General features: G+C 40.5%; 20 protein-coding genes and 1 long non-coding RNA gene across 31 annotated transcripts in view; 11 read left to right on the forward strand and 10 right to left on the reverse strand.

Moving 5' to 3' along the window:
* Positions 1 to 759: 759 nt before the first annotated feature.
* On the forward strand, positions 760 to 7,951 carry LOC146388513 (transmembrane protein 235). Its single transcript, XM_084925876.1, has 4 exons — positions 760 to 1,268; positions 2,166 to 2,243; positions 2,700 to 2,837; positions 5,734 to 7,951. The coding sequence occupies exons 1-4, from the start codon at positions 1,097 to 1,099 to the stop codon at positions 5,976 to 5,978; spliced, it is 633 nt and encodes a 210-aa protein (XP_084782002.1). The 5' UTR covers positions 760 to 1,096; the 3' UTR covers positions 5,979 to 7,951.
* A 36,291-nt stretch (positions 7,952 to 44,242) lies between these two features.
* On the reverse strand, positions 44,243 to 46,789 carry socs3a (suppressor of cytokine signaling 3a). The gene is made up of 2 exons (XM_084925877.1): positions 46,616 to 46,789; positions 44,243 to 46,117 (listed from the first exon to the last, which is right to left on the reverse strand). The coding sequence occupies exon 2, from the start codon at positions 45,983 to 45,985 to the stop codon at positions 45,368 to 45,370; it is 618 nt and encodes a 205-aa protein (XP_084782003.1). The 5' UTR covers positions 45,986 to 46,117; positions 46,616 to 46,789; the 3' UTR covers positions 44,243 to 45,367.
* A 13,021-nt stretch (positions 46,790 to 59,810) lies between these two features.
* cyth1a (cytohesin 1a) lies at positions 59,811 to 101,831 on the reverse strand. Of its 4 annotated transcripts, none has more exons than XM_084925883.1 (13): positions 101,530 to 101,831; positions 75,165 to 75,247; positions 73,112 to 73,176; positions 70,015 to 70,081; positions 69,805 to 69,923; positions 68,804 to 68,884; positions 68,450 to 68,562; positions 67,212 to 67,360; positions 67,018 to 67,130; positions 63,443 to 63,521; positions 63,289 to 63,357; positions 63,009 to 63,163; positions 59,811 to 60,899 (listed from the first exon to the last, which is right to left on the reverse strand). In XM_084925883.1, the coding sequence occupies exons 1-13, from the start codon at positions 101,546 to 101,548 to the stop codon at positions 60,821 to 60,823; spliced, it is 1,191 nt and encodes a 396-aa protein (XP_084782009.1). In that variant the 5' UTR covers positions 101,549 to 101,831; the 3' UTR covers positions 59,811 to 60,820. The 4 variants fall into 4 exon arrangements, with proteins under 4 accessions (XP_084782009.1, XP_084782007.1, XP_084782008.1 ...); XM_084925881.1 differs by lacking the exon at positions 101,530 to 101,831 and adding an exon at positions 96,358 to 97,001 and having other exon boundaries at positions 63,443 to 63,519; positions 67,019 to 67,130; XM_084925882.1 differs by lacking the exon at positions 101,530 to 101,831 and adding an exon at positions 86,520 to 86,783.
* Positions 101,832 to 104,109: 2,278 nt separating this feature from the next.
* Positions 104,110 to 121,384, reverse strand: usp36 (ubiquitin specific peptidase 36). Of its 2 annotated transcripts, none has more exons than XM_084925880.1 (20): positions 121,250 to 121,384; positions 117,286 to 117,551; positions 116,910 to 117,131; positions 116,355 to 116,465; positions 113,091 to 113,193; positions 112,946 to 113,013; positions 112,309 to 112,379; positions 112,122 to 112,204; positions 111,459 to 111,570; positions 111,223 to 111,363; positions 110,600 to 110,700; positions 110,364 to 110,502; positions 109,892 to 110,254; positions 109,380 to 109,604; positions 108,806 to 108,921; positions 107,958 to 108,644; positions 107,471 to 107,679; positions 107,022 to 107,207; positions 106,809 to 106,924; positions 104,110 to 106,341 (listed from the first exon to the last, which is right to left on the reverse strand). In XM_084925880.1, the coding sequence occupies exons 2-20, from the start codon at positions 117,536 to 117,538 to the stop codon at positions 106,210 to 106,212; spliced, it is 3,438 nt and encodes a 1,145-aa protein (XP_084782006.1). In that variant the 5' UTR covers positions 117,539 to 117,551; positions 121,250 to 121,384; the 3' UTR covers positions 104,110 to 106,209. The 2 variants fall into 2 exon arrangements, with proteins under 2 accessions (XP_084782006.1, XP_084782004.1); XM_084925878.1 differs by having other exon boundaries at positions 107,471 to 107,682.
* A 655-nt stretch (positions 121,385 to 122,039) lies between these two features.
* Positions 122,040 to 129,606, reverse strand: timp2b (TIMP metallopeptidase inhibitor 2b). Its single transcript, XM_084925885.1, has 5 exons — positions 129,248 to 129,606; positions 124,039 to 124,139; positions 123,841 to 123,949; positions 123,591 to 123,715; positions 122,040 to 123,450 (listed from the first exon to the last, which is right to left on the reverse strand). The coding sequence occupies exons 1-5, from the start codon at positions 129,375 to 129,377 to the stop codon at positions 123,253 to 123,255; spliced, it is 663 nt and encodes a 220-aa protein (XP_084782011.1). The 5' UTR covers positions 129,378 to 129,606; the 3' UTR covers positions 122,040 to 123,252.
* Positions 129,607 to 136,039: 6,433 nt separating this feature from the next.
* Positions 136,040 to 139,036, reverse strand: LOC146388518 (galectin-3-binding protein A-like). Its single transcript, XM_084925886.1, has 6 exons — positions 138,902 to 139,036; positions 138,620 to 138,724; positions 138,201 to 138,404; positions 137,901 to 138,035; positions 137,488 to 137,779; positions 136,040 to 137,347 (listed from the first exon to the last, which is right to left on the reverse strand). Exons 2-6 carry the CDS (start codon positions 138,702 to 138,704, stop codon positions 136,291 to 136,293), a joined length of 1,773 nt encoding a protein of 590 aa, XP_084782012.1. The 5' UTR covers positions 138,705 to 138,724; positions 138,902 to 139,036; the 3' UTR covers positions 136,040 to 136,290.
* Positions 139,037 to 142,282: 3,246 nt separating this feature from the next.
* On the reverse strand, positions 142,283 to 146,205 carry LOC146388519 (galectin-3-binding protein A-like). Of its 2 annotated transcripts, none has more exons than XM_084925887.1 (5): positions 145,811 to 146,205; positions 144,872 to 145,071; positions 144,030 to 144,164; positions 143,640 to 143,931; positions 142,283 to 143,499 (listed from the first exon to the last, which is right to left on the reverse strand). In XM_084925887.1, the coding sequence occupies exons 2-5, from the start codon at positions 144,951 to 144,953 to the stop codon at positions 142,404 to 142,406; spliced, it is 1,605 nt and encodes a 534-aa protein (XP_084782013.1). In that variant the 5' UTR covers positions 144,954 to 145,071; positions 145,811 to 146,205; the 3' UTR covers positions 142,283 to 142,403. The 2 variants fall into 2 exon arrangements, with proteins under 2 accessions (XP_084782013.1, XP_084782015.1); XM_084925889.1 differs by having other exon boundaries at positions 145,807 to 146,205.
* Positions 146,206 to 146,320: 115 nt separating this feature from the next.
* On the reverse strand, positions 146,321 to 152,528 carry cant1a (calcium activated nucleotidase 1a). Of its 3 annotated transcripts, none has more exons than XM_084925892.1 (5): positions 152,420 to 152,510; positions 151,624 to 151,697; positions 147,680 to 148,348; positions 147,364 to 147,567; positions 146,321 to 147,274 (listed from the first exon to the last, which is right to left on the reverse strand). In XM_084925892.1, exons 3-5 carry the CDS (start codon positions 148,323 to 148,325, stop codon positions 146,904 to 146,906), a joined length of 1,221 nt encoding a protein of 406 aa, XP_084782018.1. In that variant the 5' UTR covers positions 148,326 to 148,348; positions 151,624 to 151,697; positions 152,420 to 152,510; the 3' UTR covers positions 146,321 to 146,903. The 3 variants fall into 3 exon arrangements, with proteins under 3 accessions (XP_084782018.1, XP_084782017.1, XP_084782016.1); XM_084925891.1 differs by having other exon boundaries at positions 151,624 to 151,750; XM_084925890.1 differs by lacking the exon at positions 151,624 to 151,697 and having other exon boundaries at positions 152,420 to 152,528.
* Positions 152,529 to 153,663: 1,135 nt separating this feature from the next.
* Positions 153,664 to 157,044, reverse strand: syngr2a (synaptogyrin 2a). Its single transcript, XM_084925893.1, has 4 exons — positions 156,847 to 157,044; positions 155,175 to 155,412; positions 154,921 to 155,054; positions 153,664 to 154,838 (listed from the first exon to the last, which is right to left on the reverse strand). Exons 1-4 carry the CDS (start codon positions 156,943 to 156,945, stop codon positions 154,635 to 154,637), a joined length of 675 nt encoding a protein of 224 aa, XP_084782019.1. The 5' UTR covers positions 156,946 to 157,044; the 3' UTR covers positions 153,664 to 154,634.
* Positions 157,045 to 158,530: 1,486 nt separating this feature from the next.
* Positions 158,531 to 163,284, reverse strand: LOC146388522 (synaptogyrin-2-like). The gene is made up of 4 exons (XM_084925895.1): positions 161,946 to 163,284; positions 160,927 to 161,164; positions 160,644 to 160,777; positions 158,531 to 160,561 (listed from the first exon to the last, which is right to left on the reverse strand). Exons 1-4 carry the CDS (start codon positions 162,036 to 162,038, stop codon positions 160,454 to 160,456), a joined length of 573 nt encoding a protein of 190 aa, XP_084782021.1. The 5' UTR covers positions 162,039 to 163,284; the 3' UTR covers positions 158,531 to 160,453.
* Positions 159,493 to 173,189, forward strand: tmc6a (transmembrane channel-like 6a). The gene is made up of 20 exons (XM_084925896.1): positions 159,493 to 159,673; positions 163,278 to 163,396; positions 163,517 to 163,648; positions 163,750 to 163,866; positions 163,965 to 164,094; positions 164,246 to 164,333; positions 164,411 to 164,662; positions 164,755 to 164,894; positions 164,987 to 165,131; positions 165,470 to 165,637; positions 166,577 to 166,737; positions 166,914 to 166,992; positions 167,164 to 167,261; positions 167,341 to 167,436; positions 167,519 to 167,594; positions 167,680 to 167,813; positions 168,508 to 168,684; positions 168,886 to 168,964; positions 171,830 to 171,904; positions 172,022 to 173,189. The coding sequence occupies exons 1-19, from the start codon at positions 159,630 to 159,632 to the stop codon at positions 171,881 to 171,883; spliced, it is 2,289 nt and encodes a 762-aa protein (XP_084782022.1). The 5' UTR covers positions 159,493 to 159,629; the 3' UTR covers positions 171,884 to 171,904; positions 172,022 to 173,189.
* Positions 173,190 to 173,389: 200 nt separating this feature from the next.
* LOC146388524 (heterogeneous nuclear ribonucleoprotein A2 homolog 1) lies at positions 173,390 to 175,027 on the forward strand. Its single transcript, XM_084924774.1, has 4 exons — positions 173,390 to 173,886; positions 173,999 to 174,094; positions 174,186 to 174,332; positions 174,424 to 175,027. Exons 1-4 carry the CDS (start codon positions 173,707 to 173,709, stop codon positions 174,538 to 174,540), a joined length of 540 nt encoding a protein of 179 aa, XP_084780900.1. The 5' UTR covers positions 173,390 to 173,706; the 3' UTR covers positions 174,541 to 175,027.
* Positions 175,028 to 175,287: 260 nt separating this feature from the next.
* cenpx (centromere protein X) lies at positions 175,288 to 179,164 on the forward strand. Its single transcript, XM_084925894.1, has 5 exons — positions 175,288 to 175,348; positions 175,921 to 175,972; positions 176,053 to 176,106; positions 176,198 to 176,286; positions 177,948 to 179,164. The coding sequence occupies exons 1-5, from the start codon at positions 175,313 to 175,315 to the stop codon at positions 177,960 to 177,962; spliced, it is 246 nt and encodes an 81-aa protein (XP_084782020.1). The 5' UTR covers positions 175,288 to 175,312; the 3' UTR covers positions 177,963 to 179,164.
* Positions 179,165 to 218,867: 39,703 nt separating this feature from the next.
* notum1a (notum, palmitoleoyl-protein carboxylesterase a) lies at positions 218,868 to 225,924 on the forward strand. Its single transcript, XM_084925898.1, has 11 exons — positions 218,868 to 219,437; positions 221,857 to 221,909; positions 222,034 to 222,129; positions 222,452 to 222,512; positions 222,590 to 222,648; positions 222,740 to 222,842; positions 222,953 to 223,144; positions 223,572 to 223,669; positions 223,769 to 223,916; positions 224,014 to 224,061; positions 224,151 to 225,924. The coding sequence occupies exons 1-11, from the start codon at positions 219,079 to 219,081 to the stop codon at positions 224,452 to 224,454; spliced, it is 1,521 nt and encodes a 506-aa protein (XP_084782024.1). The 5' UTR covers positions 218,868 to 219,078; the 3' UTR covers positions 224,455 to 225,924.
* A 1,985-nt stretch (positions 225,925 to 227,909) lies between these two features.
* Positions 227,910 to 230,298, forward strand: myadml2 (myeloid associated differentiation marker like 2). Its single transcript, XM_084925902.1, has one exon. It carries the CDS (start codon positions 228,774 to 228,776, stop codon positions 229,683 to 229,685), a length of 912 nt encoding a protein of 303 aa, XP_084782028.1. The 5' UTR covers positions 227,910 to 228,773; the 3' UTR covers positions 229,686 to 230,298.
* Positions 230,299 to 231,569: 1,271 nt separating this feature from the next.
* pycr1a (pyrroline-5-carboxylate reductase 1a) lies at positions 231,570 to 234,837 on the forward strand. 2 transcript variants are annotated; one of them, XM_084925899.1, is made up of 8 exons: positions 231,570 to 231,683; positions 231,957 to 232,028; positions 232,150 to 232,220; positions 232,312 to 232,491; positions 232,998 to 233,219; positions 233,346 to 233,438; positions 233,678 to 233,841; positions 234,149 to 234,837. In XM_084925899.1, exons 2-8 carry the CDS (start codon positions 231,962 to 231,964, stop codon positions 234,330 to 234,332), a joined length of 981 nt encoding a protein of 326 aa, XP_084782025.1. In that variant the 5' UTR covers positions 231,570 to 231,683; positions 231,957 to 231,961; the 3' UTR covers positions 234,333 to 234,837. The 2 variants fall into 2 exon arrangements, with proteins under 2 accessions (XP_084782025.1, XP_084782026.1); XM_084925900.1 differs by lacking the exon at positions 231,570 to 231,683 and adding an exon at positions 231,692 to 231,831.
* Positions 234,838 to 235,020: 183 nt separating this feature from the next.
* LOC146388529 (transcription factor MafG) lies at positions 235,021 to 250,400 on the forward strand. 2 transcript variants are annotated; one of them, XM_084925904.1, is made up of 3 exons: positions 235,021 to 235,186; positions 245,987 to 246,059; positions 246,139 to 250,400. In XM_084925904.1, the coding sequence occupies exons 2-3, from the start codon at positions 246,024 to 246,026 to the stop codon at positions 246,589 to 246,591; spliced, it is 489 nt and encodes a 162-aa protein (XP_084782030.1). In that variant the 5' UTR covers positions 235,021 to 235,186; positions 245,987 to 246,023; the 3' UTR covers positions 246,592 to 250,400. The 2 variants fall into 2 exon arrangements, with proteins under 2 accessions (XP_084782030.1, XP_084782029.1); XM_084925903.1 differs by lacking the exon at positions 235,021 to 235,186 and adding an exon at positions 235,198 to 235,993.
* Positions 250,401 to 252,642: 2,242 nt separating this feature from the next.
* Positions 252,643 to 264,545, forward strand: LOC146388530 (ethanolamine-phosphate cytidylyltransferase-like). The gene is made up of 13 exons (XM_084925905.1): positions 252,643 to 252,975; positions 258,110 to 258,198; positions 260,507 to 260,668; positions 260,777 to 260,843; positions 260,927 to 261,011; positions 261,088 to 261,129; positions 262,112 to 262,244; positions 262,372 to 262,454; positions 262,533 to 262,610; positions 262,712 to 262,777; positions 262,866 to 262,931; positions 263,015 to 263,103; positions 263,306 to 264,545. Exons 1-13 carry the CDS (start codon positions 252,839 to 252,841, stop codon positions 263,418 to 263,420), a joined length of 1,212 nt encoding a protein of 403 aa, XP_084782031.1. The 5' UTR covers positions 252,643 to 252,838; the 3' UTR covers positions 263,421 to 264,545.
* A 105-nt stretch (positions 264,546 to 264,650) lies between these two features.
* Positions 264,651 to 276,906, forward strand: LOC146388531 (guanine nucleotide-binding protein G(o) subunit alpha-like). Its single transcript, XM_084925906.1, has 10 exons — positions 264,651 to 265,369; positions 266,580 to 266,715; positions 266,805 to 266,896; positions 266,987 to 267,079; positions 267,537 to 267,697; positions 271,689 to 271,817; positions 274,392 to 274,521; positions 274,608 to 274,679; positions 275,382 to 275,469; positions 276,540 to 276,906. Exons 1-10 carry the CDS (start codon positions 265,331 to 265,333, stop codon positions 276,728 to 276,730), a joined length of 1,131 nt encoding a protein of 376 aa, XP_084782032.1. The 5' UTR covers positions 264,651 to 265,330; the 3' UTR covers positions 276,731 to 276,906.
* Positions 276,907 to 277,140: 234 nt separating this feature from the next.
* LOC146388532 (neuropeptide B-like) lies at positions 277,141 to 278,394 on the reverse strand. The gene is made up of 2 exons (XM_084924775.1): positions 278,002 to 278,394; positions 277,141 to 277,483 (listed from the first exon to the last, which is right to left on the reverse strand). The coding sequence occupies exons 1-2, from the start codon at positions 278,257 to 278,259 to the stop codon at positions 277,355 to 277,357; spliced, it is 387 nt and encodes a 128-aa protein (XP_084780901.1). The 5' UTR covers positions 278,260 to 278,394; the 3' UTR covers positions 277,141 to 277,354.
* Positions 278,395 to 280,523: 2,129 nt separating this feature from the next.
* The window catches only part of LOC146388533 (uncharacterized), a 3,825-nt gene continuing 63 nt past the window's right edge, over positions 280,524 to 284,285 (forward strand). Inside the window, exons 1-6 of one of the 2 annotated variants that reach the window (XR_014800050.1) lie at positions 280,524 to 280,730; positions 280,814 to 282,793; positions 282,864 to 282,918; positions 283,036 to 283,166; positions 283,249 to 283,299; positions 283,460 to 284,285. The exon at positions 283,460 to 284,285 is cut by the window's right edge and continues 63 nt beyond it. This is a non-coding gene — a long non-coding RNA (uncharacterized LOC146388533). Of the gene's footprint in view, positions 282,794 to 282,863; positions 282,919 to 283,035; positions 283,167 to 283,248; positions 283,300 to 283,459 lie in introns of both variants that reach the window. The other variant, XR_014800049.1, reaches the window with a different exon arrangement.

Consider the following 284,285-nt stretch of genomic DNA (forward strand, 5'->3'; position numbering starts at 1 on the left):
AGCCGTGGGTGTGCAATGAGCACAAAAAGCAAGAGCAAAGAGGTCTGATTTTCTTTTGTTTTCTGGTGGAAAACGGGGGAAATCCAGCAGACAACAAGAGAATTTGAGATAGCCCAACATAAAGCAATAAAGCTACACGGGAATTGCCTCAAAACAATCCTGCAGTGGCCAAGTCGGAGTCCAAACCTCACTCCAATTAAGAACAGTGGCAGGACTTGAAAATTGCCTTTTATTCACCATCCCCAGTGCAAGCTGACAACTCCAGAGCAGTTTTACAAGGAAGAATGGGGTGAAATGCTTGTCCAAACCCTCTAGCTGCAGTGAGTTCAAACTTTTAAGTGGTGAATAGCATGTTTACATAATTTTGTTTTACAGCTGTGCTTAATTTGTATCATGTCATTAAGTTGTGAAGACGTTACATTAATTCATTTTCTTTATCTCACTGAAAAAAAGCTTAATCACCTACCTTCTAGACCTTTTTTCCTACTTAAACTCACGTGTGTGTCACGTGTTTTTTTCTACACATCTATAAAGTTGCTCCAGCTATTCAAACTTAGCCTTTATTTGTTTATTAAATCGTTAATTTCTATTAATATTAGTATTTTTGTCCTGTCTTTATTATATTACATGTATCTATATTAATCAAAATATAATTGCAAAATGTTACCGATCGACGTTCCCCGGATGTAGTTTTATTTTGGAGATCGTCACCGGAAGTGCGTTGTTGTATTCCCGCATTTTGACAATTTAAATTGATCGTGGAGCACTTACAGCCACCATGCACACGCCCGGGATCCCTACCTGTTATGCGATGTGTTATGCGATGGCACTGACAAAAAATATTTTCTCGTCTAATTTGTCTCGCTTTGCATTTTTTGTTTGACATTGCCGAGTCGGATTTCTTTTATTAATTTGTTTATTTTGCTCTAGAACTATATTTGTGGATGGGGAGCTGGCACTTTGCGGAGAAGGATTTAGCTGGAGCGCTTTTACGCATCTGAAATATTGGAGTGTCGTTGAAGATCCCATTTTACAACAATAAAGAAAGGAAAAATCTTCCCGTTGACGAGAAACTGTGCTTTATATAGGCTGCACGATGAAGTACGGACCGGTGGTTCTATCGGCTGGGCTTACAGGTTTGCTCAGTTTTTGCTTCCTCGCCGTAGCGATTGGGACTGATTATTGGTACATAATCGATGTGAACAAACCCAACTACACAGGTTCAGATGACCTGAGTTCCCATTCTGGACTGTGGAGAATTATTGAAGGTATGTCAGTTTAACTTCATCTTTAATGAGCTGTTATTGGGGCTTTTACAGCTGTGCGACTTGTTAAAAATCAGCCATCATATTCACATAACTTTTGCCCTGCGTCTCACAGAGGTAAATTTGAGAAGCCTCCTCAAAAAATGATAAAAGTTCATTCTGATTTGTGCAAATTTCAAATCTCAAACTAATAGAATCCCTTAATTTCACTCTAGTTGGTTACATGCAGTGCTGCAGAGGTTTAACATTGTCTTTAATTGCTGATGGATCAACCGCAGTCCCTCATTTAATCCTCATTGGTCTAATCTTACGTGAACTTGATGCAGGAGAAGCTGATATCCCAGTGCCTTTATATTGGAAATGAGAAGCATGGGGATATTCTAAAGGACGGACTACTCAAATTCTTGCAACATTACCCTGAATCCACTGAAATTCAATTTTCATGCAGTGAAATGAAGCCTGAAATGTTCTAATTGTGGAATACAGTTTGGGTAGGAAAATGGCTTTTAACAGTAGCAACTTTTACCCCACACATACCAGTTTCTGCAGCCACCTGCAGGAGAACACACAGGAGACCAAGGAGAGCTTGTGAAGGATGGTTTTGGCACAGCTGCAATATAATGTGCTTCCAGCTTGAGGTCCCGAATGTGTTCTATTTGTTTCGGGCGGCACCCACAGTTCATGCAATAAATGCCAAGTAATGATCCAACATGAAACTAATCAGGCAGTGCTCACCTGGAGATTCCCTAGCAAAAAGGGAAACTATTATTTATTTTCTAATATTGTCTACTATTCCCACACTTAATACCACATTGTTTCACATCTAAGAGCAATTTTGCAAAGTCCCAGGGCTCTGCCACTGGTCCTGTCATGTGTAACCTTTTCATTTGACATTTTCAGGAGCAAACTGGAGTTCAGTCACCCCCTCTTTCACAGCAAATATGTCCAACCTGACAGAGGCAGAAAGGCACCTTGTCGGTGAGTGGGTTCCTTGATCAAGTGATGCATTTTAAAATGGTAATGGTAGCCACACGGGAGTATGTTCTTGGCAGTAAGGATTAGAGGTCTGATTGGAAGCCCAAAACATCTGCATTTGCAAGATATGCTATGCAATTAATCACATCCTGCAAATTAACATGACGAGATTGGGGGGGGGGGTTTCCCCCCAAGTGTGCTTTTGTAACTGATCTTACTAGATAAAATCAGGTTTGTTAGATTTTTCAGGAACACTTCCTGCTTGCAACGTTGACAAATAAAATGCAGTAATAAACTGTCCACTGTGGGAGAAGAACTCAATGGAGTCTCTGCTAGCTGATTTCAGTACTGACAATGGGAACAAAAAATCAGCAGGACCCTGGATGATGGGAGTCAATTGGAAAATCGCTGATTTTAAAAAAATATATTTATATCTTTTTCAAATGTGTGTGTTTGCAGGCTTGCACAAAGTAGTGGTCATTTTGTTGCCCCTCAGCCTCATCCTCTTGGTGTTTGGTTGGATCTTTGGACTTGTCAGCTCGTTGGCCTCCAGTCCAAAGTTGCTGGCTGCGTCAGCATCCTACTTTCTCCTCTGCAGTAAGTCCCCACAGAATTCCCTTTGTTTTCTTTTTCTGAGCCCAGATTCACACCGTGTGCTCTTGCTTGTTTATGTCGGCGTGAAAACGCACGTGGGCGACACATCGTGGTCTTACAGGTACGTTGCGCGTGCATCTAAGAGACCCTGAGAAGCGCGCTTTCAGCTGTTCTCTCTCACATCTGATTTGGCTGTGAGTAGAGGCTCTAGTAGTATCTAATTTCAGCCTTTATAGACATAAACTGTGTGCTTGAGCTGGCCGATGGCCAATGAGAAAGCGGTGATTATAGTTATGTAAATATTTTATCTTGAAGAAGACGAATCGGCAGCAACGTATTAAATATCTCTGTGCGGACATTAAAAATCCCATTCAGCTTAATTGAGTTGAGTTAGGTAATGATCTTTTCACACAGACTGTTATTAGAGTGGTGAAGATGGGGATTTAATGGTGAAAATAAGGATCCGAGGCACAGAGCACTTTTGGACTGCTGTGAGCAGCACTTCTCTCTCCTTTCGGTCTGTTCCTTAGATTTTGTGAATAAACGATAAACAGCGTGACTATCTCCATTCAGATGCAGACATAATGGCATGGTGAGAGGTGGTATGACGGCATCATGTGAGGCGCCACGTGCTAAAAGAACATTTTCACTGAGCTCTACCATGTTGAAGTGTTTGGTGGGAATAAAACTAGTTGTATGTCCAACCCAACTTGACCGGATGCTAAATGCTCTTTAACTCGACATCCCTGACAGTGAAGTCTGGCATGTCGAATTGAACCCACCCGAGAATAGTACGGGTAATTGTTTGGTGGATTGATAGCTAGTGAGTCCTGTTTCTTGTCCGCTCTATCCAGACAGCACATCTCTACAGCTCCCAGTTGCGAGAGCATTAATTATAACTTTGGGCGGCGTACCGACTTGATTCTCCTAACACGGTTTGTAAAGGTGGGGGGGTGATGTGTGAAAACAGCTTCAGTGTTTCCAGTCACATTTGCATTAAATTAATCAGAATTGCAAGCTGGTTCCTGGTGAGCATGAACATAATTTTAGAAACCATACCACCAAACATTCTCAGCATGGAGACTGACGTAATTGATTGCAGCATGGAGGCTGATTGTTGATCACAATGAAGTGGCTCAAATTTACTGAAGAACTTGTCATTGATTGAAAGATGCAGTCAGACTTCCTCCTGGAATTACCAGTGGGCACTTTCTGATGTCATTTTCCATCTGTCCTTTTTTGCAGAAATTGGTTGCGATAAATTCTATTACGCAGAAAGTTGCTCTTATTAAGAGTCAAATCAGAAACGCTCTGCTAAAAATGTAAGTGCAAATGTGTCATAATCATGCACAAATCACACGTGATCTGCTTTTTTTTTTTTTTTTTTTCCCTCCTTCCTTAAATGGCAGTGGAAGGGCCTGCTTTTGTCATCAATACTGTAACACAAATGGGTTTTTTTTGTCCCCCCCCCATTTTAGTGAAGGGTTCAGCTGTTGAGCAGCTGCCATAAATATCCATCAAAGAATCCATTTGATTAGGTCTGAACTCAAGTGGAATGAGATTGAATCTCTATTTGGTTGAAATTGAGGGTAAATGCGCAAATCTGTGACAGACATAGGACTTATTATACAGTGTGCCATCTCTGCTGACATGCTCAACCTCCAATGTCACATAGAAACAGAGATAATTTAATGCTTTCTATCGAATGTCCTGTCCACGTGTGTACTCCAGGAGACCCGCAAGCACTAAGCTCTGCCACTTTGAAAACCACTGATCATATAAAAGAAAAGAAAGCGGGTATAATGGATGTCTGTGTTATTGTGCTTTCTCCCCTTATTCGGTGGATTCGCAGTAACTACATATTTTAAGTTTGATTTTTTGGTAAAGGTCTTCGTAATCCCACTTGCAGCACTGATGAATCTCTTTGGATTTTTCAGAGGGGGGCAACCTGCTATAAATATGAGCTACAGCAAAGCTGACATTTCTATCTCGGGCAATATGTAATAATGTCCTTCTTTAGCTGTTCAGCTCAAGGTTTTAAAAAAAAAATACATTCACTCCATTCACATGGTGGTATTTTAATTAGTATTGCTTTGTCAAGTAAGCTCAACAGATGTTTAGTAAATTCCTAGTGTGGCATCAGTGGTGTAACAGCATGAGTCTCACATAAAGTGGTGCACAGATAATGTACTGTACTTGGGAAATGCACACACTTTCTTTTTGCTGATGTGCAAATTAACCACAGTACAAGCAAAGGAAGACCACAGCTGTGACTTTTTATTTGTTTTAGGGTTTTTTCTTCTGCATTTAAATCATCAGTAATTAACTAGATTTAATTGCAATTGACGACTGCTCAGACTGGTTTTCCCTCCCTATGAGTCTGACTAAAGGTCGACCTGAATTGCTTATTTAATGGCTCAATATTTTGAGGTTGACGTTTAATGATGTTATTCTTGTCGGCTCGCCTCTGTGGCAATTGTTATGTGGGACATTTCATCTGTCCGTTTGGGAACACAAGAAATCAAAAAATATTAGAAGCACACTTAAGGCCAGACTAAATTTGGAGCCGCCTTTGTGGGCACGTTTCCTGAGACTGATTTGAATTGGCCGGCGCTTTAAATTGGTACACTTGAGCATGTTTATGTCTATATTATCTTAAACAGTCTGAGCAAAGCATGCGTTGGGGGAAGTATTATTTGCTCATCAATGTGTCATTACTGTAATGAACTAACTGTAAAAGCCGATTAAGTGTGATGCATAAAGGTGATCATAGTGCTCAAGCGCTTTGTAATTTTCTTTCCCACTGATAGATCCGTTTCTCTGTTGCAGCTAAAAAGGGAATGTGTTAAAGTCTAATAAGGCCTTTGAGTTGATGAGCTGTCTGTCTGTGCTTCATCAGGTCTTTTCACCTTGTCTGGGGTTAGCGTCTACATCAAATACTCCAATCAGGCCATGGAGGAGTTCCAGCGAACTGTGCCCCCAGAGAATCTCGTCTATGTGAACGTGTCGTTTGGCTGGTCATTAGCCACAGCCTGGCTCTCCTACAGCCTGGAGGTGGCAACAGGCCTGCTGCTCATGCTGGCGGCCAGAATAACACAAATGAAGGGACATTATGACTCTGGTGTAGCCATTGCCATGTTATAGAGTGGCACATTCTGGTTTCTGAGTGAAACTAAAGAAAGCTTCAATTTTTATTGACTTGTTTTTATTTATTTGACTAAAACAGTTGGTCACACAGGCCAAGGGCCAGGAAGATAAACCATTCTGCAAGCTGGCTTTACAAAACTGCAACTGTAGACACAGATGCTGTTGAACATCTGCTTCATCATTGTTTTCAGAGGCTAGCTGTGAGGCCTTGTTATCCTCTTGGTAGGGCTGTGCGATATGACCAAAATCTCATATCCCGATATAAGACATATATCGTCCGATAACGATATAAATCACAAAAATGTAACTTTTTTTTGTAAATTCTGTGAATCTCGGGCAGCTCGACTTGCGTGAAGTGTTTCGAGCTGGGCGTCGTGTAGCTGGAGTCGAGTTTTTTAACCGATGCATGAAACGATACATTTTTAGACATAAGTTGTAACGGCCGCCGTTTTCTTTGTGAGTATTTATTACACGGCGTGCTGCGGGGAAAAGCCTGTTCTAACGTTTGAGTCTAAGGTTTATTTTTTAGCACCTGGCGTCTCTTTTTTGCTTCTCATCCGTAAACTCTGCATACTCTTTCACGTGATTCAATTTATTTTGAAAAGTCTCAACAGGATCTTGAGCTTTATTGTGAAAGGTTTATGTGGAAAATAAACAAGCGGACATGTGACGCGATGGATTTACCGTTGTTGTTGCTAACGACAACGCATAAATACAGGCGCTTGTCCGTCCGTAGTGTGGTTATATTAAATATAAGAGAAAGAGAGAACTTCAAGAAATTAATATAGCCACTACAGTGACCATCAAAACCATGAAAAAATATTGCCGTAAACAGTTTATTTTTGCGACACCACGAAACAAACGATAGCGTAAAATTAAACGATAGACGTTTTTATATCGTCATCCGATATATATCGTTATATCGAACAGCCCTACCTCTTGGTAACATTTTCTTTCCATACCGTCCTTGTAGACCGTGATGTTGTAGAGTAAATCAAACCCAGACATGAAAACTAAGCTTACTCTTCCGAGTAGTTACTGTAAAGATTGGCAGTTTTATTTTCTTATTTATTTTTTTAAATGTGTTCACATGTTTCAGGCTCAGTACTGTATAATTTGGTAAGTTAAAGCTTTAAGCAAAGGACCAGTTATATTTTATGGTTTAATTGGTTTGATGCATGCACGATAAGACTTGAGAGGACTCGAATATGGTTTAGTGTATTTAAGCATGTGTGCATCAGTAGTGTTAAGTACTTCATTCAAGTGGAAACGCTGCTGATTCTGCAAAAGTAAACCACCAGGCATTAAAAAGCCACCCGGGAGACTAGACAGTGTCAGACTGTAGTTTCTATCATTTCTAATACTTTATAAAAGAATTACTGCTACACCATTTCTCCAAATGCCAGGGGAAATTTGCATTGCACAGCTTTTTGAAACCTCCAAAGAAATGATGTAGACGTCAAGTCATTTGGTGCTGAGAGTTTGACTACAGCAACATCTAAATGTTAGTTTGTGCGTCTGTGTGAAACACTTCTGTAGCTAACCCACCAGTCCTTACATTAATCATGGAAATGAGGTTAAAGACAAATGCACTCCTGGGGCAACTGCAAGTTATTTTCAGCAGTAAAGAATATGTGCATGTGTCGCTGCCTGCTTTACTGTCGCCAATGACTCAGTATTGTGAGATTCTGTCTGTTCTGGAAAGACTTTTCTCTGTAATTCAAATAAAGTGAACACTGTGAAAAACACAACATTAAGCATTTGCTGTAAGACTTTGTTGTCGTCTTCTTCCTTTTTTTTTTTTTCTTTTCTTTTCTTTTTTTTTTAAAGCATTCATAACAGATCTTATGTTTTCATAACTGAGCAGCTGTGGCAGAAAAGCCAGATTGATGTTTCACATAACTTGCAAACAGAATTAAAAAGGAGAATATTACCTGTGATTTGAATAAAATTTCACAAATGTGTGACGATTTATGTGACAGTTTGATTATTTAAAGCCGCATCTGTTGTTGTGAGGAAATTTGATCACTTTCTTGTGCGGAGTAAATCACAACTGAACACCAGTAGGGCCAAAGAAAACTGTCTGTAAGTAACACAGTAGAGGCTCCTTATGGCTTCATCTGGAGCAGGGATGAAGGGCACCCCTCAGCCTGAGTATGTCATCTGTCAGGAGTTGGAGCCAAGCTGATCTTGGAAAAAAACTTCCATCCTGAATGAAATATGGCCTGTTTCAAAAGAGTGCTCATGCTTAACCAGAACCAGCAAGACTGCTTGCTGGACTCTGCTTTGTTAGACTCTTTTGCAATGGGTTATTTCAAAGGAAAGAAACACAGTGTAATCAAAACAATTGTTGGCATGTCAGGTGGCATAAAGGCGACATGATTATAGGTGAGCTTTAAAATCTTGACTTTCCTGTTAGTGTACCTTCAAAAAAAAGCACAATAAACATCTATATATGCCAAATCGTTCACCGCTATAGTTTATATATAATTAATGCTGTCCATCTTTGCTGCGGACACCCTCTCCAAAAAAGTTCAAAATCTTCTCAAGCATTTTACATCCCTTTTTTTTTTTTTTTTTGTCTTGAAGTTACTAGAATGTGGGCATCTGGTTTCTTTTGGTGGAGTCTGTGAATATAAATGAAGCCCCCAGACAGAAAAGGAAGAGTGTGGGGAGAGGGGAAAAAAACTACTGGATATAGAGATGGCCTCAGAGGAATTCAGAGATGCCTGAACAATATGCTGCAACGCTGCTGTCCATAAAAGATGCATTCATTCATATGCAAAGCATCCTTGCAGAGTCAAATCTCTGTGTAATTGGTTATGATTATATAACACAGACTCAGGATAGTTAGTACTTTACTAACATTTACTTTGATAATTGCTGGAACAGCAGAAATAATACACTGCTCAAAAAAGAAATAAAGGACGATTTTGCAAACACATCACATCTCACTAGACAAAAAAAAAATCATTCTGGATATCAATACTGATATGCATCATCTGGAGCCACGAGTACTGTGTTAGCAACAAAAGGATACCACTGACTTTGATGTAAAATGATAATTCTCAACCTACACAGGGCTAAATTCAAAGACATCCCGAAAATCAAAGTGGAAAAAATAGATGCACCAAGCTCGCAACTCAAAATGGTACTCAGTAGTTTGTGTGGCCCCCATGTGCCGGACAATGAGTCCTAATGAGACAACGGATGGTGCCCTGGGAGAGGGGTGGTCTCCTCCGAAATCTGGACCAGGGCATCACTGAGCTCCTGGACTGTTTGAGGTGCAACCTGGCAGCGTCGGATGGACTGAAACATAATGTCCAAAGTTGTTATATTGGATTTAGTTCAGGTGAGCGTGGAGGCCAGTCAATGGTATCAATTCCTTCATCCTTAAGGAACTGCCGCATGAGGCCAGGAAGAACTAAGGACCCACTGCACCAACGCAGGGTCTGATAATACGTTTAAGGATTTCATTCTGGTACCTAATGGAGGTCAAGGTGCCTCGCCAGACCACCACTGATCCACCAGCCAACTGGTCACACTGAACAATGCTACAGGCAGTTCAATAAGAAGAGATCGTTGGTTTATTGATTTACAGAATTCAGTTTGCGGTTAAAGTCCCAGAGCCCGTCACAGCAGAATGGAATCCCAGTAGTGACAGGGAACTGTCACTACTGGGAGTTGTGACATTCCCACCAACAGAGTCTAGACGCTGTTGGTGGAGATAAAGATGGAGACTTGAATTGAGCCTGAGTGACGGGAGAGGAGGTGATGTGGAGAAGATTGGTTTCACCAAGGCATCTGCAAGGAAGAATTACAGATGCACAATGAGATTTAAAGTACGCGGCGTGAAGGCTGATTGGCCCGAAGGAGGCCACCAGAAAGCTGATTGGACTAGACCAGTGATGTCACAATCAGCTCGAAACATGGGAAAATGGAAGGGATGTAAAGCTTAGATTAGCCGCCAACACCTGGGAAGCAGACAGATGTGTGACTACAGATCTTCCTTATTGAAGTTGCGTATCATGGAGAAGATCACAATGTTCTCCACAGCTTCTTCGGACCCATTCACGTCTGTCACATGTGCTCAGGACGAACCTGCTCTCATCTGTGAAAAGAATAGAGTGCCAGTGATGGACCTGCAAATTCTGGTAACCTCTGCTGCAGGCCCAAATAGACTCCGGGATACTGGGCAGTGTACAGGGCCCACAAGGTGATGTCAGGCGCTCAGGCCAACCTCGTGAAGTCAGTTTTTGATTGACCGGTCAGAGACATTCCCACCAGTGCCCTGCTGAAGCTTGTTTTGCAGGGCTCTGGTGCTCCTGAAACAGATATTGGTCCTGGTGAGGACCTTAAGGACCTTCTGCTGCTCTGCTAATTTTTTTATAGACACGTTCCCAGTATTGATACATTGCAAAGAAATATAAACCATACAGGTTAAAAAGCTTCATTTTTGTTCAAATAGAAAATGTGTTTACAGTAAAAAATCGAATGCATAAAACAACCTGAACTATCTAAAAGAAAACTCTAAAGGCTATTCATTATACTGCACATCCTCAGCTTTTAGCAGCCTACCTTCAACATAACTATAGGGTACCTGATAATAAGGGTCTTCCACTGGTTGCTTTTATAAACTGTGGCAAAAGGAAAAAAAGTGATGGCCATAACGTAAAATGCAATTTTGGCTAATAGTTTTGTAAGTGGAATTTTCAACCCCAGGATATGGACCTGCATTAAACACACCTCAAAATTATACAGCTCAGCACTCTAATGGGTAAAGGAGGGCAGAAGGCTTCGCTAAGGGTGCTCATGACAGAGATAGATGCTTAAGCATTAAAAGGTGTGCTTGCGTTTGCCTAAATGTGATTTGCAACATGATCTCATGTGCGTCGGCGAGTCAATCAAAACCCAAACCATGAAACATTGTGTCCACTCAGCTGTTTGTTTAGCAGCTACTGGACCAGTTTCAGATGATACAGAGAGCAGAAAGCTATAAAAGGGGGACCAAAGCACAGTGGCTCAGTCTTGCAACCCTCTTTTATATATTAGGGCTGCTGAAATTCCATTAAACTTTTATGGAACATAATAATTCAATCCGCACTGGCAGAAGAACGCCAAAGCTGGTGCGAATCCATTACTCTTCGGGTTGCGGCCTTGTCCTAGACAGAGTGCAATAATTTTGTCATAGACAACCTTTAGGCATTGAGTTTTAAGAATCCATTTTTTTTCTAACAGAAACGCTTTCTTTGATCAAAAGCGAGGCTGTTTTCTAAAACTTTCAAATATATTATCAATCAGTAAATTGATCCCATTCAAGAAGTCCTTGTGTGAGATTGATTTGGCGTGTCTTTGTAAACATTTGTCTTGTCATTGAAGTTCTGTTCTGGCCATGTTTCCAAGTTTAATCAGGCTTGTGTTTTTGTTTATGCCTGCACAGTTTGGCAAAAGTTTCTGGCTAATATGACGTAGTTTCAGCTATTTAGAAATTATAGGAAACATCTGAACCCACTACTCAGGGGATCCAGGGGCTTATTTATGCAGGAAGTATTTTACTGGGATGGTTTCAGTCCACATATCCAATTAGAAGCAAGGGTCAGTGCCTATCTGCACAAAATTGTTCTGAATAATCAGCTTTATCTCACAATGAGGCTCTTCTATACAGATGAGAGTGGTTTGTCTAACAATACCTGTCCATAGGGCACGAGAGATCACTGAATGATTTAAGGGTTATGAAATTATGTGACTCATGTGCTACAACCCTCACAAACAGTCACCAAATCTCAGCCTAAATTGACACCTATGGAAGGTTTTCTACTGAGGTATTAGTCAACACAACACAGACAGATCTGGGAGCAGGTGGTAGCCCAGCACCTTACTAAGACACCTTATTTACTGTTGCTGTGAACAGTGAAGTTTCCATAATATAGTACATATTTCCCAAATATAGCATGATAACTCAGACACGGTGGTTAGCACTGTTGCTGCACAGCAAGAAGGTCCTGAGTTCAATTCCACCATCAGGCCGGGGTCTTTCTGTGTGGAGTTTGCATGTTCTCCCAGTGTTTGCGTGGGTTCCCTCCAGGTACTCCGGCTTCCTCCCACCATCCAAAGACATGCAGTTAGTGGGGATAGGTTAACTGGTTAATCCAAATTGCCCATAGGAGTGAATGCGAGCACGAATGGTTGTCTGTCCCTGTGTGTTAGCCCTGCAACAGACTGGCGACCTGTCCAGAGTGTACCCCGCCTCTCGCCCTATGACAGCTGGGATAGGCTCCAGCGCCCCCCGTGACCCTGAAAAGGATAAGCGGAAGCGAATGGATGGATGGAACTCAGACATAATGTAATCCAACCGTAACAGTTATGTATTTTAAAGAAAGAGTAATTCAAAGAAAGATAGGAGACCATGTTGCACACAGGGGACAGGAGCTGTGAGACATAAATTAAACAGTTTCATCCATCGATTTCCCATGCTGTATGAAACTAGTGTGCTGTGCCTCTAGTCATTGCTTTCTTTCTGTAGTCTATCATTATAATGAATCTTCCACCCACTCTAATGTTACAGAAAAGCGAATACATCACGAGTCAAGCACAGCAACAGTCTTACTCACTGGGTATAATACAGAGTCGTATTGTCGTACTGCTGGAGTGCCCTTGAAACGAAGCAAATTCGAGAACCGCACAGTGAAAAAAGGTCCAATTAACCAGCTGTGGAAGATTTAAAATGTATCAAGCCATTTTTGTGACACGTGCAAGACTGGAGGAGAGTGTTTTTATTAGTAAATGTTCCTCCATGGTTTGCCAGCTGTTGTTAAGTGTCAACACATTAAACAAAGAAAAGAGAATATAAAATAACATACTATTAAAAACGACCGTTGTGATGGAAAAGAAGGGCATTATGCAGCTACGACCATGTTTATTTATTTATTTATTTATTTTTCATTTCACATGGAGTAAAGATATTGAGCCACCACAATCGATCACATTCAGGGGTCCCCTGTAATTACAAGGGGGAGAAAAATGTTTTATGTGCCCAAACAAAGACCTCTCTTTGATATACAGCCTCAAGCTGTTAAGTGAAAGGCCCCCAGCACAGACACCAAACTGTGGAGTCTGATTTGGTGCATTTTAAAGGAAAATAACAGACCCCTGAAGAGGAGACAGGTGAGAGGCACTGCCCAGCCTTCAAATCTTAGGAATGCACTGTTACTCTTAGTTGTATGCTATGCTATATAATACAACACAAACCAGCCACTTTGTTAGGTACACCGTGCTAGAACCAGCTGCCTGGTCATATATGACGTGAAGCTCCCATTTCACCACATCCCAGGTGCTCTATTGTTAAGATCCCATGACTGTGGAGGTGCTTTTATAAGAGTGATCTGTTATCCTGCTGAGAGCACGTCAGAAGATGGGTACGGTGTGGCAAAAAAGAGGGATGGACATGGTGAGCAACAATACTCAGGTAGGCTGTGGTGTTTAAATATAATTTCCTTAGGGATTAAGAAAGTATTTTGATTCTAATTCTGATTAAAGAAATTGGTACAAAGCATTGGTCGAAGCACAAATGAAGACTCATCTGACCAGGCAGCGTTTTTTCCAATTTGCTATTGTCTAATTTTAATGACTTCCCTCAGTTTCCTGTTCTTAGTTGAAAGCTGATATGGTCTGGTGGTGCTGCTATAGCTGCTTACTAGTTTGATATGTTGTGCATTCAGAAATGCTTTGCATACCTTGATTGTAACAAGTGGTTATTTGAGTTCCTCTTGCCTTCCACTCAGCTCAAAAAAGCCTGGCCTTTCTCTTCTGACTTCTGACATCAACAAGACATTGTCACCAAGAACGCTGCTGCTCGTTTTCTCTTTCTCGGACTATTCTCTGTAAATCTTAGAGGAAAATCAGAGTAAATCAAACCTTTTATGAAAAACTCTGTTGCCATCAACAACCATGCGCATCCAAAGCCACTTAAATCCCCCTTTTTCTCCATTGTGATGCTCAGTTTGAACTTCACAGGTCATCTTTCCGATGTTTACGTCCTAAATGCACTGAGCTGCACAGGTGTACCTGATAATGTGGCTGGGAAACCAGGCTGAAATCAATCATGCTGCAGATTCTGCTCATTTCCTCATATTTTTTATGCATTCTGTTTGCAGGTCAGCAAAGGGTCTGGCTGATTAATTCTCCAACACTTCTTTCTTCACATTTTGATTCACCTCATCTTTCTTCTCCATCTGCTGCGGCCGCAATTTAAATCCGTAACTTCCTTGGACACCTTAACCACATTGCATTGCTTCATTCTAATGCTGCTACTGAGGGTGGGTGTATGTAGCAGATGTCACAGGATTGAGTGGACTCATAAACCGAGGAGGGATTCAATCCCTGGAGGAATGTTTTCTCTTACCAGGGAACCACTTGAAAAGTTAATTAGACCTGTCCCTTGTTCAGTCAGCTCCAAAAGTAATAGGATAATTTTAGAAACTGAAAAAAACATGGATCTCATTTTCATTTGTTCCCTAGGAAAAAAAGAAAACGTCTTCTACTCAGGTAAGTGATAAAACTTGAGGGATTAGGATAAAGGCACATTGGCACAAAGAGAGTAAAAATGAAGAAAAAGATGAATTGCTACTACTGAAAAACTGGTTTGGGGACTCAAGTTGATGCAAACTATAGTCATAAAGACTGAGACTTTTTTCAATTTAATGCACTAAAAACTCCAGCAATAAAAATTACACAACACGAGGCAGACTTTAAAATTGTAGCCTTGCCCCAAAGATTCCTTGTTCCAGTATTTTGTCACTACATTTAAACTGCTCACTGCATTATAATGGCCAGTATGGGTATATCACTTTACTGCGCTTGAAATAAAATTCTTATATACAAGCTGTGTGATGTGAGGATCTATTTTATTTCATGTAACACCCATTCTATTAAACGTGGGGGTGTATCTCTGTAACTGTAATTACTATCAACAGTAAAATCAAACAAATGTACTTTATCTTTGTGTATTTACTACATGCAACATACACATTTAAGTCATGAACAAAACTAAGCGCACCCCATGCTTCACTTGTAGACCCACTTTTAATAGCAAGAAATTGAAGTTATTGCTTTCTGCACAACTTTATCAGTGTCTCACATCACGGTGGAGGAATTTGGCCCACTCTTCTTTATGATGTTGCTTCAGAGGCTTATGAGGATTTGTTTATGCACAGCTCTCTTAAAGCCCCACCCCAGCATTTCACTTGGATTGAGGTCTGGACCTTGACTGGACCACTGCATTTCTGTAAACGCTGATCCTGATTGCAATAAAGCAGACTTGGCTTTTGGGTAGGCCTAACTTTTGGCTTTCACCAGATGTGGTGCTTTGCCTTATTTCGAAACATCTCCTTTTGTTGTTTGTTCAGATGCAACTTGTAGATGCAAATCTAAGATGTGCTGCTATGGTTTTTCTAAAGTAGAGGCTTTCTCCTGACAATTCTTCCAAATAATCCCTGTTCCTCTATTTGTACTGTCATGAATGCTAACATTTGACATGCTAACTGAGGCCTGTAGAGCATAAACATTTGCTGGGACATCCACTCCTGGGAAGATTGTGGCAGTGTATTAACACACAATGCACCAGTAAACTTCTGCTTTCATAAAGGTGCTCACACTTGATGAAAATCATCTTTTTCACATGACTGTATGTTTAGTGGATCTAGAAGAAGACGAATGTAAGACAAAATATTATAGTGAAAGATTAACCTTAATTACAGTGTTAATGTACAAAGTTAATAAGAGGTGACTGAAATATTTAAGCAAACATCATGCTGTGATTCATTTAAATAACAGCTCTGAACCTATTCCATATTTGTCATATAGTGTACAGCCCTCAGTTCACATCATGTTAAATGACATGATAACAGTGGACAGTGTATATAATTGATTTAATAGCATTGTTTTCTTCAAATGCGTTGACAAGTCATCAAATGCTGTATAAAAGATGGTTGAAAAGCTCTAAAGGAATCAGGCTTAAACGGTACATCAAGTCACGGTCCGCAATCAGAGACCTGAATCTCATGTAATAAGACTGGCAGTTGTCTGATGAAGACTCTAAAAGTATGATTTCTACAATGAATACAATGATTGCAGTGAGTTGTAAGATGGCATCTGCCCGGTTAAAAAGCTGCTCAGTACCATCAGCCTCAACTCGAGAAAAATAGAGTTTAGAGGGAATAAGGAGAACATGGCACAAATGACTTTATTTTTCTTCAGCCTTTACCACTATCTCCCCAGCATTTCCCAACGTGCAGTATTTATTTCAGTGGACAAAGACAAATCGTTCCTGTCAAAGCCGAGTACAATCTTATCTCCAGAGTGCAGCTTCCTTCAATGGAGCTGCCGTTCTACACTGCCAACAACAACAGTCCAATGGAGGCTAATAAGGTTAAATGAAGCCAACATATAATGCAAAATGGGCAAAAAGTAAATTGTCAGCAAGAGCCAGGCAGCATGTTCATGGCTGACTAGAAAATCATGCAGGGTAGCTGCAGCCACTGTAATGGCGCCATGCCTGCCAGAGACATGGTAACCCAATAAACTATGATACATGCGGTCTTTAATTTGATTCTAGACACCACCTGATTCCTGACCACATTTTTTTTCACTGCTTATATAAATGTACAATGCTTTGGTCTGTGCAAGTAACTAAATAAATAAATAAATGAAATAAGCAAACACACAAACAGACACACGCACACCCACATATACACTGGAATAAGCAGCAATCACTCCAGTAGATGCTGTAATTAAATCCCACTGTGTGACAGAGAAAACTGTGCAAGGCAATCAAAAGGTTAGAGATAAAAGCAAATCTGAATAGAAGATTATAGCTTTTGGCCAGACTGAAAAAACAGAAAAGAGTTTTAGCAAAAATACAAGTCAGTCATAAGAAAATCTATCCTTTGTCAAATGCACTAATCACCACATATTAATAATATTAATAACAATGAAATAAATTAGCAGCTCTAATTTCTGTAAACACAACAGTTATTCTCCCTGGAAATACAGCAAGGTAAAAATAAATAAATTAATAATAATAATAATAATAATAATAATAATAATAATAATAATAATAATAATAAAACAACAGGTGCATATATACTGTGAAACTGACAAACAGCGCATCTTGCACATCCTGTCCATGAGGTCCACCTTGGAGTGTTCAGGTCATCATTGCTTAAAGTCTCCACTTTGTTTGTGCTGTTCCACGTCTCTCTGCTGTATTTGCAGTACAGTTAAACCAGGGTGAAACTGAATTAAAGCAGCAAAGTTAAAGGTTGCGGAAACAGGTTTAAATTCAGAGAACTGAGCTGAAGTGATGACTTGGAAAATACTTTTCTGCTGGTTTGTCGCCTTTTTTATTTTACTTATATAGCAGCAATTCCCAACAGCAGTTACCTCGAGATATTTTACATTGTAAAGTAAAGAAAATACAACATGAAAAGAAACACCAAGCAAGCACTCAGCAACAGTGGGAAGGAAAAACTCCTGTTAAAACGGAAGAAACTGCTGTGTGAACCAAGTTATGGGAGGGGCATCAATTAAAAGAAAAGAGGAGATGAAAAAGTTTAGCACAAGGAAACAAGGACAAATTATACAATATAGGAAAGACAAGGTGCAGTTTAATAACATGACATAGTGGTGGATAAGCACAGAGGGGGTGGAGAAGAAGTGCTCAGTGCATCATGGGAAGCCCAACAGCAGCCTGAGCCTACTGCGCCATAACTAAGGAATGGGAGTATCATAATGCTTGGCCAACAAACTAATAATTAACAAATGTGTAGCTGTGTCCCCTTCAGATCGGAGGGGGCACATTAGACAATAACAATAATACCAATAATGAAAAAATAAATGTGTTTAAAAAAAACGATTGCTCATAAACACAGAAGCAAAAAAAGCCCAATAGTAGTAATAGATGTGCTCTTGTTGCTTCAATGTGATGAGCACAAGTTTGCTCAAGCTTTATCACAAACTCATTATGCATGCACTAAGCCTGTAGGCGAGTAGTTAATCATCCAGATGGTCCCATAAACTGTCTGCAGCAGTCACACTGAGCCAGGTCGTAGAAGAGCATCCTTTTATACACTAGGTGTCAGCATTTCCCCATACTCTGTGCTTGTTACAGTGTACAGACACTACCCACACAAAAGCAGAGTCAAGCAGACCTTCAGTATACTCTTACAAATTCAGCAGCAATACAGACTTTATTTATTTATTGCTTTACGTCAATGATTTTATTACATTTCTTATAATTTTGTGAAGTTGCATTATAAAAATTAAGTGTTTTTGCACTTTTCTTTCTTTGCGATGCTTTATGCTTTATTTTGTCACATATTAATAAGCTCCTTCATACTTGGTGGGTGGATGTACCACATTCACACATGACTGCCTTCTTTTCATACTGAAAGCCTTAAGTCAAACTTTCCACGTGTTGCAATGTACTACTCTGTTCTAGCATGGGCTGTACAAGCTGAAAGGGAATCTGTTACGAACTATTGTTTGCATGCATACCAATGACACAATTACTCCTGGCTGGCATACGCTGTCACGCTTGTCATGTTATTCAAATAGCACCATGCTTCCAGTAAGGCCCAGCAGGGTGTGTGCCCTGGCAGTGTTTCCTGCTATTCTACTCCATTACAGTAAAACTTCTGTGCAGAGTCTGGTATCAGCACTTTGGAAAAAGCTTCCTCCACTGAAATCTATGCAAACACTTCTTGTCATTTTTAACCCGACTCCTTTGCATGAACAACTTCCTTGCATTTTGCATGCACATTCAGAAAAAAACATCACCGTACTAGACCGATGAGTTCAGGTTCACCTGATCCAGCAGTGTAATGGCAGTAACAAGTGCAATAAATGTTTAGTGCACTCAAATGACCCTACATAAATTTTCTCTTCCTGCTTTTTTTTGGAGAATTACAGGGAAATGGGTCTGTTTTGAATTGGAAACTATTGGCTTCAAGGTTGGGGTTAATTCTGGTCTATTTTACCCGGGCTTCTTTGGAAGGGAAAAAAAATCGTACTGGGGGTTTTCATTTGGATGATGTTAATTCCTGTGTCTTGTAAGAGAAAATAAAATCCTTTGTTTAGTGTTTCATGGAATGTCTTTTTGACCCATTTTTAATCTCTTCGTGTTGTGGCTGAACAAAGGCCCACATTATGGTCTCTTTGCTGTGTGCAGAGAGAACAGCGTCTCCCTCTGCAAACTGCTCTGAGTCACTTACTTTATGATAAATAAACAAACAATGGTGCAGTGTTTCCAAGAACTTATTTCTGTCCACTCATCTATAACATCTGTCCACTTCTCTGTCTGCTGAGTTCACTGTGGCTCAGCTGAGATGTGTGTTTGTTCCCATAGAAATGCTTCTGCAATAACATTCTGCAAAACATGCCTTTCAATCTGCCTGTTCCTTTGACCAGACGGTCCCACTGTAATTCCACAAAAGAGCCATTACAGCTCTCTCTCAAGCTTGCTGTACTGTTTTCAAAGATGAAGCAAAAGGCAAGCCAAAATGGGATGGACCAACATGAGCTCACTGCTAGTGTGCTGCCAACCCTATAGCCCTCCATACACACCAGAGTTCTATGGAAACCTTTCGCTCTCCTCGTTTCCTCTGTCTCTGCCATTCATCTTTAAATGTAACACCACAACCTGGAATTTGGATGTGATCACAGTTTTTGTTCAAGGGCAGCAGCCAGGTGTTAAAGCAATCATTTTTCCACCAGCTCTTACTTCATGTGCGCTCTTTATTTCTCTCTACTGACATTACATTCTCTTTTCCACTCTCCCTCTCTCTTCACATAAATCTGACCTGAGCCGTATAATTTGCTTGTTTTTTTTGGAGGGCTTTGTTCTGTCTGTTCTTTTGAGCATTTGAATGATATAGCTATCGGCAATTATTTCAGAGTGTGGTGCAGTCTGTCTAACAACTCTCTAAAAGTCCAATAGGTAAAGGTCAGAGTTCAGAGAAATTCCACTCACTCTCAGATCGCAGTGATCCCACAGATATTTTTTTTAAAGTTAAAGATTAATCAGCTGGCTTTCTGTTAAATTCATTTTGACACGGTGGTAACTTGTCATGCGCTGATACTGAAACACCAGACCTGTTCTTGTCTGGTTACTGGGAAAGAGGAAGCAGTTGAGCTAATCTTTAATATTGTGTCACAGACAAAATTCCATGTTAGTTGGTCTTGTAAAGCAGAAATTCAGAATAAAATATGTAAAGTACAGCTGAAACTGTGCAGGCTTGTTGATCTTGAAATAAGCAGAAATGTGGTTGATAAAATGTCCGTTTAATATCAGTTCCCGATCAAAGGAGTTTCTGAGGAAGTTTTCAGAAAAGAGCATTGTTTATTTCTGCTACATCAGCCCCTGTTGACCGCAAACAGTGTCCAATGTTTAACTTAATAACAGTGTCATACATTATGTATATACCCAATATTATTCACGTAGGAATTTTGCAGGACGGGGGGTTAAGCTTACATTGTGGTAAAGATGCTCCTGTACTTTTAGCTATGTAAAATTGTTATAAAGTAGCTATTTATACAGCTTGTATAGTGGTTACCTCCATTTAATTTAACCCAGATGTATTTTATTTTATTACAACAGCTAGTTGATAAAAAAAAGATTAATGTAAAAAAGAAATTGTTAAATACAACAAATATATAACAGTTATTTTGAATAATTAGCATGATATATAAGCTAACACACTACAGAGGATGACCAGAACTGAAAACACTTAAAGACTACCACAGCAGACTGTGGTCTTACACTTAAAGATGTAAAATGTTGCTGCATTGTCCCTTTTTCTCCTTTTGAATAACCAAATCTACAGTTTTTAAATAAAAACTGAGTGGTATGAATGGTATGAATGATTCTATATATAGCATTTAGAGTAGAAAAAGTATTTAACACCCTCCTGTGAGTTGATTAAAAATGGAACTGTCTCCTGCTTGCTTGTCTGGCTGTTACCTGATCCACTCGTGCAGCCTGGTAGCTACACACTCGATGGCATTACCTCAGACCAGAGGATCTTGGATTTCTCTAGGCAGAGCAAATGGACTCTTGCCCAGTCACTTTGCAACAGCAGAGCTTTCTATCAACTGCATCCCCACACAGTAATTTTAATAACCTCGTACTAAAGAATAGTATGTGGCACTAATGAGACAGTTTGGGTTTTTTTAACTACAGGGTGGGCCATTTATATGGATACACCGTAATAAAATGGGAATGGTTTATTGATATTAAAGTCCTGTTTGTGGCACATTAGTATATGTGAGGGGGCAAACTCCTCAAGATGGGTGGTGACCATGGTGGCCATTTAGAAGTCGGCCATCTTGGATACTACTTTTGTTTTTTCAATAGGAAGAGGGCCATGTGACACATCAAACATATACCACACCAAACCATCACTTTTGTTGTTCCAACAGTCTTGGAGGGATCCATCCAATGTGGGTTAGCGTCAGACCAATAGCGGTGGTTTTGTATGTTAACTTCACCATTCACATAAAAGTTTGCCTCATCACTGAACAAAATCTTCTGCGTGAACTGAGGGTCCTGTTCCAACTTTTGTTTTGCCCATTCTACAAATTCTGTGCGCCGATCTGGGTCATTCTCGTTGAGATGCTGCAGTAGCTGGAGTTTGTAAGGGGGCCATTTGTGAGTAGCTAATATCCGCCGAAGGGATGCTCGACTAATGCCACTCTCCAGTGACATGCGGCGAGTGCTACGCTGTGGGCTCTTGCTGAATGAAGCTAGGACAGCCACTGATGTTTCTTCATTAGTGACAGTTTTCTTGCATCCACATTTTGGCAAATCCAACACTGAACCAGTTTCACGAAACTTAGCAAGCAGTTTGCTGACTGTAGCATGGGAGATGGGTGGTCTCGTAGGGTGTCTTGCATTGAAATCTGCTGCAATGACCCGTTACTGCGTTCACCAGATATCAACACAATTTCGATCCACTCCTCACGTGTTAACCTCTTCGACATGTCAATGGCTGTGAACAAAGAGAAACTTGTGAATAACTCAAAGTTACGTTGAAACCAAGCACACCATTGTTTTTGTTGTGACATTACCAATAAGTTTGATGTGTCACATGACCCTCTTCCTATTGAAAAACAAAAGTTGTATCCAAGATGGCCGACTTCTAAATGGCCACCATGGTCACCACCCATCTTGAGGAGTTTGCCCCCTCACATATACTAATGTGCCACAAACAGGACTTTAATATCACCAACCATTCCCATGTTATTACGGTGTATCCATATAAATGGCCCACCCAGTACATATTGAAAAGTAGTGGAAAATTCTGGATGAGTTTTCAGGCAACTATCCAACACTTTGGTATCACACTTTCTCTTTTGTTGCCAAAAGGTGAGCAGGAATAAATAAAATAAAATCCTCTCATCCGCTGTGGAATTTACCTATCGTCACTGACCTCAGCCTGCAAGTTTCTGCAGCTACATTCTTAGTCTGCATGAAAGTCAATAGAGGTTTGTTTTTATAAAATAAAAAACCAGCCTGACTTATTTTGCGGGAAGAGGAAGCTGTCATCTCAAACAAGTAAAACTAAATTTTCACAGCCTGTTGCAATATTGGTCTTTTGAGTGTAAAAAACAAAACTTGAATAATTTCTCAAATGAATAATACTGCCTGCTGACCCATATATTACTCTCTGCAAGCTAACTCTGGCACAGATCTTTACTTTCACTGCCGGAACTGATCTTCACTTCCAAATGTATCTGTGTGAGTAACGGCTGGTGTGCAAGAGTTTGCGTTTGTATAAAAATATATAGAGAGACATTTATAATTTTGCTTATTTCACTGGAAATTCTTAAATTACTCAATCTGGTCTTTAAGTCATCTCTAGACCCAAACTCCACTGCAGGTCCCAAAGTCAAACTGCAGCATTAATGAGAGTTGTAAAACTGTCTAAATTCTTTCATCTGTAATAAAATGATCAGCGTTCTGCTCTACCAGGTGTAACAATTAAGTTTAACATCCAGGCATCCATGAAAACAGAATTTATTAAATTTAACGGAGTTAGAAGTTAGCAGGGAGTTAGCTCGCTAGTTTCCATCTAAATTTAATATACCATGTTCTGAAACATGTTCTGTTTCTAAAACTAATTAAGACGTACAGCTCTGCTATCACTTCTGACATAAATGAAGACAGGAAAGTAAACAGCAGTGACGTTTGTAGGGTTACTGAAGTTTGGGTAGCTGGTATATAATGATGTGCTACGTGATCGCTAGCGACACAGCTATGTTAGCATAATATAAACAGTGAAGCTGGAGGGCGAACGCTAACTTTTTTCCACTCAATAAAAGTTAACGTGAGGATTCTCAATGGTTAGGGACAAATGCAGTCGCATGGTAGGATGCTGTAAACTGGCCAAACTTCAATCAGGAGAACAACTGAGATAATCCATCCACAATACGAGGTTACTCATTAATATACTGCTGCGCGGGCTGGGTTGTAGTTACATCATAAGGTTTTAAAAGCTGAGCTTTAAAATGAATAGTGGTAATAAAAACTGAAAGAGGCCAACAGTGATTACTGACTGTTTTTAGGGGCTTGCTGAGATTAAATAGAACAAGATACAAAGCATTAAAACATCTCTAATAAATGCAGGGTAGTTTGCACCCAGAAGCAGGATTCATCATGTCATCACTTAAAGACCAGATAACGCTTTCTGGGTGAAAGACACTTTCAACCAGCCAAGTAGAGAATTGTCATCGCTCATCTGTTTCGGTCATGTTCAGGGAGCTGCAGTCTCTATACCCTGTCAGGCTGCCTGACCACTTTGGGCCTATTTGCTCAGCAGATAATCCGCATGCCATGTCACCTGGTTGCTATGGCAACGGTGTGGCCATTCTTTCCTGTAAAGAGCGAAACAGCAGATCCATATCCTGCATTAGAAAAAACAAAAAAAGCCCTAGAGGGTTTGGCTGAGAATAATCTCTTGATGTGCTTTGTCTTCTTTGTCTGTTTTCTCTCACAGCCACAGTTTGTCTACCTTGTGCTTCTATTCTCCACATCTATTCATCTATTTTACTTTTATTTCTATGCAGTAATTTGACTACAAGCGATCTTAACAGACTGAAGTGACAGTTTGCCAGTTGATCTTTTTGGTAGGTCTACACATGTGACATCTGTTTCCTGATGATCTGTATACCTCACACTTCTGTGAGGCTTACGTGGAAAAAGAAGAAAGTGTACCTTTTATGGAACTTTGAGATGCGCTATAAAGCTTTCACTCGACTGCCGATAAGTGAAATGTACTTTTTTTGTCTCTCTCCTTTTAGACACTAGCATACTGATCATTTACTTCCTTATCAGAAAACTCATAGCCACCCTGTTTTGCTGCCTTATCATTTACCATGAAGTAATACTTTGAGCTCGAGCAAATAAACTTCAAAGGAACTGATAACAACTACGACTTCTCAGTAATAAGAGGTTCCTCATAACAGACAACCTCAAGTAAACAGTACTGGCCACTACGCTCTCTTCCACAGAAGATGAGATTTATGATAATGAAGTGAAAGCCAGTGCACACATGTAATGTTTGCGTGCATGAGCTTTTATATCACGAATACTGGCTAACTAACTTCTGAGCTGGGCTAGCTGTCCTTAATTAGATGAAATCCTTCTGAAAAAAAGATATGTATTTATCTAAATCCAACCGTGCTGCCAGAGAATGACATACTAGTACTTGTAATAAATTAAAAGGCAAATAGTCAACACATCACTTAATGCAAAATAAAATCCTCATGATAGCTTTGTAATGCACTGGCAGCTGCTTTTATATATTCCGTGTTATCACCATGTGACGTCACACTTCAGGCTAATGGAAACTTGCTATGATATGCAAACAGCCAAAGACGCTTCAGCTGTTTTATCATCATTCATCATATATCCTTCTCCTTCCCTAAGTTTTTCAGTTCTCTAATTTTCAAGACATTCAGCAAATTTAATTCTTTTTAAAGAATGCTCATGCTGTGCAGGTTTTCTGCATACGTGAGACTTACAATACGAGTCCAGTCGTCATCTTGTGAGGGAATTTTCTGGCGCTTCTCCATAATTCATTACTCTAAAACAGGCAACTTGGATCTGTTCTCAATCAAGAACATTCAGAGGTAAATTTCCAAATAAGCTACAGACACGTGCACACTATAAATTTAATCTGGCCTCCCCTCACATTCATAAATCAAAGAGACAAATTTGCGCACAGGGGTGCAGATGTCTTGCTGCTGTGCTTTTGCAGATGTGCATGGATGCGCTCTCTAGACGTTTAGAAATGTACGACTGGAATGTGTTTATGCAGATAAAAGCGAGAACTCGCTGACCCCTGTGCGCTACGTAGCATTGGATAGCACCATTCCCACCTACTTGATGCATCCACGATTCATATTCTAATGCGGGCAACGAATTAATCCGATGTACGGAAAAAGCATAATAATAAAATATCAAATTTTATTTTTTGAAAAGGATGATCGAGTCTCTCACTCGATCATCCTTTTCAAAAAATAAAATTCAGTGACGGACAAACTGATGACAGGAACTAGTGAATGCAAGTGTGCTCGTATCATGTGCAGTGGAGTATAATGAGGCATTTCCCTGTGTCATATCTGAGTTACTGTAATAAATGGACATTTGAATGGCACCTGTGTCATTTGGCTTCCAAATAAGGCCATCCATTTGATTTCCAGGAAGGCCACACAAGGAACATAAAATGTGGCCTAAAGTAATTTTAGGCTATTCAAATACAACAAATTAATTAGTCTATTTCCAGCAAAAAGAAACCTTTCTCTACAACTATTTTTTTTAATCTGTGCCTTGTTTCTTTTCATGAAAGGTAAGTAGTTTTGTGACATTGCAAACCTGTTTATGGGAAGCTTGTACTTTCTGGTTATCTGATGTGTAAAAGAAGAAGAAAAAAAGTCTTAGTTTTTTGTGATCGACTCTTCCAGGAAGCAGGGAGAGGGCTTCTTTGACGAAGCTCACCTGAGTCAGATTAGCATAAAGCTATGAGGTTTACACCTTTGATGTCCAAAGCCTCAAATGTTTCACTCTCACCTCCCACAATTTGCAGTGCACGGCAGTTTATCTTGCTGTATCTCTCTTGGCGTCTCCTTTGTGGCGTTTCACTCTTCTGTGCCTCCCTTTACCAAACAGGCACGCAAACACACACATGAAGAAGAAACGCGCATGAGAAAGGAGCAAGTGCTGTCTTTCTTTAATTAAAAGCAACAACAACAAAAGAGATTTAAAAAGAAATTCTAAATCCAGTCAAGCATGGGTTTTGTTCCAATGCAGATCATTTTCCTTTTAGGGTTCACAACACATGCATTGATGTCTCTTCATTGTTTATGCGTGACAGAATCCTTAACTGTGTAATACAGAACATCAGATTAGACACGATCACAAGAAAAGATTACAAATAAGGTGATGACAAATGAAGCAAAATGTAGTGCTTCCATAAAGGTTACCAATGTGTTGTCAGTATATGCTTTTCTATATTTAGTGATGTAGTTAGTCATGGAAGGACTCTGTATTTATAACAAAAAAATCCAAAATTTGTCAAACTGTATCTGAGGGGGCTTCTTTTAAGCTCAGTTCCTGTGTTCATTAAACACCACTGCTGTGAAATCTTACAGGAACCAGGACTCATATATTCAGTTTGCCCACCCAAAAACCAAAGCAATGGAATCATTCACTCTGACTGGATATCACATTTAACTTTATCTGACTAAACACGACACTCGCACATTTGTGATAAAAGACACCGAGTTTAGAGGAAACAAATCATCTGGCGGGGAGTGGGCTTCATGTGTTATCATCACCGCAGCTGAAGCACGGGGGTCCCAGCAGTATCACTTCCTATCACTGCTGTGGGTAAAAAACAAAAAAAGCGAGCGGGGGAGGGCTCTTGGCCTGATGTCACATACCATGAGAGAGTGGGAGCAAAGCAAGGGTTTCACAGCATTTCAACACTGCTGTTTTATTAGAAATAGCCACATGTGTTAGGAATAACATTTGCCTAATTTTCAGAAAAGGAAAAAAAAAAGATGTAAATGCTGTAAAGATTTTCTGGTGGGATTTACACAGACAAATCCCCCTTGTGATTCAAATGTTTTAAATAGTTTTCTGTCTTTTTTCTTTGCTGTTGTTGTAACTAATGTGCAGCCGGTAACTCGGCCCGATTGCTCTGTTTGCCCCTGTTATGGGAAGTGGGGAAGTTAACTCATCTGATGTGGCATGTGAAGTTTTGCTTCTGTTTCTGTGTTGCCACTTCCAATCACAAACGTGTCGATAACCTGCTTGAGGTTTTAGAGTAAAACTGCAGCGGGGGAGACTGCGCGGGGGCAGAAAGTGGGGGCTGCCCTACCCACGCACCTGGCCTGTGTGAGTTTTGAGAATGTGAAAGAGTTTTGTTCTTCTTTTTAAAGAGAACGAGAGAGGGGTTAAAAGGAGTACGATCGCTTTGCATAAAGTGTGGTCACATTTTCTTAAGGCACACAGCTTATGACCAACATCTGAAGGGTTTCCTGATACGCAACAGGGTGAGTCATACTTCTCAGAGGCCGCAATCAATTCCTTGAATTGTTACTAAGAGAGCAACCCCCCCCCCCCCCCCCCCCTTCCCTCCCTTTTCTCCTCCTATTCATCTGTTCCAGTCATTTTCTCATTCACATGAAGTGAATTAGACTGTTCTGATAAGGACTGACCATTCAAGGAAGAAAGAAAGTTTTCACAGGTTTTTAGTCCTTTCTGATTCATTCCTATATTTATTATAAAATGAGCTCCAACAAGTTAGAGTGTGATAACAGCCATTATACCATCGTGAACTATGGTGTAATGCTGTGAGATTATAGTTATATAGATGCCATCATTCAAAGAATCACAATTCTCTAGAACAACACTGAGAAACACACATTACTTCACAAGAAATCATCTGAGAACCACACCATTCACATTGCCAAAATCACTCCATTTCATCAGAGTGGAAATGATGCACTGTAAGTTCATCATAACACAATTTGTCCGTTTCCAGTGTATTGCAGCCACACAAGGCAGCGGGTGACCATTGCGGAATATTTTTGTCTTCTTTCACCACATCAACTGGAAAACAGATCCACTTCCTCTGTTGGGTGTCGAAAAGTTTCAAAAATGCCAAGTAAACCTCGCGGCCGCACACGCGCGTGCAAACGCACGTTTAGTGATAACGAAGTTCCCAGAAATTTAAAAAAAAAAGACAACAGGCCCTCCTGCAGCTGCACTTCTCAGTACAGTATGCCAACAGCTGTTGAGCTCTAACGTCACGAGCATCCTTTTTTAACGTTATAACTGTACAATCAGCCGCTCACACAGTTTTCATACATAATAAAGACACCTATTCCAGCACTTCCTCGTATGTAAATTGAGCAAGTGTATTTCTGGTTACATGTATTTTGAAAGTGTGTGCTGCACATCATTGGCGTCTTTCTGACGGGATAACTACTGCGACTGTGTGAAGCAATGTCTTTTTTTTTTCCTTTTTCTGGCCAGTGTTACAGTTATTACATTATTTCCTGCCCTTCTGGAGTTGCATTTAGAAATAGATGGTTCTTGTAGCCAAAAGGCCTTTCTTAGAAATGATAAGAGACCGCGGTCGCCAGAGAACCACGAAGTTGCATTTGTGCATAGAGACAAACTAATTTGAAGAATCCTTTTGAGATTAAACATTTTTCTGCCAGGATGTGTGCCTATGGGTGTGTGTGTGTGTGTGTGTGTAAATGATGGGAAGAGTGATCAGTCACTGTGTGTACTTTGTGACTCAACCTGCAGGAACAGACTAATAATCAGCCTTGTTCACTCAATGCTTTTATGAGATATCTCAGTGCTCTGCTTTAGACTTTTCTCACACTGTGGTAGAAAATCACTTGGGTCAGATATAGCCACAGATCTATTAAGAACCTCGATAAGGCATTCTAGTATATTTACTTACTTAGCATACTCTACGTTGATTCCCAAGCTGCTGAAAGGCAAAAAAGCAATTTTGTTCTTTATCTTTGTGACCTACTTGTGCTGCAGTTCGACTGAAACAATCAAGAAAGATCAGAAATACAATAACAGTAATTATTTAATTAGAAAGTCTGCAGATGATCCGTGCGCTGAAAATGATGGTTGAAAAAAGAAATGATTAAGTGAGATACAGGGGAGGGGTGACTCCAGCTTTCCACCTCTCATGTATTAAACACATGAGTCAGCCCAGCAAAAATGAGCCAGCCTGGATGTTTCCTGTCCTCTTCTGACCCATTAGCTCATTTTTTTCAAAAGTTACTTACCATCACAGATGTGGAAAGACCATTTAGCAAAGTTTAAATATTTGAAACATATCACTGAAGCACATCTCAGTTTGTTACTTAGCAACATTTTGTACTTTTGCAGGACCCTGCCGTTTCCAAACCCGTGAGTCACTTCAGTTCAACTATGAATGCTGCTTTTTTGCAAGACGAGTCTGAGGAGGAGCATCCGCATCTAGACGTCATCTTTGCTTTGTGAATACACACGGCATCGCTTACTAGGATATGCAGCAACTCAGGTTTTAGTAATAAATTACAGGCCCAGTTTTTGGGAAGCCTGCTTTGCCATTAAGAACAGAGTAAATTCCTGAGAGCTTACAATCGATGTGGCTCCAAAATAGTTTTGCAAAAGCTTGCTCATCCTCACTCACAAATTTCATTTGAATAGCTCAGTGAAGCTGCAAATTGCCTGTTTTCCACCTCAGCCACAAGGTCAGGGTTAGGCCAGTGGCGAAGTAATCTGTGGTGCCATGGCTGCCCATCTGTTCACCTAACTCAAACAACAGCAAAGCCTGTTGGCAGACTACTGTGGCATTATATCTAGCAACTGTTAGTTTCTTAGCTGACTTTCTCTTTCTTTTTTTCCAAAACCACCTTTTGGTCCCATGTGAATAGATTTTAATAGCACAACTGCACCTGATTCATAAGCCCCAATGTCCACCCAAAGACCTAAGTAGTGAAACTATCACCTCTGCTCACAGCAGTAGTGTTGATTGCATGAGTTCGTAAGGGCTTGGAAGGATATGGACAGAAATCAGTCAGCACTTTTTCACATATCTTATTTCAGTACCTTGGTGATGCTAAAACATCTCTCTAATAGTATTGTGGGTTTGGCACTTTAAAAAAAACAAACCTTAAGGAAGTTAAGGAACCAATAAGCTGACTTGATACATTATATTTCTTAAAAATATTCCCTTGTCTGTCTTCACACACATATGAACTCGAGTGACATCCCATTCTTAATCCATAGGGTTTAATATGAAGTCAACCCACCCTTTACAGCTATAAAAGCTTCAACTCTTGTGAGAAGGCTTTCCACAAGGTTAGGGAGTTTGTTTGTGGGAATTTTGGACCATTTGTGAGGTCGGATACCGATTTAAACGAGAAAGCCTGGCTCAAAGTCTCCGCTCCAGTTCATCACAAAGGGGCTCTATTGGGTTCAGGTCAGCCCGTTCTCCCATGCCAAATCCATTCATCCCCCCCCACCACCACCACCACCACCACCACCACCACCAAACCTGACACCTTCAACACACACTTGGCGCAGTGCAGTCAGCCAAGTAAGCGGCGGTGGGAAGGAAAAACTCCCTTTATACAGGAAGAAACTTTCAGCAGAATCAGGTTCAGGGAGGGGCAGCCATCTGTGCAAACGGTTAGGGATAAAGGGAGGAAGATGATAAAAGATACAGTAGATGTAAGGAAACTGTCACATGCCTGAATTGTGAGCTATTTTCTCAGGCATGTGGAAGCTTTGCATAAAGAGCTCAAAGCATCTGCCAGAACACTCTCATGCGCTTCATGGTTTGGGTGAGAGGCAGACCCTCACATGCCACACCTCAAGACTGGGCCTTAAAAAAAACAAAACAAAAATCATATCATTATTTTTTTTAAGTGAGAGTTGCATCAAAAGGCTTGTTACATATGTGTCATTATAGTCGACTTCTGCAGTCGTGGCTGCTTAAGTAAATGGAGGCCAATGGTAAGAGTGAGTGGGCACACCAGTCCCAGTCTCTCCACGCTTGTAGAAATCGCTTTCCTTTGCCAGAGTTTTGTGCAATTTCAAAGGCAACTGGCACAAAAAAATCATTCATTTTTCATTTTTTTCTATATAGCTGACAGCACAAAAACACTTTCTGAAGCATTTCCCCTGAAAACTGAACCTGACACCTGCCGAGACTTTTCCTAGTGTTTGTGTTTATATCAAAGTGAGCCGTTGCATGTTGCAACAGATGCTAAATTCTACATTGCTGATCAAGTGTAACCATTCCTTTCACTTTTTGTTCTTCAGGTTAACAGAATAAAAGAAAAAAACTACCCTTTGACCAACATTTAAAGTTAAAGAAGATCTAACATAATCTTGTACACATTTCCTGTCTTGCCAAAGGGAGGTTGTTTTACAAAGTGCTTCTAGCACAAGGTTTAATTAACCCCTGTCACTGTACTGCGCAAAACTCACGTCAGACTTAAATGTTCAAAGAAGCTTAGATGCACAATTTACTCGTAAAACTTAACTAAAAGCTGATTCTTGTTGGCCCCTCAATGTCCAACACACTGAATTAAAGTCACCAACAGCAACTATGAAACTCAAAAGACCCTGAGCACATTTACCGTTGATTTTTCCCGTAACCAAAACTGTAGAACCTAAAACATGGCCTGAAAAATTAACAGGTCAGTGAGATTGTTAATAGTGACTGTTATTGCAGTGACGTCCAAGGTTAGAGCCAGTAAACAAACAAGGCTTCCTTTGAAGTTTGTGTGTGGGCTTTGGGAGGCCTGTGGAAAAGCCTCAAACAGCACAGCGATTAATTCTTCTAGGCTTGTTTTTGCTACTGCCATTTTCATGGAACTGCTAAGAGCCGTTTCAGGAGAATTTTCTGAGCAGTGTGTTGTTCTCTGACATGAAAGGTCTGTCTCAAGTCTACATGTCCATGACTGTACAAGTAGAGTGAACGGGGTTCTGTCAACACCCTGCCCCCCTCTTCTGTTGGATCTTCCAAAAGAATTAGAAATCTAACACCACTGTATTTTTTTCCCTTTTCTCTTCTATGAAATCAAGGGGTTTCATGTGCAGATGTCTCTGATGTGACTTTTGGCTCACTTGTAATCCTGTCTCATAGTACGATGATTTATGGTGCTACAGAAATTTTTGTGACTCAAAACACAAAAGAGAGTTTTGATTTGTAGCTTCAATGCTCCTTCAGAGAACTCCACAGTTGCACAGAGTTTTGAAGAAAATATACAAGTTAGGACCTGCCATTAAACACATGACACAACACATGAAAGAAAAATTCATAATCCACACCCTATAAAGCAGCAGTCTGAAAATAAACCACACTCAGGCTCACTCAGGATACATTTACACAGAATCCTTTCTTTGTTGTTGTTGTTGTTTTCTGGGGCAGGGGTGTATTTTTTTATTTTGTTTTTGTGTGTTCTCTTAGGCTTCCTACATTTCAGTGCCGTTCAAAAGCTAACCACAGGCTAAAGCAGGGAATGAATCAGTTCTAACTAATGTCCTCCATGACACAGGATATCCATTGTTCCTTTTAATGGAACATGCTTGTTTTTTGACAGAAACACAGCTGTGAGAGTGCCCCCAAAAATAAAATAAAAAAGCTTAATTTCAATAAAGCTTACACACACACATATGAGTAGGCATATACTTAACAAGCTGGCAGCAGTTTTTGATGAAAAATACAAGTAGAAGCACTGCCAGAGAGGAGATATGGAGTTGGGTGTTGTTTGTTTCTTATCCGGGTGCTCTGTAGGGGTCAGCAGATGGAAATCAAAATCAGCTTTCCATTATAGGTGGAGAGATCACCTGGCTGGTTCAGATAAGATTGTCTAGCTTGTGTTTGCAAAAGTCCTCAGGAAAGAACAAACAGATATCAAAGAGGCCCAATCTGGTAGAGAACAGCAGAACTATCCAGCCTTTAAGTACCATGAACTTGATATAACAACAGGATACCCAAAACCATAGCTTTCTAGGATAATGGCAAGCCATACAGTGCCATATTATAATGTCAGTGGCATCATTTGAATCAGAGATTGGAGTGCTGCGTGATAGTTTAAAAGTTGCAGGCATAGACTGTAGGTGAACTAATTTGTGTCTAAGTCAAGACTTAGACACAAATTAGTTCAAAGTAAGATACAAATAAATTACAATAACTGACTTAACCAAACGGGAGCACAAACTTCTAGTCAATACATTGCGGGGCAGTGGAATTTATTTATCATTAAATTTAACCTCCTAGGACCTGGCGTCCACATATGTGGACATCACATTTTGGGTTATTTAGACCAAAATACTCAATTTTGCTCTACAAGGGCCTGATATCCGCTTACGAGGACATTATACTGCTACTGTTCTACTGAATTTTTAAACGAATATCCTCATAACAAAAATTAGGTGAAAAAAAAATCTGGTAATTCTTTATTTTTACATTCATCGGGTCCCAATATGCCCAGATATCAAAGAGAAATTAAAAATGCATGCCGTGGAAGAGTTTGGGTCTTAGGTGGTTAAAAAAGATGAGAATAAAAAAGAAAGAAAAGAAAAGGCACAGTGGAGAGGCCCGATCTGGTGACTTGAATTAGGTGATGTGAAATATAGCAGACAGCTTCTGCGTACAACCATCAGGTGTAAGTCAAAGCGGTTACAGTTCCTGCTCAGACCACCCCATTTCCTCTCAGTAGTAAACACTGACGTACTAGATGAGGCAGCAGCAGTAGTGAGGGAAAAAATACAGAGAAAAAAAATACTGAGAAAAAAGCAGTGTGAGTGGCCCCCGCGTCGGAGACAATAACTGTTGGCCTGTTTGTTGTTCTGAAGAAGTGTGGGGGAGGGGGTGTTAGACAAAACTGTTAAATATCTGCATAACTTCAAAATGCTAACAGTTTGACACATGGTCACGGTCTTGTACAAGTACACACACACACATACACACCACAGTTACTGCTAAGGCAGTTACTCAATTCTGCATTAGATGGTGTCCTATAAATACCGTGTGCTGCTTTTCAGTTAACAATCTGACAGGTGACTGTGTTAATCGGGGTAGATATGTGTAACTGAGGTTTCACAAATGTCAATGACCTGGATAAAGGTCTCTTCAACCAGTACACACAGGAGTATGACATCACATGCTATATATCTATTGTGCCCCAGTCGCCTTCTTCAGGGAACAGAAGTTACAGACATAACATTTTCATTCACTAGCTCCTAAGTTTGGAGCTACGGTACACAGACAGTAATTAACAGTGCAGGAAGGTGGTTAGCACGTTTACCTCACATCATTGGGTTATTTTCTTTTATATCCACCCAGGATGATGAACACATCACTGCCAGCATGTCCCGTGTATGTTACTTTCAAGCACATTTCTCCTTTGCTCTTATAGGATTTATTATTGGCCAGTGTCAGGTGTCACGTCTGATTGGTGTCTGCTGCTCTGAACTGATGTCTTAGCTTCACAAACTACAATGCTTAGCTAAGAGCTTTCAATGGAAAAAAACACACGCATGTGGTCCACAGTATGTTCATGGTTTACCATTGTTCAATTCGTGAGGTTCCTTTTAGTTACAGTGTGCTATTTTACGCTATCTGTTCGACTCATGCACCACGCCTCGGTGATGGAAAGCAGCACACACTTGTTTAAATACTGAATAATAATTCTGATGATGATATATTTATAAATCGAAGCTTTGCTGCTGCATTTAAAATTAGCTGGTCCAGTAAATGACTGCTTTGTTTCCCAGCACTGTGTGGGGTCATGCAGGGTCATCACCATTCCCCTGATAACATCTGTTACAGGAAAAACCTGCTGATTCCACCTGACTGAGCATTAGTGTTGGTTGTTTTTGTTCTGTTTTTATAAAAATATTGCCTATGTGTGCAGATTCAGAGTAAATAGTAGAACTTCCAGCTAATTTTTAACATATAATTAGCTGCTTTCAAAAAACGTTTTTTTTTTTTTTTTTTTAGATGTTAACCGCTATAAACCGGAACAGTTCTTGCTGCCAAGGGTGGCACAACCAGTTATTAAGTTTAGGGGGCATAATCTGAAACATGAGTGTAACAGATGAGCAAAAAATAAGACATGAATACTTTTTCACAGCACTGTATTTAATACAATAGAACTTTACACTTACATAGAACTGTTACCCATTGTGTGATGTTTGGGCGTGCCGGACAAAATGCCCTACTTTGTCAAAACATCCTACCGTGGCGTAAATTTATAGTCATGTCTATCAATCCGTGTTATCAGAATGTACTACCTTACGTGGTTTATGCCTCCATCGTACATATCTATAGGTAGGACGGTCTGATGGCCAAATCACACTATCAAAACGTGCCTCCAGCTCACATTATGTTTTTACACATTATTTAAGATGCAACGCACATACAGTAAATAAAACGACCAATGTCTAGGTTAAACAACGTTATCACTCAGTAGGTATACACAAGTATGTAGTGCAATATTACTTTCTTCGACATAACAACTGAGCGTGGTGTCCACTAACTGCAGGAGGACTAAAATTAATTGACAAGGTTTACGCTGTATGCCAGTTTACAGAAGTTTAAAAGTACTAAATCAAGACTTGAAATATGACTTCAATTGAGACTCCAAATTGGAGTATTTTTGCACATAAAACAAAACACACGTTAGCTTGAAAAGTTAACAAATTGACAACAGCTTAAGGAAAACAAGTATCAACTGTAATAAAGAAGTAAAACATATAATACTAACCTTTTTTCATCGGGGTAGGATCAAATAATAGGCGTGTACTATTAACACCGAAACCATGGCCTTTTTGAGTTGTGCGCATGCGCAGTAACAACAAGTAGGTTAGCTTGATAGGTAGGGTGTTTTGTCAGAACACCGGCCCACTTTTTAATGGTTTCCAAAATAATAATTATGAACTTTATTGCCATTTCAACCTCATTCATCACTTTAGCTCGCGTTTAGCTCATCTCTCTGAACAACACATAAAATAAAACTAATTTTCAGTGACTTCAGACTGTCCGTTCAGAATTTGACAATGAGTTGGAAGACAAGGATGAGACTGACCGTCAATCAGCTACAATTTTCTTGTGTAATTAATGGCGATCAGGAGCTGTTTCTAATCGAAATTCTGTTCTACATCCAATAACAAACAGAGGAAGAGCTGTGTGTGTCCAAAATGATCTGGAAGACACACTATACCTGCCTCGAGCACAATACATAAGAAACACACACAGCAAAACTGCTGTATAGGGCTGTGCAAATAGGCTATTTGTTCAGTGGGGCGAAGTTGTGCAAACATGGTAAATGTCTGCTATTAACTATATATGTTTTCTGCATTGCTTGGAATCAGGATAACGTAAACATCTGTTACGCATTTTTACATTAACTGTTATGAGTGTATTGATTTAATAACCCAATAATTCAATTTGACTACCAGACCTGCCAACACTGGCTTCCTGTAAGACCATTGTTGTGCCAAAGGTGAAAGGTTCACATAGTTTTTAATTGAATGCAGAACTTAATTTTTAATGCTTGTGGCTTTTTGACGTGCCATTTGCAGGGATAGAGGTAATTGTGCTATTACCTGCCAAGGAGAACTCAAGTCTTCAGTCCAGCTGGCAGCCTGAAAGCCTGCAGGCATCTGCTACGTCTTAACTAAGGATTCGGTGCTATGGTGAGCGAGTATTCACAGCAGCGGTACAGTGTGAGCGAGATTGACTTAAAATGTAATACAGTGGCCTTGGTTTTCATATAAAAGTTACATGCTGCTGCAATCTAATTAAGAGCACAAAAATACATAATATATAGCATACAAAGCATGCAAGCAAGTAATAAAAGTAGAGTAGGTGTGTGAATGTGTGTGTGTGTGTGTGTGTGTGCAGAAAAATTTATCTGTGCATCTGTTACGTGCCTCTATAAAAAGTCAAGCTCATAGGAAATTACTGACAAACGACAAGCCGGGCCGCATTTGTGTTGTGTGTCTGCCAGCTGTTATTTTCTGTTTGATATGGTACACCACAGACAGACAACTGTAGGTGTGTTAGATTCTCCTTCGAGGTGTCATGTATGGTGTTGTCATTTTGAGAGCATTGTTGGTATTTGAGTTTGTGTGTTCACTACACAAGAACCATCAGAGGAAATCCCTGGAATAATAATAATGGAAGTACTGAGTACTTCTCTGGAAAAGGGCTTGGCAGCTCTTGCAAAACTATACAATTTCACTAGAAGAAGGAAGTTGCTGAGTGTTCTTCTCTATTTGGCATGTAAATCTGCTGACTTGGGTGCCAGAGTGGTATTTTGGGAGCACACAATGTTTTTATCAGTGCAATTATGAGAACTAAACCAAGACGTCACTTCTGTCTTTGAATATTAAAGAAGCGGCGCTATCAAAGCCAGATGAGCGTGAGCAGCATGTGTACTCTGTTTTTACTTTTGCAGAGTACAGACTGTACAGTGTAAGTGTTCATCTCTCATGCGATGACAGCTTGTGCTGCATTTACCAGCTATGTCTCAGTATGCGAACAAATTTCCTGACGCAACAAAGACACACCCAGTTTCAGTAAAAAGTGATATTATGTCATACAGCAAAAGTTGTCGTGCCATGTGTACATTATTTATAGAACAAATGACTATTGTTAAAGGGTTTCTCAGTAAGAAAAGACTAAAAGGTTAGAGTGTCACGAGAGTAGTGTACAGTACCAAACTTCACTGACCTCACCACATTTTTTCCATCTTACACACTTCATTAGGTGTTATTTGATTGCAGTTTGTGATGCTGTGTAAGTGTGCCTTGCGTTTTTCCATTCTGTAACTAATGAAGACTGTGTGTGTACAGTGTATGGAAGTGTCTTGTAAAGCACTGATATTCAACTTTGAGAGACACATCAGGCTTGTTACAGGGTGCTGTCTGGCCTGTCAGCACCCTCACTCGTAAAATTAAGGGGAAGGCTTTTTCTGCTATTGGAACTCTTTCAGATGTAACCAAATCATTTTTCTTTTTAACTTCGACTACTGGATGCTATAAAATAGGTCTGGCGTTGAGTTGTTGCGTGGTAACCATGGACAAGAAATATGTCATTTCATTCAGAGCCAGCTTACTGCTACAACAGAGCACAGATCTTTTCGTAGCAATGACTCAGAGGGTGTTTCCCAGCAGTGCAGGAGGACGTTTAAGGGATTTCTCTTCAGCTGACATTGTTTACATTCTGCACTCGCATGACAACATCAGCTAACTGTAACTTGGTACCTGGAAATAGAGAAAAGAAAGAAAAAGTATCGGCGATTTACCTGAACTGGAGGTGTTTCTGTAATTGATTGTGATCATTATTAAATGAAAGCAAAACCTTTTTTTAGTCACACAGCATTCTCTCGGTCTCTCTCTGATTAGTTTTTATCACCCATAGAGTGTCGCATGAATTATGACCGGTGTGATTTGTCGTCTTATTGCCCACCACTGACAGCTCCCTGTGCAAGTGTGTGGTAGCATGCACAGGCATGGCTTAATTCTGGCTGCTGTGTGACTCAAGTTGTCATTTTCACGACAAAAAAAGGACAAATTCTGTGACTCGAATTAAATTACCAAGGAAATGTAAGAATTTCAGAGTGGCTTGTTGTACTTGTATGACTGGTTTCCAGTAAAACTGTAGACAGATTCTCACACTACCTGTGGAGCTATAGTAGGAGTGACACGTTGTTGAGTCAAAGCGCTTCTCTATAACTCCATTTTAAGCATGACCACTACAATCGAAAGAACCACGTGTAGTGGTGGCTCCTCCAGGGGGTGAACAAAAACAAAATCCCCTAGACAACCACCTGAGCTTGACTTCATGCGTAAACTAACACTAAGCTCAATCATCACCTTAAGTAAAATCACAAAATCTATTGGTTAAAACTGTGAAACCTGAAGTAAATCAATATAACTGCTTAGTCATGAATTTTGAATCTAAAAAGGCAATAATAAAGAGCCAGCAAGAGGTTACTGATGGCTATGAAAATGACGAACATGCCATCACTACATAACACTAGCAGAATAGCTTAATAAAGCTATAACTCAAAGGTTTATTACTGTAACTAAACCCTCGCTTATGTAATGATTACATAAAATCCAGGGCATGTGTTAAGAATGAAATGACTGCAGCCCTCAGAGAATGCTCGTATGCAAACCAACCAAAGTCAATGAATGGTTTATAATCAAGGTCTAATTGTGAAGAATATTCTCGTGGGCTTCTTCAGAATTCCTTCCTAAAATCAAAGCAAAACAGGGAAACCTAAACCTTAACCTGCTGAAGCGGCAGAGAGTTCCAGTTCTAGTAAAACCTGAATGTACAAGTGCAGATTTACAGTACTTGGCAGTGCAGTAAAGCAAATGAGAGTGGAGTGCTAACAGTAAGTCCAGAGGTTTGGCGGAAGAAAAGAGCCAGCATGCCAGGAGAAGAGACTCAGTGGGAGGGATTTGCGGGCTGCGATGAGTCATAGCTTCTCCCCGGTTGGTTTTGATACCTGGCATCTGGAGATCATTGGCAACAGCTCCATAGAAACGAGCAGTTATGGAATTGTAAACAGACTGAGAGAGTGGAGAGATGAGCGGGAAGCTAACTTTCACTGTTTCTCCACAGTGGCCTCCAGAGCCCCAGCTGAGCAGTCAGCTCGCTGTGTGTATGCGTGCTAAGGCCATGCAGGGAGGCAAAATGACAGCACAGACGCAGAATATAGTATTGAAAATCGAGCTGCACTCAGCAATCAGTGAGGGTATTGTTTTTTTTTATTTATTTCCTTTGTTTGTTTGTTTGTTTTTCATTTTTCTGCAAAATGGTCATTATTTTCTATTCTGTGTCAGCGAGACTGTGAAATCTGAACCTTTTTGTAGGTCTGCCTTGCTCAAGAGCAGAAGATAACTTTATCACAGGAAATGTACATTGTGTACTTTTTGAGAGCAGTCTGAGTAGAACTCAGTGGCGTAACTTCTGTAAACTCTCATTTGTTGCACAATCTGTACTTAGATCACTAGAGAACAATTCCCTGGGGAATAAGTTTTTTTTTTATCACATTTATTTTCTTCCCCATGGGAACCCATAAATTATTTCAGTTCATGTCTCAACATCGCTTTGCTGGTCTCGAGTTCAGTGTGGATGTGTAAAAACACATGAAGTCATTTTTGCTTCAGGAAAACATTAAGCTCCACTACATGTCTGCTTGATGGTTCATCACTTCACTAGTTAGTTGGTTGAATAATATGAGACCATAATACGCTTAATAAAAATGTGTACTTTTAGCCAGTTGGGTTTCAAGGTCCAAGTATGCGTCCTGCTGCTTTGTTGTATCTAATTGGTGACAGTCATGCTTTTCCTGCCATGACGAATCAAACCGTGTGAGGAGAAAAGGGACTGCTAAGTTAAATAGCTTAGCAGCTGTGCAAGGCGCTGAATATTTCAACCCCCCCACTCATCTCAGTGAGGGGAAACACAGGTGTTGTTACTTATTTTGGCTGATTTGACTTCTTCTTAGAACCAGATGAATAGGCTGGGTTTGATTAGCATATATTTGACTGCAACGTTCATTTTGGACATCTTTATATTTGTTAGTATGTGAGGTTTGGTGACACAGATGGTTGACATTGCCTTACATTGCATTTCAAGTATTAAATTAAAGAATTAAAGCCAGAATATGTGTGCAGGGCCTGTGCTACAAAGAGTATAACCCTAACCTACTAGCTACCCATTTTGATCATTTTTATCACACTGAGGAAATGATTATATCAGATTAAAGCTATTTTTTAGCATCTCAGATTTAAAATGTGACAATATTTGGAATTCTATTAAGTAACAATAAAGTGTAAAGTAAGTTCAAAGTAAGCTTAATTTCCCATCCATCCATTCACTTCTGCTTAAGATCTGTCATCCTTCTGTAGTATGGGATTAAAAAACCACAGCGCATGTATTCTGATTTATGCCATAAATGGCATTTTATATGTAACTATACACTACAACACAAATTTCAGTGAACACCAGGGGAATTTATTTAATTTCTGTGGAAGTGTACACGTCACCTATAGCCCCCAGCTGAAGTACATGGAATTCCTTCTTCAGACGATATGACATGTTGTCCGAGACAGTCCACAGTCGCTGATTTTTATCACTGGTTTAACAACAGAACACGTCATTCCTATGTGATAACTCAGTCAGCATCAACATTGTGGACATTGTGTTCAGTGGAGTAGTTTTCTCAGGAACTAGTCTCATTTACCTGTGTACTACTTCAAATTAACATACTGTAAAGGTGGTGGCTGTGGCTCGGGAAACAGAACAGGTTTTCTACTAATTGGAAGGATGGTGGTTCGATCACTGGTTGTTCCAGTCTGTGTACCAAAGTATCCATGGACATGATACTGAAACTCAAGTATTCACTGGAGTAGTGAATGGGAAAGCACTTCCACATAGCAAAAAAGTGCTTAGGTGACATGGTGTATAAGTGTTATATAAGAACCAGTGCATTTCCCACAATAGGGTAATAAATGTATAATAAATAAGAACTATTTCCTGTTCAGTCGGATTATATTGTAGTACATTTTATAAAAGGGGGATAAAACAGTTTGTTTAAGCAACACTAATGATGAATATGTTTCATTACATTATTTGTTAGTTTTAAGTTCCTCTTTATTGCACAAGATTTCTTTTTTTTAAAAAGAAATGTTGTCTTCCCACTATCTGTTTTTGTGTCAACTGTATAACAGGTTTGAATACAACTACAGACAACATACGGGTATTTCCTGTGAAAAAAAAGTTAATGTGGGAGCTGAAATGGTTTCAGATTGGTGCTTCAGACACAGCAGTTGCCTGGGGGTGTTGCCACTATGACAAATTTACGACTGTGTAAGAGCTTCAGAGCTCGTTCTCTAGAATCACATGACCATCACTACCAGAGAATTTCTCCCGAGCAGCACACCAAGCCAGCGTGCTTTTAATAGGACTACAGAAGGTCAGGCTGGTTTCAGCTGCCATTCAAGACTGAAATATGCCACGGTCTTTTTAGACAGAAATACATTTTAATGTGTTAACTGCAGTTGTAATTATCAGACAATCAATGACACATACCAACATGGAACTCGGGTTTACTTTGGAAATTATTGTCTCATTTCTTTGTTGCTAAACATATTCATGGTGATGGCAAAGGTTATGTTCCACACTCTGTATTAACTGTGCTAAAATGAATAAAACCAGAAAATTCTAATATAACATCTACAAACTTTCCTTTTGACTGTTTTTTGAATATTTGAAGGATTAAAGCCAGTTTCAGAATATTGTACACGTTAAAAGTCCAGTCCTGCACTTTTCTCCGAGATATTAAATTGCATTTCTAAGCCGTGGATGAACAGTGACATGATATCACATCAGTATTATTATTAAAAGTAGTAGCAGTATTAAGAGAAAAACTAAAACAGGGTTCTGTACATATACCACAGAGCACACATCACCTCAGTCACCCTTCATCTCTCTGACATCTCTCCACTCAGCCCCAGAGGCAGCAGGAAAACAGCAAAGTGCTGTTGAAGCAAGCAAAGTAGGAGCTGTAATTATGCTGCACATTGAGGTTATTGCACATTCCTGGTCATTTATCATTTAAGTAGCTGGCTGCAATTGTGTATGTGTTCCTTGCTGTAGTCGCTCTTGATATTATGTAGCAGTATACACTGTAAGAGATGGTGCGGCCGTTTTTTCATGTGGGTGGAAAAAAGCATCTTTTATCTTGCAATACATTCAAATATTTTTTTCATAAACATTTATCCAAGCAGGGTTGCGATGGGCCTCAACCCTATCCTGGCTGCAAGGTTCCCCGGTGCAGGGCCCAAGTCACAGAGAGAACACAAAGAGAGGGGTAGACGACAACTGATGAATCCGAATCATCTGATGGGGATATATTTAAGTCTCACTTCCTCAGTGTTGATGTTCCTACTGACTTTGTATGTGTGTTTTTTTTCCCCCTTCTGATCTGATTAACTATGCATAAAAAAACAGAGGTAACAAAATACAGAACTGATCATAAATCATTGTTAATAATGCCAGGAAGGAAATAGATATGACTGTTGGTTACATAGCAGCAATGCTTGTGTTTAGGCCCATTTAAATCCTTTGTCAGCCGAGACAGCCTTCCTTTCCAAAGGAAAGATGGTCCCGGAGCTCAGGATGTGTTGTGCTCATAAATAACCAGCGCAAACAGAACTGCACAAGAAAGTCGATCTAATCTCTTGTGTTTGGGAGAATGGCTCACATCTTTCCTGTTTTGTTTTCAATCCTGCAGCCCTGTAGTACGGCTTGCTGACGCGAAACTATTGTCTTACAGCAGAAACATGTCAGACACACCGTGATAAAACTTAAGAACTGACTGTTCTTAAACGGGCTAGCGGCTTTCCACATTATTTCACGACTGACATCATATGAAACAGTGAATACGTCACCTCTCTGAATTTCTCTGTACTAAACTAAACCTCGCGTGTTGACTTATTTATACATTTGTGCGCAGGGTGTTGAGCATTTCTGAGAACCAGACAGAGAACACGAACACACATCAGATCCATTCGTGTTATAAGCAGACTGCAGCATCATTATGTCTGTGCATGTGCGAGCGTGTTAAGTCACACTAACACCTACAAAGAATCCAGTGAGTCACGCAAGAATAAAGGACGCAGCCTGTACTTCTCTAGAAGACTAGATTGTTATACAGTTCTGGAGTATTTTGTGTGTGGCAGCTTCTCAGTTAAAGGAAGAAATACTCTTAGGAAATAACACTCAGAAATAACTTTTTTGTTTGAAGTTCAAACCAAGCATGCTGTCTTCTTGGGAAGCTAATCTTTTAAAAGAGAAAGTATAACGCCTTTTATATCTTTGTGTTTAATACATCAAAAAAGAAAAGAAAAAAATAGTGTCAGATATAGAGCTGTGGTTTCCCATCTCGGTTAAAGGTGGCGCTTGGTAAACTCTAAGTGGAAATCATGAGCAGAAATCTTGTGACCTGAATTATGTGGCAAGAAAACTAAACTACATGTGTATGTAACCCTAAGTTAAAGATCCAGGCATGTCATGTCAGCTTTGTGTCCACCACAACTCCCCATCCACACACAGGCAAAGTAAAATAAAACAATGAGATGTCAGTTTTTAGAAAAAATATCACTCTTTATTATAAATTAGTGAAACGTTTGTACACATATAAATAAGTGCAAAGTTGTATCAGTCTGCTTGCTTCGTCAAACTTCTCAATTATCTTCAAGCATCCCCAGCAAGTGGTTGGGCTGGCAAAAAATACATCTTTATGAAAGACAGCGCATACAAGCGCACACACACAAAAAAGATCAACCATTTCATTTTAGCTCATGGTTTTAAGGAAAATGATGTTGACATTCATTTGAATGCAGTAATGATCCTGCCTGTGCCACAAATACTAAGACACCGTTCAGCCAATAAAAGGGTGTCTTTGTATTTGCTTAACTTGGCAGTGGTGCTCCTTTCTCAAGTAAAATCTCTGAGGATTCAGTCTTGTTGACCTTCCAACAAACTGTGGTCTTGTTCTGGCAAAATTTGGCGTAAACATGTTCTCTAAATCAAAAATATAAATGTCCACATTTTCCATTCTTTATACATCCCACACAAGCTGTTGCACAAATAAACCCAGAAAACCAATCAGTGTCCATTTATTTGTACTCTGGCTTTTTCCATTTATCGTCTGTGGATTTCCAGCGAACACTAGACCAGAAATCCCAGGATGCTAACACATCCAAGATTCTCATCCAGTAACAAAGCCAATCCAGCTGTAATTGGTGGATCATTTTCTAAGGCTGATGTGTGAGCTAAACAGCCTCACAGTACACTGGTTAGCAGCAGCAGCGGTGGCAGAGGGAACCTATGTGTCATTGCACTGTAGACAGCTGGCTGTGAACCTCACTTCGGTTTTTACTAAGTTTCACGTCATCAGTTAGGCAGACGAAGATAGCGGTGTTATCTCTCTTTCGTGCCACCAGATCACAGCAGTGCTCTCACTCTCTTGGCCCTCTTTGTGGATTGGTCCTCAATCCAGTGTCTTTTTAAATGTCTTTCTTGAGAACAACGCACATCTTGTCAGTACACATGTGGTCCCCCTTCACAAGCTCAGTCCTGGGCTCGATCCTGTCGACTCTACTGCTTCATTACTCCTCAAATGCAGCTCCCAACTGTGTATAGGTGCTCTGAAACCAACCAGGTTTTTTCCATTACACTCTTAACACAGGGATTAGTCAAATGCCACTAGATAGGAGCGTCATACTCCTGGAGGAAGTCCTTCAAATTATGAGGAAGTTGGTCTCTTTTGGAAGAAATGTTCAAATGTCCATTGACGGTTTTCCTGCACAGGTGCTGCAAAGTGGACATGCAGCAGGAGAGAGGTCGGATGAGCTCCAGAGGGATCTTCTGCCCACTGCAATAAATGTAGTAGATATTCCCACTTTGAATGTTCCCTTTATTCTGAGCCATGTAGAAATGAACCAGCTTGAGAACGCAGTCAAAGTGGGGAACTGACTGAACGTTCTTAGGGTCAGTTTGCAGGTAAAAAGAGTTTGAATCATATTGGATGCGAAGGTTCTTGGTGCCCGAGGCCGTCTTGACACTGAGGGTGAAAAGGTGTCGGTGGTCAGCGCTGTCACGGATCAGAAAGGTGCCCACTTTCTCGGACGCCAGCATGGCATTGGCCTCCTTGCCGGTGATGGTGCTCCAGTAGAAGCCACTCTCCTGGAGCTTTTGAAAAGTGGACAGGACCATCTGATACTGAGTTTTCGAGGTGAAAGTTTTGTAATGGTAAGACAGCCGCATTTTGGAGTCCAAGGGGCTGCTACTCATCGCGGAGTCAAACTTGCTGTGAGTTACCATGGCGCTATGCCCGCTTTCTTGGCAGCTTGAGGAGCACCGGGTGCCGCACAGACGAGAGAAGAGGTGAGGTGGAGAGGGTTGTTTGAGTAGGCAAGAAGCGGTCTGTTTTCAGCCTTTGCCTGAGTGAAACACCTGAAGAAAAGAAAGAAGAGGCTTGGGTTAAAACTCAGTTTTCATAACACAGACATTAAAATTCTGATTTAAACTTAAACTACAAATTCAACTTGAATACTCTTAAAACTCCCAAAGGCACTACTGGAAACTTTTTTTTCCTTCCATAACTGTATGTCATGTTTAAAACTTTGGGGCTACCCAACCTTACTCTGCTCTCCCTGTTTGACTAATATTCTTCAGCTAACTTCCAGCCGTTTCGGGGAAACGTATGAGTGTGTATGTGCGTATGTGTGTGTAATCTGCCCTCGGGATTGAGGCACCACGGTCAGTTCCAGTAAAGACAGCATAATATTCATTGCGCAATTTACATGCCACGGTCGGCTTCTCTAAACAGTTTGCCTCAGTTAGTTAAACACCCTTGACATGAATTATACACTTATATATTCTGGTTATATAATAAGGATTTTATGCTACAGAGAGAGAGTGCAAAAAATGAGAAAAGAGACTGGTCCGTACCTGTGATGTTTCTCCAAAGTCGCTCTTTTAAGTTAAATCCAAATGCTTGCTCGGATAGTGAGTTGTCCTGCCTTCTTTTGGGGTGCTTGAGAAAAAAACTTTAAAGTTTTTTTTGTCTTGCCTTTTCTTTTTGGCAGGTTAGTAAAGAGCCTTCTCTGTGCGTAACAAGCTGAGTGCGCCTCTCAGAGAGCAGTGAACCTTTTTATACAGACGAGGCTGAGTCTTCAAACCCCGCCCCCCCACTTCCAGTAAAGCTGCTCTCCTGGCAGATTGACAGGAAGCGTGTGTTTATTTTTTTTAAAGGATTCCTGCTATGAGAAGCGCACTGCCCCCCTCCCCCCGCTGCTGTTCCTCCAAATGAAGTTAGCGAGGAGTTCCAAGCAGTCCTCCTGCACCTCTGTGTCTTTGTTCACACAAAACTTTTAACTTCATTGTAGATTTCGAGCCTCGATGCTTATTGACGATGACCATAAATCTATATTTGGCTATGTAGTCATTTTTTTCCTATTAAAAGTTCCTCTTCCTCTTTTAGTGATTAGCGTGAGGTAATGATTCAGCTGCGACGCTTTGTGCAATCGGTTTCTGAGAAATTCATAGTAACAGAGGGTTGAATGCTCATCGCTGCCTTCCCATAGAGGGCGACAGATTTTGGGAAACTTGATTTTATTTCTCAACCGGCAACAGCTGGTTTCCAAGGGCAGCGGGTTATTGTTTACTTCTTGTCGTCAGATGTTTTAACAGTTTTCCCGTTTGCGTTTGTGCACTTTTAATGAGCGCCCTGAGATATTTGAGCGCCCTCTTATAAACCTTGATATGCTTTAATGTGACACGGTGATCATTTGTAAGGTATTTATTATGTCTTGAAGCTACACCTACATAGTTTGTATAATATTGGACATCAAATAGAGCAGTTTAAGTCCTATGTTAACCTGTCTTTATACACGTATTAATTCCATTTTACCAATTTTCCTGACTGTATATGTCCAAGTAGGGTCTGGAGCAGAGGTATACCCTCATTAATATGAGCCGTTACAAAATGCTTCTCTACAGAGACTGTGCTGCTGTTTTTCAGCTGAAAAAGTGCCTTTGCAATTGTTTATTTGCCCCCTTTTTGGTGGGTACACATGAATAAAAACGGGTGTAAAGGCAGATTATAAAATAAATGTTTAAAATGTGTTTTTAGAGACACTTTGAATGGGTGTTATAAGCCAGTTTGTAGAACTGTTAAACAAGGACTTTTTTTTTTTTAATTCATCAGAAGTCAGTTGTTCAGTTGTGGAAATGCCTATCTTTGGTAAATTGTGACTGATAGAGTGCTCACACTGTCCACCTCATCTTGTTCCCTGTTGACTCAGCTATGACCATCAGCTTCAGCTGGTTGTTCTGCTGTAGATTAACCCCAGGCTGTTTTTTCATGTCAGGATCTGTATACAGCTTACTCATTAATGCTGAGATCTATTAGGCAGGGCCATGGAATCGTACAGGAATTTGACATTTCTCAACACAAACTGGAATCCATAGAAATAAAGAGAAAAAAAACCCAAATTTTTCTCTGTTTTTTTTTTTTTTAACAAACTTCAGGACAAGAGGGGGAGCTTGAGGGAAATAGAGTGACGCCAGAGTGCCTGATGGCCTTTGTTAAAGACCAGCTGTGTCCACAGAGGTGAGTCAGGTGCTGTCTAATACAGGCAAGCAGGATGGGAGGGGATCACTAGGATAGCCCTGTAACAGCGTGCTTGTTTCCAGAAAAACTATGGTGTCATCAATGTAAAGCATCAATTTGGTATTCAAAGGCTCCCCAGGGTCCATACTAGGAATGACTGGAACAAAAATGAACTAGTAAGCTGGGAAAAAGAACCTGCCTCCCCAGTGCTCAACAGGAACAATTATGCACACTATTATGGGATGCTGACTTGGCTGTTTAATGTGTGTACTGTAATTTTACAGGTCGATTACAATAAACTGAGGCTGTGCATACATTTGTCAGTCAAGGTGGCAGGCGAACCAAGTGACCTGTAGCTGAGGCAGCTTTCTTCCCTGTTGCTGTAGCACACTGTGGGACTCCGGTTAAACATCTGTGGCTGGAAGGTTTGGCAATGACACATTTGGTTTTTTAGGCTAAGTGTGTGTGTGCATGTGTGTGTGCCATTCCCTGGCTTATATTTATAGTAGTCTTAGCGAATGAAAATACTACACCAAAAATGAGCATTTGTTCATATTTAAAGGTTCAAATGCATGAGCGCTGTCTACTGACAAACAAATACATCAACAACAACCAAATCTTCTGTGTAGTTCTTAGAATTAGTTCTAAGTGGATTAGACAAGGCATCACATGGCAGCGGATGCTAGCTTTTAGCTATAAACCACTGGTTAGGGAGAAAAAAAGAGACAGCTGTTTAGGTTTTCCCAGACTGACTCGGAAATTTACCCTAGCTCGTGGTTCCCGTAAACCCACTGGGGATGAGGGCAAAATAGCAGACCTATCAACTGGAAAGGGCGGCGAAAAGCAAAAAAATATTATTCAACAAAATATTTTGGAGCTGCTTGGTTTAGCAGAGTTTCACTTGAGAGGAAGACCTTTTGAAAAACACTGCAATTTGTATTTTTTCTTTTTTTCTTTTTGTGTTTGCACAGCTGAATGCACTGATCCTGAATTCCAGTTGAGTCAACAATACTGGTAACAGCGTTTTTCTTTTGTTTTTTCCTTTTAAAATCCGATTATGCACAGAAGACCCAGAATAAAATCGTTATTTCCTAATGCGCTAACTTACACAGACATTGTATTTCACGAAAGGAAGGACTGTAAAAGGAAATCTCAAAAGTTCCCGTAGAACCGCTAGACACTGATGAACTAAGATAATCTGGTAGATTCCTGGTATGCCTGTCAGTCTAAAATGTGTTAGTCTTTATGATGAATGAACAATGGTACTTTGTGTCTCTACCTGCCTATTTCCCCTGTTTCTATTTGTCCACTTACCGCCATTTGGAACTAAATTACTGTAAAACTTCCTTTTTTTGATTGGGCAGGGCAACTTCTGTGTTATTACCAATCATTCAGTAATGATTTCCTGGTAACTTTTTCAGTGTCTTTCTTACAGTGTCGCTGTCAATGTCGGTCTTTGTGTTTCTGTAAATTATGGGAAGTCTTATGCATGACCACCGCAGCTGAGAATGCCACAAAAACCCAGATGGCAACACTGTTTTTCACAAGCTACTCTTCTGCTTCTTCTTCTTCTTCTTCTCCTTCAAATTTATATGTCCTTGTATATGTTGATGAAAACATATCCATGTATTTTGTGTTTACTGTAACCATTGTGGAGTTGCCTTTCACGACATACGAGGTTAGTCCGGGAAACACTTGGGAATATTCTGTTCATGCGCACTACGAATACCATTCATCACTCTGATTGCGCAACTCTTCTGTTGCAGAAGTGTTCCTGTATTTTGACAGAGATGAGTGCTTTCTTATTAATATTTACTCTTTCCTCTTAATGAGAACTGACGACACTACATGAGAAGTAAAAAGTTTTTTTTTTCAGGAAAAAGAAAAAAAATTCAAAATAAAATTCCAAAACCGAAAACACACCCTCCATTCAAAGCTCACAGACAATCAGACTGTGCAGATTTTTTCTCTTTTATTTAATATGCATACTGCTGGTACATAGTTTACTGTATTTCTCTGTGCACGGTTGATTAAACGTGCAGGGTTTTTTTAATAAGTGGTTGATTCCCACTTGATGATCTGTAAAGTTGTGAAAGCTGGCACTGACATTGGGTGTCACGTTTTGGCACAGGCAGCATTCCTCGCTTAGTATCACATAGTGTCTATTTATGAATGTCACAGCTGCCTTCTGGGAAGGGCTAAAACCAGAACATAGCGCTATTAATTTACTCTTCACACTAAAACTATCATTGCAATGTTTGACAGCACTACCATGGGAGATAAACAAAACTCTTTATTCATGTTATGCACCCAGTGCATAGATTATTGTCTCTGGACAAAGTGTTAATGTTAGGCTTATTAAATTGCTGGGAAAGCTTCATGAATAAATTATTTTCGATTAACGACTGCAAGCAAATGACCAGCAAACTTATTCAGTCCAAGCAGTGTTGCCATATTTACATTACAACACACTATGGTCCATTTCTGTATAAATGCCAATTATTCTTCTTCCTTCTAGATGAGGAAGTGGAATATACTTGCATTTGCATGTTCACTGTTGGCCTCATTTTTCCAGATGCGGGTTTGTTTTCTTATCTGCCATCGTCATGAGACAAGGGGAGGAGTGCTGTTGTGATCAGTTCAAGGCAAGGCAAGTTTATTTACATAGCACAATTCAACAACAAGGTGATTCAAAGTGCTTTACAGAGACATTAAAAAACAAAAACAATAAAATTGATTAAAATTGATTAAAAAAACAGTAGATAAAATCAGAACAGTAGATAAAATCAGTAGTTAAAATATAAGTTTTGAAATTTAAGCTTAAAAGTGTAGATTTGGTGCTTTATTCAAATGCAGCTGAGAATAGGTGAGTCTTCAACCTGGATTTAAATAAACTGAGAGTTTCAGCTGATCTGTTTCAGTTCAATCTGAAATATGCAAATAGTCATTTTAGAAAATTTCCAGTAAGGATGGAGCTCCTACAAGATTCCCGAGATCTTTAAATCATATAAGTCATACAAATCTTAGACCCCCTGGGATTAGTGGCTTTTTCTGACACTGACGTGCATAATAAGCGAAAATTGATTCAGGAAGAGTTGGCTCTGCGATTGTGTTATTCATTCACTCTGATTACTGTCAAAATTAAGGAGGAAAAGGAAAGAAAAGGAACAAATGGCATCAAGAGTTGTCACCTAGATCCACATAATTTTCCACAGAAAGTGGCTTCGGGTTGGATGTTTTTTGTAGGTACAAGTGAAGCTTTCTCACAACTGATCTATACCAGTACATCCCATTCTTCACTTCAAACAATAACAGGCCAAACATGCCGAATCTAATGCAACTAAAGTGTATTTATTGTTAAAGAATAGTTTCAATATTTTGGGAAATATCCTTATTTATTTCTGGCCAGGACTTAGTTTGAGTAGCAGGCCCTGAATATGCGGCTACATAATGAAATTCCTGGCTCTGTCCAAAAGTAACAAACTCTGTGTACCAATGCCTGTAAAGTTCACTAATGAACCCATTCTATTTTGTTTGTTTAATCCATCTAAAAACCAGAGTGTAACAAGAGCACTTTTCTTTTTAGTGGCCTAAAAGTCTGGCACACAACCACACCATGAAATGAAAAATTTGGGTTTTTAGATATCAGTTTTTGTCATTATGTTAAGTCAGGCGGTGGCAACATATTGAGTCGTATAAATCATCCAGCTCTCAGCTGCGGGAGAATAACTGTGTTTTCCACTGATTTCATTCAGATAACTTAATGTATGAGTGATGCACAGCTAATATACAACCTGAAAAAAACAAAACAAAAACATCACATTGGGTTTCACAATCTGCACCTCCTTGATCACTGCATACGTATGTTAGGGCATACAATCATGCACAGACCATGAGCTGTCTCTGAAGAATGCACACGTGGCGCGTTCCTTGAAATGGCCGGTGTCCAGATGTGATGGGTTGCCTCAAAACATTCAGATCGGTGCAGATAATATGATTGATGTGACGCTGTCCGCCTATCTTGGCTCATCTGCCTCTGCCGCCACCATTCTTTTATCAGTATCGAATGCTTGGGGACAGAGGGAGCTAATGACATAATCGGGATCTTCAAAATGGACTTTGATTCCCACAAATCCCAGAAATAGCTGGCTGATGTCATTCAGGCAGCTGGTAATAAATCTGTCTGCGCCATAATAGCAGGTTGGCTGAGGGATACTGTTAACCGAGAACACCTTGTTTAAATGCACTCAACTGAGGGGACGTGCTGCCAAAACACACATGATCGCCCTTGTCTTGCAAGGAACACACACACGTGCATGCAGACATTTATTATATGCAGATGCTAGAATGATGTAGGGCTCATCCAAATGCACCAACATGCAAACACAGAAATGCAAACTTCCTCTATAACGCAGTAGTAGTAATTTGATCCCATGCTTTGCCAGTAAGCGCGATATTTCCGGAAGGATTTATTGTGTATATGTGCAACGCTCACACACAGGTTTTGCGGTTACTGTTGAGATAAAAGTGCTGATGGATCCTTGTGATACGGACTAGGGACGGGACAGGGACATTTCAGTGGATCAGAGGGGATTAACCTGGAAGATATTCTCAAACTGTAGATCAACCTCATCTCAAATGAGGATTTTGCACTCACTGACGTCATTCCGGACAATCTAAAAGATCCGACTCAGATATGTGAGGATACTTCTCGGGATATATCAGTCACACGCAGGAAAGCTTTGATCCCAACTATTCTCTGAATCTGTAAACATTTCCGTATGTCTGTGAGACCTCATTGACCTTGCACGTGATCTCTGCGGACACAATGAAGTCATATCATGAGACTATAAATGGACTAAATGCCATTCGCTGGATTGAATGGAGCCTATTGTTCCTAGCGCAGGTGTGTTCCTGTCTGACTCTCTTTTAGTGTTAGAGGAACGTTCTTTCATCTTCTCCATCATCATCTGCTAGTGTTTGTTTCCTTGTGTGTCATAAATCAACAGCTCAGGACAGATGCATTTCTTCTCCTTTTGCAGTTCTGTTTTCTCGATAATCCTGTTTTTTGCTGCCCTGCATCAGAGAAATGCAACTCCTACACTTTGAGGTTTGCGGCCTCCGAAAACAGCAGCTCAGTGTTTCCAAGAGGCCCTAACAGAGGGAGGCCCTGTCTGCATGGCCTTTCCTGCGTATTTCAGATATGTTTTGTGATTACATATTTTACAAAGAAGGACTTTTTATGCTGGCTCTGTGCCTAAAATACAGCAACATTTGACTCATTAGCAAAGACATTAATCACAAAAAAGAACAAGTGTTAACCGGCCCTGAGTTAGAGTTCAGAAAAGTGCTTTGCAACCGCCAGACCTTTCCCGTTCTCTTTCTGCAAGGCATTTCCTTTTGTCCTCTTCTAGTCGGGCACTCCCTATAGACAGGAAATTCTTCTGGACTTGTTCCAAACCACCGCCTCCTTTCCCCTCATTTTCCTGTTCTTAACTAAAAATCTTGGAAGGAAGGTACAGCCTGTTCCAAAACATACGCTTGCATGTAAACAAACAATCTGCCGGTTCCAGAAATTACTCCAGCTTATCCCAGTTTCCTGAAGTTCTAATCTCAGGTTCTTCGAAGTCCTGTGGCTGCAAATTATACAATACGCTTCAATCGACATGAGGTAACCTACAGGACATTTCATTTGGACGTGAGATTAAACCACGTGAAACTCGTAGGGAAGAAAAACAATGTGCTTCTCTTTCTCGGTGCACGCACATACTTACTCACACAAATATTCAGTTTCCCAGAATTAGATCCACCCACAGCTCAACGAATGTGCAGAAAAATTCATAAATTCCTGTTTTCCCACTGAAACAAACAACCTTCTGTCTTTTTTTTCCTCCTCTCCATTACTCCATTGCTGTGTGTTAGCAAGTTCTACTCCTACTCAGCTGAGCACTCAAAGCACCACTCTTAGCACTGGTTAACATTTGCACTCTGATATATGCACCGGGGTCAACTCATAGTTCTGTGTGTCGCCCAAGGATACTCCAGAATGAGAGCCTCTGAGCGTCAGCATGTTAGATGCCTTGCTCTAGGGGTACAGTCCAAATACATGCATGTTAGGTTAACTGGCAATTCTAAACTGGCTGCTGATGTGAATGTTTCCAGGTGGGTAACAAACTGGATGGTGCATGGATAATAATAATAACAGTAATCCAATTTCAACCATGAGCCCATGCCACCATTGTTAACTCATACTGAGTAAAACTTTATGCCGAGAGTCTCTAACGCTGCTTTGCTGCTCTCCTCTGCTCTCTGGAAGCATATATGAAAGTTTGCACTCAAAAAAGTCATTCACAAAATTAAAACCAACCCCTCCGTCACACAAGAATTGTTAGCCCACGCTAAGCCCACTGTCGTGTTGAGTCTCTGATGCGGCTTTGCTGCTCACCTCTGGTCTCTGTTTCAGTTTATGTGAAAATGTGAAAGCTTTCAAGAAAAAAAAAAGAAACGAAACAGTCACAACCATTAGTCCGTGCTTGAACACTAAAGGATGCTGAATGGCTGTGATACGCTGCAGAAAGCCCACTGATGCAAAGGCCAAGCCCTTTGACAAGAGTCTGCTCTATAAACCGTCAGGCGAGGAGAGCAGCAAACCCCAGCGCAGAGCTGAAATGGAAAAAAATGGCTCCAGCGCAGGTTTTGCGTTCACTTTAACGCTCTGTATAATTATATCCAGAGCTACCAGTTACAAAGGAAAGAATTCACATGTAGATGAACTCGTTACCAAAACATAAGTCAGAGAAGTTTTTGTTATGACACGAACAGAAGGAGTGTAACCTCAATTACTCCACTATATCACAACTGTGTGTAAAGACAAGTGGCTGTCTCATTTCTCAGCTACAATGCCGGTAACTGCAATCAGCATACTTTCCTTACAGGTACTAATCAGTTACGCATCCTTTAGTGATCTTTACAACTAAATCATAAATCTACCAGTAGACATTGTCACCTTGTTGATTGTTAAGAGGAACCTGTTTGTGAGCACTTTTTATTTCCTCCAAGCTCTCACAACTGGGTCACTATGTCAGCGATAAAGAGGACGTCCTCAAAACGTATGGGAAAAACTATATTGTTCAGGGAAAGTAAGCAGCTGTTAGGAAGGAAGAGGGTCACAAACGATTTTAAGCGAACATGTCTGCTGTTTTGAATTTATCAGAAAGAAAGGTTTTTTGTCACGTATCTTAAATAAAAGCTGGAACACAGATCTCCTTCAGTTGGCGTTAATTAGACGTTTTCAGAGATTTTTTTGTGCAGGAAACTTTTCAAACGTACACAATTGCATGCTTGAGATAAAAAACACACGCACAGACACTTTGAAAGGAGATGAAGTGAACTGTATTTTTGTTCCATGCAAGCTATGTTTTCCTGGTGTTGACCATCACAGTTTTAAACAGTGCTCCCAACAGCTAGCTTATGCACAACTCACTGAACAGTAAATATGCTGTTTGCATAGTTATAGGGGTATGTCAGGCAGAGTGAGATGTAAGGGGAGAGACAGTTGAGGGTGTGTGTGTGTGTGTGTGTGTGTGAGGGGGGGTTGTGTGGGGGGGATTCTTGTCTTTGTTGTCTCTTCCTTTTAACTCCCTTTCTCAGAAATCCTGCCCTGAGGTTATATTCATTGTCCTTTACCAGAGAGATTGCTAAAGTGATCTGAGCGGGATCTTTTCTTCCAGTAAACCACCGACACATGTGTCAGCACAGCACCTAAAGTGTACATGCACCTTGAACGCTGCACAATCCTGCATTTGAAAACATGCTTAATTGCCACCTGCAAACGGCTCCAGCCTGTCTGTGTGTCGTGCTTTGTCTCTGTGTGTATTTGTGTTTGCTCAAGCATGATTTTTTTTTCTTTTTAGCCATTTGAGATCAGGTTCTTCCTATTGTAGAAGAGCAATGCTGCTTAACATGAATGATGACTTTTAGACTTACTAGATCAGCTTAAAAAATCCCAGACAAACAACACTCTTCTGTTTTGGGTTGACTTGGTAATTTTATGCAAACCTGAGGCCCAAGAGAGCAGTCAGAGCAAATGCTGTGCAGCTGTGGATGGGTTTGGGTGAAAACATCCACAAGGCTGTGTTGCATCTCTCTTTGCGTGACACAGTGTTTGTATGCGCATGCCTTTCTATGTGTAACATTCTTTGCTTGCATGAACCACTACGAGAGAAGGCCCATTTCGTGCCAGCTGAGGTCAGGTCCGGACACCGTGGGGTGCACCCTTCTCCCACCGAGGTGGGCTGAGAGGCAGGGGGAGGATTCCAGTGCTTCTGGGAAATAGTCTGGGCCTAATTGGAGCCTTACTGGTCTCACATGTCTCCACTTACTTGAGAAGACGGAGGATCCTTCTCCCTGGCCTATAAGAGCTGCAGTAGGCCCAGACCTTCCCCCTCCTTCCTCAGCTTAACCACAGAGAAGTGAGTCCACCAAGCAAGCCTAAAGTGACAGCACAGCCGAGTGGTGTGTGTTTCAGCGCACAAAGGTCGGCTATGTCATACTGAGCCATGCCATTTATACCGTGCCTTTGTTTTTTGTTTGTTTTTTTTAAGAATATTTGGCTTTGAATAATATTTGTGGATACAGTTTGTTCCCGGGATCTTCTTTCAGTACAGCCTGTCCACTCCTTTCTCCACTCCTAATGAAGAAAATATCACCTTTCCCTTTGTCACGCACACTCCAACGTCAACCACCAAAAAGAAGACGCACGAGGTCACCGTCCTTTCACGTTTCTGCTTAACCAGGCTTCGAGTGAGACATGCGAGAAGCGAAGAAGAGTGCAGAAATAAAAAAAAACAAAAAAACAAAGACTTCCCTGCTTCTGCCGCCGCTTCGCAACCACCACACGTTCAGTTTTTCACTTTTTTTTGTTCTTTCAGTGGCAGCGTGCCTCTCATTTCCCATCAGTCACAATCACCTCCTCGCTCTGGCTCTGCAATTCTCAAAAATCACCCTGTTTCACAGCACGGGTGCAAAATATTACTTGAATGCGGCTATGCAAAGATGATCAGGGGCCATTTACCAACCACTTTGATTATACAGTAATGCACTTAATAACAGAATGCATTGATGCAACGCAGGAATTCAGGGCTACAAATCTCTTGCTGTCGTTTTTGTGTTTTTTTTTTGTCTTCAGTGCACATCTGGAACAAATTGTTGCATAATTTGTACCCGTGTTTTCACAAAACACTGCAGGCAATGGCCCAGAGGAAAATATCAAACAAATAAGCACAGTTTTATTTAGCCTTGATTTTAGAGATCGCTTGTTTGAAAGGAAAAAAAGCAACAAGGTTTTAATCTTCCACAGATCACAGAACTTCTGTTTTTTGAGGGTTTTTTGTGTTTTCAGTTCAGATAAACACGTTTCATCTTTAATTAATGTAGATAGTCGAAATGTTTTAAAGCCCGAGAAGAAACAATTTTATATGTAACTTTATCAATCCATGTACTCAGAAACAGCTCGTATGCGTGAGGACAATTTAGCATTTCCTGCAAATATTTAGATGGGATTGATTTGTTTAACTTGTGTTTTTGCAGCTGAAATGTTTACCCAAACTACTTTGAAGGGTCTTGTGTGAAATTACACGTGGACTGCTGAACATGATGGAAAGAATAGGGAAGAAATATGGAGACCATTCATCAAAGATGGTGTTTTTTTTCCCCCCCACAGAAGCAACAGGATTGTGACTTTTTTTGCTTCCTATCATTTACTGCTTCACAAAGTCATTAATAATAAGAAACAATCACTTTTCAGCCAGTTCTTTCCCATGACACTATGACACACGGCATCGAAATGAAACACAAATCCAGCTGCATCTTAGCCTTTGTGACCCCAGATGTTCTCCCTTTGCACTGTATCCCAACAGTTACATCCTGCTGGTTCCTGCATGCCTGCTCCATTGAGAAAGTCATTTCTATTGATTTGCCTTTCCAGGCATCATTTAATATGATACATATTCACTTGTGAATATCGACCTTTCCCTGCTGTCCTGACATTTCTGCCATAAATACTTTGAAATCAAGCCCGTGAAAAGATATGAAATGTTATAAGGGTAAATAAGGCCTGGTTTTAAACAGTAACAGAAGGGGAGGGTGGATTTTATAAGGGCAAATGTTCTTTGGGACTTGTGTGTTCAGGACAGAGAGGGCATGATTCAAATTCAAGGCTGCCCTCAAGTGGAAGTTATAGTCACAGCCATATATGTGGCTGACTGGCAACATTTAAATCATAATTTGATTTAGGCATTGATTTGGGAAAAGTGCATTAATTAGCAGCTTAAAAGTGCACAATAAACCATTTGCAACGGAAAAATAGCGCAGCCTGTCTTTGCAGCACAATGGCCAGTGATCCTTATCACATACTGCCACCTGGTGGTGTCATGTTAAAACTATGATATGCTTCAGTGCTCTATTTAAACGAAACAGAATACAACAGTCAGCATTGTGACAATTCTGTCTTTATTACAGCTTGGTTAAATGGCATTGATAGAAACCTTAACTCAGTCATTCTAACAGAGTGCCAAAAGAAAATGGCAAAACAAATAAACCAAATTAGAAACACAATACCCACTATACATTTAAATATGTACAACTTTGATAAATAAACCAATACTGTCTAGAATTATGATTGTTTTGCATTTTTGCTTAATCCTCGAGGAGTAGTGCGCTGGGAAGAGCAGAGAGGAGAGGAGGAGACCAGGAAACAGGACGGCTGGGGGTGGGATTAGGGACAGCAGGCACAGATGAGATGAGAGACAACTGTGGAGCAGTCGAGACGATGGCTTGGTGTACAAATCAGACCCTATTTGTTTAACTGTACCCTCAAAACTATTTTTTGCTTTTTTGGTGCATCGCTAATCAGCCATTCTGCCCTCTCTCTCTCATATATATATATATATATATATATATATATATATATATATATATATATATATATATATATATATATATATATATATATATATATATATATATATATATATATATATATATATATATATATATATATATATATATATATATATATATATATATATATATTTTGGTTCACCACAGTACATTCTTCAGTATTGTTTCACCTGGAACACTGGATCCTGAGACAGGGACTAAGACAGGGATCGGACTGTTTCTATAATACAAACTTTTATTTCTGCTCGTTTAAAGCAATATTCATAAACTACAGTGTCTTAAACATAACGATGAATCTGGCTGTGCTGAAAATGTTGTTTAATTATAACAGTAAAAGCAAACCTCTAAAGAAGTGTGACAGGTGGGATGAGTGGAACAAAGGAAGAAAAATATATATCTAAATTACTTTTGCTAACCAGCAGCATTTCTCATCACATTTCATCTAGAGCACCAGGCACTGTGCAGCAGTAAAGTAAGTTTTCTGACATTTCAATGACTTTTGCATGATACGGGAATATAATGATTTGGTTTTAGAGTCGAAATGAGACAAAGAGGGGGGGGAAATGGGCCGACTTTTTGCTTTTTTTTTTTTTTTGCCCCAATCCTCAGACCTCAAAAGCCCAAAGCGATAGACAGGCCCATAATCCCCGGGATGCATCCCCTCCCAGACAAGCAGACGCCTTCTCTGCAGTTTCACATACAAACACAGCTCAGCCCGGGCCTCCGTCATGCCTTTCGTTCCTTTGAATGCATCTCTTGAGTTGTTTACATGATCCAAGTCAACCCGCCCTATAAAGTCTCTGAACATGGTAGCAATCTCCTGAGTGGCAACTTTTTTTTCTCCTTTTTTTTTTTTTTTTTAAAGTTTGTTTTCTTTTTTCTATTAAAAAAAAGAAAAAAAATCACTAACAGTTGGCAAATTATAACCCTCCCTCCCTCTCATAGCAGCCCCTTTACAGCTTCTATCTCAACAACATTTTATTCTACAAAAGGAAACAAAAGGCTCGAGAGGACTTGACAGTAAAAGCTGTAAAAATAGACACGTATTACCAAAACATATTAAAGCACGTCAGAAAAGATCTTCGCTTTTCTTCCACACAGTGAGGAATATTCTGGTTGGGGTGCCACACTCGGTCAGACCTGCTGAGTTAAAACAATGTGTGCGACGGGGGAGGACTCCATGAAAGTATGCTTGTTGTGATGTTGCGTATGTATGCAGTGTATATGAGAACTGTGTTGTTTTAACGCGTCTTCAAAAGGGACTCTGAGTTGCACAGTAACACTCCCTTCCGGTCTCATAGACAGAGAGCACATACAAAGCTGAGAGAGAAAGCAACACATTCAGACAGGAGGTTAGAGGAGGCGCTCAGCCCAGACTCTTATCTAAAAACCCAGCATGCTTTCCTGTTTTTTGTTTTCTGGCCTGCAGAGTCCAAAAGTCAGACCTGTTGTGTATCCTAGAGAAAAGCCTTGGGGAGGTCAGAGGCAGACCTCGGTCATGACCTCTGCAATGGCCCAGGGAGGGCAAACAGACCCCGCGCCCCTTATTCTGTCAAATGCAACGTCCGGAGAGCCGAGTGCCCCTAATGTCTCTTCATGGATGACACCTTCTTCTTCCTGGCTGCCAGCATCTCGTAAAAGGGGTCCCTGCTGATGGCAGCTCTGTGGGTGCAGAAGCAGAGAAAAATGTCAGCAAAATTTCATAAAATGTGCAAACTGACGCACTCATAAAACACTAATGTTAGACATGGCTCAGCTGTGCAAGAAGGTCTAATTTTTCTCTTTTTGTGTGGAAAAAAAACATTAGGATGAGTCTAATTAAAGTCATTTGGAAGGCAAAATTCTTCTTCTGTTTAATTCATTCATTTGGAGGAGCTAGTCAGCATAATCAGACTCAATATACTGTTCTGTACTTTTGGAAGAGCGAGGACAAGAAATCAAAATCTGTTTAGAAAAATGTGCCTCTGAAAACAAAGTATTTTGGGAGAATTAAAAGAAATGTGAAAAACAGACAAAGATTTTACACAAATATGTTCAGATTTAGCAGCTTTAAAAAGCCATTTCATTGCTTTGCATGGCTATCGCAGATACCAGCAGAAAATAATCCACCCAGTAGTATCACGGGCATCGGCCAAAAAAAAAATTTCTCGTACTCGTGCTGCCCCGACGTCATGCCAGCGCATATTGGGAATGGCATAGGCACCGATCGGTTTTATATCGCCCATTTGCTGGGAGTAAGGGCGCCCTCCGTTTGCGAGGTGCGCCTGCTGCTTGTGGCACAGGGAGGAGAGGGCGGGGCGGCAGGGGATTCACTGGCTGGCTGGAGCATCGTCTAATAACCCACCCCCAAAATAAAACAAAATAAAAACAAACCAATAAACACGAAAACACCAGACATTATGATACAGACTTATAATTTGCACCAATGTTTTTTCGAAATTCTATACGTTCAAAGTGAGCGCGAGAGCCCTCGGTGCACCTGCTCGCTGCTGAAGTCAAAGTAAACTTTATTGTCATCTCCGCTACATACAATAAAGTTTACTTTATTGTAAACTTTATTGTATGTAAAAGTAGAAAGAAGCTGATTAAGTGTTCAGCAGTAGGCACTACCAACAGGATATCGGCATGTCTGTTGGTATCCAGTATATAGAGAGACGAGACAACGAGGCTCCAGTTACAGCAGTGCAAGTAAACAAACAATATATACAAGAGTAAGAAAATAAATATACACTTTAGGACTAGGGGTAAAGGGATTAATAACAATTTAAAACTTATAATTTACAGTTTGATGATTTAAAGTCTCACACACAACACATCGAAAGGGGAGGGGGGCCGGCTGCTTCCAAATAGAGCACATTTCATTCATAATGCTGTAAATCCAAGCCCATTATGTATTCTTGATTTGAATCCTGGGTTGTGTGAAATCCCAGAAATAAACCCTAGACAAAGTGAATCTGTGAACTAAGGTGTAGGTGTGTTAGGTTATGTTGTGGTGATCCTTGAGTTGGGGGATGGGTGTTCATACTGGAGTGCAAAATTAAAACCAAGATGGACAAGAACAGTTCAAAGCCATCAGGTGCTCAGTTTAGAAAAAAAGAGAAAAGAAGAGGAGGAGAAACGAAAGATGCAGGTAAGCAGATGTGTCATTGGATAATGGCGGGTTATGTATCCTGAAACAATCAGAATCAGAATACTTTTTTAATCCCTAAGGAAATAATATGGGTTACAGTTGCTCCAAGAAGAATTGGTAAAAATAGTAACAGTAACAGACTAAACTCCAAACAATACATTATGTTACAGATTTTAATTACAGCCAAACAGGCTAGGACCGCCACTGAATCCACCAATAGTGTTTTTGTACATATCAGGGCACCTTACAACTGAAAGGTAAAAACTGATTTGTTCTCACTCTGTGGTTGGGTCACTCTTCCACTCTTTAACACCTCTGGGTGTTAAACCCTTATTTCTATTTTCTGAAGAGAGCAGTTTCTGTCACATTTAAGGACTGCAGACTCCAGAACAAATGAGTTTCAATCAGAAGTTAGTGAGGGTGTTTTCTGCCTATGCAGCTTACTAGGACTACTCTTGGAAAAACCCTAAACCTTTATTTATATAAACTGAGTTGTCAAAATGTATCATTCAGGAGATCAAATGTTGACTTTAAGGGGAGAAAGAGTCAAAAACTCATGTTTTAGGGTGGTGACATTCACTGCCATCACTGAAATTAAGCTACCTCAAAAGAGGTAAAGTAATTAAAAACATATAAATTACTTGATGCTTTTCATCCACTCTTCTTTCTCCTCAGCTGTGGGGGCTGAGATGCGGTAGAAGGTGTGGTTGCCCTCCACGACCCGTCCGTCAGCCTCAGTCTTGCATGCCTTTATCACCTGGTCCTTGCTGTCAGGTATGAAAAGCTCAAAGCAGTTCTGCAGAAGTGATGATGATTTAAGTTAGAAATGACAATGCCACTACAATAACTATTTTAAAAATGCTATTTTGAGTCTAACTGTGGGTAATCCACAGATGAACCACTAGAGGGAGCTGTACGTACAGGCTTCTTGTCCTCCACCTCCTTGATACTCAGGTTCTCCAGTGGGATGATTCCTCTTGGCTCTTTGTCCTGCACAAATATAAAATGAGAGCACTGCGCGAAGGAGCGACAACAGCAAAGGAGGGAACTCTAACAGAGAAACAACTGTACTCACTGTGGTGTACTCGAAGTAGTACAGACAGTTGTCTGTGAGGATGAACCACCTCCTCTTCCAAGTTTTAACTCGTCCCCCTGTTGAGCAAACAGCAAGCATCAGAAACGCTCAGCAAGAGAAAGCGATATGGAAAGAGAAACGAGCACCAAAGCACCGTGTCAAGCAGCAGACAGGCAGACAGATGTATGAGCAGACAGACAGATGACGGCTCCAGAGGACTCCCTTTACCTAAGGAACCCCACAATCCACCCTAATCCACGTCCATGCCATGTGCTCCCCATCACCACACCATTTGTAGCTATAATAACTATTTTATCATTTTGCTTGTATTTGTTGATTTATGGGCCTGATTGCTATTTTCCAGTCTGATATACTGTTCATATGATAAAGAAACTCCTTATAGGTGATAAATGCATATAAAACTACCCAGAGTTTACATCTGAGGATTGAGTTGAAAGCTGTTTGCTACTTTTCAATCATATTTTGACATGACTGAAAAAACTGGCATCTCCTCTCTTGGCTCAACACCATTTTACTCAGAGGGCTAGAGAGCCAGAATCAATAGGGAGCATACAGATCTATATGCTCTGCATTCACTAAGCTTGATGAACCACTTATGTTACTGGGCAACAGTTAGAAAGCTGCAAAATCCATATATAAGGGCTGAACATAGAAAGTGAGGAGGGACTGTGGATTAAATTCTCTTCTTCATTTTAAAGTGCAGCAGGGGCTCATTACTTGACTCTGCTCTTGTTGATCTCTAGCTGAACTCTTACCCCCTTTGTCACCCTGCTTCCTGTGAGGGGAAACATGATCGCAGTACCAGATGGCAGCCACACTCTGGGAGGATAGGATGCCAACGAAGAGAGAGGCAGGAAGCTCAGTGCCTGAAGTTATGCTTAGTCTCTCCACAGGCATTTCAATCTTAAATATCCTGTTTGGGCTTAGTTAAGCAATTTTGCATCTATATAGAAACAGTATTTAGTTATTGGGGAGGGGTCCTTCTAACGATGACAGTCATAAGCCTAGACTAGGTTTTCCCACCACCAATGTTAGTAAAAAGCTGCATTTTGAAACCCATTTACCAAAAGCAAGGGTTTGAAGATGTTTCTATAGACATGTAGAACACACTTGTATTATCATATAGCAGCAGACACGCTGTATATGATATCCCATCATATTACAGACATCATGACAGGCACAACACTTCAGTCTACGTTTAGTAGCTACAGAAACTGTCAACACGCCTGAACTGGAAGACGGAAATGGAGATATAGGGCTCCTCGCCGCACCTTGACTCATCAGCATGTTGCAACAGCAAAAAAAAAAAAAAAAAAAAAAGACAAAAACAGACCGAGCACAGACGCGATGGCAGAATCACACAGCTGACGGGCTTAAAAGTTGATTGGGTTGGCTAAAAGTTGCGATTGGTCTGATGGTCGTAATCAGTTCCTGTCACTCTGAGAAAAATAAAGAGTTCACTGCCTCCTGTGCAAGAATGTCTGGGACGAGGCGGGACGTCCCAGCAGATTGTTGCAGAGAGGCGTGTGGACGGTGCAAGGCCCGAGTGGGGCTGAGTGGAGTGAGTCACCCATGCAAGATGGGACTGTGAGAGGCTGGACGAGAGGAGGTTAAGAGGTGATTGTTTATTTGAGGGTGATTTTTCTCATTCTGATCAATTAGCAATTGATGATTAACAAACCCCAAGTTGAATTTAGTTACCCCCTTTTTTGTAATTTAAAGAAAACATGCACCACTAACACCAATATATAAATTTATCATTAAAACAATGTCTGGCTCCTTTCAGCACACTCCTCTGTCCATGCCATCTTCCCACAGCTTGGTCCAGTCCGGTCCAGCACCACACCAACCTGAGCCACAATGTTAATCTTCAGATCCACGTGTAGGAATTATACAAGAAGATAAGGAAAGCTGCATTGATGAAAAGGTGCAGTATTCCCTTTCCATTCAATCAGAGAGCAAACAACAGCTTCCAATGTGTACACTGGTTCATGATCAATTTTTCAAAGCTAAGTCCTTTGTTGTGCTCGCTGTATGGAAAAAAGGTATAATGCAGCTTCCAAAAAACGGGAGATCAAAGAGAGTGACCACCACAGTGCAAAGAGAGAAAAAAAGGGCCAAATTGCTCAGTAGTGTGGTCACAAAGCAGTAGCTCCCCGAGTCGAGTCCACAGGGTGACAGATGCACCTGGCGACTGCCCGACAAAGATAAAAGAGCATGGACAAAACCACCAGCTCCATGAGAGACTGGACAGACAAACAAACATCTGAAGTTCAAATGAGTCAATGGGGAGACAAAAAAAATCTACACACAAAATAACTCTGTATGAATGTAATAAACGAGGAAGAGAACGAAAGCATGGCAGGCCACCGAAAGCACCTGAGAGCTGAGAGATGGACTAGCGTTGGGGAAGAGCAGGTGTACATACCTCCTGAGGAAAGACAACAGCCAAAATCATGGGAACAAACAAACAAACGAAGAGGAAAAGAAAACAAAAATAATCAAATTAAATGATAAAGAAATATAGCACCACAGTCCTTTTAATCTGGTCGCAGTGAGGCTTCAATGCACTGCTTCACAGCTTTCGCCATCAGCAAACTTTCCCATCTGCTGATATCAAGCCAATCCACAAGAGGGCGATCTAGTCTATGTGGACTTAAGAAAGCTACTGTGAAGCACTACATGAAATATATCCCTCACTGGGTTCTCACCTTATTATATCAGGTAATTTTTTGACCTTCCACCCTGATTATTTTACTCAAATCTGCCATTTAGGAGTAATTGGAAAGAGATGATTTCTGACTCCCTTAGTACAGTCTGTTGTAAAGATTCACAGTGACTGAAGGTCTTCACTCTATACATTCATGCATTCTTTTGTGAATTTATACAACAGAGAGAGATATGTCAGAGGAAACAGAAGATGAAGAATTGGCATCCAGGAGTGATTTGAATGTGACCACTGAAAGGTTCATTACCATCCTGTAAACATTTCTAATGATACAGGTTATGCCTTTGCTTATGTCAAACTATACAGTTGATGTACACATGAGGGACAAAGAGGCCATAGAAATATCACTAACATTTTGAGATTGGGACAATCTACACATCTCAAATATCAAATTCAGTTATAAAATGCACAGAAAATGAGAACAGCTTCCTGAAAATGTCTGAACGTCAGAGTGTGTTTTATGCGTGTGTGTTGACTTGATTTACAAGTTTTGAAACGCAGTATTTGTGTGCATGTCAGCATGTGTATATGCATCATCGGAAATAATTCAAAGGTCTCCACATGTGGTGGTCTGATCTCAAGACCACATTTATAATACATTAAAGCGGGGAGACGTGACTCTAGCCATTCGCGTGTGCTCACAGTAATCTTTAACACACACCCACACGCACGCACACTCAGAGGCTATTTACCTCAGGGGAGACACTGGTTATCGGGTTATGCAAAAATATGTGCAGCTTTAATGACACAACAAAGTCATCTATGTGAGCAGTTATGATGGTGAAAATAGCCTCTCTATGTTCTCGTGTAGCTGTGTACACACTCACCCAGTTTTAGCAGCCAGCCCTCTCTGTCCGGGTTGAAGAAAGTGTGTGTGAGGTCATTGCCGTCGTCTTCTGGTATTTTGAAAGGCTCGTTCTTGATGCTCTCATACAAATTCTAAAACAAAGAGTAAAGAATGTGTGAGATTAAGGAAAGAAGGGCGATTTCAGGAAACAAAGTTTGGGAAGGGCTACCCACCCTGAGCAGATCTTCAGGCAAGTCACCTCCATCATTTATGCCTCTGTTCATGGAGATAAACCGTTCCACGGTCGGCTTGTCCTTTACATTCGGATTGTGGAGGCTGGTGTTTAGCATGATGATGGCGAATGACAGAATGTAGCATGTGTCTGTAAGAAAAAATCCCAAACAAAACAAAAGTGGGATCGCACTATGAGAGGGGGTGAGGTTTGAAAGGCAGTGAAAGGTTGCCGTTTACCATAAAAATGGTGTGGGTGTTTAATGTTGCGTTTAAATATGAATGTAAATTAGTCGAGCTGAAAGGACTGCACTTAGGGGACTGCAGTCAAACTGGAAGGAAAAAGGCAGATGTAGCTTCATTAGGGCGCAGAGTGGGCAGGAGAGGAGGACTGCATGTGGGCAGCCAAGTATGCATGTGCTGTCTAATGTATGAGTGTGTATACATGCATAAGCTAAAAGACATTGAGGCGAAGCACATGGCTGAAACAGCAGCACTTTATAAAAACCTGTTAAGGCAGTCCCGTGCATTATTTACATCCACCAGCATCCATACTGGATGGAGTTGTCTGTCTGCTAGTGTCATTATTTCCCAAAAGCCAGACACTTCCTGACACAGTTCACCACAACAGACTTTGTGTCTGCTAAATGATCCAGCTTTTACATGACTTCCATTGACCTGTCACTGGATTGCAGTGCAACATGAAAAGGTATGAGTTTAAAGAGATACGACTGATTAATTGGGGTGGCTGTGGCTCAGGAGTAGTGCAAATCATCTACTTATTGAAAGATGGGTGGTTCGATCCCTGGCTGCTCTAGTCCACATGTCAAAGTATCCTTGGGCATGATGCTGAACCTCGAATTGCTCCTGTTTATCATACTGTGAATGTTAAATAGAAAGCCCTTATATGCAGAAATAAGTGAAAGTATGAATGAATGAGACACATTGCATAAAGTGCTTTGAGTGCTCAAGAAGAGTAGAAAGGCACTACATAAGAGCCAGTCCATTTAATCAGGGTAACACAGAAGACATTTGAGGAAATTTACATTCACCAACTCCGTTGGCAGATAATGATCTATTCAACAGGCCAAGTTTAACATCTAAATCTGTATTAAGATATTTTATTAGGAGAAAATATGAAGTGAAGTCATTTTGTTCTGTTTCACTGCTCTAACATTTATGGTTATTTCTATTTTTATGACAGCACTAAAAGCTGGGCTGGAAGACACGACGGCTATACCTGTAGACTGGAAAACACCAGGGTTGCAATGGCAGTAGCGCTGAGCAAAGGTTTCCATCATGCGGTCGATCTTCTGGGCTTCTCCCGGCAGCCGAAAGCTCCATAGGAACTGTCTGTCAAGGGACACAACTCTGCAGTGAGCAACAGACTTCCTTCAAGTGTCAAAGAATTTATTTATTTATTTCCTTTTCTTTTCCTCCTCGAGACTGAAACTGACAGCTGCATCCTTACAAACTGCAAATGAGGCTGTTCGTGAAAACTGATGTTAGTGCAGGTGATTTACATAAACCTGCAAGGAAGCAACAGTATGAGGAGTCAGCCGCGTGTGTAACAGATGTTAGGAGGATATCTTACCTTAACGCCTGAACCAGGTTGAGGTCTGTGAACTCATGAAGCTCCACAAAGGCTTGGAGTACTTTGATATTGAAATCATCTCTAAGGTAGATAAAAAAGGGTAAATTATCCTGTCAGTGAATATGTCCATATTATATTCTGTTAATAAGTCTTAAAATAATAAAATGGTAGTATGTGTTTGATAAAATTTAGCATTAAATAGGGGGGGGTTGTTAATCTGATAAGCAAGGGGTTGTGACGATACAATGGATACTCCCAGCAAACCCCACATAACGGACCACACACACTTCCCAGCCCTCTTCACTTATCTAAACTAGAGCATTACATCATCCCCGACCTTTATGCCCTTCACAGAAAACAATCTGCCCTCTGGGATCACAGCAAGGCTTTAAGGAGCTCAGAGTCATATCCACTCAACACCATCTCAAGTGGACAAATGACCAATTGTGTCTTAAGACTAGCATGCTGCCACAGCCCCTCCTTACAGAACCAGATAGCTTGATAACAACCAAAAAGCATACGTCAACAGCACTCCAGTCCCCGCTATGGCCTTACAGACCACACCCTGCCTGTAACACTGCCATCCCTACAGTCCCCGAGCAGTGCATACCATACATTAAGCCCATCAATATTTCCTGTATTATGTGTTCACTCTAACACGGATGATCTCTTCACTCGAGTGAAATCTTTAATTGCTTTCAAACACACACATTCCAAAATTGTGAGTCTATTGACCAAGTTACTTATGAGTAAGATAATCAAGCACAGATGTTGGCTTTAGAGCAACGATCATTGTCTTGAGAGGAAGGTCTAAATGTGGAACCAATAACCTGTGTTTGGGAAAGGATGGGCGTGAGCTTGACCAAGAGGAAATACAGCAATAAGGAAACTATGTGTTCTCTATTTGATACTTTTATCAACCACGTGTATGGTTGCTGACTAATGGGCCAGCATGAGTGGAAGACAGTTAGAGAGAGAGTGGATAAAATCTTCTTTCTGACCTCTCTCCGAGATAATCTCCGATGGCTGTTTTGTTGAGGCCCTCTCCTTTGTAGAGGAATTGAGCAATGTCGTCGCTGGTATTCTTCAGTAAGTCATTCTCAATCAGAAACTGGATCCCCTGAGAAAGAAAGTGAACCCCAGGTTATATCCTGATTAACCACAACAAACAAATCATATTTCTAATTGAGCCACAATATTTTTTTACCTACCTTTTTGGGGTCCATGTTAAACTTCTTACGGCCCATGGCCACCTGTTTATTCCTCTGCATATTTTTCCTTTAAAAGAGAGAGTTTATGTTGTTATTAATACTAACATGAACATAATGCAGAATAGTTATACTATGATAATGTGGTGACACAATGACAATGATGGACATAACAGGTATTACTTCATTATCAGTTATTTGTTAATTATTTCTTCATCAATCAACAGTCTTGTCTATCAGAAGCCGGTAACTATTTTTAGCCATTTGGTGATATATTGGTATCAGCATTTATAACAGCTCATACAAAAAAATATCAACTAGTAAAGAAGCAAGAGAGTGAAACACCCTTCAACTGTCTGAGTACTGATGTTGCATAGCTTGCCCACTAGAGGGCACTCTGCAACGTCCCTGCTGGGAACATGCAAAAACAACAATCAACTGATCTGGGGTCCGCTCTTCGTACCTCGCTAAGTAAGTTAGCTGGATTTGATTGTTGACGATTTCGCGTGATCTTGGATCGTTCGGTTCTCCGAAGCTCATCCGGGACTTGCTGTCATAGCAACAGATCCGTAAGCGTAAACCTGCTTGGGAGCAGGCTTACTTTATGTAAACAGGATTAGATCGCGGCCACTCAGGTATGTCCGCTTCATTTATACGAAAGCAACAGCGATATTTTTCCACTGTTTTTCCATAAATAAATATTATCAATGTAACTAAAGATAATGCAGTATTTGATTCTTTTATTGATTTCATACAGATACATACAGGTCATTTCCTAAAAAAAGGGAAATGTACTATTAATCATTCTATTTCATGTATTTGATTATTTCAGATGTAATTCATATTTTAGAGTAGTAATAGTAAATTACTTCGTGTAATCAAGATGAGAGACCACGGCTATAAAAGCGAAGGTGGATTTGGGAAGTCTGTCGCAGCCATGTCCTGTCCGTTTGTACGCGAGCAACCTATTGCGGAAGGTGCAAGATTGATAAGGAGAGTTTTCAGAATTCAGCGTATATTGCGGGATAGACAGGATCCTTTAGCTCAGCGCGACAGTGTGCTCATAGAGAGATATCGATTTTCCCGTGAGGGTATTATTTACTTAACCAACTTGTTGACGAGGGGGTGCAGGACCACCACCTGTCTTTTTTTGCTCTGCCCTTTTCTTGGTTGCTGTTATAAACAAACAAACAGATTATTTCAGGGTCTCTTTTCAAGAGACTAAGAGCAATATAAGTGATAAATATTACCATTCTGTAGAATATTCTTATATTTCACTTTTACTTGGTCCCATGTTCTAGTGGGTCCTGTTGTGGCTCTAATGTGAAAGAGGATATAATGTAATATAATATAATATAATATGATATAATGTAATATGATATAATGTAATATAATATAATAAATTTACCCTACCGCCTACTGGTGTTGGCCAGAGGGGCCGATGGCGCGATATGGCAGCCTCGCTTCTGTCAGTCTGCCCCAGGGCAGCTGTGGCTACAACCGTAGCTTGCCTCCACCAGTGTGTGAATGTGAGAGTGAATGAATAGTGGCATTGTAAAGGCTTTGGGTGCCTTGAAAGGCGCTATATAAATCCAATCCATTATTATTATTATTACATTACTTCTGAGTTTAATTTGTCAGTAACTTTCTGCCAGCCCTCTCTCCTTGCTTTTGCAGCCTTTGCAGTGTTCCCTTGCGTTTTTATTAAACTCTGAAACTCCTGAAATCCCTCAATCAAGAGTTCTGGCTCTGCTGCCGAAAAATACTGAGCGCGCTCCTTCCACATTTTCGCTGACCAAAGGGTTGCCGATCAATGTTTCTACTATCGATGCGTAGCCCCTTTTAAGCCACCCAGTGATCTCACATTACTTCATCCAGCTGTACTAATCGTCAACAACAGGTGTGTTCGGAGAACCGGAATAGCAAGCTCAAAGTTGGCGCGATGATTTGATCTTGGATGTGTCATTTGATCTTGGATGTAGTAAGCGAGGTACGAAGAATGGACCCCTGAGGAGAATCAGGCAGAGCTTAAATGAGTAAATCATGACTACAAAACAAATTAGATTTAAATTGCATTGTAATATGTTAATAAGGACCCAGAGCTACACATATCAAATGTTAGGGAAATCTCTACGTTTTGTATTTTTGAAAGAATAAAATACATATATTGAATTTATACATCAGTTAATATCGGTATCTGTCTTACAAATCCTATATCTGTCAGGCTCTATCACCTATATTAGAAAATGGTGAAAAATGTTTGATCAATAAATAATAATCAACTAAAGCAGTATTTTGCAGATCTAGTATATATGAAGCAGTGACAAGAATTTGAAGCTCAGAGTTTTAGATAAACTGAAACACACTCAATTTACTGCTCAATTCACCTATCTCAGTGTCTGTCTCTTTTTAAAAAGGTCTGTCAGGAGCTTTCCCGTACGTCTCAACTGTGATGACAAGGTGTTGGTCAGACACAGTTGTTAAAGGTTAGCATGGATATGGGAATGTGTGGTTTCTCAGGCTTTGAGTAATTTCAGGGTCAAAGTGCAATCCTAGAGTCCGCAGTCACCATGGTTACATTTCCATCTCCACCTCTCCCCACTGATTCACTCACACTAGCATTCCTTTGGCTTTTGTCAGCAAAAGTCCAGCACTCATGTGAAGAGCAATAACACACGCTAACTACTATGTACCATCTCCAATCAATGGATCACAGAAATATCTGATCATAAGCACCCCTAATGGGGTTTTAGGTACCACTGAGAGAGCGTTTCAGAGATTTTCAGCAGCTGATGGAATCCCTATCCACTAGAGTAGACCAAACCCAAGCACTCCCTCCCCTGAGACCACCTATTGTCTGCTTCTGCCCGAACACCCACTGCATTATTCAATGAGGCCTCCCATCATGAGGGTGTGCCTGATGAAACATTTAAACGGCTTTAAAAGCATAGCCAATTTGGTGAGATGGGAGGCCCAACTTAGCCATCAAACATGAATAATTGACAGCTTCATTTGCTAAGTTAATAGAAAGCAAGCAACTTAGACACAACAGAGAAAGAAATGTGTTTGCAGGGGAGGAAAGTCACTCCAGTTCTCTTACCTCTCCTCAGTGGAACCCAGGTTCTCAATTTCACTAGTAACTTCTGCTATCTCATTCTTCAGCCGCTGCAAAGGAAAAAAATATATATATTAGCCTTGTTGGGAGTCAGGAACAGGTTAAACATATGTCCATCAACTTCCCTCGAAGAGGCGTGGAAAGGGATAACCAATGCAAATAACATGCAAAGCATTTGTATTTACAACCCCCCCCCCAATTGTTTGTAAGTCAGGTGGCCTTTTGTTGCATAAATACTCACATCAGAGCAAACAGTTTAACAAAGAGAGAAAAGTCACTTTTTGGCCTCTTCAGATAATGCTGCACATGCAACACTGTGTATGCTCCTTAAACTATAAAGTGATAGCAGCTCCTATTTCACAGAAAGTCTGCTAGGATGTGTCTGAGCCAAACAATCCTCTCAATCTGAATTTCACTGGGCGGAGAACATTAGGGGATAACCTCAATACAAATGGAGTAAGTAAGCATGGAAAAGGATTATATTTTGTGTGGTATTTTACCGATTAATGGTCTCAGAGGCAGATTTAGCTGCCAGACCTGCTGGTGCCAGACTGGCACAGTAAAGGCAAAGGATGCAGAGGATGAGATCAGCTTGATCAAAGCATGGGAGAACAGACAGTAGCATAAGAGAAGTCAAATATAGATCTCGTTTGCCTACTAACAGTACTCATCAAGCCTTTTCCTTTACCATGTGTGACAATGCAATATTTCTTGTACACAATGCAAACTTACTGTGAAACCACAAAGACAACATCTGTCCATTCAAGGCCTGCGCAATCACAACACATTCCTCAGATGCTTGTCTGCACAAACAAAGGCTGTGCTCATACACAAAGTAGAGTGGGTGTGGTGCCGAGGCCTTGACATGCAGGGCCAGCAGAGGAGAGTGTGGGAGCCAGTGAGGAGGAGAGGGGTCAGTGTGCAGAGCACCGAGAAAGAGACGAAGACAGGATAGGAGCAGCGGCGGCAGCCATTAGAGGGGGAAGGGCAGTGATGGTGGCCTAAGCTCATAAAAGAAAGGGTGACAGATCACACCTCAAACATCCACTGGGGTCAGCAGAAGCCAATTCGCCCACTGGGAATTCAGGACACCATCATAATTCATTTCAGGGCATGACAGTCTCTCACCTTTGTTGCGAGCTATTTGCTTATTATCGCTGCTTACTGAGTGAGAGGACTGACCTACAGATAGAGCTAGATTCACGAGCTATGCTCTGGTCTCAAGTTTGAAGCCAACAAACATCATCGTGGGCCATGGACAGGAATCAAATAAACCACTTTATGGAAATTCAGCAGAGCTGCTTTGAATCCTGGCTCTGCTTGTAAATCAGGAGGGATATGCTACTAGCTTCCTGCAAACGTGCAGTCATAAGAACATAATCACCTTTTATCTGTGTGTGGAGTCGTTTTTGTCAGATTGAGATTAAGATAACTTTATTTATCCCCAAGAAGGAAGTTCATTTGCAGCTTACCCACTCAACCTAGTCACACAACATACAGTCTTTAAGCTGTGGTCGCAAACACTGTTCAGATCAACAAACAATCAGGATAAAAATAAATAAATACAAAAAAATAAAAAGGACAAGTCTAAAAACGAACAACGCCAGAAAATAATGAAACTAAAATGAACCCTGTTCAGGTTTGATGATCTAATAACTGAGGGAATGAAGGATTTTAAAGTATCCATTTGTTCTACACTCGGGGTGTAAGGTAGTGACGAGCAGAAAACAACTTCCTGAACTCAGATGACAGCACATGGTCAGGATGGTTGATGTTTTTTGCCTTCTTTGTCACCTGATTTCCCCAGAGTGAACGCAAATCTCTCTCTGTTTGAATACCAAGGTTTTCAAGCATGAGTTAAGAATGCTGCTGAAGGAGTTTCTATCCTTGAAAGATAAAACACTAAACTGGCAGATAAAAGAAAATGTTAAAATGTTAACACTTTCAATAAATGAACAATAAAAACGACATCCAATTTCCTTACTAACATTAAAAGAGTCTCTTTTGACGCTGCCTACATATCCTCCTCTAGGATTACCTGAATGTCCTCCAGCAGTTCTTGCTTACGCCGGCGGATATTCTCCAGCTCCTGCTGCTCCTCTGGAGTGAGGTCGTCCGGCACTAGAGACACATGAGAAAGAAGATGAAGGGTTAGAATAACTTAGAATAACCAGTGAAATACTGTCCCAATGTGTGAGGGCTGGTAATGGTCCACTAGGGTTAAAGTAACAGAAAAGTCATGATCCAAGGGTGTACATAAGGCTGTACGCAGACTGAGGCATACCATGCAGACGTGCCTGCACAGACACAATACAAGTGCCCTGAATGTGCATCAGTCCTCCACAAGGAAAAGAAACAATACAATAATGGCAAGTTGTCAGCATGCATAGATGACCATGTGCACGTCCACTATGTAGCACAATCCCTGCCATTTTCTATAAATAAATGTCCCTGAAGCATTTCTTCAACATTCCAAAAAGTGATTACACACATAGCAAGGAATGTGGAAGATGGTATGAGGAACAATGAAAACCAGTGGTGATTTATGAGAAGACATTTTCAACTGCAGGGGCTACCGTAAGTCGTAAGACAATACAGTGAAAGTCCTTCTTTGTTAAAGTGTTAGTGATGGCTCAAATAAGCCTTTGCATTACAAACACTAAAGAGTTCAAAACGTCTACACCAACAGAGTGACCTAATCAGCAGCGGTCACATGCGGATCAAACAGGAAATCAGCTATTGTGGAACTACAATTTTTTTAAAAAAAATGTCTGGTCAGCCAATCAGCACTGAGCATCAGTGCATAAGAAGCACAAATGTGACAGGTATCAAAGTGCTGACAGTCCTCCTGTCACTCACACCTTAGTTATTATTAGCCTGTTTGATGGACAACGTGCCTGCTTGTCCACTTGAGCGAAAACTAGATGCGTGGACACCGAGCACTGTAAGCACAGCAGCACTCCAAACAGTGCGTTTCATTTGCTTTACATTTGAACTAGAAAGTTTACATTTTCTCTTTAAAAAACAGTGACAGTTTCTTAATAAAGCAATCAGGTTATTCTGTCAGCAGCCCTATTAAGACCAAGCATAACCTTAAAAATATGCTAATAATGACTTAGCTGCATCGTGTGTGTTTGTGTAATTTATATATTTAACATAGTCAATTTCTAAAAACAAGTATTGATTAACTTGTTTACTTGATAAACAAAACGTATGCTATACCATGTAAAATAACAAAAACTAATGGTATGGAGTAAGGGAAGTAGTCACAAAGTGTAGTAGTAGTAAATGTCATTAATCTGCATTGTTCGTAAGGTGGATTCCCCGTGGGAAACGACACATAATGACATTTCAATATAAAACAAATAAGACATTGATGTTGACGGTGCTATTCAAATTGTTTCAATGGCTTCTCTCATAATTAAAATTTTTTCCAAGAAAAAGGTGTGTGCCCAAAACTCTGTCTGCTCTGCTGTAAAGTGTTGCTTGATAATCAGCTGCCTTTAAATACTTGCATAAAAAAGACAGAAGATACATTATTTGGCATGCGAGGCCATTTCTCCAGTTCCTGCAGTGGCTCAGCACAAGATCTGTTCTGTAACCTCCTCGTTTCATTTCCTCAGCAGAGTTTAAAGGTTAAAGGGAGTCAAAGGTTGGATGATTCTATGGATCTCAGTCAGTCTTCAGCAGTTAACAAAGTAACAGATATAAAGAGACGAAAGCTGAGGACAGAGGACTCAACATAACTGTAGAGGTAAAATTCTTGATTCAATGAGACTGGGTAGCCCACAGTATACCACATGTAAAAGTGTTAGTGAAATGATGATGGTTAAAAAAAAGAGAAGCAAGCAATCGAAGGACACAACTGACATTCAGAAATTATCCTAAGCACGTCACTCATAAATGACGAGACACAAACATACAAAAAGCAAAAAAAAGAAGAAAAAAAAATCCAACTTTAAATATATAACCAGCAGAAAGAAATCTGTATAACTGAGGATGCTTATTTTAATAAGAGAAGCAAGTAAACCTAAAGACATTGGGGTAAATAACTATGGCATTTCCCAGAATTTCTGATAATATTTAACACGGGGATAACAGACAATGGAAGTTAAAAAACAGGGACTGCTTTAGAGCAGACTGAAGGAGCACCAAAACAATGCCATGCTGTCTTCCTGTTTTGCTTTCAGACAGCTGGGGGAAAATGGGAGTCCACATGAAGCTGACCTTTCACACATCAAACCTCGACACCTTAAGTAATTCTGGCATACCGGACATATACATACCAAGCGTTCTGCTATATAAAGTCACAGTGGGGTCTGAATGAATTTTGTTTATAAGCGGGAGCTGACAGGATGATACTGAGCAAAGACACAAACCCAAATATATATGTGCATTTTTTAAAAATCTGGTCACAATTCCTCCTCGCAGATGCACAAGAAGGCACCACCTAACACACAAAGTGGTGATAGGTCTGAGAATATATGGCCCTCCTTGCATTTAATGACCTTATCTCCTGATCGCCTGGATGAGTTAGTGTCACAATGATGAAATCCAGAGCAGGGCCATGTGTTCAACAGCCTAAAAAAATAACAACAGGGAGGATGATCTCAAAGAAGAAAATTCAATTGTCTTTCTAGAAACACGATGTCAGATAGGGGGCCTGGCAGACCCTAAAAAAATGAACAGGACACAGCACAGGACAGCAGGTCCCAATATGAAACAGCCACATTGCTCCAGGCCTTAGAGGAGGACTCCCAACTGAAGGACTGACATTAGAGAAAAGCTGCATACAGGACTATAATTTCACTCCAAGGAGAAAACTGAAAAAATTAGCAAACTAATAATTTTAAGGAAGGAAACTGTTTATACACTTTCCTCTTTTGAGAGCACATAAAAATAGTTTGTGCAGAATCCACATGACAGATGCACGATGGCACCCAGATCCTGCAATCAAAACGTACACTGCATCCCGACATGTCATCTGAATCCGCATGATCACGGAGCAACGTGGTTGAAACCATCGATGGCTTCCTTGCTCCACCCAAAATAACCATAACCACAGCACAGCAGGGAAAGGCCCTAAACATGCTTGCTTCAGAGGTGGGCACCAAGTGGGTGTAATTTCCCAGAAACCAGCAGATGAAGAGGGAGTTCATCAACTTAAGAAAATGCTTGGAGCACTGCTTGGCTCGCATTCAGCAAACCTCTGCACTGACACAGCCGATGAAATGTGGCTGTCATCAGAAATAGGCAGGACGTTAAAAAGAGAGTCAGAGAGGGTAGAGGAAGAATGAAGGGACTATTTGTTTTTGGAACAAGGAAAATAAATGGTCTTATTAAAAGATACTTTGTGATAACCACCTACTATCCATATTTTATTGTTGGCATTACAATATTATAGAAAAGGGATAAATTAGGCATTTCCTTCCACGCACACCACGCCTCCTCATCTATCTTAATTCTTACTCTCTCACATGCAAAAAGGGCAGGGTCGAACCTGTGATGACCACAGACTGTTTCACAAGTAAAACACATGACGCCCACATCTCACTGCTTTCGGAATTGCAATGCGTGAAAAATAAGTCATCTAGGGGAATTACATGCAAACGCACATGGGGGCGTGTTTGCACATAGTGCCGTCATGCAGAGAGACCAGGGAAAAGTAACATGGAATTGCACACCCACATATTAACTAATGATCAGCACTCTTGCAACTTGCTTTTTGTTTCATTTTACAGCACTAACACCATCTGTCATTTCCAGTACATCATTACGAAACTGTCACTCCCAAAGTGTGTTCACCTCTATTCAGAGGTCATTTAACCAAGTCAGTATTACAAAGTACTAAATTTATTTTATTTTAAACCAAAGATAATGCTTTCCATTTATATACCTTGCTGAAAAAGATGACAGTGTGAAGCAATTGGTTAATGGTACTGACATAAGTGCTCTTTTGCTAAATCTGGCATATTACAATCAGAGCTGTCCTGCAGTGGCCTGGCCCTCATTACTCCTGGGTGCAGTCCAACCCAAATGTATGACTTGAAACACTCAATGCACTCTGCAAGAATAATCATGGCGCTTACTCCTGAACTGGTACATCCCACTTCTTGTCAAATACATTCTGTACATTAGGTAAAGTGCTTAAGAAGTATTTTTTTTAGTTTCCCCAAAGCTTCATTTGAGCCCTAAATCAGGTATAAGAATAATACCTTGTCTTGGTGCACCCTTACTTTTTTAATCTAAGAGTGCAGACTTCCTAGATGGGTGAAGTATTTTTTTAGTGAAGGCTGGGTCAGCAGAGCGCACCAGGGAGGTGGCATCAAGAGAGATACCAATTATAGATCACTCTCCCAGAGCGGCAGAAACCACTAATACTCATCCTGATTGCCATCCTGGCAAAAGAAGCAGACGTCTCATTTCCACCCAGATCACTGAAGAACTCTCCTTGGAAAATACGGAAATTAGAATTCCGAGTGCTCATAAGATCTTTTAGCTCCCCCTCCCTGCTGATGTGACCCAATTTAGGGAGCTCCTCCAAGCACACAAGGACCAAGAGAAAAAATTATTAACTAGGTAATTTCCTTACTCAGGCTGCTCCAGCAACACAGACACTAGACATGCGTACGTATTGCATGTAAGGAAGAAACTAATGCTGAGTGATCTTTATTGTAAAATAACAGTTTAGTAGACAGATGTGTATTGGTGTTTTACAGCAGCAGATGAAGACATCAGGAATATATTTACACCTACAATTTGCTGAGTGAGGGAATATGCGAAGACACACACAGATCACTGTTTTTATTTTGATGAAGTGCACACAGTGATGGAGGTAAACAAATGACACTGTCAGCAGCAATCATTCTTTGCACAAGGTTTTGTTGTTGTTTGTGTCTGCAGGTTTTCTCCTTCATGCACCATCCTTCTGGTCTGACCAACTCCTATCTAGGCTTTGCACTCCCTTCTTATTCCAGCCGATCTCATTTGAACTGAGAACATCAGTTTTGTCGAGTCAACATCTACCTGCTCCTCTCCCCCCATTCCATCAGGTTTCTGTTGCTGCTGTTCAACATTTGACCTTACATTTACACTGACAATCCTCCCTTTAAAATCTGGCCACTGGCCTCAAGAGCCACGTAGGCTCCAATCAATTGACCCCTAGCCAATACCAATAAGAGCACAAATGGTCAAAAGAAGCAGTCCACTTCTTGATAAGGTTTAATTAATTCAGCACAGGACACACACAATCGATTATGGTGCTGATTTTCAGTCTAATAAATAACTCTAAGCTTTCTGATTCTTGCTGTTGTCTGCTTAAACAGAAAGTGATTTAAAATGTGACTATCTCATCCACATATCTCAGACTGAATCTCATTACTTTAGCAAATCCCACGGGCACCCTCTCTCATTTATATCTAAAAGCAAACACACACACACAGACAGGAATAGACAGTCTGTAACAAAGCAGAGCAAAGGCAACAAAGCTAAGGCTGTTTTGAATGTGGTCACCAAAAGGAGAAAAAAAATCATTCATCTCTGACCTCCTCCTCTAGAGCACACAAAGAAACAGAATCCACACACCGGACTGAAAAGGACCACCAGTTATGGATTAATAAGAAAAAAAGGCCCAAATCCATTCATTCTGACCTGTTGGTATGAAATGTGAAGAGGGACTGGCAGAGGAGAGACAACAGGAGAAGAAGCCCTGTGTTTAGCCAGGGAAGCGTGGGACAGCAAATGGCAGAAGAACACAGAAACTGTGGGAAGAGAGGTGGGATGATCACAGCTCTCTCTTTGTGTCGACAAGTAGCTTCATTCCTTAACAAGGCCCAAACGCATGGGCTGATGATAAGGAATTGCCTTTACTTTTACCAGCTTGATCCTTGTTAATTTTCTTGAATGGACATATCCCATGTGCTCCATACAGACCCCTGATGATGTGGTGTTTAAGTCCAACTTCTACATACATCCATCATCAAAAGGGCTTCATTCATACCAACAAACTCACCACTGCTGACATCACTCTGTTACCCAGTTTTGGGGCTCCAGCTCTGGTATACAGTTAACACAACAGGCCAGCCAGGAGATTTAAAACACATAAATATTCATATATATGAATCATCTCCCAGCAGTTTATTTATAAAGCATGCATTTTTTCCAGCTTCATTGATTTTACCCTAAAAACTGTCAAAGTACAACTGCAGGCACAGACTCAATGAAACCTGACCAAAGTCCCACATGACAGCAACATGACAGCAAGCAACAGAAAACAGCCTTGCAATTAATTAATCAGCTAAACACAGAAGCATCATCAAGATTTGGTGCTAACCTGAACAAGAAAATCTCCAAAGTGTTACTTTTCTAGGTTTCTGAAGAACTCCACTTCTTCACTCCACCTTGTTGTACACAAACAGGCTCAGCAGTCCTGGCTCCTGTCAGATTCTACCGCTTAATTCTGGCGATTCAAAACATCCACACGTCAAGTGACAGAAGGAAGAGTCCTGCTCCTCCGGACAGGGAGAGAGACACTGCCTGATTTCCTCAGCACAACTATCAGCTGCCAGCCGGCTCAAGGCACACAGCCACTGATACAGTCCATTTGGGAAGGAGCCTTACTCACTAGCTCACCACCTCCTCGCCCTCCCTCTTTCTCTCTCTCCACATGCTTTCCTGTCTCCACGACGAACATGGTGGCTCCACCCGGTGGTCATTCCTTTAGCTGCTGCCCCTTCTCCCAAAAATATGCTGCATACACACCTGTAGACATACGTTCAACCCATGCTTATAATTCAACATGCTGAGTTCTAGTTAGAGGATGAAATACTTTTCAGGTAGTAATCCGATTACTTTCCCCCCCATTTCAGATTTTTTAAGTGTGGAAATCTGCCCTATTTGTATCAGGAATGATGAAATTAAAAAGCCCAGAACCATAAGACTGAAAAAGAAAAAAAAATCCAGCCTGTCTTATGTTCGTAATGATGATTAATAGTTAAATTACCAAATAACTACATGATGATTGATTCGTCCTCTGCCGTCATCTCCCACAGAGACAGCGAGGATATATTCTACTATGAGCTGGTGCTGTGAGTAAGCAATTCAAGCCAGTTCTTCACTCTCCTGACCAGTCATGCATCCAAAATTACCACCTCCAAACTCCACTTTAACAACGGACTCTGTACTGGAGGCAACTATGTGTTTATTGTTAAGTCTAGGCCATGAGTATTATCCTGAGTCTAATGATCTTTTAAGAGAATGGTTCTCAGCACTGCTCCTCACTGTGTGTGTTTTTACAGTATGAGTGTACACTTGCCCCGGGTACGTCTGCAGCACAGAGCAGACATGAGCGCTTGTCTGATGTCTGTATAAAGATGAATGAGTCATCCTGGAGCCCTCTGCCGTGCTGAGTGCACTCTGCAGCCTCGAAGTGACTGAGCTTCTTCTGATAGTTGTCAGGATGGGATCCATGTGCTGGTGAAGTTATACCCATTTTTCACATAATCCCATCTTAGATAAGAATGGAATAGCAACAGTAAATTCACTTGTAGCATGCCTCAGGATTACAATGATCTATGTTGGAGAGTCAAAGGTGTTATTCTCCTAATGAATGTTCCAATAAAACATAATGCAATACAAATGTAAAGTGATTTGAGAAAGCAATAAGACTGACAGATCCCTTTCTTCTGCTTGTGCCATCAGTGCCAATCTCATTATTATTATTATTATTATTATTATTATTATTATTATTATTATTATTCTTTTTAAATTCCTAAAAACATCAGTATTGATTTAAAATAAAATTCTAAATTTGAGGGGCTTCAGATGTCACCTACTGGTCACTGAAGTCCTGTGGTGAAGCCAATGGAAACTTGACAAAAGTCTGCCCTGAAGCATATTGTACTAATATACTTGAAAATAGTGACTGTGCCCATAAATACACGAGGAAAGGGTTTAATTAGGTCACAGACAAGTGATCTGAGGAAACATCATCTCATGGACTTCTCTGCATCTGGGCTTTGTTTTGCAATCAGAGGACACCCTGACATTTATTAGAAGGAATGCCACTTTAAGGAGGAGCACTAGTTTCACTTTTCAGTGGATTTTTCCCTCTCATGTAGTCCAACTTGGTTGTCTTCCAGAGCTCTCAACAGGTGAAAGTGCAAAGCATTTTGTGTTTGTGTGAGTTTTTGTGTTAAGAGAAGATGTTTTACACCCTTTAAAAAGACACATTAAAAAGTCGATGCCATCGCAAAAGAAGACTGGTCAAACAGAAACGACCCCGTCACTCCCCTGACAGCCCAGACATAGCTCACAGTGGGTTGGCTAGCTTTGTTGACGCTGCTGTGCAGGAATGTAGAGACCCGAGGATGTGAGTGGGTGGGAACTGAGCCTAAAGAATGTATAGCAAGGCCCGCCACCCTACACACTGTGTCAGCGTCAGATTCAGTGTAAAGCAAACATGCAGAGTGCCCAACAGCAGCATAGCAGCTGCATGCACATACATAGACATAATCCACGGTAGCAAACACAAAAGATGAGCTTTTTTTACATAATCCCTGCTCTGTTTTATTGACATTAACTTGTTTTTAGAAGCCACCGAGGAGGCAACTCTGTGTTTTCCCTCAAAAGCGGAAGTGCTATTTCTTCCCACAATACATGCCTTTGTCCTCTGATGCCGTTAGCCTTGATTCTAATCAGGGCTTTCCCACTATCAACATCCTGCCTTCCTAGTATAACACACACATGTTCTGAAAAACATGTGGTGGGAAAGCTGGAAGAGGCAAAAATCTTTATCTTTTAGCACCTTTATTTTTGCCTCAGTGTTGCTTTTTCTGCTGTAGAAGAGTGAAAAAATGTACCCATCACACAAATTGTAGGATGCCTCTTCCTGCCAAGCATATCATCAAACCCTTAGTTTCCTGTTTGTGAGCTGCTCTAACAGATCGGCGGAGGAGTGAAAACTGCGGCGAAACCCTCCCATCCTGTTGGGAAGGGAATAAAATAGGCATCGGTTCACTGTGCTCTGAACAGTGGAGAAACACCAGGAGTAGACCAAGTAAGCACAGCTCAGTCACAGGTCAAACCCTGAGCTGCTGCACAGCTGCTTGATTGGCAAATCAGCATACTCCTTTAAAAAGGCATCTATCAAGAAGTTCCTCCCAGCCGCCATTTTGGATTCTTTCACATTACCAGCAGAAGTCAGACTTTTTTTTCCCCCTTCCCGTAATAAGACAGCAACTCCAGGCATGTCTCTACCTGTTGCAGACGAAGCTGAGTGTCACTAAAAGTCAGTAACTTTGAGAGAGGCGAGGAATAACAAACTGCTAAGCCTTGGGATTGCAGTGTGATTTCCACTCCTAGAGAAAGAATAAAGAAAAAAAAGAGAACTTGGCACATTTCTTTCTGAGAAACTGAGAAGGAAGTGAAAACAGCAGTTCAAGTCTTGCTACACCCTTATCTGCACTCTGTCCTCACAACCTCCTGTTATTCTGACAGGCAGCATCATGACAAGATGTCACGAAATGTGGACTAGAACCACAATACTTCTCTTGATTAATCTGCGAAATTTTTAAAAGGAGCTCAATTTATGATTAATAAATGTAAACTACGATAGCTGAAATGCTTGGCCAGAAAGACTTGGACTTCATTTATCTGGGATTATAATAATGACCTGACCGCAAGACATGACAGACTTCCCCAACTAATCATAGCTCGCCATCATGATGTGCGTCACATGATATCACATGAAGACCAAGCCCAGTACCAACTAGAAAGTCAGCTGTAGTTGACCATAATAACAATGCAGGTATATGACAATCAACAGTTGGCTCCAAACTCTCCACATCTTTCCATTCCGCCTATTTAATTAGGCTCCTCCAAAACAAACCTTTTTTCCCCCCCTTGCCTTGACTAATTCGAAAGAAAAAAAAAGTTTGTTCAGCACCAACTCTCATGAAACCATTGCAATATTCATGTGACAGGTCGTAGTTTAAAATCTGCACACCCTTCATTTTCTCTCCTCTTTCAGTTGCGAGATCACTATCAACATCAGCGAAAACAGCCAACCAAGTGCTGCTGAGCTACCAAACAGACTTTCAACAACACCTCACTAGTGCTCTCTGCTCTAAACACATTTTCCATTTCAGCACCAACAACGCAGAGTGAACGATGGTCTGAGTGGAAAGGAGCGCTGCAACTGATGCAGAAAGAGAGCTAAAATATGATTATGGCGAGATGATGACGATTATCAAACCACGGGGGCATTAGTGCCAGGGAGGGTACAATGTACCAGAGGCCCCATTAGAGCTCTCAGCGCCACTCATTAGGGAACCATTAGTGACAACTACTTTAATTTCCCAGACCACCCACCGCTAAGTGGCAGAGACAAATGGACTCAAAAGGAATCGAATGGACCTCTCTCTCATCTCGCTGCCTCCAAAAAACAATGCAGCTGTGTGTGCCAGCCAGGTTCAGCCAAGGCTATGGAAGGAAAAGAGAGAGGGGGGCAAAGTGTGCAAGTTCCCAAGAACAATAAAGGAGCAGCAGCATATAACAGGATCAGCCACTGTTCTCTAACAGGATTAATAGTGACGCAAGGCAAAGTTCCTGATTAATGCTGCCAGGCTAACCAAGTCAAAGAGAAAAGATGAAAGAATGATGCTCAGCAACAAAGGCTTTCTGTCTCACACCAAAGGCTGCACACTGGCTCATTATGACTGCACATCATCAAACTGATGTAAAGGAATTACAGCCACAAATGTAATTTGCAACAGTTAGCAAGGCTTCTCTGGCATAATTTCAACTAAAGGTGGCCCATCCAAAGGCTGGAATGATGAAGTATGACTCATGTAAAGCTTGCTGGAGGAGTGCGCGGTCTGCTCTCACACCTGTTGCGGAGTATTCAGTGAAAAATGACACCGACGATATTTACTCTGACCGTGTTAGAGTCTGCATTAAGTCTACAATGTGTTACTAATGTTGACACCAGCACTGCTCAAAACTAAATGTGAAAATACAGCCAGCTCTTTGATTCAGTGTACAAATATGTGGTAATGTGCTGAATTTTGTAGAAAAGGATTAGTCAATATGATATGGATAAACAAAAATAGACTTAAAAAAAACCCAAATGATTGTGTATACATATTTTTTATTTGTCTTTTTTTTGCTATATAAGGCTCAGAAAAGTGCCGCGCTTACACAAGCAGCAAAGCAACAATAGGAGAATAAGCAATGTCAACAAGGCCAAGGACAGTTACAGTCCACTGAGATTTTCCATTTTCATACCGTCAAGTTATTATCTCCGATATATATATGTATATTTTAAAGGCCATGTGGTGCCATTTAAATTACTTTCACACGAAGTAAAACGTCTCTCCCTGAGTAGCTCACTCACCTACGCCGTCTTCCGACTTTAACACCATGATGTCTGTGCCTCAAGGTTTCGAGTCCGAAAAGTTTCTAGAAGATTTCCGAGAATCAAACCTTTCGCCGAATACAATTAACGACAGCTTTATTGACTTTTCAACTCTCAATTGGCGAGTTAAAAGTTACTCCGAGGATTGACTTCTAGCCTAAAACAAGACTGTTTCGGTCCACGACTCAAGGGAGTGGTTTGAAGTGACGGACTTTGACCAACCAGCTTTTCCTCATGAGAGCGAGAAAGTAGCAAGCGGAGCAGGCTCAGCACAGAGGAGCGCTTCCGGTTGTGCCTTTCAAATTAAAACACGTTTTAAAGAATGTTTACAAAAAAACTATATTTGGATTACACAGTTACAAATTTTTGTTGTTTCGACTCTTTCTGTGATTTGGAATTCATAAAGGCACCATTAGCCAAACCAGTTATCTTCAGGACAGTACAAAACTTAATATAAATTCAAGAAAACACTACTCTTAAATTACAAGAACTTTATATTGATTTGAATATTGAGGTGTATAATGAGACTGACTCAAGACATTGTGGCACCCAAACAAGCGTTTAACTGGCTAAATCCCCGTCATCCTCACATCCAAATAATTTCAAAGAATAACTGTCAGTTATTAGTTTGGAATTGCCCTGCAGCGTTGCCACATAAACTTGGAGAGGTATACCAATTTGCAGAGCTCAAAACTCCTGTTTGCATATGTGTTGGTGCTGGTATAATCAGACCATAACTTTCAACACATAACTTTCTTTCTTTTTTTTCAAATTAGGCTTATCCTGCAGGATCCTACAGGTTTATGTTTTATACAACAGTTTTGATTTGTGTCTTTACGGTGCCAGTGAGTAGGTGAGAAAAAATAAACAAATATATAAATATATACATGTGCATATAAATATATAAATACATAGTACATTTTTAAATGATTCAGTTCTTCAGCATAAACGACTTCCCGTTTGGATTACTGCAATGGTCTTTTTACTTGTTTTAACAAATCAGCTTTGCATAGTCTTCAGACTGTGCAGAATGCTGCAGCACGATTCTTAACAGGCACCAACAGAAGATCTCATATCACTCCAGTTTTGGCCTTCAAAACCTTTAGGTTTTAGGTTTCATTTAAAAATTTTAGTTTTAACCATTAGGGCCCTACATGGTCAAGCTCCCCAGTATATATCTGACCTGCTGAAACGACATTCATCTTTCCAAGCTCTAAGGTCATCAGCTCAGAGACTGCTGGTGGCCCCACGCGCTGGATTTAAAACTCATGGAGATCGGGCCTTTCAGGCAGTGGCACCAAGGTTGTGGAATTCTCTTCCACTGGTTTTACGCTGTACAGACTCCATTGATTCTTTTAAAAGGCAGCTGAAGACAAGATTTCAACTAATTTGTTGCTTTATGTTGTATTTTACTGTTTTACATTGTTATTTGTTGTATTTCCATTCTTTTTCATTTTCTTTCTCTTTATTGTGAAGCACTATGTGATTTTTATCTGTGAAAAGTGCTATATAAATAAAATTTACTTACTTACAAAAAGTAAGGTAGGTGTGAGTAGTTGTCATATACTGGACTTTGTAATTGTAAGTGAGACTCTTATTTTGAAAGGAATTCGTTGCCTATCTCCGTCTCCTGATTATGCAAACTGATTAGAGCGCAGCGAACGTGCCCTATGACGCGTCTGCCCCACTGTGTTGCCACCCTGTTGCCTTCGGCTCTCTCCCACACACGCACACACATGTGTTGGGGTTTGAGTGGGGGCAGGGAGTGAGTTAGACTCACCGAGGCAGAGCAGTTTACTGCTGCTGATCTTGCTCTTTTTAAGGCTTTTGATTCACCACATCCGCCGAGAGTAGACGTGTGTGTGCAGTCAGACGGAAACAAATGTTAAACGGTTCTTTAGAAAATAGCAACAACACCTGCACAGACAAACACTTGTGATCACCTGTTGAATATTAAAACTCGCTGCACAGCCTATTCCCACATGATATTATTGCAATAAATAAACAAATAAATCAAAATGTTTCAGTCTAGAGCTTTAATGGCTCTGGATTTATTTCCCACATTATCCTGTATAATCTTTGTTGTTGTTGTTGTTGTTGTTATTATTATTGGGGATGATTGAGTGATTCTGAAAAACAGCTGATTTTCATTGCACTGTTATGATTACACCACAACAATGCAGGGGCCTACCAGTAGCGATGAAACAGCTTTGGCTACATCTTGGTGATACTCACCAGAATGTTTGTGCCTAATGCAGCTTTAGAGTTTTGATTTCATGTTATTATACATGACCTTCACCTTTTCCCCCCTGTGATCAAAGGCTGATCAAAGGTTTGTTGAAAGGTCGTTTTTTCCTAGTAGAGAGATATTTCTTGGCGGCATATTTTAGGGGAAACTATGAGGGATTTACAGCCCCCTGTTGAAAGTGAATAAATTAGTCTTCTGTTTGTATAACACCTGCACAGCCATACTGCTGTCAGATAGCAGAGGATTGAGCCTGTTCTTGCCTGTTGATGAATACCTGAGAGCCAAGAGGAATGCTCCACTCACAGCCAATGACAGAGGCCAGGTAAGGGGAGAAAACAGCTCATCTGTTTTGTTTATCTGACGTACGATAGAAAAATGTGTATGAGCTGTCCAGCTGCATTTTAAAAAGACTCTGAGCACCGACCCAGGAATCAGGACACAGCTACTAAGAAGACTACGGTAAAGTGCTACAGTCTGCACTGAATCTTCATTTAGGGGGGATCTCAACTTCATTCTGTGACCCATGAATGCCTCAGCTGTGTCGCGCAAACTCAACAGCTGACAATGCAGCCTGTGTGTAGCGACCCCCGTGCACACAAAGTTTCAATTCATTGTTAGAAGTGCATCCATTCCCCCAAGTAATGCTGTAAATCTGTGCTCAAGGACCCAGAACAAGAGCACTCAGGCAGCTGCCTGACCTTTAAATGAAAAGATTATGAGATGACATAGACACATGAAGATTACAGTTATCCACAGCTTCCTGAACGAGCTAAAGTAGAACGGATCAGCAGATAAATGGAGGATTTATGCAAACTTTAAATCAAGACCAAAAAAAGAATAAAGACTGTGCTAAAAGGTGCAGCAGATTTTGAGTTTCAAAGGAAAAGAGAAATTCCTCAAATAGACAAAGGTCTGCTCTCTTAGAATCTGTAGGACGTTAGTTCTTTTTTTCAGTTTTAAAATTAAAATACCATTACCGCAAAACCTTTAACTATGACCTATAAAAGTCTCAACTATGAGGTCAGCCACAACCAAATGGGGAAACTAGGTTTACCTGTGTAACACAATATTATTTTCCAGTAAATGCAATAAGATTTATATGAATTGGTGTTGATGATATGACACATAAGTTTTTTATAAAGGATTTTTAACCGCTCTCCAGCATTTTTTTTAGAAAGCCGCATCTTTTACTTTTTCCAGAATGTATTTTTTGTTATAAATTTTTTAAAGAAAAAATATGATGCTTTAATTACTGAGGATAAATTTTTATTACAATTTTATTAATATACTATTTAGAGCATGTATGTATGAAGACCACAAGACAATATTAATTTGTCTTCATGTCAGTAAGTTCGTGTGAAGTTGTTGGCTTTGTCCAAGAAACTGCATGGTGTCTGTAACAGTGCTGCTACAGCAAAGGTAAACATTTCCTTTAACACTGCTTAAGTATTTATAACTTCTATATATCCCACGCATGCGTTATTGCCGCAGGCATAAGATTACATTTTATGCAGCATTTTGCAAGATGTACATGCAGGACACACCTCACAGGGCTTATGTGACACATTATATATAAATCAGGCTGTGTTGGATTTGTAGCAAAGCTTTTTCTGACAGCTTTCTGGTATCACGGCAACCCTCTAAGTCTACATAAGGTGACTGTAGCTCTCTAACCTCTGGGAATCTGACCTCACACAAGTCTGGCTCGTATTGTGAAATAGCTGTTGTTCAGTCTTACGGTGCTATGTTAAGAATGTGGATTAAAGCGTGATTGCAAGTGCGAGTCTCAAAAAAGCTTGTGGTTTTAAAGGTGCCCTCAGCTGAGTGTAATGAACACATGATTGAATGTTTTGACTTCAATCATTAGCACTCATTACTGATGCGCAGGTCACTACCAGGTTTTTAGTATTCAGCGACACCATATAAAGTTTCGTAAGTAGTGATTTCAAAATATGAATCAAGGTTGCAGGATGTGAAAGAAAACGATTGTCAAGATAATTTCACCAGAGGTCGAATTATATTTTATGTCTGACTGAGCTCCAAAACACTCCACTTCACAAAAACTACAATTTGCGACTCCCTGGAAGAGCCCCAAAACCAAAGTCCTAGTTTATAAGGCAGGCTTGCCATAAAAATATAGCCTCCTAATCCAAGAAACACTGATGCAATACGTTTTCAAACATCTTAAAAAGTCTTCAAAAACACAGAAGTTGGAAAGCAAAATAATGTTTTGCTTTTTGTGTTTCTGTGTAAAATGTGTAAAATCGGTTGTGGGTGTGCCGGGGCTATTATAAGTGAAACCACAGAGTCAAAACAATATCCTGGCAGCTCCTGAACTAAAAATACATCTTTATTTTAGGCTTTAAATAGCCTGAATTAGATGGAAAATTGCTCTGTGAGAGAAAATAATCCCCATCATTAAGACAAAAGGTACCAAGAGTGACTCCTGCTGATCATTTGTATTAATTACAGATGCAGGAGGGGAGAAAAAAAACCCACAAAGGAAAATTTTAGAGAAATTTATCTTTACTATCAAACAGCAATGATTTCAACCAAAAGCATTTCAAAATTAACTACACTGCGTCATATTGAAGTTGGGTCACTGTATAGAGTCATGTTGTTTTTTTCTAACTTACAAAACATGCAAACAGGAGGTTTATTGAGAAACAGGAGGTTAATATCCACAGACGAGCTCGAAACAAGTCATGAAAAATGGTTCTGCCACCACGACAATTACAAACCTGCACGGCAAATATTCTTTGGCATTAGACATGGCTCGAGTGATCTGCTGCTCGACGCATGAGTCACTGCACAAGTTGACTTTGAAACCACTGCTTTCCTTTTACAGGTGCAATCACAGGTAATGAGACCTTTGGTTCTATGCACTCTGTAATTTTCTGGGTTAGACGGAATTCAGGACTGAACGATTAATTACTGACATGAGTCATGTGCAAAAAAATAAAAAAAAAAATAGCAGAATACATCTAACTCTGGTGCTATTTTTCTGATGTTTGCATGTCAGAAAGAACTCTGTGGGCGGCCAATCAATTTGCAATTAAAATACAGAACTCTACACAGCTTACAGCAGGACCCACCTACACGCAGTAATACTGCTGCCAGAAACTGTTTCAGGAGGAGCATGCAAAATTTCCAGAGCTTCTGATAAAACATGACAGTTGAGAACCTGTTTGCATAAGAAAACGTACTCATCTCATGCTAGTCGTGCAGCGTTCTGCACCGCACAAAGTTTTGACATTTACATGGTGACCCCAACAAGAGATAGCACACGGTGACAAAGCGACTGCTTATCTTTGCTGAAAAATTCATGAGTTTGACTAATAAGCACTCCAGAGAAATAACTAAATATACATTTTGCTCTTTATAAACAGGATTCTATCTGAGTCATAAAAACTAAAAGATCGAGGGCAGCAGGTGCATGCTGCTAAGCAGTTAGCGTTAAAGATGAAAACTGACGGTCATGTCAGATATAGCCAAAATAGCACAATTATGAACATCAATTCTTTACTGTCCTATCTGTTGCTTGTTCTTTCCTAGAGCATTTATCAAGACATAAAAAAATATCTTGAGACATATCCTCCCATAACACCAAAAGGAACCCACTTAGTTCCCCGAGCTTAGGTTTTGTGAGTCTCTCTATGTTTTCATACACTCTTCCCTGAAGGAACTTCCTGTCAGACTTCTCACTGTCAAACTCATTCAGCATAAACACTCACAGGACACTTTATTGGGTACTCTGTGCAACCCATGCTTTTGCTTTCAGAAATGCCTTATTTCTTTTTCACACAGATTTAACAAACACTGGAAACACTCCTCACAGATATTAATCCATATAGATATGATAGCATCACGCAGTTGCTGCAAATTTGTCGACTGAGAATATCCTGTCCACCACATCCTCCAGGTGCTCTATTAGACTGAGATCTGGTGACTGTGGATGCCATTTGAGTACAGTGAACTGTACATGATGTGAATTTTGTGACATTGCGAGTTATCCTATTGGAAGCAGCCATCAGAAGGTGGGTACACTGTGGTCATGAAGGGATGGACATGGATGGACTGCATTACTTGTGTTTCTAGGCTGTGATATTTAAAGGATGCTCAACTGGTACTAAGTCCTCCAACGCGTACCAAGAAAAGTTTGCACCATTACACTGCTGCCTGCCTGAAACAGGGCCTATATGCACCGAGTGGCTGCCATGTGATTGGCTGATTAGATATTTGTGTTAACAAACAGCTGAATAGGTGTACCTAATGAAGTGGCCGATGACAGCATTTATAGCTCTAGCTCAAAAAGAGCTCAACCTGTAGCGGTTCTGGATGTTGTTCATTGTACCTTTTTTTGTCAAAAAAACTATTGATTTTATCTGACTTGTGAAATATCTCATTATTTTAATAATCAATAATAAACTGATATAAGAGCTGTTAAAATAGATAACAGTACAGTGTAAGGCTCCCAAACCAAAAAAAGGCTGGTAACTGCTGCCATCACTACAGTCTCATATATAACAAGCTGATAGGGCAAATATTCTCAAACACACGCTGTTGCTGACGGCCTTGTTGTGCTTTCGCACAGATCAGTGTGTCCTCAGCTGTCCCTGGAGCCCACGAGAGTAATTTCCGCGTCAGAGAGCCTCGGCAAATCCGGGGCACACCTGGCTCTCTGCACAGATGGCTGACGGAGCTGTGCTGATATCACTCAGAGAAAATTTCTATCATGTCTTCTATAAACAACACAGTAGTTGGGATCACTGTCATTCTGTGGGCTATGATGATTATTTAAGCATGCCGACTCACAGTGACTGTCACTGTGAGCGTTTGGTTAACAATAACAATTACATTGTGAAAGGTGCAAAACAGTGTGCGTGTGACTCAGTAATTTAGATGCAAAAGGGAACTGAAGAAAATAAATGATGAAATAAAAGTTTGTATTTACTTTGGAGTCTGATATTACTACATGAGAACAGACTAAGAAGGAAGCAAGTAATTTCTTTTTACTTCTTCAAAAGACAAGACCAGTTTAATTTCAATATACATTCTCCTCTTAAATAAAAGCATTAAGTATTATTAACATGTCTTATTAGAAAAATCTGATGTAAACAGTTATTGTGGGCAGAATAGACTCATTAACCACTTTCTTAGATACACCTGTTAATGTAAATATCTAGTCAGCCAATCAACTCCTTGCATTTAGGCATGAAGTCATCGTCAAGACGACCTCCTGAAGTTCAAATTGACCATCAGAATGGAGAAGAAAGGTTAATTATTTCAATTTTTTTAAATTATAGCTGGTTTTTCCTGCACAGCCATTTATCGAGTGGCAGTTCTCTGGGTCAAAATGCCTTGCTGATGTCAGAGGTCAGAGGAGCATGGACTGATTCAAGCCACAACAACAGAAGACCACACCAGGTGATATTCCTTTCAGCTAAAAAAAAAGAAAACTGAGGCTACAATTTGCATGGGCACCATGTTTGGAAAACAGAAGGCTGGAAAAATGTTGCTTGGTCTAATGAGTCTCCATTTTCACTGCAACCTTTGAATGGTGCGGTCAGGAGTTAGAGTAAACAACATGAAAACATGGATCCATCCTGCCTTCTTTCAGGCAGGTAGTAGTAGCTCCATCAACCGGGTTTAATGGTCCGGGAAATATTTTCTTGGCACACTTTGGACCACTTGGTACCAACAAAGCATCATCTAAACACCATCTACCTGAGTGTTGTTGCTGCTGACCGTGTCCATCCCTTTATGACCACAGTGTACCATTTGCTGATGGCGGCTTCGTGTCACAAAACTCAAATCATCTCAAACATGACATTGAGTTCACTGTATTCAAATGAACTCCACAATCACCAGATCTCATTCCAATACAGCACCTTTGGGATGCAGTGGAATGGCAGATGCGCATCATGGATGTGCAGCTGATAAATCTACATCAACTTTGTGATGCCGTGATTTCAATATGGACCAAAACTCTGAGGAATGTTCCAAGCAACTTGTTGAACTGTGAAGGTAAAAGGAGTGTAACCCAGTACTAGAAAGGTTTAACTGACAATGTGACCAGTGAGTCAGTAGATAAATTATAGTTTCCGTCAAGCTGTTTTTAAGAGCTTTATATGTTGTGTGTGCAAGAGAGTAAAGCCACCAGATAAAAGTACACCATTTTCTACTGAGATGTCATAACAGCGACATGTGATGCAATTTGTACGCAAGTACAGAAATCAAATAATTCCACCACTTATTTCAGGAGTGGTTTACAGCAATAGCTTAGATGACACAACGTGAACTTGCCTAACAACAGTTGGATGAGCCACACATGAGTCATTCGTGATTCACCATTAAAAGCAGAAATACCAACACTAACAGTATCAGCCAATGTCATTACATCACAAGTGGCCCAAACTCTTAACGGTTGCCATCACAACACAAACTTCGTTTTATTGCTGTTTAATCAAAAAATGTGACACAAAGCAGGCAGTTGGCAGCTTTGGTAATATGCTGCCCACAAATTGCAGAGAAAGCTGAATGTACAAATGCAAGCAAGTGCTTTATCTAAGTGACTAGAAACACCCAACATGCCATTCAGTTCTGTTGGCTTGACAAAAAAAAAAAAAATCAGCAAAAGTCTGCTGTCATCACATTTAGTACCAGAACAATCCAGATTACTTCCCCGTTGAATATCCAAATCGACAGGCAGAGCCCTGGTGCTGATGTGGATATTTTGAAATGACTGAGGCAGCAACGCTTCCACATGCTTCGCACAAAGTCAGCTGATTCACTGCCACCCAACAAAGCTTTTTAAGTCATGTCAACACGCAGTTTAAACACCCCCAATGGGAACCTGCACACCATCCTGCAGTGCAATGTCGTCGCGGCGCTTAGCAACCAATCCAAAACAACAAACACGCACACATCAGCTCCATCGCTGTCCAGATGGTGAGTAGCAAACTTCTAAAGAAACCAACATCTTAATCTGTGTCTCTCTGTGTGTAATTAAACCGAGAAGCACAGAAAATTCATTTTACCCAGCTTTAGGAGGCGATCACCAGTAAGCACAACACTGCCAGTCCTCTTTGTTAAAGGACGGAAACACAAGTCTTTGGCAGAGCTGAGAAAGTCTGGCTCGCAAGCTGAGATTTCACATGTTGTCGGCCAACATAAGGATTTTATGTACATGTGTGAAAAAGGAATGTGAAGTCATCAAGAAGGAGGCAGCCCTGCTGCAGATTCGATCAGCTGAGTAAGTAATAACATTAGCTCACGCTCTATTAGAGTGCGTGCACGCACAGGGCAGAGGTTTAAGCTGTGCTAAATGAGAGCCTCCCTGAGCCTCGAGAAGCTCCTTCTATTTCTGTCCGACTGTTTGTTTTCATCTCTGGTTTAGTCATGTGTTCGTGCCAGTGGTCACAGAAGCACACATGATCATGCTCACAGGTTGAAAACACATTCAAAAAACAAATGCTCGTGATAGTTTCAACACTGTAGGTTTATAGTAATGATGCCAAAAGCCAGCAAAATGAAAAATGATCTTCCTGAAAACAACTTTTACTTTACCTGGAGCTTCCTCGAGTGGCTTCACAGCAGGGCACAAGAAGGTCTGAAAACTGGACACACATAGTTCACCGACTGTCCCCATAGCTCCGGCGTGTTAATCTCCGTATCTGAGTGTATGTCTCAGACTGCAGCTGTGTATCGTCCTGAGTTCCTCCCTCCTTATGACTGTGATGTGAAAGAAAAGTTGTGAAGATCCCAGTCTCCCCAGTGCACCTGTCACTCCTTGCTCCCAGCTGTTCCCTCCATGGAAGGATTCCAACTGTAAGATCCTGCACTGTGTCACTTTGCTTCACCTAATCCCCCCCCCACCCCAAGTTGGATGACGCTCCTCGGCCAATGTCATACACTAACCTACTTTCTCTTCCCCTTTGTTGAGAATGTGCAACTTGCTATCGGATGCTAAAATCACTTCTGCTTTCTCCCCCGTTCCCCTTTTCCGTTGGTATCTGAGCCTCGCTCTTATCCTCCTCTGCTCCCTCTCTCTCCCTTTCTCTCCCACTAGCTACCTCACATACTAATTCTTGACAGGCTGCACACAAAATATATTAACGTATCTGCGACTGCTGCAGCAACCGCGTACGACTGGTTCAATCTGAAAAGTCGCTTGAAGAAGGGATGGAGTTCTGTTGTTTTCATGGAAATTATGGCAAAAATAAATAAATAGATGAAAGTCAGCAGTATGCTTTTTTTTTGTCCACTCCAAATTTTTATTTCCATCTCCACCCTCTGTTGCTTTTAGCTTTTAGTCACTCGTGGATTTTTGGCTTGAAAAGCATTAAAAAAAAGAGGCAAGATTTCATTGTTGCTTGGCAACAGGATAGAAGAAATAACTAGCTCCTGGGCCAAACACTGTGAGCCATTTGTTTTGGTTAGATTATTCTCACACTCGGTGAGGGTTATTTGCAATGACACGATCGCATTTTGGGGCTGTATAACGCACATGGGTTTCACAACAACAACAACAGCAACAAAAATGTGCTCGTCAACGATCTGTTTCAGATTCTCGCTTCCTCTCGTGGAACAAAACGCAAACGATTAGCTTCCCTCTTGAACTCGTGTCACCTGCCACTCTGCATTACCCCACTTGTCAGTCACTCCTTAATTACTCCTTCTCTGCGAGTCATTCATTAATCCTTCAACTCCGCCCTCTCTGTCAATCATGTTTCCATTGAAAAGCAATATAGGGGTGACTCGATAAGGAATCCAATAAAATAAGACGTGCTTCGTGGTTATGGAAATCATTATGATCTAACAAGCACTGCCTAGTTCATTATCTGAGGGGACAGTGCTTCAACTTGACCTCTGTATGAACTGCAAAGTCAGTTCTGGGTACTTTAAATGCTGCAGCTGCACATCACCTAGACAGAACAGCTCTGTCACCAGAGGAACGGCACACAGTGAAGTCAGCACAAATCTTCCGCCTCTTTTTTTTTTTTCCAAATGCATATTCCTCCCCCCTCGCTCGACAGCACAACACAAACACACTGAAAATGTTTAAATCTGTGTATTCCACTGAACTTTTATGGAGCTATTCTAGTCCACAGAGCAAACTTTAAATGCTCTAATGAAACTCATAAAAGCCAATTAGCCAAATCGACAACAGTTCATTTGAATTAATTATTTTTGCACTGCAGTTTATTATGGACTAATGAGGACGTCAAGTGCAACACGCAATTAAGCTGCAAATGCAGTCATTCAAAGAGAGATCCCCAAGATGCCCAAACTGTCACAATTTAAATGCTAATACTGATTTGTTATATAACACACTTTAGATTGCTTTAGTCAAAAAAGCACATGTTAAGTCACTGATTGATTCCTCATGAACCCCAAATGGAAGAAAACATCTAATGACCCTCAAATATGTGAGTAAACTAAAAATCTACAGCAATGCATTGATTACAAAGTAAACTGCACTTTTTCTGCAATATGAGTTTCCAGAGTAGGATGGCATCGCAAAAGAATTCCCTAAACAAATCAAAAGAGTTTAAATTATACAAATAATTTAATGCATCCACTCCTAAGTGATTAAACCACTAGGAGGCTAACGACTGTACTCTGTCACACCCGATCCAACCCCTACTTGTCTTATAGTGACGGTGCAAGAGTCTGGGTGTTGTCAAGGCTTAATTGCTAATTGTGTTTATCCAACAAAGTATGGATGCCACTTCTTGGCCTCATGCTCTCTGGGCTGTCATTTTTAGCTGAAGTGATTAAGTCAATGAAAATAATACCAAATAAAACCAGATCTGGTGTCAGTCTCCACTTTATGTTGTGCTATTGAGCCAGTTCGTAACAACTGAAGCAGTTTGCTTTGATATGTAAGTCTTGCCATGTACAGCATGAAGGCCTTTTGCGTTTAACTGGCCCCAGATGAACCACTTCCTTGAGCATGGCATGCCATCATGTGGACACTGCATGCAACAACAACTCTTATTTTCACCTCCCCAAGCAGGCTACAAGTCTTCTGGAGTTAGCAGACCCAGATTTAATCTAACTATGAAATCTATGTGGACTGAGTGCAACAGTCATGAGTAAAAATTACAATAAGAAAACCGATAACTTCCCCATCAGATTACACGATTCTGATGTGAATCAGTCATCAGTAAATGAGTAGACAGCTACGGAGGTGAACATGTTTTCTTTTTCGATAAAATCATTTCCCAGGTGGAAGATAAAATCTACAGGAAGCTTCCTGATCTGTGTTGGTGGAACTCCTACATGGCAGCCTAATGATAGCATCACCTCTGGTGACTAACAGCTGGCTGAGTGGGGGCAGAGCCAGCGTCTCTGCTGATACAACCAGAGTGAATATGAAGGCTAGAGCTTCTACACCTGAACAGGCTGAATGAGCTTAACAATATCTCCACAATAGCATCATGCAGCACTCGTTGCTCAGCTTTGAGCTCTTCTCTTCATCTGCGTCTCTTTTTGATCGGTGCAAATTTAATCACATTAAACAAACCATTAAATTCATTTTGCTTCTTATTTCTGGAGTTATGTCTTACATGATCAAGAAAGTAGAACAGCTGTAGCATCTTTGGTGTGATTTTTATGTAACTACTTATTTCTTGTTATTAAGAACAAGTTGTGTCTGCATAAGCCCGCTGAGAGTTTGCTGCTTCCGTGACAGTGTCAGTATGCTTTGAACATGAGAGGAGCTTAGAGCTGGAGTAAACGTGTCACATGGCTGAAGAGTGACAGTTTAAGGGAAAAATACTACAAAGAGAAAACAAGAAAAAACACACGCACGCAGCATTAAGACCAGCAGAAGCATCTCTATTTCAGGAGAGGTCAAACTGACAGAGAGAAAGATGACACCCATAACCACAGAAACCACATATACCTGTCACCCTAGAGCACCAGCGCACCACACCTATGAGCAGTTGCACTGTTTCCTTTGTGCGCATTTTATTATGCAAAGAGAAACCGAACTGCGCTGACAGGTGCAAGTAGATGGGAGGGGGTGCACACAAAAGAAAAAAAACATTTTGACACCCTGCAGCTCAAAGCCTTTTAAGTAAGTCTTGAAACCCAGCCACACCTCATGAATCCCCAGGTAGTTGATTTAGGGCGCCAGCACCTAGCAACATCACTGGAACACAGTTCAGAAACCTGTTTCGATGATAATCCTGCTGTAAATGTAAGAAGGCAGCTACGCGGGTGAAGCCACGACGCAATAAATTATACAAATTACATTAGAAATATAGCCAGCCTCCAGACGAATGTTGTGTTTTGTTATACAAGTCCAGACTAATAATAAACTGCAGTGGGGGAAAAAAATTGTGCCAAAATAAAACGACATCTCCACTTTTACTTCCATCTTCTTCCCGTCTTCTTGCTCACAGAGGAGATGATATGCTTTGCACTTCTTCATTCAAATTCACAAGCCGTCGATTTGACTAAGAAGGTGTCGGGGACAGCGAGAGTGTTATCTGAATGCGCTGGGTGCTTCAGCGTGTCTCTTTTCTTATGCCTCACACTTCAGCAGATAATTACATAATCACCAACTGATTCTTTCAGCTCCTTTGCAAATAGGAAGTCGCTGACGGCATATCATTATCCTGTTCTGGGGCTGACAGGAAAACACCCTGCACGGGCTACCCAAAGTCACCACCTATGGACTCTTTATAGCAATTGCTCCTTTGTTAGGAGCTGTGATACTTCCATTAGACTAAAACTTCCCCTCATTTTTGGAAAAGAGATGAGAAGCATCATCCCCCTCCTTCTCGTGCTCCCTTCAGCAGAACATCAGTAGAATTTTTTGCAATGAGGCCATTGCTGGAGGTTCTATTTTGAGATGCATTAAGCTCACTAAAAAAAAAAAAAAAAAAAAAAAAAAAACTAAACTACTAAATAATTGAGACGAAGGCTCTATCATATTCTAAGCTGAGCCACCAGCTAGCTCATCCCGGTCTGACATCATCAGGGATGTCACCATACACTTGATGACATGATGCTGAATTTCCAGTAAATATGGCTCACATTTTTTTCAACACAAGTAGTTGTATAAGAAGGCATTCTGTAAAAAAAAAAAAAAAGAAAGAAAGAAAGAAAGAAAGAAAGAAAAGAAAAACTATGTCAGCCTCAAAATAGATCCCAGCCTGATATCCTATAAATAAATCAGTCCGGATCATGAAAACTCCCAAAAGAGCAGGAACTTTTCTGTTTCTCCCTGCTGTTGTTTTTGAGTGTAAAAATCCGATTTATTATTATTATTATTGTTGTTTTCACAGCTGTCACCCTGCTGTCATAGCTGCAGTGAGATGCTAAATAATTAATTGCGTCGACCTTTTTATATGTGTGCATACCACAGAGACCACCTGTTTTAAAGCTGGCTTTAGATTGCATCCTTCTTCCTGTTCCTGTGTATGCGCTTAGACTACATAAACACGGGCAAGTGTAGGATGAAAACAACACGGCATACAGGCCTGCTGCGGACTAGGACTTACTTTGAAGTGTGACACGTTGTCATTTTTTAACAGTTTCACCAAACAGACAGGCAGTAGTGTGGACATAGCTCAGTGGGCTGCATTTTTTTTTTTTTTTTTAATCTCTTGGCACAGTAGGAACACGGACACGCTACGGCAGTGCTGAAAAGCATGCGCTCATGCAGTGTCAGGCTTTGGATCAAAGCGTCTGCTACATGCGTGAAACAGTGCGATGAGGACAAACCGTAATTCTCCCCCTCCATCCCGGTGGTGCTGATGCTGCTGCTGCTTCTGCGGCTGATGAAGGCGTCTCTGTCCGGGGATGTCTCTCTCGAAGCGCCCGCAGCAACTCCGTTACCTGCCGCCCTCCTTCCCTCCCTTTCTCGTCTCTTCTCTGGCTTCGCCTCACCTCCCAGCCCTCAACTTGAAAGCAGGCGTAAGCTTACTTTTTTTTCTTCTTAGCTTGTTGCTTTTCTGTTTGTCCCTTCCTTTTTGCCGTTTCAGAGGTGTGTGCTGCCGATGCCTGGCTGCTCCGCTGTTATGTAGCCCTCCAGAAAAGCCGGTGCACATGCTGGCCCCTCCCATCCCAGATGTGATGTCACGCTCTAACTTAGCTTCAAGTTTACTAAATGTCCTGCTGCTAGGTTTTATAACTTGCTGCCTTTTTGACGGGCCCTGTAACGTGTGCATGCAACTATTCATATCATTCATTAAATACAACGTCCAGTGAAAATATGAGAAAATTACTAAATGTAATGCAAGAAGCAAAACAGATTTAGGTGATCCTCTGTTTATTGGAGCGTTATTCAGTCTCTTTTAGCTCCCAGACGTAAATAAATCTTCCTTTTGAGGTAATGAATAGACTTCAGCTTCAACTTAGGTTTGCCTGCTCACCAGAGCAACTCCATCCCTGTTTTCCAAGAGAAAAACACAGATGGAGTAGAACAAACTCAGTGGCTGCTGCTAACGATAGTCCTTTGTGGCATAAAGTGAACACGGTGCAGAAGTGACACCTGGTGTGGTCTTCTGCTGCTGTAGCCCATCTGCTAACATGTTCTATATGTGCAATTAAAGATGCTCCTCTGGAGCTAATGAGTGGTTATTTGAATTACTGTTGCCTTCCTGTCAGCTTGAAGCAGTCCTTTTCCTCTTACTTCTTCCACTCATAAATATTTGCTGTTTTTCTGACCGTTCTCTGTGAACCTTGGACCCCTGGTCTGACCCCAACATGCCATGTTCAAAGTTACTTAAATCACATTTCAATAAGGAGAGAGCTAAACATGATTCACTGAGATAAAGAAATTAGCGTATTGGGCGATTAGACACCAAATGACCCATCATGGCAGAACAGAATCCCAGCAGTGATAGGATTTAAGACAGGACCTCCACAAATGGCGGTAAAGATGAAGACTGAGGCTTGAATAGAGCTGTGGCTGAGGTAACTGAAGTGGAGATGGGGAGGAGGTGGGTTGCACGAAAGAGAATCTGAAAGGGAGAATGGCAGGGAGCACAGATTTAAACCATGCAAAGCCGAGGCTTTTGGCTCAATGAAGGCAGGCGAGAATTGATTGGACTAGAGTAATGATGTCAGAAATGAGATTGACAGCATGGGAAAGCAGTAGTCCTGTAAACAACAGAAAAGCAGCTGAATACACAGGAAAACAGACGAGTGACTACAGATCCCTCCTTATTGAACTTACACTAAAGCTTAATTTCTGCCTCATTCTGATGCTTACCTTGTTTCTCAGCAGGTGATCTTGACCATCTCTACATGGCTAAATGCATTGGGTTACTGCTATGTGATTATATGCTGTTGGCATTAAGAAGCTGCTGAACCACTCAAAACACTCTAAACTGCAGCAACATTACCTTTGCCACACATATTCACACAGCACTTTATTCTGTACTTGCGTGTTTCATCTACCTTGCATTCACACCTGCAGCCAACTAAGAATCACCAGTTGACATATTTTTGTAATTCAGGAGGAAACCAGAGTAATTGGACAAATCCCACCCAAGCACAGGAAGAGTATGCAAAGTCTGCTCAGAAAGCTCTAGAAATCTGGAAGGGATTGGGCATCCATAAATCCAACTGGTATCTCTCATACATCATAGCCACAGACTGGAGGTAAAAGATGGGTTGGTCTGAAATGTCAAATAAAAAAACAAACCAAAAACTCCCCAACTTAGTAGGTCAGCAGGGGGCAACTCCCCCTATTACAAAAATAAGTGATTATACAAAAGTGTATGAGAATGAGAGACTCGTGCTAACTTGATCTATCACCCTCAGTAAACGTCCTGCTAATGAGATCTGGTCTCCATCTGTAGTTTTAGGACTTGTTAGGTTGTTCATCCTGTAGAGTCCTTTTCAGAGAGAGAAAAAAGACAAGAAAGCAGTGTATACTTTAGAGCTTTGCCTGTGGGTTACAAGTGTTTGGTTTCCCAGTCAGAGCTCACCCTAATTTGTCAGATCTGTTTAAATCAAAATTTGAACATCGTGCATAATTTCTTGCAATTGCATTGAGCGCCATGTTTCCTTGAAATGGTACACAAATGGTTTTGAGGTCCATTTTAAATGTAACCCAACCATCAGCATGCTGTATTAACAAGAAGGTGCAGTAAGTGGTTCAGCTTCCATAGATAAAGGCAATACAACATACATGCACCTCTTTTGGTAAGTCAGACTTTCTTAAAGAAAGAACCCTTCTTAAACAGTGATGTTGACCCTATTTGTGCTGTTTACCCACATACCATTTGTATATTTGGAAAAAGCAGAGGAAGACAAAGAAGAAAAAAACAAAACAAAAAAAAACCCACAATCAGCTCACAAAAGTCACAACTTTATTGCACCTTTTCAGTTAGCTATTACGAGGTAAGAGCTACTTTCATTATGAAAGCTCTCTTCTCTGGTCAGAAAAGGTGGTGCAAAATATGGAACCATCAATGCAAACATGTGGACTGTCCATTCACGCCAGTAAATGTTCATCTGCCAGTCTGCCAGTCCACTTCACAGCTGTCCTTTGGAAATGACACTGCCCCTCTTGTACTGTACACATTACAGTGACATAAGGAAGGACTTGCATGAAAAACAAATGTCTCTCTTACACACAACTGAACAAACACACTTGTAGATAAATTCTCAACACCCACCGACTACTCTGAGTATTTAATAGCACAGTAAAGATCTTCTTTAAATTACATATTTATAACATTAAAACCTACGCTTTTTATAGCCAATTCAAGGCAACATCTCTAGAATGAAAAGAAATGCATGGGTAAATCTTTACAGCGTTGTCGGGGTGGGGGAAACACTGGTAGCACAAGATGGACTGTACAATCTACACTGGCAAAGCATTTGTTTATTTAACTTTAGTTTCTCTACACATCTGTGCCCAAACTGGTGCAAGATGATTAGATGGATTCCACACCTGATATATTTTGTATAAAACAGTTGTTTATAGGATGTACAGGATGCAACGAGGCGGCCTAGGTCCAGGGATGACTCCTACATGAAATGGGGTCTGATCGAGGGTGGAGATGGGAATACAGGAGGTTCTGGGTTCCTGAGTCTCAGCCCAGTTTCTAGACGGCGAGCATGACTGTCAGAAAATTGCATAGAGGTATAAGATACAAGGGGACAAGAAGATCTCATGTAGTTATCGCATCATAACACAGTGCCAGAAGTATAAAATGTAACCCTTTAATTGCAGTATAGTGGTGAAGGACCCATTGTGGAGTTTTTTTTCCTTCTTTACAGAAAACAAAAACATGTTTCCAAACTGAGCTTCTCTAAATGAAGAACTGATGAGATGAGCTACATAGTTAGATAGCTGCACAGTAGAAAATTAACTGCGCCAACGAGAGTTCCTCCAGAAACGCCGACCTCTACGACGCACACAATGATTGCACCGAGCTGTAAGAAAACAATAACTCATGAATAAAAAAATAAAACTAACAGCATCCGATGCGTTTCCTCCATATCGATGACATCGCCCGAGCATTCCTTTGTATTATTAATGTATTAACATTAAAGCTGAACTTGGTAAGGAAGGGGAAAATCGCGTGTGTAACAAGAACTGCACAACTACAAATGACCCTTCATTTAAAATGGGTTTTGAACCAGTTTAGGCATGCGTAATGAGGAAACGGTGGCTATTTTAAACCTCAATTTTACCAACAATATGCAGGCAAAACTTGGTCCTTAAAAAGAAGCAGTGTGGTACAGACACTAAAGTACAAAATAAAATCCCAACTTATGAGAAAAAAATAATAACATAAAAATATTTAAGAAATCTAAAACAAGAATAATAAATGAGTCCAGCTTTGTTATTTGACATAGAATAATTTCATTTTTTGTTAAAAAGGTCACTTTTTTTGCTCAGATTGCGTACAGTTTTCAGCGAGGCCAATGAGTCACAGCCTACCTTTCACAATTACGGTAAAGCTTTTTGTATTTCAGGGTAGCACGTTTTCAGGGCAATAATCGGGGCTCAAAGGACACAAATCTAGCACGATATTGACGTGATGTTCGTGATGTAAGGATTTTCAATTAAATACTGAATGCATAGAAAACTTTAAGCTGCTCATGGCGGCATCTAAAGGGGAGATGGTGAAATTCAGCTGTCTGCTGAAAACAATATTTCACATTGGTTAGTTTAAAAGTTGTGTTGGCAGACTGCTGATGCAGTAATGTGTACTGCTTTTGGCACATATCTTATTCTTGAATATGGGGGATTAAACAAACAAACAAACAAACAAAAAAAAAAAAAAAGAGAGAGAGAGAGAGAGAGAGAGAGAGAGAGAGAGAGAGAGAGAGAGAGAGAGAGAGAGAGAGAGAGAGAGAGATTGGGTAAATGAGTTTGGTAAGAAAAGTATTTTCTGTCTCAATTTCAAGTCAGTAAGACTTCAGCAGCAATCTGGACTCTCAGCGTCGGACTCCAAAAACTCTCTTCCCTCCGGGTGTTACAGACCACTTGTTCCGCCTGTCCTGAATCTTCTGAAACATGCTGCTGGCCCCTCTCCACTTCTCTCTTTTATACTGCTTTACTTTCTTCACCTGTTAATAAGTGGAAAAGGGGACAAATTAAAATTAAATAATTGCATATCGTCTCGGAGAAGTATTTTAGTTGTTAATAATCAAAATACCAGACAGGAAAGCAGGGTAAAAACTGGCCATGATAGAGAGAAATAGGGGAGCTGTGTTGTTTAATAACAGAGATTACAACAACACATTTTTAGACAATCTTTCCAGGGATCGTGCTTGATTGCACAATATACATGCAAAGTATCACAAGTAACTGTTTAGGTCCCAAGAGCAACAACGTGTCTGGTTAGTGGCACTAAATTTGCCTGTGAAATGACAAATGTAACTTTGACCTCATGCACGTTTTGAGTGAAGACCCATTAGGTGATCACTGTGTGCAAGTTTCACTGAAATCTAACTAATTCTAATGCAGGAGTACAGATTCTTGTGAACTGAACAGACAGACAAGGACTTTTTTCATGTTGCATTTCACCCCTCACCTTTCCCCTGTCGAAGTCTTCATCCCACTCGTCGATCACAGTGTCACACCTGGCATCGCGGGCATCTTCAATGGCATCTCTGCTGACAGCAGAGACCTCACCATCCCAACTGAGGACTAGTGAAGACAAGACATAAACACCCTTTAGTGTCTTTTATCAACACATTTTCTTTAAAATTGCATTTAAAAACACAAATATGACTCTGCATCTCACCATTGGCTCCGTAGGCTTTATCCGAAGCGTTCCTGAGCAGCTCTTCTACCACACTACTCGTCTTTTTCCCATCCCAAGCTACGGGTGCAGCGCGGGTCGAGCCATCTGATGTACTTCCATCAGCCGCTGGTGCCACGCTGCGCTTGTAGCCGTCCTTCACTTGGCTGTCCCACACGACCACTGTGGCTGGGAATTGAGAAAAAACAAAACAAAACAAAACAAACAAAAAAAAAAAAAAAAAAAAAAAAAAATCACAGAACTGTGATTAAATCTGACATTCTCAAAATGCAATGAGTCACACTCTGCACAAAAGTAGAATAACTGGTCACTCCACAGAAAGGCTGAAAGGCTGCAGAGGTGCAAAGTGATTTTGTCAAATGGCTCCAATCAAAATTTTACATTGACACTCCACAGGTAATCGATGTAATTTTAAGTTCTCGCTCACACACCTGTGCTTTCTTTGTTTATTCTGTCCTTCTCCATCGTTTTCTTTTTGTACGGGGGCTCCGATGCTTCAGTCTCAGCATCAGGACAATGCTTGCTCTCCTCCCACTGTTGCATCTCTTCTTTTAGCCTCTTGTTCACTTTTAATTTCTTTTTTACTTTTAACAAATCTCCTGTATCTTTCTGGCTCCCTGTGGGCTTCATCTCAGAACTGCTTCTGGGGAAAAAGAAGATTAGAGATCGAGGTAATGAAAGGCATATAGCAGAAGCAACTACTTTGTCTCACTCTTAACCCTTAAGGGTGAGAAGATCAAATATTTAATGAAAAAGAATATCTTATTTCAAGTCCTTTATGAAGATATGAATAATGATAAAACATTTAGAAACGTTCTTGATTCCTAGAGTCAAGCCAGTAATGTAGACTTTCTGAGAGAGCTTTACACACAAACTCAACTTCAGGTGAAGAACAAACATAACCAGACTCGAACCAACCTTTCTGTTGTAGAGCGTGCAGACGCTGTATCCTGCAGAGCGTCTCCTGACTGACCCACATTGTCTTTCTTTTTCTTCTTTTTCTTCTTCTTCAACACACAATCCGTTTCCTGCTTTTTCTGGTTTGACTCACACTGCGATGGAGTTGTAGCGGATAACTGAGGCTTTTTCTTAGACTCTTCTGCACTGGACTCAGGGGTCAGGCTCCACATGCCACCCTGACACCAGTCCTCCTCCTGGCTTGACGTGTCCAAATGAGACGAGACACACGCCCGCTCCTTCGCTTTCTCTCCGTCTTCGTCCAGCCGCTTTCGCTTCTTCTTTTTCGTCTTGCACCTCTTCTCGCCATCGGACTCTGCTGCAGTGCACTGTGTCTGTGGAGCTGGGGATGTGACTGGCTCTGGGACGCTCTCCACCTCAGAATGCCGCCGCTTCTTCTTCTTCTTTTTGTGTTTGACATTTTGAGCGGGAGGGTCGTCAAGGTCTGGTTCTTGAACCACTGAGTTGAGCTTGTTGGAAGACTTGGGACTCTTTGGACCTGGACAGTGAAGACCGTTTGTTTTAGGAGGAAGGCTCACGCTTGGCTTTTGCAGTGTGGAGAAAAGGGACTGTTTCTGCAGTTTGAAGGATCCAGTTGAATGGGCTAAAGGTGATGATTGGACTTTACATGAATGGAATGGATCAGCTCTGGAAAAGAAATAAGGATCGTTTTTGTTTTTGGGTGTCAAAATTTGAATGGATACACTCACATTAAGAGTATACTGACCCCCTAAGTGGCAGAGGACTGTACAACTCAACCATACCTAGTGTGAGTATTCGCAATACGAAACAGGTTTCCATATACATACCTGTGAGTGGGAGTGGGTGAGGCAAGGGTGAGGGAGTTAAGTTGATTTTGATGCATGGGGTCACTGGACGGCAAACGGGGCAGAGCATCAATGCTGTTCGGACTCCGGCTGCGAGCCTGCAGTTATCGACATAAATAAAAACTTGGTGGTCTAAAGAAAATAGCCATGAGTGTGACAAAAATAAGGAAGAGAGTAAATAAAGGAAAAAAACAGGGTGATTAAAAGGATGATTGGGGGGGATGGAGAGAGGAAAACAAAGTGGAAAGGGTATGGCAGAGAAGAATTAGAAATGATTAGGAAAAAAGAACAAACTAAAGGAAAAGAAGACAAACTTTAAACAAGTGCTAACATGTGGTTGATTAGACGGTACACTGGAGAAATAAGACATTACATAAAAGGCATAAAACGTAGCACAACACCACTCTTTAACTTGCCTGAATAAAAAAGACTAATTGAAATCAACAGTGCAATTTGTGACAGCAGGTGTGGCGTTACACGACAGGAAGCAGAATTATTATGAGTTTGTAGTAAGACAGGAAGTGAGGCAACTGCTGTGGATGGGGGTGACGTTCACCTTCTTGGCCGACAGGGCAAGCTTCTTGGCAGGTGGAGGTGACATGGTGCTGGTGGCTTCAGATGTGATGTTGCCGAGAGCCGGGGGTTTAATTTTTGCCGTCTTCTGCTCCTCTGTGCTCTGAGAGCGCTCCACGCTCCTTGCTGGAGACGCCAGGCCGCTGGAGCCTTTCCGAGGAGTGGAGGGAGTCTCTCCTACTGGTGCACTTTTGGGACCTACGGAGTCCTGGTCCAGAGAGAGAAAACCACAGGCGGCGGTTATGCTTTTGTGAAGCTGCAGATCTGATCTTTTACATCAAACATGGCTTCTGAAATGTGAGAGAATCCTTTTCATGCTACTGTAGACTGAATCTCTGTAGGAAAGCATGTTTCCCTAAAGAAATGCCACTGCTTTTCACAGCACTCAAATATTTTGAGTATTTTTATTACCTGAAGATCAAAATTAAAAATCCCTGTCAAGATTTCACCCTTAATGTAACATTTGTATTCATGCTTGTTCACTTTATACTGTACCTTTGACTCAGTGGTGTCAGCAGAGGAGGAGTCAGACAAAGACTTAAATGAGGTAGACGCTGCCATGCCTCTGCCTTCTCCACCTTGTTTTTTATCTCCCTCCGTTCTGCTGACCCCGTTGTTGGAAGGGGTCGGAGTGCTGCTGCGGGATGGCAGCTGGCTCTGCGGAGAGGGCTTCTTCACCTTCTTGAAAGGTTCCTCTATAACTGCGGGTCCACCCGGCAGCTTTGGCAGACCGTTGGAGGAGGATGTCCAGTTGGACAGTCGGGGCTGTGGCTGAGTGCTCACACCGTTCCTGGAAATGGGCAAACCCAAACCACCGTCCATCGACTGGATCTTGCGCAGCTGGGCTGGCTCAAGTTTCTATCAAGAAAACGTCGACTTTTCTTACATTTTTTATCCAGAATGTTAAAAGCTCAAAAGTTTAACACATACATTTACTATTTTACAAAAAGCCAAATATTTCTTATACCTTTTTCACCTGTGGGGAAGAGAGAGGCCCGTTCAAGTTGGACCTCTTTATCTGTTCCGATGGTGCCGTATTCTTCCCGGAATACAACATCCCCTGCTTGGTGGTCTGCCCATCTGCATTTTTCTTGGTTTCAGGTATCCTTTAACACACAAACACAGACTCTAGTTTGTTGGACTGCACATCCAGGAGGTACAGACATCTTTTTTGATCTCTTGCATCACTCGCTACCGTCTCACCTCAAGTAGAAAAGCACATAAGCCTGCTGGTTCAAGACCACTTTGATGTTACTTGAATGCACCATTGAATCATTCATTTGGTACCATTGTCCATTGCTTGCCTGTGAGGATAAAAGAGAGAAGAAACATAAAATAAAGCCATTTTCCCTGTAATGATAACTAAAGCTCTCAAATCTTAATCACTAGTTTAGCTGTGAAAGGGATTTATTTACTTTTAGCTTTTAAAAAGGAACTGAGAGAAACCAATGTGACCCTGACTTTTGGTGAAGATTGATATTTGGCAAAAACTGGCAGCTATCTGTGTAAATGTGTTGTACTGGTATATTCTATGGATATAGCTTGTTATCCAGGTCTGCTATGGTAAGCTATTAACAATCCACTCTCTTGTCCACATATAGTCACTTCTGACTCCAAAAAACTGACGTATTAATGGGAAAGTTTCACAACAAGCTTTCACAAACAGTGTAGAAAAGGAACTTTAAATTCAGATAGCTGACACCTAATTTGTCACCTTTCCCGATCGCAATCCACAAGGGGGAGTGGAAGGATTTTTAAAGCCAATTTTCCTTCACGTTCCTGTCACACACACACACTAAAAAGATTGTTTATCTATACTGTCTTGCCTTCACATAGCAGTAGTAGTGTCCAGCATGACAACTGTAGCCTGAATGCACCAGAACAGCATAGAGGCCGTACATGACAGGATCGCCTGAGCTCTGAGACATGTAAGGGCGGATGTTTAGAAATTCTGGGTAACCAACATCCTGAAAAAGAAGAAGAAAATGACAGAAAGGAGTGAGATATATAGAGGAATGAGGCAGTTTTGCTAAAAATCAGTCAGTTGTGAAAATTCTTTAACCTTTGTTATTTTTCCACCGCTGAAGTTTGCAAACCTCTTCAGTGAAAGGGTGAGTACGTTGGATGTTCGATGCACTGTGAAGCGCTTGGTGGCCGGCACTTTCTTTTTGCACCTGAAGAAGACGAAAAATAAAAATGATGACGACACTCTTTAATCTTTTTTCATTTTAAGACCTTTTCCCCAAAAAATTTTAAGATTTACACTCACCACTGACTTTGTTAGATACACTTGTTCAACTGCTTAATGTAAACATCTAGTCAGCCATTCACATGGTAACGACTAAATGCATTTAGGTACGTACACATGGTCACAACGACCTGCTGAAGTTGAAACTGTGCATCAGAATGGAGAAGAAAGGTGATTTAAATTACTTTGAACGTGGTTTGGCCTGTCTGCCATCAACAACCAGTCTATTTCGGAAACTACTGAGCTACTGCAGTTACACTGATCTGCATCACGGATGTGCTACCAACAAATCTGCAGCTGTGTGATGCCATCATGTCAATATGGCCCAAGAGGCACCTTGCTGAATACGTGCCACAAAGAATCAAAGCAGCTCTGAAGCCAAAATGGGGTCCAACCCAGTACTAACAAGGTGTACCTAATAAAGTGTCTGGTGAAAGTATTTTGAATCATTTCTGACTACATGAGAGGGGAACTTACTTGGCACACATGTAGGCATTCTCTCCACTTAAAACATCTGGTTTAACAAACAGTTCCAAGGCTCGCACTATGTTTGCTGCTTGCTAAAACACAACAGAAATTACGTTACCAAACTTTCCAAAGACAGAAACATGAACATTTCCATGAAAATAAATGTTATACAATAAGGAGATATCGTGCAACATACCCGAATCTCAACGGCGATATCCAGGTAAGGATCATACGTATCTGAGACACTTTTACAAATAGAGCATTTTACTGAAAGGCAAAAACAAACAAGTCTCACTCTTCTGACAGTACTTGTAAGTAAAATCTGTTGAAGCTGCAGCAACCTCAGTTCAATTTCCTGTAAACATGAAACTGTCAGGCACCTCAAACAACCTCATCTGACTATTAGAGCAAACTTTAAGGGGAAATTCCTTTTACATTTTTCCATTATAGAACAAGCGAAACTCTTGAACCCACACAAAAGAGAGCCCTAAAATTACACGAGCTGCTCCTTAATCATAATGAATGTCTCTTTTAATAAGATTACATTCAATTTAAATTAGAAGATTTGAGCAGTGGGTTCTTAAGTAAAACACAGAGATTGTCAAAATTAATTTAACTATTCCAATGTAGTTTTTTTTCTAAATAATAAATAAATAAAATTATTACACAGGATACCTGCATCTTAAGCCAAGGTAAGATACACATATATGACACCTCTGTTTTCCATGCATGACTAAAAAGATTATATTAGCCTAATTTAGTATATTGAGTATTAACCTGCATCAAACCATTAAGACTTAATCTGAGCTGCGTGCTTATTCATCAGTCAATACCTCTTGACCTGAGGTAACCTCCAAAGATCTGGTGAACCAGTGTCGTGGCCTGGGTCTGCCTGTCAAGCCTAAAAACACAAAGACAAAAGTTATTCATGTAATGACTAATGACTAAACAAATATCATAAGAAGCATAAATCCTTACTTCGGATAGCCATTGAGACAGGCTTTCTGCATGGCATCGATGGTGTACCGCAAAAATTCATGGGCGTCCTCTTGACTACCAAAGCGAAAATGTCTTGCAATTTCTGTGGAAGACAAAGAGCCCGTCAGATTTCATGCTTTACCAGAGTTACATTTTTCCTCTAGCCTCGCACTTACTGAGACAGGGAGGCTCAGAGAAAGGCGTCTCTCACTTTCCAACTTGTCAATAATGTTCCTTGTATTTGATAAAATGTTGATGAACTGCAATGACCCACAGACTCATTAAAGAAATAGATCAACCACTGACTACCCAGATTATCTGACTATTAACAGACATTTGTTACATATCGTGATTTCTGACAATAAGTGAGAGCAAAGCAAGAAACAGTAGAGGTTCATTAAAAATAAACAAAACCTAACAAAAAATTCATTTCTTATTTATAACATGACAGCTTATCACTTATGGCCTGACAGACACCAAAGTAAACCATTACAGGTCACAAATTGAAGTAATATTTTTTATTGTTAAATAACAGAAAAGTTATTGTTTTCCATAATTTTCTACAGAAATGTTTTTATTTATACACAAACACACAGACAAAATGTAAAAACTGAATTTTGCTGTTAATTCAAAGATTTTTTCTATTATTTTTTTTATTTTTGTTGTTGTTTTAATTACACGCCAAAGATCAGGAAGGAGTTACAAGTGCTTTTAATGTTTACAACTTTATTTCTTATAGTCTAACAGCAATGCTTTTTACTTTGATTTACTACAGCAGCATTTCTTTACAATGCAGAAACATGGAGACTTAAGGAGAACGCATCAGGCTTTTTTAAATGGTCATTAGGTGATTGACCGATTTGTCTGACCCACTGAGATTTAACTGAACTGGCCCACAACGTAAAATTAGGTTGACATCCCCTCTCTATAGTCTTCATAACAAGAATAACTGATTATAGTCATTTAACTATTAAAATATGACACGGCACATGTGCACACTTATAAAGTGAACGGATAGTACAAATAGTAGTGATGTACAACAATCAGTGAGCCGATTCATCGGCTCTCTCTCGGCACTCAAAGGAAATACATGCATGTCGAGTAGGGCTGCACGATTTTGCATAAAATGAGAATCACGATTTTTTGGCTTAGAATTGAGATCACGATTCTCTCACGATTTTCTTTTCCAGTATAAATATTTATTGCACTTATTAACCGCACATCAACTTCGTAACAGTTGAGACCGAACATAAAAACAATAAATAAACATAAAAACAACAAATGTCTCACGTTTTGTTGTTGCCGCAAAATGTTGTACTGCTTGAAATTCCGTCTCCACCGTTGCTCGACACTGCGTGTATAGAGCAGGTAGTGCAACAATAGAAAAATAGTTGCGGGACGGCACTGTGTAGCGTTTGTCTAGGGTGTTGATCATTTTCCTAAATCCCTCGTTTTGCACAGTGTTGATGGGAGCCATATCTTTGGTCAGGTGATAAGTGATAGCCTCCGTAATTTCTTTGTGCCTGCGATATAGGGAAGCGCTGTATAAGGTTCCCGTTATTGATGTTTGGGTGGTTGACCGGGACGGATTTTCTCCTGTCACTTTCTCGTCATCCCTGACGTGTTCTCCGTTGTTTTTTCCCTGCTAATTTTAGCATCACATGGCACAGCTTCTGTATCACGTGGTATAAGGCTCCGCCCTTGTCATTTGTTGAGCAGGAAGAGTGAGCGCTTGTTTTCATGCAGAGTACGTCCCGGATCAAAATGCGGTACAATCGTCGTCGTCTTTTTTTTTTTTTTTAAGTCGTTGTCATTTGGAAATGAGATCGCACATAAGTATGAATCGAGATCGCGATTTTCTAACGATTAATCGTGCAGCCCTAATGTCGAGGTAATTTGTGAGTCAGTTAAACAATGATAAATACCACTCCTTTTATAGGCTGGCACTATACTCTTCCTACACTGGCAAACTGGACAGTACAAAACTCTAGCAGTCCTTTGTTTCTTCCTTTAGAAACTAGCACCTCCTGTCCTTTTTGTGTCCAGTCTCTTTAGCTACACTCCAGCCATCCAAGTTGTCATTTTCCCCAGATAGGTTAACAGTCACACTTTTTTGTAACTATTATAGAAACAGGTTAGGTCAGCACATTCATTTCAAACAGTGGGCTGACTGTTTCACTGTAACTACATAAAGGTCCTTTATCAGGAAATACAGTAAACCCTGCAGCCAATCAAACTAGAGCTTTCACCCAGACCATGGCATAATGACCCAATAAACATGTTATGGTTACAGAGCGGCGTCTAATCTGCAGTAAGAGTCTCATAGTAGAGATAATGTACCCTACTGTTATTTCCTAATGGAAAACTGGATGAGCTAATAGAACGTGGTCATCAACATATTCCGAGCATAGCACCCCTGCACATTCACAACAATGAGTCACCCGAGAGTGGGGAAAAAGGAATATAATACATCAAGCACTAATGATCTATTCCAGGCACTTCCAGGAGAGGAGAGAGGCAACATCTTGAAGACATTAAAGCTGTGGGCATTAAGACTGGTGTGTCGTGTTTTTATTTTGTTTGTGAAACCTCAGCTGTGAGATCTGGTGGCAGTTCAGGAATCGGCAGCAGTAAGCTCTTTTGTTTTTGTGCAGTGATATGGCAATGTATTAATGGGCTTTAGAGTTGGACTAGAAATACCGAGGTTGATATTTCAATGTGTGCATTTAAACTGTTCCAGCATTAGCGGCACATTTTAAGCTACAGAGGAGGCCACTAGCTAAATCAATGTATAAAGAACCTGAACACACATACAGCGCATCTCTGAGCTCTGATGGGGGGGGGAGAAAGCAGGTGGCCTGTACATTTTTGTGCTAAAGCCCGCAGTCACAAGGAGACAGAAAGGGCATTGGGAAAGGAGGGAGGCAGAGAAAATGAGGCACAGGAGGTGGAGACATGATTGCAGCAGCACATAAGGAGGAAGCAGCCAGGTAGGGAGGGGACTAGGGTGCAATGAAACTACAGCACAGTAACTCACCGTGTCAGGGCACTACTCACACCTCATCGCTACTGTCTACGTGGGATTCATTCACTAACTGCAGTCTCACTGCTCCACTTCTATACTGCAGTTACTGCCCATTGTTGTCATACGGGACACTGTTGCAACACATTACCCTTGAGAGTAGCCAACCAATAAATGTGACGTCTGAGATAAACCTAGAAGGCATAAACTGCTCAGGCACTGTTAAAGGAGGGCGATCTTACTTTTTAAGTCTCTGATGAAGGAGACGGGCTTAATGGCGTTGCCCGTGTTGGCGAAGGCTTGGATGATATGGTTCTGCATTACACAGATCATACAGAAGCCTGACTGGTGACCTGAACAACAAAGAGGAAGAGGAGTTACACATAACATAAAAGTATAAGCAGGTGTTAGCATTAAATACAAAAACAATACCTTTAACTCAAATTTAAGGGGTTAAAAGGCATTCCACAAACCAGCTGCTGATATTAAAATATGTTAAATCTTTTATATAGAGTCTGTTTGAATGAGATGATCAAAACGAGTAAAAAAAACACTCCAAATAATAAATGTCTTGATGCATGCACAATCATCCAGGTAAGGAAATCCCTGGATGATTGGGAGCTCAAAATAAACTAGCTGAACCAAATGAAGCTACACTTCTTGTTTTTCCTTCTTCAGGCACACGCAGGGATATAGGCCAGGTAAAAGTAATTCCCCAAACTGTGTGAGAAACTGTTAGTGTTTAAAAAAAAAAAAAAAGAGAGAGAAGACGTAAATGAGATAGTAAATCTACTCACAGACACGGCTGTGCTCCTTTGAGAGTAAGTAGTTGGCAAGTGGCGGCGTGTAGGTGAGACACTGCACTGTGGAATTGAGGAAGCAGGTGTTTCCAAGGTTATGGAGGCCGGCTCCCACCCTGTACACACGCTCCCACTTAAGGGTGATCTTGTTCCCCGGAAAGAGCATCTTCTGCGGAGCAGGGATCCCATCGCTCTGGCCCCCGACCACATTCTCTAAGACTGAAGAAGGGGTACAGGCAATTTTGTGACATTAGCCGAGGACAGAACGCCAGAACTGAGCTTTCAGGGTAAGCATCAAAGAACAAAAGGTCAAACATGGAAAATGTCAGGCCATCAAATTCTGCTCAATTTTCAGTTCATTTTGAGAGCTTACCTTGCCTCTTAATTTGAGCAGGCTCTGCAGCTTTCTGTGCTGTAGCACCCTCAGTCCTAGGATTGAGGATCACATACTTGTTCTTTAGGCTGTCGAGCTGATAGGAGAACCCCTTGGTGGCAGGCTCAAACTCTATTTTCTGCAAAAGGACCTTCTTGGCAGAAGAGGCCAATAGCTTGTTGAGGTCACCCTCATCGCCTGTGTCCTTTCGGCCAGGTTTTAAAGCCTCCTTGAGTTTATCCACTATCGGCATTGTTGGAACATCACTGTGGGGACAAACAGATTGGGTGTCAGCATCACTTCGCAAGACTGCACAAAAAAAAAAAAAAAAAAGTACCATTTCAAAGATATCAATGACATGCCATCATTTTTTTTATATCTGCAAAAAAATGCTCACACAAAAGTACTTTGTTTCAGAGTTAAACATGAGCAAAATTAAACCTGCAAATACAAGTTAAATTGCTCTCATAGCTAATAAATTAAGCCCCTATTTGTTTGCCCTCCAGTGGGTACCTCCCTAGGCACATTTTCTGACATCACCTTACAAGAGAGATAAGGACTGAGTGCTTCCAGCTGGGTCTTGGCAGCTGTCCCTGCAGTTATGCAAGGCATCAGATGTAACATAGGGTGGGGGAGTGTATGGGATAGGAGAGGGAGAGCATTTATGCTTACACATAAGGTGTGAGCAGCTGTTGTTAACTGCCAAATTACATTTATGCAACCAATTCAAGTCACATTTTGACTTAATCAAATTTTTTGTCATCCTCTCGACTCCAGTGAGTGCATAATCAGTAAAACTGTAGCTCCTTAAATTTTGTCACAACAGTGAGGGATCTACAGTAACAAGTAATAACAGTAAACCTAAAAGTGTTTTCCACGTACTGTTTCTACACATAAAAAGCAGCTTAATGTACACAAAGACCATTTTAGTGTTGAGAACTGCTGCTTTACACCAGGCAGCTGTAAAGGAGCTCTGATTCAGGCTGCTAAACTAAACAGCTGATGAAGGGTGTTAGTCGATCAAGTTGACTGGCCGGCTGACTGCAGCGGGAAGAAATGAGGAGATCAAAGTCCAAAGGAAAGAGTGACACATTGTTTAGACAGCTGATCATTGCAGTTAACAGAGAGCAACTCCAAACTACGGGAGCATTAGAGGGTAGGAGAGTAGGTGACCTGCAATCCCTCGAGTAAAACATTCAACTATCAATCGCTGAACCTGTGACTTACTTTTTAAACTTACGAGTAAGCTATTATTACACAGCATAGCAAAGCCATATTTTGATGGTGAGTGTGTAAAACATTCAATCTTCTCTCAGTTTACCCATACAAATGATACCGTCCCCCCAGATAAAGACAACAAAACATCTAAGGAAAAAAAAACAAACAGAAGCGAAGGCTACATCATAGAGACAATACAGCACTACGACTTACTCATCAGAGTAGGCAGTGACGTCATGAAGAGGGAAGGAGGGCCGAACATGCATTGTATGCACAAGGGCATGCTGACCTTCACGTGCTGCTGATACTGATACAACTAAGAAGCACAGAGCCCACAGGGAGAGGGAGCTAACTGCAGTGATGCAACCGTCCAAACAGGCAGCTCTGCTGATGCGCTGACCAAAACACAGATGTTTAATCCGATTGTGGCACATTACTGATAACACACAGAAACTTTCTGACTGATGTTTGGGATATGTTGGCTGCATAACTAACAAATGATGCTATTTAAGACACGGGTCATTTTAAGGTGAGTGAAGGTTTTCACAAACAGTGATAATCTGGGAATAATTACTTACACCGATGCTTAATTTGAAAAAAATCAATTAAATCCAAAAATATAACAAATACAATTCCTCGTCTTGTCAACTCAAGCTTACATCAAGCATAAAATTAGACTGGTAAAGCTTTTTAATGTTAAGAGTACTTCACATATCTTAAAGCCAACTTTAATAAGTTTCCACTTTATGTGGTAATTTATGTTAGCATGGCTTTGTTTTCTGTTCCGTTTTCCATCAATGCCCTTTGCCTTTTTCGTTGTACATGCACCATGACAATAAAGGGCTATTCCATTCAATGAAGGAAGGGATGTACACAGGCAGACAGTCATTAAGCGTAAGGTCTTGTTAAGCCATTTTGCCTATGTAATCGATATGTAGTGCAATGTCAAACTAAACAATACGATTTAAAGCCTATTTACAGGGGTTTAAAAAATTATAACCTGGTTGTTTCCTATTTTAAAAGGTAATCCTCACACTGATATGAAAATATTCCATTCAATTTGTAGGAACACAACTGATATTGAACTTAAATTTAGATGCTTTGAAAACTGACTCGTAAAGGATAGATTGACTCCATATTGCACAGTGAAAGTTTGGAGAACCTCAGTTTGATCCTGAGAGAAGACAAAGTTCCTTCTGGGATTGCATCACGAAGGGCATCCTGTGTAAACATGCGGCGCGATCCTTTCCGAATAAGTGAGCAACCAAAACTAGCTTTTACTTTTGTAGGATAGATTACAGCTGAATTAGTTTATTAAGTGCTTTTATGGACAGTCAAAGCAGATTATGTTAGCTACTAATATTTAAACAAAGAATTAAAAAAAAAAAAAAAATGTAGAGACAGTGGGATTACTTTCAAGTACCCTCCAGTGAATACTTGCATTACCCAATACTGACTCTTTATTTGCATTTCGTAAACTATGTATACATAGATCGTGCACATATCCTGCCTAAACTACTGCTGGATGCAGGTGACTTCAAGGGCTACCAAAAATGTTGAATTCTGACACAAAACAAACTATGAGAACATTTTAAAAAAAATGATATATAGAGGCAATATATCATTAAAAAATGGCATTTATTTACAAGGGGGTCACCATAGCGGGTAGCTTTACATGTTTTATTTATTTATTGTTAATGCCAAATACCCCTAGAGAGCTTCGTGTCTCCTCTCGGGACTGAGCAGGGGAACTTTCTCTTGTTGAGCCACAGAAGCTTTGGATAATTAACATTACTTACTCAGCATAATTTATCCCTGAAATAATTCATTCTCAACTACTACTCAAACGACAGAGGAAAAAAAAATCCATAAACTATTAAAACAAAACACCAGAATATGAAAACATGCATTCAGCCCTCACCTTCTCCCATATATGTTGTAAGTCACCTACCACCACTAGAGGAGCATTGGGTCAAACCCACTGCAACACCACATGGCGCTTCCCACAGGCAAGAATTGCTCTAAAAAAAATCTGCCATCCTATATGTTTTTAAAACTGAGGGTTCAGATCACTCTTAAAGAACTTGAAGTACCACATGCTGCAAAGGTTTGTCTAATGACACCGAAAAAACAAAACTGGACTACTCCAGGTTTAATATATAGATCTACAAAAAGCTACTCACTCGCTTCAACAGACTCCCACAAGCACACACTCAAAGTGTAGAGATTTCACTTCTTAAATCCCACAGCTTATTGTTTTGACCTGCTTATAAATCTACCTGGACGCATAATTTAAGCTATTTTGAGGTCTTGTTTTTTCTAAATGTCGTTAAGAGCTCTATGAAGTAGCCGGTGTAGCTGCTCACCTACTGGTCCCACCACTATGGGCCAATCACCAAAGCTTGAATGCTAGTTTGCTTATCTACAGCCGCAGCTAATCTCGACCTGAACGGTTAAAAATTTAAACAGGAAGCGTCGCTAAATATCGCAACTGCTCGATATTTAATCGTTTATCTGTCCCTGCTGTCGACTGCTTCGTGTTCTGCTATTTAATCGTTTAACAGTGGAGCAACGCGGTTAGCAGGCAAGCTAACTTAACGTGGCGAAAGCCAGCCTCCCTCAGTGCTGCAATGTGGTTAGCATCCCAGCACCCAGGTAGCCACATCTCGCCTCTTAGCCCAACGACAGCACCGCGTAAACAAGCAGCGAACAGATATTACACGAATACGCCTTTCCGTTCACTTACCTTTCACTCAACGGGACAAAATAATTTAAACTAGAAGCCTCTGCTTCCTCAGATGAAGCTCTTCAATCTAGTATTTTCGCCCATGCTGCATTATGAGAGGGCGATAGAAAAAAAATGACTGACAGGAATCACGGACCAATCAGAGCACAGTTCACGCTGTAGCCGAAAGGTTCAGCCAATCGGCGCTTAACGTGACGTCGATCTGTCGGGGGAGGGCTACACGTGACTTCCAGCCAGAGCTGTTTACCATTGATGCGCGATACCTGATTATGTTTTTATATAACAACAAAAACGCGCGGAAACATGGCAGGGCCTGAATCACACCGCTACTCATGCTCATGAAAATTCCCAGAGGAGGGCAAAAGAAACAAACACCCCCCCCCATTTTACATTTTTAATGATGCTTTTTCATTTGCTTTTCTTTCTAAGATTGCATTTCATTCGATTGTCATTGCAAAGACCAGCAGTGTTATCATAAGAGCAGGACATTTTAATGTTAGAATAGTAACACATTTAAAATCTACAAGTGAAAAAGGATTGCATGCTGTGAAATGCTGAATGGACTCATGTTTGCTTGATCTGGGCACATGGATTGGCTCGTGAATGTCACGTTGCTGTTGTCTCCAGTAGGCGGCAGTAGATTGCCTCAAACGAGTCTCTAAATTACAGATTTAGTAAGCTAAAATGATGCATGATGATCTGCACTAAATGCACATTCCTAGGCATTTAGATTTAGCAGCAAAGTGTGCTTGCTGCATGTACTGGTATGAAAATACTGAGCACACCGAAAGAGGTTTATGAATTTAATTGTAAGGGTCAAATGTACAGTAATGTTTCAGATGGCTATGCATACAAAAGTCATCTTATCTTTAAAAAAAAGTCCCATGTGAAACCAGCACATCATACTTGACTACAGTTTCAAATGAAGAATCTTTTTACACTCTCATATTAATTATTCATGTCACATTTGCGCCACACTGACGGCAATCTTAGTACCGTCAGTGCGAGAAAAATGATTGGTTACAATCTGTTATTCCCAACAAAAATGTATTTTACTAATGTTATGAAAATATATGGTGTTCTTTATATAAATATACTGCAACAAAAATTAAGGGAACAATTCAACGATCTTGTTGTTTTCCACTGACCAAGCCGATGGGCCATTTAATTTTTTTCCTGCAGTATATACATACACTTACATTTACATATTTTATTTATCAAAAAAAGAGAATTTAAGTGTTTTCCCAATAATTATTATATATAGTACCTTAAATAAAATATGTGCTCACACGTACTAAAGTATAACAGTGCCTAGAGCTGTGATCTATATATGCAGAAACAAAACAAACAAAACAAAAAACCATGGAGGATTTGATCCTCTTTTAATTCCAACATGTTTTTTTCATTACAGACAATATGAATGTTGCGATATAATTATGTTCAAAGTGCATTCTTGTCTATTCAGGATTATAGTATAAGAAAAGCAGCGACTGTGGTTAAAGAGTCGTGCTTTAACACAAATCAGTTGCCACACATTTAAAAAGCATGCTCCTGTTCCCTGTGATAGCTCTGCCAGGATGATGATTGTTTCCTGGTGTTATTTATCAAAGCAGATTCACAGAACTTTGATCAGTAGGTACATGTTATTTTAATTATAGAACCCTTTAAAACTTGAATAAAGAATTACAGATTAATAGCTCAGGAAGAAATTGTATCATTGAATTATGGTGTTTTTCCCCCCTTTGTTCCAGCTGGAGGAGAAGTGGTTTATGAGGATGTGCTTCAGATTCTGGGGCCGGTGTGGCAAAAAGCGCTGAGCTCATAGGAATGATAAGTGAAAACATGAGATCTGCAATTAAAACCTTTTTTTTTCCTTTTTTACAAATCCACTCTACAGCTTTTTTGATAATTAAAAGAAGGGGAATTTGATGAGTTTTTTATTTTTGTTTTTGATATTTCTATGGTGGCATATTTAAACTGCAGACATGTGCACAGTGGTAAAGTTAAGGGTCTTCGATGTCCATGAAATCCTTTTTGGGCGCTGCAGAGCCTCTGTACCAGGCACAAGAGTTATCACTCCTCTTGATGCATGCATAGTGTTTAGCTTGTCTTCCATTTTCAGTCTTCTCCATCAACCAGTCCAACCAAAGGCACTCGGATGGGCTGTTGATCATGCAGGGGATGGAGCTGCAGGAGGTGATCTGAGGATCAGAAAAAGCACAGTGATCGTTACAACATCGTGCATCTAGCGGTGAATTGTTTTATGCAACTGGGAAGTGATCATCTGGTAAATGTAAACTTTAACTACTCGCTTAGACTTTTAATCATAAATTTTCCATACCCTGCATTCGCAGCCCATTTGATAGCGCTCAGTCAGACCCATCTTCTGAGTGGCAGTCAGGTTGTCCCAGGGTTCAAATAAGCCACACAGAGTGACGTGCATTGTCCCATCAGCCTCCAGCATTCCTACAGTGGAAGGAGAGCATAGTGTAAATCTAGAGCATATATAAGAATCTATATGAAGCCACATTAAGGAACATTTTTTTTTTATATTACACAACATGTGCCTTACACTGCACTGAAAGTCATACCTGTGATTAGATACTCTTTCCTGCCGTCAGTCTCCAGAGACACTCCACACATCGCAGAAGAGCGAGCTGTGTAGAAGGCATCGATAGCGTTGCTGGGACCTTTGAACATCTGAGAATTCAAGCAAAAACATTTAGATTCCACTAAAGTTTTTACACATGGAAGAAAAATGATAAATACAATAGCTTTGTCCTAAATACCTTGATCTGTTTAATGTCGTACTTAAGCCGTTTGATGGAATCCCCATAGACGTCATTGCCAACATCCACCTCTTGCTTTCCGACTACCTTTGCCCTGATAACTGGATAAAGACAAGAAAAAAAGAGAAAAAACAACTTGCATTAACATTCGTTTTGTGTGAATGCCAGCTTTGTAACTGGAACGCTGCTTTGTTATGTTAAAACTGAAATGAATCCGCATCTATCTGTATCTGATCTAAGCCCTGCCCAGGTTTGGCATGCTGGAGTTGGCCGCAGCACATTGCTGTGGCTTGAATCTGAGAAGTTTGCATGTGCCAGGTCCTGGGAAGGCAGAGGCGCATGAGTGTTTCATCAGCTGCAATCAGAGGGAGGAATGCATGCTGCCTGTTCCCAGGTTCCTGGGCCGACACAGGAGGAAGCCAGTCAGCAGTCTTTGAAAAAGCTGAACTAGAGTGCCCCACAACCCCAGCCCCCCCGCCCCCAGGCCTCTCAGCCAGCCTGCCTTTCTGTCTGGAGAGAGGTGCTGACATGCAAATCAACCTCCTCCTTTCACATGTAGCCTCCTCCTTTTCTCTCTTGCACTCTGAAGCTGGAAGAAAAGAGCTCATGTGGAAAAAAAACAGGCTTTAATGGAAAATTACTATTAGAGCCATACAAATGAGCCGTTGAGCTAAAATCCTGAGTAGTCAAAAAACAAAAACAAAAAACAACCCAAATCAACTTGTGTTTTTCAAAGTTGCTGCTCTTTCCATGTGTGTTCAAAATGTGGAAGTGCAGTACAGTATGATCACATGTCAGCTGCAACCAGACACCCGGCAGTTACTGTATATTCACGGGACTGCAAGGAAGCAAGCGACAGAGCTAACGCTAACCAGATGTTCTCTCTCAAGTTCCACTTCAGTCCTTGCTTTCCCAAGGTGGCAGCTACTGACTGTCTCTGATCGCTCCTTGCCAAATAATATCAAGCCCTTTCATTTGCCTTTTTTTATATGAAGCTATGAAGATGTGAGCCATATGTGCCCTCATTCATGAGGCTTAGAGAACATCTCCTTTTAAGGGTCTAAAGCATCAATCCCAGACAAAGGGAAGCAAGAGAAAAAAGGAGAATGTGAGCACACATGGAGTGATGGAGTGATGGGTCCTGAAGCAAGCATGGGAAGGCAGCCACATTGCCGAAGTATTCTTAGCGTAACAATGTGCTGTGTATACAAGGAGAAAACGGCCCTTTAAAGTCAAGAGGGATACAAAACAAAAGTTGTGTTAGGGATAATCTACACCAGTCACTGGATTTCTCTTTTTCTTTTTTGTTGTTTACATATCACAAACTCCCTCCCTCCCTCCCTCCCTCCCTCCCTCCCTCGCTTTGATGCAGAGTGAGGTAGCCGTGCCGAGAAACTCTCCAACTTCTCAGCAGAGTGTATTAGCGGTAATCCCCCTTTGCTCCAATGTGTCGAATCAAACAGAGACCTCTTCTTCTACGCCTAAAAGCAGGAATTAGAGCAGGTGGAAATAACCACAGGATGTTAAAGAGGCATAAAGTGAAAAATACTGAAAATGGGGTCTTATGCGCATACTGATATATAATCTTAGCATGTTTTAGAATTAGGTGTAGCTTTTGAGTTACATGTACATGAGAAAATAAGGCAAGTTATCGGGAAAGAAACGATCTTTAAGCTAATTAATGTGATATTCCTTCGACTATTCATGATAGCCACCTATTTGATTTGATGGATTTTTCCTCCACAAACTGTTAGAGCGGTTTAGAAGTACAACTTTATTCTCTGTGCTGGTATATAGTGTGTACGCAAGTTCTTGCCAGGGCCTGGATGTTTACTGGAACAGGCTGACAAAGCCCTTTAAAAATCATAAGTTTCACAGAACTGGAAACCGAAGGAACCATCTAATTTTCTAGTTACTCAAACAATAAACACAATATTTTGCATGCAGTATTGTGGTCATGGGAGGGTTTTAAAAACAAAGAACAAAAAAGCAAATGCATGTCATGTAATTGAAGAGCATGTGCCCTCGTCTTCCTCTCCGAGGAGCCACAAAGTGGTCAGAGTGCGAAAAAGTCAAGTACAAATTCAAACTGACTACCCTACTGATCCTGTGCAAAGAGATAAAGACTAATCTGCCGTAATCCTTTGTTTTCCTTTTAAAATTATAGAGTTTAAATACTCATCACCTCATCGGTGTGCGTGTGGTAAGCAAAAGGTCCCCGGTACGATTCCAGCCAGGGATACAAATCCCCTTCAGGGAGGAGCATCCGATGTAAAACGCAAACACATGAAGCTATGGCCGAAGATAACTTTAAAATCTCATCATCTATATTAGCCGTTAGTTTTATTATGCCTTGCACAAAAAAATGTAGCGTTTTTAGCGTTTTCTCCTGTGTTTTTTTACAGTCTGCATGTGACTGAGGCCATGGACATAACGTTCACATGCAGTTTCCTAAAGGGGAGTTGCAAGTGTCGCACTGCACGGATCAATCCAGCGCGCTATTGCAAGTGGTGCTGGAGTTTAAGGCAGCTGCTGTGGTTATTTGCACAAATTCTGTCCAGCTCAAAGGACGGAAATCTGGTTTTAATATCAGCTGTGTTTGCACAGCTTGCAATTTATGGGCTGCTTTTGTCCCAGAAGTCGTACCCACTAATGTTAACTTTCTGTTCAGGAACCAATATGACTCATTTTCTTTCTTCACAAAAAGCAGCGCAGATAGTTTTTAAATTTAAAAAGAAAAAGAAAAGTAAAGAATAATGAGTGCGGTTTATGAATACCCAACATTCCTCTGCCTCCGCCAAGGAACCAGAAGATAGATTTCCATTTATGAGGAAAGATTGCTCTGACTGCTTTGACAGTGGAACTGTTTACAACAAAACTTGATCCTAGGCGTGCACTACAAACCAGGCGCTACAAAGCCAGACTTACTTTGCTGGCTGGATAAAACCATATACACCAATCAGTGGCAGTTACTTTTTTCTCCTAATCACATTTTCTCTATCAGCCTCTGTGCTGACTCCCAGTTAAGGGGGGTTCTGGCAAGACATTAGACTCTTCTTCTGCACAAAGTTGACCAACAGCTGACTTCAGTAAATAGGAACATGATGGCAGATGGCTGCCCCTCCCTGGTTCTGGTTTTGCCCGAGGTTTCCTACTGTTGTGATTTGGTACTGTAGACATAAAACTGAATTGAACTGAAAATCATTGTTGTTCCCGATACAAGGATAAAAGAAGTCTCTGTTTTTTTTTGTGTGTGTGTGCTTTATTTTGTTCCTGTAGCACCCAGGAGTTGCAATAGATACTAAAAGGTGCTACTTATCCTTAACTAGCACTGCTCACTGACATCAAACCAACCCATCTCCATGTTTATCCAAATCTCTGAAAATAAGCTGGTTAAGTCTGCAGCATAAGTTGCCATGGCAATCAACTGAGGTTAAAAAAAAGAGAACCACTGTTATGAGATTAAAAACTCTGGCTCAAGGCTTAAGCCTCCATTAATCTTAGTATCAAACTTGCATCTGGAATTTTCATTTTATATTGACTTTCAGGTTATACGAAGGCCCACCTTTAAAAATGACATCACAAGTGGTGTAATGATCTTCCTGCACTGTGGAAATGAACTGCTCTTCAGTGAGTATCTGTAATCTCCAGAAACCAAAACCAGCACTAGCTATGTGAAACTTTAGCAATACTTCCAAGTCAGTTAGCTGTCTGGCACTTATTAAGATAGTATCTTGACTTATTTTAATCTACATAGGAATGCTGTATTTAATACACACACATCATTTATTATAACACAAGTGGCTCATGGTTCAAAGAAAAACATGATTCACCTTCACTTTAAGCCCAAGAAGAATAAGAATTTTGAATGAGCTTGCTTAATGCAAAATTTCATCAACCCACTCAGGTAGCAGTCTGTTCATTAACTGCATAGGGGCTGGTGAAGTGGAATGCCAACGATTTCGTAAATTCCCGAAACTTCTCTCTGACGTTTAAATAAGTTGTGCAAGTGTGCAACAGTTGACTGCCCTCTCTGTGACCCAGCAACTTGGTGAACTTTTGCTGGCGCTTTTCTTCTCCAACTAGCTTGAGCCCACTCTTAAACTTTGCCTAAACCCCCGAAGACACGAACTCAAGAATATTTGGCCAAGAAACAGATTCCCCGAGACTCTATGGTGGTTTATGTTTATGTGAGGGTCTATCCATGGTGCTGAAGCAGGAGCGGAGGGTCAAGGTCATGTTAGAAACTGACTTAAGAGATGGAAATGAGGTGAATCAGCTGTGAGGCTCAGATGACTGCCAGCATCTTAGTTTATCTAGAGTTCTGCACAGTCTGCCTAATCAAAAAACAGAACTTATTTTAATAGGTTCACTTTGTAAAGCCTAAAGCACCAAAATAGGGTAAAAAGAAAGAGAAATTGTCTTCCCTTTTAGTGCGGTATCTGACTTTCCATTTGTGTACATTCTCAGGCAGCATAATAAAGTTTATTCATCCTCTTGAGCAATGGAATCCAGTGAGTAAAAATCTTTGAATAAGTCACCTTCTGTCCACATGCCACACACTCAGCCATCTCAGAAGCAAGAAAAAAGACCCTGAGCTGGACAGGCTGGTCACTGTTAACGGTCCTGTTAGCTTAAGGTCTGTGTTGAAGGCAGCAACAAGTACTTTTTTGTAACAGGCGAAATTAAAGGGAAATTATCCTCAGGAGTGTTTGAGTGGGATTAAATGAATTTGCCTTTCAGTAAACTATATGATCACTGAGGTGATACTGGTGAAAGAAAATGAAGTTATGTTCATGTTGTGATAAACAAGCACAAACACAAATGATTTTGTTTAAAGTCTCCTTAGCAACAACAAGGAATAATGTGGTTTACTGTAGATAAAAAAAAAAAGCCTAAAATGGTAGTGAAGAAGGCAAAACTCCAGACAGTATATTGATGTGTCTATGAAAGAGCCTTGAAACTATCAACAGAAGATTAGAGAAAAAGAGGAGGGCAGTGGAAAGAAAGACTGGGGGACAGAAAATTCCATCCTCCTCCCACTGCAACTGTAAACACGGGAGCTGGGCAGTCTCCCTCTCAGAATACGATGGTTTCCTTGTGGGGGGAAAAAAACCCCAAACCAATTTATCCTAGACATTGCTAACTAACACATTAATGGCAAAAACACAACTTGATGTGTTGATTGTTAGTCTAAAAATCAACTTACCGACGTCTGAGTTGCAGAACACCTGCTGGGGATGCCTCGGGGAGCAGCTGCAGGCTTCTGCCAGTTGTTGCACTCGCCAAAGACACAGGATGGCCAGAGTGACAAAACATCTCTTCATCGTCCAGGTCATCTCTGAAAACTACGCTTTCTAACTGAAACTGGAAAAGTGAGTGAGGGTATAGATGTAACGTCTGCCTGTCGGGTTTAAAGGAAACGAGTCGCTGTCCTTGGCTAGAAGTCGACGCACGACGGTGCTGTGCATAAAATGATGCACAGGGCACGAGAGAAAGTGTAATCCTGCTAAAGACTGCACACCAAGTCTGTTTTCCACTACCCTCAGCAGCAGCAGCCACGTTTTATTAGCAGGCAGCAGCAAACTCCTCCCCCCCTCCGGTGGCCAGAGAGCGCAAGAGCGCGCCAGAGGTCAGGAGCTGCCGACTTTACACACGCACCCCTTAAACTACGTAAATCTCAGGCTGATGCATAAGGAGGCGGATAATTGTTTTTAGGAAACGACGGTGATAACAAAGCATCACCCTGTGACACACGTATTTTGGGACTTATGACTTTTTTTTTTGTAAGTTTTACGCGAAGTGTTTCCTCACTCTTGCACGCCACTCCATAAAAGTACAAGTCTTGCAGTGAGAGTATGTAGGTATTACCATGGAAATAACGGGCATCTAAAAATATTTTAAAATGTTTTAATTATTTAATTGTACTTTTTTTAAGGCCCCTTTCATTTAACTAATTATATGACTCATACCTTGTGTGGTTTCGCGCGTGTAAACTCTCGCGTTGTTTTAATTATAGCAACATTTTATATTTTATCATTTTTTATCTGAAGGTTTTTAAGAAATAATAAATAAAAAAGTGCAATATTTCCCTCCGAAATACGGTAGAGCAGTAAAAACTAAAATTTGGCATAAAAAACCTATCTGTTCTTCAGTTTGTGTGGTTCCTGCCACAGAGGTAACATTTGTTTCTCTAATCATAATAAACAATTTCTCAGTGGATTATATATAAATGCCTACCAAAGGCATCAAAGAGCTTGGAACCTGAACATCTGGATTCAACTCCAGAGGTAAGAAAGCGTCAGACTAAATCTTACTGACGTTTACAACTATGCTACTAACTTAAAATACAACTTTGGAATGAAAAGCCTTTCTAGATGGACGTGTGTGTGTGTGTTACTCATTTAAATTGTTAGATAAGGACAGGAGCTTTGTTTGTTTTAATGATAATAAATATGACGTATTACAATGTATTACTATTGTTAATACATGATATTCAATATAGTCTCTGTACTGGACACCATGAGGCAATGGCTCAGCACATCAGAATAGTCTTGTGACTACATTTCTCCACTAACAGGAGACCAAAAGGAGCAAATACTGTGGAAGTTTTTAAAAAAGTCTGTATAGTCTCATCAAATGAAGTGGTTCAATTATCACATCCTGAGAGAAATCCCAATGTACAGCAACAACTATATAAGCCATTTGTTGCCGTACCTCTTAAAAACACATTCAGCAATCATGGAGCAACACTGATATTTAGTGTCTTTTAGCCCAGTTTTTTGCATTATCAAACTCCTGGAGGAAATCTCTGTCTTGGCATAAATAATTCTTCTATCATGCTAAAAAACTATCCTATAAAATCAATGAGACTCCTGTGAGGGCAAAACCATTTGGCAAAGCTGTGGCCTGGACAGACAAACAATTTACTAAAATTTGCTATAAATCTCACTTAAGCTGTGGGTAGCGGGAAATTCAGGCCACAATCCCCTGCAGGTTCATCGCTCAACTCCTTTCCCGTTGCCAGGTCTTGTCACGGCAACATTTGATTCACTGTCACAAAAATATTGATTTTAGATGCTTTAAACATTTGCACACATGATAATTCGCCTATGAGTAAATCCTAACGTGGGTCAGGCTGAGTAATCCGTAGCCCACGCTGCGCAGTTATCTGAGGTTGGAATTTAGCGAGAGTGTTTATGTATCTTATAGTCACTTTCAGGAACTCCTAAAACACTGTCTGACAGAAGGAGGTGTGGCACGGTGGAGAGAAGTGACATCATGCCCTTAAAGTTAATGAGCTCAGTCTGGCAGCAATTCAGCAGCTCCCACCCCCAGCCTGCCGAGAAAGAAACATTATGCTATAGTCGAATTCCTGAGTTGTTCCTCATCCTGTATTCATGTACAGAAATAGATGGAAAGTTTACCGCTGCTTCTGGAAACTGAGGATCTTAAGAGTTTTAGGGTTGCGGCCTCTTGTGTTGATTCTGGCACAGGAGGGCGAGATCACAGCGAGGGCATGATGTACAGTATTCAGCGATTAGAGCTGATGATGAATGAAGAAGAATGCCAGAGAGGGGACTGGATCTGCTGTGGCTGCCTCGCTCCCTGACATCATATTTGGCCACTGACTGTGAGTCCTCTGGCCACTTCGGCAAATATTTCCACTGTTTTTCATGGCTGAACAATTTTTGCATGTTTTTCTTTTCCACAGGTCTTTTACTTGATGTCTGTGTTAAAGAAAATTTAAAAAAAAACAACACACAGACAGGAGAGGAAGAAAGCAAAATGGTACAACCAAATTGGTGTCATCTGCGTAACTCATTATCTTTGTTAAATTCAGACATTTATTTTACCGTTGTATTTACATGTAGCTTTGGAGTGAGATCACCACCAATTAAGAAAAATTCCCAAACTGTTTGAACTCTGGTAAGTCGTTATGACTCGTAAACAGAGTGCAGTTTACCAGAAACAATAGACCTTAGAGGGACAATACCACAGAAGATGGGTGTGAGAAAAATCAAGACAAACATACAAAAGGAAGTGACACATCTGAGACAGAGTTGCCAGAAATATGCTTCTGTTTAATACAACTGTTTACCAGGGGCACTGGGGGAACACCAGATGCCTTCTTTAAGGCAAGGCCTGCTGCCTCCTGTCCAAACAGTCAGCTTCCTTTACACTCATATGCTGACTGATGTGGTGGGCTCTGCTCACATCACACCCTTGTCCTGAGCTCCTGGGTATATTTCAAATTACCTCAGAGCAAGACCATTCTGAGCGATTTCCCACACTGCGACTCTCTCTTTAGAACAGAGTTTTATCCACCAGTCGAGATCTGGATGATTGTATCAACATTTGGTTTTAATTCGTTGAAAGAGGGCGGATTTGTCAAAGAAGTGCAATGTAAGCAGCCCCCTCTGTGTACATTACCAGCTACAAATGCCAAAAGGGGCTTAAAAATGGCCTGAACCTCCATTCCCTAAATTACAGACTTGCAAGGCCAGGAATACTCTCAAAAGGAAGTGCCCAGTAAGGCATAAAAAAGAGGTTTTCATTGTGGGTACTGGTGGGTGCTGTGGCACTGACCCACATCCTCTGACTCCCAAACAGACCCCTCGCCTGTTATCTGCACACATTGCACATGACCTGACCGCCACGCAGATTTCCAACTGTCCAGCCCCTCTTTGCACCCCCAGCCACAACCCACGGGGTATTTCCAATAACTTTCCATCCATCATTGCAGCTATTCGCAATTCACCGGTGACAATGGAAGACAGTGAATCAGCATTAGGAAACTGCTTCAAGGACACCGATGTGGAAGAAAACATCTGTTTGAAGTTCCACGCACTCTGAGGTCAAATGGTCTCACATGTCCACATCCACAGATGTTAGCAACTGAGATGTTAGTCACCATGAGTCTGCTGATAATATCCAGAAAGCTTTCTCAGTCTCTTCAGTGCATTTTAATAAGTGGTGCCTCTCTGGGTAACTACGGTGAGTGTGTTTACAGGAACTTTCACTTTTACCTAACAGGCACAGACTTGTAAAATATCAAGTTTGTACAAAATGTACAGTCATTTCCTCTGCAGACAATAGCACTACCATTTCGTGACTTTGGTACTGTGGGCAGCTCCTTAAATGATGAGCAACTTAAAGAGGGGAATAGATGTTGTGCAATTTGTTTAACCTGCTAATTCCCACAGAAATCCGTATCCGTTAGAAAGCTGTTTCCTCTTACACATCGGAATTGGGACATGGGACTGGTTTGAATATAGTGACTACACCTTTCTATCTAACATTCAAACACATTTATTCTGTGAGGAACACATCAGAGACTGGAGCAGCCAAGTATCAAACTACCAACCTTCTCATTAGTAAATGAGCTGCTACGTTCTGAGCTACATCCAACAGACTCAGAGGAAATCAGAAATATGTTTTCAGTATTCCAGTAGTTGTTCGCATAGTTCTTTTTTTTTCTTAAAAAGTCACATGAAACATCTAAAACGCTAAGAACACCTTCACTGCTACCCTTTATTCCATAGAAATGAAAAGGGTCAGTAGCAGTCAGGTGCTGCTAATAAAATATACTCGATTAACTGAGCATCAGCTAAGTGTGAGCACTCCTTGAAAAGCAGAAGATTTTGAACTTTGTTGGTCTGGGGCATTTAGCTATGTGTTAATATAATGTCGCAATCTTCCAGGAAATTCACCCTTAGGTCAGACTATCCTCGGACAAATTGTGTAAAACCCGAGAGCTACACCTTGGGCTCTACAGGCCTCGGTTAGCAGGTTAAATTTTAAAGTTCGTGACAGAACAATTAGAAAAAGACTGAAGAAATGTTGGTTGTGAGGGTTGCCAGGAGAAAGTGTCTTCTTTCACGCAGCTTGCGTTTGTAAAGTTGCATCTGAACAAACCACGAGACTTCTGGAACAAAGTGGAGATGTTTGGCCGTAATGCACTGCACCACATTTGGTGAAATCCAACAGCATATTAGCACAAATACCTCAAACCAGCTTGAGCTCCTCTGTATACCTCTGTGCCTCCATGTGCCACCTCTGTGCCTTTGTCCTATCATCTCCTTTAGCTCTGTCACCTTGACCTTCGTGTTTGCCACTTCCCTGCTCCCGTTCTGTGACATTTTGAACTTCCTGTATTTCTGTTAGCATTAACGCCATTTTGATCTCTTCACTATTGCATTTGGATGCACAATCTATCTTCTACACAGCTGAACCTTCACATTTGCAAAGAAAAGCGGGACAAAAACCCTCTGCGATGCTGTGAGACTGAGACCCTTTGCTGCTGAACATTTCAGTATTAATGTGATGCTTAATTCTCGGCATGTTTGCAACTTGGTTTGTTATGTTGTTGTGCACTTTTGCCATAACGACACACTTAGTTGCATCTGACATCGGTGGAAATTGGGAAATTCTGGAGGATGTTCAGATGATGATGATTACATAGTAAGAAGAACATTGTTCATAAAAGCCATGTGGAATTTCAAAATTCTGGGGCTGACCAAACAAACAGAATATGTCATGACATGCGGGGTTAATTTTTTGGTGGGTTAAGTGACACAATAATGAAAAAGCTGCCAGATATTACTCACAAAGCAAGTCTGCCCTTATGATGAAATAGGGAAACCTTTCCTTCTTGTAAGTATATATTAGAGTACATTAAACAGTCGCCTTAGGATGGGGCTACTTGTGAATTGATCTATTTTCTATCAACCAAACTGTTGTTCTGAGTTTATACTAGACTAAAGATTAAGTATTTGGTAATCTTTAAATCTAAAGCCCACCCAGATTGCGTAGTTTGATCGACTGGTTCGGTACAGCTCTTGTTGTTTTGCCCACCTGCCCGGGCATGTAGGGGCGCTGCTGTCATGAATGACTCTCAGTTGTGTGAAGATGAAATGCAGGAAGACTTGAAGACAGTCTGGAGGGTGGTAAAAACAATCACCTGGGAAAATTTCATGATTCATGACGTGAGACTGCAATAACCTTTAATCAAAGCCCTGTAAACAGTTTTGTATTCGGTGTCCTGCCGGGAGATAAATCTGACAGGCTTAACAGCTGTTGTTTTTATTCATTTTAACTTTTAAGACCTTTAAGTGTGACCTTTGACCTTTTTCACACGGCGGGTGCTTGTATCATCTTACTTGCCGTTATCTGTGCAGGTACATTGGCTCAAGCACACCCCCTGTGAAGAGCAGTTAAAAATATTGTCAGTTTTTGAGAAATGTGCCAAAAGTCTGTTGTGGAGTGCAGAACTGCATTCATATGTCATCTGTATGAACAAATACATCTTCAGATATTTGTAAAAAATCATGACAAAGTCATTCCCGAGCCTTTTCAAACTAGCTTCTAGTATAAATCACTCATGTACTTATATAAGAGTATACATCATATACTTTACAGCTTTACGATTTACAACCAGCTTGCAGGGAGGCGAGGCTTCAGTGAGACAAATGACACAAAATTGCTGATTAGTTTTGGAAAGAACAGCTGGAGTATCTGCAGTATCTGCCGTAAAGACATTTTATTACTCATATCAGTGTCATACTTCCTTCTCCTTCTGGACAGTAACAAACTGTCTGACAGCAGATGCCGTTTAAGCAGGGTTCATGTCTGGATCTGTAATGTATTTGCTAGAATCTGGCTAAAACCTGTGGAAGAAACAACTTATAATGTTAATAAATCGGAATGCATTATGTCTGGTGGAATGAACGTATGAATCAATTTGGTGATTAATGTAACATTTATACTTGTCTTGTGTTTCATATCGTGCTAAACTGCCTATTACATTCCATATTATGATTTATTTGTTCTTGTAAGGAACAAATCTTTCAAAATAAGATCAATGCACACAAAAATAATGCGGAAATCACTGTATATTTGCCAGAAAAATATTTGTCAGTAATAAAAAAGAAAAAGATAAATCACATGGATTGTAATGAAAGCATCTTATTGCAACACACTAAATAATAAGGAAACAAAGTCACCAGGATTTTCTTTTAATCAGGAGCAAATCATTCAAAAGAAGATGACTCATAAAATTTTCACAGAAACCCCTTTTCACCTTTTTAATAAATGATGCTATGATTCTTATATGTGAAGAAGATATGTTTCATATATATATCAGAAATATCAGTAATCAAAACAATTAGGACTCGCATGGATAATAATGAAGCCAATTGATTTCACTACATGAAATAATAAGGAAACAAAGATCCTGGACCTGATGGTGCATCACACGTACTCTGGTGTCACTACAATCTGGTAGGTGAACTGGTCACTAGCACAGGGATAAGGAAGAACCTGAGTAGCATTCGCAGAGACGGAAGCCATATTGCTTTTGAAGTCCTGGACCTGACAAACATACTCGCCCTGGCAGACCAGCAAGACCCGGTTACGAAAGAGGATTTCACTTTTGCTGATGTAGCTTTGGGGTGTCAGCCTTGCCACAGGAAAAGACTCACAACTCATACCGTAGTTTGAACATTCATACCTGTTTATGAATATATTTGCTTGCCAACTCATCACGGTGTCCTTGAAGATCAGACTGTTGTGGACAGGTGTGCTAAATGACTTGGATCTGGTTTGACTGTAAGGATTATAGCCATAGTTGTTATAGTGGTTGTTGTACTGTCCGGACTGGGTTTCAAAGGATGAAACCTCTAAAACGATGCTCCAGGGCTCAGCAGTGTAAATCCTGGGCTGGTAATTATTATTTTCTTTGCCGAACTTTTGCTTTGTCAGATTACTGAAGAGGAGCACATTAAACTGAAAAGCTTTCAACATATTATCACGATACACGGTCTTGTGAGTGCTGTAGAGCGGAGAGCTGGACTCGATCACATACAGCTTCTCAGCAGGAATCATAGGAAAACGAATGCGTCCCAACAGATCAGCCTGCGTTTCCAAATCGATGGAGTCGCCTTTCTCACTGATCCATCTCTCTACAGACTGCAGCACAAAATATTCATCTGGCGCCACCAAATCTGAGCGAGTAAGAAGAGCTCTAAGAAGCCCCACTGAGAGGCCGGACCAAGCTGGAGACCTGGTCAGGTTTTGGTAGTTCCAGGCCATGTACTGGACACAGTTCTCCTCAAGCACTAAGTCCTTGGTCTCCACTGCATACTTGTAAAAAGACACCTGGTTGTGAAAGGTGGAGTCTTCTGGGAGGATTTTAGAAAACAGTCGGCCAATGTCCTCCATCAGCTGCTTTAACCCAAAATTAGAAGCCATTTGGTGGAGACACAGTGCAGAGGAGAGGGTCACATCCATCTTACGGGTGTAAATGTACCTAATGAAGATCAGATTATCGAATATTAGAATGTTTCATGTTTGAATTTGTACACATTTGTAGATGATTGCAAAACATTTAGATGTTTTAAAGAATAAGTCATCTACTGCAAATGCAGCAAAACATTACGTTCATTATACCTGATGAAGGAGGTGAAATGTGGCTGGCAGGGCAAGCTGAGGTTGACTGTGATGTTAGTAATCCCCACTGAAGCATTAAAGAATGGGATTTGTGACAGGATCATTTTGTGAGCACAGATGGTTTTCACACTTATCTCTGGGGTCCCATCCTCCTGTTTGTTCCCAGTAGGACTCTGCACTACGATCAGGAAGTCACAGCCATTTCCATCATCAAAGATTTGGCCGAGAAAGTCAGACAGACCGATACTGTGGTCCAGTGAGTGAGTAGAATCATTAATGTCCACATTAATGCCTGAAAAAGAATAATTAATGTGATGAACAAAGGGGGAATGAGCGGTGATCAAGCCATATTCAGCATCAATGCTTCTATGGGTTCTACAAAACGTTTGTTTTGTAAGAGTTTTGATACCTACTTCCTGTTTCACAAACTACTCCAACATCCTCTTTGTGCGTGCAGTCAGTTTCTCCCCAGTCTTTGAATTCACAGGTGAAGAGATGTGTTTCTGTGCCTTTACAATTGATGTCATCCAGCCAAATAGGTCCAGGCGCTACAATGGAAATTTAAAGGGAAGGGAATTTGTTTACATTTCTAGCTATGACAGAGTTGTAATTTGTCGTGGTTGTTATGTTGAGCCTAATCTCAACTATTTTCTGTACAGTCATTGCACTGCCCTCTGCTGGAGGATCATATATATAAATGAAATAAAAGCCACCTTGTCCGTAGTCCTTCCCAGTCACAATAGATTTGGCTCCAGGGAAGTTGAGCTGGCGACACAACACCCGGGCGTCAGCCATGTCCCAGTTGTCGTCACACACTGTTCCCCATTTCCCATCATGGTAGATTTCCACACGGCCCTCTGACACGTTCTTAGAGCCAAACAGTCTCACATCACCTTCCTGCGGTTCGTGGTGTGTTTCTATTGAAATATATATAAAAATAGGTTATGTGAGCAAAGACTATGATGATGGAAACCACATATTCTAGCCCTTCATTCCAAGTTAATTGGTCACTCTCAAAATCTATTTGTAATTCACTTTCATACTCACATATCATACTCACATAGTCATATCTACTGCATAGCAGCTATAGGATTTTTTGAACTGCTTCGTATGCAAACTGGTGATTACTCACTTAAGATGTCAAATTTGTAAGCCCTTGCAGACACGTGCAGAAGCAGAAGAATCCAAAGAGTGCGTAGATTTTGATGCATGAGCATTTTCGACTTCTGGTGTAGGACTGACACAGTGATTAACAAGAAAGAAATAATGTGAGAAATCTGCTCTGTCAGCTGCTTTTGTTTTCAGTACAGCACACTGCAAAATCTACTCAAATTAAATGTCTCGACCAAATTTGTGCATGAAAAAAAAGTCAAACTTAAATCTAAAAACCTTACAAAAAATAAAGCCACATTACCCTTTTTGTGTTATCGAGCTGCGCTGTCCGCAAATGTGCTCCTGAGTGTGTCTTGCCCAAGGTTCACTCCTTTTAAAGTCCCATGACAAAGGAAAGAGGGGAAGAGGGGGTTAAATGAAGGTGCGCTCCTCCAGATTCTGTGAGTTTCACTTCACATTAAACTCCTCTTTTCCAAGAACCTTTCCTAAGTTTCATTTCTCATTAAAGCAGAAGACCACACTGGTTGCATAACTTTTTGTGGGTAAGTCGAAACTTGTCGGATCAAAATGTCTGCACTTTACTTGAACTCGTGATTGGATAAAGATCCCTATGTCAGCAGAAAAGCAGTGCGTAGATTTAAAAAAGAAAAATGATAATAATAATACAAAAAAATCACCACCATGCAAATAGGCAAGAGTGCTTCATTGGAGACTTACTGTAGTGATAAATGTTTGAGGTTATTTAAACGTAACTGATGGAGTGAGTAGCTGCTCATTTCCCAAACAACCATGCAAAAACACATCTTTCTGTTTTAGATGGGTCGGAATATTAGCGTGCATTAAATAAAGAGAACAACTAAAGAGACTGCTGAAACTACAAAAACTGACAGTGGTGAAGCTTTGTCTTCCAGAAAGAAATGTGGCTGCGTCTTTGATGGTCGTGTTTGGAAATGAGTTTTGGTCAAATCAAATTAAACAGCAGAACTCAAGGCTAGGCTTTGGGGATCAGGACTAAACAGCTGCCTTAAGAAAATCACTTGGCAGAGAGGATTTTTTTTTTTAAAAAAAGGCTTCAGTTTGCAACACAGTGTACAGATAGGGCTCTGGAGTTATGGAAAAAAGGACATCTAATCCAAATTTACCCTGTTCCACCCTGTTCCACCCTGTTCCACGGTAAATTTGTCTTCCTACTTGTCAGAAAGACAAGCAGATGAAATGATGCACCCATTATGTCTGGGGTCTACAAGAACAACCCGGGTTGGTGGCTTTGGGGTGCTTTAGTATGTGAGGTTCAGATTATGGGAGAGTGTTTCAGTGAGCATAAGATATCATTTTCACGCATGGACTGGCTAACACAGAGACCAGACCCAAAACCTATTGAGAATCTCTGGGATGAGAAGACTTTATGGAGCAGTGCGACTCTGTCAATATTAACAGAATAGCTCACCAAATAATTAACTGTGGATGGAAATAAATGTTGTGGCATTGCATTAGCTTAAAAAGACGCCAAAGCAAATGCATACCAATTCAATTTAATTCACTAAAACTTTATTGATCCTGAAGGTTGACCCCGAAGGAAATTGGGTTAAGGCTGCCGACCTTTGCCAGCGCCATCTTACCCTTCCGACCATACATACATTACACAAACATCACATGGGGTAGACAGGTCAGAGAGGTATAACAATGGAAAATACACAACATGAGGAGAGACGAGGAGAAAAAAGAACTCCCCCCAGACTGAGCTCCAACAGGGAGATCAGTTTGAGAACAGAAAAAAACACCTCAGCACATAGAACATGAATCATCACATCTGACAACATGGAAGACATAAGCTTCGAAGGCGTTTGGAGGGGGTGGGGGGTGAGTGTAGGTCTGTGTCAGTGTACATGCGTGTGTGTGTGTGTGTGTTCCGTGTTCAGCCGAGAGAAAGTGTCCCTTCACCCGGTTAAGCAAAAGTCAACAATCTTCGGTCGACTCGGGTGGCCTTGAAGGAGGGGGAAGAGAGTCACAACACAGTCTTGTTTTCTAAAGGAGAGAATTGTTATTCCTGTCAGCTTTTGCCTTGAGCATCCGGCTGGCACCAGGGGGGCCGCATGAGATGAAGATAGTAGCTGTTTTGGTTAGTGCGAACAAACTGCTTCCAATTTTACAGTTGGTCTAATGTCCGTCACTGGTCACCAGGTCTCTCAATTCCTGTTCTTCTTCTTCAAGATGTTGTCCATATTGCAGAGCCATGAGCTTCTCCAAGATCTTATCCTTATTGTGTTCCAAAAAAAAAACACAGTCTGAGTACTCGCAGCCCTGCCCATCGTATATCATGTTGGCCAGCCTTGTGGGATTTTGAACAGCTGTAGCCGCTTCTTGTTCTTCGATGAGCCAGGTCTGAGCCAGCTCCAATCAGCCAGAACTCTCTTATCATGGTTCCGAATTGGTAGATGTCATTCAAAGTCCTCCATCGAGAGTGTCGCCAGACACACGACGCAACCGACTATCGAGTATCCGGCAGCAAACGTCTCTGCAGGACAATCAGGCTCTCCCAGGCCCAGGAGTTGTCAGTTTCGTTAAGGGACCAGTTGATCAAATCCATAATTCTTCTTTAGGTTTTTAGAGAACAAGTCTGGGAGACTCTATTAGGGTTAGAGAATAAGCAAGACTATACAAAGACATGAGAAGCCAACCAGGAAAGATAGGGGAGAGGGAGAAGGAGAATGTGCGACCGCCTCCGTCAAGAGCCAAGAGAGAAGGCAACAAAGTAATAGAGCATGTTGGTTTATTGGTTTGTTTTTTATTCAGTAGCAGTCAAGAGGCAACTTTGCCGGCCTCTTTTGACGATCGTCAAGGCCTTTAGTGGACTAGTAGCTAAACTGTCCAGCAAGATTAAAATCTTTAAAGAAAACTAACAAAACAATGAAAACTAGAAGTAAAAAGTCCAAAGCCAGAGTCCAATTTGGGATTACTCTGACTATGACTGTGTTTTATATTAAAGCAAGAATGTTGTAGTGAAATGAGATAAAATATTTATAAAGGGGGAAAATCCCACAAACCTCCAAGTGCACTTGAAAAGCTCGCAGAAGAAGGCTAACCTAGCTTACCTTGAAGGTAAGAGAGCACGCCCAACCCCCATCCCCAGAAGCAGAAGCTAACCCCAGGAAAGGCAACGTGACAGGCAAGGCAATGTCATCTGGACCAGCTGTCTTCCCACTCTTCATAGAAGTCCTCACTTCCTCCTTAGTAATCCTTTGTCTTTCCTTTAAAGGTGGAAGTACTCCTTCCACTTTTAAAGGACACTCTTCACTTCTCCTTGATCACCCTAACCTGTTGCACAACTCTTCTCTCTCTTTGCTTAGCCAGTTGATAAAAGTCCTTTTTTCTTTCCTTAGTGTCTAGCCTCTCACGTACAATATCAGTCGGCCGTCTTGTCCTTAAACATCGGATTATTGTGCTGAATTACATGATTTGACTGTAATGACATCTGTGTGATGGGCCACCACATAAGCGCCCAGACTTAACAGTGTAAATCCTGGCCTGGTGATTTTTATGACAAATGTCGAATTTATAAGACAAACACAAAAATGGTATAGAACTCGCATTTTATCTGTCAATAAACTATGCTAGGATGGTTATATGAGGCAAAAGATATTTTTTCACATATTTGTCAGAAATACTTGTCAGTAGTCAAAACAATTATGACTCACATGGATAATATTGGTTGTTTCTTTATTACTTCATGGACTACAGAGTGATTTGGTCAGTTATTGAGAATACAAAATGATGAACGCATTGATCCTGAAGCTGACGCTGCATCACACGTACTCTGGTGTCACTACAATCTGGTAGGTGAACTGGTCATCAGGACAGGGATAAGGAAGGACCTGAGTAGCATTCGCAGAGATGGAAGCCATATTGCTTTTGAAGTCCTGGATTTGACAAACATACTGGCCCTGGCAGACCAGCAAGATCCGGTTACGAAAGAGGATTTCACTTTTGCTGATGTAGTTTTGGGGTGTCAGCTTTGCCACAGGAAAAGACTCACATCTCACACCATGGTTTGAACATTCCTGCCTGTTCATGAGAATATTTGCTTGCCACCTCTTTACAGTGTCCTTGAAGATGAGGCTGTTGTGAACAGGTGTGCTAAATGACTTGGATCTGGTTTGACTGTAGGAAGAAGTTTCATAGCCATAGCCGTGGATATAGCGGTTATTGTAGCGCTGCCGTTTGTCAATCGGTCTTGAGTGGGTTTGAGAGGATGATGTTCTGATTGAAAGCTCTAAAACGATGCTCCAGGGCTCAGCAGTGTAAATCCTGGGCTGGTAATTATTATTTTCTTTGCCGAACTTTTGCTTTGTCAGATTACTGAAGAGGAGCACATTAAACTGAAAAGCTTTCAACATATTATCACGATACATGGTCTTGTGAGTGCTGTAGAGCGGAGAGCTGGACTCGATCACATACAGCTTCTCAGCAGGAATCATAGGAAAACGAATGCGTCCCAACAGATCAGCCTGCGTTTCCAAATCGATGGAGTTGCCTTTCTCACTGATCCATCTCTCTACAGACTGCAGCACAAAATATTCATCTGGCGCCACCAAATCTGAGCGAGTAAGAAGAGCTCTAAGAAGCCCCACTGAGAGGCCGGACCAAGCTGGAGACCTGGTCAGGTTTTGGTAGTTCCAGGCCATGTACTGGACACAGTTCTCCTCAAGCACTAAGTCCTTGGTCTCCACTGCATACTTGTAAAAAGACACCTGGTTGTGAAAGGTGGAGTCTTCTGGGAGGATTTTAGAAAACAGTCGGCCAATGTCCTCCATCAGCTGCTTTAACCCAAAATTAGAAGCCATTTGGTGGAGACACAGTGCAGAGGAGAGGGTCACATCCATCTTACGGGTGTAAATGTACCTAATGAAGATCAGATTATCGAATATTAGAATATTTCATGTTTGAATTTGTACACATTTGTAGATGATTGCAAAACATTTAGATGTTTTAAAGAATAAGTCATCTACTGCAAATGCAGCAAAACATTACGTTCATTATACCTGATGAAGGAGGTGAAATGTGGCTGGCAGGGCAAGCTGAGGTTGACTGTGATGTTAGTAATCCCCACTGAAGCATTAAAGAATGGGATTTGTGACAGGATCATTTTGTGAGCACAGATGGTTTTCTCACTTATCTCTGGGGTCCCATCCTCCTGTTTGTTCCCAGTAGGACTCTGCACTACGATCAGGAAGTCACAGCCATTTCCATCATCAAAGATTTGGCTGAGAAAGTCAGAAAGAATGATACTGTGGTCCAGTGATTGTGTAGAATCATTAATGTCCACATTAATGCCTGAAAAAGAATAATTAATTAAGCATTGATGCCACATACCACATCAGTGCTACTATGGGTTCTACATAAAGTTTTTTTGTAAGAGTTTTGATACCTACTTCCTGTTTCACAAACTACTCCAACATCTTCTTTGTGTGTGCAGTCAGTGTCTCCCCAGCCTTTGAATTCACAGGTGAAGAGATGTGTTTCTGTGCCTTTACAGTTTACATCATCAAGCCAAATAGGTCCAGGCGCTACAATGGAAATAGATGCAACACTCAAAAAAACTGAATCATCTTGCCATAACATATTAGGCAGCACTCATTCACTCACCTACCCTTTTGCTAGGTACACCTTGCTGGTACTGGGTTGTACCTCTGGGTTGTTTACACCAAATTCTAACATTATCATCCACATTGTGTAGCAGAAATCAGGACTCAGCACACCAGGAAAGAGTTTTTCCAATATCCTATTGTCCAATTTGGGCAAGCCCATGCAAACTGTAGACAGGGTGACTCAGTTTGTGCAATCTGAGCCTGCAAAGACCTCTGGCATCAACAAGGTATTTTTGCCGAGACATCCGATACTCACCGGATACTTTTTCTTTTTCAGACTGTTCTACAGGTGCTTGTGCAGTGAAATCCAAATAGGTCAGCAGTTTGTGAAACACTCACACCAGCCATCTAGCACCAACATCCATGCAACATTCAAAGTCACTGAAATCACCTTTCTTCCTTATTCTGTTGCTCAGTTTGAACTTCAGTGACTCCAACCATGCCTAATTTCCTAAATACACTGAGTTGTGATTGGTTGCTTAGAAATCTGCGTAAATAAGTGTACCTAAAAGTGGTTGGTGAGTGTACACATACATGTAGAGTTGTTTGTTTAAACTGAAATCACAAACTACAATTTCAATCATTTCACTGCCCTCTGGTGGTGGATCAGTGGAAATAAAAGCCACCTTGTCCGTAGTCCTTCCCAGTCACAATAGATTTGGCTCCAGGGAAGTTGAGCTGGCGACACAACACCCGGGCGTCAGCCATGTCCCAGTTGTCGTCACACACTGTTCCCCATTTCCCATCATGGTAGATTTCCACACGGCCCTCTGACACGTTCTTAGAGCCGAACAGCCTCACATCACCTTCCCGTGGCTCATGATTTCTGTGTATTCAAAATAATAAAATAATTTTTTTTAAAAAGCCAGAGTAAATACATACATTTTTATTTCATATTGAACAATATTAATATTGTTAGCTCATTTTGCATCCTGTAAAAGATCAATTAAAGCAAAATAAAACAAAAAACTATTTTTATGACACTGTATACCAACCCTGAATTTTCTATTTTGCTTTTTGGCTTTTGTTGCTCTCTGAACCTTTGAATTAATTAAACACACTTTTATTTATATTTTGCCAAGAAACTACAACAATGAAATTACCGTCTATGAGTAAGCACTTGGTGACAGTGGGGAGGAAAAACTCCCTTCTAGCAGGAAGAAACCTCCAGCAGAACCAGGGAGGGGCAGCCATCTGCCACAGCAGCAAGACATTAATAATAACTGACAATGTTCTGAAAACACTGAGAAAGCAATCAATCGCTGCTGTATCCCACAAATAACTTCATTTTGTGTATAAAAGGTGCCTGATATGAGGTACATCAGTTAAAAACTATTCCAAACCAGCCAGTACATTTATCAAAGATAGTCAAACAAGACTGCATGTAAAGAGAGCACAGTGAGAGTTTCAGGTCTCCAAAGCCCGAGAGCCGTTATGTAACTAACTAAATGATCATAGTCATTACATAACTTTGATACTAACGTATATTATTTACACTTTTTTTATTATGTGTAATTATAAAACTAGGAATATACTTAAAAGTATTTGTGGTTTGGATTACTCACTCAAAATGTCAAATTTGTATGCCCCTCCAGAGACGTACAGAAGTAGGAGAAGACAAAGACTATTTCGAGGCGGGAGCATTTCCAACAGCTAGTGCACGACTCTAACACAAAGACAAAAAAAATAAGAAGCGGCAAATGACACATGCTCCATCTGCTTTACTTTACGTCCTAAAATTATCCTCCAAAGAATAAATAATCAACCTGCTCAGTACTTCCAAAGAGTTTATACTATATATTTCCCTGAGATAGAGAGGAAGATCTATTCAAATTCAAACTGATTGCACAAAAAATTAAAAGGTGAAAGTTTAAATACAAACTTACCTAAATCCTTACGTGCAATAAAAATGCATTACCTTCTTTCCTGTGGTTACGAAGTTGTGTTTGAGGTCTGTGAGCACATACCTGATTGCACAACTGCTCTTGGTTTAACAGGAACTTGTTTGAGGACAATGTCTAACTTTGGCAGATTGTGTTTTGAACATGTAAAAAGATATGACAGGACTCAGAAAATAGGAATTAAGATTTTACTCAGTCACCTCCCTCCACACACACACACACACACACACACACAAAAAAAAAACAAAACAAAACTACATAGGATAAAATCACCAAAACATTCTTCAAACAATATACAGGATTAAAAACAAGGCTTTTGCTATCCCACTGACAATACTCATGTGGACAGAGTGATACTATGGAAAATGGAGCAAAGGGGAAAAAACCTTAGACCTTCTGAGTGTGTATAGTGTGTGCATAAAGATGAATTTTTCAGGGGGAAAAAACCAAAGCAAATCACAGTCTGATAAATTAGCTTTTGTACATTCATTATAAGAAAGGCTACAGTACTGTTTAAGCCCACATTTGGCCTAGGAAGAACGCAGTCCACCACAACCAGATCCGCACATTCTTGAAACTTTACTCTTTCAGCCATTAGTTCTTTTATTTGTATTGACGATGTCGCTTCAACGGTTGGAGTTATGTGTTTTAGACTCAATGAGGAAGCAGCGAGTGCAAAAAGTTCAACAGTGACTGTAAACAAACTAGAACCACAGTGAAGTGGCCTCAAGTGTGAGTGTCTCTGTGTGTGAGCCCTCTATATAAACTCCAAGCCCTCATATTTTACATCCCCGATCTTAGTTTCAGGCAAAAGGATGCGCCCATCAAGTGTGAAGGCCATAATGTACGTGGCAATCTTCCCAGCGTCCTCTTCAGACTTGAGCGCCAGGATGATCTGGTCATCAGTGTTGGGGACAAACTTGAAGGAGGAGAAACCGTGGGTAGGATTAAGTACACCCACTCGGCTGACTTTGATGTCGTTGAAATCTGGCGAGCAGCTAAGGACGAGGTTCGTGCCGCGTCTCTCGTCCGCCGTCTCTTCGTAGCGCTCGCTGCTCGCGCGGCGAGGAAGGAAAAACCAGCGCTGTAGGGTGTCGCTCCATGCTGCAGACTCGTGAATCAAATAGCCTGAGGAGATTCGGGGAAATACGGTAATGAGTAAAGCATGGAGATGGAAACGGAGGCGGCTGTTAGCAAGATCAGATCTGCATGTTTACCTGGTTGCTCTATCCCTGCGGCGGACTTCAGGGATTTGTACTTGGGAACCCAGTTCTTGTGCTGTACGTCGCCTCTGAAGCCCACGACTTTCACCCATTCTGGATTGTTGTTGACAAATTCGCCTTCAGTGGTGGTCCACTCTTTCCCGAGACCGCCAACATACAGGTGCTCGTCCTTCACTGCCAGCCATTCGGCTTTGAATCCTATCAGATGAAGGCACCATGTAAATGCGAAGCAAATGAAAAGTGGAAACAAATCATCTAAAAGTACACAAGATCGAACTGTTTATAACAGAGATATCAGTGCAACACCAACCTTTTGCAATGCTGCCATCGCCATCGGGTAAGATGACCCAGGGTACAGCCTTTTCTCCATCTATATGGTAGACTACACCCGTTCTGTCATCGACACTGTAAAGCTTCCCATTGAACACCACCAGCTCAGACAGCTCCATGCCCCTGCCTTTCTCCGACAGGTGGCTTTCCAGCACCACCCTGTCAACATCCCATTCAACGGCCACCTTGTCACCGCTCTCTGACACCAGCAGGTACCCCCGCCGCATGTAGCTGAACCACGTCATCTTCTTGTCGCCGAGAGAGCTGGTGTCCAGGTCAGCGATGACGCCGATGCGATAGCGGGTGCCCTGCGGCGTGCGCTCGGGTGGACTGAGGGGGTAGGTGTCGTTGTACTGCAAATCCGACAGGTGGCCGTCGCTCGGGTTGACTCTCCAGCTGCGTGAGCCGTAGGAGCGGTACCGTAAGCCCGAGCTGAAGTGCATGAAAAGCAGCAGGATTAAGGCCACAGAGCCAGCTACTGCCACGATGGGCCTCCACTTAAGGCGGAACCGGGGGTCGGTGGCATTGGCCATGGAAGCCAACATGGGGAGGCCTCCTACGGAGATACGCAGCGGGTTCATAGGCTCATTATGCTCAAGTCGAGTATAGCCTGGAGAAGCAGGCATGGGGGAACCAGGCTTGGAGTGACCTACAGAAAAATAGAGAGAATGTGAGTTCACTGTCAGAGAGGCCACTGGAAAATACTTCAGTCTGGTTCTCTGGTGTCAACATGGAGGTTATCGGAGATCGTTTTTTCAGCACCAAGCCACAGTGAGGTCATCTATTCACATAAAGTTGCTCTAGCCCAGGTGTGTCGAACTCCAGGCCTCGAGGGCCGATGTCCTGCATGTTTTAGATGTGTCCTTGATCCAACACAGCTGATTCAAATGGCTAAATTTCCCCCTCAACATGTCTTGAAGTTCTCCAGAGGGCTGGTAATGAACTAATCATTTGATTCAGGTGTGTTGACCCAAGGTGATATCTAAAGCCTGCAGGACACCGGCCCTCGAGGCCTGGAGTTTGACACCCTGCTCTAGCCCTTACGAAATGAACACGTATCATACCTGTGAGCAAACACCAAAACTACAACAATGGGGTTGGTTGATCCTAAATCACGAGCAAAGGTCGCAACCTCGGCTTGTAGTTAAAACACGACTTTCCAAAATGACAACGCAAAAGTATTAACAAAAAAATCGAAAAACGACAATTCGTTTTTTAACCAAAAGGCTCATTTTAGTCATTTATCTTAATCCACAAATGATAGAATGAACGCAATTAAAATAATTAACTTCAACTTACACACTTCCATAAGCGATGGCAGGCAGATGACTCATTTCAGGTTATAGTTTCATTCTTTTTTTTTTGGTTTAATTATCCTACTAAGTGTTAGAGTCAGAGCGGACAAAAGCGAGTCCACTGGTTGAACATTGATTGCTTAGAAGGAGGAAGAAACCGCTCTAGGTGAATATCAAATACAAATACAGGCCACCAAGCGCCCGACAATGAGTCTTGTCGACGTGGTGATGGGAGGAGCTTGCTCTGAGGTAACAAGAGGGCGGCTGAACAAGTTATTCAGGAAGTATACAATCACTGAGCAACTGTCACACTGATGAGCCGTCAGATGTAGTGTAATGATATGGTAAACATGAGTGTTGAAATGTACAGTGGCCAATAATTCAAACTATCTATTGATTTACTGCAAAAAGTCCAGCCGCTTTAAAGATATATTCAGACATCTTCTGTCATATCTGAATATATCTGATTTTTTGTGTGCGTGAGCCGTTGTTCAAATAAAGACGGCTGAAGAAGGACAGAGAGTACAAATTATTGTCATTCAATAAGCTGTCAGAAAACTTAAAAATCCTGCCCGACCAGCTGTCCAAAAGCCCATCGTATTAATTAAAAATATATAAAATAAAGATTGTTACAATTGGATTAATCTGTCAGGACCTTCTGTCCCTTCTTCCCTGTTTTTATTTCAGGTAAATCATCCAAACTTGTGAAGTTTTCACCCCTTTTTGAATTGCAGCGTCCTAAATATTTTGTTTTCGGATAAAACACGTGATAGTGAGATAACAGATAAATAGCGGGATTAATTGGGAATCATTTAAACAACGCATTTTTATTTTACTTTACAAGCTCACATAGAGCTGAAAGGCCTGTAACTTGGGAAAACTACATTCCTGTTATTTGCTTACACACCCAATAAACTAGTGCGTGTGACCTTTCAGCTGAATCAACACAACCCAAACACAGCAGTGGAACTGTCCGCTGTTAGAGGGTCTCCTGAAAAGCTCTGCAACCCTAAAGCTCCTCTGAGCCCAGCTGCCGCAGGATCATACCCCGAAACCTGAACGCGTTTCTTAAAGGGGAGCAGGAGCTGAAAGGCTCTTTCATACGAGGGCCCTGAGCCAAACAGCCGTCCGTTGTGGCAGCAGCATCGGGTCTCCCTCTCTGAGGCCCGCCACTGTACCTACACTCAGTGAGTGGCTGAGAATAGAAACAGTGTTGCTGATTAACTGTTGGTGTAAAAATTGCTTGTGCCCCACAACACAATCAGATGACGCGGCTTACCCCTTCGTCTCCTCCTGCCCGCACGCTGATCCTGTGTCATTAAGTTTACTCCATAGGTCCTTCCACAAGTAGTCCTGAGCTCGAAAGCTGTCTTTCTCCCCACTGATCATTTGCACTGCAACCATGACTATGTTGTTACAAAGCCAGTGAACTTTACCTACACTTGGAGGATTATCACCAAGTCCAAAGGGGCAAAGCCTTTTGAGAGACAACGCAGTTCATTCAGTTTGTTATTAATCACCACCTATGAATGAACAGGTAACGAGGGTTACGAAAATCTTTATTAAGTGCTCAGCGACTATCGGCATAAAGGTGAAAAGCCACAGCCCTGGACATATGAATAGAAGTTAGCTGCAAACCTACAATCAGAGGCGTTCCTGTGATGTAATCATTACACTGCGAGCAGCATAGTCGCACAGGAAACCTCACTGACTCTGAGATGCAGTAATGTCTGTTAATAAGTGATTAACACCTTCTGGGCTTTAGTTGGAAACATGTTAAGAGCACAGACAGCTTCTTCAAAAGCAACCTTTCAGCTTCTCAGCCCGATACTTTCATGTTTCAGATTCCCCACACAGCGAAGATGACCTAATAGACAAGACTGCAGCGCTGGGTGATCAGAAGACACTTAAAAGTTTGGGATGAATTTGAAATAGCCTTTGTTTTTAAAGAAAAGCACAGACGTTTCCCTCTAATATAACACTGGTGATGGTGATAATGGTGAAAGGCTGCTCATTGGAATGATCACGTTCCACTTATGTTAACAAAGCTGACGGCATTTCTCCTAAAATGAACCAATAGATTTGGCTAGTTGTGTCTCTGCAGCTGCACCGCACCTCAAAACATCCGTTTAACAACATCAAACAAGCAAAATTAAAAACGTAAGAGTTCAACCTGAGCATCAGAATGGGGAAGAAAGGTCACTAAAGTGCCTTTCAACTTCACATGGTTGCTGGTGCCAAACTGATGATTTTTCCACACAACCATCTCTAGGGTTGTGATCCCTAGAGGATGGTCCACAAGGGAGAAAAATACCAGTGTGTGGCAGTGGGTGGACATGCCTCTCAGAGGAGATTAGTCTGGGCTGCTTCAAGTCGTTAAATGAGCACTTATTAGAAGCAAGGTATGCATGTCTGAATGCACAACACATTGCCCCTTGAAGCAGACGGGCTACAGCAGCAGAACGAGTGAGATGAAGACTCCAGGAACACTTGTGGCCTTCATCGGGGTCATTCAGGCCACAAGCCGAAATGTGTTGGCCTGCTAATAAAGTTGTTCCCTAGTGTTTCATGTGTTGCTGGAGTCTTCACCTCACCAGGTCCATAGTGTGCCATGGACCTCTTCACGCACCTTGGAAGTAGGTGAAGTTGTGCCAGAAACGTTTGGATCTCTACAGCAGCAGAAGACCACACCAGGTGTCTCTCCTGTCAGCCAAGAACAGGAAACTGAAGCTACGGTTTACACAGGCTCACTAAAACTGGATAATAGGTCAGAAAAATGACAATCAGACACATTATAGTCAAGCATTTTAATCTGTTTGCAGGTCTCTAAGTTACTTGAATAATTTAAAGTTCTCTAAACCCACCCCTGCCTGGTAGCAACTGTGCATAATGTTGAGTAAGTGTCCTTTCAAACGCCTCTCTGACCATAAACTTGCCTCTGTGCTCCCATAAACGATGACATCTGGTAGGGCTGACCTTCAAAGTGTGTGTGAGGCCAATAAACACTTTTACTGAGTACTTTAACTCGGGTTTTAAATGCCCTGCGTGTCAAGGAGCCACGAACAAATGTGTATCACACACTATGGACCTGATGTTACGTGGTTGCGCTGTCTGCAGATTCCCAGAAGATAACAGAAGCTGCGGGTGAACCAGGACAATACCCAAGTTTTTATTTCCAGGCCTTTAAGCGCTGAGACACTAAACCTGTAAGGGAATTAAATGTCTGCCGGACCATCATAGTTGATTTTCTCGGTGAAGAAGGCGAAGCTTTTGGACTGACACACGCGATCATCTCATTTGCAAGCGTGCTTTTAGCTGCTGTGGCTCTCTCCTGCCAGGAGCTCAGAGGTTAAAACGCAGATGCCGTCAGTAACGGCCACCTGAAACGTTTCCGATCAAACCCCTCCTCCCGCTTCGTTACTCACCGCAGATGTGATCTTCAGCTCTCAGTCCGCCGGTGGTCGGAGCTTGGGTGTCATTATTGTGTCGCTTCCTTCCTCGGCCCCTTTTCCTCTTTTTGCGTTGTCCGGACAGCCGATCATTACTTCCTATGTCAGTTTGATGACGACAGCACCATGTCGCGCTTACGTGTAGTCGATGCAGAGGGAGGGGGGAGAACGCTGCCTTCAGGGGCTGTCGGAAATATGACAACTTAAAGTTTCAGCCTACCTGTGAGAATTATTATACTTTTATTATGTTTTATGGATTTCTTTAGAATTTAATTTAGTTTTACATACATTAAATAATGCAAAGAAAGACCAAAATGTAAACATGTCTCTCTATTGGTGAAAAAAAAAACAGAATAAGGAATGCTAAAGAGACTTTGAGATGTTTCATTTATCTATTTAAATATTGTGTGTTGTGGATGTTATTTTTTACGATGTATTTTAGAATCTTTTTTTATGTTATGGGTTGTGTGGCTGCTACCTTGGCCACGAGATCACATCTATCTTTCTTTCTTTTACAGGTTGTGTTTATCACATTTAAGAAGTTCAGAACATGTGTCACATACACACTTTGCTCAAAGGTATATAGGCTTTATACCTTTATGCCTGGAAGCCTTTATGATAAAGGCTTACAGTACTGTAAGAGATAAGCTACTATTCCATGTTTATTATGATTCATATTATTGGATAGAGAAGACAGGTGTTAGAATATGAGCATTCACTCTAGATTTTGTGTAGATTTCTCAAATAAAAGTATAAACCAGTGTCTATTTAAGTTTGTTACAATGAAAATTCTGCCGTAATTAAGACAAAAACCTAACTTTGTATATATTTCTTTGCTTTATTGCAGTTCATTTTTAATTGATATTTTTATTTTATCCTGTTTTAAGCCTTACTTTTTAAAAATCCCCTTCAGGGTTGCATCAGGAAGGACTACTGCTGTAAAACTCAAATCAAACGTAGAGCTTCCCGTTGTGGTCTCCTCTTAAGACAAGGGAGCAGCTCTCACTTCTACTTACTTTTATTTTAACCTATAATACATTACTCAAATCTTAGTACCTCAGTCGTTGTTTGGATCCTGCTGTCTCCACAGCTCAAGTGTTCCTCCACATTTACTATTCAAATATTTGACAAAGGTGCAGGGGCAGGAACTACACACAGTCTTGCCTTTTCTTTTAAAGAAGTCTGACTCAGAGTTTTAAAACACTCCGTCTGATACAGGATCACTGTGCAAGGCACTTTAATGAGGAACATTTGCAAAGCGGTGACAAAGCAAAAGTGCAGAGGAGAAGAAAAAGCAAGGGGGGAAAAGTAATGTGGAAAATGATTCAATTTGATTGTCATGTACCTGAATTTAACAGTATTAAAAAAGAAAAATACCAAATTTGCCACAACATCAAAGAATTGCTAAACCTATGGCTGAGACATTTATGGCATTGATTACTTTAAAAATCCTAAGCAAAGAATACAACAGAAGAATCCAATACAAATCAATCAAAACACCTGTAAAAGCCAAACTATAAAAAGAAGCGAATGTGACAAATTAAAATGTCAAACAGAAACAAACTGAGTTTTTCAGTGCATGAAAGCCTATTTAGTGGTTGATTACTTAATAAAAAGACACAAACACGTGGCATTACAGTAGTTATAGACTTCCGATACTTGTGATCTACCAACTAATTGAATAATATGAGTTTGCAATGTGGTGAAAGAGCAGTATACTCAGCTGTATGTTTGAATTGCAGTTACTGAAGTAAACACTGAACAGTTACATATTCAGTAAAAATTTTCAATGCAAACCAGATTTCCTAAAGAATTACACTAAGTCTAACCTTTCTGATAATTAGTGCTTTGATAGGAACAGCAGCAAACTGCACTCGCAATAGTAACTAAAGGAGGCACTGAAAAATCTGCAGCGGTTTTGGTACAAATGCAACTCAGGCGTGGCCATGCTCTCTCTCTCATTTTTATTTTTTTTTTAACCAAGACAATCACCCGCTAGCAAATAAAAGAACATCTTTAGACTTTACCCGCTGTGAACAACACAGCAAAACTTCCACCATTGCAGGAAACTAAAAAGATATCAGTGCACCCAGAAAACCAAACGCGTTCAGCAGGAACAGAAGGGGGAGTGCACACACATATTTAAAAAGAAAACTTCCTCATTTGATTCCTGCCTTTGAATCTTAGTCTTTCAATAAGATGGAGGCTGATACGCTCCTGGAGTCTCCTGGGTGTTGGAGAAAGGTGACTGCTGATAGCCAGAGGGCCCGCTGGTGCTGGAGTAGGGGCTGCTCTGGTAAGGAGCATTGTGGTCGTTGGCTGGGTCTCTGTATTCCTGCTCGAATTCATTCACTCCTTGGCGATACCTTGCAAGTGCAAAGTAGGTCAAAAGGCTCTGTAGAGAGAACTTTGAATTAGTGCTCAGATCTTTTATCACAGCAAATTCAAAGCTAGCGCGAACTCTGCCTCAGCCTCACCCAGGTGATGATCGAGAAGAAGGAGAAGGCAATGACACCTCGGGCAGCATCGGCCACGACTTGTTCGTTTGTCGTCTTGGACCACAGGCTTGTCAGGACGCAGAAGCAGATGAACCACAGGAACGTCCACACCGCTGTCAGGTGTTCACAGGAGAGAAACATGTTTCATGTGTTAACTTTAAGTCTCACTTCCTGATTTATGGCACAGTTCCTTCATTAAACTATGTGGTGAAAAAATGAAAACCAACTCTTACCAGAGAAAGCAAGGTCACTTATTACAATGTATTTTCGGTCTTTGGCATTGCTGATGTTCGGGAAGTAGGCATCTAGCATGAGGAACAAAACACAAGCCAAGAAGGCCAAGACTCCGACTCCCACCCCGTAACTGCAAGCACTGTCAGTGCTGTGGAACATGCACTCGTTTTCAGCTTTTTCCTTCGTGTTGGTGTAGCCTTCGGCTGTGATGGTTGCAAAAACCACGATAGAGAATATCTGCAAAGACGGGACACAAAAAGGTCAAGGCCAAGTTTAAGCCACGCAGCTATGGAGTTTGCGGAATTACCATGACTCACATTACAAGAAAGCTTCTTTAATCAAAAAATAATATCTGTCAATCCAATCTAAACAAGTAAAACACCACCTTTTCAGCTATTCGTGACCCACATCCCCTTTTTCATAACACAGCTAACATGAAAAACATTACACAATTACGTGACACAAAATGAAAATACTACTTTTAAAAGGCAACCGAATCACCGAGTCACTGTTCACTCACGTTCTAGCTTCTTAATTCATGAAGACTTCATGCATTTTGTATGATTTTGAACAGGTTTTAAGCATTCTTATAAATACTCTACATGAAGACATCTGAAGAGAATATGAACTTATGGACAACCATTTGCCTGCAAAACCATGTTGGTTTTATTTATAACATTTGAACACTTAAACTTTCCTACAGAAGTTATTATAGTTTTGTATTCTTTTGAATTGTATTACATAGTGACTTTTCATTTTTCTTTCGGTTTAGTTTCAGTTAGTTTCCAGACTGGATTGACTTATTGCAGTTTACTTTATATTGTTTGAAAAGGTTTTAGTTTAATATTTATAAATTTCAGTGCTAGTTTTAGCCTTTGTTTTGATTATTATTGTATGGAGGGTGTATGTCAGAAGCGAGATTTAGGAAAATCAGTGCAGGAACCTTTTGAAAACAGTTGATTCATAGTTTTAGTTAAATAAAATATCCTTGTTTTCTACCCGTCTTGTTCACAGATGTAGGTTTTCACTAATAGGCCCACTGAACTTAAATGCATTTACCGGAAAGCAAATACTGTAGCACAACTTTTACTTGTCTGTTTTCTGTTAGTATTGCTTTTTTTCTTGCAAAGCACTGTGAAGGTGTGCATTAGTAACACTGCATACTTAATCTTCCACTGCAGTGCCTACACATTAAGCATTTCCAATCACCTGACAACTGGAGTTGACTTGACAACAGATGACGACGGAAGCTTCAATTTCTGACAATTATCTAAACTATAAAACTGCAAGAAAAAAGCAAACAACTCCTGTTGTTTTAACCTGTCTCGTTTTTAAACCACGGGAACACAGAAACTTTAAATTAAAAGTCTGCAGATCGCTTATCATCATGTGGCAGTTAGTGTGGTGACACAGCACTGGTCAGTTGCTAGTTATTATTAGCTACCATCAACCAGAGCCACAGAAACACCTTTTTTTTACACTTTACTGAAAGCTCATTAAAATGTTTAAACGTGACACTCAAATAATGTCCCGCGTTGACCGCACAAAAAGCTAAAAAAACACATTTTTCACTAATTTGGGTGGGCGCTGGCAGCGCACATCTGTTAAGCTAAACTCGGTGCAGTGACAGCTGGCTAACTGTGATGCTAACGTTTCCGTGAAGTCACTCACCCAGCTCAGGAAGCGCAAAATAGTTTGAGGCTGTTTTAGAAAGTTCGCTAAATCAAAGGCGCCACCGGCCAAAGAGGCCCCGTAAGCACTGTTCTGCATTTTCCCCGTGAAGAAAACCCCGACAGTCAGACAGTTTAAGGACAAACTGACAAGTCTTCCTGTCACAACTACGGCAGTTTCGATTTGTCAAAAAAACTTCCTCAAAACTTTTTTAACGCCGCCCCTGCGGCGATGCGTTCACGGGACTCCCGGAAGTTTAATTCTTCAACGCCGTGGATCTTACGGAGGCCGTGTTATTATGTAAACCTTGCTTTTACCGTGTTTGGTGTTCAAGGCCCATTTTCCCACCCAGAACTGCTTTGATTCCTCATGGTACAGATTCAACAAGGTGCTGAAAAGATTTTAGTGCATATTGACATGATAGCATCACACAGTGGCTCCAGATTTGCAAGCTGCACATCCATGATGTGAAGCATGGATGAACCAATCATGTGAACTATTCGAACACATCCCAAAGGTGCTCTTTGAGCTAAGATCTAATGACTGTCGAGCACTGAATGTGAGGTAAAGAAACCAGTTTAAGATGTTTTGACCTTTACCTGTCAGAAGCTGGTAGTCATAAAGGGATGGACATGGTCAGCAAGGTTATGGCATTTAAATGATGCTCAGTTGCTGCTAAGGGGCCCTAAATCTGCCCAAAAAATAAAATAAATAATAATATCCCCATACCATTACACCACCGGCAGTAGCCTATACCACTGATACAAGACAGGCTGGGTAGACACTTTCATGTTCAGAAATCAAGAATCATCAGTCCAGCCAACAGCTGTCTCATTTTCTTGAGCCTGTGTAAATTGTAGCCTCAGCCTCACGTTCTTAGCTGAGCTGACAGGATGCCCATGGGGTCTTCTCCTACTGTAGCCCATCTATGCCAAGGTTCAAAGTGTTGCTTGCTCTTTTATATACCTTAGTTGTAACAAATGGTTATTTGAATAACTTTTGCCACAGATGAGCACAAAAAAAAATCCCTCATCAAAAAAAAATCAAATAAATTTTTACACAGCTGCATATCCGTTACATTTTTACGTGCTGATTTTTTTTTCATTTCGCACAAACACTCATAATCAACAGATTTCTACTAAATTATCACTTCACACTGAGATGAAAAAAGAAACTGTTTTGTAGAGAGGATCAAGTGTCCCTGAACCCTCCCTTAGTTCTGCTGCAATAGTGCTAGGATGCTGGGGGCTTTCCATGATGCAATTAGTTTTCCGTTTTCAGTCACCCATGCACCTCTTTGCATTTAATCATTAGCTATTTTGATTGTTATATAATAATGGACAGAAGACACCTGATTGTTTTGGGGTTCTCTCTATTATTGTAGGTCTTTACCTTACAATATAAAGGCAATTGTCATGATTTGGTGCTATATAAATAAAACTGAATTGAACTTAAGAGAACAAAAGGGCAAGTATTTGAGCACCACCAGGAGTCTATCTGCCTATCAGCTCCAAGCAGCCTGGATATTCTTCTTTGGCATCAACGAACAGTGCTGGGGTCTTAACTCAAAAACGAATGCATACACCTGCGCTTTTGTGCCATAAAAATAAAGATACTGTTCACATCTCCACTCCTCCCCTCTGCCATCAGTTGACTGTAGTGCAAGTACACAAGGAGAAAAAGGCATGTTTGATTTTTATGTTTTATTCCTTTGCGCCTTTGTAACGGAAGTAATGACATCACTTTAAAGTGGTTACTGAATTTAGTACAGCATTACATTATTACCTCAGTGCTGTGTATTTATTGTCCTTCTGCATTCAGTTCTCATCTGATCTCTTCCTTTCAATAATTAGCTTATTTTTGCAAGGTTTGATTTATTTGTGTCCTATATTAAAGGACTGAAAGTATTGTGCTAGTCCCTCAAATTCACTACACCAGAGTGAGAACGGTCATTTCTAAAACAAGCACAGGGCTGGAAATAGCCATTTAACCATGAAGTAACCAATCATAATACTATTCACTCACCCACTCATAGGTAACCAAAAGGTCACGCACATTGCAACAAATTACAAAGCACAAATTATTTGCCAACAATGGTACAAAATAATTACACAAGAAACAATGACATATACTCTCAAATGCATGAAATACAGTACTACAATACATTGGTTTTGCCTTTATTTCAAAAGCTAGTATATTTTTTCCTGCAACTCATTTAGCTTCCTAATATAATGTTGTAGTTTGTTATTATGACCACTGGAGGGTCAACCATAACTCAAAATGCTCATCTTATTCTTCCAGCTGTCTTGAATGCAAATACAAATGTTTCCAGTGGAAAAAAATGAATTAGACGTATTTTCTATTATTGCTGTTGTTATTGTGTTACAGTTATTCATGTACTTTGTCCCCATACAAAGAATGGTCATGAAATGTTATAGCAAACAACTGACAGGAAACATTTATGTCTTTAAAGAGTCAAGAAAGACTAACCTAACCTCCTCCTCTTTGCTCTTTATTCATATTCAAATGATTAAAGAAAAAAAAAGAGATCGTAAATCAGGAAGTTGTTAATACCCCAGCGGCTATGATAAAGGTTGTGGCAGGATGTCACAAGTAGCAAAGCAACACTGTGAGGTTATCAGAGAAGTGGCTAGACAGTGTGACAAAATAAAGCATCATACTCATTTGCAGATAGTTTATTTTCAGAAGTGCAACACAGCACTGCTCCACTACACAGCAGACTTGGACGTCGTGTTTGAGATAAACGGTGATCATCAAAAACCATGGATTACAATGTCAACATTTGTGAAACAGATATCGACTACGAGTAAGTCTCTTTAAAAAAAAAAAAAAAAAAAAGAAATATAGTTTTTTTAAAAATATTTTTCTGTGACGTAAGTAAGTAATAAAGATGTATTTCTATAGCACCTTTCCAGGTAAAATTACAAAGTGCTTCACTTCAAATAAAAATAGCAAAAAGGGGGAATAGACAATGAGACACAATAACATGCTACCTAAACGCTAGTTTGCAGTTTATTAATTTGGTTTGTCAGAGAAAAAACATAATGAAGCTGTTACCACAAATCAACATTTATTAGATTAGGGTATTTCCTGTAAACATGTTATTTATACACTAGTTTGCCTATAAAAACACATAATTCACACGTTCATGGCCTGGGATAATAGGTGATGCGTTTAATGCCAGAGGAGTGCCGAGTGTCTGTTTTAACCATGACTAACGAGGAACACACATTTTCTGTAATATAATTTAAAAATGTCTTGTTACACAGCTGATACAAATGGCGCATACGAGCCTGAGGAGCAGAGCTTTTTCTAATCCGAACATTTTTTAAATAATCGAATGGAAAGTCTTTTACAGACGTAGCTTCTCATTGGTTGAAAATGGTTGAAGTAAACTGTAAGTAAACAACAAACACAGACAGGCTCCTTTTGTTTTACTTTTAGTAGCCTACAAGTCCAATCTGTTTGGCTGATGAAAGTCAGTCTCAAAGTTAATATTTGCTGCCTCGAATCCAAATCTCACCTGTGTGGGGTTTGAACAATCAAAGTCTATGCTGTACAGAGGGCACCGTGGGAGAGAGAACATCTATTCAGAATTTCCATTTCCAATGATTCTGGAAAATAAAGCAGTCAGCCACTCACGGGTGTTCAGGTTTACATTATACCTTCCATATGCAACGTACGCCAAAACAGCCTGTTGAGAGAAATTTGAATTAGTACATTAATTGTTCGCACAAGAGATTCCAAACCAACTGTGAGTTGTACGTCAGACATACCCAGGTGATGATTGAGAAGAAGGAGAAAGCAACGGTAGCTCGGGCAGCATCGGCCATGACATATTCGGAGTTAGTTCTGGTCCACTGGTTGAGCAAGACACAGAAGCAGATGAACCACAGGAAGGTCATAGCCGCTGTCAGGTGAGTCAAAGCAGAGAAACAAATTCAGGGGAAAAGATTACAGCTGATGACAACTTCAAGTTACAACAGGCTGCACTTCCTTCTTTTGCACTCTTTTGTTCCTTTAATGAACTATATGGCATAGCAGTTAAAGCTGACTTACTGGAGAAGGCCAGATCTCCTTTGACAATGCGATCTTTCGCTGTGGCACTAGAGATCTTTGAAATGATGACGTCCAGGATGGGGAACACAACACAAGCCACAAAGGCCAGGACTCCAACTCCCACCGCATAGCTGCATGCGCATTCATTGTTGTTAAACATGCAGGTGCCATTTGCTTTACTCGTGGGGCTATAGTAGCCTTGGTCTGAGATGGTTCCAAAAACAACAATGGCAAATACCTGCAAAGGGGAGACACTCAGGGTTCAGTCCCGGGTGAAGTTGCAAGATCATGACATTGCAAGAAAGCAGTCTAAAAAAAGCAAACAAAATAGAGACGCCTTTCTGAAGAAGTAGAGCTCTATCAACATCAACTTGCTTTCCTACACAGAATATCAAACATAAAATAAACATGTTTGACATGTTTCCGGAAAAAAGATATTCACATAGTCCTGTAGGTGGGGCACTGCTCTGGACTACAGATTGGTGATTGCAGAGAGAAATCAAACTACTAACCTTCCACCTGTTTTACCTCCTCCTGCTGCAGCCACGACAAATACTAAATAAATATATGAATATAAATACTTTAAAGCATTGACTTCCTTGTTTGTGATAGTGTTGATTTGCATCTTTTTCTAAGTTATTTTTATATAGTCAATTAGCTACGCTTACTATTGTATGATTAAGAGAAAGTGCTGCTTAAAATGTTGTGCTGTAAAAAAGGAAGCGCACCTTCTCTGACTTTTAAATGTAAATTTCAACTACAGGAGCAAATAAACTTTAAAGCCTTTAAGACATGTCACTCATCATCAGGTGGCAGTGTGGTGACACAGGGTTATTTGCTGTAAACTTGCATAGTTTACATTTAATTTACAGTTAATTAAAATGTTTAAACCTGTCTACACTGGGTGTTCATGCCTCACGTAGACAGGTTTAAGCACATATATCTAAAAGCCCGCATTAGTCACTACTTTGCAGTGAGTAATGTGGCTGGCTAACTCTGATACTAATAATTTCACTCACCCCGCACAGGGTGCGCAAAACAGTCTGTTTTATAAATCTCCTCCAATCAAAAGAATCATTATCCAATGAGGGTAGATTGCCAGTGTTTTCCATTTTACTCCACAAAAATTGCCTATCAGACAGTTTTAAGTTAAAAAGAAAAGCCTTCCTATTACAGTTGGGTACTTTCGATTTGTTGAACAATCTTCCTGAAAAGCACCTCGTAGGTGCCGTGGAAACTGGCCTTACAACATGCTATGCATTAGTGTGAAAAAAAGAACAGGTTAATCTCGTTTGCAATGCATCTGCCAAGTGGATGAAAAGTTGTGAAAATGATGAACATGACGCACACACGCATGGGGAGATGCCGGGCTATAACTGACAGTGTTTCTACTGTGTTTTTATTCTTTTTTTTTTATCCACATCTGCTTTTACTGCATTGTTGTGCTTAAAAATGAAGCCATTGCCAATCACAGGTTTTCCAGATTGCAGTTTCGCATGGTGAATCAAAACCTGACGACACTGTGTTCGTAATTCCATCAATTCTAGCAAAATGCCCAACACATAAAATGTAACCTATGGTCGAGCCGCCACTGTGTTTTAGAACTATAAACACTCATATCTGCACCTCTGTCGTTACGTCTTGCGTACATGTTAACCATGATTTGAACCAAAAACTTTCCAATCTGGGTTCATCGCTCCATCAGACCTGCTGCCACTGATTTTCACTCCACTTCTTGTGCAACTTGGCATATCTCGGAAAGACACTGAAAACATTTCTGATGAGGTTTCAGTGAATAGAAGATGGATTAAGTTTCGAATGCATCTTTTAGGTCCTGTTTTTGGTCTTACTTGGAATTTTTTTCTATTTTTATGGATTTTCAGATCCTGTCCATTTGCTGTATATATTATTTCCTTTTCCTTTTTACGCTCGCTGCTTCTTCTTTTGTGGTCCACTTGTTCAATTTCCTCAAATTCGTAAGGACTCACTGACCAACATGCAAAGGTATGCCAAGATTTCAGCTAATAGCTGTTTGAGCTAAAATACAAGAGCCTAAAAATACAATTTAAAATGGTCAGTCGTGGTTGTTTTCTGAGTTGTCTTTTATGTGTAGACATAACGCTGTTTCCTCACTTGAGTTAGGGGCCATTTTTATAAATGATGCAAAGTTAAGAGTTAGGCGGCGTAACAGATGAAAAAAGCACTCCCCTGAAAATAAGTGAAAAAGCAGCCAATGTCCAAAGAAAAACTCCAAAAGCTATTCCTATAAAACAACATGCGCTATAAGTCCTCTTCATGTTGGTCAAAGGTTTTGGGGACTTTTGGTCATTATTCTGTTTACTCCCTTGTAGGAATCTGGCAGATGGAGAACCAGCTCAGGATTTCTCCTTCAATCCCATCAATGAGCCAGAAACCAGCACCCAAAATTGCCCTGAAATACTGGAGATGGAAGTCTTTAAAGAATGCACAGGTACAATGACTCAGTGTTTGCTGTTTACACCCCAGCGAAATGTTAGAATCCAATTTCTATCTGTAGTTTTATTTTTGATGTCTACAGATTATAAAACCTATAAAACCTATCATTTCGTAGATGTACAGTCAAACAGAAGCAGTTACACGAGTGACGAATCACACGACAGAGAAGAGATCAGCCATCTGCAGAGACACGGCTGGTCGGCTGCAACGGTAAAGGTGCTCGCCTCGATGCCTAGTCGCACTGCAGGTGAGGGGAAAATCTCTCCGTGCTGTCTAAATGTTTGCTAGGATTTATTCACACGTGTTAACTACAACATTTGTTCAAAACGAAATTCCTCATCCACACAGAATTAAATAAATCCCGGCGAGTGCGATATCAGGCTTCATCCCATGAATCTCCTCACCTCTCCAGACCAGTCCAGGGTGCCTCTGTTCTGGCAGAGGCAGAGGAAATCAACACTGAAGGTGCCATTTGCTATTTTTTTTAACAGGTGTTAACAAGTGTTTTCGTTCTACTTTTAACCCTCTCACTACAGTGAGATCTGACCCCTCCTATTCCACAGATTCCAATTTGTGCGCCGCTGAAAATAATATGGACCAGCTGGTGTCCAGCCTCCAAGGCCTCTCAGTGAGTGAAGGCACCCGCAAGCTGCGAGCAATGCCACTTAGCTTGGCAGATAAGATCGAAATCAGGTACGTGAGACACAAACCACTGGCGTGACCAGAGGAGTCGTGCAATGGAAATCACGATCAGTACTTTACGTCATCTTCAAGAATCTTAGAATCTATTTGGATGGAGTCTCACCATTTTTGACAATTATTCCATCTCCCTATCTTCTTCTAGAAAAGTTGCTTTCAGTTTAAAAACTGAAAGTTCATTCATCGGCAGAAATATACCCTGCTACACTCATCTAAGCATGTACATTTCAATGGTAAGTGCAAACAGCGTACGCAGTGATAAGATTTCGCCATGTGTGTAGGCGACACGCTCATGTTCCTTTCCCCTCAGACTTGGCGCCACTGCCTCTTTAGCTGCCTGCCCGTCTTCAGTTCGTTCAAATTGTGGCATTCAGCCTTGAAGACACTGAGCGGACGTTACGGAACCGGTGTGCTGTCCTACTTCCTTTTTCTGAGAACACTCCTGTTCCTTAACCTTCTCCTCTTTGTCATCACTGGCTTGTTCCTAATCATCCCACAAGCCATCAACCCTCCTCCCAGTCCTAAAGCAGACTTCAGTGGTATTGAGCTTCTCACGGGCACGGTGAGATGGCTGTACATCATATCCCAGCTGTATTTACAAGCTTATTTCAGCGACAAAGAAACCAGAGCTATCTTTAATGTTTTCTTTGACAGGGCTACTTTTCTGACAGCTTGATGTTTTACGGCTATTACTCCAGTGAAACGTTACCTGGAGACCAATACCGAATGCCAGCAGCCTATTTCTTTACCATTGGCTTCACCCTCTTTATTATCTGCATCATCCTTGTGTACAGGTTGAACTCTAACTCAATTACTTATGCTTTAATTCTATTTTTGTTGTGTCTTTTTTGGTTATACTGTTTTTTTTGGGGGTTTTTTTTGACAGGTTGTCCAAATCCTTCGGAAAAAACTTTCAAGTCCTCAAATCTAACGAGAATCTGGCTGTGAAAGTTTTTTCTTGCTGGGACTTTAAAGTGAGCAAGAAGATATCTGTCAGACTCCAGTCTGAGAAAATCAGCACTCAGCTCAAAGTACGACCTTATATGAATACTCACTGAAGCGTGAAACTAAACTTTTGGTTCTTGTTTTGTTGAAATTATTTTTAAAATAGACCAAACAAACCAAGCTATTTAAAAAGGGTTTCTTTACACTGAATGCTTTCTTGATGATTCTTAGCAACAAGTATTTCAGTTTTTGCAGCAGTCTTTGTCAGTTTGTCACACATAGTAGTGTTTGTGGTTATCGTTTGCTCACAGGAACCTGATCACATGTTCACGTGTTATGTCACCCTCGGGGCCATGTTCTTAGTTTAAAATGAACAAGCACCCTATTTGAAAGGCTTAGTTTACAAATGGTGCTTTTCCAACAGGAGCAGCTGTCTGAGATGATCAAGGGAGAAGACAAAAAGACCTGCATGCAACAACTTCACCGCCTTATTGTTCATCTATTGGCGTGGACCGCATGCTTAATAAGCATTTTCTTGGGCACCATAGGAGTGCACTACCTGTCAGAAAAAAAATTCAACTTCAACGTCAAGGTACATTGTTGGGAAAAGGAAATGGTAGCATTCATGCACAGTCAAGAACCACTTTAAGTATGTAAATTTTCATTCCCCACCCACTATGGTTAGCTACTTCTTCTTTTCTTTCCTGCTAGACCTTTTGATATCTTTGTCTGTCTACTTTGTGTGATAATAAGTGCCCCCCCCCACGCACACACACACACACACACACACAAAAACCCCCAAAAACTGACAGGCGAGATACTGGTGCTTCAAAGCTTTTCTGTGCAAGGACAAATAATAATAGAAATAACAGGAATAATATAGAAGTAATAAACTTTTGTGTTATCATCTCATGACTCACAAGGCCCTGATGGTCCTGAACACCTGCATATACAGTGCGGTGTAGATTTTTGCATATTGCACACGTTTCAGACCTTCAAAGCAAATGCAACATGCAGTTTTGACATTATTTCATTTATTAGGGGAAAAAAGCTGCCAAAACCTACCTGACAATGTGTGAAAAAGTAACTGCGCCTAAACCTAACAGCTGATCATATCACCCTTGGCTCAGCTTTCTAAAACATTCGGTTCATCGCAGTTAATTCACGATTTAACAAGAGAGGGCAACTACTTTTTCACAGCACTGTACATACTCAAAGCGGTGTCGCCAATTTCACTCACACATTCTCTTTCTGAATAAGTCTAAAGACAATTCTTTAGTAATAAATCAGAATCAGTCAACATTAGAGAAATGCCGATTGACTTCCAGTATAACCTGGACACGTCCCCATGATGTCAAACACAACTGCAGGTAGATGGTGTGAGAGGATTACTGATACTATATCAATACTTCATTTTTAAATATCATGGTTGTCAAGACGATCCTACTTCAGTTGCATATAATGTTTAAGCGGAACTTCATTTCCTGTTTTGATCATAACTTGTCGGTCTGCATTTTTCATTGTGATTTAGACCATTTTAAAAGCCCACAATCTGCCCAAAGACACTGAGTTGCTGGTCTTGTCAGCAGTGGTGTCGGGCATTAACCTGTTACTCCCTGGCTTCTTCAACTTGTGCGTTTGGGCAGAGCAATATGAATCACCTGGCACACGTGTCTATGTCTCTGTCTTCAGGTAAGGAAAAAAAAGGAAAACACGCAAAAGAAGTTTTCAAATGAACAACATAGTTCAACACGATGTAAAATTATTATTTACTGATAGTGAGAACATTTACAATGTCTTTGTTATGTGATTTGATTTTTATAAAGTTTAAATATTTATAATAAAGTATTTGATCATTTATTTTTCAGGAACCTGCTGTTGAAGGTCAGTGTTATTGGAGTTCTATGTTATCGCTGGCTGGAGAGCATTCCAGCCAATCGTCTGGAGGTTAGTAACATCCTCACGCTCTTACATGATTCAGCACTCAGTTACTGTATGCAATCGTTTTTATTCCTTAAAGAAAGCTTTTTGGACGCAGATGTTTAACACGTGCGATATTATAGCTACAGTTTTGGAATCTGAAAGCATTTAACATCCACATTTTTACATTTTTTTCAGTGTTGGGAGAGTTCAGTCGGCCAAGAACTGTACCGGCTCCTTGTGATGGACTTCATCGTTACGGTGCTTTACACTTTTTTGGGAGAGTTCCTATGGAGGCAAGTTTACCAGTTAGAGCCAGATCGGGTGATTAGTTTTACTTCTGTTTTAAGCCAAAACCTAATTCTTCCCCTGTAGGGTCTTTTCCCAGACAATCCTGCAAAAGAAAAGAAAGCCAGTGTTCGACATTGCTCGTAACGTGTTGGAGCTCATATATGGGCAAACTCTTACATGGTGATTATTCAGTAAAAACACAGCTTTAATACCAGCGTTAAAAAGGAAAATCAGTGGTCATGTGTTGCATTTCTTCTTGTAGGATCGGAGTTCTGTTTGCACCACTTCTTCCTGGAGTCCAACTAATAAAACTGATTGTGTTGTTTTACATGAAGAAGGTTGGTAGAGCGTGTATGCAGTGGGGCTGTAGTACCGTATGCCAAGACTGCATTGCAAACATGATTCTTCCTCTTTGTTTTCCAGAGAAGTCTCATTCTCAACTGTCAGGCCTCGAGAAAGCCCTGGAGGGCCACTCAAATGACAACGCTGTTCATTTGCATACTGTGGTTCCCCTCATTTCTTGGCACCGTCGTGACTATCATTTATACAGTATGGACGTAAGTATAACAATCTTCTTGGAATGCACGTAAGCGTTTTCATGCTTATAGCGTGAAAACGCTTGTGAGCATTTCAAAACCACAAACACGCAGCTCGCTAAAAACAGACCTTAAGTAAAACAACAATCTCTTAAGTACAAACTAAAACTACAACTGGAATATTTGTACCCTGAAGGTAAATGGCCTGGAAATTACATTTTCTCAAGAAAGACCAAAACCAATAGTTTAAACTTAACGATTACAATCTATGTATTCAAATCTTTCTATATTCACTTGCTACTGTGAAATAACAGGCTGGACACTCTTTTGTCTTCAGAACTGCTGCAATGAATCAACACTGAGCCGCAATCACACAGGAAGAAAACAAAAACAGGAAATAAGAGTAGGACAAGAGACATCTGGTAGATAAGCAGGCTGAAGGTTCCCACGTGATTCATCTTGAGTTCACTTGGAGTTTTCTCTCTGCGAATTCAAAACTACAGGAAAAGACAATGAGTTTACAAACTCATCAACTGATTCAGATCAGAGTAAACAAAAAAACACGAGACATAAAGGATCAGGCTAAAAAAAGATGACAGTGAATATATATATATATATATATATATATATATATATATATATATATATATATATATATATACATACACACACTCTGTACTGTATCTCCTTAAATGCATCTGCCTGTCATGCACAGAATCAAACCCTCGGAAAACTGCGGCCCTTTCAGGAATCTCACAACAATGTTTGAGGGAGGGCAGATGTCGACCAGGCACCTGGAGGATGCTCATCCAATCCTGAAGTGGCTCAGCTGGGTCTACGACTGTTTGGTAGAGAATCCAGTGTTTCTATTCCTCGCCAGTGGAGTCTTTCTGTGAGTGGTAATGATTACGCTCCTGTTTCTGCTATGTATTTCATTTCATTAATTAGCAAGTCAGCGTTGTTTGTTGGTAGCAATTCGTAGCAGCAAGCATCTCCTCCATTGAAACATTTAACGTTCATGACTTACAGAAACGGTTTTGCGCTCTTAAAATTTTGAAATGATCCATTGCTATTTTTGCTTTTGTTTTTGCAGAATGGTGATATACTTTCAGGCTCAAGTTGTTGATGGCCAGAGGAAAATCATCAGCCGGTTAGAAAAGCAGATTGAAAATGTATGCATGAGTTTGTCTATGTTAGCGGCATTTGTGAGTTTAAGCGCTAACACTCGCACCATGTTAAGGCTGACACTGATGGCGTACTTTTAAAATGTACAAGTAGCATTTGAACCACTTTTAGCATTTCCCCTGATGATGGCAGCGGAGAAAAAAAAAAGGCATCGCTAAAGATGTGAAAATTCCTTCTGAGTTGAGAGACAGAAATGACAAAAACAAATTCAGCATCCTAGTTTGAATTCATCATCTGAGTATATATGGTTATGTTAAAATTCTTCTTTCGTCTCTTCCCTCCTGGTTTTCACTTCTTCCTCCTGTCTTTTTGTCTGTGACATCATCTTCTCTCCAATGCATGCCTCCACATTTCCACTCTCTCTTCCTCCCGTTTTACTGACACCCAATAATTTGGACATTTAATACACGCTTTAATTCTTTTCCTGTCTTGATCATTGTAGCTGACTTTTCATGTGCTTTTTATAATGCTGCTTCATGGTGATCTGAACAGACAAAAGAGCTTCCAGTGCTACTGAAAGGGCTTGCTACAAGCGTTCAAAGATCTGTGAAACATAGTCCAAAACATTAGTTTTATTGGATTGTGCAGAAGTTGCTATTTAAATAGTTTTAAAAGACTCCTGCACTGAATAACCAAAAACAACTTCAGCTGGGCTAAGACACAGGGATCCTTGTTTAGCTTCCCGTATTCCACATACCATTAGTGGATCTCCTTCATCCCAGTCATTACCAGTAGCCAAACAGCACTTCTGCAGCATAGATTTAATAGTCTGGTGCCACCTTTCCAGAGCTCCCTTAGACTCAGGATGACAGGCACTAGAGACCACATGTTTAACTACTAAGAGTCTGCATGACCTAGTTAAAGAGCACTCAAAAAAATCTGTTGTTGGATGAACACAATTTAATCGTGGCACCTGTTTCCACGTGATTTAACCCCAATAACCCATTTTTGGCCATGTCAAACCAACACATTTGGCATTTGGTGGTTTAATGTAATCAGATTACGTTGGATCAACGTAGTATACTTACACTGAGTTGAAGTGATTTATTTAAGTATGAAATCTGTTTTAATTCATTCTACACAAGTTAAGGAAACGCAAAGAAATCTTGTTGCTTGAATAACTACTTTGTTAAGCAAGACAATTACTGCTAGTCTTGCTTAATGAACCAATACAGGGGTTGATGATTTTATAGAGACAAACAACCATTTACACTTAGATTCATGGGTAATGTAGAATCACCAATTAACCTAACTCTAATTACACACAGCAAACTAGCCAGATTGTGGATTTGAACCCAGGTCCTTCTTGCTGTGAGGCAACAGCACTAACCATCACGCTACCAAGCTGTCAATCCAGGCTTAACAAACTAGGAAAGCTATGATTACAAGGCTTGATGCAGCATTTTCTGTACGTTTTTGTCCTTGACAGGTTAAACCGCAATAAATAGCAATAGCATACACGTGGTGTGGGTGTAGTTGTCTGCCTCTTAAAACTCCAGCGATTTTCCTGCAGTTTGACATCTAATGTGATTTTCGTGAGTCGCGGCAACTAACCACTCTTACTAGACTGTATCATGTCATCTCAACAAGAACAAATTAAGTTGCTGAATTTCATGCAGATGCTACATGATTTAATTACGTTCACCATAGAAACATGAAATTATTTAGTTCAAATTACAAGTTTGAATCTTGTACATGTAACAACCACCCAATTTCATCTTTTTGAGTGAGTTTTCACAGAAAATTTATGCCTTTGTCTGTCTGAACTACTTTGGACTTTGGGAGGCCAAAGATGGTAAAAAAGCCTTTATGATTAGAGGAGCTGACTCACTGAAGGGCAACAAATCAGTGAATATCAGTGACCGAGATCTACCAGTATCCCTCAGGACTTTTATAGTTTGCTCAACCTCTGGTTTGCTTGTTAAAGACAAAGATCCCTGAAAGATAAATTGTTCAAAACATGGATCAGGCTCTGGGTTTGAATTGTTTTAATTAACCCCACCCCGGCTCCAACTTTCATAGTTCAAACTCTGTCTGATGGTTTGGGCTTTATCCTGAGCCTCCAACTGTAATCCTGCTAAACATTCTTTGAGAAATGCTTCTTCCTTTATTCCAGGAAGTGAAAAGAACTAATTGAGTTAGGTCAAGTGGTTATTTTTGCAATTTTGGGTGTGTCGCGATAGCAGCCAATTCCCCATCATCCACTGGCAGAGCAAATTTTCCTTGTGTAGATCTATTAGGTGAAACTGGAGGACAAGATGAACCGAGCCCACAAGTTTGTTTGAGACCACATTTCTCAGATCTCTCATAAGCATTTGCTTGCTCACATTTAATTCAAAGTGTTATGCTATGGACGACAAATCATCTTTTCTACACAAATACAATTCTGTCCATGAAGGTTCCTTCAGAAACCTTAAGTCAGAAGCAACAGCTGCCATACTCAGCCCTGTTAACAGTCACCAAAAACATAAGCGTCATAACTTTCACTATCTAGTGTTTGGTTGAGAACAGGACAGATCAGTCAGAGTTAACAACCAACATCAAGCTAGCCACAAACATAAACCTATCAAAAAGACTCGACATGGGTAGGCTCCTGCCTACATAGCAGAGCTTATAACAGCAGTCAGCTTCTCTGATCATCGGTTTATAGTTCCACACTATTTATAACCAGAGGTGACCACGCTTTTCACGCAGTAGCTCTAAAACTTTGAAACAGCCATCTGGTTGGCTCAGTCAGTATTTTATTACAGTTTTTAATTTATTTAATCAATTTATTTTTAATAACTGCTGAAATCAAATTTTTGTCATTATTAATGTCAATGCATTGTGTTTTGTTTTAATGCTGTTCACAGGAGGGTAAGGACAAAAAGTTCCTCATTGCCAAATTACAGGATTTATGCAAATAATCATCCCACTTCCCCTCAAGGGTGAGTATTCTCAATACTGCAGCTCTTCACTGAGGCTACATAATTTTTGTTTTGTTTAGTTTTTTTGCTTTGCACTGGTATTTCAAGTCAAAAGATGAACTTTCTTTTCTTCCCCAGTCTCTGGCTGAACACACTGTGAACAAAGTGCATTGTCTCACTACACAGCTCTCACTACGCAGCAGTTTGGCTCACTGAGAAGTATTTCGGCTTCGATATTATCTCAAAGCTGAGTTGATTGTCCAGATAAACAGGAATGTCTAAAACATGCTACAAACATGAACAAAATAAAAGTAAAACCAGTAACCGTGAAGTTTGCTGTTTTTAAATATATTCCATGTTAATCTTGGTCATCTCTGAAAACTGAATCACTGACCGTTGGCACCTCAGCAGGGTTATTAATATTTATTTATAGGCTTTTATTATCACAGTGTACAATGATCTTCAATGTATTTTATGACAAGACAAAATAAAATTTCTTCTTTGTTTTTGTCCCTGTTGTTTCTTTTATCTGATGGCAAGTGTTAAATTCCGGTTCTTTCGGATTCTTTACGGCCAAAAAGACACGGCTCAAAAGTGGTCTTTTTACTTTAAAAAATGATCTTTATTTTACATATCCGGATATGGAGACCTTAGCACACAACACACAACCCAAGATTCTTTAAAATCAGTCATCATGAATACCTTCACAATGGATTTCTTAAGAACGCATTCCACGTGACATCGTTTAACCCAGCGGTCCCCAACCTTTTTTGCGCGACGGACCGGTTCATGCCCGACAATATTTTCACGGACCGGCCTTTAAGGTGTCGCGGATAAATACAACAAAATAAAACTAGTACCGGTACCGAAAAAAAGAAAATTTATTCATAACACACGTGAAAAGACCAAGGAAAACCGAGTTAACAATAAAAACGATAACAAAATAACGCTGAAAACCGATAAAAACCCTGAAAACTATACATTTCACACCTGAGCCTCAACTCTCGTGGCCCGGTACCAAACGACTCACGGACCGGTACCGGTCCGAGGCCCAGGGGTTGGGGACCGCTGGTTTAACCGGTAAAATATGCAGAAGTGCGAAAGAAAAAGTAAAGTGGGGTCCTGTTGGATATGTTGTCAGTGAAGAACGACTTTTGCCTGACTGTAAAACCTTTTGAGAACACATAAAGGTTATGTGAGTAAAAACTTACCTGAGCTGACTTGAAGTTGTTCTTTGATCTTTTTGTTGTTCTTCTTTTCCAGTACAAACAAATTGAGTCATATTCATGGTATAGACCACCAAGTTCTAGTCAGTTCATCCTTGAGTTCAAGTGAACAATTGAAGAACATTTGCCAAATCTGAAGGAATATGTTTCATCAAAAGAAATAAAAATATTCTAATTATTTTATTTACATTTTTTTACTGTTTCAATGAGAAAAGTCCAGCTGGATGAACCAACGGTCTAAAAATATGACAACTTGCTCCTGCGTACCACCATGTCCAACTACAGTAAGTTAACTAGCACATTGCTACATTAACAAGTTTTCAGTAATGCCAGCCGTCCCTTGCCACCATACAGTTTTCCCCTAGCTGCTAAACAAGTTAGGTAACTCTGAACAGTTATTCAAAAATTCTTCCTGACTTTCCTTCATGAAAACACAAGAATGAAAGTGGGAGGAGTTTTCCTACCTTACATATTAACCCACTCTGCAGCAGGTTATTTTATTCCTTACCTCGGTCTAATCTGAAGTGCAGGTTTGTCTCACATCCGACTCTCAACAATGACTTCTGGTAAGTAAGGGCTTTCTTGATTTCATGTCTCATGTTTAAAGAAAATGAAATTACAAATTATTGTGCGACTGCTTTAGATGCATCACCCTTCTATGTTATAATTTTCTTACTCATCTTTCCCCCAGACGGCATGAAGACAGCGCCTAACAAAAGGCCGTACATCTGTATTCCGAAAAAACTCATAGATCTTTTGGCCGAGCAATATGAACTTGTAAACAACTTTTATCATTCCCATATCTTTGAGCAAAGCTATCATTTTATTTCCTTTTATCTTTTTATGTTTAAATGTTTCATGAAGCTCTTGAATTTCTGCTATTTAACAGGAACATGGACTGCTTGTAGAAGATCTGAATCCCTACGTAAATGAAGGATATATACAAGCTTACTTCCGTGAATGGGGCACTGTCAAATCATGCAAAGTAAAGACTGAAGAAAAAAAATGATTGGTTTGCTTTTTTTTCCCTACAAGAGACCTGTGATAATTACTTTCTGTTTTATACTGGATCTTAGATTAGGAAGAATCCCAACTCTGGGAAACAAAAATCGTTGGCCTTTGTGAAGTTTTCTTGCGAGGAAGAAGCAGACATGGCAGACTGGGTCGGTCCTCACTATATTGGTGGAACAGAAGTTAAAGTGAGGCGCTTTGTTACTTTCAAGGTGAGCAAATGACAACTATTTTATGTTAGGGACTGTTCCAATCACAGCCTATCATAATTAAATAATATTTTTTTAAAAAAATGTCTTGCAGGGTGAGGAGGATTCAGAGCAAGGGGTTGATGGAGCCACAGTTAAACCTCGACCACGGCCTTCAATGGGTCTTGGCTACCTACTCGAAGATGCTCAGTGGTTAGACGAAGATGAATGAATAAACAAAGCTTTGATCCAAAGTTGACCAGCTTGAGGGCATTGGTTGTTATGTCAGTACCATACATGAGAACATACAACCTAATGCACATGTATTTATGTATGTATTTCTCTTAGTTTTACTAATAAGTTTTACTTACTTACCCATAACTGTGAATTTCTGGCTAAACAATATTTTTTTGTTTATTGTATATATTGTAAATGTGTTGTGTTTATGACATTTTAGTTTTCCTAAATGTTTGTAAAGGACCTACAGATGTCACACTATAAGTGAAGTTAGTCATGTAGTCCTTTGTCCAGCCACTGTTGGTGAATGTGACATGATTGTTGACTTTATGGTAACAAGACAAAATTGTGAAGTTGTAAGAAAATATTAGTTATTGTTGGTTTTCTTTGCTCAGGAATAAATACAAAGTCAAAGGATTTGTGCTCTTCTGTGTTGCTGTTTTTCTGTTTTTCCTCCTATGGTAAATGTTTTATTTGAAATACTATTTGCGAAAACCAAAATATTTTTGTTCATTTATGTATTAGTATATATTATTTTGTTGTGTATTATATATAGCAAGAAAAAATATTTATAAATACATCTAATATATATATATATATATATATATATATATATATATATATATATATATATATATATATATATATAAAATTTCAAATCTTTCTGTAAATCCTGTGTACTGTACCGTCTACATGAGTTTTGCGTCACGGGTCAATAGCCAATCGCTACGTAGAGCGCCAAGTTTCTTCTACAGCGTAAAAACAACATGGCGGAAAAGGACGTAGAAATTTCCTTTAAAAAGGTAGGAGCAGTCAGCCGTTTGTTTTTAAGTGTTTATGCCTGCTTGTCCCCCCTCGTGTTTTAATAAAAAAGCGAACTTCTTTGTCGCTGACTTGTGTGTTTCCACGCCCACCATATAAACACAACATGTTTTGTCAGACGACAGCTAACACTTTACATCTTGTTAAGATATACAGATATTGCGGGGAATAACATTGTAACTACCACGCCGAATAAAAGACTGGGTCCTAGCGATTGCTTTAAGACCACACTTTCCAGGACAACTTCCGTTTTTTGCGCGGACAGCGGAGAGCCCTTTAAATCGCCAAGTTCACCAAAGACGTTTGGTTGGCGAAAACTCGAGAAGGAATTCGACGGACAAACGTAGCTTGAAAGCCAAATACGGGTTTTTTCAAAAGTGGATACGCAGGCAGGTTTTGTTGTGTCTGTGTTGCGTTCATTTGTTATTTTTTACTAAATCGTGTCTGTTTTGCTTTGTTAGTGCTTTACTAATACTTTCTTTGGCCAGCTACTCAGTGGAAAACCTTATGACTAATACACTCTCCCACTTTATGTGCTCTGTTCTGCACACAGGATACAGTAAGCAAACTTTTGTCTAGTTTCTTCAAAGAAGACAAAACAAAACGTGAGTGGGATAACTATGCTGTTATCAGTGACGTCTTGCTCTCTTTGTGACCGTGCTGATGAAATGCCACTGTGTTGCAGTAAGCGGAGATGCCACACTGCTCATGGTAGAGATGCTTAAAGTGTTTGTTCAAGGTAAGGAGCTTTGACACAGTTGCACAACATTTGAGACACAATAACAGACTGGCTAATGATAACACTCTGAAGCTGTTATCTCCTTTTTCAGAGGCTGCTGTGAGATCACAGAAACAAGCCGAATCTGAGGACTGTGACCAAGTAGACATTGAACATTTTGAAAAGATCCTGCCTCAGCTGGTATGTGGCTCAACAGGCTCAAGAAATGTTTTCGTTTTACTTATTTCCGCTTGTTTGCATAGTCTTATCTTTAGCCCAGATTACAGCTAATACTAAAAATAATGGGATTACTGGGCACGTTTTTATTTTTCTTTGCAGTAAAATATATTTGTTGCATTAGCTTTTGCACTTTGTGTATGGTTCGGGAACAGCTTCTACAAATCAAAATCCTCATGGGTCTTCTGCTGAACTATCTAATATTATCTATATTTAAATGGTCCATCTACTCACTTCCTTCGTGTTTTTTGTTTCACACTTTGAAATCCAAGGCAGTAGACACTGCAATAGACAGCTAATGACTATGTCTGAATGGTATTTAGGCATATTTCACAGTGACGCAAAGCACAGTATTTAAAGTACTTTTTAACATAAAAATTTTAGTTGCAAAAATGCTGTTTTCATTCAACTTTCATGCTGTAATGATCCAATATGGCAATATTGTACAACAAAAACAAAAATATCAGTAAATGGCCTCATCCGAATGCAAGAAAGTTCTGTAATTTCCAGGTGGTAATCTAATTATAACTGAGAAAATAACTTTGTAAGCATGCACTTTGCCCTGGAGTTTAAAATACACTAAGTTATGAAAAGCTCAACAAGTATTGTAATATCATTCGTAAGTATTTATAGTAAAACAATTAAGATTAATTAAAAAGGGATTAGTAGCTCATGTCACATGGGTAGTATTCTGGTACTGACTACCAGAATGAATGCTACAAGAATTGTAATATATATGAAAATCCTACATTGTTTAGCTTTCAGTAACTCTAAGTATATTTTAAACTTAGTGTCTTGTAATTAAACTGAATTATAAAACTCTTCCAGGGTAGCAAGTCTCGAAACAGTAGCTAGAATAGGCCTTGAAAATGAAAGATATGCACATATTTGACAAATCATTTTCTAATGTAATCTAATCTCTGTACCATCTGTAAATTACAAAACTGTAAAACTTCAGAGCAGACTATCTGCTGATGTTTTTAACTTATTTTTCTCAATCCAACATTGCTTTTTCATCAAATGCCATTTTTAAGACGTATTGATAAAAACATCTGTATACTAATCTTTTGCAATGTGCATTTGTTATTAGCGTGTGCTCAAATATGGGACTTTATAGGAGAGCTTGATTTTTTTGTTGATGTTTTAACAGCCAAATACTCTGAGATTTTTTTCATGTATCAGTCCCAAATTACAGATCCTGCTTTGTTTTGATGGTTAAAGAAGGCGGTGAAAAATTCTGGCTTTTATCTTTAGTAGGTTTTGAGTTCTTTATGCTCAATGACTGCTTCTGATTTTAATCCATTAAAAAAAGGCCTGAAAGTAGGTGGAATGGCCTTTTAGAAAAGAAAAAAACCCAGAAAGATATTTGATATATGAAGCTGAAATGTGGCAGCAGTCATTATATATGTTCACACTTTTAGGCACATTGGAGATGGAGTAGAAAATGTGATGATTTGAAATGGAGTGGTAATGCAAATTTTTTCTGGGGATACGTATACGAAAACCTTAAATGTGTAGATGCTATGAGAGCTATCATTAATCTCAAATGTATTTAACTTTTCTGAAAAAGACTTTTATGTCTGCTGTCTGACAATCTCGTATTTCTTCAATTTTCTCCAACACAGCTTCTGGACTTCTAGCACAGTGATACCACAAGATGGAGCCAGAGCGCTGCTGAGATGTCTCTCGATCAACAGTCCCCCCTTCCACATTTCCACCAGCTAAAAGTTTTCATTTTTTAGTATGACTGCAGTTTCATAAATCCCCAAATCTGAGATAACATTGAGATTATGTTTTTATTTGAGCTGCACGATTTTAGCAGGAAGCACCATTGCAATCCGCACGCTACCACGCCACCACCAATAAGGGCCACCTGTGCTCCTGTGTGCAACAACAGGTGCTTCCAGCATGCTCCGTGGCGCCCTTCATCAAAGCCTCCAGGAGCAGTTGGAAGCAATTAGAGTAATAAGGGGAGCAGCCAGTCCCTTAGATGATGACAAGTGCCAGGAAAAAAGGAGTACCCCCTCCGGCCACTTTGAAGTTCCCTTTTGCTGTCCTGCGATGTTTAGTTAGAGGAGGGGGGGAGGGCAAAGGGGACCTCTGGCACAGGGGGAAAGTTGAATGGGAGTGTGTGTGCACGTATGTGTGCGTGTGTTAGCCAAACACGGCCAGAGACCACACGCGTAGATATTCTATTTGAAGGGAAACATAACAAAACACATTGGAACATGGTCCAAGAAGAGCAGGGTGTAATTCTGAAGGTAAATAAACAAAAGAGGCGAGTAGTGGAGGTGCTCTCTCTACTTTCATCACAGCACAGGGAGGGAGTGGGCGGGGGGTGAAGGTGGGCCTACAAGGAAGAGGGTAATGTGGGGATTTCTAACCTGAGCGGCTCTGATGGTTTTCCACCAGCGGTGTGTTTGACCAACGCGTCCTCGCTGTGAGTCAGCATCGCTGGGCAACACCTCGCAGTACTTATTTGTGGGGCTCTTGGGTGACTTACGAATGCTACTCACGTTTACAGCTGGAACCAACTTAGGCTAAAACCAAGAATCCAGCCCTGAATAGGTGTTCAAGGACATGACACCTGGAATTTGACCCAGCATCTTTTTAGTAAGGCTCACGCTGGATTTGTGTTTCCCAGGGGTAACTTCCAGACCACACTTTCTTGTAAAAAAAGAAAAAAAACTTGAGCACAGCTTAAGTCATCACCAGAGGAAGAAAAAAAATTGTAAAGGGTTTCGTTTTGTGCGTAGCCTTTGTGGAGATTAACTCAAATGGAAATGGATCTTTCCCAACAGTTGATTCTTGTGCACGAAATAAAAAAGATTATTATCTTGGATCTGTCACTGATTTTTTTTTCCTCCCCTCCTTATGCGTGTTAGTGGAACAAATTCATCTGAAGTCGGTATTATTAAACATACGAAAGCAGTTAGGACAAGAATGGGGAGGGGCGTTGTAGAGAGTAATGAGTTAAAGCTTTTCTTGATCATACATTAAAGGCAGGGAGTGTCGACAGCCAGTCCAGACGCTTTGGAGAAGCTCCGCAGTGAGAAGCTTTTCCCAGGAGACGGAGACTGATCTGTCTCCAGCTCCTGCCTGGTCTTTGGAGAGCGCCGCACGTGGGATCGGGCACTCGGCATGGCTTAAATACATCCACAGTCAATGTCAGTAGAAGCACCTGTGACTGCCATGATGGATCTTAATCTTTTTTGTTAAATTTGGCAAATTAATTAATAATCAGTGGGACTGTCAATGACAAAACTGACCCATTATGATTAAATATAACTGAGGTTATTGCCATTCTAGGAATGCCTGATCTATGTGGCTGTCTACTTTAAAGAGAGCTGGATGTTCACATAGCTCTGATAAGTTTGTGGTTCATGGTAATGTTTGTCTGGGGTGGAGTTGTCTGCATTTGTCTAAAGTGTCCCTGCGAGAGTATGTCAGGATTATGTCAGATTTTTCTCCTTAATTCTCCGTTTACAACTCGGTGGTGTTTTTCTTCTGTTAGAGTGACACAGCGTCTCCATCTCCAAATTTCTGACATCTCAAAGCTCCTTTCCTCTGAGGCCCAAAGCAAGAGGCTGTGACATGTCATCATAATACGCCCTTTTCTCCCTGATTGCTGGCTTTTTTGCGATGGCAACATTCAACCAGTCAAAGAGTATGAGCTTACATCAAAGTCAAGGGCTTACATGGCCCATAAAATATTCAGCTTTACCATGATTATGTGTTTAAAACCATTTAAAGTGCCAAGTAGAACATTGCCATTACTAATGCTGCAAGTCTGAACCCTTTTCAGGCAGCAGACCTTCAGCTTCTTTAAACATTTAGTTCTGAAAAAAGCCATTCTGAAAGTCGAGAATCATAATCCAAATGTGGCGACAGGTGTTATCTGCCTGTTGCCATTTTATTTAATCTATGCATGTTGGGAGGCACTTGCATAAATAAACATGTGACGCATGGCGTCTGTTCCTAGATGTCTGTGCGTTCGTTTATTGTATGTGCTTGCATGGATGTTGTGCTTCATCGGAGGCTGTGATAAATTAGGAGACAAGAGGCCCTTGTGGCCCCCTCGTGGGCATGAAACTGCCTAACCATGGAGGAATGCTTCAGAGGACAGAGTGGGAGCATTCCTTTCAGATACCCCATGGGTAACTCTCACACTCATGAAAAGTTACCAGTGTTTATGGTGCTGTCTGAAAAAGACAAAATATGGTAGCAGACGATTACTGCGTGTGCGTTTTACAGGAAACTTAACGTGTGTTTTGAGGCAGCAGTTCTGCTGACTGTACATACTGCTGTGACATGTGGGTTTCTGGGAGGCCCCGGGCCCCGCTAAGCGGCCACGGGCCCGTGCTGGGGATGATAAGAACATACCTGGCGGGTTGAGCCACTTGGGCGCTCTGCTGGGATCACTCCTAAATGGTTGTGGCGCTTGGCTGTTAGTCTGAGGCAGAAGATGGTTTGCTGCTGTGCTCCGTGTATCGGCTGGAGCTTTGGTAGCCACAGGGGCCCTAGGGGACGGAAAGGATTCTTCCGGAACCAGTGAGGTGGATGATGAGGTCAAAGACCTTGGCACGCAGCTGAACAGGGAATAGGGAGCAAGAGAGATGTACAATTAGGCCGGCGGCAGGGTTATTTCTGGAGCCCTGCGCTACTACCTTAACTACATTACCCTCCTCTTCCACCCTAAGTCCTTTACTGTCTGTGTCCACCTCCCTCCTCTGTGTGGTGGCCTATTTGGTCTCTGGATATGAAATAACAACAAAGTAATCCCCTTACATAACACTGCACAAACTCAGCGAAACAAGACCATTTAATTAATTTTGGGAGCATCTAAAAATAAAGACGCAGTTCGTTTGAGGTGACGTGCGGGAGGTGGACTCATACCCCAAATGAGCTGCTGAGGAGCAGAGGTCAGCAGAGAACTCTATTTTTAGGTCCCATCAAAAGTGGTGATATAAAAATACTCCAGAACTGAGCTTCACAATATGTGTCAGTCATGCTTAGAGAAGCAGTAAACCCGAAGGTCACGCACTTGGAATGATGAAAGGGCCGATGTTTGATGATATTTAAAAAGAAGCCAAGTAATGACCAAAATCTCTTTAGCTGGTGGCAGGTGGCACAGTGTGAGGTTAGCCTTTGTTAGACTTGTTAAAAGACTTCATCAGCTGACATGTGAAGCCCTTAGCAAAGGGCTAATATTCGCTACAATAACACCAAAAATGTGGGCAAAACTGGTGAACCGCTGCCCGACTCTGACGTCCAAATTAAAACAAAGACGAATAACAGACCGTCGACCTGACGGTGTTAGCATCGCGCTTCTTCACATGCGCCTGGCTCTCAAAAAGCTCAAAATTGAGAGAGGACAGCGTAACGAAAAGTTAAGCGTACGTTAGATTTTTTTGTGTGTGTGTTTGTGTTGGGTCAAAATAGTCCGTCTAAAGTTTCCTCCAGAGGCCAGCGTGTCGACTGTCTGTCCTCACAGTGGTCGGGGTCACCGGAACTCTAAATTAGCCCTGGTGAGTCAACAGGACAGCTTTCATGTAGACAAGGGATCATGTCAGATTGCAGGAGAGGTCAGGATCTAAGGGTTAGAGGTCAGGATGCAGTGTTGGTCCCTGTCTTTAACAGCTTCCTGTCTGCCATGTTGTGCAAACTTGGGCAGTAATCCCTTGATACAGGTTCAAAGTAGGAAGATTGCCTCTATCTTGGTATTACACTGACGCCCAGGTAGTTTTTTCTGCATTAACAGTGGAGTGAGTCTTAGTAAGTGACTAACTTATAGATAGAGTTGCATAAAATTTCATACATTTTCATTTTATATTCATTGTATAAGGCCTTTACCAGGTGTGTGGCACTTTTATTTTAAATGTGTTGTTTATTGTAGACGGTTCTATTTTTATTCTTTATCAGGCTGCTGTAACACAGCATGCTGGCAACAACATTAATTTTAGTCACGTGATTTAAAAGAGCACCCCAAGAAGAAGAATCATACAGTAGTAAAACTCTGTGATTGACTAGTGTAACTAGTTCTAGTGTAAGTGTAAGAACAATGCTTGTCAGCTTAAAGCTGTAAAAAAAAAAAAGGGTGTTAGATTGGAACTGGGCATCAACAATCTGACTCGATCAGTTGAGGAGTGCTAGTGCTGCTTCATTTTGCAGACTGCAAATGTTAAAGTACAAGTGCTCACAAAAATGGGGGTCCTAAAGGTGAAAAAACTTGAAATCCCAACTCAGGACAGTTACTGCTGGCGGTTACTGTTTATAGGAACAGTTAAATTATGATACACTCCTAAAATAAAATTGATTAAATACATATTGTAGTCTTTATTGTTGTCACATATTAAAAAAACAAAAAGCAGGGTGCAGGTTTAGCTCAGCTGGATGAGCAGGCAATCGTATGCTGCATGGCTGAGAGCGGCCGGCCTGGGTTTGAATCCGACCCATGGCCCTTTGGCGCATGTCTCCCTCTCTCGCTTTCCGTCTGCCTTCTTGTCTTCACTGTGTCTGTCCAATAAAGCCAAAAAATATATGAAAAAGACAACTTGAAATGTTTACATATGCTGTTACATATCCTTCGTGGTGTATATATAGCAGCATTTCACTTCAAGCAAATCCAAAACTGCAAGCTTTGCTTTTAAAAATGTGTTTCTTTGACACCTGTTTCTGAACGTGTTCTGTAAGACTGCAGAGAAGCTCAAACTGTCGGGTGTGCAGTGATGTTTGATACTGTAGGGCTCTGCGATGCCGGCAAATCGCCTGTTTTTTTTTTCTTTTTCTTTTCTTGGCTCAGTGGCAATTTCTAATAAGGTACTAACTTAAGTGTCCTCATCTTTGAAGGCAAGTATGTTCTCTTTATCCGACAGACAGGGTAATGCTTTTATTTCCCCAGACATAAAATATAAGCCCTCTCCAAAAACAGCAAAAGAGCAGATCCACTCACAATGAGCTGTATTAAAAAAAGAAAAAGAGACTCTCCTGGAAAAACAACAATAAATTTGAAAGGGCTTCAAAGAGCTGGTGCTCTAACTTTTCTGTACATAAAACAAAAGCACCGGCAAGTTCAAAAACCACTCAAATGTTCAGCCCATCGTGAAACAAATATCTTGCGAAACACTGAGAGAGACAGAGAGAGGTGAACGGAGACGAGGAGAGAGATTTCTTTGAATTTGACTTTCTGTGTAAAGGTTTTTATGGTTTCTGACTAGAGGACTCCTTTCTCTTTTATATGACTTTGTTTGCAGTCATTCTTAATATGGTGATATTTTGCTACAAAGGACAGAAGTGGCCAAGAAAGCTCCCTATTTGTCCGCATGCTTAAAATCTGTAGGTTCCCCATTTGTTCTAACAGCTAAGATTCTGTCATATAAAAGCATAGACTACTGCAACCAGATATCCTGGAGGAGCAGTTGGATACACTCCACAGGCGGAGGAGTTTCAGGACGCACATCAATGGGAGGGCAATATCCTGCATTCTGATTCTGTCAAGAGGCACAGCCATGACATGTGTGAGTGCCCAAAGAGAAAAGGCCAGGTGTCCCCGGGTCCTCTTCCATTTCGTCCAATCTAAAGCTGATCTTACTAACTAACAGCACCAGGGATCTACCACCCCTGGCACAGGAACCTGAATCACTGAGCTGTGGAGCTGCGTGGAAATGAGGAATTAGATTACTTTCAATTGCTCCCTGGCAAAAGACAAAAAAAAAAGGCTGAAAGAAGAAAACAGGCGCTTTAATGTGGCATTTCAGTGTTACAGCAGGATGTTAGATGTTCCAGATTCCCAACACTCTGGCTCTAACCATGTAACTATACAGTGCACACTACTGCCTGTCTCCCATTTGACATTTAAATGTTTAAATAAGCTGAACTGCAATGTGCAGCAACAACAATTCATCAGGAATGTGCTTTGATTTTCTGGTTTGGGTAAAGACCTTTGACAAAGAAAAAGTGTCACATAGGGACGTCGATGATATAATATGAAATTTATTAAATTTATAAGAAACCAGTGAGAAAAGAAAAGTAAACAGAAAAAAAGCCATTACAATATTAATAGGATCCAAGTTGACTTAAAACACTAGGTCTCCAAATTGGTACTGACTGATTCATTATTTTGTTATTATTATCAATAACTAATTGAATTATTCGCCGATGAAATTTCAGAGGTGCACAACGACTGACTCAATCTAAAATGTGAAAAATCAAATCTCAAGGAAGATGTTGACTTAATTTATTTGAAGAAATACTTCAAGAGGATTGATCCTCTTTGAAACATGGAATTAAAGCACAGCAGAAAAAATATATTTGTAGTAACTTATATTTTATATTAAAAGATTTAAATAAAAATGAACAAACGCAGCTCAGACTTGCAAAAAAGGTAAATATACCACTATTGTTATCACACGCGCAAGTCTATAAAGAATCACAGGCTCCAGTTTTGGTGCCAAACATTACGATCGCTGCAGAGAGAGATACTGTCTTTAAAAGTTTTCTTTTTTTAAAGCCTTTGTTATGTGTTTTTGGGGGATTTAAAAAGATCCTGAAATTATTTGAAATATATTGAGTGCCGTCAATTTTAAACTGTCAGTTTGTCCAATACGGGCCACTTCAGTAAAGCCAGGCTCTGCAGGTGACTTTTGAAATGGATGCAGTAACAGGAAGAGGTTGCAAAGGCCTGGAAAAAAATCCTTTGGTGATCAGGACAGGCTAAGGTTCTTTGAGAAGAAATTCACACCAAGCATGGTGGTGTAAATCATAGGGTTTGGGGGTCTGTGGGTCTGGGCATTGTGCAATCATTGTTTAACACATCTTGCAGAGACAATATACAATAGGGCATCTATCTGAAAGTTGAACTTGAACAGGCAGCAAAATGAAGCAGAAAGTTAATTTTGCATGCAATCAAACAGTCAAAGAGTTGTTACTGCCATAAGCTTCTGAAGCTAGATGCTACTGAATGTTAGACTTATAGGATATTTAATTGAATACATGATTGATAAATCATTACAAAACTACTAAACTATCTTTATAACCAAGTACAAGAGGATCAAGTGAAATGTCTGTTCAAATGTGTAAGGAAAGCCGACAATTTGTTGTTTTATTTAATGAACCACAGTGATAAAAAAAACCTGAAGATAAATGTTTGCCGTTTTTGCACTTTAAATGAGTGGACTACAGATTACAAAAAACTGCAATTGTATGACTTAATATTAAAATAAAGCAGAGTGTACAAAACTGTTGCCTGTGAATAATGATAAAACTACTCCTTCTAGATTTTGATAAATAAACTAGTCTTGTGATATATATATGTATATAAATTAGCATCAATCAGACGACTTGTAGCCCTCATAGGATACATTTTCACTCCGCTGAGGTCATGGGTAACATGTTTACAGAAATTGGAGTCTTACGGTGCGGTGCTGCTGAGCCAGCTAGTCAAAACACAGTGAGAACTGGACGTGCCGTTCACTGTGCTTCTGAGGTTATGAAACCTTGTATTTGCTGACGGCACCCGTATCTCCTTCCTTCATCTTTCTTAGCTGAAGAAATATTGTCACAATATGAAAAGGAAGGTTAAATGCTTAGCAGCAATGTAAAACCACAGCCACTGCTGATGCTGAGAAGGGAAGCAGACCTTGTTCATCCACAGCTAAATAAACTACTTAAGTCTATCTTATATGACTACAGACGTGATTTCTTTAATGGAAAAACCTCAAAACATGGTAATGAAAGGGATATATAAACATAGACACGGTTGATTGCCAGACTTCCTTTTGTGATTTCGCAGTGTGTTCGAAGTCTGGGGAGAGTTAGTGAAATCGTACATTGCTGCACTTTCTCTGAATCAAAAACCAGCGATAAAAATCTGCTGCATGAGATTCACAGATACATCTACAGGCAGCCAGGCTTCTAACATCTCTTACTGTCCAAATCAAATCTCAAATCAGCTGTGTTAAACCTGACAGCAATAAGGTAACCTCTGGGTCTTGTTTCCTGTGCTGCCGATAAATATGGCCTAATTACTCTCCAGTGGAACTGTTGGGACAGATGTTACAGTTGCATCCCTGCTCCTCGCCGAGGTACATGTTGATGGTTCACAGACTGTTTACACGCTTCTCATTCATCTGTGCTATGACCATTCCCAGTTGTAGCTGTTTGCAAACCCAAGTTTAGTGGTTTACATAGCTGAGCCCCTCCAGCATGTGGAGCCCATGCTCTTTACCCTCTGCTTGTTTCGTGACTGCACGCGAGCAAATAAATACAAAGTGAAGATGTATGTTCAAAGTAATCCATAGAGGAGTGGGCCTCGCGGGCATGGGATCTAAACAGACTATGAAGACTGTATATGTGGAATGAGTTAAACAAGTGACACAGAACATTATACTTTGATCTGCTAATTATAGCAGAAAACAACCTGGAAACAAAGCCGCCGGGATCTGATTGACCGCATTACCTGCATTTTCCACATTGCACACACTGAAAATATCCAAGACATAAATGTTGAGGTTCAGCAGCTTATGCTCTTTGTTCTTTTTGATTTTTCTATTACAGCGGTTACAGATTCACAAACAAACTGTAATGATTCTTGAAAACGTCCCTTAACAGTTTCAAGACTGTGGATTTTTCTTTGCCACTCGAGGGCAGCAAACAAGCTGTGAGTGCAACACTGGCATGTAATGAATGCTTAATTACACATCCAGCAGTTACGGATAAGTGTTGCTGGCCACATGAGGACTGTACGGAGAAATCAATGAGTTTTAGCTCTGTTCTTAGCCTTAACTAACTGCTGATAGAAGGTTCTGGCTCTTTAATTTTTATTGACTCAGCTGTGGGCGCCAGCTATCACTGATTGTGTTTCGGGAAATTTTTTTTATTTCCTGTCAGCTTTACTGATATCACTTCAAATAACAAGTTTAAAAGTTAGGAGTAAGCTGAGACTCCCTTGCAAAAGATAAACTTTCTGGACTCTCATTTTTGAAGTGTCAATGTTAACATTTTTGTGGGACCGAAAAGTAGCCACATGTATGCAAGAGGGAGGATTGTTTATCAAAGTTCATCCATAAGCTGCAGGGCTGCTATGCACAGACACAGAGAGCTGCAACTCAGTGCTAAGGAGGAGACTGATAAAGTACTAGAATTTTAAATGTGCGTGTGTGTATATTATATGTAGGGTGTAAATTCTGAATAATGACTAAACAGGGTCAGTATCTTATACTCGTGAATTTTTCTTCCAGTGGCAAAAGAAAACATTTGATTATTGTTGAGCTGTCATTTTTATCTTCCAAAGATTGTACACTTCTCAAAGGCATTAATACCTGCGCCTTGGTGATGCCTTTAATTGCCATTTAGCATTAAGCTGGCTGAACAATAAAACCCAGGCTGCGGGGATGTTGTCAGGTTTAATGAGACCCTTGGTGAATGAGGTCTGCTGTGTCGGCACCACCAAAGGCTGCTGCCTGAATTCGCCTCCAGTGGACCAGAGTGGTCCTGTGGGGATTTGATGGGCTCAGGGAGCACAGACTGTCCCCCCTTTCATTGTGGGGGTGTCAGCGGCCGCAGTGGCATCAGCAGCCCTTGCTGTGCGTGGATATGCGGACAGAGAGAGCAGCAAAAGAGAGTGATGTGGCATTAAGACGATCAGCGCATGGAGAGAAGAAACTTTTATGAGGTCCAGGAGCAGCTGGTGGTCGTGCACAACACCTGATTCCAAAGAGTAAAATATGGGCCATTTTGTCCCATTGGCAGAATTAAAGAATGATAACATACAGTGCCAGGCACAAACAGACTTATGGAGACACTGACATGCTACACAAAAGAGGACAGAGCCAAAAAGAAAGAAAGAAAGAAAGAAAGAAAGAAAAAGCAGTAACAAGTGTGAACACTCTGGGCCCAAATTTAAGAGGGCTACATGGTTCACAGTTTCACATGGAGTCCTCCGCCTTCAGACCCCATTCCAGTTACTTTGATTCTTTATTCACCAATCCCCTCTTTTAACCCCCACCTCCCCATCCTTAAGTCCAGCTGATGGAGGCTCTTTTGTCAAGCAGCACCCAGGCAACAACATCAAAGAGCTGCTGGCTGACTGAAAAACAAAACTAAACTAAAAACTAAAGAAATCCCTGAGGGAATGGAGATATTCAGCACCCCGGAAAGGGAAGAGAAAACTACATATACAGCAGGAGAGAAAGAAAGAAAGCAAAAGAAAGAAAGAGAAAGAAAGCTGTCGGATATCCATCATCATTAAGTGAATACACAAAGGTGTGGGTTGGGTCGTTCTCAGTTTGATGACAACAATAAACAAATGAAAAAAAGACATTATACTTTGCATAAGACCTTAATGACACTTTCTTTGTGTTGGATCATCAAAGCCCATTAGGGGACAGAGAGAGGGCCTCCACTGCTGTTCGTGACCACTTCCTCATTCAGTGACAGCTGAATTGGAGGATAGTTGGATTGTTGTGCAAGACAATGTCATGCTTTTGGACTGAATGCTTTGCTTTGATCTCGCGGGATGCCCTTGAAGCTTCATCACGGGATGATATGTTAACAACCTGTCTGGTTACTCTAGTTTGATTCTTCACCTACTTCCCTGCCAGTCGGAGCTCCAAGGGAAAGGGGACAGTGGGAGGGGTAAGGGGAGATAAAAGTCTTTCATCTCTGCCCCCATGTGGGAGCCCTGTAGAGTCTCGCTCGGCGTGGCATCAAGCCTTGTCTCGTACCCACAAAGTGCCCGCCAGTGACACACTGACTCCAGAGCTTGGCACCAGGTCTTCAGTCAGCGCTGAGCAAACCCTCTATTCAGCAAGATGGAGGAAACACAACTAGATCGGGCCCGCAGCTTATAATTAAAAGTCCTTAGCCTCAAAGAGCACAGCATCTCCATCTTAATGGTAGGCTTCAATCTGAGGTATTGGTTTAATACTTACTCTGCGTCCCATCAGATAGGGATGAGGACATAGTAGGAAGGGAGACATTAGGACTACAAAGAACATGTGTCCCATCAAGGATTAGAGGTTCACTCTTCCCTCAGTAGGCTAATTGCTGGATTGGCCGGATCAAAATCACTTCATCGAGATCAAGGCCACTGTCTTCTTCTTGTCTCGCTACTCTGTTGCACAATAACTCAACAAAAGCAGCGGAAAACCAGGGGAGGGAGCGAGGGTGGTGGAGGTGGTGGTAGTGGGGGGAAACCAGAAGTCGTGGAGCAAAGATGAATGTAGTTCATGTTTAGAGAGCATGTTGTGTGATTAAGGGAAGCCCACATCAAACATTGTGGCTTAAGAAAACCACCAGTTGAAAAACAAGTTGCTTCTTCAGTGCAGAGCAGCGCAGACTGGAGATGCTGTTCAGAAGGCAGCCCAGCCCAAAACTAACCCGCCTGTCTGTCTTTTGAGACAAACAGGGAAATAAGAGGCATAGGTTTGCAGAGCACCAGGAATTTGTTCTCAATGAGAGAGCAGGACGAAGCACAGGCTTTAAGCAAAGTGAAACTTAAGGATGTAAACATACATGAATTTAAATCAGGACATGCCATAACTTGTGAACTTTCTCTCAAAACACCCAGTTGATAGAATTTTAGATGTAGACATATCAATATCATTTCAAAAAGCAGCTTCACCTTTTGCCCGTCACTCAGTGCTGATGCATTTAATATAAAAATGTTGATGTTGCAAAAAATGGCTTCATGTACATAGTTTTGCATAACAGGAGACGGAATTCTTCTCAAGCCTTGTGTTTGGCTTAATATTTCTATATATTTGGACAAAACCTCAATGCCCTCGCAGGTTCTCTTGTACATCCGTGAGAAACGCGACATGAAAAGGATGGATAACACGCCCTTTTCCCACAGAGGGAACTTGAGTGGACAGAAGAACGGCAATGTTGTGGCCACATGTGTAATCTTGTTTACTTACGCTTGCCTTTTAACTGCAGGAATCTCGTGATCTAAACAGCGGCATGAAAAATTATTGGCATGTGAGGCGCTCTGCGTTTGATTGGAACGGGAGAAAGTGCCTATGCGTCGACCCGCATCAGGTAGAACGCCTACAGGAAGACGGACATAAGCGATGTGTCTCCTGCTTCCACACACACACACACACACAGAAACACGCAAACTTCAACAGCCTCTTAAGCAAAGATATGTTTATTTTATAAACCGCAATCATGGAAATCTCCCCTTTAAACAATAAACTTCCAACTACTTCATCTCTCTCCTTGCCAGGACCACATCAAACAAATCCTAAGGTCAACAAGGGTCAGCAAAAGGATTTGGATAATGATGAGGCTCAGAGAAAAAGACTGAGGGTGGTGAAAGAGAGATGGTAAAAGAAGGGGAGGGGAGCTGATGGAAAACCAAAGGAAGAATGAAACTGGTGGAGAGAGGAAAGGTGCAAAGGCTAGGTCTTGTAACGACAGACCCCTTGATTACATTGTTGCACAAATAAACAGGCCCTCTGCAGGCTCCATGGAGCCCAGCTGTGGTGCAGGAGAGGAAAGCTTTCATTTCAAGAGGCTGAGGTCGAGCCACGCAAGTGATAGGATGGGGCCTGACCATCTACCCACACCATCTCCATCAGCAAGTCAATGAACAGAGCAACAGGGAAACATCTCGTTTAAGGAGCCCATTGCTTATGTGCCATTTCCTGCCCTTACAGATTGCCTAGAAACGCCGTCAGGGTGCAGATTAATAACTGTCAATCTCTGAGAGCTACAGAGAGGCGCTCTTTAGGTTGAAAAGAGGAGAGAAAGAACGTTGCATAGCTGTGCCTTTTGATGATGATGAGGGACCATCTGTAAGGGGTCAGATAAGTTTTGGAGGCAAGAAGCTGAGAGAGACAAGGTTCAGATGCCCTTGAGCCACATCTGCAATCGTCTTTCATTCACCTCCGACCATTACAGAGTCCTGGTCCTCTCTTCTCTCTGTGTCCTGCAGCTATCAAAGCCCACATCAAGGCATGCCCCTGCCAAATGTGTGCCCCCCTATTAAGGGGCCATCATCAGATAAACAAGATAAACAAGTCTAATTCCTGGCAGGACTGATCAAAAGACTCAATGTTAACCCCATGGCCAATTTCAAGTAGGCAAAAATCAAACACAGATGAGGTCATATGGAAATGGGCACAAAAGGGGACAGTGAAGAGGGAGGAGAAAAGAATGGAAATGGGTTTGGAAGCAAGTATCCCCCATGAATTGTACCCTTATCCTCACAGGAAAAACAACATTCCTGCCTTTCGTGCAGCCGTGCGCACCTGTTCATCGCCACACATCAACAGCAACAGACGGCGAATCCCTCCAATCCCTCCAAATTGTAAAAAATCATCTTGGCTGCTCGTAGTTGGAGCAACAACTTGGCTGCACACTCCTGCAAAAAAAATGATACATATGCAACCCTCCATTCTTTTTTTTTTTTTTGGATTTCCCTGAAAAGATGATTGCGTCACACAGCCCAAACATTTGCGTATATGGTGGTTTTTTATTAATCTTTTTAAACTTTTTTTCCAAAGCTCTTATGTCATTTCTTCTATAAATCACCCTAACCCTTCGCAGACTCTTCCCAGACCCACACATCAAACAATCAAACAGCTGACTGGGCTTGCCAAGTATGAATACAGTTATTCATTGCCATCTACATATTATTTTAAAAGCATTGTTACATAAATACAAGACGAAACAGTTTTAATTGTATTCTTATCTTTTCGATGGGGTGTCCACAGATGTTGAGAAAGCAGTGCCAAGCAAGTACTGAGAAGTTGTCTGCCTTTGCTCGTGTAATTAGTTCATTCAAGCTCTCTCAAGAGGACCATACTGAATTGTAATCAAAAGATTAACCCCTCTTACCCACCCAATAGGACCACCCACAGAGTCTAGAGAGGAACGTGAGACTGGTCGCACGTTCTGCTGCATGTTCTGCTTCTCAGCGAAAACTCAATGGAAGAGCAAATACAGAAACGAGAGAAGGACACTCACTTTCAAAATCTGTCCCTGACTTGACTGACATTGTGTTGCTTTGTTTGGCGTTAAGTGATGGAAGCATCTGCACCACAAGTACAAGTTCTTAGTTCTTTTTATGGATCGAAGATCCCAATTTAACTGCCACATCACAGATAATTCGCCCGACATAATACTTAGGTCACGCTACCACAATCTACTCCATGTCATTGTTTGTGTTGCAGGCTTATCGCATAATTGGAAAAAGTAGCTCCGAGCAAAACAGCAGCTTTTCTCTCAAATGATCCTGATAATGACAGGTCTGGTCTATATTTAGCGCTCGTCTCTCTGAAAGACCTCTGACTGTCGTAGCTGGAAGGGAGAGACGTAAACAAAGCTGGCAGAGCTCAGACGAGCATGTGATGGCTGATCTGTGCTGCCTGATATACAAACCACGAAGGCCGGAATCAGAGGCGGTGGTGAGGGTGGGGGGGATACGTGAGCTGCTGGTTGAGGTTTGCGGTTCATCTTAGAGCTCTGACAGACAGAAAAACCCCACGACAGACCAGCAGTCTTTGCTGTTCAGGATTGCCGGTGATGTTATTTTCATCACAGGCCAACTCTGATTGAGGAGATCTTTTTAAGGATCAGTGTGTCAAATGATGACTTTACTTCACATTTTATGGGGTTAAATAATAGGAAAATGATTGCATATTAGGAGTAACGCTCATTTTCCTCTAAGTCTGGGGTGTTGGGTGGAGGTGCTTGCGGTATGTGCTGGGTAGAGGATAGACAGACCCAACCCAGTTTCCGTAGTCCTGACTAATTAAAGGACCACAACTCATCCAATTTTTGATGGGTTCAAAGAAACCTGAGTGTCCTCTGCTGTAATTTCAAATTACTGATTTCTGTTATTAATTACACATCTTAAGCGCCTTTGAAGAATGCTGCAGACTATCCTTCACGAGGAAGACATAATGTCTGGTGCATGTATAAAAGACTTAGAAAAGCAACGAAGCTTCCCTCCATCGGCTCCAGGGAATCTCGGCTTCCAGGAAAATCAGCAGGCCCCGTCTTATTGTATCATTATTATTTTTCTTCCTTGGTTTTTCAAGCAAAACACCCGTGTCTGACGTTAGTGTATCATTGTCATTTCAAGAGTAGTCTGGAAGCAGAGCAGGGGTTGTGATTGAACTCTGAGATCTGCCCCGGAGCTGTACTTTGAGGAAGAAACCACGGAACCACAGATAATGCTTTACAGTCCGCTAGTCTCAACTACTGTCATCAGATTTTCACTTTGTAAGAGACTTGAAAAAGATTGTCATTCTTGGTTCCTCCAGAGCAAAGGACACTGCACTACTGTTAAAGTGAAGACATACATCCCAGAGCATGAGATTTATGCAAAAAGTCAAAGACAATGAATAATATGTATAAATGCTTGGAAACTGGGCAATATAGGAACATGTAAGACACTTCATTTAACTTGCAACATGAAAGTCGAGTTCTCCATGATACAATATGATCAAACTATATGGACATGAGAGCGAAGAGAAGATATTAAGACCTCTCGACAGTGCTGGGATCATCTAGGGCGATCTGGCCAGTATTACGGACAGAAAACAAAAGCATCATAGTGTCAAGAACACAATAAAAATGAAACCACCTCTGTTGACTTGTTGAAGACTAGGACGGCACGAGACACAAGTTCAAACACCACAGAGTCTCTTCCTCGTCTACTTTCCACTGGTGTAAAGAGTTTTCAGGAGACAGGGAACGGCATCTCCCTTTCATCCTTCACCACAGACAAACATAGACACATAAAAACATCCATGTTGAAAAGTGGCAATGGTCCTTTTAATTCCAGACAAACCCAGTGTGTAGAACTTAATTACAGAACGGGGGCAACCCAGCCCTTTTGAAAATTACACTTACAGTAAGACCTTTGAAGCAACTACATCCTTTATCCTATTTTCCTTTTGTTCGATGTTTTGTCTCTTGTAAAGCATGCCATTGACTACTGTGGTTTCTAGTGGGTCTCTGTCTTTTCTCGTCTGTCTCCATCTTTGTCAGGCATTCACTCATCAAAGGCACATCTTTTGGACACAAAGCAGAGGGCACGAATATAACAAATTACTATGTGGCTTTTGGGCAGATTTTTATGTAATCAATTATTAACACCAGACTTGGAAATAAGCTAAATTTTAGCAATCAATGAAAAAACAAAACAAAATGAACTGCTTTTGTGGAAAACAATCATATGAATCTGTTTTAGTTTTTTAGTAGCCTTGGTATTGACTGAGTGAAGAAGTATAGGGAAAAAAATCTGAAGTGAATGTAATAGATCATCTTTATCTTACAGTTGGCCTTCATGAAGCCCTTCAGTGTGTCCTGTATGTGCAACAAATCATTTTAGCTCTTCAATCTCTCTTTAAGCTATATTCTGATTGGCCATTTCCATACAATTTGATGTCCATCATTCAACAGTGTAAGACATCCAAAGTGTCAAATATTCAAAACAGCTGCCAATCCTCTCAGGAGTGGACGTCCCAGAAAATTCCCCCCGAAGGTCAGAGCTGTAAGAGCTGCATCTCTACAGGGCTACAGGGCTCAGTTAGCATGTTAGCAATTATTTAGTGATTCTACAACCTACTGAAACTCTTAATTTAATGATTTTAAGACCTAGTAAGAACCAGATGATTTTTGTATAATGCTCTCATATGTAAAATCTCCTACTTCATTTTAGCATGACCGTACATTATTGGAAATTCCAAAAAGCATGGCGAGTCCCCTTTAGCTTTTTGCTGGCTTTCTTACAAAGCTATGGTGTTTTCAAATATTACCCTGGTGATTACCCAGGTGCTTCTTTACAAACTGCTCTAAGTTGCCGACTGCCAGTGCAAGTATTGCAATCATCCATCAACTATTTACTCTGCACAAACATGTGGGAAGTCATAAAACCGCGCTTAAATAAGACAACTTCAAAGGTGAAGTGTAATACCATGATGTAATAACCCAAAAATAAAAAACAGACTTTTCCATTTTGTTTGACAAGAAATCTGTTGTATGTGAATGTCTCGCACAAGTTAAAGATTTCCTCTTCATTAGCTCACTAGTTTCTAGCATTAAAGATAAAGCAGAAAGCCCTGTGGTTGGATAGCAACAGCAGATCTGGCATTAAAACTCCACTTAAAGCCATTGTAGTGAACTGCCAGAACGCGAAAGAGACATGCCGGGGGCTGTGTGTGTTTCACTCTCATCTTTCTCTCAGGCAGCTGTAGGTGATGCTCTGCCAGGTATAAGCTGAGGTGTTGGGTTCACCAGTAAATCAGAATGGTCTACGGTGATCAAACGCTTGTTGTATTTCCCACACTTTCATGTAATCTCATAAAAGGCCGAGAGCTCTGATGGACACAACCTGCCTGCCAAGCCAGCTGGGCCTCCCATACTCAGCACCAAAGTGGGTATAGTTCAGATGGTTTGGTGCTCATGTTAGACTCATGTTAAGGAGGAGGTGCCCTAAGTAAAATCGGATAGACCATTGTTCATGATTTTCCATTATAACACCCCCGACTTACTGTTTGGTTTAACCTCCACTAATTGAAGTCCCTGTACTTCCGCACCATTTTTAATGGAATTAACTCACAAATAATATAGCCGTCCTTGTGGTACAGCCCATCCATAAAGTTTGTGCTACTGTTCTACTTAGTAGAGTTGTAGCACAAAGTAGCAGGTAATTGTGCCTGGGCATGGTATCTATATAATTTGTAGATGCTATCCAGGCTAAGCTACCTTAGCACCGCACCCTAATGATTAATTTAGGGCACTGCGACTGTGGCAAAGTGCTACATAGAGTCTTCCAAAATCCAGTGTGATCACCGTAGGTTTTACTGTTTGTTTGGCGAATGCTGATTGGTTAACAGGTTGGCTGAAACAGGAAATTAACCAACAGTGGTATTGGGAGAGATGCAAAAAAAGAGAGAAGTACAGATAGTATTTAACGCTCGGTTTCACTTTGTAGTCTTTAACTTTGCCATTCATGGCTAGCTGATGGAGCAACAACAACTGCTAACACACTACCATTGTGTAACCATAATTTTTCCATAATATGGTAAGTTATGGCTCTGAAAAACATGGCAGTGGCTAAAACGCTGACACTGAAGCTTCAAAATGTGAAGTCCAGAAACCAACGGGTGACATCACGTACAGCAATATATGGGTAAAAGTTAGGGAAGACCGTGAGCATTCGTGCCAGTAAAACATGAAATGCGCACCTGAAAAATAGGTGGCAGAGAGAAGATGTGCAGCGTCTTTGTGAAAGACTAATAAAAAGTCTGAAACTACTGCAACTCACAACGAAAGACATGAACATCAAAGTCAAATGACTGACTGTTTGATCTCAAGTTTTTCCTCTCTTTTTAACTTCACTCTGGCCTGTTTACACTCTGGTCTTCATTATCCTCATTTGCCCTTAAAAATCATTTAAAATCTATCTGGGTCTGACATATGGTGTAATGGGTAATCACAGCTTTTCAGATATAGAGTAAAAGAGAACTGTACAGAATACAAAGCATTTAGCAGCCATCTCCCACCAAACTGGATATCTTATCTAAGGTACGGTGTCACTTTTAATAGAGCAGTTAGGTAGCTTCTCTGTTCTGTTCTCCGCCTCCAGGGACGTTTATGGCTTGTTTTTTGACAAACGGTCAGGAGGGAGATGAAATGCTTACAGACAGACTCCATCCTCAAATAAAATAAATCAATAACCATAAAAAGGCAGCTATTAAAGTGTTGGACAGCATCGCATTGGGAATAAAACTAAGATGTTGGCTGCTGTGCAAAGTCAGAAACGGTGCGGGTCGCACACATCACCAATAAATGAATGTTGGGTGCTATTGTGGTCAGAATGTATCAAACATGCTGTTAGGCCAATAAAAAATAAATATACAGCACTGGCAGCTGCGAGACAACTCAATCATAGCTTTCTGAGATTTGGCCAGGTTGGCTTCCTGTCGTGAAACATTTCCCTGCATTCAGTATTACTGAAATTTTATCTGGATATCTGCCTGACTTCATAGCTAGACCGGCTTCATGTTTGTTTATCTGTGCCGTTGTGTTTTTAGGCTGTAGGTACTTGTCAGATGTGCGTGTATATGAAGCCTCAAAGAGACAAGGCCACTTGTGCCCATGGCGTGCGGTAGAGCTCGTGACTGTGCCTGTTTAACTCCACTAACAGAGCACCATTCCACAAAGCCCATCACGCAACCCACAGATGTCCCACAGAACAGACAGGACTGTGCCGCAACCAACAAGAAGCAGTAATAACACCCCCCCACCTCCAATCGGAGCACACATACACACACAAGCATGCACACAAGCAAACAAACACATACTCCGAAACATGGGGGTCTACTGGGCTTTAAATTTGGTAAAAAACAAAACAAAAACAAAAGCAAATAAGTAAAAACATTTCTTTATAAAACTGTTGTGGTATTTATCTATAAGTACAGTTTGGTGTTCATAATAAAGTCACTTTAATACAATAAAGGTGACTGAAACTTGAGCAGCAGATGACACACCCCCATCCACCTCATCTGCAGAAAGCTTTTTTTTTGCTGGACACTGACTAATTTTCCCCTCACCTAACTCAAGGGATGTGTTGACGAATAAAGGTGCTAATATGAACTTTTTTAGAATTGTACGAACTATATTTTTGCCTTTTTGACTGTACATAGGATCTATTTAAATCCATTATATTTTGCTTTTCTGTATACTTTGAATAACAATCAGTTGTAACAAACCTACGAACATAAAACTGTGCTACATATAATACATAAAAACTTTAGTGACTTGCTCAGGCTAATTTATAGATTTCGTGTTCTCCCACCTTATGTTCTTTGGATTAAACACACATGTACCCATTATAAAAGCCAGATATGTGAGCTGTAAAATAAAGTCAGGCCTTTTTTTACTACGTAAGAGTAAATCACTTTAGAGATAGTTTTCTCTCATGGGTGGTTTTGGAGAGAACGTTTGTCAGTGATGTATCTCTATAAAGTTTGCCTTTTTATTTGATCCTTATGGGACATTTAGAGCAACAACTCTAAAATGAACAAATCTAGAATCTATATAACTTGATACTCAGAGGAAAGAAATACATGAATATAAAAATGTTTGTGTTTGTGAAATCACTAAGTCCACTGAGTCAGAGGTTGAAATCAAGCTATTTTTTGTTTTCTTTGCATGCATGCTTAGGCTACTTTTCCGAGTTGCCCGGGGCTGACATGCAACTTGGGCCGTGACTTCAAAGCCTCCAAAGAAAATATATAAATACAAAACCATTAGCCGGCTTGTTTTCTTTAGTTAACATTTCAAACACACTGCGGAGTGGATCATGTTTTCAGTCCCCCTCCCAGTAACTTGAATGTTGATGTTGTTTTTGTGATGGTCCTAGGGCAAACTGCGGTGCCACAGCTGGAAAGTCCTCAGCATCCTTGAAAAATGGCTGCACAAACACCCGAGCTTCCCTGCCAGCTGCCCTCTAGGATACAATTTGCATTTGGCCCTCGGCACAGTAGAGCCACAAGCATAGGGTTCAGTATCAGTAACAGGTCAAACGCACATGCACGCGAACCCATCGCCGAGGTACCATCACGGAGGAGAGAGAACAGTCGATGCAGCTGAAACACATCACATTGTTTGACACACAATTCCTAAACATGGGCATAGTAGAAGCTGTTTTTATTAGAGATACAAAGGAGATTATAAACTGAGCCACTTGACACAGTGAACTTCACATTTGAGGGTGAACCTCTGTGTAGACAGATTACCACTTCATTAAACAAACGAAGACCTCAAAGAGTAACAAGCCCCTTGGACACGCATACCACAGAGAGAGAGAGAGCGAGAGAGAGCGCAACCCGGATCCTGTAGCCACATGAGACAGCAACAGGCTGTCTGTCCCAGAAGTTATTACAATTCCAAACATTTATTGGAAGGAAATCAAAAAATGTGTGTCTTTTTTGTCTTCCCTTCTTATTTCTGCCCACAAAATTACAATTGAGCAATAAAAATGTTAGGTACATAAATGCTTGGGAATAGGGCTTTTGGTATATTTTTAAACCAGCTTGGAGCTGAAATAACATCATAAAAAAGACACATGAATCAGTAAAAATAATGCCCAGAAGGAAAATAAAAACCTTCCTCCTTTTCAAGTAGCTATTATAAAGGCGCAGACAGCTGTCAGGAGAACAATTTGAAATGTGCGACCACAGTGCAAGTTTGACCGGAATAGGCCATAAAAACATAATGAAGCACTGGCTAGAGCAGCATGAAGGCATGCATGACAAAAATCAGTAAAAAGTGAAGAAAGATACAACGATTATGGTCTGGTCAGTGACTTTGAAGAGGGGGCAGTTTTGTTAGTGCGAGGCTTCGGACGTCTTGGGCATAATTTAGCTGTACTCTCAGTTTAAAGAAAAGAAAGGAAGGGAAAGTATATATGATGGCTCCTTCTTCAAGTCTTTGGAAATGTAAGAGCAATGAATGAATTTATTAATTCAATTCAATTCAACTTTATTTAGAGAGCGTCAAATCACAACAACAGTCGCCTCAAGGCGCTTTATATTGTAAGGTAGACCCTACAATACAGAAAAAAGACACCAATCATATGACCCCCTATGAGCAAGCACTTGGGAAGCAGTGGGAAGGAAAAACTCCCTTTTAATAGGAAGAAACCTCCGGCAGAACCAGGCTCAGGGAGGGGGGTGACTGGTTAGGGTGAGAGAAGGAAGACGGGATAAAGACATGCTGTGGAAGAGAGCCAGAGATTAATAATAGGTATGATTCAATGCACAGAGGTGTATTAACACATAGTGAGTGAGAAAGGTGACTGAAGAAGAAATACTCAATGCATCATGGGAATCCAACATCCAACAATCCAATTATAACTTGAAGTGCTCATCATAGTCTCATAATATAAAGACTTGGTTGACATGGGCATTGTAAGGCCCGTGGGTCACATCTGGCCCTTTGGTTTTCCCTGACCAATTGTGGAAAATCATAATACAGTTTCTGTGTTTAAGGATTACAGTTTCTATCACCATTAACTAAACACACAAAGATTTGAGAATGTGCCCCTCTTCGGGTGAACAGTAACAAGATGTATTGAGTGCATTGTGGGAAATTTGGACCTTCAGTATAAAGACAAAGGGGATCGTTTTGAATTTTTCTCCTTGGCTCTGGGCAACAGCTGCGATGTCTTTGACACAGCCCAGTTACTCATCTGTGTGAGTAACAAAAGAGTTTGAAATTACGCAGGACATAGCAGTAATACACTCAGTGAAAGGGCCTGTGACAGAGAGTGATTTGTTCATGGAGGTAAGTGCATGCTTTGATAGACTGGGGCTGAAATGGAACAGACTGGAATTGTTGATTAAATAGTGATAAAATGTTAGTGTTTCTACAATGTCTGTTTCACTGTTTTAGTTCAGTTCAGTTTATTTTTGCAACCTTCCACAACAGCCAGTCTCTCATATGGCCCCCCTGGGAAAATGAATTGCCTACCCCTGCTCTAAAACCATTTTCACCATACACAGTCATTGAATCTTCAAAAGTGTTGTCTTCACTTTCTCCAGCTGAGATACAACTTCACACAGCTGAAGTAGCTGACTTTCACAACACTGAAAAGAAGCTGGTAATAAATGGATGGACAGATTATTTATATAGCGCTGAATATCAACAACTGTCGTCTCAACGTGCTTTATATTGTACGGTAAAGACGCTATAATAATAGAGAGAAAAAACAACAATCAACTGACCAGCTTTGAACAAGCACTTGGCAACAGTTGGAAGGAAAAAAACCCTTTTAACAGGAATAAACCTCCATCAGAACCAGGCTCAGTGAGGGGCAGATATCTGCTGCGAACAGTTGTGGCTAGGGATGGGTATCGTTTAGGTTTTATCCGATACCGGTGCCAAACCGGTACTTTTGAAACGGTGCCGGTGCTTAAACGGTGCTCAAACCGGTGCTTAAAGAATGGAGAACACCAACTTTGTCCAAAAACCTCTCATGTTCAGCTGTTTTTTTGTAAAAAGATAACAATGTTAGCCTTTTCTGCAGCTATGGGGCATATATGGTATCATTCTTGGCTGGAGGCAGTGCTTAAACAATGGAAAAAACACAAACTTTATCCAAAAACCTCTCATGTTTAACTGTTTTCCACTTTTTCTTTGGTCATTTTAGCCTTGTTGGCCAGGGTGAAGGGAGTATCTGCCATCAAACAAGAAGACAGCCGCATGTAGCTATGATGATGTTTGCTAGTTCACATTACATGCATTAATTTAATAATGTGGTTAGCCTACTCAACGTAAATTACACACGAACAACATTAAGCTACTCACGCAGAGAAGAACGGCTGCTGCTGCCATCATCATCCGTCATCATTTCTGCTACACTGGCAGGGCTAGGGGCCAGGACTCTATTCTTCGGGTTTTTGGGGGATGTTGCTCCGGGTCCGATAACTGGCAACCCACCCGCAGTAGATGTGCTGGGTGTGAGGTCTCGCAGCAAGCTATCAAATACGGCGCATTTCTCGGCTTTTAAAAAAAACGCTATGCGTCGCCAGGTGTTTCATCGGATTTGAGGTGTTACCTCCTTTGACAGTATCACAGTATCAGCTTAAAGCACTTGTTGCAGGCTGCTGAGTTTGCATATTTTGCTGTGAAGTACAGCCATACATTTGACCGGTCCTCCTTGGGCATTTTTAATCTGTAGCTCTGCTCTAAAAGAGTGTACGTACCTGGACCCGCCTACTATCCTCGGAAACGTAAAATGATTGGCTAGAATCTAAAGTGTATCACAGCTCAGGAAAAAAAAGCACCGAAATAAAGCACCGAAATGTGCGCTGCTTTTCGGTCTGGTTACTACCGTTTATGTCAGAACCGGTGCCATCATGGCACCGGATACCGGTACCCATCCCTAGTTGTGGCTGAGGGAAGGAAGACGGAACAAAGACACAGTAAAACTCTATTCATTTATCATTTATTAATTCTTTCATCAACGATGGCACGCCCATTACTGTTAGCCGTTTAACTATTAGCAATTACCCGAAAGCCACATTAGCTGTTAAATTAGTGGCTAGCAGCTGTCGGTAAAGGCCATTACACACTGAGTGTATTTCTGGGTTTCATCCAGGAGTTGATGCTGTATTACAAATGCTTTTGTGCATGCATTTCAGCATGTCGTGTGGGGCAGTTTGAGTTCTCGTTAGCGGAGATGCGACCACATCTGAGAAGTCTGAGAAATAATTTCACAGAGCCGACTGACCCAGGGCAGCCTCTAGCTGTGGCTCTGAAGTAAAACAGTGTAAGTTTACTATTTCTATATGCAGTAAAGGTGTGCATTATGAGCTACGATGTATTTGTTACCAAATCCCCTGGTCTGATTGGTCAGATCTGTTCATTCACATCCGAAACATCTGAAAAATTCTAACTTGGTTCCAAAAAAAGAAATGCAGCAAATTCATCCAATGAACTGGATGAATTAAGTATCTTCTGAGTTTTAAATTCTAGTCTGGAGCAGTTTAACAGTCCTTTTAGATTATGTCATTAGGCAACAGGAGGTTAGCCAGTTAAAATATCTGATGCTCATGCTAAATTAGAAAACAACTCTAACATGAATATTCTATGCCAAAAAACAGGGAAGGCTTAAAGTCAACACATTTTTCACATATACAAGACAACTAGTGTTCAAAGCGTTGCAAGCATTCAGAACAGAGACACTGTTACGTGAATACGTCTGTATGCACATAGATTTATTCATTAACTATTCCTTTAAAGGTCCTCTAAGGATAAAATATACTTTACAGTAAGTGTCAAACATATCTCTTGTAATCTTCTTCTTGTCATCTGGGATAAGTCAACAGATTTGTTCAAACACCTGTTAGACAGAACTGCATTTTCAAGTGTAATTCTCCTGCTCTGCTGTAGACAAACCTGACCAGACATTTGGACACTGAAAGGGGATTCCATTTGATCCAATAACAGACAAGAAACAGGCAGGCAGTGACACCATTGCAGAGGAAAAACAGACCCATTCTCACTTCAAAGAGCTGGGGAAGGGGTGCTTTTAAAAATCACACTGGCAATAAATTACAACAGAAGTTCATCGCTTGTCCACAACATGAAAGGAGTTTTCAAAGTTATGTCTCCTCGAGCAGTCCCCTCTCTCTGACCCGATTCTACCCCTAAACTAAGTTCATATCAGCAAAGAGCTGGTGGCGCTGATGCTGTTAGCGTGGAGATGTTACCATGGGAGCGGTCCAATTATTTACAATTATTTATTTCAAAGGCATAGGATAACATCATATACTTTTAAAGGCAGTGCTTATAAATCACTAATCTTATTTCTTTGTATGAAGGGTGTTCACACCCTTTACCTTAGATTCAAATGGCTACTTGATTGACTGCTTGCAACAGTGACATGGGAGTAAATTATAATCCCAGAGACAGCAGTTGAAACCCCTCCCTCCTCACATGACTAATTGAAGTAATTACAGAAAGGAGATGAAAGAGCTGCCCTGCCCTGCCAAATAAACAAGCGCATTACATCAACTCTTCATTTACTCTGACAGGATAAATATAATAACGAACACAATACCAGAGAGGGGTGAAATTACATGCAACGTGCACAGAACCAATATGAGGATGAAAATAAATGAAATAAAAAGAAGGTGAAAGGAAGTCACCATCCAAATCATCATCTGACTGTCAGCAGAGGAAATAGTGAACAGATGAGAAAACGGCACACTTACTGTCATGTCATCTTCAGTGAGTGCAGTAGTAGCCACGCGACTCATTTACGTGTTTCTCATGTGTCATGAAGGGATAGGGTGCAGAAGCATGTAGTGGAGGTGAGGTGACAAAGTCTGCAGTTGGTGGTTGCGACTGAAATTAGCAGAATCATGAGCAGTTGCAGCTCCCTCCTGAGGTAGATGCTTGAAACAGCATAAGCTTCTGGGGACACCTCAAATTGCTGAGGCTCATATCTAGTGTTGAGATCATATGAAAGATTGGGAAATTAGCACAAACTTTGAAAAAAGGGGGAGGGCTTGCAGAAGTGTTTATTAAGGCATTATTTTGTGTACTTTAGGATATGGAGAATTCCCAGGCTTTGTTCCACATGCCTGATTTGCATCTACCCGACACAAATTATTTCTTGAAGCAGACAATAAAAGTCTGTTTCAGTGATTTTTAGTTTACTTTTTAGAGAAAAAGCAGGTCATAATAGTTTATATATACATATATATATATATATATATTGCATGGATTTTATGGTGGTATGATTCCACCTAAGCATTATTAGGTACTTTTACTCTACATCTTTATTTTCTTTTAAAACTATTCTGATTTCCTTTTTCTACATCTTGTACTGCTCGGCTTATTTTGCCCTCTGTGAGAATGTTATTCCAAGATGTGAACTGAATATGATTTGGGTGTGAAATGACATATATAGTAACAACTGCTGTCCATTTTTTTTGTTCCTTTTTATCCCGACGCATTCCACAGCTTCTTTTGATTCCCAACGTCTCATATGTGGCATTCATTCTGCGCTGGAAAAAAAAATAGAGGTAAAGATGACAAAAGCATTCTGCAAATTACAAGGTTTTGTCTTTACTATTTTCAGCTTGAACATGACATTTAGTCCAACAGCATGCTAGTCTTTCAGCTTTTTTCTTCTCTTCTGAACAACAACAAAAAAAGAGTAGAAAAAAATACCACAACCGACTAGAAGCACTAAGTGAAAAAAAAGAAAGGCTATAATCATAGCTGAAGATGAAGAGCGAGTTAGTCCTCATCAGGAGCTCTCATCTGCTCATCTTCTATTGTCCCTCACATGAGAGTGCGGTTAACTCTGGTCTTGTTTAGCAGAACATGTCAACAGTCATTCCAGTAATGACTATATATGCCTTTGTATGAGTGTTGGGCTTAAAATGGCATTCTCTGAGTTAAACCCCCTCACTCAGGTTGATTTAAACAATACGTGATTATAACAGCTTTGCAACACTATTCTGAAACACTTAAGCAGCTACGACGGTGGGTTTGGCTGTTGCGGCACAGAATGTGAGAACAGATACAGATATTTGTCTGTCATCTGGACATAGATGAAAATGGACTGTCAAACTGACTAAATACTCATCTCAAACATAAAAGGACATCCTAGAAAAAAGGGGGTGTCTGCAGGAGGGGGGAAAAAACTGCAGAATACCAAGAAATTCTTTGTGCTCTAACAATTACTGATATATGTGCTGAGTGATGGTGGTTAAATTCTTCATTTGTATTGTATTCATGCATCACATGCTCTGTCAAATATTTCTGTATATGTGGTTCCTGCTAGAAAAGTAGTTAATAGCAGGAGCCACCATCAGATAATAGGAGGATTTCCTGACATCAGGATCAAAAATGAATAGAAGAAGACAAAACTCATTAATTCAGTTGCAACAAAACATTCCTGATGGCAGGTCTGAATATTGATACCTCTCTCGTGTCTATGCTACAAATAGAACCCATCGTTTTTCCATGTTTTGGTGGAGAAATTGGAAATTGGTGCAGCAATTTATTAAAATGTGCATACATAAATGAAAATATAGTATAAAAGGCAAAAACAGAGTTTATACAGTCCTATCGAGCTTGAAAGTCAATATTTGATATGATCATCTTTATTTTTCAACATAGCCTAAACTCTCTTAAGCAAGCTTTCTTGAAATTTCTTTAAGTAGTCTTCAGGAATAGTTCTTGAGGCTTCTTGAAGGACATTCTAAAAGGATGATTGGATTGGATGATTCAGTGCTAAGTGGGTCAACAAAAAAACAACAACAAAACATTCCTGTGAAAATAGTCAGGTATGAAGATTGGACTGGAAATGTCCAAAGATTTTTTTTTAAATTAGAAGAAAGTCTGCATCCTTGGAAGCAAACTTCTTATAACTTATGCACATTATATTGCGTATTCTTAAATTATCACCTAAGATTTGTACCATAGGAAGGCTTGGGTGCTACATTTTAGTCCCAGCTCTTCACAAAGCTTCTCTGATTCAGATTCAAAGAGCTTCAAATATCGTCGTGGTACAGCTTTGATCAGGACGTCATCCCCATGTTTTCTTGGCCTCTGCCATATGGTGCCTTGTCTGTCTATCTTTGTGAGCATGTGCACACACACATGCTAAGATGCCAGAGCATCATTGTGTTTCCCTTCAGGCTCAGCCTCCTGTTCTCAAGTAGATATCAAAGGAGTGCATTTACAGTTATCTCTGCTTGGCTGCGCCACGGAAGTAATCACTGCAGGTCAGGGGTCAGTGCTCTGGCCCAAGACAGAAACGCAACTTACTGACGCTGACTTCAAAGGAAAGTGATCCTCTGACAGACTGTTGTTTTAGCCGGGGACTCAGGATATCATAATCACAAGGGTGGAAAAGGACAGTAAGGAGAGAGAAAGAGAGCAGAAGAGTGTGTGGAGGGATGAGCGAGGGGGGACTCGCGTCTCTGAAGAGAAGTCGAAGAGAGAAAGGCTCCTTTTGAATACTCAGACCTAACAACATCAAAGTGCAGGTTCAAGTTTGGCCTGCTTAACCTTTGTAAAGCAGAAATGGAGCACAACAAAAAAGCGGAATTTTATTCTGTCCTGTTGTTATTCCTCTGGTTGGCGAAACCCAAAACCATGTTAAACATAATGGAAAATATTTGAGGTCTTCTTTTATTAACCAAGAATGGCTTTGATGTTTGATGTCTTTATTTGTTTTACAAGAAGAAAGGGAAGGGGCAATATGGCATGCAAGCGATCTTCTTTTGGAGGAACACACGAAAAGGAGGAAGAATGAATAATATGGGAGCAAACCAAGCTAGTTCATTCTACATAATCAATTAAACATCATTATCGGCCCTTTCAAGAGCACTGACATCAAAGACCAGTAGGAAATGATCAAAGTGACAGCATTTTGTTTGAGCACTAACCCCTTCCTGCTGATGCTGCTTTGCTACAGTATTGATGATATGACAAAAGTCTGGTTTGCTGAAAGTGTGTGTTTAACATCTTATACCAGTGCTGCAAAGGAGATAGGCTTATAGATGGTGCTGAACTTCCTGCACATAATCAGCATTGTGTTATTTCTTCAAAAACGATCAGGTTACAGGGGGTGCATAACAGAGCTAGGTTGTTAAGCTAGGTTGTTTGTCTCTTGTGCGTCTGTGAGTTCCTCAGCTCACTGCTGAGTATAGCACATTCCAAAGTAATGCATTGCTGCAATCACATTACATTTTTCACGTTACTCTACTGAATTTAGTAATTACATTATAATTACAATTAGGTTATTACTTTTGTTACAAAGGTTCTTCAGTAATCTGCATGACAGGAGGACAGAATGAAAAATAAAACATGAAACATGCTGTTTTCTTCCAGAGAACTTCTTGCCGTACAATCAGCTGATTACAGTTTGTGTGCAAGGGAGGAGAAAAACAGAAAAGCAGTCTACAGCTTTTGAGGAGTGTGGATATGGACGTTACCGTGTCCACTGCTAACATGACATCAGCACTTTGCAAGCATCTGCACAGACAACACGTTAGCACAAAGCTAGTAAACGGTGATGGGATCATAGAGAACCGGTTCGCAATGGTTCAGTTTCTTGCAATTGTTAGTACGCTTGCCTATCGAGGTGGTTTTTTGCACTTGTGCTGCAGTCAACTGGTTTTCAACTTTGCGTTGTGTTGTTGGCTTTGTGATTTTGCTAAAATACTAAGATAAAGATGGTATGTGTCTCCTCATTAGGATAGGGATTTCCAATCCATAAGACTGCAGCAAGGGCAGCTCTCTCACACTACAGCACCGTGCACCACATATAAACACACTTCTACACATACACACACACACACACACTCATGGACTTGCTTTCAGTAACGACAGCAATAATAATAAAAAAAAAATACAAAAACCAAAAGAGCACGAGTACAAATTACGTATGCTCTTCATGCCCACTGCAACACAAGTCACTGCAGAACATGTCTTTTGCACACACATTGCACAAGTGGTTCCTTTCTCTCCTTCTCTGCTGCAGGTACAGTATGTCTGAATGAACTCAACATACAAGTGCCCTCTGTCTGAATGACAAAATACCATCACTTTAACACACTGATGATTTTTTTTTTTTATGTGCGTCATGTGTGGAAAAAGGCTTGGGAACAGGAATTATCATGATGAAAATTGTCTCTGACAGTTCTGACAACAAATGGTTATTTGCAGTCATTTTAGAAAAATTAACAGTCAAAGGAAAAGATAAACAACCATATAAAGCAACTCTTATGTCTACTTGTCTGCAAAGCTGGAAAATAAATTGGCTTACGGTTGTTGCCTTTTCACACGTAACTGTGTAAGTATGTCCAAAACAGCATTCCAGTTATCAAAGGCGCAAACCACAGACCATCTTAAGTGTACGTTTTAAGCAAATCAACACTTGAAAGGCATAGCAGTGGCATGAAAAGCAGCCAGAAAACAGGTAGCAGGGGCAGGAGGGAGTCTTTCCTATACAGAGGGTGGAGGAGCATTGGAGTGACCTTAAGAAAAGTCAGCAATTCAGGGTGGTCAGCCAAAGAGGTCAGGGAAACAGTGTTGGAACTAGTCCACAAAACCCACATCGTCCTTGTCTTATCACTGCATTCTTAGTGGCTTCAGTCTTCCTACCAGTTTTCCTAACAATTTTCACGACCAGTGTAAACCACTGTCATTTAGACTGTCATAGGTCCTCCCCCTCTCCTGCAGATTGGAGGTGAAAGAAGAACCCAACAACAACATCATTTGGCTTTTTTGTTCAACCAAAAAACTACTATTGATCTGAATCACCTTCTTTGGTCTTCATCAGAAGATCTTAAGAACAAACGTTGGATAATATCCTTTTAGAGAACTATGAGGAGAAAGTGGTGTGGGCTAGCTGCCTTTTAACTGTGCTTTTGGAGAAGCTCAAGCTACACCCTTTTTCCACTGGGATGTATGTCCAAAAAGGATCGATCACAATGATAGCATGAAGGTGTTTGTAGAAATATTGTTGCCTAAAAAAATATAATCTCTGAAGTATTCTACACAGCAGAACTGAGTGATGCTTTATGGGAGCTGATAATATGGCAGCAAGTCAGATCAGATCGTCCGCTGCGTAAACCTGTCCAAATAACTTTGGTTGGACATGACTTCTCGCGGCCCCTGTGTAAAAGATCTTACACACTGCATTACTGGACCACAGAGGAGACATTTGATCTTAAACCCAAGTGGAGCAGTGTTTTATTTGAAGCAATTCGCACACATACACATTCACTGACACGCATGCACATACTGCTGAATCATGCCAAAAAGGCTATTTGATCAGCGTCGAGCCCGTGAGCGGTGACGTCCACTGTGACAGTATTCACACGCTCCCCTCTCTTCAGCACAAAAGGGCAGAACAACAATATTATGGTGTCCACCGAGCGCCCACCCCCCAGTAAAAACAGTTCTATGAGAGGAGGCTTGACCTACCTCTTCTCTCGTACATAAACACAAAGCCGAGTGTATTCTGACAGCTGCTGCCCGGGTGCCCTGTGGAGAACAGAAGGAGAGCTTTGAAGATCTTGACCTTCTGAAACAATAAAACGGCATCATCAAACACTCTCCTGAGACAGGCTGCTGACCCACGGATCCAAATGTCTGCTTGAGGTAATTCATATTAAACTGTAGGGATCACTTTGTGTTTGATTCTTGCAGGGGCACAGACATTGTTGATTTGAAGTGGTCCAATGCCCCTGACTGACAACATGTGGAGTTTACCACTGCTATTTGAATTATAATGCTTTCAATACTTTTATACTATGCTGATACGCTCTCAGACGTGAATGGGTTACAGTGTATCCATCTGGACAAGAAGTTAGCTGGTCCTAAGTTGGAATTTCTCATTTTTGAATAATTAAAAACAAATCAGTAACAATAAAAATGTAATTTCATTTAAATAAAGGTCAGTTAAATAGCATCAGAAAACTTTAAAAAACTCATATTAATCTACCATATCAGCTGGTTATCCCCATCCTGTTTACAGGGAGCACACCAGTGACTCTTAGGACCACTTCCAAAGGGGTGAGCACCCCACTATGGGTTAAATACTTGGACTCTCTGCCATTTGTTTTAGAATTTAAGCCTCTTGGATGAGAGGCAAAAGTCTTCTCAAACAAAAAAGAATCCAGTTGTCTTCTTAGAGTGCTCAATTCCATCTCCATCATAATGTGTTTGTATGTAATCCCTTTAGCAACAGAAAAGACATTTTGAAAGACTTTAACTCAAACCAGATACTTCCGCACACCGACAGGTGTATCTGCAGAGTATCTGGAGGATCAACAACCAATTTTCTAGCCAGTTCCATCCATCTGATCAGTTCCACCAGCACTGACTGTGACGCCAATGCTACATAACTAGATAGCTAACAGCAACTATAAACAGATATATCAAGAATCTGTAAAAAAAAAAAAAAAAAAAGAAATAAGGCTTTATACCGGTGGTTTTAATCTCTCTGTAGGTTGAGTTCATGTGACTAATCGTGAATAATCATCAATTACAAAACCATGTGAGCAGGAGTTGGCTGCATACGGTCCTTGTTGAGAACACAAAAGAGCGACTGTGTTTGCTTTGACACTTTACCTTTGACTGGCTTTTTAAAATTCATCTACATTTTTGATGACTGGCACACAAAAATAGGAAGTCTTGAGCTGGACAACTGAATAAAGCCTTAAAAAGTATATCATTGCATCCACGGGGTAAGACAGTAGGCTAGCCAATGGGTTCCCAGACTGCACAAGTTATTATATTATATTATATTATATTATATTATATTATATTATATTATATTATATTATATTTTATGCAGGTTAACCTGCAGTTTTAATGTAATTTAATGTAGAATATTTTAGTACAATGTGTGGGCCAGTCTTGGCCAGTTATAGCCTAAATGTTTGCAAAATGTGGCAGCCAGCAGTGACGATCACTGGCAATACTGTAACTCTGCTGAACTGCACAGTTGTAAACCAACTTGCTACACTTTAAAGTGCAAAATCAATCAAGTTGATCCATGGAAGTGTTATATTGGATGTATGCAATATGAAAAGCAATGACTATAAACTTAAATGTCAAATAATCCTTTTTGCACTAGAAACTAATTGGACAAACGCAATTAATAATGTGTTAATTAGTAAGGTGCTGATGAGGGGTATTTGGTTACGTGTGAAAAAGACCAATCAAACTGTTCCCCTTTGGTTCCAGTTTTATTTGAGCTTGTTTAATACATTGCATTCATATGAACTGTCAATCTTCTCATTTGACTATTAGCAATAAAATGATAAGAGCTATTTCCCATAATCTAACATGTCTTTTACAGTTCATTAAATGAAGCAGAATTTTTTACAGATTAATATTTTGGTAACAGATTACTAAAAAATATGTTTTTATGATGATACTTGTGGTATCTGTACTGGTAGACAAATCAGATACCATAAAGGGAAACGTGACTTATCTTCAAGGTCAAGAGAAGACTTTTATTTCTCCATGATGGCATCAGAGGAAGCAAAGCTATTTACCACCTCAAGAGACAAGTCAGGTGGTGTTTTTGCAGCACAGCATGAGTCACAAGCTGAAATCATTGAAACACATCAGAAAAAAGATCTGTTTGTGATGAAAAACATCAAGAAATGCATTACTGATCCCAGCTCAAATGTTCCACACACTAATGTTGTAGTTTAATTCTTAAGTCTTACCAAAAAACAAGCCTTTGATCTTCTAACCCTACATTAGCATAACTGGCAAAAGGTGTTGCAGGGCAAAGATGCCAGCTGAGTCCCCTTGCTCATTGTGCGAAGGTCGGAAGGCCTTCTGTCTTTGACCACATGTTAATCTTTACAGGGCACTCAAGGAAGTGGTGTTGACAGGCTAGATTTGAGGTCAAGAGGGGGCCAAGGGTCAAGCACTTCCTGCTGACATGAAAGCACATCCAAGCACACCTTGCTCTCGGTATCTGTCGTCTGCCCCCTCACCATCTGTACCGACATAATCTGGGGCTCATCGTCCAAAACAAAAGCCATGTGTTAATTACCTTTGAAGGTGTAATGACTTCGGGGCCACAGCCGATCTTCATCTGGTTTCAAAGTGAGAGCCGGAGAACAGGTTACGCTTCAGACGCGTTGCAGTTGTCCTTTGCCTACCTGCCCTGCCGTGCTTTCATTTGCTATGGTTTCCCATATCAAATCCAGAGGTGCATAACTGCTTCACTCTCACTTTGGTGCGCTCTTAAATAAGTAAATTAAGGAGAAATTTCTGAAACACGAGAAACAGGACTACACCTGTCCTCCAGATGTGACGGCATTCGCTTTGATGGAATTTCTCCTTGTTTTCCCGATGTTCACACGCCGCACTTGAGGATTATTACTGCTTTTTATGCACTTCCATTATTTTCCAGGTCTGAAGACCTACAGTGAAGAAAAAGGCAACAGTTTTAGAGGAATCACTGAAAGTCTTCACATTTACTGGCTTCCCAAATGTTTTTTTCAGAGAGAGTCCATCTCCTAATTCCAGGAATTTGAATTATGAAAAGATCAAAAATGGACAGAGGCAGTGAATGGTGCTGGTAGCAATCTTCTCGTTAGTCATCACGAAAACAACATGAGTTTTTGTGATGACTGCGTGAGTAGAGCTTGAGTAACACGTTCTTCTTCCCACAAATGACCAACTTGAGAGGGAAGTGGGTGTTGTCTATTCCTGAACAGATACATCACCACATTCTGAATAAAGGAAGGTGATGTTTTTCTACTATCCAACCCCAGGTGACCTCGAGACCAGAGATGAAATCATTTGCGGGATGACACACATGTTGCTTTTACAGGAAGTGGTTCTTGACCTCATTCAAATCGTACAATGATACTTACACCTACCAGAGTTTGTAAGAGGATACATGCTCCTGCATCTGAATACATCAAAGGGTAATGGGGACTTGGCAGCCTCATTAGTTATGTTCTGTCTGTGCCACTTCAGCCGCTTGAAGATATGCAGCCATTTTCTCCATTTTCTCTCTGCAGAGAATAAACAAACTCTCTCTCTTTCTAATCCTTTGAAATGCTTTTTTCCCCCCCTTTCCTTTTGAAAATCCTAAACTCTAGTTTCCAGTCTCAGAATGGTCAGAGGAGCTCACACACCTTGATCTTCATGACATCTACAGGAGAGTTCCTGTGATGTGGGGAGTAGAGCCAGTCTGCTCCACAGACCTACAGGTGAACACAGACAGTGGTCCTGTGAAGCTGACGCTGGGCAGAGAGGCAATGCTGCTGGTTTGCCAGTGGAGAAAGAGGGTATAAATATCCACCTCATGCAGCAGTTTCCTCAGTTTCCTCCAAAAGCAAACACTTCAGATTCTACCTTGTAATTTATCACTGCTCTCTCTCGCTCTCTCTGCCACCGAGGGAAAATCTCGGTCAGGGAAAATTTGACTTGAATGATCGCATTGTTTTTGTTTTTCACGTTTCATTTTGTCTCTTTGCGCCGTCTGCGTGTATAAACTGCACTGGTTTTGCGAGAATCACAAAGTAGTAGTACTACTTCACATCTTTTTTTTTTTCTGCCAGGTTGGGAAAAATCTTAAGGGAAGTGCCTCACAGTACAAACAGCGTACTGTTAGCTTGGATTATAAATACTCGATGTATGCCACACGCAGTAATGTGTGCCTCAGATGTGTGTTTCTTTCATTCTAAAAGTAAGGGTGTAAAGGCGGGGATGATGATTTCAGATTCCCGGGAGAACATTCCCAGGCCTGGAAGAGTCCATGGAAAGTAATCAAGTAACAGAGTGATGTCATTCTGATGAAAGGCAGCTTGTCAGACAGTTGGCGACTAGGGGTGCTCTTTGGCATTGGCCGCAACCCGCTTTACACCGAAATATGACATCAAAGCAGGTACCCGTCCAGGCCAAGAGGCTGGCACTGATCATTGTCTTCTTTGATTACAGTAGCCTCATCTTCGTGGCGAGAGGATAAAAGAAAACGGCTGCTTGGTGTTAAAAGAGTGTCGGAAATAATGAGCCACGTATCATGTGCAAATGGTGTCCCAGTAGTTCAGTGGACTGTGTAGTCAGAAGATGGGCTGATTGTCTCAGACACGAAAATCTGGTCCAAAATTACCCTTAAGACTTTTTTTTAATCAATGCCCTCCAAACTGGCATTACCGGTTTTTCACAAATCAGATTTATGTTGCATGTCAACAGCTCTTTCTCTTTGATATTTTTAATTCTTCATAAAACCAAGATTAAACAAATAATTATGGGGATTCTCAAGTCTTCCTGCCCGGCTGCTTTAAAGTCTGCATCTTAAAAAAAAAACAGCTACAAATGCAGCTCTCACATAACTGAATAACGACCATGTTTTACAACAGGGTGTGGACTTCAAAAGAATTTCCCCATAGAGAATACCAGGTTAAGGGACGGAAAGTGAATAATGTGTTGTGGCTCTGCTGTCATGACCTGTAATAAGGGCTTTTCCATGTCCTTTGGCACAACTGTGGCATAAATAAACATTTCCGAGACTAAAGGGACTGATTCTCCTTCTGTCTCGCTTGAGAGGAGAATAGGCGCAGGGGCAGGAGGGCTGCCGCCTCTCTGATGATAATAATAGCAGGTCTCGAATGGTAATTGGTCTGCGTTCCCTCCTCCGTCACTACCAGGTAGAGGGCATTGAAAAGGGTGATTCAGGCACGAGGCATGAGTGGAAAACTCCAGGAGGAAGGCCGCACGCTCGCGCACCGGTACCTCCGACACAACCTGGTCCACCTCAGTCATCCTCCAGCACACATTCCTACACACATGCAGATGCCGAGACGTGAAACACGCATGTGCACCCGCCCTGACAAACGCAAACATCCATCTTGCTTAGTACGAATGACGTGACAGAAATGTATAGAGGCAACAGCAGCTACTTTGTGACCGTCACTCAGATGAAAGATGAATAACAAGCAGCTGACCTGTCAGTTGAACTATTTGATTACCCCTCAGTGCCAGAGAGACCCCAAACGCAAGCTGTCCTATCTTGAAAGAGTTCATTTTTATCAAACAGGGCATCATCTGTAACCAATAGACCGCCTCCTCTTACAAAATGAGAGCCTGCTCGACAGATGTCTCCTGCCTCTCTTACTCTCTTACTCCCCATTTACATTCACATCTTAGATGGCACCTCTTGACTTAAGTCGAGATCAAGGTTGTTTACCGATTGTCTGGGTAATATCAGGAACATGTGGTGAGGGTACATGAAAGGAACTCCACGGTGTGTTAACACCCAAAAAACCTCTGTACATGTTTGTTTTGGGTTTTAAACAATAGCTTCAACATGAAATTAAGGGGGCCTGCTTCCGGAGGTTTGCCTCAAGGTGACACAGAACAGAAGCCGAGGCTGAAAGCGTTTTCGCAGGGGCACAACGTCAAAGCCCTCTAGCGTTACAGTCATATCAACTTATAAGTGAAGTTGTCGTGAAATCTATATATTTGCATTAAAAAACATCCAATATTAGTCTTCTTTTTAAGTGCATGTCTCCTCAATGACAAGCACCTAAAGGAAATTTCCATATCTGGTGTTATATTACTGGCAGGATGAAAAGTTAAGAGTCATTACTACAATATATACAGATCTGCTGAAGGGTCTGTCAGCTTTTCAGCTAATTCGTAACACATGAACAAATTTCTAGTTCTCCTTCTGTCATCTTTTATTAGCAGATTTCTGCACATAAACACTTTGTGGCTTATTAGCACTAAGATATAAGATTTGCTGTTGTGACCTTGGTGGAATTTAGTACTTTGGTTCAGTCCCACAATGCTGCCCGACCTGCCATCATGTGTTTTATACTGGTGCTGTGTAGTTTGTGTGTGGGAATTTAAAGAAACTCTTCTATGAAATATAAAAGTTTTATAGATGGCGATCTCTCCTTTGTTCTCCTGATGAGGACCTCCACCTGTTTCTGATGATGTGAGCCAGAGCATGTCCCTTTCAAAAGGCTGATCCCTCCTGATCTCTTTGATGTAACCTGACCTAACAGTTCCAACTAGCGGGATTTGATGATCGCGGATGGATCCTCGACAACAGCATGTGCGAATCAAAACTACCTGGCAAGGCGAGATGGACGACGGGAATGTGTGAGCAGAACTGGCAGGCTGTGTAGACAGACGGGGCTATGATGTGTATAAACACTAGGCAGGCAATGGTCACATGATCAATGCTGCCAGCCCAGACTTAAGCAGTAAAACCTGTGGATCTGTGAGGGCACATGCAACTGATCGGAGATGAAAGACAAGCTTTGACTTTCACAGGAGGCCTGGGGTTGGGGTGGGGGCTACGGGGGCACTTCTGAGGGACTGCCATCAGAACAGCTGGGTCATTTTCAAATGACCTAATTCTAGGATTAATCCATTCAAAATTTGTGTCTATGCTACGCAAAGAGAATGGGAGGCAAGGAAAAAGGGAGAGAGAATTACAAGTGAAAGCCAGAAGAGCTTAATACTCAGAGTTCAAACAAGGTACTTAGCAGAGAACAAGCCACCATGCACCAACAGTAGCAGGACTGCCCGGTGTTTCAAAGTTTGTCTCCGGCACTCGAGTTGTTTTGTTCAAATTAAATGAGAAAGCCTTTACGAGAGAAAGCGAGAGCATCTGCAGCTCTCACTTCTTCAGTCAGACGATGCTTCACCACCAGGCCATCTCCTCACGTTAGAGAGTGTGTCAGGGGCCGACGTCCATCTGCGAGTGATTTAAGGGTTACATTTTTGAGAATGACGTGTGATAAAACAGGGCGGTATGGGTCAAAGTGACTGGCCTCAGTCTGTGACAGAGCGTCTTCTCCTGGGCCCTACCACATGTTTTAATCTATACAAGCCTCTGTTTGAAGTTCCCAATTAATACCATCCGTCCTGGTGGTGACTTCATATCCATCTTACCTGGCTCAAAACAGTTTGACATTCTTTCGGCACGCTGATTAACCATGGGGCTACAGTGAGCGGGAGGCTCTCTCTGAGAGGATGTCAAGCTGTTTTAGACTGATGGTGTTCTGTGTTTTACGTCTACCTGATCCATCTAACTTGTCCACTTTATTTTAACTTTATTTCAGCAGGGTTTTTTTTATTTTTAATTGTTCAGAGAGTACTTTCTTACAAGTTACACAAGTGAAACTATCTATTGCAAAGTCTATAATGTGAAAAAAGAACTATTTGGCAACACGGAGGTTAAAGTGTGACCACAATTTGACCAGCCAGTTTCCAAGCAGTTACAGCCCTCTCTCGGCAATGCGTCGTAATAAGTCTTGGAGTTCTGTTTTCTATTTCAGAGCTCTTGCCTTCGTGGATTGTTATGAAAATTGTGATGAGTTGGTATGAGGAGATTGTATTAAAAACACGGGCTTATCCTAATCCTGCTCCCACAAAGCTGATACAGCGCTAATCAATAAGCTATCTAAGGCTAGAGTTCACATCAGAACTCTCGTGGGCATGACAAAAAGTGGTGTAGCGTCACAAAAATACTATCTGTGAAAATAAATATAAAAGTGTGCATAAGTGTTGTTAAAGATTTTCGGTTGACTTTAGAAATCCCTGTAATGTCCTGTCCAATGAGCTCAAGTCAAAACGACAAACGTCACCAAAACACCATCGTGAAGTCTCACTTTGATGAATGATCCCTTTTGCCCTGTGGGCTACACTTTAACTTAAATGTGTCCTTAAAATGAGAGGTTGTTCAAGGGAAGCCTACCTCAACTGTAACGAGGCATTCCTGTGTTAAAAAGCTGGCTTCCCATCAGGATGCTCTGCTCGACTTAAAATATACAGTAGAGCAGGAAAGTTTGGAAGAGACTGAAGTGGGAGGGAGGAGGTGAAAAGAGGGGGAGAAAGAGTGATGGTTGCTTTGATCTTTTGGAGGCCCCATCTGGATAAAAAAGGAGGGGGGGGGGGGGGTGTCTAAGTCCCTTTTTCTAAACCTAAAGCAAAACGTGAGCAACTCAACTCGTCAGAACTGGAGCTGATTTTTTTTATTTTTTTTTTAATTTTTAAGAGGTCTGCAGTTTTCTTTCCCAGGTGGAGTACCGATAACAGACGGTGCTCTGTGAAAAATGATCAACTTTTACTTTTAAGTTACATTTAAAAGTGTTGAAAAATATTTTTTTTTTAAAAAAAAATTATAATAGGTAAACTCTTAAAAATAACCTGGCTAAATATTGACTCGACTCTGCCAGTTTATGTTTTGTTTTTTTCAAGCAAGTGTGTAACAAGATGCATATTCTCACTTCATAAATTTGTGGTGGAATGGGAAATGGCCATTTCAAGGCCAATAAAAGCCACCACATCAAATAAAACATTGCGGATCAAAAGAACCAACGCATGGACATTTTTTTCCCTCTATAAATTAAAAGGGGGGCGGGGGGGTAGTCTGCCAGGCTTGATCGTGCCCTGAGTCCTGCCCCGCTACTGTGATTGGCTGGACGGTCTCACAAGGGGGGAAAGTTTGAATAAAAAACAAGCGCATGGCACCAGTGTTGTCGTTCAAGCTTGTGTGCTTGGTCCAGAAGGGCTTGAGTTGTACCAGACAGATGAGGAAAGAGTTGTAGGCGCACTCGTGAAAGAAAACCAAAATTAGGCCTGAAAGTATTTCCAGTTATTTCAGCAGGTGGCTACAAGTGGTCTCAGAGGACTTTTGATTTTACCTGACATTTAATTTGTCTCTTTTGGAAGCTGACAAGTGTTTTTTGTTTGTTTTTGTTTTAAATGAGAATTTGGAGAAAGGACGTCAAAAAGATGACACTGATCAGAGTGGTTTCATCAGTGCTGCTGCTGGTACTGATGCAGTCCGGAGCTCTTTGCGCACGGAGGTTTCGCGGTGGCCGCAACCCACAACCGCGACGCTCACCGCCTCCTCCCACATACCGGGCAGACCGGGGTGATACCACCGAGAGCTTCCCTCTGGATTTCACCGCGGTGGAGGAGAACATGGATAACTTCATGACACAAGTGAAGAACCTTGCGCAGTCCCTTTACCCCTGTTCGGCGCAAAAGCTTGACTACGACATGAGGCTGAACTTTTTGGAGAACACATCAGTCACCTGCAACGACGGCAGTCCTGCGGGGTACGTAACAACTGACCATAAACATGTATGAGGTTACTGTCAAGTCAAAATGAGGCCAGCTGGGCTAGTAGGAGCTGTTATTTTGCCTTAAGAGTGCTTCAGCAGGACTCATCCGTCCTGCTGGTCATTAAAGTAACCCACATGTATCTGGCCTGAGGAGAAAGTGCATCTCCGTTAATTTTCTCAGTATTTGGAGTGCTGAATCGCGTATTTTATTTTCATTTTCGATCAAGAACCATATAAATGTTTTTTTCAAACATATTAAAAGAATATATACAAATAAAATGAGAATAAATGATTAAAACAATGTCCTGATGCCTCAGTCAGAGTAAAAGATAGACAGCTGCTTTGCGTCAGTGAAGCGTGAAATTTGCGGAGAGCCGCATGGCCTATGCTTCATTTCCTTTGCTTCAAATTAGAATGCAGGTTTTGCGCTGCAGAGTTTCGATTTAACTTTTTAGACCCCCGCCCATCTCTGTCCGTCTTTCTCTGATGAGTACTCGGATGGTTGACCTGTTCGTCTTTCAGGGTGGATGCTGTAAAATATCCATAAAAATATAGTCGATTTTTAACTACATTTTTATAGAAGGTTAGATTAGATTTTTTTCAGTTGTTTATATTGTTAATAATATTGTGAAGCAAAAAAATTCATTGTGAAAAAAACCCAACTCTACTAAAGAGGAATAAATCGTGCTGCTAAAACAGTAAACGCCAAATATAGTCCCTCCTTCTCTAAAATAGAAAAGGCATACAGACTCTGTTTTCAATGCAGTTACAAGAAGATAAATTGTAGGTTAAAGGTCAGCGGCACAGATCGGTGTATAGGTGTAGACGGTTTAATGTGTCATGTCTGTCTGCGCATTATGCTGCATCACAAGAGAATGCTGAAACATTACACACAACTACACGCGTACTCATTATTCACTGCTGTAAAGCATGTTGTGTAGTCGTGAATACTTTGGTTGTCGTTCTGATTTGTTTGCCGCAGTACATGGGAACTGATCAGAGAGGACGTTTTTGACTGAAAGGTGTTTGTGATATATGTGACTGAGCAGAGTGAGCTGTGCATTGCATGGCGGCTCCTGGCTGTGTAAAGCGTGGGGACGAGCGCACGCAGGGAACAGTTACAGGCACAAGGCCTTTCATTCACTGTGGCTGTTGTCAGCTGGGATGCTAATCCATCAATTGTTATAGCTACACGGATATTCATAAGTATGTAACGTAAAAGGGAAAAAAGTTACTAGAGCAAGTTACTAGGAAGTGAGTGGGTTTTTCGTCTGTTGGAAACTTGTTTAAATAGGTGGATTGACACAACACCTCCCCTTTGTTTGTTCAGCTTGTCACTTCTGGCTTCAGTATGTTTGATGGAAATAAGAGTGAGCTGCCTACATCGCTGAATAATAATAGTTAAAACATTAAGCGCAGCCAAAGTGTGATTCAGTGTCTGAGTTAGCAGCACAGAGCTTCAGCCAAGTCTGTTTGCCTTAAAGTCATTGAAATGTGTTTGGCAATCTTCTGAGTTGAGTCACTGGTAAAATAAAGCAGATATTCAGTGAAATGGGGGAAAAAGGCATCAACATCACAGAAGCACATTCAGAAGCCTCTTGTTTCTGCAGCGAAAGCTACTTTACACACCCAAAATATTTAATTTTCCTTGTGTTTCTGTGTTTTTGTTGAATAAAAGATGAGGATGTTTTGGTTAGGACTGCACCCTAAACCATGGGTGCATTGCCCTCTTCTGGACTGACCACAGACAGCACATATCTCCAATATTCCAAGATAGGTTTCCTACAATCTTAGAGCAGCTATAGCTCAGAGTCATGTGTCTAAGTGCATTCTAAGGGCGTTAAATTGGGCTTATGCGGGTTTGTTGGCACCTACTGCACCTGAGCAAAAGAGTTTTATTTCCTATCATGCCATTACTTTGGATGGCAGCCTTGGTTTTATCCACATTTTATGACATTGTGTTCAGAGTGAAGAGATGATGGTACGTTGCTTATTATGGAAAAATACCATCTACTGGAATCTACAGTGGAACCAGGATATGGGAGAGGATGATGTTTATCTCCTTTTCGATCACTGTATCAGTGTTTGAAGTGCAGCGTGTACACACAGCATCATTGCTTTCATCCGTGGCACCTTTTTGAGATTAGCATCAAGTTTGGGGCATCCTTGTTTGTATTACTGATGATGCGATGTGTGTATTTTACGCTTGGGTGCAAGCACTGATGTAGAAACAGTGGCCACATTATCTTTCAGTGTCTATTTCTTTCTCCATAAGAAAGTCAAACCTGTGGGCCAAGATGTTCATGCAGGCAGCGTAAAGCAAAACTTGAGGAATTTAGAATCATATACACATATTGTTTAAACTCAACCATGCCTATTATCGTGTGCTCACTTCATTCTTTGGTTCTTGCAGGTACTACCTAAAAGAATCTCGAGGCAGCAGGCGGTGGTTGATATTTTTAGAAGGTTGGTATTTTGGACTAAACTGATTCACCTCAACACATTTCTCATTTCACGTCCAGTTACACCAAAAAAATCACATGTGAAATGATCGTTCCTATTTTTTTTTTATTGGTATATCTGCCTGCAGGTGGCTGGTACTGCTTCAACAAGGAAAACTGTGACAGCCGATATGAGACAATGAGAAGGTTAATGAGCTCCTCCAAGTGGCCCCAGACTAAAACAGGTGAGCCTTTCCATCAGCCCCACTGTTGCTCCACCCGTGGCTCCTGACCACAAGGTGAAAAGCATACCTGCTTTTAATGCCTCAGCAATTAAAAGGATGGGATGCATCTGTGCTCATTTACAGTGTTATTGAAACTGACACCCAGTCATAATGTTGCTGCGGTGTAGGGCTACCTGGCGCCCACCACTAAAGGAAGAGAGACGCCTCTCTCTCTTGTTGCACTGTAATAACTGTAATCCATGTGGTAATGATGATGAGTAAGAAGAGGATGTGTCTCAGGGAGCCAGAATGGCTAATGATACACGTCGGTCTGTCTCTGCAGGCACAGGGATCCTGTCTCCACTCCCTGAGGAAAACCCTCACTGGTGGAACGCCAACATGGTGTAAGTTGCCTTTTGTGCTCATTGATGCCCAATTTTTAATCACAAGTGGCATTTTAAATGTTACGTTTGTTGTGTAGGTTTGTGCCCTACTGCTCCAGTGATGTTTGGAGCGGTGCTACAGCTAAAACAGATCAAAGTAAGAGACACCACTAAAGTCTCAAAATCTTGACATGTATTTGTCCTTAAAGAAGAGTTGTTTAGTTTGTTTGTCTCTCTGTTGTACACAGGTGGTTATGCCTTCATGGGCTCACTCATTATTCAGGAGGTTGTGAAGGACCTGCTGAAAAAAGGTCTGGAAAATGCCAAAGTCCTCCTCTTAGCAGGAAGCAGGTGTGTTCACATGTAAACCTATTGCCCAGGGTTTTATATTGAAAGCTTATGCACGTCATTCTTACTGATGTATGTGTACTGATGAAAATATATATTGTTTTTGTATGAAGTGCGGGAGGTACTGGCGTTCTTCTGAATGTTGACCGTGTGGCAGAGATGCTGGAGGGACTGGGCCACACTGCGATACAAGTGCGAGGCCTTTCTGATTCTGGCTGGTTCCTGGACAATAAGCAGTACCACTGCACTGACTGTTTGGACACTGCCAGCTGTGCCCCCACTGAGACCATCAAGAGAGGCATCAAGTATGGGATTTCTTTCAGTTTAGCTTTATTTATTTCATACCGATATTTATCTCAAGATACAGATTCCTATGAAATTATAGATAGAAGTCCCAACAATAAGACAATAATAGCAAGCACTGCTAGATGTGGCTGGCTGCTATGGCTGGCTGGGGGGAACAAACAAAACATGCGACAAAGCACAATCTCTAGGAAAGAGATGATGACATGCATTAGTCATATATAAAGGCACTGGGAGTGAAAAAGCACATCATGCACGAGCCCAAGCAGTCTGAGCCTCAAGCAGCCGAACTAAGGAATATTTCAGTGTCACCTCATGCATTTATCTACAAGCATTATTAAAATGAAAAGCATTAAGTCTAGTCGTTAAACTGAGATCACCAGGTTGCTACTATACCCATCATATCCTATCTGTGTCTGTTTCTATTAGGTACTGGGGAGGGATGGTACCAGAACGGTGCAAACAAGCCCATGAAGGAGAAGAGTGGAACTGCTTTTTTGGATACAGAGTCTTCCCGTCTATAAAAAGTGGGTTTATGATCTATGTGGATACAAGTAAATGTGCATGGTGATGTGATCTACGAATACTCACATTGTCTGGCTGATTTTTTCATTTTCCCTGAGCAGGCCCTGTCTTTGTGGTCCAGTGGCTGTTTGATGAGGCTCAGTTGACAGTAGACAACATTCAGCTGACAGGTCAGCCTGTGCAGGAGGGCCAGTGGCGCTACATCCAAAACCTGGGCACTGAGCTGAGGAACACACTCAAAGATGTCCCGTAAGGCCATGCATCTGGATTTCAGGTGGAAAATTTACAAAGAATTATTGCAAAGACTTTTACTGATTACTGTTTTTTTCTGTTGTTTTTTCTTTAGGGCTATGTTTGCTCCAGCATGTTTATCGCATGAAGTTATCACCAGAAAGTGGGTATTATTCATTTTCAAAAGGCCTCTTCCCCGCTGTACAATTTTCTACCTGTGTGCTGACAGCGCCCTCTTGTGTTGTGTTCTAGCTATTGGATTGATGTGCAGGTTAAAGGCACCTCCTTGCCCAGAGCGCTGCACTGCTGGGACCGCAGCCTCCACGACAACAGGAACAACAAGGCTCCGCCTAAAGGCTGTCCTGTGCATCTGATTGACAGCTGCCCGTGGCCACACTGCAACCCCACCTGCCCCACCATCCGGGATCAGTTCACAGGGCAGGAGATGAATGTCATTCAGTTCCTCATGCACATGGGCTTTGATGTGCAGAAGATGGCCCAGCAGCAGGGAATGGACCCCAGCAAGCTACTGGGCATGCTCAGCAGCGGCAGCTAAAGGGACACAAACAAACAGGCATTATCTCAACGTTAAACTAAGCAGAGTTGGCTGGCTGGTCTCTCTGGCCAGTCTCCCAAGCCTGATACCTCCAACTACCCCTCCATCTTCACAACCCATTCTACCTATAATGAATTTCCTCTGACCTCCTGTTTACTTTACTCCAAACCTCAGTCAGTGCAGGGACTTTGACCTTGTCCCACAATCCCTTTTCTCCCATCTGGTGACAAGTACTGTGGCAACATACCACAATGACAAGGCACAACTCTTTGCGACTCACCATTTAAATTATATTTTGTTTTGTAAAAGAAAATATCATGAATGTAATCCAGTTTTAAGGATGCTCACTGATGTTTTGTTTTTATGTTTGTCCTTCCATATAGTTTAAATTTAGTCATTGCCACAGTGACATAGGGATGCTGTTTTTGTTAAGTAGCCAATATGAGACTGTTATCAGTGCAATTGGGCCCTAGCATTTTTCTGTAATTGGAACTCTCATTGCAAAAATGACTGACATCAAGGCAGATATAGGAAAATATCATAAGTGCGCTAAGTGCTGAATCAGAAAGGAGATATTTTATATTTACCTCTAACAAAAAATAAAAGCATAAACAATAGCGAGAGAAAGACAACTGACACTGATGCTCTAATAAACTCATAGCAAAAGACTGTCAGTTAGAATAACCCTGTTTGAACTAAACAGGCAAAAACCATGTGTTATTACAGCTAATGAAAGTAATGCAATAAGACATAGTGTTCCTATAGCTGTAACTCCCTTGATAGCGTCTAAACCAAACTGGTATATTTTAAGATTTCAGAATGTCCCCTTTAGTCGTTTTACAATGCTAACTGTGGTGCTAAAGTGGATCTGGTTTAATGTCTATACATAGTTATACAAAAACCACAGTGCCATCACATCTAAGCTATACCTCTTACGCACAGGCCGCATCATCATGACAAGACAGTTCAAAAACTCATGTTAGGTCACCTCAGTAGATCAGCAATCCTCAAATCAATGCAATGAACATTTAAAGGGAGACGAATATTGTGTATTGTATTTTTTGAGTATATGTATAGGCTCTATCAAGTGTTCACTATTGTAACTCCCTTCTTATTATTATCTCATAGAGATCACTTTTTAATATAATGACAATGTTGTATGTAATGATGTCTTTATAAATGATGTTTTTAAAGGGCCTCTATTTCGCATCACACCAGAAAAGGAAAAGTATTACTAATTGTAATTTTATTCTGTAACATATTTTTTAACAGGAAAAAAACTCAAGCTACATTGGTAATTTACATATTTATTTTGTTATGTAAATCATATTTATAAGTGCTATTTTCACAGAGAAGTGATTCTTTGTAAATTGTAAATACATTGCTGTTTTTCTCTTTGTGTTGACTGCATGTCTTTGTATCAGACCAGAAGAAAAGACACATAACATAATATACTACAAGATAAATATTTTTTGCAGTCTTGTGATTATTACTTCTATAAGGTCTACTAAAATGGTATTATTAATGTGTAGAAGATTTGGCATTACCATACTAAACTATACTTAAAGTCAGTGACTGATCACTTTCAAGAAATGTGGTTATCACCTAAAATAAGAGAAATATTTCAGAGTAAGTGAAGTGATCTGGTGGATAAACAAGAAAATTTCATTATAAGTTCTGCAGACCAAAAGGTACTACAAGCTACAATAAAAGGTGTGCAAATGATGCAAAACTAAGCCGCCTTGCATAATAAACTCTGCACCATGTGGCTCTTATCTTGCTGTGTATTTGAGCCTAGTGCAGGGTGTTTATGCTACCTGCACTGCACAGATCACAATTTAGCTTTTGTTCACACATACACTCACAGTGTGATGGTATCTACCACGCAAGGGCCTGACCTAAACATCAGGAGTAGTCTGGAGCCTTACTTACAGTTAAGCAGTTCATGGGCAGGACAACCTGGGCATCAAACCACTAATTCACTTTTGCTCCTGAGCCACAGCTATCTTTACACATGCTTATCAGCATCTAAATGTTCTCTCCAAATTATTTACGCATAAAAACCTTGCTCAGAATAACCCCAACTTGTCCTCCCATGGCACGTCCATCACAGACAAAAAACTTATTTTGAGAAAAATAAATTCACACCCTACTGGAAGCAATTAGCTAGCAATCTTAGAAAGGCGTACCGCTTTGATCTTTCAGAATGAAGACCAACAGGAAACTTTGTATAACTCACATCCTAAATGGAAGAAAAATTTGACAATTAAATAATACGTTAAATAATATATTCACAAACACAGTAACACATGTAGGTTTTAAAGTAGATAGGTAAAAATGATCATTATTGTACAGGAATTAATATACACTATTGCAAAATACCAGTTTAATACTGTACTTTAGAAAGTTTATTGATAAAAAAGCATAATAATGATGCTTTTTGTTTTACTGTTTTACATTACTGCTAAAAATTGGGTAGTTTTACCGTATTAATTGCTGCCAGTAAGGAACTTTAATTTGAAATTTGTGCTGATAACCCAGAGATGGGTTTGGGTTTTTTTTTGTTTTGGGCTAAGAAGTATTACTGTTCTTAGCCCTGTGATAGATTGGTAACCCTCTTGCCTTATGATGGCGGGAACAGGCCTGACCCCCTGTCACCCTGAATTAGATAAGCGGATAAAATGGATAGATAGTACTGTTCTCTATATTACCTGTATAACAGCTCATTCCCTAACAGTTCAACTGCTGTAAACTGCCCAAACAAAGATGATAAAGCCTCTTTAAAATTCCACACCAAATGACATATTCATTTTTAAAATGCAGTGTTTAAGGCAATTTTGAGTAACTTCCTCCAGAGCTGAAAAAATGCTGCTTTGAACTTGAAACTGAAAATAACTTGTTTTTATAAGTAGTTTGCAGTTATGTATGCAGTAAGCAGTTATGAGTATTTAAGTTTGCTTTTGTTTTTTGCAATATTCTAATTAAAGAAATGCATATACATGCATGTACATTTCTAAAATTGTTTTAATAGTGATTTTATGTAAGAATATCCTTGCAATGTTTAAATTTTAAAAAACGAGGATACTTATATAAGAAGGTTAAAATATTTTAAGTAATTGCCACTTCATTTCTACCTCCCTTTCATATGCATAGGTCAAATCTGCCATCGCTTGTGTATAATCATCCCTCTGAACCTGTGTGTAATTTATGCCTCTAATGGGAGTCTTAGCCCTCCTCCCTGTCATTACACAGTGTGTAAATGCCAGTTTCTGACTGTGGGAGCTCTGACTCAGCCACTCTGGGTGCTCCCTAGAAATAAGACTCCCAAACTGCCTGCCACATGCAGCCTCCCACCCCTCTGTGGAATATAGACCCCCTATTTATAGCGCTGGCGAGGCCTGTAACTCTGGGCTCGGCACAAACTTTCATTTAAACAACCACCCCTAGCAATCCACCGAGTGCACACTGACAGAGACAGGAGGAGCAGGGTGTGCTTGCGTGAATAAGAAAGAGTGGGAGATCAAGTCTGAGAGGCAAGAGAAGACAGAAAGCAGCGAGACAAAGAGCAAGAGACAAAGCCGACAGTTTGAGTGATTCTGGTGGACAGTTTAGGGAAGAAAAAGAGAAAAGAGAAGAATTTATAAGGACTGAGTCCATGAGGAGTTGAAGTTGACTGACAGGACAACAAATTTGTCCACCTGTTTGGTACTGAGGGATTTTGCTGGAAGATTGATCTTTGGATATCAATTTTCAAAGAGGGCTGATTGGAGAAGACGTTACTTCACTTTGATATTTTGCTAAACTGGAAAAAGTAGTGAGGGAAGAAGCCAGCAAGCAAGGCAAGCAAGAGAAAACCAAGATTTCAAAGGTCATACACTGCAGCTTTTGAGTAAGACTCGATCATATTATTATTACATGAAACACATTTTGAAATCATTAGAAATCAACTGTTATTATTCTGCACAGAAATTAGACTCTTTTTACAAACTTGTGCAACCAAGAAGAAAGAAACCTATCAAAAAGATAGCTTATTATCAAAGTTGACTGAAAGTCTTTTCTCATTTTAAGCTATTGAACAAACTTCTACATAACAATGTACACATGTAACCTGAGCTTAAACACACTGCTGTAATTACAAAGCAAGGTCAGGAAAGAAATTACAGACATTTGTAATTAAGGACCATCTATAACAGGAAACCAAAAAAAGGGTGAGGTCTGCGCGAAAAAGACAGAGGAGGCCGCAAGGACACCAACACGGGCAACGGGACATTAAGAATCTCACCAGCAACAACAGCTGCTTTAGAGGGACAACAGGCATCATGGATTCTCAAGGAGGACATTACCTCAACAAAGAAGCTGTGCTGTCCCCTTTAGGAATAGCCCGAATGTTCCAGCTACTGTTTGGCTGCACCATAATGGCCCTTGTGTCCCACAGCGCAGGCTACAGTGCCAATTATGGAATCTTCTGTATGTTTGTGTGGTGCTTCTGCTTTGCTGTCACACTGGTTGTTTTCACCTTGGACATTACACGGCTCCACACTTGTATGCCGATTTCCTGGGATAACTTCACTGTGGCCTTTGCCATGCTGGCAACACTCATGTACATCACTGCCTCTGTGGTCTACCCCGTTTACTTCCTTCAGACAGAGGTTCCCGATGAGGAGTGGGAAATCCAAATATACCGCATTGCTGTTACAGTCTGCTCTGCAGTCTGTTGCTTCCCCTACGCAACTGAGGTGTTCTTAACACGAGCCAAACCAGGGGCTGTGGTTGGATACATGGCCACTGTGTCTGGTCTGCTCAAGGTGGTCCAAGGTTTTGTGGCCTGCATCATTTTTGGGGCCCTGGCTAATGACAGTGAGTACAACCAATACATTGCCACCCAGTACTGTGTGGTGGTGTACAGCCTGTGCTTCTCTGTCACTGTGATAGTGGTCGTACTGACGGTTTCTGGTAGGACCTCTGCCCTGCGGTTCCCATTTGATCGGTTTGTGGTCATCTACACCTTCTTTGCTGTGATCCTCTATCTCAGTACTACGCTGATCTGGCCCATCTTCAGCTTCGACAGGAAGTATGGCAACACTACTCGTCCCGAGGACTGCCCACGAGGAGAATGTCCGTGGGATAGCAAGTTGGTTGTGGCCGTCTTTACTAACGTCAACTTAGTGTTGTATTTTGTAGATCTTGTTTACTCCCAGAGGATTCGCTTTATCTCTAGTTCTGCTGTCTGAAACCACCACCAACACCCACCAACAAGTTCAAGGTCATATCCAGTTTGTTCTCCATATCCAGGTCTATGTGAAAGACTCAATGCCTTAAATCCACCATTTCACGGTGTTATGTAGCCAGTGTATAACACTTTTTTTTAATTAGCAGTATTATCTAGTTTTTATGTTACAGTATTCATCTAGTCCTGAACTTCTTCCTACCGTAGAGAACATGCACCATGGAGAAAATCTCAGAAACTCTGTCCACAGACGACTCTGGGAAATATATCCATCTCTCTAATACAGGCATCCATCTTATCTGGGATGGACCTAAAGAAGTATCAGACCAGTGTTATGTCATTCAACCTTTCAGAGGCTTGGCAATTTATTTAATACTATTTATATAACAATAAACAGGGTGGAAATATATTTCCTAGATATGTTTAGTATCTGTTAGGTCAACAGTTTGCACTGAACATAGAATATGGTTTTGGCTTTCTGGCCACTTTGCTGTATTTTTTTTTCCAGTTTAGATTATATTCCCCACATATGTTGAAGTTTATACGGTTTGTTTTAATTTACTGAATGTCAATTTTTTTTGAAGGCAAATGTTTGGCAGCAGTATTAGATTTGTTATTTTGTTGATACATTACATGTTGACCACAAGCACGAGTGTTAACATTCTTTTTCCCATGTTTGTACTCTGTTCTGTGTTTAATAAAATGTCTGTGTTTTCATTTGGCCTTCTTTCACTTCTTTGCATAAAGTAGGACTTAAACACACAGTGTTTTTCATGTTCTAGGGTAATTTGCTGCTACCAGTGAAACTATTTGTACAATTTCATGTTTTTTCTTTATACTTGGTAATTTAGCATAGACTGGGATTCGCCAATACGTAACTTTTTTTCTCTTTTTAAAAAATAAAGGTTTTCCAATGTGTTGATTGTTCATAAAATGCAGAAAGAAAGAAAAAAGATCAAGCAGCATATGCTAGTTTGTTTAGCCTACATGTAGTCAACAATTTTAGAGAAGCTGTTGAGTTAAATAAAAATGCTTATAAACATTAATGCCTAATAATGTAGGTTTTAAAGTATAATGTAGTTTAGAATGTTTAGCTTTTTTTAAAAAAAAAAGCATTATAATGTTGCTTTTTCTTTTACTGATTTACTTTACTGCTAAAAATCTGCTAGTTTAACCACGTTAATACAGAAAATACATGCTGATAACCCATATATATATATATATATATATATATATATATGTATATATATATATATATATATATATATATATGTATATATATATATATATATATATATATATATATATGTATATATATATATATATATATATATATATATATATATATATATATATATATATATATAAATAAAACTCAAATATGCTGTACCCTGTTATACTATATGCTTAAAATGAGGTAGTTTTACTGTTATTTCACCATGTTAATACAGAAAACACTTGCTAATGGCTGCCAGTAAGTCACTTTAATTCGACAAAAAGCTATGACCTGTCTGTATGACACAACTTTAATCATTACAACCACAATAAGCACAGTAACTACCTGCTACTGTTGAATAGCTAACAGATATAAACAGGTTTACCGACAGGATAATGAAGAAACTTAAGAGAAAAAACGCCTAACTCGGAGTTACTACTTACATCAGTCTGTTAACTATGTTGCACTTTATCTGCTCAGAATATGTATGTTATGTCTGAGCGCCTCCATCTCGACATGTCTTTCCAAGCTTTTCGCCGGTAGATGCCAGTAAAGCGACTGCGTCTCCTAACCAGCTTTTCCTCTCAGCAGCACAGCCTGGTGCAATTTAAACCCCGCCTCAAAGTTAACGCTGCTGCCACTGCGATTGGTTGAAATTGTTACGCGTAAGCTAAGGGTGAAAGCTCACTGGCTCGCAAGCCTCGTCAATCAAATTCGTTTCTGGTCGCTGTTGCTGAAGCTACAGCGCTAATCACCTGGGACACGTTGATCGAGTCGTAATTTCAGGTATTTATGAAGAGCTGGTATTGGTCTGTCTGCCTGTCAGCTTAAAGATTCTTCCGTTTGTTCGTAAATGTAATGAATGTTAGCGTTATGGCTGCTGCCATTATGTGTCCAGGATTCACCTTGCCCTCCCTCAGTGAATAATACGGAAGTAAGATTATGTTTGCGCTGCGTGTCGGAGCTGTAAAAGGGCACACGGCTCATCCTTTCTTGATTCATCTGTCACTTGTAAGACAAAACGTTAAATTTAATGTTTTAAATTTTTTGTACCTACAGGCAGAATGAGCGTGGGTTTCATAGGAGCGGGCCAGCTGGCCCACGCTCTGGTGAGAGGCTTCACGGCAGCAGGTGAATTTCGAAACATACCTTTAACCATATGTGCATTAATTTCATTTCATTTGTATTCTTGATGTATGTAGATTGCAATCAGGCACCGAAATGATTTCTGGATATTTTTCCCCTCTTCAAGGCGTGATTGCCACGCACAAAATCACAGCCAGTTCTCCAGACACAGATCTCCCCACAGTGCAGCAACTACGGGTGCGTAGTCTGCTATATTAGTGACTCTGTGTAATTATGAATATGTATTTTACCTGTCTGAAGAACTACTAAAAGAAGTCAATTTGTACAGAAATTGGGTGTAAATTTCACTACCAGCAACAAGGAGACAGTGAGCAGGACTGATGTTCTCTTCCTGGCTGTGAAGCCCCACATCATTCCTTTTGTCCTCGATGAGATTGGACCAGATATCGAAGACCGTCACCTTATTGTGTCCTGTGCTGCAGGGGTCCGAATCAGTTCCATAGAGAAGGCAAGTCATAGCCCATCGTGTTTACATGTTGTGTGTTTTATGGTGGGAAACTTACAAACTAAACACATTTAAGCCCCACCTTCCTATTCAAGCTGCTTGTTACACTAGTTTGAATAAGTCAATTGGTGTAAATATAGTAATTATCTACTAGTATTTGTAGTGACATGGTATGGTGCATCGTAGGAGTTGGTGTGTACCCTGCTTGTATGAACACTAGATCACGTAATTATAGTACTACTTTTAAAACATTACGGTAATGCAAATCATAATCCAGATGATTATGAGTTTAACACACTTAAGATATACTATGAGAGGGTTTAGACGTATAACTTAAAGTCTTATAAACGCTATTGATTCATATTTTTCAGTGCTCACATCGCCTATACATACATCTAATCTGTTTTTGCTTGCTGTATCCATCCATTATAAGAAACTTTAAACTGGTACTTTCATTCATCATCCCTTCAAATGAAGTCACTAAATTAGAGCATTGCTCCTTTTTGTAGAAGCTGCAGCAGTATCGCACTTCTCCAAAGGTCATACGTTGCATGACCAATACTCCAGTGGTAGTCCGTGAAGGGGCCACTGTCTATGCTACAGGAAGCTATGCAGATGTGGAGGATGGAAAGCTCCTGGAGCAGCTGATGGCCAGTGTCGGCTACTGCACCGAGGTGGAAGAGGACCTGATTGATGCAGTCACTGGCCTAAGCGGCAGTGGCCCTGCTTATGTGAGTCCGTTCTACCTATCAGTGTGTTTTGCAAATCTGCCATAGCTGCAGCATTTGTGAAAAATGTGCCCTCCGGCTTGTTGCCCTCTTTCCATCATAGTAACGTTGATGATTGTGACCTTGCAGGCTTTCACAGCTGTAGATGCGCTTGCTGATGGTGGTGTGAAAATGGGCCTGAACAGGAGATTGGCTGTACGCCTCGGAGCCCAAGCACTGCTGGTATGTCCGTTATAGATGGAGTATATACTTTTTTTTAGGTTTTGATCCTGGTTTGATGTTGCTGTGTTTCTGTGTACCCCTAGTGCCTATGAGTTGAGTTTAAAAGAATACTGTTCAATTATGTGTGACCTGCAGCTTGTCCTGTCCCATTGTGCACATTGACACAGTCTGAATGTTCATTATCACGTGGCGTATTTTATGCGATCAATCAGTGGTGCTTTCTTTGTGTTTCTTCAAAGGGGGCTGCTCGGATGCTGTTAGACTCGGAGCAGCACCCTGGGCAGCTCAAGGACAATGTGTGTTCACCAGGGGGCGCCACGATCCACGCCCTACATGTTATGGAGAGTGGTGGCTTCCGCAGCCTGCTCATCAATGCTGTGGAGGCTTCTTGCGTTAGGACGAGGTAGGTTGGCGAGAGAGGTGTTCAACAAACAGAGAAACATTTTTGTCATTCCTGTCATAAGACAAAAAAGAAAAGCAATTCACTCAATTGCTCAAAGGGTGACTATTTTTTTTAAAGTTTATTATTCAGACAGCAGATGGAGCTATGTATGTACAAATCATTTTAAATTGTGGCTTCTCTGGTTACATATCACCTAGTGTTGAAGTTATTACTACACTGATTTATTATGCTGTGATTAATATGTATTATCCATTCTAACTTGTATATTTATCTTCTTTTGTTTCTGCTTTTTTATATTTCAAAAAAGGGAACTTCAGTATTTGGCTGACCAGGAGAAGATTTCCCCTGCTGCCATAAAGAAGACAACTCTGGACCAAGTGCTGCAGCAACCGGGAGTCACTCCAGACGCTGTTGGAGTCAGATCTCGTGGGATCAGTATGTTCAACAGCAGCAGCAGCAGCAGCAGCAGCTCCAGGACCAAAAAGAAATAAAATAACCTGCCAGGTGGAGAAACTGCAAACTTGTCATTATCACTGATGATCCGGCTATATGCTACAACCACTACTGCCGGGTAGTTGTTGACCTAAGTAAGTAAATCACCTAAAATATGAGGTGAGACTTAACAAGAGAAGGATTTCAAGCGATAATAGCTTCCTTTTGTAAGAAAATCTCCATTTCCGTTACCATGAAATACTTTTTTTCTTATTTTATATCCCTGTTCCTGGTATTTTAGTTGACTCATGGAATAAAAATGCTCCTATCAGTTTCTTCTCTGGCTTTCTAAACCTTGTTTCTGATGATCGTGTTTCATGCCAAAGAGGTTCACTTCACAACTGTTTTTTTTTTTTCCTCGAGGTGATATCCCATTGCAGCTTGTATTGCACTGTGTACTAAAATCATGTTTTGCAATACTACAGATATTGATAAAATGCTATATTTTGTACTCCAAATGAGTGTATTTTCAAAATAGTTTATTAAATGTAGACATTTAACTAATTCTGTGGTTGTGATTTATTTGTGCCAGTGCTCACAGTGCCAGCAGTGCTGATTCTAAGTCACAACAGGAAGTATAAGAAACAATGTAACAAAGGATGCTGTATTCTTAGTTATCATTTTTCCCCCTTGCGAGCAAAGAAAATCTTTCATGAATGGAGGCACGTGACCAAACACGATGACGTCTGGCTTCGGTACAAGAGAAAGGAATCAACAAGGAGAGCACGGGCAGGCGTTTGGAAGCGCCGTCGCTTCTGTCAGTGGAGCCGAAATTCAGCTGTGCCTCGGATGTTAGGTTTCAGAAGAGCACTTTAACAGCTACAACTTCGGAGGGGCGTCGTTTTGAAGTCAGGTGGGCCCGTAAAGCAAACAGAGCTGCTGCTGCTGTTGTTATGCTGAGTGTGCATGCCTTCGCCTCGCCGCTGTCAAGCTGGCCGAGGCTAGCTTAGTGGGTTAGCATAGCTAGCCTCCTGGTAAAGTTAGCCTTTCTCACATCAGAAACATTTCAAACTAAAGTGCCCTGATTATCCAAGTGGTCAGCACACGTTTTGACACAGCTCGGGGGTTTATTTTGAAAGTTTCCACATGAAATGCTCGGTTGTAACCGAGAACATTAGTGCTCCTACTACGGTGAGATGGCAGCTAATCTTTTACACACGCGCGCGCGAGCTGTGAATTAAACGTGTCAATCTGATTTTCATGTAGTAGAGAGCGGAGGGGGGGCTGCCAGCCAGCCATTTCGCGCTTGAGGGGTAACTCCCCCTCCCTGAGCTGTGGATTCGCTCTCGTTGCTGTATTGCTACAAATAGTAGAAAGACTGAGCACACGGGGATTTCCTCGCTTGCTTGTTTTGTAGGCGGGGAGTTGTTTGCCACTTTTTTTTTTTTTCACGAGCAGGCGCTGAGAGGCTGGAGACGAGAAGAGTCGTGGAATGTCAAAAACCGTGCGACCCTGTGTTAGGTCGCTTCTTTTCCCTTTCTTTTGCGTTTAAATAAATAGTTTGCGAGGGACGCGTTGGTGTCCGCTGTGCCGCTACGCTTTCTTTTGGTGGTTTGTCAACTCATGCGCTTCTTGCTGCTCAAACCTGCTGCTTCATCACCTCGTTGTGGAGGAAAAAAAGGAGCAAGCGCGAGCCGAGCCAGCGGTTTAGCGAGACCAGGTTGGTTGTGTTATTCTCTCGTGACATTTCTGTCATAGACCCGGTTGTGATTGTCAGATCTGAGAAATGTGTTGTTTTTATTCTGCGCGGATCTTTGTGTTTTTTTTTTTCTTTTTAATAAATGCATTGATTTTTAATCTTCCAGGAAATGCTCTCAGACCAATCGTTTCGACCTGAATTGCTTCACCTGAAGTGACAATTCATTTAACCACTAGTTAAATTGTAACAATGGCAGAGCCAAATCAAACCAGCCGCCCTTGGCTTTAATGCCACAGCCAAGCAGTTAACAACACAGCATTGTTTTATTGTCAGAGCCTGCAAACAAGTAGCGGTATTTTATATCATGCTGAATCATCACAATGATGTATTTAGACGTTCTCAGAATCCACCCCGAAATATGGCACCACCGGACAAAGGTCTGCTCGCTTGATAAGGGTCGATGTTTATCACCAAGCCACCGTTATTAGGGAGATGGATCGAAATGGTGCTGATCTTTCCTGCAAGTCAGTCAAGCCATGAGCATCAAGTGATGACCATCATGCATTTATCAATAGCCTCATCTACATTCAGCTGAGAATGTGCATTTTTATGGCAGCACTGTCATGATGTACATCAACAAACAGGCTGCGAGTATATTTAGACTAAGTGCTTAGGTGTCAACTGCGATGTCAGATCCATTTAAAAAAAAAATGCACGATAAGCAGATATTATGCGTGTGTTGCTATTATATAGCCCTGCAATGAGTGGATGCTTAAACTAGGTCAGGTGTAATTATATGATGTATAGGAAGGTAAAAAAAAATACACCACCCAAATCAGGGTAGTGTTTGAAACATCTCTATAAAATGGTAAATGTGGCATTCTGTAAATGCCCTTTCGTCTTTGTTGCTGAGCAGTGATTAAATGCTATAGAGAACCAGCTTTTTTCTGTTATCATTTAATGCAGCGTAACACGTCATTTCTCTAATTTTGGGTTGGCAGATGCCTTTGTTTCCCTATGTGTGACATGATGAAATTTTCTGCCTATTAGAGTGCACACTTATGGAGGGCGCAGGTAATGAATTATCCATGGAGAGTGTGTGCAATTTGAAAAGTCACCTTGGAAACTGTTGAGCCCATATAGGCAGGGCTAAACAGATAGAAGTTGCCCATTCTTGCTCAGATACCCAACTTATTTCATCATCTCTGTTCATGCGAGCAGGGCATTGAAGTGTGTTTAGCAGACAGGCCAGCCCCACATCAGAAGCCCGGCTTTGCAATAAAGCGTAATGCTCATCTCTGCCTTTCTCTGCAGGTAACAAGAACAGATGATGGTCCATATAAGAGCCCAGTGGGGCTGGCAGTGGCGTGTGGATGGAGGCAGGGAGTGGTGTAGATCAGTGCTTAGATTTATCTTTTCTTTCACTGAGGTAGCAAAGATAAAGTAAGGCTGGATACCATAGAGGTGAACTGAGTGCACAACTTATACCCAGTGGTGTTGCTCAGAATGGGCAGGCAATGGAGGGTGGAAGAGGATATGTGAGGTTGACGAAACATGAGGCAAGACTTTACACTGCATAGAGTACAGTCTGGCCACCAACACCTCTGTATAGCCAACACAGCTGTGCCTTGGGAGTAGTTACGCCTATTCAGGACAATTTATAGCCTCCAGAAAGGAACACAAATGTGGGATTTGTCCACAAAAGTGCTGCTTAAGCTGCACAGGGCAATGGGAATGCCCGGAAGGAAGGGAGAAAAAGATCAATATATTCTCCCCCCCTTTTTGCAATAGGGAGGGAATGTTGGTGATGAAACCTCTTGCAAGTGTAGTGCGGATTATGATTGCTTAGCATTGCGATATGCCCGCTCCACTTCTCAAAGTAGTACTTTCATCCAGTCAGAGTGTGTTTGATGAATTTCTGTTTGGAACTTACACTTGGCATGTTCATTACTGCTCTCTGTTTGTTCATAATTTAGAATAGTCAATATTAGGCAGAACATGGTGAGCATGCACACAGAGCTGTGTGCTGGCCGCTGGTTTTTCATGTAACCTACTTTTATCTTGGCTAATTCGTGTGTGGGACACATCAGCTGTAAACTGACATTAACAAAAAGCTAATTTTAGTCGTACCCGTGTAAGAAGCTAAGTCAAATTAAATTGGTGAGTCACTCTGCATCACTTTTATTGGATTTTCAAGAGTTTTAGGATATTTTCCAGTTGTGTGTGTGTGTGTGTGTGTGTGTGTGTGTGTGTGTGTGTGTGTGTGTGTGTGTGTGTGTGTGTGCACGCACACACACACACACACACACACACATAATATATATATATGGACCTTTGTTCGAAGGTAAATGCTGTATAGGCAGATAATTAAACTTTCATTAGTGCTCCCTACATTTGTATTTGAGGAACTTAACATTCTTTGCAAATGACTAATAGGTTCCTAAAAACGTGTACCTCATAAAATTACGCTAAATTATGCTCTACATACAGCAGAATTTAAAATTAACAGTCTGACAGTCTTTACCTGTGTAAAGCTGACAAAATGTTACTAATCTTACTTACAAATTGGAGGTCTTTATTTCTCCAATCACTCTGTGATTGTGAACACAGTTACAAATGAAAAGTGACAAAAAGAAAATCAATGCAAGCTGTCCTTGGGCAGCCTCTTTTGCGAAATACAGCAGTCATTTATATACTTCACGTCTTTTCAGATATTTATTCATTTTTATTTAGCTCAAGCTCCTGTCCTACGCAGAGAAATCATATTTCACCATTTGTGGAATACGCTGGGTGCTTAGAGGATCAATTTAGCAACCTTTGCGGTGTATAATAATCTTTTCAGCCATAAGATAATTTAGAAATCTTCTTCCTCCCCTTTCTCTATTGTTAAAATTGATAATTTCTTTAAGTATCACAAGCTTTAGCTTATGTGAGAATATGTGAGGAATGTCTAAGGAGGATTACAGTAAGGAACACTACTAGCTGTATGCGTGTTTACACTTTTAAGTTTTCATGTCTCGAAATCTGTTAATTTTTTTAATGGTGAAATTGTGTTTTATTTTTGTTTTCTTTGTGGGACAATCATTAGCTGTGAGACACCATCAAATATCCTGTAGACAGGGCTCATCAATCACTTACCAAAATTTGAAAAGAGCAGAGGCAGTCTTATTAATAGAAATTAGAATCTTTGATATTTCCAGGTAATAACTCTGCTCTCTCACTGCATTTGAATCAAAGCTCTCCACAGGAGAAAATGCACTGATCCGTGTTTGTTTTCTTTCCTTCTTTTTTTTTGATGATGCTGCTGAGATCTGTTTATTTTGATGTTTGGTTTTTGTTTTTTGTTTTTTTTTAATAGGACAAGACTGTTTTAAATCATATCAGTGCATCAGTAGTAAGTAAAATAGCTCACATATTTGATATTCTTTTACTTGAAATGCATTGAAACGTATTGACCTGCTCTATCAATTCTGTGAGCAGCACAAAACTGTTGTGGTTGTGTTAGGTCAATGTAATATGCATTTAATATAAATTCAACCAGTGTAGTGAACCTCCTAGATATTTTGCCAGTGTGTGGGTTGCCTGCAACCCTTACTTCCTCTGCCAGTGCAAGGCTGAAGTATCAAGAGCTATTCTCTTCCTGTTTAATCAAGTCCTCCAGGCAGATACTGTGAAAGGCCAGTGAAGTCTCCTCTTCTGTCCTACTGGTTATACCAACAGAGCGGCTTCAGTAGATAGCAGCTGCTGAACATGGAAATAGATTTTTTTTTTTTTAATGTATCAAAACATTGGTTAGTACAAACAAGTCCCTTTAAATAAACCTCCCATTATCAGTGACTTAAGAAAATATACAATCCCTTAAGGGCAGTGATTCATGTTTTCACTTTAAAAGACATGAACTGGATGCAAAATCTGACATAAATGTGCCACATGCTATTCTTCATAGTATAGCCTACTAGCTTCTACATGCGACTTTTTTTCTCGCTCTTTTTTTTTTTTTTTTCCAAGGGAACTAGGTTACATAAAATCAGTTTATTTGTATTCATCAAACTCTCCTTTCTTTGCCTAGAGTCTGCCTGGTTATCAGAAATGAGAAACGATAAGTGCCTGTGACTTTAATATCAGACAGGGAAAAATTTATTGGAAAATGTCTTTACTTTGTTGGCACAAATTTAACAAACACAGGAGAAGGAAATTCCACATATTTGACTATGGAAATGCAGTATTACCTTGAAGCCATTGTGCTGTATTAACATGATTTTTTTCTTTTTTTCCACATAAAATTTGGTCCTACTAAGAATCTAATTGGAGGGAACATAACAGATTTTTCCCTTCTTTAGATATACAGCAGGTACCAATTCTTTCTTACGTCTTTTTCTCTCTCACATCTTTAATAACAGTATGTGTGAAAACTAAACCTCCAAAGCAGAGTCACTTAATCCTTATCCAATAATTTAGTGACTTAATGATTTAGTCATTTATATCATTGTGGATTTATTTTATTTTTTGTGTGGTTTGATGTTTTTTGGTTATCAGTGCTTCATTTTTTAATAAAGGTCAAATTCAGGATGCTTCTGTTTATCTAATATGACAGTATTTGCCAACCAGAGCAGTGTGAGGATGATGTACAGACATGGTCACGAATTAACATCCCCCAATGCACCAAATGTAGGTGGATTTTCTATTTTGGTGAGTAAATCTTAGTGGACAGTCCCCCACGGTGGCCTTTTTCATTCTTTTTTTTTTTTTTTTTCTTTTTTCTCCAAACCAAAATTAAAGCGATGCTAAAGGGTCTCTCCTGTGTTTTGGGATCACTCATATGCTTCTGTCTTCCTCCCTCTCTGTCAAAGTTTGACACTTACACACACCCACACACAGCTTTTTTTTTCCCCCACCAGTATTCCACAAAGACCTGACCCTGACATTTTTGTATAACCCTAACTATCTAACCAATCGTCTAATCATAACTCAGACTAAGGCTGGGCTTTGCAGTCTTTTTTGAACAGGAGCCTAAATTCTTAGATTCATGCAAAAGACGAAGCATTAGAAAGCGATTACATTGTTGAGGAGATTGATGTGAAAAGTTTAGAATTTTTTTTACTATTCATGCTTGACTTGATTAGCCCCTGATAAATATATTAAATGTTTGTCACTTGACGCTGCGTCTCAACAAAATATTTAGAAACGCGTATAGAATATATGAACGAAGGTCGATTTATTATTTTAGCAGATTAAAAGCACACTTGGCCAGTGAGTTAAAGTAAATTTCAGACACTGTTAACAGACTTTTGCAGGAGCAGTTTAACCCTACGCTCTAGGGGTCAGTTAATACGGGAAGCTGGCAATTTTGGTTAGTTGCTATTTCAGCATTGCCCAGAACGTCTGCTGGTCAAAAGCACTGGCTTAGTATTTCCCCTCTACTACAAGCATATCACATTTCCCTCTGAAAGCTGCTGAATGATTTCCCCTCTCCCTCTTTTTGTCACTCTTATTTCACGCTCTGAATACTTAGTAGTTAATAGCTTCCCTCCCCTTCCCGTCGTACCTTTCTCAGACGCACTCGCACACTGTTTTCTGCACACACAAGTTCATACCACTCTTCCAGTATCTCTTCCAGAGCTATCAGAGGAGTCTGATTTTTAATTTGCAGTTAAATGGCGCCCGACACATGCAGCTTGCTTGATAATTGACTTAGCTCAGCTGACGGGAGGAATGATTAGATCTGAATATCTAGGCGATCTTTTCAACTCTCTTAGAAGTGAGGGAGTAAGAGCAGAGGCTCTGATTAGGCATAAAGTCTTGAGATTGGCTGTACAGCGTGAAAATGTTGGCTCACTGCATTAAATATGTCAACCTGGAAAGAGTAAGTGGAAAATAATAAAGCCCAATCATAGAAAAGGACTGACATTTATTTTATTTTTCAGGCACTTACCATGTGCTTTTCAGTTTCTTTGTCATTGCCATCATTCTGTTTCCTGGAAGGTTTGTGACAATGGACTGAGAGGCTATAGGTCTTATACATTATTGATCAGGGAAACTGAATAGGTGATCGTACTGACTTTACAGCCAGCACTCTCCTTTTGTTGTTTAGCTAATCATCAAAGATATGCAGAGTTTGCAAAGACAATGAATTGAAAATGGTGCTAAACATTCTATCACCCTTCTGTCGGGCCTAATTTACATCTGGGCCACAGCTCTAGTTATTCAGTCTTGTACAAACTGTGCAAATTTTCTTTACAAGTCCACAATGGTTTTAGAAAGGAAAAGAAATTAAATTGGGCATATGATCAAAATGAGTCACATCGTGGTCTCTTGGAGTGAAAATTGTTGAAATGTATTGTTTGGTGTGAGATGAAATTCAGCTGTTAGTTTCACAGAGCTCTGTTGCCATTGTTGGATGCTGCTTGTGTTCCCCCCCCCCCGAACACAGTCTTTCATCAGCATGCACCTCCACCGTCTACTTTTATTCACTTCATTAGCAAGCTGCCAGTGCCCAGTGCTCGGACGCTTCTTTTCAAGAATTGATCATGACAAGTTAAATTTGTATGTGCTTGTGTGGTTTTGGTGATCTGTCACTGTGCGGATGCATGTGCATGTGATTAGTTGCGTGATGTGCCATCCACTGTCCTGTCTCAGCAAACCCTGTACCCTGTTAGTCCTTCCCCAGCCGTGTTTAGTATTCAGAGAGCAGGCGCTGTCGTAATCTGGATTCCGAGGCAGGTTGCTGGGGGTTTTTGTTTGCTCTTATGGCCCTGATAATCTTGTTACACTGCTGTCAAGTGGAGCTGGCCCTCCCTGCAGCCCTGAACCACCATGTGTGCCACCTCCGGTACCAGAAATACACCCCCACCCCCTCCCCATCCCCAACAGCCCACCGCCATTTTGAGACAGCCGTTGATGGAAGAGCCTTGGATGTATCCTTGAAGAATCACCTCCTGAGCATCTTTATTCAGCCTCCCACCCCCGCCCCGTCTCCCACCCCCACCTTAGGCGGCGAACGACAGTAATAAATATTCATCAGGGGGATGCAGTGTGTCGAAGCTGTAGCCTCGACTCCCCCTCAACAAAGAGTCCCCTGGCTAATGGTGTCCATCCTTGGCATCTCCCCTGGAGAGATCCTGCAGAGGGGACGAGATCATTAAAGGATGCCACAGGCTGAGGGCCGGACCTATCATGTCACATCAGCATTTATCGCACTAGAGTTGTTGGGGTTTTTTTTGTTTGTTTTTGTTTTTCTTGTAAACCCCCTTTCCCTTCTTCAGAGTCAACCTAAGCCGACCCTACCTCTGCAAGCTGCACTGCATTGCTTCAGATGAACAAAGACCGCATTTGAAGGTTGGATGGGTTGCTCTCGTTGTGTTAGTTCAACTTCACAACTTCCTAATTGGCACCTTGGTTTTGGTCCTTGCTGAGATCAGGATTTCTTTTTTCTCTCAACCTGTTCTTCTCAAGCTCCTCTAAATTTGTCGACCCTGCATTTTACATAAGGCTTCTCTCTGTTTTTCTGTCTCTCTTTTCCTTTCTCTCTCTTTGTGTCTCTCTCTCGCTCTCTGTCTTTCTCTCTGTCTCTTTCTTTTTCTCTCTCACACATTCTCTTTCTCTCTGTGACCACACTCAGCGTTTTCTATTTCCTGTGGGTGTGATGTCTCTCCTCCACAAGCAATCAGCTCTGATTTGTCAGCGTTCTTCTAGGCGATTCATAAAAATTCAGCAAGCATCTACAAAAGACGTCTATGTCCCTGCACTTGCTCCCTACCTCCGATGCCCCCGCACTCTAAGCTGCAGCTTTCGCCTCCCGCTCCTTCGGCTAGAAACACAAAAGACGTGAAATCATTAATAGGAGCTAATATATTAGTGCAAGGAAGACATCAGTGTCTTTTGTTTTTAAATTGTGACTATCTCTCCATATAATTTTGTCAAATGCAAGGGCATTCTCCAACAGATCAGTGCGCCAAGTCTGAAATTTCCCTGTCATTCTTTATGGGAAATTATAGGTATGTTTTCCTTTCTTTGCCTGTGTTTCTGTGTTTGTGTGAGCATGCCTCTTTGTCTCTGTGAGGTATGACAAGCCTGGTAGTGGAAGGGAGCAGCTGTGCATTGGACCTTGTCTGTGTTGTTCTGCCATGCCCTGTCATTGGTAGCCGTCTGTTGGCAGCAGCCTGTGCTGGAGGCTTGCAGCCTGGGTGAAGTCTTTCCACAGTGTCATATGGTGAGCTTTCAATGTGCCAAACCATGCCTACTATGTTACCCTACACAGATGTGTGACAGAATACGCCCCCTCAACTTGGACAGTGTGCCATCTCTCTGCATTTTCAAGATTCCAACTGGTTTTTGAACAATGTTGGGTCTAGGCTACTGAGAGGAAAATGATAGGCTTAATATGAAATTTGGAAGATGCAACCTTTTTTTTTTTCTTTTCCCTAGTCTCATCCCAGTAGCTATTAGTGTAGTACTTTCCTGTCTATTTGTCCATTATCTGTGCATCATCAGGCAGACCATTATCCCATTATGTTTTGCATCTGTGGTCCAAATGCTTACTGGAAATGAGTCACCACAAAGGCCAGTGAAAGGTACGTGTTACTATCAGACAGCTATTCATAGCCAGCCCATCAGGGATGAAAGTATCACATTTGAAAAGTCCTGTGCAGAGCGTGAAAAGCTTTTTATATGGGCATCTGCAGCGCAGAGAAACATTTCTGTTTTTATAAGAAGCCAGAGGACTTTTTTTTTTCTTTCTTTTTTTTTTTTTTTTTTTTTTGAAGTGAAAGCATCAAGAATTCAAGTCACAGTCTGACCTCATGTTATGTCCCCAGCCTGTGTGATAGTGTCGTATTCAGGTCATTTTTAACAAGCGGCTGTCTCTCCCTGTTTGGCTCAGGTGACCGGTCCACCTGTAGCACCCTTTTGTTGCCATGGAAATATCCTGGCCATCTTAGTGCACTTTGGAGCTCCGACTCATCTGTTTTTCTTTTCTTCCCTCACTGAGCTTCTGTGCAGGCGACATGAATTTCCCTGATGACTAGCTTAATGTGCACGCATGCTGCAAACTTCTGCACACGCTGACAGTAATTCTTTTTTACATTCTTTTGTTCAGATGCTTTCTTTCCTGTTTTGATGTGTTAAAAAAAGTTCTAAGAGCTAGCATTTGTTTATGTGCTCAGTATAAACACACACTGCTGGGTTGTGTAAATCAGCTTACCGAGGCAATGTGCTGGCTGGGCTGGGCTGACTGTGGTGGGTGTCTGTGTTGCTGACACAGCATTTACTGTGTGTGGTGTAAAGCACTCAGGGCCACAGCTGTGTGTGTGTGTATGTGAGGACATACTTATCCTGTGACAGAGCTCACACGATGGAATTCACCTGACCTTCTGTCTGTCTTAATACCAGTAGGCTGGACTTCTCACCGACGCAGCTTCTCTTGGTGGTTCCCTCAGTGCAGACATGACAGAAGAAACTGCAGTGCAGCCCTGTTGTTCTGGAGGGCTCTGCAGTAGTTACAGTGGGTTGCTTTTTCATTGATTTATAGGATTATAGTTGGACACAGGCCAAATCTAGACAGGTGTGACTGTCTAGACTGGATAGCTTAAAATCTGCCCCATGTACTTTTGTGAATGTGTGGTGTTTGAGGATGGATGCGCTGTAGAAAGGCCCAGATCTGTTCTGTTTTGAAATGTGCCTATGTTACTTCAAGTTTGTACTTATACTTGTGTTGTTTTGGGGTTTGCTTTCTTTGAAATAATTTTGAATTGCTGCCAACCAATTAAATGTCATTTGGAAATGCATACCGCAAAGTTATTTGTTCTTGTCATAAGTGCACAAACAGTCCAGGTACCAGTTTTTCCAATTACTTAGAAGGAAGTCTGAAGTCCTTGACCCACTTTGTATTTTGTGTATTTAGTCATGTGGTTTCTATTTTTGTTTTTGCTGTTGTTGTTATCAGAAAATACTTCAAAGTGCAGAAAAGTTTCTTTTCTAGTACTCTTTCGTTTCATATATTGTCTTTTCTTTTCACAGATCAACCGGTAGTACAGGTGGACGCTGCTCTCGTGGCATGACTACCACAAACAAGGGAAACAAGGCCTTAAAGGTAACCTGTGTGTCTATGTGTATATATAATATTTTATTTTTTAATAAAAGGATCAGCACTAACTAATTTCCACGCACAGGTGAAGCGGGAGCCGGGGGAAAATGGCACCAGCCTAACAGATGACGAGCTGGTGACCATGTCGGTGCGGGAGCTGAACCAGCATTTACGGGGGATGTCAAAGGAAGAAATCCTGCAGCTGAAACAGCGGCGACGTACCCTGAAGAACCGGGGCTATGCCGCAAGCTGCCGAGTAAAGCGTGTCACCCAGAAGGAGGAGCTCGAAAAACAAAAGGCTCAGCTGCAGCAGGAAGTGGACAAGCTGGCTACAGAGAATGCCAGCATGAAGGTGGAGCTGGATGCTCTGCGTTCAAAGTACGAGGCCCTCCAGAGCTTTGCCAGGACTGTGGCCCGCAACCCTGTCACCTCAGCAAGGGGACCTATGGCTTCTGTCATAGGTCCCCTCATCCCCGGTAAAGTAGCTGCCACCAGCGTCATCACCATCGTCAAATCCAAAACGGAGGCTAGGTCGTAGTAGCAGAAAGGGCAGAAGAAAGATGTTTAAGGCTAAACTAGTCAGTGCATTGTAACATGGCACAGGAATGCCTGTGTGAGTTCTCAGTTTTAACCGTGGAGCTAACACTAAAAATATGCTTTCCAAATTCACTCTTGCAGAACAACACACCAGTCTGGTTTTTTTTGTTCTTTGTTTTTTTTAACAGGCCTGTCACCAGGGTAATAAAAATCAAACTCTAGAATTTAGGACGATACAGTTGTCCCCTAAACAAAGGAGAAATATTGCAATATTGAAACATTTAGAAAGTGGAAAATTGAAGAAGACTGCATCAAGTTTGCTTGTTTTGATTGAGATTTTTATGTCAGTTTTCCTAAAATCTGGCTCTTAAGTCTCTTCCGTCCTAAGAACTAGCATTGGTACAGTTTCACAGGTGGTCAAAACCAGTAAGAAAATAAATTGGATCCATTATTCCTCACAAGATCCACAGTACAGAGTGGGAGGAGGAAAAGCCAGCACATATCTCACTAAGAAGCCCTTTGCTTGTTATTATGCACTGACTTAAATTGGGATAACTGACAACTGGTTACAGACTCTTGGTCTTAATGCTACAGATGTCTTTGAAACAACCTGACAAACCCCAAACTCATAAATTAGTCCAATTTGTGATTCTGTTGGTCGTCTGTTGAGAATATAAGCATGAAATGATGCTCCCAAACATAGCATTCATTTCTGTTTATGGATCTGCGACAGGCTTCCGTGAACTTGTCATTTTCAAAATGACTGGTAGATGCAATAATAATATATATGTATGCACTGAAAATACAAAGAGGTCTTGCATATTTAGGTGGAAACGTTAAAAAAGATCAGCAGCACTTAATGTTGTTCCAGAGCTGAGTGCCATTCCAATATGACAAGATTCTTCTACAATATCTGAAAACCTGAATGTTATTACAGTAATATCCTCATGTTTTGTGGGGACGGTGAAATCCACAAACATTTTGAAACTTAATTTTTGCTCATAGAGGTAATATGTTGATTTTGTTTAAAAGATATATATTGCGTTTTTTTGTAATTACTTGTTGACAGGGCCGTCAGATATTTCCAAAAGAAAATCTTTACACGAGCTTTACTGTTTGAATTGTTAAGGTGTAGAAAACTTTGTCTAAAATTGACTTCTTGGTTTTTATTACTAGGTAGATTACCTTCCATTGTTTATAGAAATACAGAAAAAGAAAACGTAAAAAAAAAAAAAATCCTGTGACATCTTTTTTGCAATTGTACCGAAAGTGGCTTACTATTAAAGTCTGATAGCTTTTTCTAGTGACTAGGCGCGTACTGTGGGGTAGCGCGTGATGTGATGTGTAAGTGACAAGTTGGCAGTGTCGTTCACTGTATAGATGTCAATGCTGTGCTATTTAAAACAAATCTGTAGAGCTAAACTAGATGGTGTAAACAAGGTCAATTGTCTTTGTGCGTATTGGCATCTGTGATATCCTCCGCTTCCTTGGTGTTAGTTACAAATCATATTGTCATTACGAGTTTACCACATTGAGCCACGAATGACAGAATTTGATGAAATGGCATTAGTGAACATGAAGTCAAAAGACTTTTTGAAGCATAAAGTGATAACTGAATAATGGTTGCATCTACTGCTGGATGCCCTCTAAAAACATCCTCTGTAACCGGGAAGTAAAGGATTTTATTATTATTATTATTATTCCAGCAACATCATTGGTGTAAATTACATTGCAGGGATAGAGTGCCCTTAAAAGCTATCTTTTAGAATTTACCTGTGGGCGTGCGGTTATCCTGCAAATGTTGTTGACAAACCTTGCACCTTGTCACGCTAGTAAAAATAAGATGCTGCAAGGTTAACCTCAAAGAGGTATAGCATCACTCTTCTAAATCTACCCACTGGTCTTCAGATTGTCTGATTAAAAGCAGAAGGGTTTGGCTGAAGGTTTGTATGCACTAAGCTCCTGCTTGTTTTGCTCAGGACAAAACAGGTCACTTAAAATGAACAAACAATTCTAGATGAGAAGCAAGAAGGCGGGGATGGCAGCTCTGTTCTTTTTCTGTTTTTTTTCCTCCTTTTTTTCTAATAAGCATGTCATAAAGGGCTTCAGTCCACACTCAGAAAGAGGCACAGTGCGACTATGTAGAATTACAATCAACAGCTGCCAGCGAGAGCTCCTTCTGTGCCAAGTGTTGCATCACTCTGCTGGTCCTCTAAAAGGAATTTAACACTGAAGCAGGTCTACACCTCAAGGTGAAAGTAGGTGTTTAATGACATTAACAGAATGCACTTCATCCAGATCTCCCTCTCCTGCTGGTCAGAACGTCTTAAAGTGTCGGCTGAGGTGTTAATCTGCAGCCGCTCGCAGACGATACGCCTCAGTGAAACTGCCCGAGATCTGAGTGCTGGTAATACTGTCCGTATCCTAGCCTCACTTTGTCAACATGCTTAGCTATCTGCATCGACTGGTTAACTGTGGGATAAAATATATATTACCTGACTCTCGACATAGCCCAGTATCAATGTTGGCGTCCTTATTGCTGTGGCAGTCTTGTGGAGTGAATCTTTTTTCGTGTCAAGTGTCTTTAAGGTGTTCGAGTGGCACTGTTGACCAATCTCTCGATCTCCTCTGGGGATGATTCTCTTTCTCTCACATACAGCTGTATAGTATGTAGCTACAGTAGGTATTAATGACCATTGTGAAAAAGTGACCCTTAATATGCAACTCAGTGGAAAGGTGTGAAAGAGTAGATGTAAGAGTAATCAATATTGTCAGAGTTTAGGTCTGTTCTTTAATCATTCTTGATGTTTTGTAGATTTTTATTTATTTATGTTTTTTTGCATCCCTCTGTGGGAGAGCAACTGGCCCTTGGTTAAAGCCGCTAACAAAGCTGTCAATGTTTTTAAAGGAATCATGACAGCTGCACTCAAGCCTTACTCAGTTACTCTGGTCTTCAATCACCTGAATACAAATCCATTAATTAAACTTGGATCTTAACTGAAATGAACTGCTATTATTTAGATATTTATGCACTAAATAATGTTGATGCTACGATGGATTCTGCCACAAGGGCCACTTGCAATATTTTTTTTTCCGTGTGTGTGTGTGTGTGTGTGTGTGTGCGCGTTTGTGTATGGTTGAAGTTCCTCTGCTGCTACACCAGTCGTTAATGCTCATTGTTTTGCTGTAGCATCATCCACAACATTTCTGTTCTCATTATGTGTCGTGTGTGTGAATTTGAAATTGATCTTAACACTGTAATTTGTTCTGCAGATTTCCTTTTTAATTAGTTTTTGACTTTTTCTTGTTTTGTTTTTTGTTTGTTTGTTTTTTGTATTTGTTTGAGCAACATGTTAGAGGATAAATAGCAGCACTTGTGTGGCAGTTGATTTTTAATAGCTCTCAAGACATTGGCTTTTTTCATGAAGTTATGCTTTGTAAATGGTTGACTGTGCAGGTTTTTTTCCCTCTTCTCTATGGAGTGGGTCTGTGTTTCAAAGGTATACAAATCTGACTAAAGCGAGTAATACAAAGTTAATAATCTGTTTTGTTATTTTTCTGTATGGGTTGTAATAAAATATTGCAGTACTTTGTATGAAAACAGACAATAGTTAATTGTAACTATTTATAAATTAAATTATTGTACTTTTGCAATCTGTAGATAAGTACTATGTATTCATATATACAGTAACAACTGTGGATTTAAATGTGATTCTCTGAGGTGTCTAAGTTATTGATGTATATATTGTATGTTTGTTGATACAGCTTACTTTATTTTCTATAAGACCAATAAAATGTTTTGGAAAAGGGTTTTCAGCACTATTACTCTGTCATTTAAGGCGTTTAAAAAGTGTCGAAATTAGGTTTTGTCATATTCTGTGGCGTCATTGACCCAGTTTGATACTTTTAAAAATAAACTGGCGGGGAAGGCTTTTTGCCATCCAGGGTGGGTTTTAGAAGACAGCGATCATTTAGATGGCACAATTTCTTTTTCTGTGATCCAAAAAAAGCCGTTGGGCGACCCACTTTGGCTAACCTCAGTGGACATATTTTTGGCCCGACACGAGTAAAACATTAGAGTCATGAAGGATGTCTAGGTGTGCTTGTCCTAGATTAGGAGTAGTGAGTTAGTCATCTCAGCTCCCTATGGAGCTTCTAAATCCCCCCACCCCTACCCCTCGTCTCAGTGCACCTCATCAAACATCAGCCTCCTCAGCAGCGCTTCAACCCCCGCGCAGTCAAAATGCATCTCATGAGAGAACATTCAAAGACAAAGAGACAGATGGCTGAAGACAAACTACATCTTGCCATACCATCCTGCAGGGCATGTGTAAACCCCAGTGCCTGTATTGTTCTTTAGTTCTTTTAAATGGAGGAGGCTTCTACAGGTCTGCGTGACCTGTGCATTAAAACAGGCTCCTCTCCCCTCCTTGGATGCCTGCCCCAGACAAGCATACGGCCTCTGAAGAGTTGATTAATTTGGCAGGATGGGCTAAGGTGAGCTGGTGGGCAATCTAGGACAGCATTCTTCATCTTTACCCACTTCTGCAGCAGGTGCCTGCCCCAGTTCTTAGACCGCAACCTGCTGTACAATTAATGTTGCCAATGCCATCAGTGAGGCCATTGATGTAACACATATGCACTGCCAAAGCTGAGCAAGGGGCTCTTCTCTACAAAGACCACCATGACACAATACATGTATATGTCCCCCCCCCCCCTCGTTCTAATCGGTGAAGAACGTTAAGAAAGTTAACTGCAAAAATCTCCATAACCATTAAGACTTATCAGAGTTGGTGCAATCCCAGCTATAAGACAAATACTTAACACCCTTTCCTACCCTGATTGAAACATTCAAATCAGCTAAAGATGGAAGCCAGGGTATTGAATATAATGAGTAAAACTGTCTTTCAGGAGCATGCACCTGTTCAGAAATGTGTGGGCTTGGGTTTCCCTCTGCTGGCATATCAGTGTTAAAGCCTTTATATGATTTAACTGGGTTTCCCCCATAAGATGACAGCACTTCTAAACAGGAGGATTTCCCAGTGTTTACCAGGCATGTAAAGTGAAGTAATTTAATTATGCAATGTTTTACAAAACAAATTTAACTGAGAAAATGGGAGTATGCTATAGACTTTGAGCACTTTGTCTTGTAGCCTCGTTACTACTGTGGTGCGGGGTAGGTAGTTAGTTTCTGTTATAATCCAAATCTATGTATATTAGGAGCACTTACAATCTAATGCATCACTTCTGTAGTAAATCTTTAGCCATCCACCCAGGCATACATCTGTAGGTACTGTTGTGAAAATCTGCTGACAGTGCTGAGACCTTTATTGATATACTGCCCCTGCTAAATGAGCTTGGACAAGTCATTAGACACAGTACAACCCACAGCTAAAATCATCAAAGTGGAATGAACAGACGACACCATGATAAATATAACAGCTGTAAAGTGCAATATTTAGCGAGCTTGGATGCATAAGGATAATAAGGAAAATGAATTAGTTTAAATTTGAGTAAACTACAGATTTATGAAATCAGATGGTCGTATTTTTCAATAAAATTGGCTGCTATAGCTTATTTAAAAAAAATTTTTTTCGAATTTTAATGGGAAAAAAAATAAAATATTACAGTGTCTACAAAAATCTTTTAATCCTTATCTTTTTTATTATTATTATTATTATTATTATTATTATTATTATTGTTATTTATGCAGAGATAATTGTGAGCAAAACAAAGTTTACTGGGGATACAGAGCAAAGCTTATCATGACCTCTCCGCTCATCAAAGACGCAGAGGCTGCTATTTTATATTGGAATCCAGATCTCGTCACCTGACGGTGGAAAACGCCGCTATTATGTAACAATGTGTCGGACTCGGTACCATCGTACGATGCGACCTCTGTCAAGTGAGCCTCAATAAACGTGGAGCTGTGAGCCAGATTTTTCAAAATAAAACCAACGCGCGGCGATGTGACACACCGGGTTTTATTAATGGTGTTCCTTTCCTCTCTGGTTCATCCGCGTTTTTGATCAACTTGACGCAAAGGTCGTCGTGCGTCTCTGCGTCGCCGGTAGAGGAGGCATTGGCGCAACGCACTACTGCTGCTGCCTCGCCGCTGCTGATAGAGACACCGGCTGTCCTGCTGAAACGGGACACGCACGAACCGACACGGTCCGGTAACCGCCTCATTTGACGAGAGTCCGTCTCCCGCTCCGGGCTGCAAATTCAGCACAGTCAGCACATCCACAATGATCAAGAATGGGCATCACCACAACCACCACCAAGTGAACACAGCAGCCGGGAAAGACGCAGGCACGACCCCCGGCGCTACAGCTTGCAGTCCGGAGAAGAGAAGGCGAAGAATCCGGGTGTGGTGCGATGGCTGGTGAGTTCTTAAATGCGTGATGAAGATACCACGGCATTATGGTTATGCTCACTGTTTGCATCGAGCACGTTTCATTGGATGTGGCAGCATTATACCTGCTGCTGGACAGGCCTGCTGCAGGTTACAAGACGCTCACAGCGCTGCTGCTTCATTCTTCACTGGTATCAGCATGCACACAACTTCTTGAGTGGGGATGCTGCTTAAGGTGTATATCCTGCTATCGGTCAATCACGTCATCATGCCCAATTTTAGTGCTCTTCTCAGTAAGGACATTATTAGAACATCAGCACAGATGTGATCTTTGCAGCTGCCTTTGCTCATAACCATTTAACCGTGACCAGAGTTTGTAGAGTAGTTCACTTTATGCTGGATTTTGAAGAGGTCATGTGAGAAGCCAAGAGGACAAACCAAAGTAGTTAATTGATTACTATTTTATCTACTTACAGTTTACTGCAACTTCCTATCATTACTAGGTGTATTTACTGGTCTTGTAGCAGTGACCAGTTGGTATTGATCTTACTTTCATTTTAAAGATTTTTTTCTTCTATGGAGTAGAAAAAGAAATTGTGTGTGTAAAGTATTAAATGGCAAAAAGAGGCAAGTGAAGAGTTTCTCTGAGAAACCTGAAGAATTACGCTTATTACAATCACATGTGCCTTAGTTTGGATAAGAGCAATTAAAAGAGAAACATCCCAGGACACTTATCCTTATCTTGACTCGGAATAACTGTAACGCCTCCTTAATGACAGCTGTAAAACGGGGTGTCTGCTTCGGTGTGACGTAATGGAATAACAAAAAATCCTATCTGATTTATGATATAATTATTTGTGCATTCTTTGATGTAATACAGGTAATGGTATGATCACAGATATGAATCGTAGCTCTCGTCTTGCAGAACAGCAAACGTACATGACAGGACAAAGTTCGATTTTTGCTTGCTCTGCTTCTTTAGCTCTAATGTCACACTTTTAAATATGATATATACAGTATACCGTACACAAACAACAGTCAGACTGAGAAGTAAAACAGTAACTCCGGTTTTAAATAATTTAATTAAGCTGGTGGTGTTAAAATATCCAAGTAAATCACTTAGCCCTCCAGTAAGAGCAGCTGAGCTCTGATAGTCACAGTTAATTGTCGTAACCAGTCATGCAACGAGCACAGAGGTGTTCGGTGTGAATCTGAAGTATGAAAATGTTATTTTAGAAGCACTCATGGTTGTTGGTCAGCCTTTTAGTATTTCAGACATGTCACCTTGGCACTTTTCAGTGAGCCCACAGTGAAGCTAACTCCCCTTCAGAGCATGTGCTGGGAATATCTGTTTGCCATCGCCAGCTCAACAGAACATAAAATGTTGCATATTGATTGCTGAAGGTTTCTTTAGTAAAAGACACATTTCCCATTAATCCATACTCCTATATAACTATGGGTGTATTAGAGGGGTTATAGACTTATCCATGTCCATCCCAGAAACAATGGATGCAGATGGAATTTTGTTTGTGGTTCTCATGGAATTTGAAAAACTCGACAACAGCCCAGCCTTTTCCATTCCATTGACCTCCGTGTGAAAAAAACATGGCTGTTCGCACCAAGGTCCATAGCTTAAGAATAAACAGGGAGCATATTGAACTCTGTATTGAAGTCCGATTTCTTAGAAAATGTGATAAAATGTTTAAAAAGAGCTGCAAACAGCTGATGAAGTGAAAATATTTCACAAGAAATTTCTCATGTTAGCTGTTGTCACATCCGCAAATGTGTGAAAATATAATGAAAAAAAGCCATATGATGAAGGTGTTTGTTTGTAGTTATAATGGGCATTTTTCACTACACAAATAGCACAATTAACTGAGGAAAAAAAAGCTTGCTGTCAAATGTCTCCACTGGTAGAAAGACCGAACTTTGATGGTGTCGTGCTGCAGCGGCAAAATAGATGTTTTGAGTTTCTGTGTATGAAGGCAAGGATTATGGTGGCTTTCTCTTGTAGAAATCCTTCCATTTTTGTGTAGCTGTTTGATGGTATGTTGCAGAATATTTGGGATGCCGGAATATTAACCGGTGGGGTGAGCATGCACAGAGAGCCAATGCCAACAGAGCTCTTGTCATTAACCCCCTTAACCCCTCCAGCCCACACCTGCTCAGGCCGTCCACAGCTTGTGCGGCCGTGCCTCTCACTGAGCACATTGTTCCCCGAAGGCTGACTGTACAGTACATCGCCATGTTCCTACTGATATCCTGCTGTGTCAGCAACTTGTGAGGAAAAAGTCCAAGGAAAGTGCACATTCAGTTCAACTGCTGAGATATTTCTGACCCTGCACCGTCTTCTTCTCCCTTTTGTTTCTCTCTGTTCTTATTTGTCACTGTGAAAGAAGGTGACCGGGGCTAAAGATCAATTGTCAAACAGGCATCATCAAGGGAGAGTGTAAAGTCTATTTCCACTATCTGCTGAGGTACAAAGAAGACTGTAAAGTGGTTATTCAAAGCCTTTGTAAAGCACTGGTGTGTTCATTCATCCCAGGATTATCTGAGACTGTTGGTCCTGAGACATAACCACTGAATTTTTAATCAGTCAGCCTCATAAATTGTAATCAGACGTTTACATACACTCATCATGGGCATGGATGTCAATTTTGTTAATTTTGTGGATTTAATGATTTCTTTGAACTTTTCTTTTTCCAGCATGTAATGATTGTACACTATACATCTTTAATTATTTATATTTTGGGCACCAGATTAAATTTATTTCATATTTTCTATGCATGTATGCACACATACAGGTCAAATATATACATAAAGCCCCACTAATATTTGGCTAAATGTCCCTCAGCAAGTCACATGTTAGCCACATGCTTCTGGTAGCCATCAACAAGTTTCTTCTATAATTGTGGTTGGATATTTGAGTACTTTCCTTGACAGAATTTGTAGAGTTCATTTAAATTGATTAGTTTCTTGGCACAGATCTGCCTTTTAAGTCTAGTCCACAAATTGTCATTAGAGTTGAAGTCTGGGCATTGGTAAGGCCATTTCAGAAGCTCAGTGATAGCCTACTTTATTCTAAAACAAATTTTGATGTGTTTAGAATCATTATCCCGCTGGAACACTAATTTGTTCAAGTTTCAACCATCTAGCTGCTGAGTTGAGATAAAGTTAAAGAATTTGGAGGGAGTTTTTTTCATTATTTTATTCAATTTGTGCAATGTACCAGTACCACTGGCTGCAAAACACCCCCTGAGCATGATGCTACCACCGCCAACGCATGAAATTTGGTACAGTGGTACTCATCTTTACTCGTCCAAACTTACCCCGTCATTGTGGCCAAATAGTTCAATTTTTGTCTTGTCTGATAATTAACCTTTTCTCCAGAAGACATTTGGAGAAGTAAATTAGTCATCATCACTGCAGCTGCTCACATAGATACATGCCTACGTGAGCAGCTGCAAATTTAGTTGAATTTGAATTTTTTCAAAAGAAACTGCCTGTTCTAGCGAAACATGTTCACTAACGAGAAGTTAATAGGTCTTGACTTGTCAACTTAAAAGACATTATAGAACCTTCAGTACCACTAATAAGTTATTTGACTGTATTTATACTTTTGACCCTGTGTTGACCCAACTCTGAAGTCATTAAAAATCCATGCTGTATTTTTCTACCCTGGAAAAAAGAACTGTTCAAAGAAATTATTAACAGCTCAAAATTAACATTCGTGTCCATACGAGTGAGTGTATGTAACACTGTTTATTCAGGTATTATACTTCTAATATCTCCTCTCATACACTGTGGCATTAGAGTCCATTTAAACCAAAGGAAGATGATGATCTTTACAGATCCACTATTTTCTACACTTTTGTACAGAGATGTTTGTTATTCATACTGAGAAGCATAGGTGCAGTTTGGGTGTCTCCTAACAGAGTACACTAATTAATATTTCATCATCCTCCAGTGATACGCTTGATGATCCACTCCTCCTAAAAAATACAAGAGGAATATGGTCACATGTTATAAGATAGTTTAGCACCTGTAAAAGCATTATTCCTGTCACTGTCCGGGTCTCAGGTTTCATCTCATATCATTCACCTCCAAATGCTCCCGTGTCACTTTCTCACGGCCAGTTCTGTTCCTTCAGCGCCTGCACACGTTGATCCTGTTTCCGCAGATTGGTAGCACATGACACAAACACAAAATTAATTCCTGATTAGTTTTTTTGTGTGTGTTTGGTTTTAGTGAGCAGTGATCACGATCAAAATTCTGGTTACTCTTTAAAATTTCTTGTCAATGCTCAGTGCAGTGCAGGCTATTCGTAGCCTAGCTGTGTAGACTGACATCACAGAACAACACGGGATCTGTTTCTGCCCTGGCGGAGCTGTTTTCTTATTGATTTTTTTAGGATGCTATTCATAGTGCTGTTCTGGGATTTCCTCATGAGAATGCAAATGTGTAATACAATAGTGTAAAAAGTTTATATAAAATACAATAATGTTATTTTCTTTTGTCCATCAAGATGATCCCACACTGCTTCAATAATGTTGCAATCTGGTAATGGGAATGTCAATCTATAACTGATAGTCTTTTATTGTGGAGTTTTTTGGGGGGATTACCGTCATGCAGAAACATTTAAAAGTTGCCAAACTAATTATTGCTAACTATTGCCTAAGACCCCTTTGGCTCAGCAGAAGCTAAACATAAAAAAATGAGGAGCGGCTCATTTAACGTACTTTAATCTTAATCCACCTCAGTTCATTTTCTGTGTTACCTGCAGTTTCCTTCATCAGAGTACATGCTTACTCTGTTGTTTATATCAGCGCCAACATATCGCATTCAGAGTAGATCAGAAAGAAAAACAGGATGTCAACTGTTGGCAGTAGTGATAGCAATGGAGGGCTAATGCCCATCTGTTCTCGATCACTATGCTAGATTACTGTGTTACAATCTTAGTGTCCAATATGTGTTAATCTAATTATGTACAGATGGCATCCTGCAAGGGGAGGAGAGAAGAGGAAGCGAAACCACACACCCACTGACATTTTGTTTGTAATTTTTGAGACTTTGATTAAATATGTTTGTGGTTGATACCAACTGATTTATATTAAAAGCTTTTGTGAGTAATCATACTCTTCCTTCATGTGTTTTTCCTTTACAGCTATGACATGGTACATTACGGCCACTCCAACCAGCTGCGGCAGGCCAAGGCCATGGGAGATTACCTCATTGTTGGAGTACACACAGACAGTAAGGCTCAAAATAATATACACATATATGTGTCCCTTACACATGTACATGTGTAACAGAAACCCTCTGTCTGCATTTGTTATGCATAGTCTAGCTCAGCGGTCCCCAACCCCCAGGCCTCGGACCGGTACCGGTCCGTGAGTCGTTTGGTACCGGGCCGCGAGAGTTGAGGCTCAGGTGTGAAATGTATAGTTTTCAGGGTTTTTATCGGTTTTCAGCGTTATTTTGTTATCGTTTTTATCGTTAACTCAGTTTTCCTGGGTCTTTTCACGTGTGTTATGAATAAATCTTCTTTTTTTTGGTACCGGTACTAGTTTTATTTTGTTGTATTTATCCGCAACACCTTAAAGGCCGGTCCATGAAAATATTGTCAGGCATAAACCGGTCCGTGGCGCAAAAAAGGTTGGGGACCGCTGGTCTAGCTTATACTACAGGGAGTGCAGAATTATTAGGCAAATGAGTATTTTGTCCACATCATCCTCTCCATGCATGTTGTCTTACTCCAAGCTGTATAGGCTCGAAAGCCTACTATCAATTAAGCATATTAGGTGATGCGCAACTCTGTAATGAGAAGGGGTGTGGTCTAATGACATCAACACCCTATATCAGGTGTGCATAATTATTAGGCAACGTCCTTTCCTTTGGCAAAATGGGTCAAAAGAAGGACTTGCCAGGCTCAGAAAAGTCAAAAATAGTGAGATATCTTGCAGAGGGATGCAGCAGTCTCAAAATTGCAAAGCTTCTGAAGCGTGATCATCGAACAATCAAGCGTTTCATTCAAAATAGTCAACAGGGTCGCAAGAAGCGTGTGGAAAAACCAAGGCGCAAAATAATTGCCCATGAACTGAGAAAAGTCAAGCGTGCAGCTGCCAAGATGCCACTTGCCACCAGTTTGGCCATATTTCAGAGCTGCAACATCACTGGAGTGCCCAAAAGCACAAGGTGTGCAATACTCAGAGACATGGCCAAGGTAAGAAAGGCTGAAAGACGACCACCACTGAACAAGACACACAAGCTGAAACGTCAAGACTGGGCCAAGAAATATCTCAAGACTGATTTTTCTAAGGTTTTATGGACTGATGAAATGAGAGTGAGTCTTGATGGGCCAGATGGATGGGCCCGTGGCTGGATTGGTAAAGGGCAGAGAGCTCCAGTCCGACTCAGACGCCAGCAAGGTGGAGGTGGAGTACTGGTTTGGGCTGGTATCATCAAAGATGAGCTTGTGGGGCCTTTTCGGGTTGAGGATGGAGTCAAGCTCAACTCCCAGTCCTACTGCCAGTTTCTGGAAGACACCTTCTTCAAGCAGTGGTACAGGAAGAAGTCTGCATCCTTCAAGAAAAACATGATTTTCATGCAGGACAATGCTCCATCACACGCGTCCAAGTACTCCACAGCGTGGCTGGCAAGAAAGGGTATAAAAGAAGAAAAACTAATGACATGGCCTCCTTGTTCACCTGATCTGAACCCCATTGAGAACCTGTGGTCCATCATCAAATGTGAGATTTACAAGGAGGGAAAACAGTACACCTCTCTGAACAGTGTCTGGGAGGCTGTGGTTGCTGCTGCACGCAATGTTGATGGTGAACAGATCAAAACACTGACAGAATCCAAGGATGGCAGGCTTTTGAGTGTCCTTGCAAAGAAAGGTGGCTATATTGGTCGCTGATTTGTTTTTGTTTTGTTTTTGAATGTCAGAAATGTATATTTGTGAATGTGGAGATGTTATATTGGTTTCACTGGTAAAAATAAATGATTGAAATGGGTATATATTTGTTTTTTGTTAAGTTGCCTAATAATTATGCACAGTAATAGTCACCTGCACACACAGATATCCCCCTAAAATAGCTAAAACTAAAAACAAACTAAAAACTACTTCCAAAAACATTCAGCTTTGATATTAATGAGTTTTTTGGGTTCATTGAGAACATGGTTGTTGTTCAATAATAAAATTATTCCTCAAAAATACAACTTGCCTAATAATTCTGCACTCCCTGTATGTATTCTGCTATTTCTCCTTACCATAGCACCTGCAGGGCTTGTATATCTTCCTCAGTCCTGTCATTACCAGTCAGGCACCAGCTGCATCCACTGTACTTGGAAAGAGTTGTTGTGACAGTAGCAGGGCGCCTTAGCTGTGCCCCACCCTCCTGTGGTGCACAGAGTGCACTGGGGCACTCTGACATTGTGATAACACAGAATGCCTTGACGGTCAGGGCCGGCACAGATAGCAGCAACCTTTCTTTCAACTTAAGAAGAAATGCATCTGTTGCGAGTGTCTCAATCACTCTACTTATTTTTTGTTTGCAAGGTGAGATTTCAAAGCACAAGGGTCCACCAGTCTTCACTCAGGAAGAAAGATATAAGATGGTGCGGGCCATAAAATGGGTGGACGAGGTCGTGGAAGGAGCTCCTTATGTCACAACCCTCGAGACCCTCGACAAGTACAACTGTGACTTCTGTGTGCACGGAGGTATGGAATATCATCGCCCTACGTCCTTATTTAGACACGCAGCTGGAGTCGTAGGCAGCTGTATTTCTCTAAAGTTTAGAGAAGAACTCATGTATGCTGTTCTTTCAGACGATATAACATTAACTGTGGATGGAAAAGATACATATGAAGAGGTGAAGAAGTCAGGACGGTACAGGTGAGTTTTCCTTTCCAAATAACCATAGCCAGGGTGGGATGTTTCTTTTTTTTAAAGTTACATACTGTGCCGTGATGTTACAGGGAGTGCAAGCGAACCCAGGGAGTTTCAACAACAGACTTAGTTGGCAGGATGCTGCTGATGACCAAAGCCCACCACAGCAACATTGTGAGTATCACCAGATTCTCTCTGTATGAGCTCAGATCAGAATACCAAGCTAAACTTCTCCTATCTGCTGTTTTAGGACACTTCAGACTATCAGGAGCACACAGATAACTTTGGAAAAGTAAGTCAATTTTCTACTTCCGGCTTCATTTGATGGTTTCCTTATGAGCCAGTTCATATCAAAACTTCAGCTCAAAGTCAAGCCTTTCAGCTGGGTGTGTTTGACCAAAGATTGCTGGCTCTTTGACTTCCTCTTACTTAACTGTTTTGTTATTTAAGTAGCAAACTTTGGTGTTTGGACCAGATGTCAGAGCTAATTAAATAAAGGTCTTTGATTTAGGACCCACTTTGTAATCAAGTGGAAGGCCTTTCCAGTCAGTACTGAATGCCACTTCTGTTCTTTGGATGGGGAAAGTAACTCAGAGCCAGCATGCTGTGGCTCTAAACAGCTTCAAAGAAATAGAGGGTCTCTCCACATTTAAGAGTGGAAGAGTAATGCTGTGAATTTGGCGAGGAATGAATAAATGCATTCTGGATTTGTAGGCCTGCTATTGACCAAAGGTGACATTGACCACTTACACCACTGGGTGGCAGTGATGCAGCACAAGTTTAATTCTGGTCTCATATGTAGGGGCAATACTCAGTTTAGTTCAATTCAATTTCATTTATATAGCAGTTGCCTCAAGATACTCTATGCTGTAAGGTAAAGGACCCTAGCGTCTTATAGAAAAAAAAATTCCCCAAATCTGACTTGTCCTGTCAGCAAGGTAATGGCGAGAATGAAGAAGCTCCTTTTAACAGAATGCGATCTGTTCTGAGGAAATGCTCAGGGCGTCACAGGAAGTCCCACAGCAGGCTCAGCCTATAGCAACATCTACCTGTAAACGTTATCAAAAGAACAAGTTTTAAGCCTAATTGTAAAAGTAGACACAGTGTCTGTCTGAAAATTTCAATTCTGGAGTTGTAATGGAACCACTGAAGAAAAGGTAGCATCAGAGAAATACTTTCTAGTCCCTGTTAATACTACCAGCTATACTGAAGTAAATCTGTTGTATTCCTACTTGTCACATTACACTTCTATTGCTTCTTTCTTGATTGACCAGAAGGGCCATAGTCCCTGGACAGGGGTGTCTCAATTCCTTCAGACATCTCAGAAAATCATCCAGTTTGCCTCAGGCCAGGAGCCTCAACCTGGAGAAACTATAATCTATGTGGCAGGAGCCTTTGATCTCTTCCGTATCCTTTGTTAACCTCACAATAATTGCTAGAATTTATTATACACCAACCTTTTTTTCCCTTTAAATCATAAAACAGTTGCTACGCAATAGTATTTGGAATGCATTCCTGACTAGTCTCCTACCAGACATTGGCCATGTGGACTTTCTGGAAGCCGTGCATAAGCTTGCAGAAAAGCCTTACATTATAGTGGGGCTACACTTTGATCAGGTCAGTATTTCTATATCTTTGTGAGACATTTACTGCCTCCTTTTGAGATTTCTCAATGCTTGCGTTCATATCATTCAGGAGGTGAATCGCTACAAAGGGAAAAACTACCCCATCATGAATGTCCACGAGAGGACTCTCAGCGTCCTGGCTTGTCGAGTAAGTTCTGTTTAAACTTTATCAATCAGCACAGAACAATGAAAGTTCATTGATTATAAATCTATGAATTATATTCTTTTTTTTTTTTTTGGTTTCTACAGTATGTGTCAGAAGTGGTGATCGGTGCACCGTTTGCTGTCACAAAAGATTTGCTGGATCATTTTAAGGTACGTGCACACGCTATAATTAACTTTTATCACTGCATAGGTAACAGGAAGAAATAATACAGTGAAACACGTGGCTTAATTTCCACAGGTGGATCTCGTTTGCCACGGAAAGACAGAAATATATCCCGACAAAGATGGATCTGACCCTTATGCTGTAAGACTCCCACAAATATGCTGCGATTTTTTTATGAAAACACATATATAAGTGTTTACTTACAGTTTTTCCTTAATACTCAGGAGCCCAGAAGAAAAGGGATCCTGCGCACTGTTGACAGCGGGAACAGCCTCACTACGGACGCCATCGTGCAAAGGATAATCAAAAACAGGTAAAACAATCAGATGTAGTAAATTTATCGTACATCTTGATGCAATCATGGTATCTTTTAACCTGGAGTTAGTTAACATTTACAGTTACATTAGTTACATTAATGAGCAGTCGAACAGGTATACCTAATAAAGTGGCCAATGAGTGTATATTTGTTTGAAACTAGGCTTACTATATATTACTTACACTTTCCCTTGACTCAGGTTGCTGTTTGAGGCGAGGAACCAGAAGAAAGAGGCCAAAGAGATTGCAGTGATCCAAGCCATGAAGCGACAAGAGGAGGAAAAGACTAAAGAAAGAGCACAGGCTGTGCTGTAGGCACCTCCAGCTAACAGTGACATATTCAACTAATATAAACTCATGTACATTATAATCAACCCTTTTGTAAGTGCTATGACACCCTCCACACGTGATCCTGGCTAATATCAGTAGTCTTAACAGCAGCCCCTTCTTTGACGAGGGTGGCGTAACCTGCTGTGGGATCATCAGGTATTAATATAGTGTGTTACGAGGGTTTGTTAACATGTTCTGCATATGCAATTATATGTTTGTGTCAGTCAACAATCGCACATGCAAATGATAAGATATATTCAAAGTTTGGAGGAAGATGTCACTATATATTCAAATGTCTATTTTATGTCATTTTTAATTCTCAAAATACTTTTTTCCTATTTAAAAAAAGGCATTTTATCTTATTTCTTGGGCATATGCAGTGTGAGCTCTTGCACTGTCTTGCGATGTGATTTGATTTGTCATTTCAGCGGGACTGATGCTGCTGTTTAGCCCAGCAGTGGGCTAGCCTCACAACTAATCGATTACACTGTGTGTCTGTGTATTATAAAGTGACCGCAGGCTCATGGAGGACGCTGAAAAACACTGGAGAATCAGGAGATAAATCTCATTGCTTCTCTTTTCTGTACATACCAGATTCTGTTTCAGACAACACTGGCTACTCCGGAATTTAAAGAAACATTTTTAGTTTAGTTTTTTGTTCCGTTTCTTTTTCGAAACTTAAAAAATGCACATAATTGAGATCTGAACTGAACATCTGGACTTTTAATTACAGTAGCTCTTTTTTTAACCAACACGCTACACATTTATTCTAATATACTGTTTAAACCTTTAGCTTTCACAGTATAACTAGAAGACTATGGCAGATGCTCAGAGTTGTTGAGTTGATCGTGCAGTTTCAATTTAACGTCTGTCTCTATATCAAACAGGATTAAATTATATATTTTTTTGTAGATGTATATTTTACTCACCTCCTCTCCATTAATTACTGTATAGATGTTTTTGCATCGTTTCAGAAACATAATGATATGTCTGTATGTGTGTTTGGAATGTATTAAGTATAGGCTATAATCTTTATGTTACATATGCTGCAGAAACCGATTAGGCTGCAGTATATTATTGCTGATAATAAGAATTTATTCTGAAAAGCTGTTTGCTGTCTTATTTGTCTTTCATGCACACTGTGTGATTTGTCTTCACCTCCAATTTGATTCCTTAGTTTAAGAGGCAGATGATGAAGCTGCACATTAGTCACATTATAAAAAGGGTAGAGTCATGTTTTGGACACAGAAGTGACCTTTGATTAGAGAGACAGAAGGAGATAATCTGATCTTAATTTTGCCACATCTGAGTCACACAGAGTCCGCTAAATGTCAAACCGTTAATTTGAGATTATTAATAGCAGCTGATTAGCGCACAGCAATGTGCTGTAAGCTTTCAAAAACATGTTGTGGAAGAAAGTTTGATAAAAACACATATTTAAACTAGCTGAAATAAGAACATGTTCTAATTTTGATCATTACTAATTACGATGTTTTAAAGCAGGAGTGGACAATTCATTTTTTTTCAGGGCCACATGAGAAACTGGGACTGCTGCGGAGGTTCACAACAATAAGTCAAATCTGCTTAATTTCATCTTTGTATAATCTTATAAGCCAAACACTCGCTTCTCATGTGGCCCCTTGGGAAAATGAACAGCTCACCTCAGCCTTAAAGGAATACACCGCATACAGGTCAGTACCTATAGCTTATTTAGTTGGGTGTAGCTCGTGACCCTCTAAGAAAAAGCTAGCATGAACGCGGCGCGCATTCTGAAAGACAGAGGCACGCACGTGGCCCTAATTAAAGCCAATTAGCCATTCCGTTTGTTTTTATCACCCCAACGAAAAATAACTTCGGTTTATCACCATCCCAGAGTGACCAGCAACAACGCAGAGATGTTTTCATGTCTAAATGTACTGCCAGCCCCACTGCAGGTGAGTCATCGTTTCATTTAAACAACTCCAGACCTCTTAAAAATGGAATATACAGTCATTGGTTTGACCCATTTAGACATTTGGTGGCAGTGAAAGTACTTTCTTCTGCTCCTCTTCTGTTAGCTGAACTGCGATTACTTATCCTAAAGTGACCCAAAACACAATTTTTTAAAAAAAAAAAATCCAAAAGAGGGGAAAAACGAGTCATTCTTTAATTGCAGGGTATTTCCTCTCTTTTGGATTTACAATAACCCATGCACTAAACACTAAAACCTATGTTTGTTGTATAAATTACACACATCCTCAGACATGTAAACGTGGTTGTTGAAAAAGTTCTCAAAATTTTAATTTTTTTCATTTAAAAATACGAGCTAACTCTTGAGAAATCCCCCCCCCCAACAAAAAAAATGTTCTAACTTGATAACTAAAATGCATGTAAAATATAACGATTAAGGTATAGAAACTTTTGTTTTGAATTTTTGAAAATTTTCTTAAAACTGTTAAAAACGTGTTGCCCAATATCGCCAAACAAAGCCTGCCTATCTGTCTGTCTGTCTGTGACAACCCTGTTGACATAAATATAAAACAAACATTACAAAAATATCTTTATGAAACATAAAATATTATTAAACTATTTCTGTGGTCCAAAGTATTTATCACATTTATTTATAATAAATATATATAATCATATGTATTCCACCTCTGTAATATTCTTTGTCAATATTCTTGATATTTATAATTGAGCAATTTGTATATATTAGTGCTATTTCTTAAATTTGTAAATTCTGTAACTTTGTAACTTGTTACTTAATTAGTTTAGTCTGTTACTGTCTTGGAGCAACTGTAAACCGCATAATTTCCTGAGGGATTGATAAAGTATTCTGATTCTGAAATGAATATAAAATCAATAACTAATATATATAAGTTATTGATATTTTTTTTTTTTTAGTTTATTATTCACTATATCAGTTTGCATAATGTGAAATAAAATAATACCCGTTTTCTTATTTCACAAAGGTTTGAATAATGTATTTGAGGAAAGAAAATGAAAAAAATAAAAATAAAAGTGACTGAAAAGTTGGGCAGTATAAGTTTTCTTATCTAAAATTGAATAAATGAAGACATGAAGTATGAACAGTATGTAAGTGTTAAAGTGAAAGGTGTATCTTATCCATTATAATTTGCATATTGTTTTTTTTCCTCTTATTAGCTGTGCCTGGGAATGTGCCTTCACAAGGATGTTGCAGAGGAGCATAAAAAGGCAAAAGTCCAAAGCTCTAAAATAGAACGGGACCTTCACAAACATGCCAGCATGGAGAATAATGTGGTCAAAATCCTTATGCTCGGTATTTATTCATATATGTATCAGTTATATATTTTTAGTTAAGTTTTGGCAAATTAAAATTAAATTAATCCTTCGATTTGTATGTGTCAGGTGCTCCAGAGACGGGAAAGAGTACAATTGTCAAACAGATAAAGATAATCCATAATCATGGATTCTCCAAACAAGAGCTTATAAGTTTCAAGGTAAAACGAGTTATCTGTCCTGCCTAAAGGCCAAAACAACTTTGTAGGTGGCAGATAAATGACAAAATGTCTTTGACATGTTTCACTCAGCCTGCAGTACTGGACAATCTTCTGACCTCTATGAAGACTGTTCTGCAAGGCATGGGGACACTGAGGATAAACCTTGCTAACAAGCAGAATAAGGTGAGATTAAGAGGTCTTGGTAGTCCATTTTAATTGCAACTCCTCTTCCCTGCACTAGATGACAGTCTCTATCCATACACAACACAGCATCAGTACAGAGGGCTCATCATTATAACCCAATCTTTAACATAGAATGAAATGATGCAAATAACTTAATATATAGTATCAAAGCACATGAGCCTGTGAGCACAATCAAGATGGCAAGAATGGATTTTAACGCCATCTATACATAGGTGTTCCAAGATATCGTCATATAACATATCCTGCCACTGTTCATGTATAAATGCCAGATAAGCCTATTTAGTATTAAATGGATCGAACAAGAACAAGGTAGAAGACTCTGGAGTCCAGGCATTACAGATTGGAGGCAAAAGATCGTATTTACTCTAATGCCAAAATAAATCTAGTGTCTGCTTTTTTTTTTTCCTTTTTCTTTTAACAATATTGTCCCTATCAGGATCATGCTCGCTCCATCCTGTCCTGCAGCCAGTGTTTAGGGGACGATCAGGAGCTCCTTCCTTTTATGGCTCATGGTTTCTGTGCACTTTGGTCCGACCAAGGAGTCCGAGCAGCTGCAGTCCGAGGATATGAGTTTGAGCTGAACGACTCTGCTCTCTAGTAAGTAGATTGACATTAAGGGACTTTATGTTGCACAACACGACCAATTATGATTGATGGTGGCAAATGTCATGGGAAATTGCCCAGTAAGAAGCATAGCGTCACATCTTGCCAATACAGAGCTACGGTAAAGAGAGCGCTGAGAATAACTTGTGCTCAGGAAATGATTTCTGTGACATTTGTGTAATAGGCTTAATTGGACCACATTTAAAAAACTGTTTGCAGAGATCCAGGGAGATGAAAATTAGAGTGGCGCAGATAAAACAAACACAATTAATGTCTGAGTTTTCTTGTTTGAGAATCCGAAGATGTGTATGAAGTTGCAGTTTCACTATCTTGGAGTATGATTCAGTGGTGACATAACTTTACTGGATTTGATAAACTGTGTGTGTTTTTAGATATTAGATTACAGCTAGTATGTTTTCAAAACAATTTATTTATTTATTTATATTATTATTATTATTATTATTATTATTATTATTATTATTATTATTGAAGTGGTCAGAGCGTGTCTTTTCCCTATTGTTGTCCTCAGGTTGTGCAAATGTAGATGCTCAGTTAAAAAAAAAAAAAAAAAAAAAAAAAAAAAAAAAAGCGAGCTGTGGCAGCTACACTGCAGCCTGTAAAATGTCATGAATCCTACATGACTACTCAGCATAGATGATTTGCGTGTTGTGTCATCAGGTGAAGTGGGAATTGTTAATGTGAGTGTGGAATATGTTTTAATAAATGGCATTATTGTTTTTCCCTGTAAGTGCAGTTATGAGACCCCCTCTCACATGTGTGATATTTTATTTAGTAAATATCTGATATTCCCCCGGGCAGCTTGCTAAATTCTATTATGTAAAGGCAGTTTGTTTTGCAGTCATTGTTGAAATCGTTCTTAATGCATCACTGTGACCCAATAAACAAATCAAATTGTAATTCATGTTTGATTTGAAGGTTCATGACATACGTTTTTGCATTATTATTGGCTACTAGTATTAAAACATGTCTATTTCAATTATGGCTCAAAGTTCATCTAGACATGTACTGTGACTACTTCAGTTCGTTTATTTCTCTTACAGAAAACGCTACGTTCAGATAAACTGATTTAACTTTCTGGGATTTCCTTACCTGGATAGTTGAGCATAGATCAAGATGCCTTTAATGACCTCTCCTTCAGCCTGAATTAATGGTGGAGTGTAAGTTGGTCATTCATTAGGATGTCTCTTGAATTTTGTGACTTATTGGCTTAAATTGCAGGTTACTCCTATTTAAAGACCATAAGACTGTGTACTGTGGTCAGTGTTGGTTACATAGTCTTTTAAATTGAAATTTCTTTAGTAATTATCTTTGAATGTAGAACAAATGGACTGAATAGAAGCTGTTATCTCAGAGGGAAAGGCAAGTAGATCTGTTGAGATAAAGTTTCTTTCATGTGGCCAGTCTCAGAGATTTGTGACGGCTTCATTATCAGAACTCGGACTTGAGAGCTGGAGGATAACGTGAAACCCGACTGCCTCTTTGTCTATGTTTTCACACTGCTCGACCCTGCATTGATTTCTCCCCCCCCCCCCCCGAGGACCTGAATGTGTAAAATGACTTCTGATATCAGCTTTGGCGTCAGCTGAACTGTTCATGTTGCTAAATTGCAATTTGCTGTTACTACAAAGTAACTATTGATGTAACTGCTTTTTAGAAACAGATTCTAATCAGCACTACTTTATATCAGCTTGAATTTGTTGCTGTTAAGGAGGTAAAATTTTGCTTTTTTTGTATGCACAGAATTATAAATAATGCATATTAAGAGCAAAACATTTTTTAAGCTTGTGTGATTGACTTTTCTGTAATATTATACCATTCTTGGTGTTCCCCTTTAATTACTTTAAAGCAAGTAGATCACTTTTAAGCAATATTATTTGATCATCTTGCCACTAAACTACAGTTTTGTCTTAAAAAAAATGTTGCCTGGAAAATGTAAAGAATGCAATGATTTGCAAGTCTGTAAAACTATTTAAATGATATATAACCCTTTTAAATGTGAATAAGTGGGGACTGTGGTTGGTTTAACACCTAGCATGTATGGTGAGAGAGCACAGCCGAGTAACTTGGACCTCTGTGAAAGCAGCATTAATTCTGAAGAGTCACCAGGTTTTTGGAACAAATGGTTATTTTTAACATGACGTAACTAAAAACTGCGTTCTTTGCAAATTGTGAGCAGCATGGCTCCATAGTAAGAGCAGGGTGATAAAATAGCCTGCCTGTTGTCCAGGCCTGTCTGGTGCATTATTAAATGTTAAGAAAAACAGTCTAACAAATCAAGTGAACTGATGAGGACCTCTGAATGGAGAAATGTGCTTTTAAAAATTGCAGCAATTTCTTTCCATCGTTCAGAATTTGGATGAAGTCTGTGAGGTTTGTCCATTAGACTTTCACAAGATTTCCAGACGAGCTTCAAACTGTTAGAGCAGGACCTTTAGGAACATGCATGAATTAAAATCAAGATGTCTAAAACCCTTATTTGTAGCTCCTTGTGTATATAAGTGTTGGCATGTTTATTTTGTTTGTGTGTCAGAAGCGTCAAAGTGCAGAAAGTAGTCATCAGAATTCCTGATGTTTTTCTGTTAGTTCCTGGGGTGTCTTACTTTGGAAGATGACTTTGTGAACACTTTTACTTTAACATATGTTGACCCCAAAAAAATAACTGCTGGGGAGCGGTGTGCGCTTCTACAGTATGACGCATGTGAGAGAGCTGCAGCCATAAATATCCATGCCTGGTTTACTGAGACACACCTCCATCTGCATTCTAGTTGGGCTTGTTCTCAAACTTCATCTGTGCTCCAAAGTTTTCTTTATGTTACTTATGCTGACTTTGGATATGCGAGTATCTCAGCATGAAGTTTAAAATAATCATGAACTGACTTTTCTTCACTTGGCTAAATCAGTTTGAACAAATATAATGTTACAGGTATGTGGTATAACAATGGTTTAGTTTGGTAAATACTTGACAGCTGAATATAGTTGCTGTGTTGGAATAATAATTTAAACGGAACAGTAAATTGTTTGTACCTATAATTAATGATAAAAAAAAAACAAGTTACCATATGCCATAATAACATGGTCTGTCTAGAAACACAAAGCAGCATTTTAAAAGGCTAAAAACACTAGCTGCCAATACCTTAAACTGGCTGTACAGTGGGAAGTTTCTATTGATGTTTTACTGACGTGTGACTACTAACCACATGACGTTAAGCTTCCCCCATTTTGGTCACATGACAAGCTGAAGAAGTGAAGAAGGGCCCAGTTACACAAGATATAGAGTGGTCCACGACCATCTGGCAACCATGGGTCATGGGGAGAAAAATGAGGCATGACTCCTATTAGCTGTGAGTGATTGCTGGAGACTTTATAGCAGTCACTAGGAAAATGATTGCTAAAGCTTGATCGCATAGCCGCCCACCCACCAGCAACCACCTGTTGCTTGGAAAAACAAACTATATTCCCCAGCTGATTGGAGAAAATATTTTTGTGATTGCTTTGTTGGTAACACTTTGTTGTACTTTAAATGGAAGTAATGGACTTGTCTAGAAACACTGTCCAGCTACTCTGAGCTGTAGTACAACACAAACAGGAAATGGAAACAGTTTGCCTTCAAAATAAAAGGTGCACCTTTACTACCACTTGGCAAGTAGTTTTTAAGTGTCTACAGACAAAAATGAAAAACTATAGGCAGCTGTGTCAGTCTAAGATTTTGGTGCAGCGGCTTTTTTGCAACCAGTTTTACCCAGTGATAGCAAGCAGCCTCTAGAACCATTGCCAAAGCAGTTGGGGAATATGCATTTTTCACCTGCAATTGGTGGTTGTATCATGTCCAGTCACACCTACATGTACAATGTAGGTGTGATCTCATACAAACTAAATGACAAACTAAATTTTGGCAAAAAACAGTGACTTGTAGTCTGAAGTCCAAGTCATGTTCCTTCTCCTTTGTTCTTTTCCCTTCCTCCAGTTTCTTTGAGAACATGAGTCGAATCATCGCACCAAACTACGTTCCCACAGATGCAGATGTTCTGAGAGTCAGAGTGAGGACCTGTGGAATCATTGAGACACAGTTTCAAGTTGATAAAACTATGTTTCGGTAAGACACCAAGTCCAAATACAACAGTGCAAAGATTAAATAACTGTACCTGTAATACTTTTTCCTTTTTTTTTTTTTTTTTTTTTTTTTTTTGTTTATTTAATATTTTATTTTTTGAAACAGTGCTTTAGAGTGGACCACTGATTGCCTGAAAAAATATGAGAAAAAAATCTGTTTGCCACTCAATCTCCCCTGTGCTCAGTGAATATTAAAACTATTTTACCTCACTATACTTTCAAGAGACGGTTGAACTCTTTGCATCTTGCATGTTTGCATAAACCTTTGTTATCACTGAATGAACTCTTTTATTCCCTTAACACTCTTCCAACACAAACAAAATTAGGAAATCTGGATTAAAAATCGGCCATTAAACTTAAGCCTTATGAATCAAATGCCTGCTCTCACATGCTGCAATATGCTGCTGTGTACAAATATAGACCAAAACTGCACATGCAGCTGAAACAACACTCACGGACTATTTAAATAACACGGGCTGTTATTTAAATAGCAGCCCGTGTGCATTAGTCAATGCACTACAAGTATTTTATGTTACATAGATTAGAGGTCTTTCATCTTTAGAAGATAACATTTTATGTAGTTATAAAAGGACTCTAGATATTGATGCATAACCACTAAAGACCAATCTGATGACTTATGTCAGGAATGTTGTAGTTGCACATAAAAAGGAATAAAATATACCAGTGGTGCTTTAAAGAAAGCTGTGATTATTTGTTGTAGATTGTGCGCTTGTGCACAAATGCATTATTGGACAGCCGAGTAATGACTGAGTCAAGGAAATGGGCATCGAGAGCGCCATAAAATGCAACAAAGGCATCCAGAATTAAAGTGGTGGAAATTACTGGGTCATAGTTTTTATGAAACTGCCTGAAGGCTGATAGTTTCAGAGATTTTTAACACAAAACCAATGTAACTTTAGCACACTGTGCTAAATAGTGATAGATTATCTACTTGTGACTGTTTCTTAAGTTATTTGTTGAAAAGTTAAGAAATGAATCAATATTTCCTGCATATCAGTTTGAGGTTATTGAGATGCACTCTGTCCAACCTCATTAACAATTCTGAGTGAAGGCAGGTTGTTTCCTGGGAATGAATCAGTCTTGAAATATGGAGGACTTTACTCTATATTCCACTCAATATTCCAAAAGTATTAGCAGAAATATAGAGAAAGTTAGCTATGAATCATTGAAATCCCAACTTTCTTTCTCATAACTCTTGTTTTTCAGAATAACCAGGCATTCATGATGCCTCCTGCCTACTTTCCCTTCACTGTGATTCTATTCGGTCTGTGGGTAACAAACAGAATCATACCAAGACTTTAATATGAATATTTTATATACTGTAGCTGCTTCAAGGACTGCAGTCTCACCCTTCAGATTTTTTCCTGTTCTTGATAAAATATGAATAATATGAAGTTACTAAATTATAGTTTGTAAACTTTAAATTTGATATCTGAATGCACACAATGAAAACTGAAATATTGTTTAGATTCAATTCTCTTAACTTGTTTATCGCACAGTGCTTTTGTGTTTTCAACCAGTCTACGAGGTGACATTGGTTCTACTAGCTGCTTCTAGCTTTTTACTCAAAATGCAGTTGCAATGGACGCAGGAAAAAATCTCACCAAATTAAGGAAGCATATTGCTTTTTGTAGCAGGTGATATGATATCACTGTTGTTCAGTGGTTTCATTTAAATTTATTTCATTAAATTCATTTAAGTTTTCTTGTTTTGTGTTCTGTCTTTAAATTGATCTTAAATGCTTTTTTGTTTTATGATGAATATTTTGTTGCCCTGCAAATATGGCTAAAGCAGACTGAGTCAGTCCCATCTCTTTTGCTGAACTCAGTGTTTAAGTTGTCTATATCTAGTTCTGATCCTGTTCTTGTACTTGATGGGGGAAAAGCCATAAAGAGCCCTCTTTCCATTATAAATGATGGCTTTTCTGTCCTCACTACATAAACTACTGCTGTCAAATGCCACGGTTAAAACTTATTGTCACCCAGCTTGTTAACGCTGACTCCTGACCAATGGGGTAAATGCTTCATCGTCTCTGACATGAAGACGGCAATCATAGCACCCCAAAATGGGAACTCATTACCTGTGTCACCAAGACCCTTCACTTCACTTGGTGCAGAGTCTTGTTGAGATAAATTGCTCCAATAATTTAAATGGGTGAAATGTTATTTCTGAGTGTCGAGCACGCTGCCGTATGAATTGGGTGCTTATCCAGAGCTGCACAATGAGGCAAGTCAGCTGCTGGTTTGATTTGTAGTGAGACACTTCCTAACCTTAAAAAAAATGAAATAAAACTACTTATACAGACTGTTGCCTCTGCTTTTCCTAATTAACTTATTTGCATAATGGCATTCCTTCTAAATAAATTGTATCATTTCTAAATATGAAATGTTCTCAGGCAACTTTATTTCAGAGCACCAAGGCCTTAGCAATTTAATTTTGAGCTATAATATATGTAAAAGGTAGTGATTACTCTATTTCCCAACTTGTTTTTTTTTTTTTTTTCTAAATAAAGCTTAAAGTTTTTTCTTGTTGACAGGCTGTATGATGTCAGAGGCCAGCAAAGTGAGAGGAGGAAGTGGCTAAGCTGCTTTGAAGGTATTCAAGCTGTGGTGTTTGTTGTGGCCCTCAACAGCTATGATATGACACTACTGGAGGATCCTTCTGTGGTATGTTGTTACAAACTGTGATTAGAAATCTCTACAGCCATTGGATTTTGCTCAGTTGGAGTTAAAATTGCCGCTTTCCTGATTAGAATCGGCTGCAAGAAAGTCTTGAACTTTTTTCATCAATCTGCATCCACACGGTTTTCCAGCAAACCACCATGGTAAGTTTTTGCAGTTTGAGTTTCTTTAACCCTTTATTGGATCATGTTCTTCCTACCATTAATTGATTAAAGGGTTCAAATGTTATATTTGAAAGTTGGATATTAGAGTTGTGCCGTGTCTTAAACTTTGTGGGAATGACTGAAGGACTGTTTTGTTCATTTCTAGTATACATATTAGGCATACAAAGTCTGGGATGCAGGATATTTCATTTAGTTAAAGAAGCTGCGAGGACTGTTTGAGAGACGCTGCGTTTAGTTTTCTTTCATACTGAGAATGTCAAATTGTTTTTGAGCAAAAATCAGCCATCAGCACCTGAACTTAATACAATTGAAGGATTTAATTTTCTTTCAATTTGAATCATTTCTGCATGATTGTGTGTTAAAACTGAACAACCAATTATAGTGTTATATGAGAAATGTGAAGAAAATCTATTTAGATGGTTAGAATTATGACTTCATACTGACTGTAGCTGATTTGGATGGATCTGAACTTACATGTATTGGCATACCGGTTTTTGCATAACATTGATTTTAATGCTGCTGAATGTTCAGATATTTTTCCTTCTTTAAAATGGACCTCGAGTGTACGAACAGTTGCTTTTGTAGATATTTGAGACTAAGAGTCATGTTGTTGAAAATCCCAGTGAAGAGGTTTCAGCAGGAATAATTTTATTATTAACACTCTTTATTCCTCTCCTACAGATTCTGTTCATGAACAAAACTGACATTTTCCGGGAAAAGATCCTAAAATCTGGAAGACACTTGAGACTTTACCATTCTAGCTATAAAGGTACATTATAGATACCCTCCACCCACTTTTCTTTTCTAAATGTCTTTTTAAGACATATGAAGGAATTAAACCTATATGAGATTTTTTTTGTGAACTACAATTCTAAGAGAATTAATTTGCAACACAACACACCCACACTCTCAACCGATTAGCTGCTTGCTAATGCCAATATCTAACCATCCAATCACATGATAGCATTTTATTGCATTTAGTATGTGTACATGGTTAAGACTTCATGCTGAAGTTCAAATTGAGCATCAGAATCAAGAAGAAAGTTGATTTGAAGTGACAGAGTATTTCAGAAACTGCTGATCTTCTGAGATTTTCACACACAATTTTTAAGCTTCACACAAAATAGTCTGAAAAGACAAATTATCCAGTAAACATCAGTTCTCTGGGTAATGTCAGAGGAGAATGGGCAAACTGCTTCAAACTGCTAGGAAGGAAAAGAACTTCAAATAACCGTTATTTAGCAAAGATGTGCAGAGGAGCATCTCTGAATGCACAACATGCTTGCACACGGGGTCATTAAAATTGGACAATTGAAGGTTGGAAACGATGCCTGATCTGCGTCTCGATTTCTGCTGCAAAATCGAGATGGTAGGGTCAGCATTTGGCATTAAAAAACATGAAAGCCTTTTAATGTTCAGGCTGGTATAATGGTGTGGGGAATATTTCTTGGCACACTTTGGCCCCTTGGTAATAATTACCCTACCTGGGTATTGTCACTAAAGGTCCACAGTGTATCAATCCTCTGATGGCTGCTTCCAGTAGGATAATGTGTCAAACTGGTTTCTTGAACATGACACTGAGTTTACTGTATTCAAAAGACCGGGTCTCAATCCAATAGAGCACCTTTGGGATGAGGTGGAACAGGAGACTAACATCCTGGATGTGTAGCTGACAAATTTGCAGCAACTATGTGATGCTGTCTTGGCCACATTTCAGGTCATTTAAAGGAAGCTCTTAGTCCGTTTGGGGATTGTGAAGAAAAACAAAAAAATGCCTGGTTTGAAATGTACTGATTAACCTTTGTGCAGTTAATTTTTTTTTTTCTCCTGCTATCATAGGTGCTGATGGTGATGTGGATGCTGCAGCCCACCATATCACGGCAATGTTCTCAGCATGTAACAGCAACCCTGACAGGCCTGTGTACCACCACTTCACCACTGCCATAGACGCCACAAGCGTACGGGTGGCATTTCATGTGGTCGTTGATCAGATTATGAGGGGGAACCTAGAAGCTGTTCAGCTTGTTTAAGTCTTCTGAGACTCTTTAAATTGTTTTAAGTCATTCATTGCTGTAATTTCTCTGTAAATTCTCATGTGTGCTTTTGTCTTTTAGAACTTCAAAATCTGATGAAGTAACACTATTTAATTGTTCTTTTTCCTTTCTGACTTTATAACATTTTAAATAAACATGCTTTTTAAGCATGTCTGATCATTTTATAATTTGGCTCTTTTCTTCTTACCCTGTCTTTTACTGTTAAAAACCCAAAAATATACATGCAGCAACATTTCGTTGACAACAGAAGGTTAACTGCAACTTTGGAAATGTTTCATTTTAAATGTTGACATTTAGTGCACTAACTTGTCATTGCAGTGCTTGAGCTAAGGCATTTCAGCTTGCAATTTTGGGTGCAAGCAAAAAATCACACTGTAATACCTCAGCAGACTGAACAAGGATGAAATACTTTATTCAAGAAAACTCATAAACATTAATACATTTCTTTTCAAGCTTAAAAATTTAGAGCAGGTTTATTCTGGTCAAATGGTTCATAAGAGTAGCGTCTCCAGTGCAACACCTATTAAAATGTCCAGTTTTAAAATGTCAGTCCTGCAAGAAGTATGCTTGGTCATCTATCCCAGCTGTTGGCTTTGCTGCTTAGTCTGCTTCACAATCTGAGGAGTCCAGAGAGAGGAAGACATCGGCTTTGCACCAAAATGAAGCCTTGATGTCCTGGATGCGTTCACAGCTCTGCAGGTTTGGTGTAATATCTTTTATACAAACAGGCTGTTTGGAGAGAGGAAAAAGGCAAATGGTACTGCATGAGAGAGCATCCGAAATCAATAACCTTGTACATTCTGGAAACCTGAGTAAGTTGACATAAGATTTTTTATATTTTTAAGGGAGTACTATTGAGGTATTTTGCACGTAACATTTACACAAAATTTAAAGTGGAAAAAAGTACTTAAAAGTTGTTGCTCTAAAAAAAAAAAACATTTGGAAAATTGTAGATTACAGACTAGTACAGTTAAGCTTTAAATTTTTATATTTTGTTATAAAATGAGAATTTTTTTTTTTAAACTATTAACTTTATTATTTGTGCTTTAAGAAAGTACAAATAATAGTCTAACGGTGCTGAATGGACAGCTCCTTCCTTACTGAAGTGACGGTAACAGATTATCATAAAAACAATACTTTAAATTTTTTTCCGCTAGATTTTATTTATTTTTGTCTGATTGCGTGCTATCCTTAGTCGAAAAGAAAATTTCGATTTTTAAAATTCTTTTAAAAACGCGACCACTCACCATCGTCTTCAAGAGGGAACTGGACGCCGGCATCTCAGAGAACACGTTGTTTGTTGCGGACTCGTCAGTGTCTGCATGGTGCGGCTCCTCTCTCCTCACGTAAGCTGATCTCCGAATACCGGACAGCAAACCGGACGCCCTGCCTACGGAGTAGTAGGTTGGGCCGGCCACCTGCTTGTACCATGCCTCCGTTGGACTGCAAGCGACCAGCACTGAGATGACTACAATGGGGAGCGCGAGTTTAGGAGACCTCTTCATGACGAGCACTGACGCTTGAATGTTCGCACCTCTACTCTAGAGCAACAAGTCCTCTTGGAAGTGACCGCTCACTGCTTGTATCCTCGTTTTCCGAGTCTACTTATAGCGACCCGTGATTATGCAGCTAGTTTTCGTCACGGAAAGCTGCGCGATCATTGAGATACTATAGGCTAGATTGCGCTTTTGGATGGGGTGTGTTTGATGCGTGTATTTCCAGGGTGACGCAAATTCTCGGTTTATTTCTGTAGGTTTTAATCCAAGGGATTTAACAAAATATGGTAAATTACAGGAATTTTTAAAAACATTGTCCCTCCACTTACACATGCTGCAAAATAACTGGGCAGTTGACCATGGTAATGTCCAAATGTATGGCCTTTTATTTCAACATTAGTTAATTCCGTAGGTGTTTATATGTCAGTATGGAAATCTCTCTCATTGTGTTATGGCGATGGAAAGTAGTCATAGAAATTGCTGCTGTGCAGAACAAAATACAAAGCCTGTGGTCTGTTATAAATACAGAGTTAAATGTGCTGCCTGTTGTCTATCTTTGCATATAAACAATTCATGGGGCCAGTCTGAGAACTCCTCACCAACTCATCATGGCTAGTGTGATCTTAAAGACCTTTGGTTATATTTTCTCAAATGGTCACATTTCAGTTTTTGCAAATATTTAATCGTTATACCAGATCCAGACTGACTACTGTTGTTTCTTAACTGAAGCCCCTGTGTAACAAGTCACCTATGATAAAGGCTGAAGCTGAATTATATGTCATCATAGAAACTCAAAATAGACAGACTTATTAAAAAGACATCAGATAAAAAGAAAGATGATCAATTTGGATTTTCTTAGACATGAGGAATGCCTAAAATCTCCACTCAAGACAGGCCTGGAGAAATAGCGAACAACAGGTAACAAATCAGTCTTTGCTGGAAAACATCTAGAAAAAGAAAAGTCTGCTCAGGTTTGAAACATCATTCTTTGAGTGGATGAAACCAAGATCATCTCAAGGAAAGGACGGGCTTATCATTCAAAACATATCACATCATCTGTTAAACATGGTGGATGTGACTTGATGACACAGTTTGAACTGATCCATCAGTATTCTGCTAATTATCATTACAATTTATATATTTCTATATAAGCTGTGCAGAATTTATATACTTTATATGACCTTTGAATATATAACTATCCATGTATTTGACAATAAGGAAGATGATTATCATGAGAATAGGATGCCAATTATAACATATACAGGGTGTTCCCTGCCTCTTGCCTTATAGTAGCTGGGATAGGCGCCAGTTCCCTCGTGACCCTGAACTGGATAAGCAGAAGAGAATAGATGGATGGATAATGATTAAATAATGGTTATTATTGTTGTTAATAAATAATTTTTCTCAAGCTGGTTACTAACAAAAGTGACACACGCATTATTTCCTGTCAAGCGTTATGTATTACATATACTCACCTTCCCCATTATCCCCCTGTGCTAATGTCTGAAACAATGTGTTTTTATTACTGCAATATTAAAGGTAAAGCATTAAAAATGTGTGTAATGATCATTTGAAAGAAGATAAATGCAAAAGTGGCTTTATGCTAGGCTACAGATGGTAAAGATCCACAACGCAGCTGCAAAACAACCCAAAAACATCTGAAGACAAATAGATTGCTCTTAAGTGGCTGAGTCAGTTACCTGATCACAAGCATGTTATTCATTTACTGAAGACAGAACAGAAGGCAGAAAGACTCACAAAGGAGCAACAAGTGAATGCAACTGCAGCAAAGGCTTGGCAGAGCATCTGAAGAGAGGAAACACAGTAGACAGCCTGAGTAATTCTAGTAAAGCTCTTATGAAGTTCCTATGATCCTGAAATGCAGAAAAAGCTGGTTATCTAATCATGTCAGCCTCTCAGTTCACAGCTAATGCAACTGTAAGATTTTAGTCTTACACCACCCCTTCACCTCCACACTTTATTTTTCATAATCACTCAATCCAAAAAGGCAAATAAATGAAACACACATAAACCAAAACAGTGTCCTATTGACAACGACACAATGTGCACATTGTTAAACAAAAAATGATTAAAAAACGCAGCTCCCGATTGCTACCTCTGCTCTAACTCTGCTTTCACCACAACAAAGCAGCATCAGACTGTCACGCACATGCACAGGGGATGGGGTTTCTCGGTACTGCTCTCAGTTAAACGGCAAGAGATAACGTGTTTCTTGAAACTGCGGTTTAGATGACCTGATTTTAAGTCTTTTCTTTGCAGGAAGCAGTGCGTACAGTAACTAGAGTACAAAATCAGTAAAGAAGAAAAAAAAGAGGAGATGTTCATTTTGAGAACAAAACATCAAATGCAAACTTGCAAATGTCTCTTCTTGTGAGCATTTTAACATCAGGAAGGAGTTTCAAGTATGTATGAAGAACGCAGACACCTGACATGGATGTTAATGTTGCTGTTTCTGACAGGTAAATGCAGCACTTGTATCTTCTTTAATGTTTTACAAGAATGCTAAAATATTACAGCTATCGAGTGAATCTGTCTCTTTTAGGTGTTCTCTGCAATATGTGGAAAGTGAAGCATCAGCAGCATCTTATTTGTGCAGTCAAAGGCTCCTCAGTCATTTTTCTTTGTTCGTTTCAAAATCCTGACAACCAAACAGTGAGGAGGGTCCTGTGGGGTCACGTACAGCCTGCTACTTTAAAGGCTCGCTTAATTTCTAGCAGTTTACGAACTCTTTTCACAAGATTCCAGTACATCGGAAACACATATCACGATTGTTCTTTGAAAATACACCAGGTGGAGTGTAGTGATGTAGGGAGATACTTTGTCAGATTTAACACCATGTCTAATAGACCTCATGAAGAAAATGCCCCAGTACTGAAGGTTGTTGGTAAGTTTTTGTTGCTGCTGTTGTTGTTTTTTTTAAATAAATAAAAGCTTTTAACAGTTAAGATTAAAGTGTTGCTTTGCTTTTTCAGATTTGACTATTTTTATGTCAAAACCTTCTGTAAAGGAAGCAATAAGGGAAGGCGACTCTGTAAATCTCACCTGCATGAACAGTTGTGATGGTGGTAAGATTTCATCTGCGTACACCTGGTTTAAGAATGGAGAGCCCCTACACGAAGGAGTAGCTCTTTATTTAAGAAACGTGTCCCCCACAAGCTCTGGAAACTACACTTGTTCTCTAAAAACACACTTAGGATCAACTTCAAGAGTCCTGGGTATAGATGTTGAATGTGAGTACAAGACACAAGATCAGTACTTTAAGGTAAAAATAAATAATTAATAATGCTGAAATAATAATGAGTAATGATCTCCTACATTCTGCCTTTTAGCGTCTTAAATCTCTGAACTGTTTATAGCGTTGAGTAACCTGATAATGGGAAATGTCTAAGAATTATTAGTGAGAATTAGATCAGTGAATTACACTATTTATACTTTTATATAGTCATTGAGCTATTACGTCACAGGAATGCACGGGGGCTTTTAATGACTGTCTAATTGGTATGATATTTCTGCTCAAGCTTCTGGGACTTATTTTAAGAATAACACATACGCAAACTAGCTTTAATGTGCACACTAAAATACATTAATTCTGATGTAAATATTCTCATGCAATATTTATTTAGTCTTAATTAAAACTTCAGTCTTTTCTTATTATAAGCTAAACTGCTATTGTCACCTACACATAACAGATCTAAGCTGGATGTGAACCCCGGTCTCTAGCGTGAGAGCCGTGGGCTTTATATGCTGCCATCAGTTCTAGTCACCTACTGCTGACTCATATGGAGTTCAGTAATGTGCAATTACGTCCAAGGATAATTTTTGGATAATTACACAGATTTTGTGACTTTGTCACTGCACACCAGCACAGTGGGTTTTAAATTAAACAGGCAAGATGTGATCAAAGTCCAGATATTCAGCTTTAAATTAAGGATCTGGAGGTTAGTGTACTCCTAGTGCTTGGATAATTGGGAAGGTTGCTTCTTATGCGGTCCTTTGCATATTTCTAAATTTTCACACTAATAACTGACAACGATAATGCCCAAATAATAAAATTAATTTTCAGATGGTCCTAGGAACACCACAGTGCTTGTCCAACCACCTTTGGGGGCAGACCCTGGAAGCGACTTTACCCTGATTTGCAGCAGTCATGCAAACCCCCCCCGTGGAGAATTATACGTGGTTCAGAATAGCTGCAGGTGATTCTGTAAATGTTGGACATCAGCCAGTGTTCCACCCTAGGGACAGTGACCAGTATTTATGCAGTGTCACCAACAAACACGGAAGTCAAAACTCTTCTGTTGTCACTTTAAACATTAAAAGTAAGTAGGTTTGAGTGGCTGGTGCTATTGGATGCTTTCTGACTCGTATCAATAACCATTAAAAGTTTGCTTGGCTCTGGCATTACTGAATTAAAACAATGAATTTGTTTTACAGAAAACTGGCCAATGTTTTGGGGATACATACTTGTCATTGTAACAGTTGCTGTAGTTCTGATTGTGACCACTTTTATTGCTGTTAGAAGGTGAGTGTCACCTAATTTTGAAATTTCACTAATTTTGTAACACATCGCCTAAATTCTGTTTATCTTTCAGACTTAACAAAAAGCAAATGAGGTCACCGGTGGAAAGTGGTGAGAAAGAATCACAGGTGCTACTATTACTGCTGGACAATCATTAATTAATAACAGAAGTTCAAATTTAGAGTTCAGTAGAAAAAATGAAGATTGTTGTTAATTGTGCGTTGCTTCTTTGTGACTTTATCTAGAACACAGGTCGTGTCAGCAGGCTCTCAATGTGTGATGATAACCAACCACAACATCAGGATCAGAGTGAAGGAGAAACCACTGAAATCGTCTACGCGACTGTTTACTTCCACAACAAAAGAAAGCCAATCGCGTGAGATATTTCAACAATATAAGATAAAAATATATTATTTATTGTACTGGAGGAACATGCTGATAGAATGAATTACCTGCAGGGAGCAGCAGAAGAACACCCAAAGTGATGTCATTTACAGCACAGTGTGCAGGTAAGACTCAGACAGTATACCACTACTACTAATAATAATAATGATAGTAATAATAATAATGATATGGGAAATTATGTATCTGTCAGGAGCTATGGACACTTCATTCTGTTACATGCTGTCATGTCTGTATCATTACTTAGACCAGTTTGTGCAGCTTTAGACCAGTTTGTGCAGCTTTAAACCACCCACAGAACCGACAGGAGGCAGCTGGCCCAATATATGCCTCGCCTAAAAGAAAGCAGCCTCCATATACTGAAGAGGGAGCCTGTTTGTTAAAGGGGTCAAAGTTCTAGTGACTTCACACTTGGTGAACTTGTGAGGAGAGGAACAGTGGCCTGCCCACTCTCCCATACTGCCCATTCATGTCCCAAGATTTGATGTTGGGGTTTGAGATTTTCTGCGTGATTCCAGCTCCGGTTTGAATTCTTTGTCATTCTGTATTATTTATTATTTTAGTATGTTGTGAGTACTGTGTTTTATTTATGCATTCCCCCCATTTTTCACTATTGTTAATGCTCTGCATTCTCTTGCCAAGTGTTAGCATTAACTTCGGTGTTTGTCTTGTTTGTTCTCTTTTCTGTTTTACTGGTTTTACTGCTTCCTATCTGTCCTCACCTGATTTCCTGTTGTGTAATCCCTAATCAACCCTTGGTGTGTATGTATATTCCTTTGCTGTGTTGTGTCGGTCTTGTTCAGTTACGTTCCTGATGGCACTCTGTACTGTTCTAGTCTCCTTTGTGCCTTTTGGATGTTGCTATTTGGAGTTCCTTTTTAAACCATTTTGTATTGGATTTATTTCCTCCATTAAAGCTCACTTTCTGTTGAACATTATGTCTCCTGCGATTGGGTCTTCAATTACTCAAACAACACAATTTTAGATCTGAGGTAGCAGGTCACAGGGGGAATTTAGAAAGTAAGAGAAGGAGATGATAGAAAGAAGAAGAAGGTGTTTTCACATTACTGTAATGAACTCCAGTGGATAATAG

This window comes from Perissodus microlepis, chromosome 4, assembly GCF_051167445.1.
Source record: "Perissodus microlepis isolate ML-2025 ecotype Zambia chromosome 4, ASM5116744v1, whole genome shotgun sequence".
NCBI classification, from domain to species: Eukaryota; Metazoa; Chordata; class Actinopteri; order Cichliformes; family Cichlidae; genus Perissodus; species Perissodus microlepis.

Bases quoted from the DNA above. Each gene is read 5' to 3' on its own strand.
- LOC146388522 (XM_084925895.1), bottom strand. From the start codon at position 162,038: ATGGAAAACACTGGCAATCTACCCTCATTGGATAATGATTCTTTTGAT. The intron at 161,165-161,945 runs GTGAGTGAAATT...TCCCCTTTGCAG, and splicing joins TTTTGCGCACCCTGTGCGGG to GTATTTGCCATTGTTGTTTT. The intron at 160,562-160,643 runs GTATGTCTGACG...TTCTCTCAACAG, and splicing joins TCTTCTCAATCATCACCTGG to GCTGTTTTGGCGTACGTTGC.
- socs3a (XM_084925877.1), bottom strand. From the start codon at position 45,985: ATGGTAACTCACAGCAAGTTTGACTCCGCGATGAGTAGCAGCCCCTTG.
- cyth1a (XM_084925881.1), bottom strand. From the start codon at position 96,439: ATGGGGACAGTCGGTGAACTATGTGTGTCCAGTTTTCAGACCTTCTTG. The intron at 75,248-96,357 runs GTAAAGTAAAAG...ATGTGTCTCTAG, and splicing joins GCCACTCGAGGAAGCTCCAG to TGCCGGACGACCTCACTCCA. The intron at 73,177-75,164 runs GTAATCCTAGAG...TTTCCTTTGCAG, and splicing joins AACTGCTGGAGGACATTCAG to CGGCTGAAGAATGAGATAGC.
- LOC146388531 (XM_084925906.1), top strand. From the start codon at position 265,331: ATGTTTTCATGTCTAAATGTACTGCCAGCCCCACTGCAG. The intron at 266,716-266,804 runs GTATTTATTCAT...TGTATGTGTCAG, and splicing joins GGTCAAAATCCTTATGCTCG to GTGCTCCAGAGACGGGAAAG. The intron at 274,680-275,381 runs GTAAGTTTTTGC...CCTCTCCTACAG, and splicing joins TTTTCCAGCAAACCACCATG to ATTCTGTTCATGAACAAAAC.
- tmc6a (XM_084925896.1), top strand. From the start codon at position 159,630: ATGGATTACAATGTCAACATTTGTGAAACAGATATCGACTACGA. The intron at 167,262-167,340 runs GCAAGTTTACCA...CTTCCCCTGTAG, and splicing joins TTGGGAGAGTTCCTATGGAG to GGTCTTTTCCCAGACAATCC. The intron at 167,814-168,507 runs GTAAGTATAACA...TGTCATGCACAG, and splicing joins ATCATTTATACAGTATGGAC to AATCAAACCCTCGGAAAACT.
- LOC146388518 (XM_084925886.1), bottom strand. From the start codon at position 138,704: ATGCTCATGCATCAAAATCTACGCACTCTTTGGATTCTTCTGCTTCTG. The intron at 138,036-138,200 runs GTGGCTTTTATT...TTTCCATTGTAG, and splicing joins TGGGAAGGACTACGGACAAG to CGCCTGGACCTATTTGGCTG. The intron at 137,348-137,487 runs GTATAATGAACG...GATCTTCATTAG, and splicing joins CATTTCACCTCCTTCATCAG to GTACATTTACACCCGTAAGA.
- LOC146388513 (XM_084925876.1), top strand. From the start codon at position 1,097: ATGAAGTACGGACCGGTGGTTCTATCGGCTGGGCTTACAGGTTTGCTC. The intron at 1,269-2,165 runs GTATGTCAGTTT...TGACATTTTCAG, and splicing joins ACTGTGGAGAATTATTGAAG to GAGCAAACTGGAGTTCAGTC. The intron at 2,838-5,733 runs GTAAGTCCCCAC...GTGCTTCATCAG, and splicing joins ATCCTACTTTCTCCTCTGCA to GTCTTTTCACCTTGTCTGGG.
- LOC146388529 (XM_084925904.1), top strand. From the start codon at position 246,024: ATGACTACCACAAACAAGGGAAACAAGGCCTTAAAG. The intron at 246,060-246,138 runs GTAACCTGTGTG...TTCCACGCACAG, and splicing joins AGGGAAACAAGGCCTTAAAG to GTGAAGCGGGAGCCGGGGGA.
- cant1a (XM_084925890.1), bottom strand. From the start codon at position 148,325: ATGCCTGCTTCTCCAGGCTATACTCGACTTGAGCATAATGAGCCTATG. The intron at 147,568-147,679 runs GTTGGTGTTGCA...TTCATCTGATAG, and splicing joins CGATGGCAGCATTGCAAAAG to GATTCAAAGCCGAATGGCTG. The intron at 147,275-147,363 runs GTAAACATGCAG...GAATCTCCTCAG, and splicing joins CGCAGGGATAGAGCAACCAG to GCTATTTGATTCACGAGTCT.
- LOC146388530 (XM_084925905.1), top strand. From the start codon at position 252,839: ATGATCAAGAATGGGCATCACCACAACCACCACCAAGTGAACACAGCA. The intron at 262,778-262,865 runs GTACGTGCACAC...TAATTTCCACAG, and splicing joins ATTTGCTGGATCATTTTAAG to GTGGATCTCGTTTGCCACGG. The intron at 262,932-263,014 runs GTAAGACTCCCA...CTTAATACTCAG, and splicing joins ATGGATCTGACCCTTATGCT to GAGCCCAGAAGAAAAGGGAT.
- LOC146388524 (XM_084924774.1), top strand. From the start codon at position 173,707: ATGTTTAAAGAAAATGAAATTACAAATTATTGTGCGACTGCTTTAGAT. The intron at 174,095-174,185 runs GTAAAGACTGAA...ACTGGATCTTAG, and splicing joins GCACTGTCAAATCATGCAAA to ATTAGGAAGAATCCCAACTC. The intron at 174,333-174,423 runs GTGAGCAAATGA...AATGTCTTGCAG, and splicing joins GGCGCTTTGTTACTTTCAAG to GGTGAGGAGGATTCAGAGCA.
- usp36 (XM_084925878.1), bottom strand. From the start codon at position 117,538: ATGCCGATAGTGGATAAACTCAAGGAGGCTTTAAAACCTGGCCGAAAG. The intron at 110,255-110,363 runs GTATAAGAAATA...TTTTCTTGATAG, and splicing joins CTTCCCCACAGGTGAAAAAG to AAACTTGAGCCAGCCCAGCT. The intron at 108,922-109,379 runs GTGAACGTCACC...CGATAACTGCAG, and splicing joins TTGCCCTGTCGGCCAAGAAG to GCTCGCAGCCGGAGTCCGAA.
- myadml2 (XM_084925902.1), top strand. From the start codon at position 228,774: ATGGATTCTCAAGGAGGACATTACCTCAACAAAGAAGCTGTGCTGTCC.
- syngr2a (XM_084925893.1), bottom strand. From the start codon at position 156,945: ATGCAGAACAGTGCTTACGGGGCCTCTTTGGCCGGTGGCGCCTTTGAT. The intron at 155,413-156,846 runs GTGAGTGACTTC...CCGTCTTTGCAG, and splicing joins TTTTGCGCTTCCTGAGCTGG to ATATTCTCTATCGTGGTTTT. The intron at 155,055-155,174 runs GTAAGAGTTGGT...AACACCTGACAG, and splicing joins AAGTGACCTTGCTTTCTCTG to CGGTGTGGACGTTCCTGTGG.
- LOC146388519 (XM_084925889.1), bottom strand. From the start codon at position 145,889: ATGCTCCCGCCTCGAAATAGTCTTTGTCTTCTCCTACTTCTGTACGTC. The intron at 145,072-145,806 runs GTAATCCAAACC...TTGAATACACAG, and splicing joins AAATTTGACATTTTGAGTGA to AAATCATGAGCCACGGGAAG. The intron at 143,932-144,029 runs GTAGGTATCAAA...ATTCTTTTTCAG, and splicing joins AGTAGTTTGTGAAACAGGAA to GCATTAATGTGGACATTAAT.
- pycr1a (XM_084925899.1), top strand. From the start codon at position 231,962: ATGAGCGTGGGTTTCATAGGAGCGGGCCAGCTGGCCCACGCTCTGGTG. The intron at 232,029-232,149 runs GTGAATTTCGAA...CCCCTCTTCAAG, and splicing joins GAGAGGCTTCACGGCAGCAG to GCGTGATTGCCACGCACAAA. The intron at 233,220-233,345 runs GTGAGTCCGTTC...GTGACCTTGCAG, and splicing joins GCGGCAGTGGCCCTGCTTAT to GCTTTCACAGCTGTAGATGC.
- cenpx (XM_084925894.1), top strand. From the start codon at position 175,313: ATGGCGGAAAAGGACGTAGAAATTTCCTTTAAAAAG. The intron at 175,349-175,920 runs GTAGGAGCAGTC...TTCTGCACACAG, and splicing joins TAGAAATTTCCTTTAAAAAG to GATACAGTAAGCAAACTTTT. The intron at 175,973-176,052 runs GTGAGTGGGATA...ACTGTGTTGCAG, and splicing joins CAAAGAAGACAAAACAAAAC to TAAGCGGAGATGCCACACTG.
- LOC146388532 (XM_084924775.1), bottom strand. From the start codon at position 278,259: ATGAAGAGGTCTCCTAAACTCGCGCTCCCCATTGTAGTCATCTCAGTG. The intron at 277,484-278,001 runs GTGAGTGGTCGC...CTCTCCAAACAG, and splicing joins GTTCCCTCTTGAAGACGATG to CCTGTTTGTATAAAAGATAT.
- timp2b (XM_084925885.1), bottom strand. From the start codon at position 129,377: ATGACCTGGACGATGAAGAGATGTTTTGTCACTCTGGCCATCCTGTGT. The intron at 123,950-124,038 runs GTATTTAGGACA...TTGAATTCTCAG, and splicing joins ACGACATTAAACAGATCAAG to ATGTTCAAAGGTCCCAGCAA. The intron at 123,716-123,840 runs GTATGACTTTCA...CTTCCACTGTAG, and splicing joins GAAAGAGTATCTAATCACAG to GAATGCTGGAGGCTGATGGG.
- notum1a (XM_084925898.1), top strand. From the start codon at position 219,079: ATGAGAATTTGGAGAAAGGACGTCAAAAAGATGACACTGATCAGAGTG. The intron at 222,130-222,451 runs GTGAGCCTTTCC...CTGTCTCTGCAG, and splicing joins GTGGCCCCAGACTAAAACAG to GCACAGGGATCCTGTCTCCA. The intron at 222,513-222,589 runs GTAAGTTGCCTT...TTTGTTGTGTAG, and splicing joins TGGTGGAACGCCAACATGGT to GTTTGTGCCCTACTGCTCCA.